The sequence below is a fragment of the Accipiter gentilis genome, chromosome 5 (genome assembly GCF_929443795.1).
Source record: "Accipiter gentilis chromosome 5, bAccGen1.1, whole genome shotgun sequence".
Classification (NCBI taxonomy): Eukaryota; Metazoa; Chordata; class Aves; order Accipitriformes; family Accipitridae; genus Astur; species Astur gentilis.
In genome coordinates, this window is record NC_064884.1 from 13,100,245 (window position 1) to 13,385,055 (window position 284,811).

At 37.4% G+C, this 284,811-nt stretch overlaps 4 protein-coding genes and 1 long non-coding RNA gene across 25 annotated transcripts; 3 read left to right on the forward strand and 2 right to left on the reverse strand.

The window, feature by feature from the left end:
* Positions 1-10,236: 10,236 nt before the first annotated feature.
* LOC126038799 (protocadherin Fat 4-like) lies at positions 10,237-26,520 on the forward strand. The gene is made up of 16 exons (XM_049801061.1): positions 10,237-10,246; positions 10,996-11,204; positions 12,631-12,810; positions 13,419-13,638; positions 15,179-15,315; positions 16,001-16,144; positions 17,974-18,218; positions 18,697-18,806; positions 19,528-19,662; positions 20,185-20,321; positions 20,964-21,161; positions 21,508-21,602; positions 22,976-23,131; positions 23,962-24,159; positions 25,340-25,535; positions 25,937-26,520. Exons 3-16 carry the CDS (start codon positions 12,739-12,741, stop codon positions 26,111-26,113), a joined length of 2,220 nt encoding a protein of 739 aa, XP_049657018.1. The 5' UTR covers positions 10,237-10,246; positions 10,996-11,204; positions 12,631-12,738; the 3' UTR covers positions 26,114-26,520.
* Positions 26,521-26,892: 372 nt separating this feature from the next.
* On the forward strand, positions 26,893-37,913 carry LOC126038808 (activator of 90 kDa heat shock protein ATPase homolog 2-like). The gene is made up of 9 exons (XM_049801096.1): positions 26,893-27,020; positions 27,198-27,388; positions 32,024-32,109; positions 32,763-32,877; positions 33,419-33,507; positions 34,061-34,183; positions 35,147-35,248; positions 36,489-36,540; positions 36,795-37,913. The coding sequence occupies exons 1-9, from the start codon at positions 26,941-26,943 to the stop codon at positions 36,968-36,970; spliced, it is 1,014 nt and encodes a 337-aa protein (XP_049657053.1). The 5' UTR covers positions 26,893-26,940; the 3' UTR covers positions 36,971-37,913.
* USP34 (ubiquitin specific peptidase 34) lies at positions 35,276-182,585 on the reverse strand. Of its 14 annotated transcripts, XR_007506090.1 has the most exons (85): positions 182,445-182,585; positions 163,022-163,109; positions 159,169-159,589; positions 153,771-153,821; positions 153,449-153,598; positions 148,151-148,218; positions 140,251-140,443; positions 134,831-134,892; positions 125,362-125,443; positions 125,179-125,271; positions 122,796-122,921; positions 122,246-122,375; positions 121,577-121,612; positions 121,043-121,173; positions 119,867-120,480; positions 119,185-119,399; positions 117,323-117,438; positions 117,111-117,238; positions 115,892-115,981; positions 114,954-115,049; positions 113,758-113,840; positions 112,614-112,768; positions 111,611-111,724; positions 110,577-110,676; positions 110,283-110,442; positions 109,719-109,845; positions 109,475-109,622; positions 105,065-105,165; positions 103,354-103,563; positions 102,634-102,759; positions 101,724-101,846; positions 101,522-101,605; positions 101,119-101,205; positions 99,142-99,342; positions 97,766-97,848; positions 96,503-96,543; positions 95,394-95,518; positions 94,161-94,313; positions 92,809-92,913; positions 91,599-91,654; positions 91,378-91,498; positions 87,568-87,751; positions 82,357-82,520; positions 81,240-81,305; positions 78,731-78,877; positions 78,589-78,645; positions 78,412-78,489; positions 77,612-77,706; positions 76,431-76,603; positions 75,667-75,820; positions 74,080-74,158; positions 72,501-72,554; positions 72,310-72,405; positions 70,635-70,699; positions 70,463-70,538; positions 70,314-70,361; positions 69,520-69,585; positions 67,910-67,990; positions 66,637-66,722; positions 65,267-65,435; positions 65,108-65,182; positions 64,387-64,538; positions 63,924-63,972; positions 63,714-63,818; positions 63,546-63,590; positions 62,013-62,117; positions 59,396-59,543; positions 57,747-58,381; positions 56,092-56,249; positions 54,776-54,854; positions 51,249-51,375; positions 50,792-50,899; positions 49,600-49,704; positions 49,350-49,474; positions 48,131-48,283; positions 47,040-47,163; positions 45,295-45,374; positions 44,332-44,472; positions 44,059-44,205; positions 43,256-43,415; positions 42,335-42,977; positions 40,586-40,754; positions 38,969-39,168; positions 38,717-38,833; positions 38,231-38,316 (listed from the first exon to the last, which is right to left on the reverse strand). XR_007506090.1 is itself a non-coding variant. In XM_049801085.1 (81 exons), exons 1-81 carry the CDS (start codon positions 182,485-182,487, stop codon positions 42,367-42,369), a joined length of 10,806 nt encoding a protein of 3,601 aa, XP_049657042.1. In that variant the 5' UTR covers positions 182,488-182,585; the 3' UTR covers positions 41,640-42,366. The 14 variants fall into 14 exon arrangements, 1 of the variants encoding a protein (XP_049657042.1); XR_007506089.1 differs by lacking the exon at positions 38,231-38,316 and adding an exon at positions 35,276-36,682 and having other exon boundaries at positions 38,717-39,168; XR_007506088.1 differs by lacking the exon at positions 38,231-38,316 and adding an exon at positions 38,084-38,132 and having other exon boundaries at positions 38,717-39,168.
* A 3,493-nt stretch (positions 182,586-186,078) lies between these two features.
* LOC126038809 (uncharacterized) lies at positions 186,079-197,032 on the forward strand. The gene is made up of 3 exons (XR_007506099.1): positions 186,079-188,750; positions 189,391-189,444; positions 196,924-197,032. It is a non-coding gene; the product is annotated as an uncharacterized LOC126038809 (long non-coding RNA).
* XPO1 (exportin 1) lies at positions 191,708-232,298 on the reverse strand. 8 transcript variants are annotated; one of them, XM_049801090.1, is made up of 26 exons: positions 232,124-232,298; positions 231,351-231,374; positions 227,313-227,444; positions 223,476-223,577; positions 219,446-219,518; positions 210,963-211,024; positions 210,833-210,877; positions 210,563-210,744; positions 210,023-210,071; positions 209,819-209,938; positions 209,587-209,715; positions 207,886-208,044; positions 204,899-205,096; positions 204,084-204,222; positions 201,958-202,139; positions 200,946-201,102; positions 200,662-200,825; positions 199,714-199,848; positions 198,634-198,817; positions 197,029-197,135; positions 196,428-196,622; positions 195,292-195,460; positions 193,954-194,088; positions 193,675-193,834; positions 193,500-193,596; positions 191,708-192,757 (listed from the first exon to the last, which is right to left on the reverse strand). In XM_049801090.1, exons 3-26 carry the CDS (start codon positions 227,436-227,438, stop codon positions 192,611-192,613), a joined length of 3,216 nt encoding a protein of 1,071 aa, XP_049657047.1. In that variant the 5' UTR covers positions 227,439-227,444; positions 231,351-231,374; positions 232,124-232,298; the 3' UTR covers positions 191,708-192,610. The 8 variants fall into 8 exon arrangements, with proteins under 8 accessions (XP_049657047.1, XP_049657045.1, XP_049657046.1 ...); XM_049801088.1 differs by having other exon boundaries at positions 231,351-231,406; XM_049801089.1 differs by having other exon boundaries at positions 231,869-232,298.
* Positions 232,299-284,811: the final 52,513 nt, after the last annotated feature.

Here is a 284,811-nt window from a genome sequence, read left to right on the forward strand (position 1 = left end):
GGATAATCCATATAGCATCCAACAGGTAAGGGTTTGGATATACTGAAAACAATATTTAGATACTGCTTTTCATGAAGTTACTTGACATAGTGAGATACATCAGGTAAAAAGAATAGGCAGTAACCATTCTAGTACACATCAAAACCAGCACATGCTCTGTAGTTTGGAAATATAAATTGATGTCCAGAAACTAAGACTGGTCAGGTGTTGCTTGGAACCTGAACTGTGTTTGTCCAAAGGAGAAGAGAAGATTTCAATTCCTTGCCTCTTTTGAGAACTCAGTGTACAAGAATTATCACAATGATCCATTGAACTGTATTATCTTCTCTAGGATGGAACAATTTTCGTTAATGGCTATGTAGACCGAGAAACTAAAGAGAGGTATGAGCTGCTGTTGGTGGCATCTGATAACGGAGTACCTCAAAGGCAGGTAATAGAGAGGAACATATTATTCTTTTTTTGCAGCTTCCTTTTATTCATAAATTTAAGTGTCTGTGCATTTTCTGAGTCATGGTTTTCTCCTGTCACATGCCAGAATTTCACATATGTCAGCATTCAAGTATTAGATGTGAATGATAACCCTCCTCAATTTACGAAAGCACAATACTCAGCCAGTGTACGTGTAGCAACAGCAAAAGAAGGTGTGCCTGTACTATCTGTGTCTGCTGCTGACCCTGATGTTGGTAACAATTCTGTTATTTCATACAGGTAAGTTTCTGTGAGGTTAATAAGTATCTTTTATTAAAGAAACAGAAAGGTATTTTTATTTCTCACAAAATATTTTTATTGGTCATAAGAAGATAAGACCTGTTCATAGATATTTTACAAGTGCTATAATCAGCAATGATTTTTAAACTTAGGAAAAGGACAGTCATTACTCTGTGGTTTATAGCTTATCAAATAATGATTATGCCATAGGAAAGAGCATGCAATCAAATTATAAACTTAGCAACAAGAACCAAAAGCCAAGATTTGTTTGGAAATTTTGAATAATATGTTGGAGTTTATGAGTAGGAAGTAAATGAATCTCTGAGAATGACTGTCTTTTCACACATCTTCTGTTTGCTGGGAGGAGGAAATCAAGAAATGCTAACTTTCATAATGCACTATGCATAAAAAAAATAGAGACAGATTTCTGTACAAGCCCTGTATCATGGAAAATACCAGGGTACCTTGACATGAAAAGTATAGATTAAGGGCAGATGAATGGGTCAGTAAACTGTGGGTGTTTACACCTAGTGTCTTGAAAGAGGATACTCTTAACTATGAGATGGCATTCCACATTACTTTTTCTTGTGAGCAGTCCAGTTACCTGTGAGAGTTTGCAGAACACTAGGAATTAGCAGGTCTGCAATCTTCAGATGAATGTCACCTGGATTTTTTATATTGGTGAATATGCAGCTGAGCGTGAATATACCTTCTATTCATGGGGAGATCAAAGGCTTGGGGTATAATGGGAACTGAAGGCATGAATGCCACCTTTTTTCATGATGGAAGACATATTTGGAAATAAAAAAGCCAATATACTTAGGCTAATGACACAGTAATTAAAATCTGTTTCTTAGCCGTTCTTTATAAATAGGCAAATACTCTCTGTTGAGTGCTTGTTACAGAAGTAACAGTAAGTAGATGGTACTTCCAAGGTCATTAATATAAATGCTATACTGATTTCTCTTTAATCAGCCTCATGAACCATTCTGATGATTTCCGTATAAATAACCGCACTGGAGAAATCACCCTCAGCAGTAACTTGGACCATATCACAGCTGACATAGTTGTTACACTGATAGTTATTGCTACTGATCATGGAGTTCCTCAGCTTACATCAAATGGTGAATGATGTCTTTTCAACTCTTTTTTTTTCCCCTTCCTACATAAAAGTAACCTTTGCAAACATTGAAATTTGAAATTAACACCATCACTGTTGAATCAAAGTGAATTAGGGCTAGAATCCATGTCAAATTTCAGAAATGACGAATATATGCTTTTTATCCTTTGATTTCTTCCTAGCTGATCATACTAACAGAAAGCCTGGTTTATTAATCCTGGTTAGAAACACATTTTTTGTATTTCTTGCAGTGGTGCTTATGGTACAAACCCCAGGACTTCATAGTAGCAGCCACTCTAAAAAGGTGCATTAAAATAATATTGATAATGTGTGTTTCTCTTTCAGTTTTCCTTTATTTTCTTAGAATTAGAAACATTTAACAAATTAGAAACTGGCAAATAACCCTCAAGCAAGTTTCTGCTCTCAAAAATATTCAGTCACATGGTATTTTCTATAACTTTGTCATGTATATTTAGGGGCTAGCTTTGATTTATCATGAACAGGAGAAACAACTGATTTTCTTAAAATAGGATGAGTGGCCACAACAGAATTTACACTTATATGATATATCCCTTCTCTTTTGTTACAAAGCAGTTTAGTGTAAGATTTTTAAGGAGTGGGAAACACCTGCGTATCCCATTAACTTCAAATTAGTGATCCTTGCCCTCCTATCTTATTGAAGCTACACTGCTATGATCAGTGAGGTGGGATTATTCTTGAACTTTAGTTAGGTATAAAAAGCATCATGTTTTATATGTTAAATATTAACCCTTTGTCGTGGTTTAACCCCAGCCAGCAGCTAAGCACCACGCAGCTGCTCACTCACTCCCCCCCATCCAGTGGGACGGGGGAGAAAGTCGGGGAAAAAGAAGTAAAACTCGTGGCTTGAGATAAGAACGGTTTAATAGAACAGAAAAGAAGAAACTAATAACGATAATGATAACACTAATAAAATGACAACAGTAGTAATAAAAGGATTGGAATGTATAAATGATGCGTAGGGCAATTGCTCACCACCCACCTACTGACACCCCGCCAGTCCCCGAGCGGCGATTCCCTGCCCCCAGTCCCAGTTCCTATACTAGATGGGATGTCCCATGGTATGGAATACCCCGCTGGCCAGTTTGGGTCAGGTGCCCTGGCTGTGTCCTGTGCCAACTTCTTGTGCCCTGGCTGGGCATGAGAAGCTGAAAAATCCTTGACTTTAGTCGAAACACTACTGAACAACAACTGAAAACGTCAGTGTGTTATCAACATTCTTCGCATACTGAACTCAAAAACACAGCACTGTACCAGCTACTAGGAAGACAGTTATCTCTATCCCAGCTGAAACCAGGACACCCTTCTTACTATTGATTTTATTTTTTTCTTCTTATTCTTCTTTTCTACATGCCAGTTTCTGTCATTTTCTATTAGTTTCTCAAAAATTTAGGGAAATAGAGTGCAGATCATGATGATTTTAGCAGCAACTTCACTATTTTAATTTCTTTTCTCTCATTAGCCTCTGTGACTCTCTACTTGCTGGTAAATGACACTGACTTCGGACTGACTTTTGATAGCTCCAGCTACGAGTTCAGCATTCAAGAACATGAAAAGTCAGGGACTACTGTTGGCTCTGTGAAGGCCCTGACTGGAAGCATAGCTGTACAAGTAGTATACTCTCTGAAATCTCATAGTGACAAGTTCTCTGTTAGTGACCAAGGAGACGTTGTGGCTCTCACCAGGCTAGATCGAGAAGAAGATGACCTATACAGCATCATTGTAGAAGCTGTTGATTCTGTGGTGCCACCCAATACAGCTGTTGCTTTGGTACAGTATACTGCATTTTAAAATATTTTTTGAAAAGGAATATATTTGATATATCTCAACATAAAGATAATATAAATAAAAATATATTAAAAATCAAGCAATATCATAGAATCATTTAGGTTGGAAAAGACCTTTAAGATCATCAAGTCCAACTGTTAACCTAGCACTGCCAGGTCCACCACTAAACCATGTCCCTATATCCAGATAAGTGTCATCTGTTATGTAAGCATGAGGATTTTGAGAGCCTTTTATTTAATTTCCTTTTTTTTTTGCCTGAGGAGATATTACCATCTTGAAATATTGTCAGCTTCACAAATTGCATCACTTTCTAAGAGTTCTTATGTGAACAACCCATAACCAGAGAAACTGATTAATGCTGAAACTGATTCTGTGCATAGTTCTGTCAAATGCATGAATTAGATGAGCCCAAAAGCCCCAGCTTATTAAACCTGCTCATCTCTTCCAGCTTGAGTATATGTTATCTCTCTTGTAGCAGCTAGGAATAAAAAAAAATAAAAATGCTGAGATGCTGAAGTTGTGAAAATGGTCAAATACTGAAAAATGCTGAAGTTCTTATGTATCCCTTTGGTTTGGGGGGGGGGGGGGGGGGGGTTGTTTGGATTTTTTTCTTATAGGCTTCCATAGACTGAACTGAATCAAAATTCTCCTCCTTTGGATATTTTTCTACAGCTCAAATATGTGCCTTTTTCTTTTTTTTTTTCTTTTGCTTCTTATTTTTTTTGTTTTTACATATAGGTAACTGTGAGAGTTAATGACATCAATGACAATCCTCCAGTTTTCTCAACATTGATTCAAACTGAACTATCAGCTCCTGAGAATGCAGATACTCTAGACTTGGGCATATTTTCTGCTACTGATCTAGATACAGGAGTTAATGCACTTATAAGCTATTCTCTGCAAGATGATTTTGCTGGAATGTTCCATATTAACAGTTCTACTGGCAAGCTGATGACAAAAAAACACTTGGACAGAGAGATGATGGACAGTTATGAATTGAAAATAATAGTAAGTTGACAAATTTGATGCAAGTTCACAAAATTCTCAACATAAAGAGAAAATACCAAATCATCACATCTTAGTGAATTCCATTAGAATTCATAAATGAATTTTGACTGTTTGTTATGTTTTGCACCCAGAGCTTTGTTTTCTGCTGTTTTAATTGGTATTAGTGAATAAATGACCCATGAACATCAGAACTTTTTTTTCCTGCTGTTTTAATTGGTATTAGCGAGTAAATGACCCATGAACATCAGATCTTAAAGGTCATAGTCAGTGATAGCTTACTGCAAAATCTGCAAAGCATTCCTGAGTCCATTTTAGACCATGCAGCTGCCATACTGCTGTATTGCTTTTACTGCTTTGCCAATCCTTATTGTTTGTCCCCTTCCCTCATTTTTTCATTTTTCAAAATATGCATACTTAGACCTTCTTAATATAGATTTCCAAGTTAAAAAAAAAGAAAAAAAAGTTAAAGCATGAAGTTTCATCCAACATTCATGTGGGTATCTATTTATTCTAGCTGATTTCATTCATTTTTACTGCTATTGATCAGATAAATTATTGTGCATACAAAGAAGTGTTCCAGCACTGGCCATCATGTACAAATATATTTTAAGGAGATCTTTATTGCTAAAAAATAATTTAACAGGTCAAGGAACTTGTGGAACATATTCAGGACAGCAAGGAAGCATACTAAAAATTGAACAGTGTCTTCTGAAGATGTTAGAATTAATAAAAGTGGACACTTTTAAAGACTAATTGAAAGTTGTGTATATGTACATATAGATTAGAACCTTTCTATGGCAGATGTTCGTGCAATGTAAAACTGACTGTGAATTTGCCACATACTAGCTACTGTTTACGGGTAGCTTTGTAGACACTCCAAACCCTCAAAATGCAAGGGATTTCCTTATTCTTTTAAATGCTACATCACAGATATGCATCTGTATACCATGGTTTTATGTTGATTAGTGCCACATCTCATCACATGACACATTTGACCTGGATCCAGGCTTGAGCTTTTGATTAATTGTTCATGAAATGAGGCAGAGCATGTGAGGATACTAGCTGCAGTAAGACATGCAACACCTAATCAAGTACAGGGCTAAAGCAATGTCATTGGGTGATAACTGGTCCAGCAGAAAGTCCTCTGAGACCAAGTTTCACAATTTTTGGAACAATATTGAACTGGTAAAATAAGTTTGTATCAATGTAGTGCTGCATTTAATGACAAGTTGTTTCTTCAAAGGCCACCGATTCTGGCACACCATCACAATCTGCAAGCTTAGTTCTAAACATCACTGTAGAAGACATGAATGACAACCCACCAGTGTTCCCCCAGATATCATACTCCGTGACCGTAAAAGAGAATGAGCCTCCCCATGTGGTACGTGGCACTAAGAATAAATAGGCTGTTCTGCAGTTGTTTTCTTTATGTAAACTTGGAAGTGGTAGTAATCTATGATAGCTGTGCATTGGTAAACAGGTTTTTTTACTTGGTGGAGCCTATAAAATCACACAGCATGTTTGTTTTATACGACAGTGGAGTACTTATCCTGCTGACTCTTCCTAAAGCTCTCTTTGTGCTGCTCCCCCTTTCCCTCCTGTCACCAGCAGTGATGCCACACTGCATGGATCTAGTTTTCAGGGGACCTATGGGCAACAGATTTTAAAGATGCTGTAGGTGTTGTGCATACATCCAGCATCCCCCTGTTCTCAAGGTTTTCTGTCTTCTCCCAGCATATCCATTTCTGGCTCCATATCTGCCTTGCAGATGTGAACTAATGGTTTAGAGGAATCAAGGGAAGGCTGTTACCAGCCCTGCTATATGGCTATGTCAGTATTCTAGCAATGCCATTAATGACCATATGAGTAACTCAGTAAACACTATATAGTTAAAAACCAGTTTTGTGTGTATGTTCTGCCACTCTCTTCATTCTGCTCTAAGCCTGGCAGATTTTGGTTTTGATTTTGGTTTTTTTTTCTCATTTAGATTTTGAGTGCTGCAGCCACAGATGAAGACATAGGGTACAATGCCATTATTCATTACACCATAATTGGAGAGACTTCTTCATTTCATGTTGGAGAACTTTCTGGAAATATTACAGCTCTTCAACCTCTGGACTATGAAAGTCGTTCTCAGTATACGTTTATTCTGAAAGCTTTCAATCCTGGACAGCCAGATCTCCAGAACACAGCAAACATTACAGGTAACTCTAGTTTACCACAGAAAATTTACTTTTGTTTCCCTTAGGGAATATTTCAGCATGTGTAATTATGAAGCATAAAGATAGCTTTCAGTAGTAATACAGTCTGCTAAAGTAAATGATCAGAAATGATGATGTGACCTTTTCATATAGCCAGATGAAATTTTTCTCAAAAAATATTTGGCTTGTCAAAAATTAAGATTTTTCATGCAAACTGACATTTACTTATTTCAATGTTTTCACAAATTTTTCAATGGCATTTTCTGAGTACCTGTTGATGTTTTGATTGAAAAGGTTTCCAAAACCATAATTCAGTTCTTTTTCTCCTTGTTTACAGAAAGCCTGCTTCTAGTGTGGCAAAAAAAAAAAAAAAAAAAAAAAAAAAAAAAAAAGTTTGACAATGATTTTTAGTGTTGTTAAAATTACAGTAGTTGATTGCTGTTGTTTTTTTCCTTAAAAAAACAAACAACAAAACAAACAAAAACCACTTTTTCCCCAATACAACATAAAAGATTTCTGTGAAACTAGTATCCTAGTTTTTGGTCAGCCCTACTTTTGATCCGTATGACTGAAAGTATTGGTTTATTTATTACTTCTTGTTCTGTGTTATTTATGTTGCTGTACAGCCAGCTTCACTAATTGTGGACCACAACCCTATTGTGCCAGGTCATGTACAAATATAAAACTAAGCAATCCTGTCTCACAATGCTTGCAATTTAAGCCAAAGACTAGAGATACTAGATGAACATGGACACAGAAGGGAGCCCACCGAAACAGTAAGATGACATTATTCATGACACCTAGTAGCAACAGCATGCTAGCCGAAAGTGCAGCCATTGTGGGAAACCATTGCTTGAGCAGTAAATAATTTAATCCACAAAGGCAAGCATTTTGAAGTACAGAAAAAAAGGTTGCCATCTGGTTTGAATTGAAAGGGCTCCAACTCCATTCAGAGGAACTGTGCTGGTTTATCTTAGCTGAAGAAATAGCTTGTAACAGTTTAGGTGAAACATGTTTACACTCAGACCTTCTTTTCTTAGTTACCGTGGAAGATGTTAATGAAGAAGGACCCATATTTGACAAACCCTCATATTACCAGATCCTTCTAGACAATTCTACAGCTGGCACACTGGTAGTAGATATCAATGCGAGAGATGAAAGCAAAGGTTACGATGAAGGTATTTTCTACAATATTTCAGGTATGTTAGAAAAAAATCTTATGGGTGTTTATTACTGGGGTACTTGCATACTGCTAAACTAAGCTGCATGACACAAGAATGAGAGATAATGGTCATAAATTGAAATGGCATGGTCTGACTGGATATAAGGGGGGGGGGGAAATTCCTCTGCGAGGATAACCGAGTACTGGGACGGGTTGCCCAGAGAGCCTGTCCTTGGAGGTTTTCAGCACTTGACGGATGAAAGCCTTGAGCAACCTGCTCTGAATTCATTTGTGACCCTGCTTTGAGCCAAGAGGTTGGACTAGAGGCCTCAGAAGGGCCCTTTCAGCACAAACAATTGCATGATGCAGACACAGAATCGAGAGAGGCCAGGTGTCTTGCTCCAAATCACATATACAGATTAGGTTTTCAACCCACGCGTCTTAAATCCTGGGCATATAATTCAGTTGCTTGTCTCTGCTGCCTCCATTGAACATCTCCAACACTTCTTTTTCTGTCTTCAGGTGGAAACTCAGAAGGCCTCTTTGGTCTTTCCAGCACCACAGGAGTACTTATGTTAACAAGAGACTTATCCAAACAGACTGTTCCCCTGTATTACTCCTTGATGGTCACTGCTACAGATTCGGGTCTGCCCCCTCTTTCAACTTCTGTAAAGGTACTAGAATTTTTACCTTAGTGTCTACTTGTGCATTTTATTCCCCAGATTGTTTTATTCTAAACTGAGTGTAACTACACCAGGAAATGGGTATCAGTGAGGCAAAACTATGCAAAACAGGAATCACAATGCCAGAGTCCCACTTCTGTTTCAGGAACAAGATATAAGATGGTAACAGTTACAAAGTTATGCCGCTATAGCAATTGCTGGCACACCACCTGTCATTGTTTTGATCATTCCATTTCAGAAAAGAAAGACAGAAGCTCTAGACTGTGAGGGAGGAAGATTAGAGGAGTGGAGGCTTCTGTGCAAGGTCAAAGAGTGACACAATTGGAGGGGATGTAATGGAAGTATGTGATAGAATAAACAGGAGACAGCAAATAAGGTGTTCCTGTTTATTTTCCTATCATATAAGAAAAAAATTCTAAATTGAAGACTGAGAAATGTAAATATGATAAAAGAAATATTTTTTTTACACAGTGCTTATTACTGGCTGGTAATCTTCTGCCACTAAATATCACAGCTTAGCAGAATTTTAAAAAAAAGTCTAGAAATGTATGTGGATAAAGACATGTAGAAAATTATATTCAACAGAACCTTAAAATCTAGACGTATGAGCCATCGTTCTTCAGAGCATTGGACAGCACCTGTCTGGCATCATTTAGAAATGAATTATCTTTATTTTTGTGAAACAGTAGGCATTATTTATTTACTGCTTGTCACCTTTTTTCATACATAAAGTCAGTTATAATATTTTTAAAATACTGTACTTAAAAGCTGCTGCTCTGGTCAGACATTCTGCAGTGGAAGAATTTGTTGCAAATACAGATCAGTACCTCTCTCTCGTTCTCAGAGCTGTTTAGCTAGACAAGTAATTTGAAATGTGCTGTATGCAATGAACTGGAATCCCTCTTTATATTTAGGAAAGCATACAGGTCAACATAAACTGATGAGGTTGCTTGCATTTTTCACTAACCTTCGCTGCCTTCTAGGCACTAATCTGTCAAACCCAGCATGCAGGAGTCATAGGCTTTTCCTTACTGACAAAGTTCTGGACTTCTGCTGTTGCATACCTCAATAGAGAAGTCTGCTAAACCTGAAAATTAACCCCTGTGGTCATGTCCTTTTCTCTGCAGGTGTCAGTAACAATAGCTCCCATCAACATTTCATTCCCGGTGTTCTCTGAAGCAGTCTATCAGCCTGCCCCTCTGAGCGAGAAGACGCTGCCAGATACATTTGTTGTACAGATCAGTGTGTTGTACAAGCTCCCTGTGATATACAGTATTGTATCTGGAGATGGAAAGGGTAAGCTCTTTATGTGAAATAACAAGGAAGTGGGTGTGTTAAACAACTAGTGCTGCAGAGCACTTAGCTTTTAGATTGTTTCTTCTCTCTGTCCTTTTGCTCTTATCTCAGTTCTACAGCCATTAATACTGGATGTGTATTAACCAGATGTACAAATTTGATATGGATCAGGCGTGGGCACATGGTTGAATTTCTGTCAGATTAGCTAGAGCCACATGATACAGAGCTGACTGCACCAGCTGTAAGCTTTTTTATGTCTGCTGCAAGAAGATCAGGTGATACCTAGTCAGGCATAAAGTTACAGTGACTAGAGAAATAATACATAATGCAGCATAAAGACTGCTGGTAGAAAAGCTAACTCAGCATCATTTTCTTAACAAATGTGAATGCGTAGAGTAAGTTTACATGGGATCAAGTGGATCGGTGCTTTGTCACATGTCTTTTTTTACTAAACATAGAGCTGATTTTATTGAATAATCAAACATAGCCATTTTGTATTTCTTTTTTTGTGAAGTGTTTTGTATGAAGTTGTGGTCACCTTGATGTGATTTGCAGAATTCCTCATCTTCAGTAAGAACAAAACTTAAAATAAAATAATTTCTGATTAAAATGGGGACAAATAATCTCTGACAGTTTCAGAGGAAGGTGAAGACCTTCTGACTGAAGAGTGGTGGAGGGAACTTCTCCCCTTTGGTTCCTATCTGACCTTCTGAATTATTTGGTTTTGTTAATTACAGCCTTGGATTTGTCTGACATTCTTGTAAATCCATGCTGAATTTTATTTTGTTCTTTGAAGAACACTGTAACAAATGATATTCACATACATATGTATAGTTTGCATTGAAGGGTTTATATCTTCAGTTTTAACTAAAAATGATAAACAGAATAATTTCTGTTTTGTTTTGTTTTGTTGGGTTTTTTTTGTTGTTTTTTTTTTTTGTTTGTTTGGTTTGTTTGGGTTTTTTTTTGGTTTTTTTGTTTTTTTTACAGGGTATTTCATTATCAATTCATTCACTGGTATCGTAAGAACAAGGAAGAATTTGGAATGGGAAGATTTTCCAATCATTTTCAATGTGCGAGCAACAGATTCATCTAATGCTAGCATATTTAATGAAGTTTCTGTGATTGTGGAAGTTACTGATGAAAATGATTTCCCTCCGGTTTTCCCATCCTCTCTACTGGAAGAAAGATTGGAAGAGGTAAGAAAATGTCATCCAAACCGAATGAAAAAAATAAATCCTCAAAATAATAATAATAATAATAATGATAATAAAACCCTTTTGGGGGGTAACGAGTAAAGAAGTAAATGTTCTGGAACTGGACAGGCTTGCCATTCTGCTCTGCCATATGATGTTTTAAGGTTTATTTTAAGCTGAAAATTCCAATACACAAAGAGAATGGTCCAGAAGTGTGGACATATTGAAGGACAAGTGAATCTTCTGCTAATATGGGGCTCCATGAAGGAAAAACAGCCACTCAATTTTGCATATTTGTACACAGAGAATATTTGTGTGCATTCAAAATCTAGTGGATATGCTGGACACCTCACAGACTCTTAACTCAGCCTTTTGTAATGGAGCTTCACAGGGAAAAGTAGCAGGCAAAAGTCTCTACTTTAGCAACATTTCTCCTCTTGCTCAGGTACAATCTGTTGTGATTCTTCCTGACACAAAGTAATCAGTGGCAGAAAGCAAGCCAGATTTCAGTCTGTGGCTGTTACATTGTGATAGCCTACAAAAAAAAAAAAGCCACAGCATTTAATTATGCAAAAGCATCTAGCTCAACGTTTCACTCTTTAATTTTCAAACAACACTTTTCACACTTTAATCTGCAAGCTACTCTTTAAAAAAGCAACACAGTAACCATGTTTATATTTTATATAGTGCATACCTTGCCTTTGAGATTCCCAGCTGATTCACACACATTCTCTTTTAACAGCCACAACTGATTTAAAATCTAGTCCATTTCTAACACTGAGCTAAATATAGTTTGAATTATTACACCTATTTTTAATGTTCCCAGTTAGTTTAATGGAGAAGAGTTAGAATCACATTTCCCAACCTTAAAAATAGATTTTGATGTGAAATATTTACACAGTAGGAATTGCTGGATGCCCTGTTGGATCAAATAACTTCAGATCAGGTCTCAAATGGCCATCAAGTGAAATGCTGATATTTACTGTCAATCTTGATGCAAATAACATTCTTAAAAAGGAAGAAACATATTATTTATTTTGAAAAGAGTAATTACTAGCCAAATAGTGTTCAGAAAGAAACATGATTTTGAAGTTGAGAACATCCATTGAGCTCCATAGGAGTAGAGGCTGTTAAACATGAATAATTCCTCAACAGCAAGTCAGATGCTGTTTGAACAGTATTCGGCCTGTTTGAAATCATGGTGATTTTTCTTCCTGAAGCTTGCTGCTGGGGGGGTGGGGAATAGTTCTTTTCTGTAAATTGGAGAAAACGAGAGATTTTCTTACTGTGCTGAGTTGTATAATTTTGATTTTAAAATGCCTATACTATTGTAAGTGTATGCAGTATCTGTTACTTCCCCTCTTTCACATAATTCAAGAAATTGCAGCTAACCAGTCTCTGACAGCCTAAATCTGTTCTTCATCCACAGAATTTACCCTCTACTCAGATTGTCCAGCTGAAAGCTCAGGATAGTGATACAGGTAGTAATGGTCTCCTAACATATGGCATTCTTAGTGGAGACAGACTAAAATTCAGGATGGATGAAGCAACTGGAATTCTTTATTCCACTACCTCCTTTGATTATGAAGAGGAACCTAGGGAGTATCAGGTTTGCTTCAGATTTCTTAAGTCTTCATTATTCAGAACTCTATCTTTCCCTTGGATAACAGGTGACACTTTTGCTTTTGCTTAGCTTGATATTGCTTGAACATTTTATGCATTGTTTTCGAATGTGAGCATCTCAAGATGTGATGCATTATTAAAGCAAGATACTGCCTCTAGACTATAATGAAATTCAGGCAAGGCTCATTGTTCACTTGTCCTACAAACTCTCAAACTCTTCAGCACATGAATAACTAACTTCACAATGACAGCTCATGTATTCAATGCTGTCTGTTTGCTTGAATCGGTACTGGACTGAGATCCTGCAGATGCGATTCTTGGTTAATCTTTATTATTGCTGCCACTGCTGGATATTTTTTATGACCTTATTTTGCCTCAAGCAAAAATATTGGTGAATTTTTTGGTTCTATATAGACTTTTTTTTATTGACCAAATAGTCCTTAAGTTTTCAATAATCATTTTGAGGTGAATTCAGGATTTGACTTTACATTTCTAAGAATACTCCAAAGTTTAAAATTCACCAAGATTTTTTTAGTCCTTCTGCAAGTACCTTTTTGTATGATTTCTCATTACCAATAATTGTGTAACTTACAGGTTGTGATATATGCTGAAGATGGTGGAATCCCTGAGAAGAAAAGAGGTTACTGCACAGTTGTCATAAAGATCATTGATGTTAATGACTGGCCACCTGTCTTTGACCCAGTGACTGAATTCAGTGTAAATGAAAATGCGCCCGTGGGATTCACAGTTGGAAAAATCACAGCAACGGACAGAGACACAGGAGATAATGCCTTTGTTCTATATAGCCTTACAGGTAACAAAGAATTCTCTCACTGCACTGGAACAAGCATCACTTTGTTGTATATACTGTTATGAGCATAAATAGCATTATGTGCATTATCTCCTAACCCCTTTCCACTTAAGCCAAGAAGGTTCACTTTCACCTGGTTTGGTATTTTACTAATTTATGCTTATACAGCTTTCAAACCAATTGAGTTGGAACTTCTTTTGCAGAAACTACAAATTGTTGTGCTTTTAATTGTACTCTTAATTCTGTTAAAAATGAGCTTTTTAAAAAAATCTTTAGCTACTTGAGTACTGTAGCTGCATTCAGCAGGAGGAATTTTAATGAAAACAATGCCCACAGGTTTTCTGAATGAGGAATAAAGGTCTAGGGCCTAATTCATCCCTGCCTTGTAGAACCCATTGTGCCTGCACCAGGTATTAAATGCTGTGAAATTAAGCCTCTCAGCCTGTGGACTGTAAGCATTTCACAGCTACTAGGAGCAGATATAAATGGTTATCACAAGTGTGTCAGGGACCCAATTCACTATTGAGGGCTGCCTGGAGAGCTGTCTTCTTCACCCTTGTGCTGGACACCTTTACCTCTGCAGCAGAAGTGCCACAACAGACAGCAGGTCACCTACTCTGCTACCTCAGATCTCTGCCCAGGCTATTCATATAAAGTGCCTTCAATTTCATTTTAGCTTAGTGTGCCAGCTTGTGAACAGCAGTGATCGAGAGCTCTGATTCATGCTTCCTGTCACATTTAACTGTGGTAGCTGATGGTGTTACAGTTGAGAAGAGTGTCCCTTTTGCCACTGCCCTAAATCTGACAGAGATGGAGATTAGACCCCTCTGGACTAAAGCCTGCAAGAGTTGAAGTAGTTGTTTTTGTTGTATGGACCATCAAGAGTGATGTGTATACACTTTATATGTTTACAGAATCTTTTATTTCCAACATACATACAGGTGTTGAGGTGGCTTTGGACAAGGGTGGCCAAACCCAGTAAAAGTCACTGCGAGGTCTTTTGGCACTCAAACTGATTTCTCTTTAGATCTGTGTGCCACGCAGTCCACCTTCATTAGAGACAGAATAAATTCAGTGCCATCTCCTCTTAGATATTGTGGCAGAAGCACTGCCTTGTTAGAGTGCTTCGCAACTGTTGCAACCAGCAAACATGAGGCTGAACATACAGAAGGTCAGAGGACTGTAAAAGTGCCTGGGGATGCCTCTAGTCTGTAAGAGTTGCACAGGCTTGGAGGAACTTGCTTCCAGAGATCCACCCCAGAACTCCAATGTGCTGTCCATCATCATCTGTGTGCCCCAAGCGCTATTACTTTTTGAGTGTGACAGACGTATCTGCAAAACTTGTTAACCCATTCTGTTGGCTCACATTTCAAATGCTCATCCACTCAAAATATTTTCTGTTTTTCTTCTACGTTATCTATATGATATTTAAAAAATTCTTTTAATGAGCTCAAGACACAAGTAAACATATAATTTAAGAGTGTAGTTAATTATGTGCTTCTAAGATGTATTAATTGATAATGCATCTTTAAATGTACCTCAGGTGGTGGAGGGAATATATTTGAAATTGATGAAATACATGGCAACATTAAGATAAAGAACTCTCCAGACTATGAAACCGTGAATAAATACAACCTTACAGTGAATGCAATCAACGATAAATCTGCCCCCTTCCATCAGGTAAAAGACCATTATTGTAATGAACAGTGACTCTTCTATTCAGAGTTGATTTTGAACTAGTGGGAGGGAGATCTATCAAAGACATTTATTGTGCTGAATAAGGTAGTCACCTAATCTTGTTTAGGGTCAGACTTTTGCGACCTTTGTCCCTCTTGAGTTGTATTTATACTCCATAACTAGTTGAAATACTTCAAAATCATGCAACCCTGAATCATTTGCAGACTAACCTGTGCTGGGGAACTGGAATTCTTGCCTGCTGCTGTTAGTACTGTAAGTGCCATGATAATTTTTCATGAGAGAAAAAGTAATTTTCAGCAACTTGTTCTAGTTCTTCTGTATTTCTTTTATTTGAAAACATTACACGCTTATTTAACAGAACTAGAACACCTGTGGTTCCCTTAACTGCATCTAGCAGCAGCAGTTGTACGTGTTGGCCTCCTGAACACATCCTTCAGACACCTTTCAAGAAGTAGAATCCTACTGCAACATTGAATTTCTGCCTCTCATATTCAAATTCTGTAGTGATCTCTGTTGATTTCACAAAATTAAACCTAACACAATGTTTTACTACAGCATTTCAAAGTCTAATTTATACTTTTTGTTGCATATGCAAATAACAAAAAAAAAATCACTGAATAAGACATTCTAAATATTCTAAAATGTATTAAACCATTTTATTTTCTAGGCAACTACTCATGTCACTGTTCTAGTGATTGATGTGAACGATAATGCTCCAGTATTTGCTCAGGATTCCTATTCCGCTTCTATAAACATGATTAATCCTGTAGGGGCTCATGTCATAACTGTGAGCGCTACTGACAAAGATCAGGTAACTACTCCTGTTTTATTTTGACACTGCTTTAAGCTGCAGCCCAAATATTTTTTTTTTTTTTTCTCCATTCTCTAGGCATGAAATACCAAATATAGCAGAAAGTGAATTATGATTGACTAACAGCGCTGGGAATTGGAAATTAGGACTTTTGATGTTTCTGCCTTGACACTAATGTACTCCCTGTCTTTGGGCATGTTTCTTCAGCTATATTTGCCTTAATTTTCCCCCTTATTATATGGACTCATACCAGTCTTTCAGAAGGATACAAGGACTGAACCAATTTAGTGTCTGAATTTATCTGAACTTCTGAAGTAGAAGAATCTGTAAAAGCTAATCATCATATAGCTGGCTTGAACACAGACATGTCTGCTTACCAAATGCCTCTGAAGCATGGTACCCCAGCTAATTCTCTCTGTCCCCATTTTTTAAAGTGATTTTGTTTGACGTATCTGTACTGCACCCATCAAGTAGTATCCAGGCACGGGCAGAGATATCCAGTAGTCAACCAGATCACCATGACAACATCACTACTAATTATATAATTTAAAAGATGAAACATCTAGAAGTGACAATGAAATAGGTGTAGCAGGTGCTTTCCTATTTCTTCACACATAATTTTTGTTAAAATAGCTGCAGCTGTGGTATATTGCCGCAAATAATCTAATAGCCCCTTTTTTAAATCATCCTTCTCAATGATTTTACATAAAAAGTGAAATTGCTTGTGAAAATTGCTGGACTCTGCGAGATCTGCATTAAGACCCTAATGAAACTCATCCTTCAGATAAAATGTCTGGTCCTGTGCTGTGCAGAGCGGTGCTCATCCTCCCTGTGACACCCTTTCAGGATTCTGGAGCAGAGTCCAGCACTGAAATTACTAGATTTTGTCTCTATTCCTCCCTGTTCCTGTAATAATTATAAATCCACAGATTACTTGGTGACAACAGATGTTCATAGTAGGGTTTGATCCTGCTGCTGCAGACCCATGGAAGAACAGAATACATTGCTTTTCAGAAATACAGAGCAAAGTGCAAAAGAGCAAACCCTAAGGGTTTGTCAAAATGACTTCTCTCAGGGAAGTGAAATGATGTGCATAGAGTAAAATGTGTCCAACTCTCCTGTGGCAGGCAGGAATAGGTCTTACCCTCATAGCACTGGGGAGGCTGTGCTTCTCCTCAAGGTGTGAAAAGGATCCAAGGGATTTTGTCTTATTGTCATTGACATCACACCTTTAGATGACTTCTTCACTACTCTGACTGTCCCTCTTTACAGGTGTTCTTAACTTATTTTCATTAGCGATCTTTTTTCTCACATTTTTACTGTGTAACTGGCCAACTGCTTGTGAATTTTTTTCTGTTTTGTGTTTTTATGGGTGCCCATCTTACCATAGCTAACCCCAAGTTTTCATTCTCAAAAGAAATTCACTATTCTCAAGAAAAATTTACCAGAGACATTTAGACGTTGTCAAATCTCGTTTTCAGTGTTTATCCTACCCCTCAAAACATACTCCCAGTGCATGTAGTTTTCTTTAGCATTGCTATGGGATTTTTTTTTTTTTTTTATCTTGGAACATCAAAATTAATTTGGAGGGGAGTGGGGCGCTCTGCCCATTGGCTCTTCCCCCTGCTGCTGCTCTTGTGTTACAGCTTAAGCACAAAGTAGCTCTGAGCCTACCTCTCTCTAGTTATTTAAAATGCCTCTGGCATTCTGTCCATTTAAGCATGGAAATACTGAGATGCCAGTGAGTCTGTACTATGGGACTTGGAGCACTGAAATAATATGGTGCTGCAAGCAATAGTCTACATGAAGTTGTGTTCCTTTCATGGCAGGGGCAAAATGGCCTTATTGAGTACTACATCCTCCCTGATCAAAACTTCAGCCCGTTCTTCCTGATAGAAGATACGAGTGAGGGGAAGATAATTACAACTGGAAACCTGTCTAGATCTGGAGAGATCCATTTAACAGTGATGGCTAAGGACAAAGGTTCTCCATCTTTAAATGACACTGCTATGATTACTCTTAATGTGTTTGATAACCGTCCATTCGTTCCTCGGTTTAATGAGACCGAAATCAGGTGAGGCTTTCATATTAAGTTACATAGCTGGTACATACCCTCCAGGTAGTGGAAAACACAGTGAAAGGTGAAGCTAATTTTCATATTCTTCTATGGAGAAGAAAGGACATCTGTTTTTTATAAACAAAATGTCCAAGAAAGTCTGCTATGCCAGTGGTTCTGTGAATGTGATGTGAGGCATTGCCTTTTATTTCTTTATCACGCACTTGTATAAGCCAGACTCTTTGTCCCTTTCCTCTTGCGTACTAATAAAACATTCTTCCCTAGCCTTTACTCAAGGATAAACAAATGTCTGGCTAGAAAAGTGGGCCTTGCACTGCGCTTTTGAAAATTAGTGAGCTCTAGCAAACAACTAGAGTGGAGGGGGCAGAATTTTCCATAGAGAACTCGCTCTTAAAGAGCTAAATTTCAAAGCTTGCCAGTGCAACAACTGCTGGGAAATTTAACATTACGATTTACCATTTATTTTTTATATTAGCATTTCCGTTTTGGAAAACACAGGAGTGGATTATTTCATTTACGCTTTTACTGTGGTTGAAACTTTAGGAAAACCGATTGATTATACAGTTGTATCTGGCAATGAAAAAGGTGAGTACTATTTCCCTTGTGAGTTAAAATAGCTAAGATAACAGAATAACCTGTCTTTTGTGGGGCAGGTGTTGCTGTACGTAAATGAGGAGGTAGAGAGCAAGGATAAAAATTTGTGTCATTTTTTTAAAAAAAAGAAGGTACACAAAGAATTTCTTTCAGAGCTCTTCACCATGGACTTTGTTAATCTTCTTTGTCTAAAGAGGGGGGTGATAACTTGCTAGAAAACCGGTTCCTGTAGTCTTACATTAGGATAATTTGCAGGCTGAGGGAGGCAAAATAGAATTTGTTGTTAGCAAGCAGCTTCCTCCCTGCCGATCACTTTTAGTCTGTCATTTCCTTACACTTGCACCTATGTTAGGGCATCTGCTCTCCTTCAGCTTTTGCAGCTCTACTGTGACTCCATTTGGTGCACAAGAAAGGAAATAATTAGAAACTGAGAGGAAAACTTGGAAATGGGTGAAAAAGGAGATGTGGAACAAGAAGCTGCAATTCTGTTTTCCAAGTAGTTTGCTTCTTTACATGTTTAAGGCCTGTTTGGTCTGGGATAGGACCCCAGCTGTGATGCCTTTGCTGCTCAGCCAGTGGAAGTGTTGCATTTCGCGTTCTTAAGAGCAGAGGCCCCATGGAAGCATCCTAAGAGCAACTAAGACACAAGAGGTAGGAGGAATACAAGTGAAGTGGTAGCTATAACGACGAAGGCGCATGTTTTCCCTTTCAGGTCATTTTAGACTGGATCCAAAAAGTGGTCAGCTGAGAACAGCAATTAATTTGAACTATGAGGAAGTTTCTCAGTATGTGATTTTAATTGAAGCAAATGAAAATCTCTCACCTGCTGCAGAAGTCCAGCATTCAGGTAACTTTTTGCTTTGAAGGATATTCCAACTTAAATCAGGGCAATGAACACATCTTCTGTATTTGCAACCCAATATAGGGGTGATGTAGATTGAAAAGTCTGATGTGAAAGTTGAAAAGCTGAAGGTCAAAGTTGTGCAGAGAAAAGCCAGCAGCCTTCCTCCAAGGGTGCAAACACTTGCAGGGCCCTACTGTGGCCTCAGAAAAGAATATAATAGCTGGGCATTGGACTCCTCAGCAGGACCTGGAGGAACCTGCCTATCCCTTGCCTGGTACAGCACAGCCAGCTGGAGAGGGCTGACAGAAGAGCAGTGCTTTTTGCCTTGAACTGCCTGCTCTTGCTGAAGCCCCAGGGAGGAGTGAGATAGAACTCCTCTGGGCACATCCCTGCTGCATTCCCTTTCCTCTCCCTCTTCCTCACACGCAGCAGAGATACTGCTGCAAAGCCACAGTGTGACCCAGCCTTTGAAAGTTGTGCTTTGCTGGCGTTCGTTGTTGAAGTTAACTTGTGTTTGTTTAATAGGCCTCTTTGCTCAAAATGTGGCAATGCTGATGATCTCAGTGCAGGATGTAAATGAAGAGCCAGCATTTTTGAATAATGCCTACTCTGCTCGGATACCGAACTCTGTGCCATACAAGTACCCGGTTATTACAGTTCAGGTAGAGTATCTTCCAGTGGTCTTCATGAGGACAGAAATCTTTTGAAAGATTTGGATTTCTTCCACAGTTAAACTGGGTTAAAGATGCTGTTAAATCTTCTCGTGAAAGCTTGAAACAGATGCTGCCCATCATCCAGGTTTAACATAATGGTGGTGAAGGATGGGATGTTTAGGGAACTGGTCCACACCTGTCCTACCAGTGGGTCTGTCAGAAGAGCTATACAGCCTGTTCTGGCTCATGCTGTTGTTATGGATTACATACTGCACAGACTACCGTTCTCCCTTTGGCACCGTTAACAGCTTTGTTATCTATCAGACCCCAAAGGGAAATGAATTACAAAATGGAGCAGTTCTCATCTTTTTTTAAGTCTGGTGTTATCCCTCAGTTCTAGCTTGCTCTTTTTACGCTTGCAGCTGTAGAATCCTGCAGGCGTTATGGTAAATGTATTTCCCCTTTTATACCCTTGGTCTGATTCTGATAGTTTGTGCCCCACTTTGTTTAGCACAAAGAGAAAAATGTGACAGCACTATCCTAGAATACTTGTGTCTTAGAAATAGAAACTGCAGAGTGTTGTGACTGAAGAGTAATGTGCAGCCCAAAAGCCACAAGCCGAGTTTCACAAATCACTTTTTTTAAACCCAGGCCACAGATCCAGATTCAGGAGACAATGGACTTCTGCTGTACAGCTTAGTGAATAATCAAATGAATGAATTTGACATCAATGAAAATACAGGGCAGATTTTTACCGTTTCTGTAGCAGGAAAGGCTGGAACATTTTATCTGGAAGTCCAAGCTGCAGACCAAGGCACAAGAAGATGCACAGCCCGGACAACAGTCAATGTAAGGACGATTGCTATTTATAGTCCCGATTGGCTTCCATGTCAAAACTCTGTATACAAGAAGGACTAGGTTTGGTAATGACAAAAAAATTACTTAACACCATGCAGTGAAACTGTCCAATACACCAGTATTTACTAAATACTTTCAGGTCAGAATTATGAGGTTGCCATTTCCATTGACATATAAAAACATATTGGCATGAAGACTGACTTTTAGAGGACAATTACTTTATATCAGAGGTTTGGGGGGGGGGGGGGGCTTGGTTTGTTTTGGCTTTTTTGAAAGTCAATCTACAAGAGGTACAAATGCTTTGTAAAACCTTATATGTGATTTCCTTCTTTATTAGGTAACCATTGATTCCAGTTCCACTAACAACATTGTGGTAGTGGTACTTAATCAGAAGATCAATGTTGTTGAAAGAAACATTGCTGAAGTAAAAAGGTATTTTTGAAACTATGAAGCTTATTCTGATATAATACCTAATGACAAATGTAGAGTCCCTTTGAGACAGGGGTCTGACAGCCTACAGGGGAGGTAATACAGCCGGTGCCCATGAAAAGCTAGGCCTTCAACATGATGTACTTCAGAATAATTTGAGGAATTCACAGGAATTCACCAGTTTTTACCTGGTAAGGCTTTGGCCTGAGCTGACGAATGTCAAAGAGGTCATTGGACTAGACAATTTTGAGAGGTCTCTTCCCACCTCAATGTTTCTGTGATTTTTAACAGCCTAGGACAAAGTTTTTCACGGATAGTAGGCCCAAGATACAAACACAGAGACAGACAGGATAGAAGCCACAAACCAAACCCACCTTTGCTCCAGCTGAAAAATGCCCCTTGTGGCACAGCAGCAGAGCTTCTCAAGGAGGTCTCCGCCCTACGGTGCTAGGGGATTAGCTAGTGATATGTGGATGACCACACTACAGTTAAAAACATATTTTGGCCTTTTTGGCATGTTAATGAAGACACAAGATCTTCTGTCTGATCATACATAAACACGTATTTACTTTGGAAATATTGAGTCATGTGCTTTTGAGGGGAAATCACTTTGAAGGCTGGAAAAATGATTTTGTGATGTTGACACTACTATGGCACCAGTTTCTTGTTCATAAAAATTAAATGGAAACCCTAGAGCTGCTCTCTTGCTTTCTTTGAAGCAACTGGTACTGACAGCTATCAGAATGATGGATTAACTGGGCCAATGGTCTGCTCCAGTGTGAAAATCTCTCTGTGAAAAAGGAGGACAAAATAATGAGGATTATGAGACTGAATTTCCCTCCTCCTCACCTTTACTATTTATAATACTCTAGAGATATCACTGCCTGTATTTATAAAAAATAATGTCAAGTGTGAAATGAGCCATATGTCGCTTTGAAAAACATGACTAAATATATGATACTCTGTGCAATATTGGTTATGAAATCAAAGTTATAAGCGTTTGTTAACCCTTCCTTTTTCTAATTAGTTGTTCAGTTATGCTAATGGCACCTATCTTCTAAGAATTTTCAGGCTATGTACAAAGTTATATAGCATTTGCTAATGAAAAGTATCTTTACTTACCAGTCAGAGACAAGGACTGGATCGATTATTATTTTTTTTTTTCCCCCCCTCTGCTACTCAGTCACGCAAAGACATTGGGCAAATAGCTTAATTCCTTTCCTGATGATAATCCTGCATTTTTACATGCTTAGATTGAAATACTAAATACCTGCAAAGTGTTGTATTAAATATTACTTTTCTATCTTTTAATTTCCAGAGTAAAAGAATTTGTCATTATTCAGTTAGTTTAACATGTTTTCTTAATATGATGGCAGGGTCCTGGAAGATAAACTTGCATGGAACATATACATCATTAATATTTATTCCAATGAGTTTGAAAGAAAAGCAAGAAGCAGCACTGATGTAACCTATGTAAAAATGACTGCTTTTGATGAGGCAAACCAGGAAATATCTGCAGAAGATGTAAAAAGGTCTGTATGGCGCAGTCTGTCTTCTGGGTGTCAGAGCTATGCAGCTAGGTTTTCTCTCCCTTAAAATTATTTATGTCTTGGACTGGATAGGTTTAGATCAAATAACAGTTTATGTGAGACTTATCTCAAGGCTTAAATGGAATTTTTAGAATTCAGAAAGTTTTCATTATTTATTGACAGGTAATTTTCAGAGTTTGTCACAAACATGAATAAGGCTGTTTAATTGTGCAAAATATATTTAAAAGTCAGTTTTATAGAAAACTGAAGTAGAAAGAGTATAATTAAAATAGATATTGACTTCACTTCAGAATTGCAGAACGGTGATTAAAAACGTATATTTTAGGTGTATTTTACATTTGTTTAATAACGTGACAGGGGTACGAATGCATATTCTTATAAACATTCTATGAAGGGCAGCTGCTATTTAAACACGTGATTTCTAGGCTCAACACCTCTCATAAGCTAGTAGTTGTTTGTGGCTGATACTACTAATGGAGTCTGTAGTCACAGGAAGCAGTCTGCATGGATGAATCTATTTCTCTGAGGAAAGCACTATTGGTATCTGTAGGACTATATGCGGCTGCCTTGATGTGGATTTAGAGGATACTGACCTCTCAAGCTCAAGTTTCTGAACTTTGCAGCATTTTAATTCGTAAGCACCAGGGCTGGTTACTAGAAAACAGAGTTTTTCCCGAATGAAAGGCATGACAAGTCTGAATCTTCAGAAAAGGTCTTGGTGGATGAGGGAGTGGTATTCTGTTTTCTTCACCACTCTTCAAGCGAAAGTGAAGGTCTGATAAATCATCAGCATTTTACTCTTCCATCTTCAGAAAACTTAGGGAGCAGAAGAGTAACATTGAGATAGAACTGGAGAAAATATTTTCAACGGCTGTTACTGCTGCCATAGAAGAGGCTCCGGCTAACTCAGCAACTCCTGAACTCATCACAACGATCGTCCTCAGTGTTCTGCTAGCCTGCACCCTCACAGCCTTCCTGGTATACGTACTTCTTACTATAAAAAGAAAAAGGTACAAATAGTTTTACTTTAACAATGTAATTTTGACTTACAACTAATAAGTTTACTTTAAATGTCAACTTGAAAAATACTTATCTGATAAATTACTGATGTTTGCATGGAGTACTGCCTAAGATTTGCTATAAATCAAAGTGCCTGGCATTGTACTGTAGATATTAGACACACTACATGTAACCGACAGTTGGTTTCTTCTTATGTTTGTCACACAGCAACAGGAGAAACAAATACTTCTAAAAGCAGAGGGAAATGTGGATAGCAGAAATTTTAAGTGTGAAGAGGGGCTCAAGTAGCTGTAATATACCCAAAGAAGTCTTCTCTAACCCCAGGAATGCTGAAATCCCCAATGAATGCTGAAATCAAGGGAGGTTTTGCTGCTAACTTCAGTGGCAGCAGGACCACAGAGTAGGGGAAACCAAATATATTTCCAAGAGGGCAGCAGGCATTGACCCTGTTACCATTACATAAAAATAGGAAATACTCCAAACTAATCCCCAGAATAATACTGAAAATAAATGTTGTGGATTAAACTTCCGACACAAATACTTCATGTTCTGTTTTTAAAGCAACTGTAAAGCCAATCTTCAAAAAGAATTAACAATTTCATTTTAATGTATTTATCATTTTCAGAAAGTATGAGCAATGGTATTTGGTTAAGAAGCGAGCTGAAATTATGGAGGGTATTGATAACCCTGTGTGCAACTGCCAAAAATGGAAGTCTGAAAAGCTTAGAGAAACTAAAGCACATGAATAATCTGGAAGTAGAATGCTGATACCACAAATTTATAAAAAATAGCATATCAAAAGAGGTGGTCCTAGTTTATTCTGGTAACATAGGATTTTCCATGTATCTTTTCACTGGTGTATAGGTTGATTTTTAAGAACCCTTACAACTGTAAGTTAAAAAGTCTATACTTGAAGGAAGCTGATACCTTTTAATCTTGTATCGAAAATTTTACAAGGGCAAATTCCTACTTAATCTTTAGCAAATTGTTAAGCCTTATGGAGAAAAACCCCTTCAGGATACAAGAAGCTACTTAACATTCCCCTGGGTAAAATCCCAGTAATTTTGAGATCAGGGTACATGCCGCTCTCAGTTTTAGAGAGGCTAAGATTTTTGTCACGTAACTATTTGCAAGCTCAAGGTGTTACGAATTCTCTGAACTCACTTTCAGGAAAACTGGAATAATGGCGTTTAGCAAAATGGAAGACACCAAAGCAGGTGCTGCTGACAAAGATGAATTTCAGGATGATGAAAGGCCTGAGACACTAGATTGCAACAGTGAACATGAAGAAAGTGTAGCATCTGAAGAAGCCGATGAACCTAGAAATGGAGATGCCCAACCCACTGTAGAATTCACAACAAAACAGGTAATTAGCTTTTCAATTGCAAAGAATGGCATGAAGGATATTTTATCATTATTCATCAAGTAACTGGAAGAATTATCAAAAAAAGTAAACTTGTGATGGAACTAGGAAGAAACCCAAATCTTATATGAAGTAGTGAAAACCCCTGAGGAGAAGCTGTGTTTGTCCCTGCTTAAAAGAAGGAGAACTTTGTGATCCAGCGAAGAATGGTGACTGTCTTTTACAGAATGTGTACAGGAAAGGGTTCTCTCATGCGTTGCTGCTAAATCTTGCAACCTTGAAAGCGACGCTTTCTCTGTAAGCTTCAAGTTACAAAAGTTATACAACTTCTGCTGCTTGGAATTTGTCCACAATCCAGCATTTGTAGTTTTCTGTCTCCTCATCTGTGTTACGTTTTCTTGCAGGATTGCTTTCTGACAGATACAAAGCATGAGTTGGCTCTTTCCTCAAAACCCGATCCCACAACGCACAGCCCTGAAAAAGAACTGAAAGGAGTAACATTTTCAGAAGTGGCGATTATTTTGGATGCAGAGTGTGAAGGTGATGAGCCTGATGATAACTACGTATTTTTTCATCAGTAAGAATGCTTGACGAAGAAGACTTTTAGGAAAACCACATTGACACTTACTGGAACACTACAGAATTAAGTGAGCAATAAGAATATGGGAATGCTATCCCGATTTTAATTCCTGCTACTCCTGTTGTTTGTGCTGTAAGAGGTGGACAGGGAAGGAAATCAGCAGTAGGCTGGCAGGGCAAGGTTACTTCCCCAGAAGCGCCGTTATCTTACGATATGGTGTGTTCAACTCCCTATGGCACGCGTACACGGGCAAGACAATAAAACCGATTCCAACTGTGACGCCTTGTCATTATTTTAGACGAAGCACTTCTCGGACATCGACCCTCTCCTCTTTTGCACAGAACCCAGCGCCGGGGCTATTTTTTTGAAAACGAGTGACTAGCTCTTTCCTACTTACACGCTGCCTTTCCTCCCCGCCGAGAGGCTCCCCCGCCCCGGGCGCTGCAGCCACCCACCCACCCACCCGCAGCAGGGACCCGCCGCCGCCGGCGGAGGAGGAGGAGGAGGAGGAGCTGGCGACCGGCCCGCAACAAGTGAGAGGGGGCTCCCAGCAGGAGGGCTGCCGCCTCCAGGGGCGCAGCCGGCGGCTCCCTCCTTCCTTCCCGGCGGGGGGTGTGGGAGGAAGGGCGGCGCGGCCTCGCCTTCCTCCTCCTCCTCCTCCTCCTCCTCCGGCGGGGAGCGAGGAACGGGGGAGGGGAAGTTTCTGGCACCTTCTGGCTGGGTCGCCGGCGGGCGGAAGCGGTTGGGCCGCCGGCGGAGGCGGGCGCTGCGGCGGCCCTGGGTGGCAGCGGCGGCGGCCGGGCCGGGCCGGGCCGGGGGGGCAGCGCCATGGCCAAGTGGGGGCAGGGGGACCCGCGCTGGATCGTGGAGGAGCGCGCGGACGCCACCAACGTCAACAACTGGCACTGGTGAGGGGCGGCGCGCGGCGCGGCCGTTGGCGCGGCGCGCGCGGGGGCTCCCTGAGGCGGCGGCGGCGGCGGGAGGAGGAGGAGGAGAAAAGAGGGTGCCTGAGGGTGAGGGGAGGCGGGGGGGGGGGGGGGCGGGGCGGGACGGCCGGAGCTTAACGGCCCCGGTTGCCGGCCCAGGACGGAGCGGGACGCGACCAGCTGGTCGAAGGACAAGCTGAAGGAGGTGCTGGTGGGGCTGGTGGTGGAGGGCGAGGCCGGGCGCTGCGAGATCAGCGACCTGAAGCACGTGGAAGGCGAAGCGTCCTGCAACAGCCGCAAAGGGAAGCTCATCTTCTTCTACGAGTGGAACCTGCGCCTCGGCTGGAGAGGTACGGGGGAGGAAGGGGAGGGGGGGAGGGGACCGGCTCGGCGGGGTCGCCTGCCTGCGGGGGGCGGTCGGTGAGGTGGTGCCTTGCCCGTGCTCCGCGGAGGCGGTGGTCGGGGGCTAGCGGCGCTTCCTCAGCTTCAGGCCGCCGCTGGCCGTGAGGAGCCACCCAGCCTGCGGGGGGCGAGATTCACCACCACCACCACCACCCCCCCCCCAGCTTGCTGAGTCTTTCCCGGGCCGAAGGAGCGCGGTGGTTGGGGGCCTAGCACGTTTCCTCCCGTGGCCCCAGCTTTCGTGGGAAGGTGTGGATTGATGGGGGTTGCCTTCGAGCTCATCGTGGTCCTTGCAAAGCTGGCTCCGACGATGTGCTCTGCGGGATCAGGAGGGATCGCTTTGGAAAGTAAACTCTCTGCTTTGGGTTGGAAAATCAGGACTATTTTAGTGAACTGCAGTGAGTCAAAATCGTAGGGAGATTGCAGGAGACACTTGGGCCTGAACTTAAATAAATGCTTATCTTCAAATAATCTTGAAACCCTAGCTGGTCTTTTTTCCCCCCTTCACCCATTTTTTTTCTTTTTTTTTTTTGTACAACACGTGTTTCTTAGCCTTGTTTTAACAACATATCGGCACAGTTGTTACTCATCTCGCTTTGCAAAAAGTAACTACGTCTCGTGTGGTGGGATATGTATTGCTTACAGCAGCGTGCTTGAATTGTTTGGGTTTTCCGGTGTGCCGCAAATTACAGCTGCTTAAAGCACGTTGATAGCAGGAAACAGGAGAACCTAAAAAGTGTAAAAGGGCAGATGTTTCCAAAAATTTAGCATAGTTTACATTAGGGATAATGAATTACATGAGGAAGAAACTGTGTAGTGGGAATAAGGAGACTAGAAATAATTCTTGATTATTGGGGATAACAGGGGCTGTGCGCATGCAGTTTTGTTGTGCTGCATCCACTTGCAGCCCCAACTTTTGGAGGTTCAACCTCCGCTGTGCTTGTCCCATGGCAAGCTCTTTATTCGTAGACTGACCCAATAACGTATCTTTTGGTAATATCAAGGAATTCTTTCCATTTATTAGATGCCTATAACTTTATGGAAAATTGTGGACCATCCCTTGCATTAGAGTAAGAATCAGGAAGAGAAAAAAGCACCTGCACGGAAAATTTTATCTGGATATTGTAATGCCAAATTACAGGCTTTTCCTCCCCAAAATACTGTACTTCTCAGGTCTCAGTTGTTACTGTAGGAGGTGGGAATACCAAAGGCCATACTTAATTTTTCCCTCTTAATTCCTGTGCTCCAAACAGGACTGTAGTCTCTGGATCAGTGTTTCAGGTAGTGCTGTTGGCTGCTCCAGCGGGCTGTCTGCGTTTTGCACTTCTTTTCATGGTGCCCTTTCCAAAGCAGTTCTTGAAACTGTGTTTTTCCTGGTTTGGCTGACTGGAACTTTGTTTCAATGCTGAGACCAGTGCTTCTCTTGGAAGGGATCTGGAATTGATGTCTGCTCCCACAGTAATAGGGGACTTAAAGAAATACTGTTTCTTATTTATTTTTGTTCGCGTTGTTAAATAAGTTTCAAATGTTACAAGTGTGTTATAAACTAAGAACATACATACTTACAGTTGTGATCTAAATGTTAACAGAGAGGAAGGCAAACATGCTCTGTGATACAGTGTATATCAGTGCAGTTTAAATAATTCTAATCAGCTTTTTGATGTTTTGGGTGGTTTTTATTTAAGATAAGCTAAAATAATCTTAAGTTTTTTAAACACTGGCTAGTTTGTTTTTGTTGGGGGTTTTTTTTGTTTGTTTTTGTTTTATTTCAGTGTGTAAAACTTAGAAGTAGGCAGATGCAGTATTTTGTTTGTATTTTTTATATGAATCCTTTCTAAATTTTGTTTCCTCTGCTAGGTCTTTATGCTCTTTAGTGTTTATAGACAACTCTAATGTTGCATTAGGTAAGTTGCTCAGTTCAGTGTTGCACTGAGTGGATCATGTCTTTCAGAGCTTAGTTCTGAAGGAGTTTGCTACTACACAGTGAAATTCTAAAAGAGCTGGGGCTGATTATTTTTTTTTTCATGATTTGATAGCCATTGTGTTGTGTGTTTTCTGAGAGCTCTGAATTAGAAATGAGAGTTCAAACTTAACAGCTAAAAACACTAATTGCTGTAATTAGTTCCTTCTACAAGTCGTCTAGAAAAACTAGGAGTTCATGATTAAAATGTGGATATATAAGGACAAGATGATATAAATCCTGAAATCTGCAGGTGGTTTGGAAAGTCCAGTGTTGGAAAAACCTTGCCCTTCGCAATTTAGATTACAGAGCAACAAGGAAGTGAGGAACTAAGGGTACTTAATGCCACTAAAATTGAGCAAAATTTCTGTTCTATCATTTGTTTGAAGATGTAATGGGGATTGTAATGGATTATTCTACGTTGTGATGGAAGCTTGATGAAAATGTGTATGTCCTTTTAAAACTTAGGTATTTCAACAGTGGGTTTACAGGTAGGTCTTTCTGAGACATGAGCTTTCACTATTAATTTTCTAAAATATTGGATTGGCAGGAAACAAAAAAATAGCTTCTTCTTAGGTCTGTTATTGGAGTCCCATGGGATTCAAACAAATAATTTGATTGTTTGTCTGATAAAAAGGTAACAGCTTTGCTTACATTACAGCAATAGTAAAAATGCAAAGCTGTACCGATGTTTTGCCTGTGTAGTGTTGAACACCCAGCTCTGTTTGTTAACTGATGAGACTGTGCTGTCCAGCACAGATAGCATCTGCATTAATCCCTTGGACAAGCCATTTTTTTCTTTGTATGAATTTAAATTTGTTGTCTGGCCTGTGTTATTTGGTAATCTTTATTTTAAGAGTTGTGAAAATTGGTAATAAAATTAGCTGAATGGATATAAGTCAGGCTTGTGTTCTGCTCCTAAAAATGTCTGCCTGCATGCTAGAACTTCCTTTTTTGGGGAGAGTGGCTGAAAATAAGATTTGCTTTATTGTCTGCAAAGACAATGTTGTGTGGTTTTGCCTGTACTAATCCTGGAGCTAGAAGAAAGCAGTAGAGAGCAAATTGACATGGCTGCTTGTGATTTGTGTTGGGCCCGGAAGTGTTTTAAAGTTATAATTAACTAGTTCATATGGCTTTGTACTTGAGCAAACAGGTTCTCCTGGGAGACTTTGAGAAGCCCAAGAGAGGTCTTCTAGTTTAGCCTTTCCCTGCATGGATGCAGTTGTCTACTTCTGGATTAACAGTCTTTGTGTATTGTGCTGTGCTTGACTCAGGTGCTGACTAGGAAGGGATCTTTGCACCGTACTCCCCTTTGTGTTACTAATCGTCATTCACTCTTCTTGCTAAGAAATGCCTGAGCATTTGTTTACTTTACTGTGATCTTGACCGGTAGCACGTTAGGCTATATCTGTGCATAATGCCCTGCTATAGCATGGTGGTTGTTTCAGGGTAGTAATTAAAAATAATGAAAGGAGAGTGGTGTTAAGTAGTGGCTGGATCTAGCTAGCTCCTTTGAAACGGAGAGAATCCAAATATATTACATCTACCTTCATGAAAATTCCCCTTTTGCAGTCATGCTTAACTCTGGGTTGTTTGTATTTTACAGTTTTGCCGATAGACTGATAAAGCCTGTTGTGTTTTGTATGTTTTGACAAGTAAGCCGATAAAACAGTATGAGGATAACTGGATTTGGGGTACAATGGCATGTGTCTGCTATTGCTTTCTAAAAAGATTTTAACATGATCTAAATAGTGAATTAATTTAAATAACTAAATGTTTTTGCAAGGCTGGGGGAAGAGTCTTCAGTGTAATGGCAAAAAAAAAGGATCAGACCTTAAATTCAATCTTTTCACTGTAAGGTCTGAGGCAAAGAATTACAGTACAGGGTTCATATCCCAGAATATGTTTATAGAGCTGTGTAGGTAAGTGATGGTGGGCCTTTGCCCAGAAGGATGCAGAAGCAGAGCAATTTCTGTTCTTGCAAAGGCTTTCTGATGTGTGCAGTGATTACTGCCAGTTAGCAGTAAAGCTGTTAAGAACGAGTGTTCTAAAAAATCTGCATGTGAAGTTTCCTGTTTATAAAAAAATTCAGTTGTATATCTGTCCATTATACATGCATATGTTTTACAGTAACATGCCTGTATGTTGGGAGCTTTTCAGATATTCAAGACAGAATAGTTAGCATTCTAGGGAGCTTCTAAATAACAGGCAGACAATTTTAGGGGAAGAGGTTGTTTTTCCCCTACCCGTTTTGATTCACATTCTGTATTGGCAGACGCAAGCTGTTGTAAGTAAGTAGTGAGTATTAGAACAGCTGAGAATTGAAGGTGAGAGCAGTGGCAGAATGGTAGCGCACAATGATGTGCTGAGTGAGAAGATGTACCTGTGTGTGTGTACATATCTTAATGCATCTGTACAGGAAAACACAGTTCTGAGAACAGTTTACTATGAAAGTACTGTGACACATGTGAGACTTTTGGTTGCTATTTAGTTCCTTTAAATTAGATTCTAGGCAACTTGCTTCAAGTAACACTTTTGTACAACTAATTTCCAAGCATAAAACTGTTGCTATGGGGGAAATAGTTTTTAATAATGCATTTAAGAATTCGTTATGTTAATACAGGTACAGTGAAAGAGTCTGGTGAGAAACATAAGGGATCTGTTGAAATTCCTAACCTGTCAGAAGAAAATGAGGTAGATGATACAGAGGTAGGTGTGAAATACTGATATGGCTATATAGGTTCAGAATTCTTAAATAAAGTATTAATCAACATATAGGCATCATGTTTTGATTGATCCTGTGATTGTGGGATAATTACACTTGGATAGTTTATTTCATGTTTTTTTTTTATACTTGGAATAATGACTTATCTCTGTTCTCAAATTTACCTACTAGGAATGTGCAGTTTTCTTTTTTAATTATTGTTTCCGATGATACATTAACTACAAAATTGAGAACTCTGCTGCTTGTAGTCTTAAAAAAACAAAAAACCAAACAAAACCAACTAACAAATCACCCTCCCCCCAAGACCTAAGAACTTAAGGAATCTTCTTGTTGGTTGTATAGCATTTGATGCTGTGGCTTCCACAGATTCCTCAGCCTCTGCTGCGTAGTAGGCAACTGTTTATACTTGATGAACTTGACTGTGCTACTCTGGAGATGAGATACTACATTTATTTAAGTCAAAACCCAAGAGGACTTATTTTTAGCAAAGGTAGGATAAACTGAGAAGATAATGAACTTGAAATTGCAGCAGTCCTCTGAAGGTAGTAAACAAAGCCAGAATACTTTCCTTTGTTGTCAGAAACCAAAAGGCTCACATTTAGATGCCTCTAAGATCTTCTAATTTTTCTGTTTCTAGATCAATGTTAGCAAAAAGAAAGGGGAAGGTGATGTTCTGAAGGACCTTATGAGAACTGAAGGAACAACAAAAGTCAGAGAGGCCCTGAAAGATTACCTGAAAGCACTTAAAACAGGTAAATGAAACCAGTGCGTTGGGTATGTTTTTATGCAGTCTTCTTTCTTGAATAGATTGGTAATATATTGACAAGTCCTTGGGTTTGTATTGTTTTTATTTTTAACTGTCACCAGGTGAGATGAAGTAAGTTAGTCCTAGCAGTCAAAAATCTTTATTGCTATCAATCAAACATGGCACTGTCCAGGAGTTTCTGTAGCGACCTAGGCTGTATTGCGTTACACATACTGACTGCAGAGATCACTATACGACCAGCAGGCGTCTCTGCTGTACACCTCAGAAATTTGTGGAGATGCTGCATTCCTTCATGAGCAGATGTTAGTAATTTTGGGTCAGGTAGCTTTGAAAAGCCTGTGTTTTTAAGGGAAATTGCTGTTAGGCTCTGTTGCCAATACAAACATTTAGGTAAGGTGGGGAAACTGGATTGGAGTTGTACGCCCCATTCTCCATGGTTTTGGCCAGCAATCTTGATTACGTATCTCGATGTCAGAGTGGTTGTACAGCTCAATTTCATAACTGAAGAGTGCTTTCCTTTATTACAGAGTTTACCTTGGGAATGATTCTGCCAACAAAAGCTACTGTTGGTCAGGAGCTGGCCACTGAACGAAAACTAAGTGGGAACACCATGCAAGTATGTTGACTTTAAGTGTTGTACGAGTTTAATTTTACCATAACTGTAGTCCCTACAGATTTTGCTATGCTAACAATTGCATATTCCTCTGGTTACCTGCAAAAGTAATTACCTGCCTTTGGGGTGGAACTGCCTCCTCACTGCTGTGATCAGGGCCTGTAATACAGAAACGACCCATTGCAGATCCTGGGTACGGGTCTGCTGGGCGCGGAAGGAGGACAGCAGCATTTATGTACCCCTTTATGCTTTGTTCTGTAACAGCTGCAGCTTCAGCAAAGTGAAGCTGGAATTCACCTGCATGCATCACTTCCCCCAGTCTAAAGTTAGCCTCAGGTATCTTTGGGGCGAATCACACACTCACGGTTTTTCCACTTGTGTTAGTGAATCCTTATTTAATAATACTGTTAACTATACAACCTACTTCCATATTTATATAACATATATTCACAACACAGTATGTTTAAGAATGCACAGGTAACAACAATCCTGCCATTCCAGAACTTTTACGTGTTTGATCTTGCACTCATTGACCTGAGTATTTTTTGTTTTGCAGGATTCTGTTTCACCACAGTCTTTGGATATAGTTGGTGTAAAAATTCCAACAGTGAAGATAGTGATGAGAGAAATCTTCAACTCTCCAGCAGCTGAACTTTACAGCATCTTCACAACTAAGGAAGTAAGTGATACTTTCAGTAGGCAATATAACTTAATGTGGATGCTGCTGTAGCTGAATAGCTGTGCAAGTAGGTAATAAACGTCTCATAGTGTTAAGTACAGATAACTCCTCAAGTACATTTAAATGGAGAGATGTGATCATCCAGAAACTGAAGGCTTTGTGAGTGATCCTTTTCTTTTAACTTCACTAAGTATTTGTAATTCTGATTGTCATCATTTGCTCTTCCAAGTTTTGCTGAATAGCTTCGCCTTTTAAGCCACTGAGAAATTTCTGTGGTGAAAATGCAAAAGGAGTTGACAGTTCCTCCTGCACTCTCCTTTTCTAGTGAGAAAAAGCTTGGACTTTTTATGTAGGTACTCGTCATTCAGGAGCCTGAAGAGCTTATTAATGGCACTGTTGTTGTCCACAGCTTAATTAGATTAACTATTGGATGCAATGATACTGTTGCTTATAGGGTATGGCATATAAAATCACTAACTTGGGGTTTGTTTCCTTCAAAAGAGCCTGGGCTGGTATCAGAGAACTTTAAATTAAAATCTCAACACTACCCCTGAGAAACAATAATGGATCTCAGCAGCTCTTCTGCACCTTCCTAGAGCTGCTGTTCTGTCTCCCTCATTTCCAAATCCAGCAACAGCCGGTTGTGTCTATGCAGATGTACATATGTGATTTGTCCATGCCCCTTGCAGGTGGCTCGGGTCTTTTCTGGTCTTTACCACTCCAGCTTTCTCTGCATTTACAGTCTCATTCTGTCACCTCATTGGCCCCTGCTACTACCACAGATCTCAGTGGAGTGCTGCAGTATAAAATGACAAACCTGAGTAGTGCTTACAGCCTCTTATGTGTATTACAGTTGAGTTAGTTAATTTCTTCAGCAAACCTCACTTGTGTCATAAAATGGTGCATTATGTATCAGTATAGATTTGTAGTTAACTGACTTCTGCTGTATTCTTCTTTTGCTAGTTGGTACAGAAGTTTTCTAAATGTTCTGCTGTGATTGAAGCGGAGAAAGGAGGCAAACTTCAGATGTTCGATGGCTGTGTCAGCGGTGAATACACAGAATTGGTAAAAAGCTCCTACTTTGCACTTTAAAAAGGGAGGGGGTGGGGCACTGGCTGCTTCTCTGAGCTAAAAAGTAGTGTAAGTTTCTGACATTTCAGCTTCTCTAATGCATATTCAGTTCCTCTATAATTTCAAAGCCCCAAACCTGCTATTATGTATACTTCCCCATCAAAGGAGCAGGCACTAACTACACCTAATGACCTGCACTGGGGGAGAAAACTCCTCTTAGCACCATCCTTTTTTACTAGGAGGAAGGAGTGGGAAAGCAGGTTTAAGGCTTATCTCCCAAATCCACATCAATTCTTCTTGTCACTGCATAAATGATCTCTGTTCTATTCAGGGCAAATATTATGCTTTCCCGCACTGAATGCTTTTGCAAATAGAAGGGAAAAACTGATAATTGAAGCTCAGCTCTGTTTTTGAAACCTCTGAAAAAACATTTTCACAGTTGCTGAGCTTAGACTTGGTATCTGACTTCCATCCAGATGACAGGCAGTAAGTACCACTGACAATTGGACAATTTTTTAAAAAGCAAAAAATCTTGGAAAATTGGATTCTCAGTTCAACCTAATGAAATTTGTTGTTGACTCCAGAAAGGGCTCAGTCTGGAAATATACTTGCTGTAGAACTGTTACACCTGGGATTGGCTTCAGTGGAAGCCAGTTAATCAACCTTTGCAAATAGATAAGGAACAATTTAGATGAAACAGTCAAAATATAAACTTAACAGCTTAGTGAAAACAATGAGCCTGACTTAGACCAAACTTCAGCTGACCTAAGGTTTATGCAGTAGCTCCCCTTCTTGTGTGAGGTGGGGGCAGGCTGTAAATCATTTTTATGCAGTCCTGCATAAACTTGTACATTGAACCAGGCTGGACTGATTAACAGAAAACCATGGACATACTCCGCCATGCTTACAGATTTCAGAAATGAAAACATGACTGACTGGTGCCCATTTCAAGGTCTGCAAGCAAACCAGTGTTTTATGTTTAGTAACTGCTCAGCCTGACCTTTTCCCATAGAGAAAACAAAACAGTGGAAAGTAGCAAGCTGAGCTTTTGATGAAAACAGTTTATTTGAGAAAACCCAAACCCCAATCTCCGTATTGTTTACATGTGTGTGTCTACTATTGCAAAAGACAATGCTCCCTTCCTTATTTTTCATCAGGGGAGAATTAGCACTGAGTAGTCATAATGTGAATGATCTCAAGTGCTAATGGGGAGAACCTTCTTATCTTCTTACAGGTCCCAAGCCAAAGAATTGTCCTGAAGTGGAGGTGTCAAAGCTGGCCTGATGGTGAGTCATTTGAGAAGCTCTAATAGAGGCTGCACTTTGCAGGGAGAAGGAACAAACATGACAGCTGACAGCCTTGCTAACTGGAGGCTCGCTTAGTCTTGTGTTCTTTGGAGAACAGCCTGATGGCCATAGCAGTTGTCATCTGTGAAAAGAGGCTTCGTTTAGACACAAGCAAAAGCAGATATGAAATTAGCAACAACAACTGCAATCCTTAAAAAAACACTTTGCTGAAATGTTGTATTTTCTTCCTTCAGAACATTATGCAACAGTTGCCTTGAATTTCAAGGATATGGCTGCTCAAACAGAACTGCAGTTAGAGTGCAAAGGCGTTCCTGTCTCTAATGAAGATGGTACAAGACAATGTTGGAAGAAGCAGTATTTTGAAGAAATACGTATTTTACTGCAGCAATCCAAAGACACCATGGAATGATAACAGCACTGTAGTTTTGTTAGGGCATTACTTTTTATACATTGTTAACATTTGGTTTTTTAAAAAAAGTAATTTATTTGGGGGAAGAATAAAGACCCACTTCTATGATACTGTATATAATTTAAGCATTATTTATGGAATTCTAGTGAATGAGGTGGTGAATGTCAGACTATGTATATAAACAGCTTTACTTGGGGAAACTGATCTCTGTTCTGCTTGCCTGCAACTTCAGAGAGTAATAATGTTTCAGCTGCAGTCAAGTACTACCATCATAGGTAGGCAAGCTACATCAATCAATAGGAAGCATGTGCAGTTTTTTTAATATTCAGTGTATTGAGTGGCAAAATGAACTCCCTCTAGGAGGTGGGCTTCCCATCAGAGGTGAACTGACGGGGATTACAAAGCTGCTGATACATCAGATCTTTCAAGAAATGTAGGGGGTATAGTTCACAGCCTCTTCAAATCCTTCATAAGAGTGCTTTAACTGCAGACTGAATTTGTTTCTGTCAACAGTTTTAAGGAAAGATAATTAACAATGTTATGACATTCTGGTTGGAATGCACTGTTAAGTCTGCATGCACTGTACTCCCTTACTTGACCTCAGTGTGAAATTTATTTTGGAAGAAACAAACAGTAATAATGCTTTCCTTCTGCAACTGTGTAAACCTTCCACTTAAATTATTTATGGCCCTCTGCAATTCCGTAGCTCAAACTACAGCGAGCAACTTGTTGTTAGAGAAATTTGACAGGAGCATAGTTGGGATACTGAAAGTAAAGAATTGCTACTCTTAATTAAACCACATTGAGGTTAGCAGGGATAACTTAATTCGCAAATGCTTTATAAAAAGTGTATGAATTAAGTATGCAATTAGAAACAAACCGACCAAAAAAAGGCAAGCTGCCTTTGGAAAACATGGTTGGCTCAATAAAATACATGATTTTACATGTAGTTTATTTTCTCCATTAACCAGTACTGCTAAACTAAATGAGTCTGTATAGAAGCTAAGTCCTATTATTTTATTTTTACAGGATACCAACATATGGCAACCTTACCACACACAACTTGCATCAGGCAGAAGATAAAGGTGTGCTGCTCTTTTCTACAGGCGAGGTTTTCCCTGGGAGGTTTGCAGTCAGTTATCCCCTTTGAACTTCGGTGAGACTTCTTGTAGTAACAAGAACAAACGCCTCAGTGACAGGACAGGCGTGCAGACTGGTTACCAACTGCTGCATTGTCTGCATTTTAGGTGTCCAGATAAGGAGAGCAGCCCCTTGAGAAGTGTCATGATTTTCTGAGTGCTCAAAATCTAGTTACCTTCTTTGATAAATATTCAAGGACAAAGAGCCTAACATTTTGAATACACAAATGATTTAGAGTATTGGTTGTTGAAGGGGCAACCTTTAAATAAAAATAGGAAATCTAGGTTTAAGACAGAGATCAGGCTAAGCAGTTTTATGGGTAGATGATCTAAGAGATTTTGTGACAATTTAGTATCTGAGAGTAGGCCGTTACATCTAATTACGAGTTTCTTCAAACAGTGTATCCTACAGCCCTAGTACTTCTCTGGGAAGCCTGCCTCACCAGTTTTGCCTCCCAAATGAAAAACCCCTTCCATCTGAGCGTCACAAGTGCCCACTACTATTAGGTTTTGCTAGTCTGAATTCTCTTGTCTCCCTCCACTAGCAGGAGTATTCAATTCAACTGGACACGCTGCCAATCATCAGTGTTAAAAAAAAGTGACTTACTTGCTTTTCCAGTGTTGCAGCACTGACTTCCAGCTGTGGGACTGCCCAAACTGTGCAGCTGCTGCTGGGAGGTCCAAGACTGCGTAAGGAGGAACAGCCCCAGCCCCTCCATGTTTCCTCTTTAAGAAAAGGGTAGCGAACTGAAGATGACTTGTCGTCTTTAGTGTTCTTCTTGTTCGCTTGTGCCTGCACAGCTGTAAGTCTGATAACATGCACAGGCTTTCTTAAGTTAAAGACGTGAAGTATACCTACCTTTTCATCCTGCTTGTAGGCCAGCCTAGCGTAAGAAACGGACAGGCAGCTTTCACACCCACTAACAGCCCCTGACTGACTGTCCTTACAGTCAAAACCAGGACATTTCTTCTTGCTTCACCAGCATTCCTGCATTCTTCCCATCTTCACCGGCACTTAGCTGACATAAGTATTGTATTGCTGACCTGAAAGTTCAATTTCTGCACACAGTTATTTTGAAATTGGGAAAATTCAAAAAGGAATTTCATTTTACTTGCACTGTCAGCCAGCCATAGCATGAAGGGGGTGATCATCCTCTTGGAGAGGCAAAACACTTTATCCTTGAGGACTAAAATTTCTCATAGACTCTCCCAAGAGTTTAATAAAACCAAAGAATGTTAAAACTATTTGTTATCCTCAGCCCTTCAGCTGGATGGAGCAGAGTTAGGAATTACATATCATTTAATAACAGTATGATGATAATGATACGTTCATATCATACCTAATGAAATTATAGTATTGTAAATATAGTTTGTTTTCTAATTAACTCCCTGTGAAGAGTTCCCTAGCCTAAGATTTTTCCCAAAAGAGTAAACAGCAGGAGTGGAGACAGATGTAGAGATCGTGTAAGAAATATGCTCAAACTTACTGGCATTCACATGTTTTAAGGAGACTGATGAGCATAGAAGACATTCCAGAGAGTGAGCCGTATGAAAGAAGCAACAAAGCAGAAATGGGAAAAGACAGTTTTGCTTGTGATGTAGTGCTTTTGTAGCATGGTAAGATTCCAGACAACATCCTGGTCTCCGAGAAAGCCAAAAGGGAAAATAATTAAATGTGAAAGACAAGATTTGTGAGACTATAGCCAAAAACCAATACAGAGGAGGGTCTTAACAGTTTGGGTCCAGGAGGTGGAGACTGGCTGTTGGGCATGTGCACAGCAAGGCCAGCGGAAGGCGAAAGTAATTTAAAAGCTTAATTTTGAAGGTGTTAAATGGGAGGTGGGACTTCCGGGAAGAAATATGTAACAATTAAACAAGAGGTGGGGTGAGCCCTGGAAGAGAATAAAAGTTGTAAGAGACTGAGGAAGCCAGTTAAAGGTGGGATTTTCAAAGACGAGGATGAAAAAGCATTCTTGAAAGCAAAGAAATACAAACCAGAAAACTGACTTGAAGTAAAAGAAGGGGAATAGAATGCTATGGAAGAAACTGTAATTGACAATAAAATAGAAAATTACCACTAATATATCATTTGCAAATCACCTATACAGGTCTGCAGGGGAAAACATCCTAAAAATAACTTACAGGGACTAGTCAATGGTCAGTGACCAGCTGAACACAGACAGGCTAACATTCACCTGGGAACACAGAAGGGTGCATTACTTACTTGTCTGTCATTCATGAAAAAGTTATTAAATACTGTTTATACTTGGTATCCTTCAAAAAGGGGGGGTCGAAATAATGAGGGAAAAACATCAGAAAAGCCACACTTTAGTACCAGAATTATGGTGTGCTCTCAGCCTGCATGAGAAGCTAAAGCCAACAAAGTGTGGTAGCTGAAAGCTGAAGTCAGACAACATAGCAAAACCTAGAGACACACATTTTTAATAAGAGTAATTAATTAACTGAGACTACTCACCAAAGGGTTATAATGGCTGCTTCATCTCTTGAAGATTTTCAGGCGGATAGGGGAGCATCTTCCGAAAGACATCTTAACCCAACCACAGATCAGTAGGCTTGGTAGAAGACTTGAGAGATGAATTCTGATACGCATTACATAGAAGTTCTGACTTCTCTGAAGTTACAATCTATGGGGAAGTTGATCAGAAAGGGTAATAGAATTATTTCTAAAGAGAGTGAAAACATCATTAATTCATGTCTGAATAATGAGACCAACTGAAACACTCACCAGAATTAATATAGTGTTTGTAAAGGCAGGAATAAAAGTGCTAATAAAGGGGAAATATAAAGCGTAAACTTTAAAGACAGAAATTATTCATTACAGAAGGTTAAAAACCCAGTAGGTTCAAAGAGAGTAAGAGGCGTCACAAAAGCATCACATAATAGAATCGTGAAGAAAATGATGCTAAGCTACATTAAATGGTAGACAGAATGAAGGAATTTGGAAGAAAAAAGGCCAAGATAGACATGTTAGAAAGACAATAGAAAAATGAGTTAAGCAACTGGAAAATGAAGCTGAAAATGGAGTTTAATCAGATATTAAAAGCAGTATCATTGACAGTCCGAAAGATCACATAGGAAATGGATATTGCCCAGAAATAGCAGGAGGAAAGGTGATAAAGTCATTTCGGGGGGGGTGTGCAGAAGCTGTGAAGAAAGCGAGGGAGCACGGCCAGAGGGAGTAGGTCCCAGGGGCAGCACAGGGAAAAAAAAAGGAAGCCAGTGTGCAAATGGTGCAGGAGAAAAACGTGACCAAGACAGGTTAAAATCAGGAAATGAAAAGTTCCACTGGCTTCTGACACCACTTCACATTCTAATATGGGGGAGGAGAGTAAACAACCACCAGTCCCTCTCAACTGTGTGACCGAACATTCATGCAAAGTCAAACAGAAAAGGACCAAGATTTACATCACTTATATACAGTTGATAATCATTTCTCTCTGCATCTGTTTCATTTTTGAAGTTGCCTTTGATGAGAAATCCAAAGACTGAAGCAACATATTATAAACAAATGAAAAGTCATCACAATCAGTTTAATGAAGTGCACAGAATAGCAATTGATCATGTCAATAAAAATAAAACAATTAATTTTACATCAAGTGTGCTTTATTTCCTCCACAGGTATTCTGTTAAATAAAGCACCATATATATACTGCCAGGCCACAGCTAAAGAGGATTCTTTACAGAATCAAATTTCTTGTGGTTGTTTAGTATACAAGTAAACTTAATTTTGATAATAAGAACCACAGCGATCTGAGGCGATCTGCCTCTATTATAAGGTACAAAACTGGCACAGAGGACACCATATTATACACAGTAAAAATGCCATAAGTTTAAATTACATCAGACAGGGCAAGGAGGCCCTGTTCTCCCAGACAGCCATATTAAATGAAAGCCACTACAGTGAACTCTTAATTACGTAAAACATATCCATTATCTGATTGCCCTTTAAGAAAGTGTACGGTAGATGCAAAAAAAAAAAAAAAAAAAAAAAAAAAAAAAAAAAAAAAAAAAAGAAAAAAAACGGGGGGGGGAGAGAGAAAAAAAAAAAAGGAAAAAAAAAATCTGGAGTTCTGCCTGACTTAAGAATTAAGCATATAAATCTATCTTGCCATTCAAGCAGAGAGCACTGGACAAACTGAAGCACAAAACAGAAATAAGCAAAACTTATACAAACAGCATTTTTGGGGGAAGAAAAAAAAACAACCCGACTTAAAAGCAGACATGCTCCATCTAATGTCAAGAAGCAGCTTGGTTTCCTTTTCCAGATATCCTTGTGACCACATGAATCGTAGACTCAATGGTCCTACACAGGATGTCTAAAATGTCATGCTGCTGCATATGACTAAAAAGTCCTCTGGAATGGCCACAACTGATAGATAAACTAGTTTCAGGGTCCTGGGATGGTAAGGCTTGACCATCACAGCTTCTCAAATCTGCGAGGTCAGATAAAACTGCTGAAATCGATGTGGAAGGAAACTCCGAGTCCTCCTCGGCTCCAATGGAATCCTTGGAAGTCTGCAGGTCTTTAAATTCTTTGCATTCTTCAAATTTACCATTTCCTGCCTGCTCTTCCGTGTGCTGTGACCGCGTCGCTAACATTATGTCTTCTGAAAACGAAGATGGAACTTCCATTCTGTACTCTTTGACAGAACTGTTCTCGGGGGAAGGAGGATCTTGCTCAGTGCCTGGATCAATGATTGAAGAGTCCCGTGTCTCGTTATCTGAAGTGCTTGTTGGGGTCAATGCCTCCCGGGGTTCAGTTTTTATATCACTGATACAGCTATCTACAGTGTGCTCCTCATCACTGCTGACCCGTCTTCTCTTTACAGGAGTAGCTCCTTCATCGTCTGCAAGAAAAAGGAAAACTCGCTTAGGGAACACATGCTATGTTACATCCAAGAAATAGGCCTTTCACATTTTTATCCTTTTCCATATCAAACACAATGCTTATTTCCTTACAGAAAATTCATGCAATTCCCTAGAATTTTAGCTCCATAATAAAATAATATTTCCTGTGTAGGGCTGGGGATTGGAGTCAAGAAGCAGCCCAGCCTGCAGCAGTAAGAAAACGTTACGTTAATTTTGTAAAACCTTAGTTAGAATGATACCATTATAGAAGGCAAACCTTTAGTTTTTCTTTCTTTGGCTTCTTGCTCTTGTAATGAGTTCCTCTGTTGTTGACAAGCTCTACATTTGTTTAAAAGCTCTTGTAAAGTTGGAATCAGGGCTGAATTGAGCTGTTTGGGAGTATGCACTGAAAGCAGCAAGGCAAGTGCTCGGAGGTCCTAAAAATACAGAAGTAAACAAACTTAACTAGCCTTATGTCAAACTCCTATTTGATTAATCCTGCACACAGGGAGATCTCTGCAATATGCAGGGGCTTCAACATGTTCTGAACATCCAAAAGATCAAATGCTAAATATACTTACACTACTGAAATTTCCCACTCACTACTAATGTGCTGACCTTAATGCAGATCTGTCCTAAGCAGATGGCAGTACTGCGGTGCTCACTGTAGGATGAAATCTTTTGCTGGGTTAGAACGTTTCTACGATTAACTGTACTGCACTTTGTGTTACTTGTTTTCCACAATAAGCTGCCCTCCTCCCACCCCTATGGTCCCCGCCATCAGCTTGTGTGACCCAGGTATGTATGCTGTGCACACCGAGAAGGGACAGAGAATTCTGGAGAGCTCAGGTTGCCGCTCTGTAAATTTACGACTGTCTTGTTGGTAGGGGTTAGCATTTCCAGCCCCACAGTTAAGGCAGCCTCCCACACTCTCACCAGGAGTCCAGCTTAGGCACGCAGGAGAGCTAACAATGCCCGCCTCTTTAATTAGAACCCGGCACAGGGTACGGAAGAGTTTCCATAGGAAATAAGCTTCCTCCTAAATGATGCTGATGCTTGAACGGCTTAGAAAAGACTCACCCCGTTTAAAGTAGAGCTTGCTTTGGAAATTTCAACTCTCTGGTTGCTGAAGTCGGATTCTAGGCTTTGATATTGATTTATTAGATTTGTGATTAGAGTATTGATTAAGTTGGCACAGTTTGCTTCAGAAAACACCTGCCCTTGGACCTGTGAAAAGAACGTATTTTTTTTTTAAACCACAAAAACTGGAACTGTGAAAACAGTATCCCAAACTGACATAGCATGTATGACTGCATTTCTTGAAATAGAAATTATCGCTACAAGACCACGTACCTTTAGAAGAAAATGGGTCAGAAAGGTGTATACAATGTTGTTGTTAAGAAAGGTCCTTTCATCCATCAGAATACATTTTATATATTCTGCAAAAACTGGATCTTCGCAGAGGAGCTTTACACAGTTCTTTGACATCGCGGACTGGTGAAGAGAGAGAGAAGACTGCAAAGTCACTGCGGGAAGTACGGCACTGCGGTAGCGCTGTCTGCAACAGTTGCCTCAGCTGGAGACATCTAACCAGGCCCAGTAATGTTCTTAATTCATACTGGACCATTCTTACCGATAAAATCTTTTCAGGTCTGTCAGGTATCACTAAATTGTACGAATGAATTATTGTCAACTATTATTTCACATTTTCCATTTGTGAAGTTTATCCCAGAGGAATGCCCGTTTATCCCAATCGGTATGTATGTGAAGGGCCGGTGTCTCCTAATCTGTGAGCCAAATACAGGGGCCTCTTGCAGAGGTGCGAAGGTCCCTCCTTGCAGTGGACACATGACATCCAGACTTAAGTATCTCCCAACTTTTACTTCATCATACCAGCAGTTATGCTACATAAAAAGCTGGAAATTCACAGAGGCAGGATGAAGTAGTTTTGTACACTGCCCCAACTACCATCCTGCCAGTATTGCGTACTGTGTGAGGTTGCTGCTTAAGTTTTTGCAGGACCTATGGTGTACTGGGAGCAAATACAATTTGCCAGATTTTTATACTTGATCTATCAGGTTTTATCAGATGACAGGCAACATAAGCAGAGGTATTTTCTATACAAAATACTAGTATATAATACTAGTGAGTGAGCGGCTGCGTGGTGCTTAGTTGCTGGCTGGGGTTAAACCACGACAATTTTGAATGATGAAACAACACCCACAAGTTACAATTTATGAGTTAATCTCTGTTTCACGTTCATTGTGTTTTGCCTGTATTTCCATTCCGTTAGTTCTCAAATTCACTGACTCTTACCTGAGTCTGACAAAGCTCAGTCCAAAGTTTGGGGAATAGCGCAAGATGAAGTGGCAAACCTTCATATGCAACTAGGACACCTGAAATTTTGTGAGAAAGTAAGTTACTGTGTGAGAATTTTGTTGGAGATACTCACTTCCTGATAAAATTAGTATCAAGGTACCATATCATTGTACAAGACTACATTCTAAGAGTTTTTTATAATCAGACCTATCATCTGTGAATTTTTTACAGTACATTTAATGAATACACATATCCCTTCAGTATTTCTGTGAAAAGTAAAAAACCTAAAGAGCTAGCTTTAGTTCTGGGCTTGTAATCAGGTTATTTTATTACTGTCTTATATTTTCAACTGGTCAGCTACAGCACTTAAAGCTTTTAAATACCTTTTTTAAAAAACAGCATATAATTTTTAAAGGGTAATCATTATTAACCCAAGCACCATGTTACCTAGACCAAGAAAGAGGGAAGGGATACACTGAACAATACCAAACAATACACATTCCCAGTACGTTTTACAGCTAACACAACCTATAGGAAGTAGTAATAATGCTAGAGTTACAATCAGGAGAGTGTGACAAACAGTGAGCCAATGGGTGATTCAGGGGATCAAAAGAACATTCTACTATCATCGCTCTTTGGACAAGATTAATTTTTATTTTTATTTGTCTAGAAGTGGTATTTAATCATAGCTGGCTAGCCAGCTTCTGTGGGCAAAGAAAACAAGTGGTTATTTTCAGAAGGTGGCTCATTCTGCTTAAGATATTTAAGAATGGGAAGATAAATTTCTCTTGGAAGGAATCTACATCTCTCCACTGACTACAGAAGAAAATCTGACTATACGTCCAAGTTTTAGACAACTGAAGCAAGACGGCTCCCAGTCTTTGTGTCCATGGAGTAACTGTGTGACAGTGAGGTTGGTGCATCTGCACCTACCACATTGAGTAACTCAGCTTACCCTAGGGTCCGTGGTGGTGGAAAACAAAATTTAACACCCCCCACAAGTGCCTTTGGAGTAGCACCTGGACTTAATGGGGCAATTCAAGGCAGGATGGTCTCCTGCAGAGAACCAGCTGAATGGCTGGAGTAGGCAGGCAGATAAAGCCATGAATGCCTTGTTCACACACCCAAAAAATAGGTTTACATTGTGAACAGGAAGAAACCCAAATACTGGTGCTATCTACTGGCAGAGCTGAAACAAGTGTTGGGTACAAACTACAGGACTGAATGGTTATAACCTTAATTAAATGTTGTGATGGCTCCCAAAACTATGGAGTAAAATAAACCCAGGCTGGGAACAACAGAACCAGTGCCATCTGTGGCTGTCTAGATGGTCATGTACGCTTCTGGGCAGATTGCCAGTTACTGCCATTAGCAGAAATGCTGAGGATTCAGGATCTGATCCAAAGCCATTTATAAATCGCCAACCAAAAAAACCAACCAAACAAAAAGCTTCCCCGAGTCCTGTATTAAACTCTAAATGTGCAAGGAGACTGAATTCTCACTGGTTGCCTCAGCTCCTTTCCGGACAGGCCTGAAACGTGACAGTCACGAAGGTGAGATCACACTACATTATATGCGTCATACGGTTTTGTGAAAAATAACAGCATCCAGACCAATTAATGCAGCAAGTTTCACAAGCTCTGTTTTTTCTTAAACATTTGAATATAAAACTTAGTGGAGAAGCACTCACAGTTATCACAGAAAAAAAAATAATCCTTGGGCTGTTTAACCTTCATACTTACTCATTTTAACTAAAGTTTCAGTAAACTTTTCACAGTTGATTGCAACTCGACATAGCAGATGGATGAACTGATGATAAGAAAAGAAGTAGTCTAGCAGCATACGATCGTAAACATCATCTTTGCCCTGAAGATTTAAGAGAGCTTCATTTAAACTACATAAGCAACTGGACAGCAACCAGATTTCCTAAGCATCTAGCTTAATGTTACCGTACTTCTTGCCCTAAAATGTTTAATCAAATACTACAGGAAAACATGATGGGAATTTCCAGGCTTAACCCAGGCCAGCTGTGTCCCCTCACCGAGCCCTTGGCAGGCACAATGGCAAGATCGGAAGAAGGATGGCAAATGCAATTCGCCCACCAGTAAAACTTGTATCATAGGATTCTGAATCAACAGACTGAGAAGATGCAAAGCTGTGCGAATACCACATCTTGAAGATGACAAGAAAAGAAAGCAGTAATTTTAAATCGTATACAAATACCTAAAATATATATATATACACTAATGCTTTTTAAATCATAATTTGTCAGTTACGATCTGTAGAAGTCAGAATTTTCTCAAGACCGAGCTTCACAACCTTTCAAAGCAGTATTTTCAGGAATGTCTCAAACCAAATAATGACTATATGCCAAGGGGTTTGTCTGCCAGTATTTTAATATATTTTGGATGTATACACTTCAAATGGCATCAGCTTCTGTAGACCAGATAACCAAAATGAAATCTCAAAAACTCAGGCAAACAAATGCAGTCGTATACAAAACAAATGAATGAAAAATAAGCATGCAAAACCACAGGGAAACGCAACTGTAGATGTAGTTTTAGAGGCTTAAAAATCATCTGTTTCCTAATGTATAGGAATTCATTGTAAAGCGTAAAATACCATGTCATATAATATGACGACTTTTGAAGTTCAAATATTTACATTATTTAGTGTCACGTCCATTACCTCTGGATACATGGTGGAAAAAACCACTACAGATCATTTCTGGCTCTATACATTTTTAAAAAAAATTTGGTTATACAGGAAATTTGATGGTGCACAAGTATACACAGCATCATTTTGAAAGCTTTAAAAAAGAAGGGTTACTTACCCTACAGTAACCGTGCTTCTTCGAAATGTGTTGCCCACACAGATTCCCATCTACGTGCACATAGGCCCCATGTGCAGGAGATTGGATTCTTTCTGAATAGCAGTGTCCACTGGGGCTGTGCCTGCACCCAGTGTGTCCTTGCGACCACTGTACCTGAGGGCATAAGGGGTATGGCGGCTTCAACCACCACTCAATTCCTTCACCGATAAGAATCCCCTATGACAGGACTCGGAGTTAGCACAGGAGGAGGACCACAGAATCTGTGTGGACAAAGCATCTTGAAGAACCACAGTTACTGTACAGCAAGTAACCAGTTTTCCTTCTTCAAATGATTGTCCATACATATTCCTTTTAGGGTGGGATTCACCTTACCTGACTTTAGCTATCTAAAATCTAGTCATTTCAGTATTCCCTGCAGTCAGTAGAGAGAGAGAGAGGCAGACAGAGAGAGAGAGACTCCTCCAGAGGAAGAGTCACCTCATCTGGACTCGGGTGTCTAGGACAGGAAGGAGGGTAACTGTTTGTCTCCTTCTGAGGGTAACTATTTATCGCCGTGAACCGTAGAAAGAGCTGGACACTGACTGACCTTTTAGATAGGCAAAGTTACGTGAGCTGAATCCCACCGTTGCTGCAACTGTAATAATGGGACGTGGCAAGTGACTACGAAGTAGCCCCAACGAAGCTGGCATCCCATCAGGAAGCCCACAGAAGGGAAAATGGAAAGTAAAAGACTTAAAGCCTTATACGGTATTTCAGGTACTGGTATTTTACCCCAAATGATTAGTAGATTATGCCTCAGTCCCGGTGGAAAGGACTCCACTGAAACCTGGAGGATCTATTTAGCTGTCTGGTAACAAATCTTAACATACTTAAGATACTGGACAATCCCTGGGCGGTTCCTGAATTTTCTTTATAAATGCCACAAGCAGATTGGACAATTATCAAAATGTGTGCTATGGGTGGTTTTTTTCTGAATACAAGGTTCAAACTCGTATCAAGTCTGGAATACGAAACTGCCTATCACCAAGGGCAGGGAAATGGTGCTTCTGGAGTGCACATCTAGAATGGAGTATATGAGGACAACACATCTTGAAGAAGAATTATGCTTTGTTTACAGATAAAACATAAATGCATTACGCTACTGGATTCTTATAATACTTTTATAAAAACGGGAAAACAATAGAGAAATAACTATTTATAAGACCATATGTTCACATACCTTGCTGGCTTCCACCATTGTAGGCAAGAGGCACATATTAAGTTCAGGACGTGGAGGACGAATATTGCTTTTTCCCCCTATTAATTTCAAATTTTCACGACATGGAAAATAAGGTCCAAGAGACACTGTAGTATAAGTTAGGATAAAATAGGGATATATTAAAAAGGTCAATATTTGACATCAGCAAGGAACACCATAAGAGTAATAATAGCGTAAGAGAACTTCAAAATACAATCACTGAAATACCTACTTGGGATATTACTGTGGTGGTATGTACAATGATTGTGCTGTAGAAATGGAACCAGAGTATGTAGGAAATCATGAGGACTTAAAAGTACAAGCTCCTTGAGGACATCTACAAACAAAAAGTTGTTTTTGCTATTACATATTGTTATTTCTTAACAGCAAACAGTTTAACTTAAGGCTCATGCATTGGCAAACTCTCTTTCGTATCGCTTTTGCTGCACTTAGTGTGCACCATGGAGGCAGGCTCTACTGTGAATAGCATGTAAAGTGAACACCCCTGAGTCAGTCAAGATTCCCTTCACCTCTGCCACTGGGAGAAAACCTGCTCAGTGGTAGATCAACCACCAGTGAGAGGGGTGCCAGCTTGTAGAAAGTAGAAGCTCAGTAAAGTTACCCTCTTTCCTTCTTCTTAAACATATGAGGTTTGATGCCTGGAAAACGTCAACCAGCAGCAGTCAGGAGGACAATGAGAAAGGCACTCAAAATAAGGGGAAAATGCATACAAATCACACAAAAAAAGGTCATTTGGACACAGTTTTAGGCCTTCATCAGCATGCATAAAAATGCAGATTATATCCATAAAACAGTAATAAAAAAGCCTAAACTAGAAAAAACCTAGACCTTTTTGAAATGGGTCTTCTAATGCAAAAGAGACACTTACATACAATGTGTACATCTACAATTTGAAAAAGAAATTCATTTCATTCTACAAGCTATTTAAGCTTTACTTTTAATATTAAAGCTTCTGGAAATGGATCAGAAAAACGAACACTAAAAGCTGTTATTCAGACTAACTTGGTCACCATGCACCCTTCTGTGTGGAGCACTACTTAATATTTGAATCTTAATGTAAGATTTGGGATTTGATTCTAAACTCGCTGACACCTGAATTCAGGAGTTATTCCTTAATCCTGCCCCTTATCAGGTAGCAAACTGGTCTCTCGAAACGAAGGCTGACTTTTTGCGCACACAGTCTGCATGCCTAGGAAAGTAGGAATATTAATTTTAACCTCACAAACCCAGAATTATTTAGAATAGGAACAATGGCAATATTGATGTATTGACAATATTAACATTTCCTATCTACAGAGTTATCTAGTAAGCATTTGCACTTGCAAAAATGGAATTTAAATTTCAAAGCAGGTAACTGCAAAGAACAGGTCCTTCCTGACTGCAGTTACACTATTATGACTTACCAATACAAGCGTTTCTAAGTTCTGGAGGACTATAGGAATTTAGCAGAGTTAAGAGCTTATGGGCAAATTCAATTCGCTCCTGCCACTGAATGAGAGCTTGCTTCACATCTGCAAATGCAAAAACCATAGAAATCTGTTTAGTTGATTTCTCAAAAGCTCATTAAATCATAGAATTTTACTGCTAAGAATCTCTTCTTCCTCTAGCATGATTTTAATCAATCTAGAAATCTGTTAAGTCTCACTGGTCTTACTGCTATTAAATTTACTTAATCTAGTTTCACATTATGTCAATAAGTAATTTAATAAATTACAATTTAGTAACTGTTAATAATCATATCTCCTACTGTATGGGAAGTTTTTAAACACAGATAATAAGCAAGATAAAATACTAGGTTTTGGGTCATGAAAATTAATTAACAGACAACAGGCATAATCCTTTGAAGAGTTACAATCAAACCTTTTCTTTGGAGATATGGACGTGTTGACTTAAGAACCGAAAGGAAAATAGACAGAAGTTCTACCAGGTCTCCAGTCACATGGCAAGCTGTGGCCTCATGGTACATCATGTGCAATGTGTTAAAGGACTAAAAAAAAATATGCCAAATTAACATACTTATTGTCATTTCTATCTCTAACCTACATGTACCACTTTTATTTTATGCTCAAACAAGATGTATCAAAATCTACGGTGCTAGATGCAATCATAAAATTACTCACAGATAACAACATTTAAAAAGAATAAATCTGTATATAAAATTCGTATATTTACTAAAAGATTCTAAAAGAAAAAAAAAAGAAGAAAATTAAGAGTGGAGCAGGGAGGAAGGGACAGAAAGAGAGAAGGAAAGAGAGAGAACAAATGAACAACCAGGTATCTTCTGTAACAACCAAATGGAATTGTTGACCTGGACACCTAGTTCTGATAACAATGAACAACAGGTAGTTTCGGCTGGGGGCCTAAACTGAAACTTGCCTTTGGCCAAAAGGCTGATTTTCACTTTTCTTGCCTAATCCAAAAACTAGAGTATTAAATTTTTATCATGTGCATGCCGGAAGAAAACTGAATTTGTAATATTTATTATAACATTAACCCCTCTACAAGTAGCTACCACCCATCTCAACTCAAGAAATGAGCATTTTTGTGAGCACATACAATACAGCTTATAGAGACAAACATTTAAAAGCAGCCTTGATTTGTTTTCAAGGTAAAAGCTTTGTATTAGTGGCTCAAAAGTAATTACAAAGTTTTCACACATCTATCTAAAACCCAATAAGCAAAGCATAATTTGAGACACGGTATTTTTGTATACCTGTAATCCCAATCTTTCTGTGCCAATATACAAAGGGGCATTAGGGATGCATAAGGACAGACATGGATATGTGAATTTGGAGAAAAAACATAAGATTAATACAGATGCTAGTCATTTTTCAAAATGCTGCTTAAGGACATATGCTATATGATTGTACATCAGATGAATTACTTCTCCTTTTATAACTAAAATACCTTCTGGGCATCCATGATTTATAGAAATATGGGAAGGAACAGCAACTCATTTCCAAACTGCAAAAATTCTAGCACAAGATGTAAGGAAAGATATTTAATTTGCTGGGATATTTTAAAGATAAAGAAACAGTAATCTCACTCCCTATAAAGCATTATATTATATTGAAGACAGAAGATATGTGGCCAACCCAGCTAAGTGGAAAACTTTTCTGGATATGACAACTCCTTGATGCGCTATTTTTCACCACGCAAAACACTTCCAGTGACCAAGTGAAGACACAAGGCCTGGTAATTTCAAGTTGTAAAGCAACATTAGTTTGATCTCTTTTCTAGCAGTGTTTTACATAGGATAAACTGCATCTTGTATTACACATTCTTTATAAACTTAATTATCTATTGTTAGTATGGATCAGGGTTAACTAAGGTGTTAAACAAGTTCTTTTTATACATATATATGTATGTGTGTATCCTAGTCTACTTATGAGTCTCACATATGAATAAAGTTATGGCTCAGCTCCTACATTTTAGCCCAAGTTTACTGAATGTAAGCATTTTCAAGACAAAGAGGAACAGGTATTTTGGAGTTATTAACTACAGTCAATAGGCTTAACAGTTATAACAAACTCCTGAAAAATCTATTTTCAAACAGCACTGCAGTGTCTTAATTTTAGTTTTTCTAACTGATTTTGTAATTTCAGCTTTTTCTATCATGCTTTTCCCCAGAAAATGTAAACTAGTGACATAAAAAAAGAGAATTTTTTTATATAAACCATATAAAAATGGGAATGGAATCAACCTCAAAGCATCATCTAGTCCATCCACATGCCTTAAGGCAGACTAAATATCTTTATATCCTCGACAGATGTTTGCTCAAAGTTCTCCTGATGACTTCCAGTTGTACTGGCTGACACCTTCTGAAACAACCTCTTCCAATATCCCATTTACTGTACAGCTACAACTACCTCCCCTGTCCACTTGTCTTGCACCATGGATTTTTACCAGTTTATTATCTCCCCCTGAATGCACCCTTCTACATATGCCAAGAATGACTTGCATCTTATTTCTACACTTTCTCCAACACATCCAGACAATCTTGATTTTTATTCTTGTTCTCAAAAGAATCTAGGGTCCTTCCCCATTTTGCACTGCCAATATATTTAATAAACACACGTTCTCGTCCATCAGCTTGATAATGGCTGTGTTGAATAGAATGCAAGATCTTACACCCATCTTAAGAAGGCCAAAAGGAAAAAAAACCCCATAAAACAAACAAAAAACCCCAATACCCCCCCCCCCCCTCAAATAAACACTGTATGTGCTCTTTTTCAGTCTTCTGTTATCTCACTCATCTTAAAAAGGTAGCCACTAACAGTTCAGAGCTTTTTCAGCAATGTCTTTTAGGCTTTTCCTACATTACTGTGGGACGGACAGTATGAGTGATCTGCAGAGTGAAACCGTTGGTGGGCAGGGGCTTGACATAAAAACTGCACCTATTTCAGGGTGCGTTATTTATTCTTCTTTTTTTTCTCTCTATTTTGAATTAACTCTGGTCTGGTCTCATGGACCAAATATCCATTTACAACTGGAATATACTATATGAGCTCCAGAAATGCGTTTTAGGTTTACTTTCATTGAAAAGCAATTTAATTTGTGTGTTCTTAGACCACTCCTTGCAAACAAAAGCAAAATAGGTAGGAAAGAAAGGGAGAATTGCCTCAAAAGTGCCTCAGAGAAGTGTTCAGAAATATTAATCACAACTGCATCTGAGTATCCTTTATTTCTGTATTTTAACCTGTTGCCTTCTTAACTAGTAAAACTGCGTGACTGTGCTCAGCCATTCACTCCCAGCTGATCTGTAATGAAGAGAATAACACCAAAAAAAGCATAAACTGACTCCTCTCTCTTGAGAAGCTGGCAAACATTTTCCTGATCTTCTTTTTACTACTAAAGAAATCTTATTAAAGATGACAGGGGAAGTACCTATGTGAAGAAAACCAAGACTGATTCCTTACTACTCATGACATCTCTTAGTAGTTGCAACTTCTTCAGCAGATCTACTTTACTATTATGAATCTCAGAGCCATTGTATCTACCCTTGATATACGAGATGACACAACACCTTTTTATTTCTTGCTCATCTTTCCTATTTAAGCTACATCCTTTTATTAGCTATCCTACCAAATCACTGGTATCAACTAACATGTTATCTTCATGCTGTATTAAGATTTGTATTGCCTCAAATTTACTCACTAAACCTCCTACATTAGTGTTCAGACATACAAAAAAAGTCTGGTAAATTTTTTTTTCCCTTCTTATGACCCTTAAGATTTTCAGGTTTTAACATGTATGCCAGTACTTAACCAATATATTTCATATGATACCATACTAAAACAATTTAAAGCAAACACATCGTCAGGAAGGAAGGGATGACTTGATGAGAAAGCGAGATGTTTATTTTAATTAAATAACAAAGTATTTACCTCAGTCATCAGAATCAATCCTCTATTAAACACAACAAGAAGTCTGTCTTCATCAGATTCTAATAATATTCTGAAGGCACTAGGAAAAAATCCAAACATTGAGAACACTGAAAATTACATACCATCTTTTCATAATTCATACAAATGCTTAAAATTATTATGCTCATGCTGTATTTTCAAAAATAATCACAGAACAAAGAAACCCCAAAAGAACATAGTTCTTCATTTCCTCCCCCACTTTTTCATTAAAAAAAAGCCTCTGATGTCAACTGTCTTTATGTCAACTTCATGTTATCAAAAGTAATTTATGAACAGCCCTTACAGAATTATTTCCCAAATACTGTCTCCAAAAATGCCAAAAACTGAGGAAAATAATGTACTTCAAAAGACAGAAGTTTATGCCTGTGAAATGATACATTTAGATAGGTTCAGTTAAGCATACGTTGGGACTTTTAAACGTATAAAAACATTTCTGTCAGAGTATTTTATGCTTACAGCAGAACAGAAAATAAAGGATTATGCTAATGAATGGATCGTCTTAACATAACAACTCTTCCAGAGCATTTGGGAAAATCTGATTGCACTCTGTGACAGATGACTGTACATAATCCCTTCAAGGTAACACAGCCCATTTTTCCTTTTCACAGGAGTGTTTCAATGCATCAACAGTTGCATTTAAAACCCCAACACCTGACCTACATACACAGGCAATTTATAGTTGTACTGAAAATACCCAAGCGACAGTTTCAGATGTACTACTAAGACTAGAAATGAAAAACTACTTGAAGATACAATAAAGCTCTGTCCCCCAGGCACAATTTCTAAAAAAAAACTATTTCTGCCCCAAAATAACAAATGTCAACAACAGCAGCTGAAATTACTGCTTTGCCCATCTGGACTAATCATGGTAGGCTGAGAATGGAATTTCAGCTTAAATGCTGAATTAGAACATTGATTGACTTGGCTTTAGCTTTTTTCCAAGGGCTCTACTGATGCAATTTTGTCACAGTGTTTCTTTTTGAACCTTAACATCTTGGTTTACACCTGTTTATTGTAAAATATTTGCTTAGCTTCTGAATTTCCAGCTGAGGAAACATTCTAAAATAAATTATATTCACAAAGAATGGATTTTGGAAAAAAAAAAAGTTATAACTAACTTTCTGTTTCTTACTTTTGAATAAAAGTAGCCCCAAAACTTTTTCAAAAAGAATATAAGAATAATAACACTAACTTTTATTGTACTTCACATTTGGTAAAATATAGTTCTTATTCAAATAGGATTAGATTATTACACTACAACTTCACTACTAACGTACCTTATTAAAGTAGTCCAACAAGACCGTCCGTCCAAGCAGCGCAGGTAACAGCTTATGGTTGTTTTCTTAAATTGCTTTATGTCTTCTATCTCCTCCTCTCTCATGTCTGGTCTCTGAGCTACAAACAGTTGCATGAGATTAAACAGCTCTTCTACTGCCTAAAACACACAAAAACATTAGGTTAGAGTAATATCTCTCAGTATGTTATGCTTTATATCTTATTGTGCATTACTTATTGTGTATTACTTCTAGTAAGTAACACATAGAACAAACATACGTAAGCAAACTTAGATGGGAATACATTTTTAAGCATTAAAACAAAATTATAAAATCAGCAGACAACATTTTAACCTTAATAATTAAAACTAAACCGTTCTTAAAAACTAAACTTCTGACATAGAAATTGTGGATATTTCTTATCTATCTTGAATGTAGTTTGCTTTCAGCCTTTGCTATTTACTGTGTGGATTAGGACACAGATATTTGAGATAACCTTTCTGAACCTTAAATGGATATTTTGATGCTTCCTAACAGCACAGCTCATTGTCACATACACACACAGACATATATATGTATGAAAGAATCTGAAATCCTGATCCATGTGACCAAACTCCAAACTTCCTGGCTTTCCTTAAGGAATGTAGGGAGTCATCTACATGCTGCACGGGTGTGTGCATTCTCTGATGATAATACTATATTCCAAGTAACAGAATTCAGAAAGCTGCTTATGCTAAAACTTGCTGAAGTCCCACATGCAGGGGAAACACTAAACCTGGTGGAGTAACTAAAAGTCCCTTGCAAGACAAACTGAGACTTCCGAGGGGAGATGCAAACAATGAAAGCAGCAGGAATACTCCTCCCAGGACTGTCAGACTATAAATTTACTCTGAGAGCTGAACTAGAACAGCAGTTCAACATAGAAGATTGCATGCATCCTCCTCCTCTACATAGTGAAGAAAAATCTTTGTATTCTTTCTGTCCTCTTACACCTATGAAGGACCTCAAAGCAACATTCATGGAGTAATCATGCAAAAATGCATACTTTGCCTCTTAAAAACTTTGTAAGCCTGTTTTTTCACTCTTACACATGGACTATTTTAACTAGTATCCACTCTCTACTGCAGGAGTCATAATGTTGTAGACAATGCAGCTCCCAGCGTACCAGTGTTTTGCAAAAGGTACACAAGTGTTCCCAAGGCAAACATGAGGCCATCCTCCATTTGAATGCAGCAGGCTAAATCTTGGCCCTATTCCAGAAACTGAAAGCAAAGAAACTCACTGGGAATTCCTCCAACTTGGTGTGTTAGAATGCAACACACTTTCTTGAGACCACCATTAAAGGCTATTCCTTGTTTCTTACCACTAGACTGGCATACAGAATATTGAAGAACAGTGGGAACACCAGTGTCTGCTTCCAGAAAAAAACATCTCTGCAACTGCTACTCAGCAAAGAAGAAAATCCAAAACAATCACCCCACAAAGTACAGTAATCAGATCTAAATAAATTATTAATTACTTATACCAGGAAATCAAAATATAATGCTTTCACCAGTGGATACATTGTCAGTCTTTTCATCTTTTTCATTAAAAGAGACATTCAGGAAGAGAGAAAATACTAACAATGAAACAGTATTCTTTGGTATCCATCTACTTACTCCTGGGTACTGACTGGCATGTGGCGTGAGATTCTTAAAGGCCCACTGGATATTCTGGTGAGAAGCCAACTGCCTCGTGAACGCAGGGGACTGCTCACAGCAGAGGCGTAGGATGCCATAGTAGGCAGGCAGCATCCCACGGTTAAAGAGCACCACATCCTGATCGTCATGGTCTGCGAGGATGTAATTGAAGGCAATGTTCTTCGTCACCACGGGATTCTGTACAATAAGGCGTACGTTCTCTGGACAGTCAACACATACATTATACCAAAAAGACAGCAAAGCCTGTTTGTTGTGGTTGGTGGCTATAGCCGGCTCAGAAAGTTTAGGCTGGAAAAGGTTCCATAAGTCCATGAAGTAAGTAGAAAACATGAGTTTCTCAGTTTTTGAGATCAAACAGTATGTCATGAAACTGAAGTAGGGCACAAGTTTTGTAGTGCCATGAACAGCAGCATCAACATATAGCTTAGCTCTTGAAAGAAGGCCAAGAAGCACATTGTAGACTTGATGAAGAACTACTGTAGTATCTGGACTGAGAGGCAGATCGCGTGTAGGGATGTGCAAAGAGCGGGTTGATCGGAACATCTGACGGAAGGAATTGCTCGGAATAAGCGACACCAAGAGATAGGCTGCAGCTTCAAATAAAAACAAATTTGTTACACCTTTGAAAATGACATACATGCGTAACAGCCATTTAAACAGAAGTTAAATTACAGTGTATGTTCCATTTACAGATTTCAAAGCATTTTACAGAATCTGGTATTACTATATTCACACTAGAGATGGAAAAAAATAATCAGAGTGGTAAGTCTAGCACAAAGCATGTTAAAAGTGGTGTTGAGATTTACTTTCAGGCCTCTTTACATTATATTCCTGCCTGCTGCTTGGTTCTAACTCTTCTAAAACAATGCATCCCATCACAGAAATACAAACCCAGACGTTTTCTGTGACTAAACTGTCCACTGCTTGATCAACAACAAGTCATTACCTCTTCAGAGATGTTTACAACTGGAGTCTGTTGCAAAGCTGTACTGCCAGTTTCCACATCTCCCTCAACCACAGAAAACGTATTAAAGTTCAGTGTGGCCTGTTACTGTGGAATCTCCTTTATAAAAAACTTTAGACACAGGAAAGGCTGAAAACGTGATCTGGCAATCTGACAGTGTGATTCCTGGTAGAAAAAAACAGAGCGCCAGGACACCCTAGAGATGGGGAGATACACAGGCTGCTTCTCCTTGATCCACAAGTTCAAAGGACTCAACTGAAGATTACTCTGTGAGGGGTGAAAGAAGAACATGGTCTACTCCTACCTACAGTACAACTGTGTGATGGACACTATGGAGAACCTCTTGGATTAGCTCTTTTTCTTCTTTGGGTTTTCCTGAATCTAGTAGATTAACCACATAAGATGAAGAACCTACTAATGTATCATTCGAGTTATGAAATCAAAACAGTTTTCATCAAAACCAGTAGCATGTCTTCATGAGGCACCACAGCTGTACTAATATCTGAAAATACAGCAATTCTAAAACAATTGGAAAAGGAAAAGGCAAGCACAAGAGCATGTATTTCACTTGTGACAGAAATACCCCATACATAGTAACTTGCTACAACAGAAGAATAATTCTCTTCAATTTAAATTAACTTACAAGTTCTCACTCTAGGATAGTTGTGTGCCAGAAGAAAACGTTCAACCCAGTTTTCCATATTTTGCAGCACCCAGCTGTGAGCTAGTTTATTTCGAGGTGTTTGCACAGCCAGCCAATCCAGGCACTGAGATGGGTTGTATTCAATGACCTGAAAGAAAAGGGGAAAAATAAAAAAGAATACATTCACCTTGGCAATATGTACTGATGGTATTAAAAAACCCTAAAAATAACTACTAAGACTTTAAAAATATTTTTTCAAAATCACTTCGAACTATCAAAACAGCTACAAGACTGAGACGCTCTGGCTGACAAAGAAAACCCTTATTAAGTTTCACTGGTTTGTGCTTCTGAATCTCATGCAGAGCTTCTGAAAGTTCAATCTATGTCCAGGAAGTTACTCTACATACCCTTTCTGCATATTTTGAGATATTTAATGATTGAAATGTTAAGCACTTAGGAAACTGAACAATCTGGTCTTTATAAACAAATACATCTTTTCTTTTTAAATAGCTAACAAAACCTTAACGCTGAATCAGTATTTTTAGCCAAGTTACATCAGAAGAACATAAATGGCATGCAAGTATGTTCATATAGCTTCATGCTGAGGGTAACTATTATGGTTTTTATGTATATGCAATTTCAAGGAAGAAATTAATCTAGTGCTTTTCAAAGGTAATGAAAAGCCTGTGGAGTGCTCTTGTACAGTTATCAAAGCCTTGCAGATAATAAGGAGAAAACATAGCTTCTTCCTGTGCCTTTCTGGTTCTGTGTGGTTGAAAATTTGTTGACATTAGGCCAATAAAAGTAGTTTGTTCATTTGCTAGTTTTTAAAAACTGTTTTCTTTTTACCTTGAGGCCCAGATGCACAAACAAGGAAAAAGGAACTCTAACATATCTAAGAAACCATTTGCTGGATTGCTGAAGCTGTTCCCAACTACTCTAATACACCTGAAGACTATAAGCAGCTGACGACCAAAACTCTGCTTATAAAATTTTAATCTCAATTTAAAAATAAACATATTAAGAACAATCTCCTCCCTTTTTTTAGAAATGACAAATCGATCTGTCAAATTTCCTCTGTAATAGCTGGAGGGTATCTCCAAGAAAAAGACTGTAATTTTTCACTGTCTTCATAGCTCAATCACTTTTTAATGACTTGTAGAAACTGGAGTGGCTGCAAAAGTAGGTTCTACACCCTAAATCTGTCTGTCTGTGCATTAACTACTGGGCCTTTCATCCCTGCCTACACAATTTATATCTCTAGGGCTGTGTCAACAAGGTAAGGATAATGATGCTGGCAACACCAGAGACTGAACCCGATGTCTTCGAATGCTAAAAGCTTGACTTTCCAACAGAAACCTGTCACCAGCTTGCTTCCCCTGTCGGTTCAGTTTGTGTAGTAAGAATAAGGAGGGAAATAAAAAACAGGATTGCTTAACAAGTTACATACCTAAACTTTGTGGCTGTCTGAAGCACGAAGCACAGGTACTTACTTCATGCCACAACTTGCATATTGTCGTATGAAGTTTAATTACAAAAATTCTCTTGGAAAGGTTTCCTTATTGCTGAGAGAAGTTCGTAACCTACAACCTCCCCGTATACAGAAAGCAGCTAGATGTGATTTTTGACCTTGAGATCCACTGTTTGAACTCTCTTTACCAGAGGTACAGCAGTTACAGCTAATTCATATTCAGATCAGACTTGGTATACGCTTTCCCAGATTACCTAGCGGTTCCTATCCGATAACTGCTCCCAACCAGGAGTAAAATACTTTTGAACAGCAATCCATATTCTATCCCACAGTGCTTCAGTGGGTAAGACAGGTTTGTGTTTTACCATGTCACAATTCTGCACAGTAATAATCTTCTACAAACCCCAGCCCCGCTTTTTAAAAAGTATTAAAGGGAACAAACGTTCAACAGCTTGTCCTCAGCAGTCTTCAGGCTGTACACACCATTCTTAGGCAGTAATAAAGACAGTAAATCACACTAGGAACTCAAAGAGCAGTTATAGTGAAAGTTTTAATTCCTAATCTATTGCTCAGGTAAAGGAATTTATCCCTGTGCCAACTTGGTTAAAAAGTCTCTTTCTTGCTTTAGAAATGCAAGCAAGAATGGTCCTGCACCACAGCAATTATCCACTAGATTGAATTTAGCACTATATTATGGGTTAAAAATGTTAATGAGTATTTTACAGAGAACAAAAAACATCAAACAAATATTCAAAGAACCAGTACATAGTGGACAAAAAAACCCTAACGAATGATGGGTCTTGAAACGTTTTAGTCCTTACAAAAGGCTAACTGAGAAAAATAAGTGGAATTTGCCTAGAAGAAGCATTCTAGACCTTTATTATGGATCAAGTAATTTCTCATTAAACTAAAATTTAAACTGAAATACCAGTTAACCAGAATGCTGTTCAAATAACATTAAAAGTTTGAGCACAACTTTTAAATGTCTATTAGCTGTTGCTGTTTATTCGGAAAAGAAATGGTCATTAAAAAAAATCATGAAATGATGCAGCAAGGATGAGAATTACATGTAAATTCCTTTCATAGACATAAAAGAATGAACAAGAGAAAGACAATTTAGCTTCCGTTTTCTTTTACATGTTGTACCTCCCATATCCTCTGCAGAATGTAAGAAGCAAAGGGTGGCATTCCTGGAGGTCCACCAGCAAATTCCATCAGCATGGTCAGCAATTTGAAAAAAGGATTGGCTGCCTGTAATGCATAAAAATAAAAATATCCATTTTGATCCATTTAATTTCATCCACTAATTTTTTTAGAGACTTTAAAAAAAACCCCAAACATTTGCATAAAAATATATTTCTATGAACTTTTGACATGAAAATTTATATTACTTTTAAACCCGTATTATTATATCTGTAAATAATCCACACATATACATATATATCTCAATACTCCTGTATCCACATGTGGATACAGTAGAAGTAAGCCACTTCTTATATAGCTAGTGCAAGGCAACATGATCATTCTACGCAAGGTCAGTCTACTAGAAATCTGAAGCTACAAGGAAATAACAGTACATATTCTCTGACACAGACATTATTCTGAACAAAAAGTTGGGGAATCAAGCTGTACAGTCTTGAAGAATTCACCAATTTATGCTGTTTTACATAGACAGAAGATTTCACTATCTCAGAGAAGCTATTATTTTTATATATTTGCATAACACGTAACATGGATCGTGAAAAGTTCATCCAAAAGAATCACATTTTGAGGGTTTACACTCATCATTATTATTTTCATACCATCTTCCTCTGAAACGAACCACCACTTCTATTCTAACATGTTGGATCTAATATGAATTTTTTTTTTTAAAGTTTTTTAAGAGCCACCCAGCTTTTAACAACACTTCAATAAAGTGGTTACTACTATTAATATATATTTTGCACCTCACCAAAAATGTCTCTGGTGCCTGTGTGTATGTGCAAAGCAAAAAAAGCATAAAAATGTAGCAAATGTTAGCGTGGCAGGAGGGAAGTAGACTGTCATCTGATAGTGCCCATTCTATCACACAAAGCAAAGCTGTCATGAGAATGATTTAGTATGCGTTTCTTTTCCAACCATGATCATGCCTCCTCTGCTAGACATGCCCTCAATTTTTCCTGATTATTTTTTCTTTTCTGACAGCAGTATACAAGAATGTCCTTGTGTGAGCATACACTTTTGCACTCTGTATATATTTTTCATGTGGAATCCATTTGGAACTCTCAGTATTTTTGTTATTACCAGGGCAGGAATTTATTCTGACTGAGAAATGTGTTTGCATGCACAGAACTGCAAAATAGTGCCCCAAAACTTGAACCACCAGACGATAATTACGTATCTCCACTTATTCTAGCACACATGTTTTATTGTTACCAATTATTTTTTATTATTCATATAGGTGGAGAATCTAGAAATATGTTATTTGGCTTTGAATAAACTTTCATCTTAAACTGCATACCAGATTTCTGCTTTAGAAAACTTAATATACAGTGCAGTTAGACTTCACTGAATGTCACAAAAACTTCCATGGATCATCTTCCATGCAAGATTTTTGATTAGCAAAGGATTATTTAAGTAATTTAAAACAGAAAAATATTAATACAAATTATTTAATATACAGGTAGTATGTTTACATACCTCAGGAGTCAACTTTGCTATAGATGTGAAAAGCATGGACACAATCTTAAAAACAAAACAAACAAAACTCACTTAGACTTGTGCTTATTCAGTTAAAATAATAAAAATCACCCCATTACACTTATTAGATAAGATTTTCAACAAATAGCTGTAGTTTCTGATACTTACATGTTCTGCAAGTCGATTATTGTACCGACACAAACTGAAAATGAGATTGCAAGTTTGCCTGATGTTGATACCATCACGGATATGTTGAAACAAAAAAGGAAAACCCTGAAAGAAATAATAAGATACTAGTACATTGTCTACAATTACATATGTACACATACATATGTGCATTTTTTTTGAGGCTCATACAGTCATATTTAAATTAATTACCTTTCCTCCTGTTAATGCTGCCATGTCATTTTGTGACAAAGTCAAATGCCTAAAATACAAAAAACCCTTTATCATTTTACTTCAGAGATTATTAAGTAAGGTTAAGCAGAAATACAGGATGTAGTGTTAGTTTATATTCTTCTGTATCACAATAGACAGAAAAAAATAAAAGTATTGACATAAAATTTAACAAAAATAGTAAATATTTTCTACTCAGACCAAATAAAAAAAGAATTCCAAATGTGGGCAACTGAATGTGTTTAAGGATTTAGCCCGAGTCTTTTGTTTGGTCAACAATGACGAAACATTTCTCTCTTCAATGGTTAAAAATAGAATGGGCCCATATACAAGCTTGTTTATGCTGTTGAAAAAGCCCACCCACCCCCCGCATCCCATAAAATGACTAATTCCTTTCTGAACAAGCTTAGATTAGAATTTACTTTGGTTTTTCAAAAGCTCTTGCCTTTCTGAGCGAGACTGTTCAACTAGAAGAGCAATCAGAGCAATCATCTTTTCAAGTGCAGCAGGCCTGTATTTTTCTTCTGCTAAAGAAAGTATATCTTCCTCTTCCTCCTCCTCCTCCCCTTCTTCCTCAGAAAGTACTTCAACCTGCGGCTGAAAGAAAAAAAGGTGACTTCAATGCGGACATTTTAAGCCTTAATTTCAAAGAGCCTTTACATGGTTTTGCACATATTCTGTCCTCTCTTTTATTCAAAACAACTCAATAAACTTGCATGAATCAAAACAGGTAAATACCTAATCGCTTGATTTTTCATGCTGAAGCATTCATTTTGCATAAGCTAAATTGTATTTACAAATGCAAAAGTTGGTTGAAGTCACTATATAGCCTGATATGGTGGTCTATTTCATAAAAAAACCTAGGTACATTTAAAAGCTTAAGTTGTACAATAGAAGTAAGCAATCGTTAACATTAATAGCATGATGAGGGCAACATAACTGCTCACTTAAAAGCTACTTCTATACTAAACAGAAAACACTAGTTTATAGCATAGCCAATTCCGCATCTTTTAAAATTATTATATTCACTTAAACATTGAAAAAAAATTGTATGAGTGAAAATTTTAATTTAACAGCTGAAAGATGGTTCAAGAGACACAGTGCTAATGATCACATATGTAAAATATGAAAAACGAGTTCTTGTTATACAAGACATTCAAACTTACATTTTCAGGTCCTTTAGTTCCCATGTAGAAATGGACCATTGTAGATATGGCTTGCAGTGAAAGCAAGAACTGGCTCTGAAATACGTAGATATTGAATTATTTGAAAATACATACATGCATATGCATACCTAATTCCCAAAACTACAAGGCTATACTTACTTCCTCTTCTCCCATTTTGGCAAATTCATAAAGAAAGGCAAAGTACTCTGTGAGATGTTTACTGTGAGGCTTAACACCATGCTCCATAATTGACAAGAGTGTCTTCACAAAGCGTGTCACACAAGAGCGGCTGCCAATATCTTCCACAGGACCATCTATGTCATCCGAACTGAAAGCAAAATCCAATTTAGATACTTCAACACAATACATGGAGCATAAAATCATCTTGAAACAGTAAAAAAAAAAAATTCTGAAAAAATTCCAGTTTTCTACTCTGTCCTACTATCATACTCCGATCGCTAACACTTTCTCTTATGCCAAGTATAGCCTAGATGACAAGATGGCTTAATGTAAGGTAGCATCTATCACTCAAAATGTTGAAAGGTTAATAAAACTAGTATTTTGAATCAATGATTCTAGTCAGGAAAAGTATTCTTAGAAAAACAGTATTAGGGGATCTGCTACCTAAAATCATCTTCTCGATTTGCAAGTCACATTTCTTGAGTTTCAAGAAAGAATGCTGTTGTAGCTAATTATACTGTGGAACTAAGGCAAAGCAGTCTGCTAAACACATATACAACATGCTGACAGGGCAGAAAACATGCACTTTCAACCTTATTCATCTACTGAAAGTTGGATCTTATCACTGAACAAAATAAGTGACAGAGTCTTTTAAAGTAAGGCTTCCAGAGAAAACTAAATTCTATTTTTTGCCATGAAAACTGTATCTTCACATCCTGAATTGTGTTATAGCAGTATACTTATTACAAGCTCTGCCATTTTTGGTCTGGAAAAAAGTTATTATCAGGATCACAAACTTAACCCAAGAGATAAAAGAAAAAACACTTTCTTCTTTTTCTCATTATCTATCAAAAAGAAGAAATATTTCATAATTGGAGACAAAGTGACAGTTTTCTTGAGAATTAGCAGTACAAAATAGAATCCAATAGGTTTTTTCCTATTTTTTGACAAAAACTGCGATTTAGCTATATGACACAGAACAAGACTCTCATCTCCAGCCTCTTTCATCGGAGGCACAAATCAAAATTTGCACCTATATGCCTCTGAATTTGCAATTGGATTCTCATAAGTAGTGAGATTTACACTTGCAGTGTATTACTGGCAGTGAAAAGAAAGACTGCTGAATATCTAGTCTAAGGAAACAAATGTTTCAAACAATGTCTCTTTAGACACTGGCTTTTCCAACCACAATAATATTTTTAAATAAATCAGAACATTTTGGGTAGAATACTAAACAATTAAAACAGTACTATTTTAGGTTTATAAGACCATTTTGAATAGTTCATTAAACAAAAGCAATTGCTGTAGCACATGTAATAAATAGAAGTTTTCAGGTGTTATTATTTTACCAGTCTTCCATTCCTGGCTGGAGATAAAGATGTGCATGCACTGGCCTCAGCCTCTGTATCACATGAATACACAAACGCTGGAACATCTGCAAATGCATAAGTAAATGAACTCCACATGTTCATTCTTTTACATATATGTCAATACATATTTTCTAAGCCAAGAATATTCTGTCTCCTATGCGATTCAAAGTTAAAGCTGAGATTGAGATGCCCACATTCCATTTCTAAGTGTATTTTAACAGCATAGTCAAACCTAGTTTTATAAACAAATCTGATGGAGGAACCCTAAAAAGTTTTTAATATTGGTGTGGACTGTATACTACTGAAACATGACTTAAGACTGCTGTTCATAAATGTTATTTTTTCTTCAATCTCTGTCTTCTGAAATGTTTAGATATATTTGGCAAGGTTTTTTTATTTTACCTCTGGCTGTAAGAAAATTTTAAGGAAACTCCTTCCAGTAATTTTTAATTTATGAAACATTCATCAATGATTAGAGCTTTGCCTAACATCTTGCATAGAGTTCTCCCATGAAATATATTCAATAATGGGTTGCATACAGAAACTATGTATGGTTCTATATGGAAATATTACTTTAATAATCAGAAAAGTTAAACCAATTGAAAGGTTCAGGTGAGATAAAGTAATTGCTAAAGTTTTACCTAAAGAACTTGCAATAGAAATATACTTTTAAGTGAAACTATTAATAGTATTTGTATCTGTGACTATCCAAATGCTACTAATGTAGGGTTTATTCAATTTTAAACATTTCCAGAAAAGGGCATTAACAAAACTTTGTGGCATAAGGTTATAAAATTAAATCTATCTACAAAACCCAAAGGCAGAAGTTCAGAAGTGAAGCTTCCATTAGGACTACTGAATGTACATAATTTGTTATTTTTTATTTTCTGAATGTGTGTCTTGACACATTATTGTTGAACCAATTCAGAAGAAAAACATTTTTAATGTAAAGTGTTCAAATTTGTAGAGATCATGTGGGAGTTGTAAAAAACTTAATTTGTATCTATTGTGACATTTTGTGATCCTAACTGTACAACTACAGCACTACAGCAATATTGATTTTGTTTCAAACAACAATAACGCTCCCATGGTCAAATATTTTCTCTAAAGCTTACGCAAGAATAGAAAAAGACTAAGATAATTACAGGTATTAATAAAAACTTGCAGAATCTTTGTATGTGTCATAATAATCGGCCATTTCTGTTCAAAGGTCAAGTACTCACTTGACTTAAAAAGGAACATTTTTTCTTACCTGTCTCACAATCTGATTGGGACACTTTATTAGAATCTGCATTGGCCACCAATCATCATCAGCCATACGATCCAAAAACCACTGCAGAAGATACATACTTTGTTAGTTTTGTTCCAAACTTGTTCTAGTCCAATCTTCTTTTTGCATGATATTAAAGTCTGAAGAGAAATTGATGTTACTATTATTAAGGAATAAGCAAGTATTAAACCAAGGGAAATCTAAATGTCTTCTGTGCATGACAAGAAAGGAATAAAGATCAGTAGCAGTAAACATCAATGTAAGTTTATATCCAGTATCTTCTTATCCCTGGGTTCTGCATGCCATTATTCAATTCTCTGGAAGGACACGCTTATCCTGAAAAGTGATGTCAACAGAATAAAAAATGATGCTTACAATGAAGCATAAGCTGAAGAATCTTCTAGAATAGGGATAGGCTTAAACAAGAATGTAGTTACTGAATTAGATACCTTTTGCATTTTAAAACGTGGAAAAGCCTTACCACCTCCAGAGACAGAAAATGTATAAAAATACCAGAGAATGATTCATTCAAAGTTAGACTCAGCAAATAATACAACTGAGTATTCTGGCTCCACAGATTTTGTTTTATTCAGAAGGCAAAGCAGTTTAAATTAAAGAATCCAAGTTGTTGTTCTTAATTGTACCTGAGTATTTTTTACTACATTAAATGTCTTCACTCATTTTAAGCATCTTAGGACTATACCATACTAACAAAACCATATCACCCAAATACTCAGTATTATATAACAATTTAACAAACTAGAATCAATCTATAAAAGAACAATGAATTTAATTAATTTGTACTGAACAAGGTCTAATGCAGGATACAGTATGTATCAGGGTCCTTGTACATTCAAATTATCATAGAATGTCTATCACAAACTTTCCTTCAGTATCTCAAAATTTTTTGAGATGGGGTTTTTGCAACACCACAGTGACTTTTTGTCTATAGTTTCTCAATCCCTCTCCCACTTTGTCACAGACTCCCTTCAAGCAGCATCCTGAAAAAATTTATAGAAAAAAACATTCTGCCATTTTCTTCTCCTTTTTCCAAGAATTTTAAGTCTTTCTCCACTTTGGTACAAGATCCTCAGCTTCACAAGCAAGGCACTATATGAATTTGTTTTCAGCTAATTCTAACATTAGCTGTTCTTACCCTCCTTCTAAGATTCTTCATTGCACTGCTGCCTTTTATCTCACTGCCCTCTTCTGCTGGATTCAACTCCAGTTCCTGCCATTCTAGTCCTTTAAACACTAGTCTCTTTCCATTTCTCTTGTGTGATTTCATTTAAACACCTCTTAATTACACAAATCCGTATGTAATAAAATAAAGAGGTTGAGACACTGTGTGTTCTAGTGCAGTGACAAAGTGATTTTGACCTGTGGTCTTGCCATAGGCTTCTGAAAATAAAAGTCAAGTCATTCCCCAGAATCTGCAGTATTCAGAGAGGATGAATTTAATCTCATAGTGCACAAATATGCCAAATACAGTAGTTCATAGTCCAAAATATTCCAGGGATACGAACCTCCAGGAAAGTTAAACAATATATAGAAAGTTGGTTTGTACTTTGCTGAGTTCCTAAGTCACTTACTTCACAAGCAGCCTGACTGTTATTAAACTGTTTTGTTAACAGTTCAATCCACTGAAGCATTGTAGGCTGTAAAAAGAAATACAGAAAAAACCTGTAACTTAAAATAATAAATTGCAACTTAATCTTTAAACATTTCTAAATGGTCAGTTAGAACACTGAATCCTAAGAACATAGCTACAAACACTAAATGCTTTACAAACTGGTAATATGTTGCACCTATACAAAAGTAACAGTTCATACGTTGAAACTAATGCAACTAGTACCTACATATTTGGACTAATTGTCCAATTACACATTCTTACATATTCTTACTAATCCCAGAAAAGCTAGAATTAGTAGCATTATGCCAACATAGATGAGAAAGAAGTAAAATCTGACTGAGAAAAAGATGTTTCAGATAGAATGGAACTTTCTTGTTGTTCATGCTAGTATTTATTCTTTAAAATTAATGAGCATAACTGTTGCTTAGTGGTAAACGCTCCCCTCTGCAAAAGACTAACAAGTGCTTGTTAAGATCTGAATCATCCAGGAATTTTCAAATTAAAAGAAGACAAAAATCTGTTGTTCCTGATGCACTGCTGAGGCAGAGAAGGCTAAAACCAGAACTCGCATTTTTTTGCATTGCGCAGTGTTTACTATAAATGTGTTAAATGACACTCTTTAATCATTAACTTGGTATCATCTGTGGTACTTAATACGTCTCTAAATCACACTTTTAAAATGAAAAAGTACAGATATACTTTTCACTATAGTCATGCAGTTAATTAATGAGAATTCACAAGTAAATAGAATACCTTTTCCTTTGAATGAATAAATGTCTCTAGAACAAAGGAAGTGCTTAACTGGAAAAAAAAATATTGCACCATTAATTATGGAGTGCCTGAATTAAAACGTGAACAAGGTAAAATTTAAAATAAGCATGATATACTTTTAAAGTATATACCTTTGCAGTCATCAGGGAAACCGCTTTTGGATCTGGTAGTGTGCTTGGGATGCTACTACACAACTGCCACATAAACCTAGAGTCAGTAATTTTATTTGTTAATTAAAATAAATAATGAAAATCTGCAAGAAGAAAAGAAGCATTAATATTACATTTTTTAAGAAAAACTTACCCAAAATATGTATGTTCAAAAATGTTCTTGTCTTGAAGAAACTGCATGTTATCATGCCATATCCACTGAAGAAAAAATGCTAACATCAGATACAAGAAAGCAATTTATTTCACTACATAAGCATGATTTTAGGAATATTTAAACTCTTGCCATGGCTAAGAAAGAAATTTTTCTGACAAAAAATTATTTCTGAAAGCGTTTTCTTCATTTTAAAGGATTGGCTCAAAGTTGTTTTATTCATACTATAGCAAGTATTAGTTTTGCTTGCCATATAACTGTAAAACAGAGCTCAGAACCTTCTCCTCTTTCTGTGATCTCATTTTTACAACTTACATTTTTAGGCTGAAATTTTGAGAACCAGTCCAACATATTAAAAAAAGAGCCACAGTTTAAGACCATATTTTCATGTCTGCAATAGCGTAATGACTTAAAAAACGCCCCAAAACTCTCTAAAGACATAGTTTCACTAACTGAGATCAGTTAGACTTTCCAGCAGCCTAGCTAGGTATGTCTAAAGGTTGAAGTTCTGACCCAAAGCCTGATGAGCCCTGTGAACTATTGATAAATCCTTAAAGAGTAACACTTGAGATTCCATCATTAACCAGAAAATGATTTCATGCCAGACCCCCCCTGTTCCTCTCTCCAAAATGATGTTTTTGACCAAATCTGTTTGTAGCATTTTTCATATAAAAACAGTTTAAAAGTTTAACTCTGATAAATCTACTATTATTTTTAAGACTGAGAAGGATAAAAAGCACCATTTGATTTGCTGACGGGGGATGACGAGTCTTTTTAAGCTAAGAACCTAACATGTGACAGACGATAAAGCAATACTTCTGGCCAGAGGGAGCAGGGAAACTGGCTTTTCATGTGATTAAAAAGGGAGAAGAATGTCTTACAAATCCCACATTGGGGATATATCTAGCACAGCGAGATCCCTAGTTAAATACTCTGCTCCTGTGTGCTGCCTTTTTCAGTTCCTCAAGCCATACATGGCTTAAATAGTATCTTTACATAAATAGCCAGGTATCCTAAGAGCAGCCCTCATCACTGAGGAGAACAGGGAGCTGTAGCTGTTACTGGGTTTTGTTTCCCCTACCCCTTTTACTAACACCTGGGCTACACTATGACTATGGGGAGGAAGAGATCCTTTTCTGACTTATGCTCCCCATCACAAGCACAAGCAGTCACAATCTTACATTGCTTTCACATAGAATTTCACAACCACTAGCAAAAGTGCAAACAGCTAGAGCTATTCTCTTATTCTGTCCCACCTCAAAGCAGTAAGTTGCTGAGGAATTGAAAAATGAAAAGGACAGTGGTTAATGAGAATACTTCCTGTAATATTGCAACTATTCAGAAAATCTTGATAAGCTCTCACAAATACTGAAAAACAGTGCTCTACCATTTTTTACCAATAAGATGCAGAACAATTCAGATATCTAAATTAGAAAATACAGGACAGAATGAGAAAACGTCTAAAATTTACATACAGTGGAAATCTTAATTTACTTCCTAGTCAAATGACATTCTTCTAAGGAAGACAGCCAAATGAAAGGCCTGTCATCTTACTGATTTAAATTATATTCACTTTCCTGTGTTTATTCAGATTCCTAATTTGTTTAGGATTTCCTACAGTATTTTAAAATTGGTGTTAAAACAAATCAACTTGTACCTCCAACAATTCTGACGAAACATCAAATTTGTAGTCTTTGCCATTTTCTTCCTCTGGTTCCATCCGTTTATAAAACAGCATGTAAGCACTGTGTGTCTTTAAGAGAAAAACATCTGTATAATTTTTGCTTTCAGAGATAAATCATGAAAGTAGAAGTATAATCATATAACAAGTGTTTAGAAGAGAAATACCTTTTCAAATGAGAAGTCCATAAATTTATCAGTAACAGAATCATAAGTTTTTGTCTGTCAAGAAAAAAAATAAAACCATTAATTACAAGGGTTTTTTTATAATGGTCTGCTTATTGGCAGTTTGAGATAAATATGCAAGTGAACTATTTCATGACATTTGCAGGGAGGCTGCTGACAATTTATTCTTTCCTCAAAGTAGTCTTCCTTCTTTTTTTTTCTTCTACAGTGGCCTATTCTGATTTTTCAAAGTCGCTGTATAATATTGTGACCTACATCTCCCGCTATTTCCTGTCTCATCCATCTCATTTACACTTCTTTTTAGACACCTAAAGGTATTTTATCCATTTGCCAAACAAAATATTTTGTTTTATTTCTGCATATTGTCTTTATCAGACAAGAAGAGTTTTCTTATGCACAGGACTGTTTTAGTAAGATACTGCATTATTCATAATTTGTTTTATATAATTTTATATATTTATATAAAATCATATACAAAAATTATCAATTCAAGCATAACCTGAAAACCTTTGAGTGTCGTTCAACAGTTATTCGTATTAATACAGTGTAAAAATATCCAGACTGATGTCACAGGGCAGTGGGCTGACCCAAAAGACAAAGCTGATACTATATTAAAAAACCTTGTACTACTGAAAGCAAGCAAACATCAACTTAAGAAATTTTATCTTCTTACAATAAAAGGAACAAGCAAAACTACTTAAGCCTGTAGATCTACTAGCTTGAAAATCACTTACTAATATCAGAGCTCAAACCTTCCTGCTGAACAGCAGCATAAGCTGTACACAGATCTGACAGGTTTTTAGTTCAGTTCTGTCACCAGTGAAAAAGGATCTGACTGTAAGAGGTTCACAGACCAGAATCTGGAAGTTCCTAACACAAGACAGACAAAGATCAAAAAGCCCTGTTTCTCCACAATAGGCATAAGCTTGAAGTAATTATTCCTTCAGTCAAGCCTGAGCAAAGCAACCATCCAAGCAAAGGATTACTAAATTAGTTGCATACTCACTTTTTAGTAAGTAAATAAATAATATGATGAAAAAAACAGATATAGTGAAGAAATACCTCTTCTTTGGAGAGAGACTTCACTAACTCATTTTGATTCATTAGTAATACCTATGCTATACTTCTGACACCTGTCTTTTAAAAGCCACATAAAAACACGTGGATTCATATTCACAAATCAAATATCATAGTTGGTACAGGAGGAATTAAGACCCTTCTCCTTCGTCATCTTAACTTCTGTTCTACAGAAAGTGTAGAAAAACTAGAAAGCTTGCACCACCAGCTTACTTTGCCAAGTCTGTCATCCCCCAAAGGAGGAGGAGACCGTTTGAAGAGATTGATGGTGGAAGAACAGCTAACTAGATGAACATAAGGTAAAGTATCACCTGCACAACAAACTTGTCAAAGGTTTAATAAAACACAGCTAACACTTCTAACTGTTTCATATACATTCACAACAGGTGGCAGACCAAAGGTGAACACCATGGACTCTTCATGGAAGTCTTCAGAACAGATATTGTAATGGTTGAATGTGACAAAAATAGAAGTCGTAACTTACAGTCATTTCTCCACCAAAACATTCTGAAGCAAGCTGGGCAGAATCAAATGGTTTTACTTCAGCATCATTGAAAAGGTACCTGTAAAACAGTAAGATTTTAAAAAACTGTTGTTTGTCTCTAAGGGTAAACAAAGCATAACAAGCACTTCAAATGATTCTTCAGATTTAAGTATTCCTATTAATTTCTAATGTCTTGTTTGAATCACAGCAAACTAAAAACTGATCCCAAAAGTGACTTCCTTTCACTAAGATCAGGAAGTCAGCATTTTAACAGTTCTTGGTTTTTCTTTTTATCAAGAGACACATTATTTTCCTCATTTTTCCAGCCTGACTCTGGTACAGATAGGGTTTTAATGCAGTCAAGATCTGCCTTGTCAATCCGAGTGAAATGGAAATAAAAATTAAAAAGAGGAGAATCATTCCTTGGAACAACAGAACTCAAACTGGAAGGAAACAGAACATGGTACACTGTTACAATTCCCTCTGGAGCAGGGATTGGGTCACAAGTTTCAAAAATGCTCCAGCTAATTATTCTAGAGACAGGAATAGAGGAAATCTTGTCTCCTGTTCCAGGGCCTCAGCTGAGAATCTGAGATACGACATCCAGAAATGAAAGGCAGACAGTGTTCCCTGCTGTCTTATGTCACCTAGCAAGACCCTCCTCCTTTCCATGCCAATGTCTCATCCCTTTCCCAGGCTACTTCTTCCAACTTTTTCTTCCTCTTCACAACCATGATATGCCCAATGTATGCAAAAGTTTCCAAAGTAGAAGTGGGATGTCATAGTTTAAAAAAAAAAAAAAAATTTAAAATTATTATTTAAAAAGAAAATAGTGCATAGCATTTATTCATCACACTTATGTATAAGAAGGTCCTGTCTCTTTTTTTAATCTTTGAAAAAAAGGGACAGAAAAATAAATGCTGTCAAATATTCCAGTATGTCACTGTAAATCGCATCTAGGAGGAGGTGGCCAATAGGAAAAGATCACCAGCTAGATAAACTTAAAAATCAAATGTGAAAACAATTCCACATATAAAAAGTACATTAAGAACATATTTAGATAAACTAAGTATTGTAACATCATTTCTGCCACACAGGATGTAAAGAGTTTAAAGTGAATAAATATTCAAATTGTCATTTCACTAAAAATGGACAAAGTGAAAAGGACTGAATTCCACAATCATAAATGTAGTTGTATGCTTGCCAAAGGTAACAACTTGATTTTATGGATAACAAACTATTAAATCTTGCTTAATTTGTAGTGAAATAGATTAAAATATAGTCTTTGATAGTCCTGTCAAGAAACAAGCACTGGCTGTAATGTGAGGCTAGCAAGGCATTCTCCTGCTACACCTGTGTCCAAGGCACTCCACAAATATTGCAGCTACAGCACACAGATTTGTATGCTAATAAATTAATATACTTACACCTATCAAATTCCAACATCTTGTGCTTTTGAGAGTAACCCACATCATGTTATCTCCTATACATATATCTCCTATATCTCCTATACTGCGTCTGACCCAGTCAACAAGTTTTAGTTATTTTAAAATAAGAAATTACAAAATGTTGTTTTGCATAACTCACCATTTGTTGTTTTTGTAAGCATGGGGATTGACTATATCTCTGATAAAACTGTAGTAATGTCCACCATCTGCTGTTCCTGTATGAACCGTTACACCTATCAGATCATATTCGTAACTTTCAGTTTCTTTCAAATATTCACTATCTTCCTTAAAACCTGTAATAATTTAATACAGTATGTCATCAGTTATTTCCTAAACACCTGAACTTCAACATTTATGCCTTACACACACACACATTTCCTGTAGTTGCACTTAATTATTTTTCTTTTCAGCACTGCACAACAATCACAGTCAGAAACTCCATACCCAGAACAAGCAACACAGATGCCAACTCTTGTGAAACAGTTATTGCTTTTTTTTGCAAAACATCACTACTAAAGAGATCAAGACTAATAACTAAGTTATTCCAAGTTAGCACATCTTATTTATGATGGCAGCTAGCCAGCCATTTGCTGAAGTTCAAGTATTACCCTGCAAAATCAAAATAGGCCAGCAACAAGCCATATGTAACTATTTGTAATTTCTCTCAAACTTTAAAAACAAATTTAAGAATAATTCAAATTGAACATTATATGAAAACAAAAATAATTGGCTGTTTTTCTCATTAAAAAGAATGTATGACTTTGGGAATATAGGTTGATTGAAACTCTTTAAGCAAACAAAATCAAGCATAAAATCACTAATTGTTTGCTTATGGTATATATACAGAAAGTGGTAAACAGATGAAAGAGACAAAGCTTGCTAAATTCATTTTATGAGGCATACCTTCTTTTCTGTCATTTTTTCCCATGAGGAAATCTTCAGTGTAAGGTGTCATATCCAAACGTAAAGGGAATGAAAAATGCGTATTGACTTTCTCCTTCATCATGGTTACCATATTAAATGTATATCTCATTGTATTGAAGCTTAAGATACGAGGTAGTTTCTTAAAACATGCCCTTAAGGGTTAGAAATAATCATGATTTACAAAAGTTTAGTAGGTTGAATTGTATTTTCACAAAGATTTTAAACACATTTATTTCAAACATAAAATTGGAAATCTGTTGCTAAGTCACATAAATATAAAATTCACCTATCATAATGTGCTAGAGCAGGGCAGTCTAACTGGCAGCAGAAAGGTCACATTTAGCCTATTGAACAATTCTACTTAGCCCATCATTGTGCCTTGGAAGTAACAACAAATTTATTCATATGGCACAAATGACAGTTTTCTAAAATTATATTGTAAAATGAGTCATGAATGAATTTAACAATGCAAATCCCCTCATTAGACAGAGTTACTATCTTGTAACTGACAAATTTCAGTGCAGAACGTATCTTATATTAAATCTCATGAACTTCACAATAATGATTTTAAAGTAAGTTACTCTTTCACACACGTCCTTTTAACAGCTAGAAAAACAACTATGAGGTTTTTCATCCCTAAAAAAGAAATTTGTTAGTTGCAATACGAAAACAATATAAAATTTTTATTTAGCTTTCTCTTTATTAGCAGACATTTTAAAATAAGGAAACATTTTGAAAACTACCAATTTTAATTAAGAAATTTGGAGTTATGTAGGAAACCTAAGCAATTATCCTGCATAATAACATAAGTACTGAACAACGTCTGAAATAATCTGACATTTTAAAACTGGGAGAAGCTACAGATTTCAAAAGGTACCAATTTCTACACATTTCTTTTTATTTACATTAAAAAAAGGTCACAAACATTTTACTGTCTAGGTCATCTTTTGCTAAGATACCTTGTATTCTTTGTTTTGGAAATTTGATTTCTTAGTTACATGCTCATTTGCACAGGGACCACATCCTCATAGGCATACACAGTAGCAAACTGAATGAAACCACAGTCCTGTCTCATCTAAAGGATTAGTCTTATTCCAATAGCAATTTCAGTAATTTACTAAAAAGAAACATTAGGAATGTTTATTTCTTCTTAATCATACCTTTTTTCAGCCCGCACTTTCTTCCCACAATGAGAACATGTATACATGTTGTCACCTTCCAAGGTGTCTTTAATAGTTACTTCATCAAGAGATTCCTACATATAATAAACAAAAACAACAAAAAACCCCCTTACATTTATCTTATCTTGTGCTTGCATGGCCTGTTTTACAAACCCCTCTATTTGTTTAATTAACATTTCCATAAGTTATGAAAGTAAAGGTGGTCAAAGGCACCAGAAAGTTTGCAAGAAGAACATGCACCTGAACTAAGAGAGGAGTTTGACAGGAAAACCAGTTCCTTATCCAAACACAAAATTTAGGAACCAATTCAGAAAAAATGGTTCCAAGCTGTCCCAAAGAATTCAAGTACTTGAAATTCACATTCTAATCTGGGGATTAATAGTTGTTTAAAAAACTTGAAAACCTAAACCTATGCCAGTGTGAGTTTTAAATTAACTTCATAAGCAATAGTACATGCTTATGTAAAATCTTTTGACATCTACAAAGGAAAAAATGTCCTCTCATAAAAAATAGCCATAGCATTTTTAAAACACAGAAGTAGTGATTACTGAGTGTAACACAATCTTCAGTTAATTCCAAATAGCACCAGCTTATAGCATGCTGCATTGAAAAGGTGAAACAATTCACTCAAATTACCTAGTAATATCAACCCAGAAATACACCAAACCTAGAGTACAGGTAAAGGAAACAACAGCAGCGTATGGTACAGTCTTTTATACTTGACTGCACCCATTTATAATTGTGATCTATGCTACACATCTCAGCTTGGCATTACTTACATAAATATTCTTCATATCTGCCACCTGGCATCTTACTGTATAGAACTCTTCAGCAGTCTGACTTACATGCTCACAGTCCTAAATCACAGCAACCAACGAGAAAAGCAATGAAATAACGCTTGAGAAGTTAAAAAAAAAAAAGTCTTTAAAAGATAAGGATAGGGAAAGAATACTTACCAAAGAAACAACATTGTTTGTGATAACACCTCCAAACAAGCTTTTCACTGTATTTTTCTGTGAATGAATTAATAAATTCTGTCAAGGAGATTTGAGCAAATCCATAAGTTTTCAAGTTCCCTTTTGCTCCCTCTTAACTCACCAGTTCTGGAGACATTTCTTCTATTTTTGTTATTAGGTCAGTGAAGAATTCAGTCATATCTTTCTGCTCTCCAGTGTTCAGTGGCTGCTTATCCATGGTATAGGTTTTACAGAAAGGCCTTGGGTTGTATGCCTTACATTCACTTTCCTTTAGGTAAAAAATATCAAGCAAACCAAATCAACATAAATCCTTATATTTTGAAGTTACACAGATATACTGAATATACATATACGAATGTCTATTTAAAAAAGGACATACTTTAACATACAGTATCTCCATATGCCTTTTAGGCAACAAAGTGTTTAAGTGCTTAAATGCTTCTGATGAAATGTAAAGCGGTTTTTAACTAAATTATTATCATTATTGTAATATTATTAAAACATAGTTTGTACAATATTAATAAATAATATTTAATAAATGCTTAATAAAATGAGTCATTAGAATAAAAGAACTTGGCTGAAGATGTGACACATCTGTTCAGATACAAAATATAGTATGAGGAATATCAGCCTGTATTTACGTATTTCTGGACACTACTGACTCAAACCTTGACAAGTGCTTAATTTCCATTCGTACTTCTCTATGCTATAAAATTCCATCATCTAGTTCTCAACTGTGTGTGTTCAGAGAAAAGAATTTGCAGTATAAAGCAATTCTTTAGAATACATCCCCCATTCCGCTGCCTTGCACGCTGGGAATGCAGAACTTATTTACAGCAGAAGGAACTTTGTTCTTGTAAACAATGATATACATACTGTTTTCTTTTAAGGATGTGTGGCAAGACAGTGCTTCCTGTAAATATTACCTTTTTTTGGAATAAAGTCAGTCTTCAAGGTTTTAATAATGGTAAATCTTCATATGATTTTATGTTCCTATATTATTTTATGCTTATGTAAATACCTAGATTTATTTTTTCTACAACTCATGGCAGGGACTACAAGCCTAAATTTCTTTCCTCTATTTGTCTTCAAAGTGGTTATGAGTTTCTTTCACAAAAGCCAGTGCCAAGAACAAAAACACTCAGCTCTCCTCAGTTTTCTTTTTTCATTATTTCACTATTTCAGAAATGCTTCACTATTTTAACAACAGTGAACACCTAGCAACTGCTTCAATTTTGTTACTCAGGCTCTGGAATTTCAAAATTTTTAGTTGCTTTTTAATGCTTTATTTCAACAGATTAACCCTTGAAACACTGGAGCAAGGAAAATGCAATGAACAAAAATGATATATTATATTTTATCACCAGGGAAACTGGGGCAAACAAGTTGTTCCATGATTAAATGAAGAACCAAGCTCAGAACCCTTTACCTCAATGACCATGTGAAAAACACAATGAATAACTGGTGTTGGAGAGACACTCATGGCAGTGTTTGTAAAAAAGAAAAAAATAATTTATTGGGATCTTGGCATGGTGCTCACATACGGAATCAAAACATCCTAGCAGGACAGTCAGTGTCTGGTAGTGATGGGGGTCTGTTGCTAGGGTCCTTGCAGTGGTTATCTTCAGTTAGACCTGGAAAAACTCCTCAAATCACCGTTTTGCTAAATTCTTATAATCCAGCTGGTAAGAGTCCTACATGACCTTCCCAGCATCTGTGTAATTAATTTCTATTGATTCACCTTCACTACATACAAAGCATCTCTTAAATATCTTAAATCCATACAAAGGACTGTCCTATGCAGTCATTTCTGCAGAAACAGTCTTCACTAATCATTTACAAAAGTCATTTGGAAACTGGACTAGACACAGCAGAGGCAGTAGTAGCATTGTCCCAGATCGCTACTTGGAGGGCTCCTGTAACGATCAGTAAAATAATTAATTGGGAAAATACAGTCAATTACCCAGTTTCAAATTGGTCCATTATTGCATCCAAGGAGATGCTTGGCCAGGGAGCTCCTGGACCACTCAGAGATTTAGCAATGTAAGTGCACAGGGTGTCCATACAGGGCACAACCCTGATACCCAGCCACACCACGACTAACTAAAAAGCAGACTTCATTTTCATACTTGTTAACTCACTCGTAACTGAAGTCCCATAGCTATAGAAAACACCCTGTGTTTACCTGAGCGTTCATGTGCTGGGGGTAAAAGGTTTAAATAAATGAAGGATGCCCAAACTGTGGCACCCGAGCCTGATATTCCCATATATTCACTTCACAAACTTTTTTTTAAGAACACAGTAGACAATCACTAACATTTGAGAGCTGGTGCTTGCTCATTAGAGTTGGTGCCCAATATTAAACACTATCTTAGATTAGGATTTATATTGCCTCTTCATGAAAAGTATTACACCAATGTTTGCTTAACTGATTGGCTGAATAGCAGTTTTAAAGTGGGTAAAAACTATTTCAGTTAAGACACTCATTTACAAAACTTAGGCACAATGGACTTAAGCTGACAAGAATTTACATATAGAATGGTAACTGCATTTTTCTTGCCCCCCCCCCCCCCCTCTTTTTTTCCCCCTGAAAATAGGATACTTTATAAAATCTTCTCTTTCGTACCTACCATTAAGTATGTAAACATTTTCTGGAGTTCTAGTAGAGTGGTCTTGTGTTTCATATCTTCTGAATACTAAAAGAAATTCATAAAAGAAGACTTTATCTTTTTGTTTATAACGTTCCAAAAACAGCCCTTAAAAAGATGAAACAATCATCTTTTTAAACAAAAAACACAATCACTTTATTATGGACAATTAAGAAAAATTACTGTGTACAAGAACACACAGTACACTATTTTACACTTATACATAAAGTACTACCTACTCATTTTTTGGCATGTCAACAGTAAACCTAAGTAAAAGAATAACTTTGTTTTCTAAAAATTTACTGCAGCTAGGAGCTTTTGGGAAGGTATTACAAAAGCCCATATTAATTTTGGAATGATTTTTTTCAGTTCATAGACGTTGTGAGAGTTCTGGTCAACCCTCTATATAATGCATTTCATATGCAGACCAGGAGCTTCCCTCTTGTATTTTATTTTTTGTTTTTATTTATAAATGTCTAATTCTAGATGAAGTTACGTGACATCTACCAATAACTTAACGATAACAAAAAATGATGAGGTCACTGCCAGTTAGGGTGTTTCACACATTATATATGCTCTGTTGATGTCAGGGATCAAAATAAAGCTTTCTCTATTACAATAAATAGCTATAAGTAGTAATATTCTATTTCTGGAAGTTAACCAATGTAATTTATAGGACTTGCTGTACTTTTGGTAGCATGAGATACATGCTCTGGGACTTTATAAACATTCAAGAAGAATGACTTTTATTCTAAGAAAATGACAAATTAAGAGTTAAGAAACAACAGACAAGTCACATAAAACCAAACTTGAATAACTCTAGTGATAGCAACAGAAACATGAGTTTGAGAACATGTTTTATTACAATGCCACCTTAAGAACCTACTGTATTACAAATACATTTAAGAAAAATTATAAATCTCTTACCTTTAGACATCAGCAAAAGAATCCAACTGAACAAAAAGCAAACTAAGTCCTGAAGAAATATTCTTTATCAAGAAATAAGTCTTAAAGGTAAGTCTATATCAGCATTTGCACTGATTCTAAATTTAAACTTCTATGAAAATCCACACAAGGAACATAAGACCCCAAAGCATACCTTTGCAGTAAAGATTGCTTGTCTGGCCTCTGGTATCATGTACAGTTGCTGAATAGTGGATGCCAAGTAACACGTTGCTCCAAGATTAGTTAGACCCACAAATCTACATTCAGCACGAACATCATCATGTGGCCAATAATCCCACTTGTAAGGTGCATGGGAAGCTGTAAAAAATATGAATCACACGCAGAAAAAAACAAATTTAAAGGACAATTTACAAAAACATAAATACAATTAAAGGCTTTATGCTTACATTAATAAAATGCATCCTGTTTATGCATTCTACATTTACAGACATGAGCCAGACCATACCTCCTCTTTAAGAAAATGCACTATAGGTACCTCAGGAAAATCACTTGATACAGCAGCAAGCCCTTCTAGATGCCACACTGCTCTGGGCTGCAACTGATTTGCTGTGCTCTCCAAAGCACTACTCATGGCAAGTATCATCTCTTACACTTGTTCTAGTGGTAGTATTAGATATAGTAATGGTCTTCCAGCCTCTACCTTTAATTTAAAGTTTGGTAAAACCACATCATGTTTTCATCAAGTGCATCCATAAATTCTAAGCATTGGCTGCTATGCATTTTTCCTACATAAGAAATGTGGGGTTTTTTTATAATACAAGCCAACCATAGCTCTCTCAACACTCCACTGCCTAAACCACTGAGAACATACTTTTAACTGATAACATACAACCTTTACAAGCTCCCAAACGTACACCAGTCATTCCCCCAATACAAAAATTACTCATAATTTCTACTACCCATTCTCATGCACCCCTATGTCACATCGTAAGTAAGCAAAGCAGAGTCTCGGCACCCAGAGACTCAAGTTAGGGAGCCTTTCTTTCACATAACAAAACACAGATTTGGCATCTGGGTAACCACACATGAAGCAAGACCTTTCTTTTCAGAAGAGAAGCTGGTTTCAGAATGACATCTACTACAAACAATGCCAGGCTAGCAAAAGATCTTTTTGACCAGTACAGAAGATGGATAAATGCTTATCAGAGATAAGACACAAAAGTGCAGTGAAATGAAGTGGTTGACTATACACAAGCTTGAATAAACTTGGGAACAGTTTTTATAGGAAGAGAAGGAATGTTTTTTTTCTGCACTTCAAAGCCATATATACCAAAGAAATCTGCTATGTACAAGAAAAATAGGGGTAAGCAAGAAGTGAATTGCCTAGAGAATCAGACTGAAGAGACATTCTCTTTTCCTGTAAGTTTTCTATTCCTCTATATTTCATACCAGATGTAGCAATCTATTTCTTACACAGCATGGCACTAGACAAGTTAGGCAAGCCTGACAGACTCTTCTTAATAAGCCTCGTTCTGATATGGCTGCCAAGAAATCAGAAGAATGGGAAAGTTCTCCTCATCTGCCAATCAAGAAGATGGTAACTAGACTAGACAAACCATTTGTAAGGGATTAGTACTGCTTCTAGACACTGACAGGCTTCTCTTTCTAGCATCCCACACAGGAGAATGGAATGGGGAATTAATCTTTGAGCTGCAGAGGCAACTAGATGACACAAGCACTAAATTACAGAGGAATTAATCCAGTGTCCAAGAAAATTCACTGCAGCCTATCTTCCTTGGTATACAAGAAGTTTGACACAAAAAGTTGCAATGCATCTACCTTTGCCAGTCATCCCCAAGGATATCATTCTCCAAAAAGGTAGTGTCCTGCAAATAATTCAGCACCTCTACTGAAGTATATGTTCAAATATAAAGAAAAAAAGCAAAAAAGTAATCTGGATTTATTTTACAATCCGCAAAATTTATGTGGGCTCAAGATTTAAATTTTAAATCCTTAATTATTTTGCCAAAGATTAAAAGCTCATTAAGGATTCTTCTCAATTCATACTACCAGATATAAATTCAGGAAACTATTTGGCATCCTCTGAACATCCTCACATCTTCAGAGAGCAGACCAACAAGACGTTCTGTTGCACAACAAATAATTGTAATAATCTTCACTTTGGCACTGGCATCAAAACAAATTTTAGCTCTGCAGCTTCAAGTAGGGAAGGAAAGAGTTTTAATTCTCCTGTTTCAACAAATCTCAGTAGTGTGACCTCATGTTACCTGGTTACACTGGGCTGACTGGCCAGTTGAAACAAAGCTCTCCTCCATGTTTAACCTCCTAAAGAAAGTACTTAGCATGGCAGAAGAACACAAAACTCCCTCCCTTAACTGAAATCCTTAAATTGCAACATCTTAGTTCACCCTTTTTGATGTAAGTACTCAGCATCTAGCACTGCTTATAGCTCATCAAGTTGTAATTACAAAGAAATCAGGCAACTTCTGTATACTTCAAGAGAATAGTTGGGAGTATCTTCCTCCTACTTCAATCTGACAATGGGCTTTCAGAAATTTGACAAAGAATTTCTTGGGAAGATCCTGTTTCCTCCACCCTGGGATTTTTAAGCAACTGTCTTCATTTTCATAATAAAAGCTTTCCTTTTGCATGTGGATCTTAACTAGAAAGGTAAATTTAAGCCTTATTTATGTCTATCTTCTTTATTCCTCACTGTCATTATAGAAATCAGCCTTTTCTCAGGAAGAGAGAGGGAAACTTGTAACCAAACTTGCAATACTCATATTCTACTTTAAGCAAAATAAAACTGAACTTCTTCCTCTTCAAATGACTCTGCATTTCTCTGTATTTCACCTTCTGATCATGCTTCTGCTCCAAACATAACATCAGACACTATCTTAAACATTATCTTAAACCGCTGGTCTTGTTTCCCTCCTTTGAACTGAATGTTTTTGTTAGTCTTGGTCTTTAAAGAAAGCAAAACTCCAAAACACTGCAAGAAATTTTATGAACACAGAGGGAATCTAAATCAATCCCCTCTTCAGTAGGATCAGACTCTGCATTAATTGTTAGCCCTCACTCTTAATAAAAAGGAGGAGAAAAGTCAGCTGACATCAGCTACTTAGGAGTTCACTTCCTACGGTATCACTTGCTGAAAAAGCATGAAGGGACCCCTATGTCTTCAGCTAAAACCACTGTAACAGTGAAATAGAAAAAAGCATGCAAGTCATTCTCTTCTTCTATCCATCTATGAAGGGAGCAAAATTAGTGGAAGCTTTAAAGAAAAATGCTGCTGCAGTTAAAACTTCACTACAACTACTTCACATTATTCATAGTAGTCTAAGTTTGAAGAACAGTATACAGTTGTGCATTTTAATATGACTACCAAAATAGAGTCTTAGTAACATAATTTTTAATTAGAACCCTACTGTGGGTTTTTTTTGGTCTCAAGGAAAATATGCTAGATATCCTTTAACAAGATGTTTTCTTTTTAAAAATTTTACTTTATTTTGCTGCATTAAAGCCATATCTTAAGAACATCCTGGCTTCAATCAGTTAGGAGTGTGAGGAAAAAATGGTAGAATAGCAGAGACAGCAATCAGTGAGACTAGAGGACAACTGTACGAGTAGCAGGATTGAAGATTTCTGCAGTGAACCACAAAACTGAAATGTTAAAACCAAAGACCGGATGGAAATTTATAATATTTTCCTTAATGCTTCCCCTAAGAAGAACAGGGAGACAGGCCTAAGACTAAGATTTTGAAAGACTAATAAGATTACAGAGAGAAGCAAAGTGGAAAAAAACATTTTAAGAATCTTTGGATCACATCAATGGAATAACAAGACTTTAAAAAAATGAGGTATCAGAAGTCCTGTGTCAGTTGCACATCAGAAAGAGACAACGGCATTCTGCCAGTTGTAAAGAAATTAACATTTGTGAAACTGAGATATCCCGAATATGGAGCAGGAGCACAGACCAGATGGCTCTGGAGAACTCAGGAAGGAACAAACAATCTAGAGAAGAGTATTTGGAAGAAAGCAACAACTGTGGTAAATGTTATGGAAAACTTCAGCACCTAGGAATCACTGGGATTTAGAGCGAGAAAGATACTAACTGTAAAACCGAATGATTGCACCTGGAGAGACACAGACAACCTCAGCAGCAGAAGATGCACTCACAGAAAACAGAAATATCTGATATTTTCAAAAAAATATTCTTCATAATATTTTCCCTGAACATAGGAGACTTTGGAGGCTTTTTAGAAGGCCCCAGGCATATGACTGCAGAACACAAAACATTATTACAATCAGATTTCTCTTTTGCTTCCTGAATTGTAAGGCACTAAATCAATTCCACAGATTATAATGAATTACAGGTCCTCAGGTTACAGGACTTAAAACTGGGCATCAAGCTAAAAATGCATAACGAGAATTTGCAAATCAAAGATAAATATTAAATAACTTGAAATTTTGGTAATTTACATATTATACATTGGAATTATGTTTCCAAAACACAGGAAGCATGAAAGCCAAGAACCATAACAAAATTGTATTAGCACTGTAAGCAGACATCTGGGTATAGACTGAAGTAAACTACAAAGATATGAGAGACTTTAAAAACATGACAGTGCTTTAATACCCACTATATCTACAGTACCTCAGTGTGGTTTATATACTTTGGTTTACATATAAACATACCATGTTTCTTAATGTTAGAAAGGGAAAAACAGAAATTAAAATCCAGCACAAGCCAACGAAACATGTAAAATCCACTCTAACAATGTTATCTATGTGTCCGTGTCATTTAACAGGACCACATACTTTAAATAACCCATATTTAAGAACAGATGATCTGAAAATTATACATGGGATTAAAACCACTCATTTGCTAGGTGAGCAAAAGATGGCTACATCTTCTCTGTGACAGTACCGTAAGGGATGGTGGATAAGTAGTAGAGCTACAAAGTGGAATTTTAAAAGTAGTGTTAGTGGCAACGTCTTCCTTCATCACTACTTTTGGAAAGTGGGACTATTCAGTTAAAATCTAAAAACATTCTGTGTCACCTTTGCATTTCCCCATTTCTACCTATGCATTCTTAACAGATCATTATTTTTAGAAAGTCATTAAATGCAGATGCTTCTGATGTATTTCAGGAGGAAATGGAAACTCCATGATTGCAGTACTGCTCACAATGTGGCTAGCCATCCCCATCATAAACACAGAATCTTCAGAACGAGAGTCCATATTACAAATACACTCTTGTTTTCTCTACTGAACTTTATAAATCCGAAAATTCAAAACAAAACCAAAATGAACAGAAAATGCAAATGGACTAGTTTTCCACAAAATACTCAAAAGTTATGTATGAATAAAGGTCCTTACACTGCATATGTTGTGCCATAACCCAGTTGTGGAGCAGCCTGTAGTTTTCCACTGACCCCTTTACCATTTCTACCAACAAGTCATAAGCAGCAGCCCTTGAAGAATGTGACTTGCATTTTGGCTGTTGTCTGTCTTTCAAACTTGGCAGCAAGAACAGAAGATTGAAGATGTCTCTCAGAAACTCCTAAAACAGTTCAATCAGCACATTTAGCAGTTTGAACACATTCTTAAAAGACAACAGACATGTACTAACAATCTTCTAGAAACTCCTATAGACTTTCTAAACCACTATCATTTACAGAACTTTCTGACTTGTATACAAGTTCTGAATTACGAGTTTCAACAACTTACTTTATACCACATAAAGTGCACTGCAACCATATTATAGCCTAAAGAGAAACATGTTCAGTGAAAAAGAATGACAAATTATGCTTGATTCATGATTGATAATATAATTTAACAAACCACACACATGTATTTTTAGTAACTTTAAGACTAGTTTCTCCTAGTGAAAAAGGCAGCACATAACCTTAATCTCTCTACTTGTTTGAATTTTATGAATCACTAATTTATCTTAAAACACACACTAAATTATGTACCATGTGTACCGCAAGTGTATTTTTGTACTGTTTCATCTTTGGAATATTAACAGAACTATAGAAGGCACAGGCATAGCTGCCAAGTCAGGTTGCCTTTGGATGATAAATATATTACACACTCTTAGTTATCTTTTCTGTCCATAGACTCAAAAAATGAGATGGATCTGTCTAAACTTCAGTACCTTCTTTCTATGTAGCCAATTTAATTCAATAAAATTAAACCAAAAGTAAAATATGAAAAGGATAATGAAAAAAAAAAATAATCTGTATAAGTCTCTAAGAACAAGCGGTCATACTCTTCCACAACTACAGCACCTTCAAAGAATCGCAGAATGGTGAAAAGGAAAAGGCTTTCCCCCACCTTTCAGCTATGAAGTAAACATTACTAATTAGTCATTTAAGTGGTGTAATGAAAGACCATGAAAGAAAAATTTGAACAGATTTTATAAAGCAATACTTCAACAAATTTCCTTAAACAACCAGCAATTCACGTGCATACTTCGTGTCTAGGGCTGATGACATGATCCATAGCCTGCACTTCATGACTTCTGTAAAATGTCTACAATCTCAACAAACTGTATTTAATCATTAAATCATATCAGTAGTGTAGCATTTCGGTTGTCTACATAATCAGACAATAAATTCTCTACCTCTGCAGAACTTTGATTGCTTTTTTCGCCCGAAGATATCTTCTTCAGTTTTTTTAGGGACAGAATTCTTCCCCATATGTACAGCACAGGCTACCAATCCAGCTATTATACGTCACTCTACAATTACTACAGTGTAATTAAAAAGAAAATAAAAATGTTCTTCCTGAATTTCCCCATTCAGGTATATTCAGTTAAGAAGCCTTTTAACATTAAAAGGCAGGCTCTGCTGTAAAATCTAAGTAAGTCCTAAATATTTCAAAAAATGGCCTTCTGCAGAGTACACAGCAACATCACCAAAACAAGCCTTGTTCCAGCATGCAGGGAAATTCCTATAGTGTTAATATAAAATCTTATAATCAGGGTCTTATGTTTAGAGCTGAATAATATGGAAAGGTCTTCTCCTGGCCAATATAGTTAAACGAAGTTCTTCCAGATTTCTCCACACTTGGAGAAAGAAAATGCATAACATTAAAAATAAATAGATACCTGGTTTCTTAGTCTGTAGCAGAGTGCTTGTAGGGCAAAAGTCTGATTTGTTTTCATTCCTAACCATACCTGTCAGGTGTAGATGATTACAGCTCACCAAGAGACCAGCTGCATGGACTAAGTGGAGTTTCAGACTGCTTTCAGCTGCAGCCTAGTGCTGTGCTGCAGCCTTTTTCAAAGAGGTGTTTTAACACACCCACTACCTTAAGGTGTCCCAGACTAGAAAAGCAGTAACTTCAGAGATCTGGATCTATCTTTTTCTGATTAACATCCTTAATCTTGTATTTATGCTGACTGAATTCTGACATGTTGGAGCAGGGAAGACAAAAAATGCTATAGATGATTTTGCTCAGAGGCTAAATGCAAAAGCCCAATCTTGTTAAAAGTATTTTTCTTTACCATTGAAGTGCCCTTAAGATACACCTTTCTAGTGAAGATGTATTAGCCAGTATATGTTGAAAATGTATTTTTGTCCACTTAGTGTAGAATAAGGTAGGTAGTGATTATCTATAAAAGGCATCAAAGAAGGTAGCTGAAGTATCCATTGTTGTAACAAAATGTGACCTTTAAAGTTTGACAATATTTGCCAAACAATAATTTTATTTACTTAGATAAGGGAAGGAATCTGTAGGGAAGAAAAGGCACAGCAGAGCACCAGAATCTTCTGGGCAGGTCTAAACTATCTTCAGTATTTGCCAGTGTATTTTTCTGGAATGTTTTTCACCAGCCTTTGCTCAGAGAAAAGCATGTGTTTTCACAATCCTGTTCCATTACATTGAACACAATGCAAAACTCTTCACTAATGCACTTTATAATGCGCAGTAAGTTGAATATTGAACACAAAATTTAAGAAATTAATACTAGATCATGACTGTCTTAGAAAATGTACTAAGTCCCTGTCTCTCAGCAAAGCCAAATTCTTTTTGAGAAGTTTCCTGTGGATACTGCTCTGTTCACATTCACCCATTTTTTCAAATCAAATTTCTGGCCTCCCTGTGAGATACTAAATACATCCAATGTACTTTAGGATTCTGTATAGTGTCATTCCCCTTTACTTAAGCTTCCCTTTTGTTTTCTTCTTATATTTTTCATATATCCAAGCTACTTAAATCTGATCTTTGCATACCTCTTCTATTTTCATTTCTACATCATCCTCCATACTGCACTCTGTGAATCAAATTCTTGCTCTAATTTAATCTGCAAGCTCTCCATACTTAAAATACACTTATTCCAGGAGAATTACAGAGTAGTAGTCTTTTAAAATGCTGTCAGCAATGTAACTTTATGTTAGGTAGTGTACAATGTGGACACTATTAAAACTTTTGGATAGTAAAATTACCTTCAGGGCCATTTTATGATAACAGAGTAAACAGACAGGATATATACAACATAACTGGATACAGGGGACTACTTCCCTGGTGAAACCTCACTAAGGTCTAATCGTAAGTTCAGTACAGCCTATAGAAAAAAAACCCATAGGTTTAAATCAGCTTTTACAGAGGGCAAAAACATCAGTTTAAGTCAGCTTTTACACCACAGATTATTTTCTTTTTTCAGACAATGTGGCCCCAAAACACAAAGTAGAAATTTTTTAGCATCTTCCCCTGCCTAGCCACTCTTCCATCTTACAAGCACAGGTGGAATGTAACATTCTTCTAACAGGTGTCTGCCACTGTGTAGATGTAGAGCTTAAAAGCTACTTTTAGATCACAACTGTCTCAGGACATGGTCAAAAAGCAGCTGTTGTTAATGACTTAAACCAGTTAATGCTGATCAATACTAATAACATTTAAAGATAATAAATGAAAATAAATAACATTTCTAAGATGTAAGAACTCCATCCTGAAATGAAATACAGTTAGGAAGGGAAGGGATGGGACTGAATGTGCTACTTCTTAAATAAAGGAACAATATGTGTGTTTTTATCCATCATCCTAAAGCTAAAAATATGATATACCCTCATATATTGAGTCCTGCAATCAAAATGGTGGAAAAAAGGTGAAATGAAAAAAGTATAGTAACAAAAGATGACACTATTTTGATCTCTTTGCGGTCTTTCAGTGACCTTTTCTTACCTGGCCTTCACGAGAAAATTTAAATGGTGGTTTGTGCTTAATAACACTTGTTGCAAGACGAAGTAGTCCCGTAAGTCCATCATCTTCTATATTACCATCTTGATGGTCAAGAATTTCTCTGCTATATACGCAAATATATACAAAGGAAGTGTTAAAACTCTGTCCCACTAACAATAAATATAATGCAACTTACAAGTGAAATTACTGTTAGCAAACCTTACCTCCGAATGCAGTCAGCAAGATGTCTTGCTAGTGCATCTAAATCAAGCAGTGTCGTCTGATTAAAAATAAAGAAAATGGAATATAAATGGAAAACAATTACATACTTCATGAATTACAATTTATAAGCCTAGTCTGAAATGATGGTTATACTTTTGGATGAAATTTTGTTATTGCACACAGAAAACCAGGGACAATTAAAACTCATCTTTCAAACATGCTTGCAACAGTATTTTAATACTTTTTTATAAATGTCATGGAACTGTTTTTTAAAATCTATGTGGTACAGTTCAAATGAAGTAACATTTATTCTTTCAAGTCCAGACCCCACGAAGATACTACCTCTATCATACCGAAAAAAATGGAAAAGTAGTGTTTTAAAGGGAAGTGTTTAACTGTTATTTCTCACACGAATACACAGTTTGTCATCAGAAGGTTGGAAAGTCCCATTAGCATTTCTCGCTTGAGCAACATGCAGCAGAAGTAGGCAGAACTGTAGCCTAGCTAAGAGATTCAATCAATAAAACAGAAATGGAAGGAAACTGAGCAGAGGATTGGGGAGGGCGGGGAAGGGAGCAAAATTTTTGCCTCTACTGAGACCTTCCAGAGTCAGGAGAGGACAAGACTTTCCCATTCTGGAGAAACCAGGGTTAAGGCTTTACCTTCCTTCCCTTCCCACACTCCTGACACAACACTGAGAATGAACTAGAGAGATTTATGTAGGGCCACCAGCCAGCACAAGCATTTGCAGAGTTTGCCCAAAAGGTAACTTTAGCCCTGTAAAGATGTTTCAAAAGTTGTAAGTTTTCTAAACTGTGCTAAGTGGCTGTTAACTGAAATGTTTTCCTCTTTCAGCTTTAGTCAAACACTTGATTATCTCCTCCGTAGGCCGCACTGAAATTATCTGAGTGAATCTGACAGTTAATTACAGTATTCCCAATGTCTATTACCTTCACCTAACTTCACCCTCTGTGTATTAAACCCATTTTTCCTTCTTGACTCTACAGGTTCAGTATCTGAAGCTTCCTTTGGCCAAAAGCTACTAAATACACATCAGAGAGTAGGGAAAGCTGGGAGATTGGAAAGATCCAAGAGCTGTTCACAGTAGTTCACGGTATCTTAAATAAAAACATCTCATATTGAAGTAAAAGTGGTCTGAATACCCAAATTTAAAAAAAGCAGAGAGTCATATGAATGCAAAACAAAACCTACCTGACTTGCATCTTTGACATGTATGTTATCAATCAGTTTGCACAGCAGCCAAAAATATTCCTTACAGCCTGGTCGCAGTACTGTTTCTTCTTCATAATCCTCTATCTGTGAAAAGAAACTGCTTTTGTTCTGAAGTACATCAGACAAAAAAAACACAGTACACACAGTAACTGTTACAAGAATATTACTTTCTTCAAGCCCCTATTTAAGATAAGCCACGTACAAGAACAATGTATTTTACAATGGTAACAGTGTGTGTTCTATTTTTTTTCTGCAATATTTATTGATTTTCTTGAAAGATTATCAGGACAATCTGCCAGACCCCTAAAAAAATTGAGAACAGTATTGACTCCATCCTACCCACTGCAAATTGCAAAAATGTTCAGCATTAGACTAGACAAAACATGAGAAACTTTGGCTGAATTCAACATTAGTTTGTACAACTCTGATTTTAAACTCTTCTGAAAATGAGTCAAGGCAAAATGTTCTGTAGATTGTTTTAATTGACCCTTTTTAAAAAAAAAAATAAAAAAAAAAATCAACAGAGTTTAAAATGAAAGCAGACTTAAACTGAATGAACCACTCTCACCCAAAATCAAATGCAAGGCAGGCTCACAAGACTAACTACCTGACAGAACCAAAATACAGGTTCACACTTGACAACCATACAAGTCCATACAAGTGCTCTCCTTCAGATCTGGCTACAGCAGCTGAAGTCAGCACAGCCTCCCCTGATATGCATTGCTAGGTCTACAATCCCTAATTGACTTTAGACAAAATCATCCAGGTTAGTTCAAACCGTCTCTATTAACCTCCATACATTAAAAGTGAGAACTCCTCCTGAAGTAGCTTTGACAGCATCCACAGAATCTCTTCTATTTACTAGAGCTGTGAGGACAATACTCCAACAGAAAAACAGCAGCAATTGACTGGGGAACAATAACATTCAGCCACAATAACAGAGGGTATCTATGTACACATAAAACAATGCACTGATTTATTTATTGGCTTACCTACGTTTAAAAGGGAAATTGAGGAATATATTGAAAACACAACTGTTGTTCCCTAACAGTGTGTTGTGTGGACATTACAATTCCAGAACAAGAGTACTTCCTAAATGCTATTCTGCATTTCTCCCAGCACAGGCAAGCTCTAAATTACTCTAGTGTTACAGCTTTAACTACTTTCGTGAAGTTTCTGGAAGCATCTAAACCAAAAATCTTAATATCTCAGTGTATCAGAAACAGTATGTCAGACATAATGATAACGTGCTGGTTTTTTTAATTATTATTACGTTAAGAGTAAGTTTAAATAGATCTTTGATACAGTCTTGTAATTTCTTAAGTTCTTACCCGGATTGGTTTCAGAGCTTGAGCGTCAGGGAGGAATTTTAATAACGTTGACGCAGCCAGCAGCAGAAAGGATCGATTAATTGAGTCTCCCCCATCCAGACCAGAGAGAGATAACTTGTATAAACCATTGCAAGACTCATGGCGAACAGCAGTCTTGATGAAAAATAAAAGAATTAAATGATTACACGCTTTATTTAGAAGATTTTTTTTTTTTGGTTGACTTTTCTTTCATATGTACGTAATAAGTTCCTCTCATAATATCAGGTTATCAAGGTACAATATGTCTTTCTAAAAACACATTACAAATAAAGTACATTTAAGTTACTTACAGAAAAAGGCAAAAGATACCATTCTAACAAAAAACCTCATTTGTCTGTGCCCCCTTGTCTTTTGAGTTACGTATTTTCTACAGTAAAGATTACAGCCAGTAAAATAGAAAATATCGCATCTGGGCAAATTAGGGAAATGTATGTGCTGCTGGAACTTACACTTACTCATTCCTAACTATAGGGTTAATTTGTTTAATTTCACTAGAATTATTATTTTCTTCTTTGTTTTATTCTTTTCTTAAGAAAAATATCCACAGACTATCTCTAATCCAGTTTTGGAAGTTTGCACTCTCTTTTCCAGGGTTTTTAAATAGAGTCAGCATGTAAGCTCTTTCTGTGCTTGAGTAATAAAGCAACAGATAACAATTATCATATCATGTCCATATTGCACCTTTAAGCAATCACAAGTAAACATAAGTTTTCTACTATGCATATCTTTATGCAATTTTCAAGTTTTTCTTAGTTCAGAAAAAATTACTTAAAAGGTAGGCAAAGATTTGGTAATGACACAGATTTTCACATGAACTGTCATCCACCTCATTTTGTGATAAAAATATAGCTGAAAAAAATATAATAGGGGGAGTATATTTAGACTAATCCATGTTAGATGGCATCACCCAGCTATTTCAACAAATTACAATGAAAAAATTACCTTCAAACAGAAGCCAAGAACAAAGATGAGAGTTTATAAACTGGTTTGCAATCAACCACAAATGTGCCACCTTACATGGTATTTTAACTACAACTGATTACTTCCTAAACAGGACTGCAAGTAACGAAGTCAGATCCTGTCTACCTTTAGCATGAAACAATGTTTTGAATTTAATGGTAGCTTGAAACCAAAGTTAATCTTGTTCCATATTATGCACTAATTAGTAATGCAATAACCTTTCCTTTAACATACCTCTGGAATAAGAAGGGTAAGTTTCTTTAGCCAGTCTTGCAAATGATCACTGTCTGCCAGACTGGATTTCACCAAGGAACAGCAGTGAGCCCAGCTCACCAAGAGCCACATTGAATAATGAGTGACTGAAAGAAAATCATATAAGAGTAAATCATGCTGTAACTAGCACAACAAGCTTTTTAGGTTGAAGAGTTGCATAGTTCTAGCACATATAACATTATTTTCAGTCACACTAACATACAAGGCTAAATCCTTACTGGCACATAAGATACGACCTAAACTCAAAATTTCAACTTACTAAATACTGACCATTGCACTACTGATGAAAATTAGATTACTCTAAGTATTACCAATCTGGGGCACAATCCTTTCCAGCATCTCTACTTAAGCAGTGAGCTGATACTTTGCTAATGGGCAGCATCATGTCTTAACATAAACATTTCCCCTGAGTAACTAGTATATCTGTTCCTTTCTTCTTAACAGCTAAAAGTAAGACTTCAGTAGGTATTACGTAGCATTTACTGAGAATTCAAGTGCATAGACATGAACATCTGCAGGGCAGAACAAAGGGGAAAAACTGAAGATGACCTATAAGCCTAGGAGGACATACCTTTACTTGTGCACGTCTATGCTGTACTTTTGACAATTACTTTGATACAGACATAAATTGACACAGGTCATTTAGACCTTTTGTAAGAAAACTCCACAAGATGGATAGATGGGGGAGCAACAAGGAATTCTGGGCCCAGAATGATTTCTGTAAACCAGAATAAAGGTGACTATTGGTGACTCCTGTGGTGTTATACATGCTGCTCTTTAGAAGATAAGAATACAGCTCGTTTTCCTGCCAAAACCAGCTCTTCTGGAGATGAAGGCTGCTACAGTACAAAATTTCAATTCATATAAAACAATTTTCAGAGAAGGAAAGCCAGGCAAATCTTCTGGCACCTCTCTGTGTATTCCCACCTAGATTATAACAGCCCTCACACTACCAAGGAACACAATTTTATAGCATTCTAGTGGTGGAATAATCAAACATGTAACTTGTTATCTTCAATATGTTTTCACTACTATCAGTTCATAACATATAGCTATATTGCAGCACTAACCTTCATGTCTTGATCTGTGATCAGACTGAGCTTTCAATACCCTGAACGGGAAGAAGATAAAGCCGTTTGAACTTTATCATGGAACATAACAGATTACCACTTAGAAATACAAGAACACACAAGTAACAACACAGTTACTCTTAACTACCTATTAAGAAAACTAAAATTTTGATCTTAAAAGGATTCATTTCTTGCAGTATTCAAAATTAGCAACAATAATATAACTATGAAAATCTTCAAGTCACCCCCTTAAAGCTTTACTGACTACAAGATTAAGTCAAGAAAAAATACCCACAACCCCTTTATTTTATCCAAAAAAAGAGAAGATGATGTAAATGGAACTAAGAACTGACCCATACAGAAGAAAGCTAGTATTCTTCATAAAGAACCACACTTTGAACAAACATTTGCAAGCTTTAGACAAATTTTAAATGTTTGTATTTACTTACATTTTTATAAATTGCAATAAAAGGTTATGAAACCAAAATCATACTATATATATATTTTAAATTATTCCTTCAACTAGAGGTTAAAGTTAGGCACACTTGCAGACTTGACTGGAAATGCTCTGAATGTCTTTAACCATCTTTTTAAAATATGGTAAAACACACTATCCATTACTCAGAATCAAGTAATTCTACAACAGCAAATGTAGCAAAAAACCTGACCTCCCCACCATCAGTCCAACTGTCATGATGCAGTCTTACACAGAATTGCTTTTCTCAGGACAAAATGCAAAAAGTACAAAAATCTCTAATAGCCCGTTTCTGAAGGTAAAATTTTGCCTTCAGTACATGCACACTCACTAAAACAATACGGGTAATTTCAGCAGTAATAAGCTAATGTTATTAGGATGGGAAAAATAAGTCAAAACCAGCAGACAACTAAAAACCTACAAGTGAATTTATTTTAATTTCTCCTTTACATTGGCTTGAAATTGAGAACGTTAACTGCTACAGAGAGAACAAATAGTTTTGGCATGAGAATTTACGAGAGCATGCCATATATAGTTCGTTGCCCTGTGTCTTATACCCTTACCATTGAGAGTTCTTGACACTCTCCTCTCTCTCACTCCTCCTATAAGGGCAGAATAACTACCAGAAGAAGTGACTAAGAAAAGCAAGTCTAATGCCTATAGACTTAAATTTCTGATATGGGTGTTAATGGGGACTACAACTGAAAGAGCTATTTACTTTATTTAAAGCAGCGATGAAAATGTGCACACTTGATTAGCTTTATTACAAAAATAAAAAGATGTTGTACCTAGGTGCCAAGTTGTCATATGTATAAGCAACTGACATAAGTCGCTGAATCAAACTGGTTCCCTGGACAAGTACAAGAAACACCTTTAAAAATTGAAGTCAAAAGAAAAAAAAAAAAAACCAGTTAATATAACAACAAGCTTTTTGATCTGTTTTTACATTATATACACTGTGTGAATCTAAAACAAACCCACCTATGTAGAGGGAGGAAGAGCAGAAGACAAATCATAGCATCTCCATAGTTAAAACTTATATTGTTTTTTATTAAAGCAGATCTAAAATCCTGTGTTTTATTGACGAAGTCTAGATGCTAAAATGTCATTCTATTTCTCTGAGAAAGAAAATTTAACTGAATAGAAAAATCAACCATTTACTCAAACCTTTTATTAAAAACACAGTATTTTTTTTAAAAGCATAGACTACTCATTTCCTTTTAAAAAACCTTAGGCTTGAGGAGACAGGGTTGAGGGTGAGGTTTGATATGTATGTAAATTTCACTTATCTCCGTGATCAACACGTTTTATTGACTATATATTCACTTAAATTATTCATCTTTAGAGAACCTGACAGGCTACACAGAATTTTCAAATCAAAGTCTGAAGAAAGTCTTTTAAAATATTTAGGTAGCAAATCCACTGCAATAAAAAATATTCAGCAATTGACAATTAAAAATTTAAAACCAGTTACAGAAACTGGTAGCAGCATTTACACACAGCCAATGTTAAAAAATCCAATACATTTGATAATTTCCCTGTACCATAGTAGCTTTGGCAATTTAGGGATCTGTTTTGTCAAAAATACCTAATACTTAAGGTCTTTCCATGTATGACTATAACAAATAGGAAGTCGGGCTCCAGCTCGCAGTTCAAATACACACTTTCTGGCAATCATCTCTGATGCCAAAATACTACATTTGCTTGGTCTACATTAGGAAATGTAGAAATCCAGGAATCTGGTAGGAAGGTTTACAGGTTTAGTTAAGTTTACCATACACTCACTAAGGAGGAGAAGGAATTTCAAATGGATTAGTGAGGATAGGGACAGCCCACATAACAGGTTACCATAACAAAAGAACAGAAAAAAAAAAAGGACTAATTAATTTGGAAAACAAAATCTAAGAAATCTGGATAAAGCGCTGGAATTCTGAATTCCCAATTCATGTGCTCACCAATCACCAAAAACCCTTCTGGTTCCAGCTTTTAAAGCTTCCAGGTTTAAAGTAATTAAAATACTTTTTAGAGAAGAACATCATGTAGGATATGGATTAATATTAGCAACTTTTCTGCTACATTATTTCATTACGATAACAAAGGCCTCGCACAACAAAGGAGTCATTTTTCTAAAGTTCACAAAATGGGCACACTGTTTATGTCTCACCTCTGTTAAACGAGGTATATGAAGGCCCTTCGCATGGTCACTTGCAGTCTTCCTTGATTTGCCTGGCCATGTTCTTTTTCTGTGACTCTCCGCTACACCAGACCAGGCAAAGACATCATGGTAAGCTAAATCCAGATCTGAAGGATCAACTGCAAACTGGCATATTAGCTTCAGCAAACAAGCAAGACAGTCTAGCTGCCACTGTGAGTAAGAAGAAAATGAAATTTTATTTTTTCAGGGATTTATTTTACAAATAATTCTATGCTTAATGCAAAATTTGAAATTAAAAGCTTAAGTAAGGTATAAAGGATGAACAGCTAGAACTAACTAGCAAAACCTCACCAGTTTAGACACTAAAGAGGAAGGTTATTAAAAAAATCTTACTTCTTATAATGAAAACATTTTCACAATCTAGTCCTATTAACAGGCGCATTCAAGATTATTATTGAGTGCATGAAATAACACAGAGTAAATAGTACAGGAGTTAAGCACAACAGTTAAGAGCCCTTTCTGCATTGTATTCAATTATAACGCAAGGTATAAAGTATGGTATACAGAAATGCTTTCGAGTTGAATATATTTAACCATGCAGAAATGATACATACCAGCTTAAAAATACCATTTTGTATTGTAACATCTCCAGTTGGATGAAAACTGACAATTCATTTCATAACTTTTGAGATAATTTTCATGGCTCTTAACTATGTGGCTATGACCAAACATAGCACCTGCTCAGCTCCGTCAGGAGAAGGTGCATTATGAGAGTAAAATTAACAAAAATAGAGCACCATGTCACAGCAACACATGAAGTAGGTCAGCTATCTAGCACCTATACATGCATAAGTCAGGACTCTGTACTAAGGCACTTAGTTGCAGAATCTGTTACTATTTTCAGAATGTTGTGCATACTTTCTGGGCAGACCAATGAAAACAATCATACAAACTTTTGTTTATATACTGAACAGAGAGAATGACAATTTGTTTCTAATACTGAAATAATTTTAGAACAAATACATCAAAATCAGTTAAAAACTATCAAATTTTTAATAAGAGGTATACCTGCCTTCTTTTCAGCATTTCAGTAACTGTCATCAGCTTTGTACATACACGTGTATGCTTGTTCATCTACATCTTTTTATGTACATATGACTCAGAGCTTGAGATATTTCAAATTTTTTTAAAATCAAATGCAATAAAATCAAAAATAAAAGAAAAAAATTAACTCTAATGAAAAAAGTTTTCCTTACGATATGAATTTAGCTCAGATTAGTAACAGAATAATGATGAAAAAGACATTCCGTAAGAACAACTACTAATAATGTTCATTAGTTAACAAGAGTGTCTTTGTTAACACCATAGCCACAATGCTACCACTTGTGTCTCAATGCCAACAAGGGGAAATGGTATTTCTTGGCCTCTTCAGAGGAAAAGATAATTAACAGATTACTGCTTTTATAACAGACTATAATAAAAGTTTCCAAATAACAAGCTTCCCTAAAATAAGCAGAAAAAAGGCAAAAATAAAGTACCCCCTTCTTGTTTAGCAGAGTTTGACTTATTTAAAGAAGTGTGATAAGCAATAGTATTATCAATGCAGTTGCAATCATTGCTGAAGATGGAACCCAGTTTTTTCCTCTAAGATGTTCCCATGATCTACAGTTTTATGTTCTACAAACTAGGTTTTTTTAAGACTGGACAAAAAAATTAAACTAAAAATACATAGAAAAATGCAAAGGGTGGTTTTAAAATACAAAAAAGCAGAAGTATGAAGACTTTTATAAAGACAATAAATCCTTCTAGGAATATAAAATATTCAAGAAAAAAGATGCTATTGCATAGACTCTGGTGGTTTCAATTATAGAATTCATTTATTCCACTTACAACAGAAAAGCAGTTATAACGAAGGCTGAAAGTAATTAATGTCTTTACAAATGACAGCTATGTTATTCCAGAGGAAAAGGGTGAATGAACACCTACCACAGTCCATGATTCCTGTTCTTTAGGCTCTAAGATTCCAGAATTGAAAATTTCTAGTAACTGTTGGAGCCCTCCAGCAGCAACAAACTGTAAGTATATTATAGAACCAATGTGAGAAAAGCAAATACAGAAATATCACTAAGTTCAGTTAGATACCAATCTAATCCTTATAAATAAATAAATGATAAACTTTTCAGTTGGATATTTTACAAAAAACCCAAATAAATAGTTGTACACAACTGTGACAAATTTACAGGCACGATAACACAGAAAACGTTAAAATGTCACACCTAAATTTGAGATCAAAAACTCTAAGGTAGATAATGTTTTAAATGGGTTTTCATTTCTTATCTTTCTTGAAAAACTACACTGGATATCACAGAATACTGTAGGAAAATCAAACCTTGCAGCTCCATGTGTTTTTACTATTTTCTATTTGATCTTCACTCGAATCATCCGAGTCTGGGTAAAGATCGCTATAACTTCCCTAAAGAAAAACAAGAACAGTTCATTGTAAAAACAGTTAAAATACTGCAAGTAACTCATCAATATATACTTTGGTTTCAGAGAGGAAAACATATAGTCTGTGCAAGAAACTCTATTACCGTAGATTCACGTCTTATTCTCCTGTTGGGCTTTCCCAAAGCTTCAATAATTTCCAGGGCGTACAAAAGTTTATGGGCACTTTTTATTCGCAGAAGATCCTTCCAGCTAAAGCCATCATTACCCTTAAAAGATAAAAAAAGTCAGAAAACAACTAACACAATTATATGTAATGCTGATCTATCTAAAAAATGCACGGAGAGGATTTTTAGTGACATTGACAAATTATTTTGGTTTTAATTTCATCTATTATTTGAAATTAGACAATTACAACCATATTTCTATACATGACTAACAATTTGAATAATGTGCATTCAGCAATGAGATTTGAGTAAACCTCCAACAAGCTAAGGTACACACAATTTTCAGGTAGAGGAAGCCAAATGTTATATTCTAAATTGTAACTTCCACCAAAATTTTGATGCACGTGACCATAAAGAACTGTAATATCTAAAAACTGTTAACATGCAATTTCAATGACTTTAAAAGAGGCAAAATTTTCATCTATAGAGCAAGAAAACAACTAGGTAAGTACCCATGTTTTGATAGTATAGAAGAGAATACAGTACAAAAGGATCGCTATCACAACAGTCATAATGTTAAAGCAAGGCTGCAGATGAAGAAAATGCTGTTTCAATTAAAGCGAAAAGACTGTGACAATTAGTACTGACTATTCATTTATTAAATCATTTTTTAAAAGAAGTCTTAAAAACAAACTTTGGGAACTAAGCTGACATGGCCTGTTTAATTTAATAAGAATTATTAGGTTTGTTTATTAGGTTTACTTGTGTCTCAGCACACTTAACTTACTATTTAACCTTCCTATTTGGGGAAAATTCAACTAAAACACTAGACAATAAAACATCCATGTGTAATAAAGATAAACATGTAAAACAAGCATTCTTTGTTCACCTGTTCATCTGAAATGTTCTGGAAGGCCTGCAACATATTAGGACATGTTGGCAGAAGCATTAACAGTTCCCAGACACGTCTGGATAAGTTTTCTGCATGGAGATGGAGTTCTTCGCACCTTGCGCTCTGACAAACCATAGAACAACCACTCTTATTGTGAACTTCATTGTACAAATAAGATTTCAAAGTCCAAAAATGTATTTATTCTTAATTAAGAAGCTCTTTCCTATCTAATGTAAATCCATAAATAGAACACGATAGTTGAAGTCTCACTGAACCTGCAAGAAACTAAGTTCCATTATCTTTACAGCGTATCATGTATTTTGAAATATTTGAGTATAAACAAAACTTAAAAACATACTGCTTTGAATATACTAGTGGTTATTTAGTTTCCCACAAGCTAATGATGGCATATAAGACATAAAGCTTGAGTTTTTGCAATTAAACCTTTCGAAACCTTTCTTCAAGCCAAGTCCCATTATTAGTTACCACATCTATTTAAATAATCAATGTTATTTCTTAGGAATTACTTTTTTTATAGCTTCTACAGTATTTAGAGCATTTAAAAAATAATGATAACGTACGTGAAATGTGAATATACAGACAATAAACGTATCTAGTAATTGGAGAGAGTACACAAGAAGTAGGCTAGATAGGAAAAATAGATCCAATTAAACAAAACTTAAATGTAATTATTCTAATAAAATTACTCTAAATTACCTCACTATCTTCTATAACCACTTCTCCAGAAGGAGGCTTAAAAGAGGCAAGCATCTCTAACAGATCAAAAAGGGTGGTAAGATGAGGTTCTTGCAGGAGTAAAAGCATTGGAATGTTGTCCTTCTGAGGAGGAGGGAGGCAGGATGCTGGAAGCTGAACACCTTCACCTTTACGTTCTCTCCTTGGTGCGCCCAGGGATACAAACACCATCTAGAAACAGAGAGAAACAACAAGGAGGAGAGACACAATTTTAAAAATTCATATGATAAACCATGGAATGTTTTCAACAGGATCATAATTAAGAACTTAAAGATACATTGATATCTTTGTTGTCATATCTTTAATGACCAGCATTTTGAGCAACTGCCATAATTAAAGCTTGGTTTTGCTTTCATTTAAGGCATTCATAGTATAGTTGTATACACTTTACTGTTGTTACAGTAGATGGTCCTGTTTCCTTGTCCCTCATCCCTTATTTTGCCATTCAGGCTGGGGAGACTCTAATACTGGTCTGACTTCTCAGTACATTAATGAAATGGCACAAAAACTAATACAGAGGAAAAATTATATAAATTGGCTCAAAGGATCAGAAGAATGCTAGTGAGGGTGCAGCAACACAACTATAAATGTGGCTGGAAAAGCAGACATTTGTTATACTGGCGTAACCACGTTGTGTAAAGCCATTCTCAGATGAACTGTTCCTGCTGACTAGTTATCGCCTCCATATATTGATCACACCCAACCATTCAAACTGAATGCTACTGCTCCTCCAACTTCTACAAACTTAAGAATTCATCTGATTGCACCATAGTTCAATTCCGTGCAATGATCTATGTTAATAAAAAAAAATATATATTAAAAACTGGTTTTGCTTTTGGATTAACCCAATTCATTTAGCAAAATGAACTAACAAACAAAGATGTAGTTCAATAGATCACCTGATTTGGAACCACAAGAGTCAAGATACACTATGTGCTACAATTGCTAACAGCCAGCAACAGCACATGTAAGCATATCAGCCAGTAATAATCTTTCTAAAAGGATGTCAGCAGATCCCTGAAGGTGTACAGTGTGAGTTTAGTTTTCCTTTAGATAGAAAGAACATACGTGATGATCTGCTGGTACGTGTTTCTACAGTCCCACCTCCCCAAAACAGTTATGGTGTCATTCACAATTAGACAAATCAAATCAGGCTTTGCCATACTGTTGACTACAGCAAACTTACGAGTAGACCACTAACAGGAACTCTGAATTGAGATTAAACATTACAGATGAGCATTAAAAAATGCTTCAGAATTAACCTGTGAAAGTAGACAGCTAGTCACTGCAACTACAGAATTAGTATGTGTTCAACAATGCAGACAAAAAGTGGGTATTTGCTTCTGTTTTCACTGGCCCCTTGTTTTCCTTGATGAATAAAAAAAACTGAAATTTTTCTTTTATTCCTTGAGTTTTCACATCTACTAGCATAACTAGAATTTTAAAATTCTTAATAATTTTAAAGATTGACAACAGCACAGACTGACAGCATTAGTTTGAACTTACAGGAGGCACGTATTGGATAGCATGAAACAACTAGTTTCAGAAAACTGTAGGATGCTCCCAAAGAAAAGTATACCTTCCACCAACACTACATGTATCAGCTACACAAAACAAAGGCAGCGTATCAACCAATCTTTTTCAGTGACTGCTATCTATATGCTGGTAATACCTGCATATCCTTAAAACCCAATTCATGAAGTGTTTTTTCATCATAATCAGTTGTCAGTTCATGCCCAGAAGAAATCATTCTCACAGGTCCCATGAGGCCACCTAGGATAAAAAAAATACTTCAGTAAATTTCTGGAATCATGGTTTTATTTTCTAATGAAAGTGCTAAGACTTGTTTTTACTAGCACACCCTTCAGCAGCAATTAAAATGAGGCAAAAACCTCATGCATTTCCTTACAAAAACAGGTTATTACGTTAAACTAAATTTACTTGTGTGTATTCAGAAATAACCTTTTCAGTAACAGTTTGCCCAATCTTGTAGTGAAAAGTGTTCACAATGTAGATTAAAACAAGCCTTCCATATTTTGTAGTAAATTATGCGATGCCAGGGAAGATAATGGAAAAAGATTGTGATCAGCAACAAAACCCCTTTTTATCACACACCTGTGATAAAGTCAGCAAAGGCAAAGCAGCAATGATTAATCTTATTTAAATATAAGTTGGAACTGAAGAAGTCATATACTTCAGAAAGGAAAAACTGAGAACACCCTTCAAAGAATTCTCAACAACATTGAACAAGAAATCTGAACAATTAAAAGATTAAGAATTTAATTTCATTTGTCACAGCCAATCAAGCAGTAACCAAGAATTACAATGCACAATAACTTTATATCTCAGAGTACTTGTATAGTTCTAACCACCAATTCTGGTGCATAAAGATATTTGTCATGGATTGAAATTTGCTATGCATTTCAGCCACTATTCTTACAAGTACACTTTTCCCAACATTAGGCCCTGATCCTCCACACAAGTGAAGAGCAGCTTTACACTGCCGCTATACTTCAACATTGGGATTTCAATGAGGTTTCTTCAGAAAAGCCTGGTTTTTTTAACCTCCTGCAGAAATCTTGGGAAGTACTCAGAGTTTTGTAACTTGAAACTGCTTCAAAACAGTATACTACCTGGCTATAGGAACACAGTATTGAAAGACATGGGTTAAAACAAACAAAAAAAAGCCTATGTATATATGCAGCGAACTTAAATTTCATTCTTTCACTGTCATAAATTACATGCACAGTGTAGCGCATGCACAGTTAGCCTGCTACTTCTGGTAATTACTGAAAGCCCGTCATCTGCAGTCCACAGCCGCACAGTCTCTGCTGATGTACGCACACAATAAATCCAGGTGATGCTTCCCAAAACCAGCTGAGATACACACACAAGTGCTGACATTTCCAAACTAGAGCAGTACAGCGAGATGTACACACAGTAGCTTTGATGGGACTGCCAGATAAATGGAGGTACTGGGCAAATACATATGGTCCTCAAATCCTACCCAAACAACATTTCTGGGATGTTCTTGGAAAAACTGGATAGACAGCAGCTCTACAAAGACATCCGTCAGTTAACAATAAAACCATGAATGTTTTTTATGGAGTTGGGAATAATCTCACATATCTGTCACTGTTCCCATCCTCCCCAGCGGGCTGCTTTGAAACTTACCAATGCAGTCAGACAAAATAATTTCAAAAAGAGTAAAGGCAGGCAAACACATCATCCACAAAAATAATATAGAAATCTAACATCCTCTGCACTTCAGCAAACTAGTAACGGAGTTCAGAAGAAAGAATACAATGAACAACCTGAATGAGATACAAATGCAATCTCACATCTCCCTGAGCAATGTAGATTTCAAATCAGCAAGAGATGTTACAGAACATATTGGGGTCTCAAAACAATTATGTGATAAATGTCTGGTAAGCGGGCAAAAAAGATTATTGTAGTGAGAGAATTAAAAGGAAGATTCAATAAATGTGAATGCATCTACCTCTTACAGATACGTTCCCAAAGTTTTGGCTAGTGGACATTCTTAGATATTCCCTTGACAGAAGCATGATGGTAAAAACATCAGACATGTATCTGTAACTAATAAATTCTTTAAGGTTCTTTTAGCCTGTCTCAGAACCTGCAGCTTCATTTTCCAAAATGATAGTTACCTCAGTTCTGTAACAATTTGTTTAACATTAATTTGCACTGTCTTCATCTTCTCAAACTAAATTTCCTTTTAAGACAACAGGTGTTAGATGTGACTGGTAGCACTTCAGACGTACCATTTGTTCATGAATCCCAAGAGCAGAAAAATGAAAATAACAATTTGTGCAAAGATGCTGGAAATGAAATGGCCATCTACACAGTGGTGAAAAGGCAGGCTCACAGGAGCACTAAAGAAGGCCAACAGCATAAGAAAGTGCCAGTCACAGTTAAGAACAGATGAAACAAAAGGCAGTAAAAAAAAAAAAAAGTGCAAGACTAGAATTCCAAGAACCAAAAGTTGATGCAAAAATTCTGTTATCTCTATTTCGTGAAATTGAAAGCCGACCTGAGAAAACAACTAAAACCCAGTTAAAGACAATGAGATTCAGCTCTATAAGGACAAGACAAGGGAAAAAATTGTATTCTGGCATCACAAGCCTTTAACTTTTACTGGAATTTGATAAACTCTGCTCAGATTTCTACCTAAGCTGATGAAATAATCACCATTTCAGGCTCCTCACCAGGAATTGTTTTTTGTTGTAGATTAACTAATACAGGTATATTAAAATGGACATAGTAAAGGTCACCGAGATAGAAGTGCACACTATGTACCTGTGATGCAAAATGACCCAAGTTTTTAAGTGTAAACAGTCAATACACTGAACCATAATTCACAGAGATCTTTGTGACCAACAAAATGTTATGAGAAAGTCCTTTCTTTTTTTTAATCTATATAAAACAGTCCCCAAAATAGGGTACAGATGCGTAAAACTGAAGGTTTTAACCACAAGTCTCAGTTTCCGTCCTGTCTTCTCAAAATTACCAGTTGAAAAGTAAAAATCATGTGACTAGATTATTCCAAACACACAGTGGCATGAAGAGAACATTGCAGAGACACTTCTTCAGGAGTTTGGTTAATAAGAGGTTGAGCCTCTTGCAGGATTTTATGCATCTATCAGACAACAGAGATATCAATTACAAGACAAAGCACTTAGCATCATTCATACAGGTTTTAAACCTAGCAAAGGACAGTGGGTTTATGAATTGACAGATACAAATTCCATGGTTCTCCATGTTATGGTATGTTAATAATTAGCATGATAAAGACAGAATCCCTCCCCCAACATCCACAAAGTGTACAAAATTACGGATATCAGAACAGACACAAAAGACATTGTACATATGTAACATGACTGAACTGCAGCTGCCATAGGATTGCAATTCTGAATTTTCTGAATCATGTTTCCAAAATCCCAGCTAAAACAAAAATAAAAATTTCTGCTATGTGGCTATACTTGGTGGAAAATAAGATTGTTTCTTCCCTAAAACAGCTTCTGACGAGTAGCTGGAAAAGGATTTCACAAAGGTGGTAATTAATATGTCTAAAATTCAGTCTGGTTTACTGACAGTGTGTCTCATTATAACATTTTTTTTAAAAGTTGTTAAACTATGAAAAGAAAGCCAGATTCATGTTTACACATATCCTAATGGTCAGCAGTGTTGGAAAAAGACGTTCATGGACAGAATTTGTTCAGATAATATGCATTACACACTAACTCTTGCTCATAATAAAAAAAGAAAGAAAACAAGAAACCATTGAGAAGATAATTCAAGAAACAGTAACATTTTGAACAGCACTAACTGGTAAGAATGCTATAATGTATACCATCAGTAGGATTTAGAAAATGTCCTCCTCCTAAAGGTTAAAGCAGAAATTTTCATTCACTCAAAAACACATAAAGAAAGGGAACAACAGGATGCATATTCATCACACTGTAAGGAAGCAATGTCCATCTCAGGAGCAAGGACATTCCAAATTAAGAGCATCAAAAGAGGATGAATGATCATTTTTGCTACAGGATGTTCATAAATAAAAAGCAGTTGCAGGAGTAAGGAAAATCTTATACCTGACTGGAATATATATATATGTAGGGTATAAATTATGAATTGGAATTATGACTTCAAATTCTGAATCAATGGCAGAGCCAGAAATGTATACATTTCACAAAACATAGAATAAAGTTCTATGTAACAGAATCTCCAAATTACAGAAAGCAATGTAATTAATTAAAACAACAATGAGAAGAAAAATAATATGGGGGAAAGTCTATTGGGACTTGGAGCTTGGCTAGATCTAAGGCCTTTTGGCAGATCTACATTTTCTTTGCCATTTCAAATAAATGGTAGTGCTTAAGAAACAATGCTATTAATTAAATGAGAGGGTGATGCTTACTACAACTACAGCTAGAAGAAAATAGAGCGTAATGCTTGCTTATTCAGGATATCTGGGGAAGAAAAAAGACCATAATCTTCTAAGCTGTAAATGGATGAACCCTTGTAAAGGCAAAAAAGCACGAGTACAAGTCCTATAGCTTACCAGGGAAATCCCCTTTGCGGCTGCTTTGGCCAAACTCCTGAAGCTGTGCTTGTTGATTTATCTGCTCCTTCTGCAAATTTTCGTACCAATGGGTGACTTCTGCCCGTAGATCAGCTACCTGATCACTAGGATACATTTCTATAGTCATCTGAAATAAAACATGTATTTTATTTTTCAAAGCGCACAATGGACTTACTGAAATTTAACAATGTAAGATGTACTTGTAAAAAGGCTTTTAACTTACCTTGTCAGGAAGTCCAGCTGGTTGACATACAATTCTTAGTGGTAGTGACTGTTTGTCACTCAGGGCTTTCAAGTGACTGCTGATACCAGTGCCTTCAATTTGCCACTGTCTCAGATGATACGCAAACCTTAGGAAGTAGGTAAAAACATGGAAAAAGTATTTTTGTCAAAACCTATTTAAAACAAATGTTTGATAAACAATGAGAGGAAAGACAAAGCTTGCACCTTTATTCACTGGTTCTGTTTGTTGGCTTGTTTTTTTCAAAATAAGAGGAAGTTACTGATATTCTCACTATTTATCAAATAAAACTAAAATAAGTTTCTTTGGTCACGGATGGGGAAAACATGAACCACATCCATACATATTTATACAAGGACAAGGGCCAACTCTGGTAACTGTTTAAACTCATATATTACCTTTCACAATTATGCGTTACTGTCTTTACACAAAGAAAAACAAAAGAAACTATTACTTAAATTAGTAACAACTCACAACTCATTCATCATTACAATAACAGGACTAGAAATAAGTTCTGCATCCAAATATCTCAATAGAGCCATTTACCTTCTCCTAAAAGCCTCCAAGTGTGTCTTCAGCATTAAGAGTCCTCTTTCAATAATAGTCAGACTTGAATGAGAGTCTTGCTCAAGGTTACTAGAAGCTATCATCAGACTCTCCATACACTTGCTAATAAATTCCTGTTCTTTTTCCAGACCAGTTTTACCTGTAATACCAGTTAAAGTAAATTACAGATGCACAACTTTGGGACTACGCATTTTAATACTAAAAATAAAAAGAGGATAACGCTAGATATTCTTTAAAACATTTTAAATAGAAAACAAAAATAAAAATTCATACCATTGATATAATAAGAGTTGATATACTGGATAGCCGCTCGACTGACATCACCAGACTGTGCTCTTAAAGCAATACCCCAGAACTGGTCCATGCCACACAACTGTTTTGATAAAAGCAAAACAAACATGGAAACAAAACATTGCCTCATTATTTTACTGGGAGTGATGGTTTTCCAACCCAAGACAATTTATTTGCCTCTTGATGCAATTACTGAAATATTCAGTTTTTCCCTCTGCTTGGGCTCTCACCACTACACACATCAATTACTATAAAATTGTAACTTTTACAGAAATATTTTCATTCTTTGAAGCATGAGAACTGGTTAAAAATCAAACGCCTGAATTTTCATTTTTGACATGCAGGAATGCTTTTAAATGAAGCCTTAAAACCACAACTATTATTGGTATTCATTGCAAGAACAGAAATTTTAATAAAAAATTCTGTCAAATCAATTCACAGAAAAATATCCTATATATTTTATTTCAAAGACAGTTTCTCTGTATGAAAAACTACAGAAGAAAAACTTCTAACATAAACTGAGATACATTTTACACCATTCTAGTCAGAATTAAGTATGTCCAACAATGTCATCTGAATCTTATTTATAGAAGTAAATGTTACAAACCCATTCTTTAAACACAACAGTGAATACAGTTCAGTTATGCTAAGAATGTGATAAACTGCACAAACATATGCAGGCAACAGGTATCACTTTCTTTGTGGTTTCCTATCTCTGCCTCTAGACACAAAAGCCACACATACTCAAAGTCATGAGGAAAGGTCAGTATCATTGGCCTCTTATTTCCATTTCACTGTCCCACACTTGGAACTTCTGAGTCCTGAGCTCCCAGGGCTCTCCTCAAGACAGAAATCTGTACAGACCCCACCACTACAGGCTGTGACATTACTATCTCAAACCAGTAAACAATATTCAAGTCAGTAAGTTCTCAAGAGATATGTAATTGCAAATAATCAATTTAATTCTCCCCTTCCCTCAGAAAGAAGAATAAGATTAGCGCATAATCTAGGCTTACCTCTGAGTTTGAGCCACCATCATATGCACTAGTAGCCAATCGAGCCAAATTACACAAATGCTGGAAGAGGTTTAGGCCAGTCATACTAATAGTTTCAGGTTTTAGTTGTGGCATCTAAATAAAATGAATGCACTTTAGTATGGAAAAAAAAATTCATTGATGGAATGGATAGCAATTACAGGATATTTATTTCATTAGCATAGAAAAATGTCGTTGTTACTACCATTCGTATTTGAATGTAGTAGATCAATTAGAATTTATTCTTGCAAAAGATCACACTCTCTGAATTTTATATATGATATAAAAAATAAACTATAATTGGCTTAAAAAAAACATCTTTTATCTACCACTGTTTTGGACTGTAACAGTGCAGAGGGAACAAAAATTATTATTGTAACATTAGCTACTTATCAACAGCAGGACAATTTGTTAGCATACTTGACGTGTCCGTTCAAAAAAATTCATACACTTACAAAACTAGACAAAAAACTGTGTAACCTTGAAAAAGAACTAGACTACATTAATTATTGTGCAATCTATCCATTTTGTAATGTCATCTGTTGAAATAGATGGGACCCCTTGCAAAAAGCTCTACTGCTGCATGTTCATATTTTCAGTGGACATATTGATGAGATTTATATGCCCCTCCCAAAAAAAGGAACAAGTAATTTTTTCAGTCAGGTAAGCTATATATCATGAAGGAAAGTATAGTTTCGGGTGGCCTTTTTTTTTCAAATTGAAATGAAGTGCTACCTAGCTTCAGATACAACACATAGGCTATCTGCAAAGAAACACCCAAGTAAATACTAATGTGAAAAGAATTCATGCCAATCCATTTCCCTCTTCCCTCCAAGCAAAGAAAAACCACTGCATGACAAGTGAGGCCCTCCCAGACTACTGAAGACATATTTTTCATAGAAACAGTTTTAAATACATTAAATAGTGGTGTTATGGAAAGAAACACTTTTACTAGAGTTATAAGGTTGCAATTAACTCTACATACCTTTTCCAAAAAAAGATGCTTATAAGTCTCCATACCCATAGCGTGCTGATCTTTACTTCGTACTTGATTTAAGAACCAGTGTAGTGCATCATCGTAACATTCAGAATCTTCTACTAAGCAGTGCCACAGTATGTCCACTTGTTCTAAACTCAACCCTAAAATTAGGGAAATATTTTTAACTACTCCTTTATAACATCAATATATAGCAAAATTCTACAAAACCCAAGAATACATACAGAAAAATCAGAACAGTTTTTGTCAGAACAAGAAGTTTTTGCAAACAACAAAAGAAAAACACACCACCTACCAACTGTGGCTGAAAAGAGTATCTCTGTAACTGTTTCACTGCTTCTCCTTTCAAGAGAACAGTAGGTTTATTTTCTTAGCTGACACATAAACATTTGTGATCTCAACAAATTTCTTTAAGAAGAATTGTGGCTATCCTATCAGCAATAGCAAATATGGTGTTACAAGTTTTTTTCTTCTCTTGGCTACAGATATTCTCATTCCTTCCTGTACTCTAATGACCAGAGGGACAAGCCATGCATTGTATGCCAACTTTTACTACTTATAATGAGAATACCCAAATGACTCCTCCCTTCAATCATTTATTAAAATGACCTCAATATACAATCAACTGAAAGTCTGTACAGAGCTGATGCTGAAACAACACTGAAGGCTATTAGTTTACAAGGGCTTAAGAAGAGAGCGGCCAAAAGAATTTTTGGAAGGGAAAGCCACCAAGGGTCACTAAAAACACAGAAAACTATGTTCGACTTTGAATTCCATCGGCCACATCAAAAGTGGAAAGTAAAAATTTAAGAATGAAAAGATTTGAGCATCTGTATAGATCAACTATCATATAGAATGCTACTTTCACAAAAGTGTAAACCAATTTCTGAAAGTATTAAAATATAAATAATTGTTCCTTTTTGGTATCACAACTTACAGCGCACTCCAGTAAAAGATCTCTGGGAACATTATGGACGTGAACCAAAATCTTCCTTCTTTTGAAACAGTATCAGAGATTATTTAAAATTGTATGTTTAAAATATCATATTTATTTGAGCTAACATTGATTGTTAAGAACTATGTGAGCCTTACTATAAGGTGCTTCTCTGATAAGGTAATCTCAAATACTTACTGAAATGATCTGGTGATCCTAGAGTTGAAAACACACATGTCAGGAATTGAAGACGAACCTGAACTTCTGCACTGTGGCTGTATCTAAAATTTAAATTTGTATAAAAATGGAAGCTTATTTGTTTATTGTCGTAACTTTTTTCCTACTCATACACATGCCTCTTAAAAGCTTAAATAATTTTTTCTTATAAGTTTCCTTCTGAGCTTCTAGTTCAGTATATAGTCTAGGCTCCAGTTGTACACATTACAGAACCACACCAAAAAAGTGGAATGACACACTAGTCATTACTAGATATGGTACTACTGTTGTTGTTTTTGGGGGGGGTCGGAGTGGGGTTTTTTTGGTATACAGTCCAATTCAAGTGCATCATTTTGTCATTAGCACCTTGCAGGATCCTACCTTAATTTTTTCCCTAACTTGTAAAATGCTGGTATTTCTACTCTGAATTTCCAATCCCAGCTGATATATATTCTCTACAAAAATATTTTCAAAACATATTAACTTTATTTCTATTTATAAGGTAGAAGCTTAATGGTCATAGGAGAAGAACAATGTATCATTTTTCCTGAATTTAAAGCAATTCAAACAGCTTTTGAAGTAATTCCTCACTAAAGCAATGTCCAATATAAAGCAGTATAATGAAGTAAATATTTGACCCATAAATAGCAACATTTTTCAGTTGTGGATGCCCATATTTACATATTGACTTTGACATCTATCAAAATGTGAACAGTTTATTCCTTTGGGATTGGGAAGCTAGAAATTGTATCACTTGTATATATACACCTAATTTTAATCATACAGATTGGAAACTGCGGATGCAAGTGTTAAATAGAAAAAAAACTACTGCAAAGGTTAATGATAAGTGATTGTAAAACTAAAACATTTAAATCGTTTGATGATACAAAATCACTTTAAATTGATTTAAATATATAAAATCTGTGTGTTTTATTTTTTAACAAATACACAACAATGTTCAACAAAAATTACATGAGAGTTGTTATGTGTTTTTTTTAAGGAAAAGGAAGCTATTTAAAATGTTATTGTTTTTACAGACCTTTGTCTCCCTAAGCATCTTAATGTCCCTACAGAAACTATTTACTTATATGAACACATCAGAAGCACTGGAAAAAAAGCAGAAAAGAAACATCTAAAACCATAAAATATCAAACACTCAAAGCCAGTTGTGTACTTACAATGCATGTTTATGTCGTCCTTCCCTGACTGCCTGAATGTAGTGTACCAAATTATCAAAGAAAAGTTTCATCATATTAAGTTCCTTTTCTGCCCACCTGTGTCAATTTAAAGGGCAGAAAATATTATGGTTTGCTTAAAAAGATCAGAAAAGCTACAGAAGTGAGACAGCTATTATAGGAAACTTGCATATACATAAAACCAAAGTAAACATTCAATTTTCCATCTACCATGAATTCAGGATTATTTTCCAGTACAGTACTCTCTTCTTCCTTGTCATCCATAAGGCTCCACAATGTTGTTATTTTCAGGCATAGGACTAACAGAACACTCCCATTTGAGACCATGAAAACCGTTCCTAAAGCCCTAATTCAGAAAAAGTCTAAGCCAAAAGTCAGAACTGGGCATATACTTAAATGCCATGTCAAAAATGCCATGAAAAATTGCTGATAATCACTGTAATCTTTCCCAGAAGTTCCAGTAGTCCATTCTCTATAGTTAGACCAGCTAGTTATATAGTTTATTCAAGTAAGGAATGCTATATGATGTATCTTCACATTTCAAAGGTTTTCTTATAAACTAGATTTTTTTATTACTGAGAAGCATTTGATACACTATCAGAACACAATGACATAACATCAAATTATTACAACCTTTTACAATATACTATTACTTGTCTAGTACTGTCTGCAAGCCCTTTGAGATGGGGGGGAGGAATAAAAAAAAATACAAATTAGTCTTCACCTCAGTTATGACACTAGTGCGTATTATGAAGAAATCTAGGCCTGAGTGATTAGACAAGCTCAGGCCAGATAGCAGACAGATGATAACCTTAGGTCATTATTAATTTGGATCACACTAAAGGAGCAAGCCTTGCAGCAGTTCTGTAAATGTCATCACCTCTGTTGGTCTAGTCTGTTGGGGACAGGGGGCTACTTACATTGTTATCCAATGTGTATCGTAACTGCTCCCAAATTGTTGAAATGTACCAAACAGCTTTGGAAGAAGACGAAGTGAAACTACTACTGATCTAAAGGAGAAAGAGAGAAATGACAACAATATATGATTGCTACAAAATTAAAATAGTCCATTTTAAAAATACTTTGAGAAGCTCAAGTTCAATGAGCAAACAGGCTAACTGAAAGCATTGGAGTTATCTGTGCGAAGTTCACCACATCATGTCAACCAATTAGTTTTCTGAATCTTAACTATACATACTTCAAATTCTTAACATGTAATACCTTAAACACACAACTCTTGGACAGGTATAAAAATAAAACAGTATATATTTTACTTATTCAAAATTAAATTTCAAAAGGTAAATTCTTATTTTTCAGTTTCATAATATATATCTTTTGAAATTTCAGCAAAATGAGATTTTTTTTTTCTACAAACAGATGACATAGCAGAAATAAATCTGCCACAAAGTAATTATAGACACAAGTAGATGTGTATTATAAAACAACTGTCTAGGAAAACTCAAGTGCATAAACTGCATGTAACAGAACTTTCATATCAGTAATAAGTATCTTCACACTTCTTTTATTAATTAATATCTCAGAGTACTTGTAACATCCCACAGATACAGTTCTTAGCAAAAAGGTAACAACGTAACACTGCAGGTGATGCCCAGCAGTTGTATCAACAAAATAAATTCCACTTTTGCCAGTCTTCAAACTGTACAATCTCACAGCTTTGGCTGGTATTAAGTTATCTGAGGTCAAGGTATTACTTCTACCTCCATCTGCTTCTTCACAGAAGTTAGACCCTACAACAGACTTGGTGGAAAAGAATTTGCCTGTTCTTCAGCCACTTGCATGTAAGATCTAAATATTCATTTCAAAATGCTTATGCTAGGGCACCTGACCTTGCACTCAACTGGCTAAGAAGTGGACCCAACTTTACCAAATGGTAGGAAGGCAGTAACCTCTGGCAGGAGGGAGAACAGACAAATGCAACAATATGAGAAATTCAGCACACTGATAGAATAGAAAAATGGAACATTAGATATATCCATAACACCTTGAAAACTATTTTATACTTTTTCTTTTGTCTGGTTTAACTTGTCTTCCTGTAAAATTAAATAACTGTTATAGTCAACTTGGATTTCCTATATGTTACAAAAATAGAAAAATGTAAAAACAGATAATTTAAGTTACCTGTTGTTTGCTAAATTTTCTAAGCAGCCTTCAATAAATCTCATTCGAATCTGTCTGTCAGTGAACCAGCATACTAAAGAACAGAGCAGCTTCTCTGCTTCATTTATTAACCCTTCAGAGAGATGAATCTACAGCAAGTAGAAAGAAAGGTCACTGAATAGTATATTTTTTTTTTTCTTTAAAAAAATATTATTTTCTGGTATTCAACTTACTGCATCTTCATCCTGGACAAGATCCCACAAAAGGGTATTTCCTTTCTTACAAACATTATCCAAATTAATGTCCGTCACCGCATTGCTATTATATTGATGTTTATGAACTGCTGGTCCTGAACAAAATATAAAGATCATTATGAATAAAGAGAAGGAACTATCTAACCTGAACATTATTCCCTAAGTGCATGAACAACAACATGCTTTATTTGTAAACTTGGCTATTTTAAAGTGCATACAACAATATTGTAACTGCAGCCTTTTTCCACATATGGGTTCTTAAAAGATGACAAAACGTTACAACCATACAAGAAATCAACGGGACAGTTATGCCAACATTTATGCTGGTTTTGGCTAATGGCAAGGTGCAATAAAAACAGTACTGAAGAACTGCAGATGCAATTGCCTTTTAATTTAATTAGCTTTAATTTGTAGTGTAATTAAAATATTTCTTAAGTCTTTCTGTAGTGCTGTGGTCCAAAGGCAAGTATCTTTATAACTACCATGGTTGGAAAGCAAGAAAGAAGCACATTCCAATAAATTCCCCTTGTACTGCATGATGTCCTACATCTAACTACAAAACAGGAAAAACAAACACCATTTTTTATACACAATAGAGTATCAAAGCGCATGATTTTAGAAACTCATCATATTTTCATAAACACTGATAGACATTTTCTTTCTTCTATGTGGCCACAGCTGGCACCATTCATTTATCTACTATTTGACACTATCTTCATGTAACAGCAAAGTCAAGTAGAAAATTTAGATTACATGCAGAACACTGTAATTATTTGCACGTGCAAAACTAGGGGTGTCAAAAATAATCTGAACTGCAGGCCTCAGGCTCAAACAATAATTTGGATCTTCAGTAACGTGTAAAATCTATGGAAAACACTGAAAAAATATGCTGATTTACAGCATGTTTTAACTACAAAGTTTTAGTAGTTTATTCAACTCTGTAGCATAGAAAAAAAAAATCCTTCCCAATTTTCAATGTCAGGCTGAAATTATAGTTCAGTTCCACATAACAAGAAATGTTAAGCCTAAAGAAAAGGGAGACTTCTTATTCAACTGTGTTTCAGGAAAAGATATAAATAGTATTGGTTTTACTGTCTGCTGGAAGATAGCAAACTTGGTTCTCCCTGATCAGTGAAGAAAAATGTCAAACCCTCCCTAACCATACCCTCCATTATATTTAAAAGGGGGATAAAACAGAAAATAAAGCTGCCACAATATCATATGGAAAGTTGATATAATTCTTGAGAAGTGTTTTAGTAGCATCTTAAATGGCACTCTGAAGTAAACTAGAAGATTTGGCAGTGTAAGATGAAATAGCATAAAAAGCCCTTTAAGGCAAGCTCCCCAAGATAGCAAGTTAAATTTTAACTCATTTTTCCAAAATTATCTTCTGTACAGCCCATTATGCTTAATTCATTTAAGATGACAAATGTACAGAATCACACTAAGATCCACCCACCAGAAGAAAAATCACATAAGGTTTCAAAGAGGAGGAGGAAAAAAAAAAAAAAAAGAAAAAAGCCAACCAAACCCTCATATTTCAGTACCACCTTTCTTTTTACTGTAATAACTCTTTAGTGCCTTTGTTTTAACTTGCATTAAAAGCTCCAGTAGAAATGGGGGAAAAAAATAAAAAAAGGCAAACACAGCTACATCTAGTGTAATACAAAAGCGCATCCCTTGGAGAAACAGCAAAATCTCAGTAGTCACTGTGGTTTCTTTGAGCAAATACACATGTGGTTAAAATAATTTTATTATTTTAACTATTGGAGACTAATTAAAAATTATATAAAACCAAGTTAAGGTATAGTGTTTTTCTGTTTTCTTTTTATCACTCTTACCTTGACTAAGATGTTCGTGATAGATAGAGGCAAGGTTAGGAAGGTGCTGCTGAAGGTGAGATGTTAGCTCAGCATGTGAATTAATCTGTACAAGCTCTTCTTCACAGCCAGATTCTTCCCCATCAAAATCAGCCATATTTTTCTCTGATTTTGCACTGACTTGGGAACTACTGCAACTGACATCATCTGCACTTAGCATATCATCAACCATATGCCTGTAAAAGAAGAATATTAGAATGGACAGTATCAAAGAGAAAGTTGTTTATAGCAGACTACAAGTAAGTAGACATCTCCCTAAAGCTAAAGTCAGGATGAATCATCTGTCTGAACAGCAGACCTTCATATGAATTTGAAAAACAATTACAGATAAATTGAAGGGCTCACTATCATGACGATTGTATTGACTTCTTTAATGTTAACTAAATACAGCATTTTCCAAAACAATTTTAACATTTTGTTAAACATTGTCTTATTTATTCAATACAAAATCTTGACAAAAATCTTTAATCAGATGCTAACAAAACAGATTACTGTGTAACTATCTGCAATAACTATCACCTCGATTAGACAAAATTATCGTAACTATAGCAAAACATCCATATACATTTCTGCCCAAACTGAGTGTTTTGCTACCACTTATTTCCGTTATAGAAGGAATCAGAAGAAATGTCAAGCTACCTACCCATCATGGTGGTGGTGGTGGTGGTGGTGGTGGTGGTGCTGTGGCCCAATGAACTGTCGACAGTTAAATAATTCATTTCCAATAGTTTCCCCAAGGAAGTCCCCTGTGTGAGTTATACAAGAATCTTGAGACCCTTGTGAAATGTGAGCAGTGCTCATTTCACCTGTCATATCATGTTCTGCATCCTCAGCATGAGAACAAGCATCTAGCATTCTAATTCGATTATCCACCGGTGTCACAGAGTCAGAGTTAAAAACATGGTCCTTTCCTGCCCCGTTATTTGCACCACTCCTCTCTGATGCCCCTTGTGAATCTCCCAGACAAATGCCTGTTTGTGATTCCAGTTTCCTGCTTCGTAGATCTGTGCTCCTACTGCTTTTCTGGGGATTATGACTCCTATCTTCTTCCTCTTCGTCGTCCTCCTCTTTGAGAGCTTCAATATCTGCAATGTCTTCAGACTGCACCTCGCTGCCAGGGCTTCCAGCAGACTGGCTTGCATGACTGGAGTTTGCCTCATTACTGGATCCATCACTGTGGCCACTGCTACTACCAGGACCACTACTGCCATCCTCACCACTGTTGGCTGTCTCATCAGAGCTTCCTTGCATGGATTCCTGAAATTGTATTTTTTTTTTTAAGATTGATGGAAAAATAAAACACCACTGAAAAGACATTATCAACATCATCATCCAAACACCATTCTTCATTTATGAGTAAGTGTGTCAAATCTACATGTCTTCATTCGTTCTTTCTCAATTTGGTTGCCAATGACAAAATGCTCTGAGCAAGATTCACATTTAATAATTTAATTTTTGCATTACCTTACTTGTAACAGGCTATATATGCAGGCTTTGCACATACACAGAGTGACACACAAACAATACGTCATGCAATCCCTTACCAGAAGATTGATCTTACTGAAATACAATTTAAATGCAGGAATCTGTTTGTCTGAGGTGTTTTTTTGTAGCATCCTTGCTCATGGGCAAGGCACAATATATTCTACGTAAACTGCACAGAACATAAGATTCTAGCTATCCACTATCCTGCTGCAGGTAAGCATACATGTTATGTACCTGTTCAGGTTTTGAAGTGATTACGGAAAAAATATTATTTCCATAGCTAATAATAGGCAACTCAGTAACAAAATTCACAGACTAAGATTTACATTCCTACCTCTGTATCTGAAAGTCGCTGCTGTACATGTTTTGTTCTGTTAATAAGCTGTTCCTCCATTTCAATATCACTGCCTCCACTCTGATGGGTGTCACTGTTGTCACTACTCTGAGGGCTTGCTGCTGGTGACCCTAGTTCAAAACCACATTTCCCAGTTACTTTGTGATGTATTTTAATTGGAATCTAACAGCATTACATAAAACTGGCCCAAATGTTGAACTCAACAGCATTCTTCCTGCAAACAGTTGAGAGACATAACTCAAACAAAACATGTACCTAAACACTAAAATTTCTTTTTAGAACACTGAGCATTTTACTACAAAATGTGTATTCTGATGTCTCTTCTTGCCAGTGTATAGCAGAGCTATACGAGTTTCACAGATTCTACATGAAATATAATTTTCATCTCACTTCTCATAAAAACATAATTTCAAAATTTTACTGGTTCTTCTTCCATTCAAATTCGATAGCTGTAGAAAAACACTGTAGTATCAAATGTATCAGATTGTGGTGTACTTCTAAAACTATACTTACAAGGTGAAGGGGCTGCTCTTCTGAGCTCCTCTTCTTCTGAAGGAAAAAAGCAGGATGGAAAAATAAGTGACTAAAAATCTTTTTGTCAGCATATAGTTGTCCATGATTCATAAAAATCAGCAGTAGGAAAAGAAAGGGAAACTACAGTAAAATGGCTTGGCAGCACCTTTACTAATGACTGTGGGGAAATACACAGTCAAGTAAAAAAAAAAAAAAAAAAAAAAACAACAAAAAAAACACCAAAAAAACAAAAGCAGAAATAGTACATAATATCAAAAGCTAGGTAAAAATTAGATAAGCTTTTGTAAGATTTTATGTAGCTATGTAAGTTACAGATGTTCAGCAGAACAAGAATAGTTAACTGATGAGTTATGGACCATCCTCTGAATTTTAAAAAAAAAAAAAAAAGAAAGGAAAAAAAAAGAAAAATACATACTACTTTAGATATACAAACAGAATTGATTGGAAATAGAAAGCTTTCCAAATGTGCTCACAAAGTTTTAATGCTTTCATCTTTATCCTCAACTTCTGCTTGAAAAATATGCCAGTAAGACACTTTTTAAAAATACTTCCAAGTAAAAAGTTCTATACATCCTTTTTGTCCAAAGTCAACAAGGAGACTATGAAAATTAAAAATTTAACTACCAGATCTATTGGAAAACCACATACCTTTTTTGTTTCCCATGGGTAGATTGGTACTCAGTAAAGATGCAAAAGAGCTTTGTTTTGACAGCTGAGCCTTAGCTGCTAGTGCATTATTCCACAGTGCTTTTATAAGCATTGATGCCAAATACAAGGTCTATAAACAAAACCAAGTAACAGTGCCATTAAGAACCAGTAGGTTTTGTATGCAAAGATCCACTGTTAATCTTTCTATATGCCAATACTACAGTTTACCAAAATAAACTCATCAAAATAAACGAATGCACAAAATAATGTTGTGTGAAACACTTTTCAACTTCAGACATGATGTTACAATCTTCTCAGTGGTTATCCAGTCTTCAAAAATCTCTGAAAAATATTATAATTCAAAAGCCAGAAAAGGCCTACTTGAAGAAACAGGACAACTTTACTTACATAGTTTCCTCTCTTATGCATTAGTGAATATTACTTTTACATGCATTCCTTTAGAAAGACAAAGACAAATCCGTAACACTTGTTTAATATGCTAACATAATTTCTTTTCTGGTTACAGTGCTTTTGTTTGCCTTGTCTTTACCTGTTCAGTGTGAGCACTTGGATGAAGAGTTGAGACTAGGTTAAGAAGATGTCTAAGTGGCACAGGGTCCAAGTTTTTGATCAAAGAAGGAAACAAGTCATGTATGTAACGACTGCAGTGCTTTAGCTACAAAGGACAAACAAACAGAAAAGATAACAAGAACAGCAAAATAAAACTCTAAAAAAAAATTCAAAGTGATAAAATTGCAGCAATTAAAGAACATCTTTGCAGAAATTTTCAGGAAGCACTTGTCCAATAACTCCAAACTACACCAGACTTGCAATTTTGACTAAATTTCATTTTTATATTGCAAAGCACATAAGGTTTAGTGAAATCAAATATAACAATATCTTCCTTAGTTCCAGTTCTAAGAGATTTGGTGAAAAGAAGAACTGGAATTTTATTTTGTATTTTAACTTAAATATACTTCTAAAATATTAGTGTATATGCCAAATCCTGAGGGAAATAATATTTGCAATGATTACCTTACTAACAGTGGTAAATACAAATAAAGACATTACAGGCTAACATGAGACTGAGAGAACAGACAGTTCAGTGTGGAGATTATTTATAATTCTTTTGTCTTTCCAGTAATGGATGTCAAAAAATATGACAATGTGTTTAGCTAACTACTCTATTTACACACTGAAGTGACAGTGCTCCTAGATACTTCCTCTTAGGTTACATGCTGCTTTTTGTAGTCACTCAAAGGGTTTCATGATGTTTGTAAGGAAGCTGATAGTAAAAAAATAAAATACTGGTTACAGGAAGCTTCTAGAAAAAACATTCTTAATGTTGGTTACGATATATGCACCTTAAAAGGGGTTTTTTCAGTCTTTATTTATTTTATTTTCCCTTCCTAGCATAAAAAAATATATGTGACAGCAGTTTATGGGGTACAGGCCATCTTTCACAGGATTCAAACTGAATGAAATTATGTGGGTTTGATACAAGGATGCATTTAAACTTCTTGAGATACCTGCTTCAACTCAGAGAAGATAAATTTTTGTCAAAAAGTTAGTTTAAAAAGTGGAAAATACATTCTTTAAGGCCTTCTATTTTTTTGTGTGTCTAATGGTGTCAGCCTTTTAAATAACATTAGAAGTTTAAACCTTTTATAGGAAGTAATCAGGACATAATTCTGATATCAAACATATTTTGAAAATATCAGTATGTCAAAATTAACATGTGAACTGTAAAAGAACTATTGCATTTGGGTAGTTACATGAAGTTCTTAAAATAGTATAAAAGATAAAATCTAACACTCGTGTGAGTTACTGTATATGTGAAAACATCAAGGAAAGTAAAATATTGCTTTAAAAATGTAAATGAAATAAGTAATTAATTGCTCTGATACAGAAAATTGTTGGAGCCTATTAGAGTGAGTGCTGTGCTGTTATAACAAGCATTTATTAACATACCAGCTGCATGTTATAATGACAGTGGACTACAGAGATTTCAGAATTGAGTATACAGTAGTATTTGATTGAAACAAATTACACACTAATACTGATCACATTAAAAAGAAACCTTCAAATTCTAACTTGTATAAAAGTATGCTCCCTATACCTGTTCAAAAAGATCAATTTTATTTCTCTGACCTTCATTTTGAGTGTATTTTTCAGAAAAATTGACAGTGAAACCCTGAGGGTTTTTCCTGAGTTTTTTTTGTTGTTGTTTGTTTGTTTGGGGTTTTTCTGGTTTTGCTTTTTTGGGGGGGGGGTTTTGGTTGTGGTTTTGGGGTTTTTTTATAATAATAAAGGCAGAATGAAACCATGGAAAAACAGTTTCCACAATAGGAAGTCAAAATGTCTACTGTATTCAAATCCCCTAAATAAAAAATTTCACAACCTAAAATAAAAAGCATAGTAATCCATTAAAGTAGCAAACACATATCCTTCTGAAGTAAAAAAGCCTATCAGAGTTTCCATGTTTACCAAGCAAAAAAATAAAATCTCAGTGCCTTCTATAGATTTTAACCTCAGCACTGTAGTACAGCTAAACTTCACTGCCACAATTTTCACCTGATTGTTCCCACCAGGAGTAACAAAAATGGAAGCTACAAAACATGGCAGCAAGGCAATTTAGCACAACAGTAAAAATATTACATCTACCCTACAATCTTCATACCCGTTCTTAGTGAAAACACTATGTCTTTGCTATACAACTTCAGTTTTTTCTTGTATAAAAGTAGCCCAGGTGAATTCTTGCATCTAACAGTAATTGTGGCAGTTACTTAACTTAAAACTTTAGTCGGCAAAACACTCAGAGAGACAAGAAAAAGTAATAAACTCAGCTTTACGAACATAAAACAAAAGCAACTTGCCATTTTCTGTTTGTTTTTTTTTTATCACTCCTGCAATTATAAAAATTTTATGTATACCTGTGCTGCAGCCCAAATACAGTCTATGTGTTGAGTACTAAGTCTCCCTTCAGCTGCAAGAAAATTCAGAATCACTTGGCACTGTTTGATGATCTGCAAAGTGAGAACATATTGAGGAAAGATTTACTAGAACAAGAAGTTACTCCTCCATGTTTATACTAAAAATAATGATTTTATACAAACCTCAATATGTAAATTTGGTCCAAAAATGTGCTCAACTACATTGTTGCTGATAAGCCAGTCTGCAAGCTCTTTTGCAATTGACCTAGAGATGAAAGAAGAGTGGAAACATATGTAAAATTAAACTGCCTACAATAAATACACTGTGCTCTTCTGTAGTACAGCATGTCTTTCAAATTAACATCTGTAATTGTAGTAAGCACATGAAAACTTTTTTAAACACAAAGCATACTCAACATTCATTCATTCATTCAGGTAGGAAGCAAACAATTTCTGTATTTTTTTCTTTAGCTGGAAGACTAATGCAAAATATCAACATTTCCCACTCACCCCTCCGGATCATTAGCAAACACATAACCAACAACACCAACATTTTATTAGTTAATAGAGCTCCACAGACCACCTGCAGACCACTTTCAAAGACCTCACAGGTAAGATTTTGATAAACACTGCTATTTAACCCAAGTTTATAATGAAATTCCAGAACTACTGAGTTCACAAATGCAGCTAAAGGTGGGAGTGACAGAAATTTTTTTTTAATGAAAACCACTTAAACTTTTTTAGATTCTCTTGCATAAAATAGCAAGACATATAGCTTTAAAAAGCTATGTTTTCCATAGTCATACTTACACGTAGCATACAGGTACTTCAAAATTCTCATTTTGTTTCATCCATAACAATAGGGAGTTTTACCCACTGCCAATCCATAAGCAAACATTTGAACAGAACAGGACAAGGAAACTGAATTTTGCAAAACAAAAGTTGAACTTCCAGAAAGGACTGCTCTGTCTGGAAACTAGTGCCTAAGCTCCTTTCTATTTCTTTTCAAGCAAACATTTGTTTACCCAGATTTTGGCACCAGAAGCAATTAGAGGACATCACAGTATTTAAAGCACAGCCTGTAGTTTAAATGGCCCTGGAATAAAAGCGCTCTGTTTCATGAGGAAAAGAGGATGGGAGGGAGGGAGTGTCTTAAAGAACTACATGAAGAATTATTTTTACCACTGCTATCTTGTGTCACATTTACGGTCACTATTAAAATTCCAGGATTGCCAATCTATATCATCCGCACTAAGAAAACAAGATTCTTTAGGTAGAAAGAGATTGCCTTTGCAGGTTTTCCAAACAGGATTCACTTTCCCGGGGCATATTGCCAGTTCTTCAATTGTCTTGAATTGCCTGATCCCTATGGATGAACTCAGCATAGTTCCTATTACTCAACACACACCATTCCTACACTGTCCTCTTCTGTTCTAATTCCAGAACATGGGGAATCTAATACATTGTTTAAAAAAAGATACTGACCCCTAACATCTAAGTAATAACTGGTTTGCAAGGTACAACAGTTTACCAACAGTATCACTTAGAGCTTATTAATAAATTAGTTCTCATACTATAAAGTCAGCTTGACAGGGTATCTGCTCAAAGAGGGATGAAAAAGATAAACCAGACCTATTCCATGAAATCAAGATCTACTTAACTTCCTACAGCCTCATTTCAAAACAAAACCAAAACCCAAGCACAACCCACAACACCCAAAGATGCCTACCCCAAACCAAATATTGAAGCATCCACATTACAGACTCATTCAGGGCTTGGATTTCTGCCTAACAAAATCTGAAGTAGGACCTTTTCACTGCAAGCTTGATTTTGCAGAATTTACAGCTAAAGGAACTTATTATTCATTTGAATATGTGCTAACAGTCTCCTTTAGCAACAAACACAGCTCTAAAAAATGCTCTTATCCACCTGCCTCCATGCTGACAAGCAAAAGTGGCCACAGTGGCATTGCCCATATAGCTCAAGAAACTATAGCTCTGTTACTTTTTGTCAGACAGCGGGTAGACTCACTATTACAGATTCATCTTTAATCACAGATACCCAACCCACACTCTGAAAACTGAATGCAGCCTGCAAAAAAGTTCCTTGAACTTACGGCCTATTAACCCGTAGTAGCTCCTTATGGCTTTACACATTGCTTCCCCTTGCTGTGGGGCAGAAGTCCTGCTATATGACCAAAACATAAGCAGAAAGCCTCTCAATTTGCATTTTGCACATATAAAAGGTAGACAGATCTGGTCACATGAGTGCACATACATCCACTAGATGCAGAAGACCTGAATGGATGCACTTCTGGTTATGAAATGTGAAAAAAATCATTGCATATGGTCCTCCATAAGAGGCAAAAGTCTTAACACCTGAGTCATAAGTCAATGAAAGTAATTTTGTTCCAGGACCACTTAATTTCTCCTTGGATCTGAATTTTTAAACCCTGCAGCTTTCAGAATGAATCCCAGATAAATACTGCTAGATTCATAGGCATTGTTAATATGAAAGGACATACCGCTGAGTGTGTCGGTTCAAACCAAATACTTCTGCTAGTGGCACAATGTCCATTGGACATTGTATCCAGAGTCATATTTTGCATTTTAGCTACTCCAAAGGAAAGAACAAAAACTCTCTTATAGACTGAGTTCCTTTACATTTTATCAAATTAGTATGGCAGTTTTCCATTGCTTATCTGCAACATTTTTCTTCTTAGAAATAATGGATTATTCTTTTGAATGAATGCCTTTTTTTTAATAGGTGTATTCTCAGCAGTAAAAAACTCTTTATCCTACTGGTGAACCCAACTGTGATAAAATGACATCTCAGATTTCTGAAGGTAAACATTCATTTGATACAGATTTCTGAGGATGACCAAAAACAAGAGGATCCTTGTGAAAGGCAGAATGCAGTCTTTGTGTTTCCCAGAGAGAATTGTTCCTCCCAGAAAGTTTTGCTGAGGGCACACCAATCACTAAATATACTGCATTTCAAAATGACGAAGTTATTACCAGCACTAAGTATTTTGTTCTCTGATATACTAAGAAATATATTTATGATAGCAGATTCAAGAATTCAATAAAGAAAGCTAATTTCAGTGTGAATGAAGGATGTCTGACTTATTTCCTGAACACTTCCATTTCAGGAAAGGGTTTTTTTCCATCTAGTGGTTTTCCAGCTCCTTGATAAGTTTCCTCACTTTCAAAAAGAGTGAACCTTAACTCAGAAGCTATTCCAGAACTTCATATAAATAAAAATAAACTCCCAGCCTATGAATAAATTAACCTATGATTGAAGTTTGTATATTGTCACTTATCGCATTTTTACTTTAATAATTATCAAAAGCCCTATAGCCTTGAAAATTTCAGATACACTCAAGTTCATAAAAATTCACCAAGTTCTGAGTTGCCCCAATAAGCAGGGCAATCTAGGATAACTTTTTATTAGAAGATTTAAAGTATAATTTTCATATTTATTCAATGTGGTTTAATTTAGATTTCTAGCTATGTTTAAATTTCTTTCATATAGTCTGTATTTTTTGCAATGTAAAAGTATTTTTTCATAGAGCAATTCGCAAATTATTACGACTATTACTATACAATACCACAACAATGTAGGCAACTTAGCAAGAACCCAATTTTCTGTAAAAAAATATGCTCAACTTTTCTTTTAAAAAAGGTTCTTCCAAAGGTTATAGAAAAATTTTCCTCTTTCATACTGAAAGAAACAGTGAGAGTTAAAAACATGCATTATGATCAAAGTACAGATATGCTTTTTCCTCTAACACAAAAGTAGCAGTACAAAGGACTGTTTTACAAATTGGATATCTAAGTCAGACAGACCTTCATAGTAAGAACATACACCTTGGTAGTAACATGTATTAGCTATTTTTCATGGATTTAGTAATTGGGATAGCAAGAGGAAAAGTCATTTAAAGAACATGATACTCTCTATGAGGGTGTGCTGTGGGTGAGGGAGGAGGAGGGGAAGAGAATGAAAAAGTAAAGGTAGCAGCTACTCTAGTTTAATTGTCTCTAAATCTTTCTCACGCTGGAAATCTACACAGCGTGTTGGGCTATGTGATCTCTAGACTCAATCTTTTTCCTCCTAGACTTTTAATTTAAATCTAGTGACCATTCATGTCTGTCAAAAGTAACTGTTTTACTTCCAAGAAATGAAATTCAAGCACTTTTGACATCAGTTTCCTCAGGCATTCCATGAGACTGCAGGGAAGAGTGGAAGCTATGCAGTTTCTGACATAACCTGATGTTTGTGAACTGTACTTAAAAACAGGCGAGTATTAGAGCTTGAATTTTGTTCATTATTGTAAAGAAAACTATCCAAAAGGAAACTACAGTTTACGCATTTTCCTGGTAGGTCAAAGAATGCCTCTCTATAAGAGGACTGGGTTAAAGTCCTAAAAACATTTTAATCTAAGGCTGTGGTGCAATACTTGGTAGCCGCATGATGACCCAGATCCAGTAACAAATCCCATGGCAAAATACCGCCCCCCCCGAAAACCTTATTTATCCAACCAGTCAATTCCCAAGACAATTCACCATGGAGCTACAAAAACAGACCAGCTCAGTACTGGATGAAATACAACAGCATGTCAGCAACATCACTGAAAAATATAAGGTAAAACCTTAAAAGAAAAAATGTAGAAATATAACAAGCAGCTTGCAAAGAATGAAGAATAACATTTCTTAACAAAATCACTGAAATAGCATCTACAACATAACAATGGATGGGAAACACTGATCTCAACTGTTTAGGATTGGAAATGCAAAGCGGATATAGCAGGCACCTTCCCAACACACACTCAATAACATGTTTTTGTTTATGAGCACACAATTCCTTATTTGATGCTCCAAAAGCACCACTCTGACATTATCTTGAATATTTATTAAACTACCACATGTGCCACTAGAAACATTAGTGAGCTGAATGAAAAACTTTACTACTATTTTTTTCACAGAAAATCTGAAAAGAACCCTGTAATGTGAAAAAGAGAGAGGGGGAGAGGCGTTTAAATGATGCTGCCATACATTCAGTTGGTGAGCTTAGACAAAAATTGAGAAAGCAAGAGTTAACATGAGCTAAGAGACCAGCGGTGAACAGAAAAAGCAATACAAAACTCACAGTTCAGTATCTCAATAAATAAGGCAAGAGAGCAAAAAGAAAGGAGAAGAAATAGTCCAGATCTTTCTCTTCAGGGGTGAAAAGAATTTTGGACACCTGAAATGACTCTGTAGGAAGCTTTTTAAGTGAGTGTCATGGGTTGACCCTGGCCAGGTGCTCACCAAAGCTGTTCTATCACTCCCACTCCTCAGCTGGACAGGGGAGAGAAAATATAACAAAGAGCTTGTGGGTCAAGATAAGGACAGGAAAGATCACTCACCAATTACCATCACGGGCAAAACAGATTCAGCTTGAGGAAAATTAACTCAATTTATTACAAATCAACCAGAGTAAGGTAATGAGAAATAAAACCAAATCTCAGAACACCTTCCCTCCACCCCTCCCTTCTTCCTGGGCACAACTTCACTCCCAGATTCTCTAACCCCTCCCCCCCCACCCCCCCCCCACCCCAGTGGCACAGGGGGACAGGGAATGGGGTTTACGGTCAGTTCATCATGCATTATTTTCTGCCACTTCATCCTCCTCAGGGGGAGGGCTCATCACACTCTTCCCCTGCTCCAGCGTGGGGTCCCACCCATGGGAGACAGTCCTCCATGAACTTCTCCAATGTGGGTCCTTCCCACGGGCTGCAGTTCTTCAAGAACTGCTCCAGCATGGGTCCTTTCCACGGTGTGCAGTCCTTCGGGAGCACGCTGCTCCAGCGTGGGTCCCCCACGGGGTCACAAGTCCTGCCAGAAAACCTGCTCCATGGGCTCCTCTCTCCACAGATCCGCAGGTCCTGCCAGGATCCTGCTCCAGTGTGGGGTTCCCATGGGGTCACAGCCTCCTTTGGGAACCCACCTGCTCTGGCGTGGGGTCCTCCACGGGCTGCAGGTGGAGATCTGCTCCACTGTGGACCTCCATGGACTGCAGGGGGACAGCCTGCCTCACCAGGGTCTTCACCATGGGCTGCAGGGGAATCACTGCTCCAGCGCCTGGAGCATCTCCTCCCCCTCCTTCTTCACTGACCTTGGTGTCTGCAGGGTTGTTTCTCTTACATGTTCTCACTCTTCTCTCCAGCTGCCATTTTCCATCTGTCCCAACTTTTTTCCCTTCTTAAAAACGTTATCACAGAGGCATTACCACTATCGCTGATGGGCTCGGCCTTGGCCAGCGGCAGGTCTGTCTTATTGCTGGCTGGTATGGGCTCTCTCAAACTCAGGGGAAGCTTCCAGCAGCTTCTTACAGAAGCCACCCCTGTAACCCCACCCCTTCCCCCCCCCCCCCCCCCCCGCAAAACCCTTGCCACACAATGCCAATACAGTGAGGGTAATCAAGTTTTAAAATGAGGCAGAAGTCACCTCAGCATCAACCTGAATCCTGAAACTGAAATTCTTGGCTGCCTGCCAAGTGAAGAGCAAAACAAAATACCTCTTTACACATGTTATTTCCATAAGCTAACAGTGTCCTCATTCAGGAAAACACACCACTTTTTCCTCTTGTGGTCCAAATAGCACAAAAAAACTTTTCCCTCCCTGAAAGACATGATCATTTTTCACCAAGCAACATCAGCAAAATAGTTTTAGGAATCACTGTTCAAAGACTTGAAGATTCTTCTGTTCAGTCTTGTTATTTTTAGCTTCAATAGATTTCATACTCTTCTGTACCTTAGATTGCAAAGAATTTGATTCTACCTTAAGAGCCGGGAATAGCTAAATTAAAAATACATCTCTGAGGGATATTATGAAGTTGAGTCACTGAGACATTGCACATATCTGGACAATACGCATACTCAGTCACTGCAAAACCTCGACCCTAGAGAAGACAGTCACGTAACCAAATCTAAAAAGACATGCAGATACCTACAGCTAGAAAACAGATTTCTCTGTCTTAGCTTTCTGCTGCTTTCAAGTGCAAATTGTGCAATCCAGTGTTTTCCTAGACAGAAGATGCTTTAGCTTGTCCTACCATGGAAAAATTTGCAACCATGCAGATAAAAGTGGGAAGCTACTGTTGCAAAATATTTGCTAAAAAATCCCAATGATAATTCCAAACAAAAGGGACAAGCTAAGACTAACTGACAGCTCTTTTTAAAAAAGAAAAAAAAAAAAAAAAAAAAAAAAAAAAAAGATACCTCCCGCAAACCCACCTTATCAAGATACAGAAGGAGAAATCCCAAAGGTTGACAGTTCCAAACGCATCTGGAAAAGTCAAAACACATAATGGGGATGACCAGACATAATGTAAAACATCTTCCTTTGATAAATCTGCAGAGGCTACAGAGGTACAAAATAAATCTTAGACTTCCTTTCTCCACTAAGGAAAGAAAATAGGAATGAAAAGATTTCCTTTTGCTGCTCATTCAATCACTGCCAACTCCGTAAGTGCCTTCTTATCCAAAAATTTCTCAGGAACAGAGTCTCTAATGAGAGGGAAGCTTTGTACTGAACAAACTGTGGAAGTCAGGCATTTTCCCCATCCTTCTGCACCAGCCTTTTGTGACTATTTGGCTGGAAGAAATCAGTTATTTCAAAAGATATCTGAAGATGAGCAGCAATACTTGACACTGATTTGTACCAAACTTTTCAGGTAAAACACCAGAATGACTGGAATTCAGATTTTTAAAAAATCACACACTACAAAAGTGGAAAAGATGGTCTTCTGTTCATGCTGCATTCCTTTCAAATGACAGGCTGTTTACAGATGCCCTTGCCAAGAAAGTAATATCCCAAATGAGAATTTGACAATTTCCTTCAGCTTTAAAATAACTCTGATGTTCCTGCACAGTACATCTGCTCTTCTGCAGGCAAATTTGAGCACCCTTCTCTTTCTCCCTTGTCGGTAACTTTCCTTTTTTACATTTGACACAGAAAATCAAACAGCTTTTTATTAGGTTTTACTGGCAGAATAACTTTTTTTTAATGTTCCTTAATTAGTTAAAAACTATTCATCCACAATATGTTTCAGAAGGTAAACCAACCAAGAAACACCTCAGTTTCAGACTTTCAACATGAAGGAAGGAGGAGAAGAAATAGATAAAACCAAGGTTTGGCAGTCCAAGTGTAACAATACACCCTAAACTGGCAGTACAAAATTGAAAATACCCCAGCCAACCAAGCCACCTCACATACTCAACATGTTATGCTCCTGTAGTATTTACTTCTACTGCTACAGAACTAGAGGCTTTGGAAAAAACCCAACACGTCTCCCAAGGCAAAAAAAAGTAAAAATAATAATTAAATCTATGTTATATTAATATTAAAGTAATAAATGTACGATTACTTTTATTACAATAATGCAAGCACATGAGCTTAATGACAGTACATTCAGGTTTCATCAGATCATACTAAGATATTTGTGTCATACTTGAAGAGGATTCTTTCATTTTTTTCCTCACACTATGTATCAAAATTTACTTTGAAATAAATGGATAGCATGGATTCATGTTCATGTATTGATTTAGTGACAAAGGACAAGAAAAAGTTGATCACAAGAGGTTATTTGTTTTGTATTCTCAAGGTATTTTCACATCTTTATGGAAGCAAAACTGCCCTAGATTCTGATTCTTTATTTTTCAAGTATCAACCTATTACCATAAAATTCACTTCAAATATTCAAGTTATTTACATGAAATCTACAGTATTGTGGCCTTTACTGCTGCCAGATTTCAATAAGCAGGTGTTAATATAAAACCATCTATAATAAAACTACCCAGACAAAATAGTAAGCCAACTGCTGCTGTAACAGACTATTCATTAATGAGCAAAAGATAGTGGAGAGTGTGTGTCTGTAGTGAGACAGATATATGTACATGGATACAACCCCCAAGATAAACGTGAAGAGCATATCACAAGTAAAATCCTAGATTTTATATACTTTGCCTATTATTTCAAAACAACAGTTATTTCAACTACCTAAAGACACACTTTTGTCTAAATTCTAGATAGTTCTAACATTAAGTTTAGAGTTACTACAAAAATCAATACACTTCCTCACTGGAATATAATCCCGCACATGAATCTTCTTGAAGATGTATGGGACTCCCCTTTAGAATTGTTAAACACACCTGAATTATAAAAATACGGACTTTAAAGAAAAACAATAAATAGCATAGCCTCTCAGACTCAGTGGAAAACTAATAACAAGGCTGGAACCAGTGATGGCAAGACAAGTCATGATTTAGGGTTAACTAAATCATCAGGAGAAATGAGAGGATGGCAAAAATACTACTTGGGTATGAATTAGCTGGTTCTTATTTATACATCATAATAGAGATAATGGTCCATTATACAGGTATTTATTATTTCAGTATCTACAATTTTCTAAATGTTACCTTGACTCTAAACATTTAGAAATATTTTTAAAGTTACCATTTTAAACCATTTATTAAACCCCTGATTAGAATATTTCTAATAAATGCCTCGGATTATCACTACTCCCCACTGTGTATAATCCATAACAACAATACAGAAGAACTACAATCATATAGCACACTTTAAGTATTCATAATAATGTTCCTACTTACGTTTCTGTGTCTGAAACTAATGACTCATTATTACACACATCATTGAAGGTATGAAGTTGGTTCTACAGTTAGAAAAAGGAAGAAAAATAATTAAAATTTTATCTAATAATTTTGTGAGTTACTTATACTTAAAAATAGTATTAGTGACAGTAAACACATTTTTCTAGTACTTTCAATGTTTTTAAATAAATAGCTTTGACAAAAATTTGAACATGCATTCTAGTACACAAGAGGGATCAATTTAAAAAATAATCAACCTTTCTTTCACTAAAGGAATTAAATAATGTTACAAAACTCCACCCACTCCAGAAATCAAAATATGGTGTGTAGCAGTCACTTTGCACATAGGTTTTCATGAGAAATGAAACACATACTCTGGAAACTGATGTTTTAGGATGAGATTCCCCATTATTGTAATGCTTACTACAACAGCAAAGATTTCTTTTGTCACATTATCAGTGTTGGAAGTCTACAAAATCGGAGAGCGAAAATTACATATTTTTATACGAAATGAAGCTTTCAAAGGTATCTGAACTGATAAATTCAAGACATCCCAGAGAAAAACAAAAGCCTGTTAAAGGTTTACATCTCTTTGCCACCCTTTTCCCCAGCATCGACTTTCCAGATAGAGAGATGGCTCTGTATCCAATTCTTTACATACAGATTATGTTTTTTATATATTTAAAATGATGTAATAAAACTTGTCATCTTGCTTTCAAAAAAAAGTAAAGACAGTAACATGAATTTTTAGAATTCAAATTAAACTTGCTGCATAACTTTGTCAAAATATTTACTCTTTTCTGTCTTGAAACAAGTCTGGTACATGCACTCTATAATTTGGGTGACAGATAATCTCCTGCACTCTTTACACAGAGATTTATTCATGTCTAATCTCAACAATTTTCATGGGAAAAAATGTTTTTGAAGAAATGAAATTGAAAATATGCATTAAAATTAGTGAGACAGGAGAGTCTGATTACACAATTATTAATAGGTAAGTTATTAATAGGTAGTTTCAAATGAAACATATTTAGGCATAGAAAAACACATGAACAGAACTTCATGAAGAAACTGTTATGACCAGTTAGAATTGGGTCAAAAAAAGAAGTGAAAGTTCACTGACTTTTCTGAAGACTTATGCCCCAACCCAAAATGTTTTGAAAGGATCAAAGACAAAGAGTACTGCACTGTGACTGTCATCATTTTTAAATCTATGGTCACATGTTGATCTAAATTTCCTATACAAAATTCTTATCCAGAGGAATTTTGATGAAAGGTGTTCTTTTTCATATTGGAATTTTCAAACAATTTTTACAATAACTTCAACTAAAGTCTTAGAATTCTGACACAACAGCACAATACAAAGTACACATGGGATAGTGTTGCACTACCTTATTCTCACTCACCTCCTACTGGTTTTTTACACTTCATGTTTTGTTACCACGAAATGCCAAAGGGAATAAAACAGTTTCAAGATTTTTTACCAGGTATGAAACCTTGTAAGAAGCTAAAGAGGCGTGTGCCCAGACACTCAATTCGCATAACACAAACATGTTAGTTACGAAGTACAACAGAGGTATGAAGTCTTCAGCAAAGCAAGCTGAGAACAAAAAGGCATCTCACTAGCTAGTTTTGTCTCAAGACCCAGGCATCAAAGGTAATAAAACTTTCTACATAGGAAACCAATGCAAGAAGAATAAATATGCACTGTTCAAGTTTTGGACTGAATATGTTCAGAAAAAAACTAAAAATGTTGCATTTGCATTTTCACTAATGCAAAGAACCAAATAAAATAGGTTGAAGAACTGGAAAAGAAGAAAATAGGTTGAAGAACTGGATTCATAACTGATCTGGCCATCCTTCATGAACATTCGTTTTCACAAAATTAAGTTCAACTGTAACTGGAAGGACAGGAAAATAGAGTCCTGTTTGTGAGGGAATAGTTGAGAGAGAAGTGGGTATTTTGGAGCTGAACCATCTGGACAGGTGACTGAGAGATGAAATCGAAGAGAAACAAGGTAACCAAAAATAAAGCTTCAGGTGTATCTTGGTTTACATTTTGCTGTTCTTTTCTGTTGCTATTTCCAACTTCACATTCAACCACTCAAGCTTCCACTTTGCTAAAATTAACTTACATGTGTCTGTCTTCAACCTTGTTTTGTAAATAAGAACTTTAGTCAGATGATATGACACATTATGTATACGCTACTCTTCAAGGGAGGCAAGTCTATATTTGGTGGCAAGCAAATATAATCCCTGTAAACCATACAGTATGTATTCTGCGAGTCTCAAGAGTTTCCATGAAACTGAAAGGTTTAATTTTAGGACTGGTCATGTTAACTGTCAGCCAGAAAAAAAAAAAGAAAAAAAGAAAAAAGCTCTTGGCAGACACAAATCAAAAGCTCCATGTTAGAAGACATTCTTCTGTTTAGATTCGCTGGTATTTTTGGTCAAAGATTTCTGTCTTCATGATAAGAGCAAAAGTACATTTATCTTGCAAAAGGAACAATCAGGCACGCCATTGAAATTATTTGACCAAATCTATTTTATAGTCTTGATCTTTTGAATTGAAATTAGAATCTGCATCTGAGTCAACCTTCCATATGAATTTCAGAAGAAACTTTGCTTTGAGATACAGTATATACTGAAAAGTTCACACTTTAAAATATTTTGCACATAATTTTTCTAAAAGTTTCCTTTGAATCTTCACATCTAATTTTCAAAATGAAACGAAGAATTGCTTCAAGGCTAAACGCTCAGCTTTTGGCAAGTGAAAGTCCTGGAAAGAAAACAATTTTGCAGTTGCAGGTATCGTAGTTCTAAAGTCTTGAATGCAAAACAGGAAGCTGAAATTGTGTTGGTTGGGAAGAACATTTCAGTGAAATTGCTTTGACAAATTCTAGCCATCAAAGACATGAATAGAAAAAAGAAACTTCAAAAAAGTAGCCATGAAAGTACATCTGTAACAGAGAAGGTTGCATGAAAATACAAACTTAACGAAGCTGAACTGCATTACATCTTTGTAAACATATCTTTGTTTGCAAAGAGAACAGAAAACTTCAGTAAAGAGGCACTCAAAATTTCTGTAAATTTTGGTTCAGATTTCACACTCAAAGTTGCACAGACCTGGCAATAAACGTTGTTCCAGGCAAGGCATACAAAACTAAACGAAACAAAATGCTTGGCAAACTCAAAAGTCAAACAAGAAAAAATCAAAATATGCTTCTTCCAAAGATACCTTCATGAGATCTTTAAAAAGAGAACCAAAGAAGAGAAAATTTACTATCATTTGAATGAGAAAGAAGAATAAATTGTCTCAGTGTTCTAGAGCAGTTTCAGAGATGGTTCATATAAAAAAAGACTCAATAACTTATTAACAAACCATATTCCATTATTTTACAAGCTGAAACTGACTTGCTTTAGTCTAAAAATACTGTAAAATTTTGCTTCTGGTAATACATGTCCGTTATAAAAAAAAAATCTCAATTTTACAGTCATATTTATCAATCATAACAGATCAAAACATGTAACTACTTAAAATTACACAATTTCACATTCCCTTCAATGAACTACATGCCTGAAAAAATAAACTGATGCATTCTTATTTTCAGACTTTCTTTTTGGTAAGGATACACAAAAACCCATACATTAGTAGCTGAACAAAGTCAATTGTACAAAAGCAAAGGAAAGTACTTACGGGAATAAAAATCTAATGTAACTGAAACTATGCAAACATTGGAAATATACTTTAAAATCAAGTATACTGAAAATGACATTTTCCAAAACTATGCAGAATAAAAAAAAGGAAGTTACTTTTATGCCCAACCAGTTAATGGCCATATTTTGAAATGTGTCTGGCAGATATTATGAGATATCTGTAACTGTATAAACAATAAAGAACATGGCAATGGAAAATCAAAACAAAAATATGTTACATTTTCACCTAAGACTTCATCAACTCTCTGAAATTTTCTTATTGCACAAAAAGAACCCTGAACATTCACTTTACACTAATTAATTAAGAGAGAAGATTAGAATTCAGGCACTGAGTATATTATATGTAGCATTCCTATAAAGTCATATAAAATAATTATGTATATAAATTATATTTACTGTAATATCACTATTTCTTCCAAAAGTTAACTTTCTCTGTATCTTGCTTAAGCACCTCTACTGGATGAACTGCATTATGTTTTCATTCTTATAAATGCAAAACTGAATGGACAATGCATTAAAGTCCAATAAATGCAGTTACCCTTAAAATAACATTTGGTTAATACTGAGTGGATGTAGTTCACATATATTTTATTTTATTTTATTTTTTGAACTTAGTTGGTCACATACCTATGTAAATTAAAATGCTTATTTGATAAACACCAATAATCTGACTGGAAATACTTACAGGTTACTTTAAATTGCTGTTTACTAAAACAATTGTAAGTACTTTTATATGTAAATGTAGTGAGAAGCAAAATAAAATTTAAGTAAAATTGTATTTACTGACAGTCAGTGCTGAAGAGAGTCACTGAGTGATACTATATAATCAGAACAGAGAAGGCCAAATGTGTTCAGAAAATACTACAAAACTTTAGAACATGTTTGTTCATTCTAGTATAGTTTGTTCCTAGTTATCATTTTGTGCATTAAGGCAAATATGACAATATGAGCTATAAATCCTAAATACAGGAGTGTCAGAAAAAACCCACAAAATTCAAAAGGCTCAGATGAATAAAAAAGTTCACTTTTGACCTTCTGTACAATTGTCTCCCTATGGCTATAATACACATGTAGGAAGCAATGACAGACAAAGGTGGCATAACGTGTCTTGACTGGTGCAATGTGGAGCATTTCCATGGGAAAGAGAAGGGTAGGGGGGTTTTGTTTTAATCTATTTCTATTTGATGCTATATATGTGCACCTCTTCAATTCAGTCTTCTGCTAATTAATGCAGAAATACTCTCTCTTGAGAAACAGACTATAGTAAACAAACAGGAAAAAGAGGTATGTACAATACAAAGAAACAGCTAATTACAGTAGAGTCAAGACATTGTGAAGGTAAAAATGAAAACAGATTGAAGGACTTTGTAAACAACAAATACAACCATGTCAAGGGACTTCATTTCAACACAGGTGTCACAAAATATGGTTATAAGAGTTTTGTTTAGCATGATAATTTGTTCACGAAACGTGTTACAGTTCCATATGCTGCAGAACATAGCCATCACTTGGACTTATCTCTCAGTGAACCCTATATTGACAATCATGACTATAATTTCCTAAGACTATAATTTCCTAAGAATAAAAGAGGATTCTGCTGTTTTCACACATTAAGAAGCCCCCCAAACAAGTCCATAACTCATGAAAACCACAAAAAGAAACTTTTTTTCTAAGTATTATTCATATTTTTAAAAAGTTCTTACTGTTATTTGACTCAGCCCAGCCAATCTCATTGTTAGAGTTGGAGACATAAAGTATTTAAACGCAAGATCAAGACTTTCTTTATCAAAACACAAGGCTGTATCCAATGGTTCTTTAACTGTGCTCCACATTAAATCTGCCATGTTCCGGGCTGCACTCTGTCGCAACTCCTGGTCTGACAGTTTACATAAATACCTGGAATAAATTACAAACGGAAGAAAAAAAAAACAAAGGGGGTATGATTCAAACTTGAACATTCCTGGAACACCATCTTGATTATAGCAAATACATATTTCCAATAGCTGTAAGAGTACTAAGCCTTAAAATACCACTATCAAAAGTTGGCAACAATAAAAAAACACTGAGAAAAAACAGAACTATGCATAATATTTTTAAAAGTAAATAAATTTCTTATTTTAAACCTCTTCAGATGTCTTTCATTCCACAAAATGACAGGAAATGCATGGAGTTCTTTGGAAATGTAGGTTGGAAGCCTTAAACATCATATCTGTTTCATGGAAAGGTACCCTCTCCAGAAAGCCACATCATGTTTATTTACTATATTTAAAACTGAAGTCTCACAATCCACTTAACATATTAATATACTTTAAAACTAAATTTCTGGAAACAGTGTCAGTGGACCACAAACAGCATGCTCTGACAGCAAGAATATTCTTAAGATTAATATATCCATGTTTGTGGGCTCAGTCACAGAGCACAAAAAACCCTGTAATTGTGCAATCACATTCTGATACAGTTAAGAGTAAGTGTGGTACATGCACATTTTTTCTGCATAACCATATGCCATCTGTGCTTGTATATCAGTACTCCCTGTGCCACAGTACCGTTTTTGCAACAGGTTAGTATAGGAACACACATCCAAGTTGTTTCTTCTATTGACAGTAATTATGATCTTTACGGATGCATGAGAAGCATCACCAAGGATCCTAGCAATCTTCCACAGAAACCAAAAATGCTTAAGAATTTTAAACAGCTAAGTTTTTCCTACTGCAGACATCTTCGATAAGGGGTCATCTAATCATGCACAGAGTTGCAACACAGATATTCTCTGCAAATGGGAGGCTGAAAAAATAATCATTTATAAAAGATAATAGCTTATAAAAGAAGCTAGTGCAACCTTAGTCTTACCTAAGCAACTACAAGATCAAGACACACCAAGAAAATCTATTTCAAAATGCCTGTACAGTTCACATATAAAAAAAACACTGACACAGTTGAGAATTTCTTCTAAACAGAATGCATAAGAGAAAAATGTTTAGAAACAAGCTTTCCTGAGCTTATTTTGAAGCAATCAAGGATTGCAAAGTGAAAGGTACGCACATACGAGGTTAGCATAATTAACTTTTTTTTCTGCTGTACTTCAGCATTTTGAAGTCTCAGCTGCATCCCAACTAGATTAAACTACGCAAAAATGCGTTAAAAATCCATTTGTTGGACAACCTAAGCCTGGATCTATCTTTGGAGATTGACCAAATAGATAAATGAATCTTTTAAAAACCACATGAGATATTAAACTATACTTAACTAGATTTATTCACCATTCCTTTGCATTTACATCATATAAACACCAGTACATTTTTAAAAAAGCAAAAAATATAGGCCCTGATTCTTATTTAGACTGAGGCCTTTTTCACAGTTCTCATATAGAGGCCTTAAAATAAACACACTTGAATGATACTTAACATTGTCAAACATATAAAAGAGTCTTCAGTGCAAATAATCATAGAGACCACAGATCTGTGATAGAATGGTATGACAAAAGGAGGACGATTCAGGGCCAAGGCAATCAGATCCTTCACTGTTATTAATTGTGAAATTTGTCTTCTCATGTGGAACACCAGAAATCAGATCACGGCAAGAAAGTAATGCTTCCGTGCTACCATTTCTAAACAAAAGAAAAGTAGCAACAAGAAGGGAATACTCATTTGAAAAAGTTCAAACAGCAGACCCAGTGACCTATCTTTAACCTACAGACAGGTGAGAGGAGTTACACTGATGAAAAATGCCTTGATCCATGTTACAAAACATAATAATCTCAATAAGACCCTCAGCAACCTCAGACCAATTTTTATCTCCCCACTTTTACATGCAAACTATAATCAGCCCTGGTTCCCAAAGCTTTTCAGCGTTCATAATGCACATCAAGTCATATTTGATTCTTTTGTGAAAGATTTCTAAAGACCTCAAAGATGCTAAAATAAATTATATGAATCTTCTCATTGTATATAGGACAGATAAGGAGTGCTTGTATGCAGCAGACAGGTGGGAATGGACACATCTACATATACAGAAACAATGGTGCTTTTGTGGCTTCACTAGATTTCCGTAACAGGACTTTCACCTGAAATCTTCCTCACACTAGAAAGTTTGGTGAAACAACTATATTAATCTAGTTTATACAACAAAATGTTTTTTATTTTAATGCCACAGTATCACTATAAACCTACTTTCCTTCATAAAATTAATGCTACAACATTTTTAAGGTTCTTTCAGTGTGATTACTTTATTTACTCCAAGCCTGAATCAGACTTGTGTTATGTTTTCTGTATTATAATATCATTAAAAGATAGTCTTTTTAAAAAAATCCCACTTCATAATACCTGAAACTACCATGTAGGTACGTTTTCACAGCTTCAGAAATACCTCAACAGTATTATCTGTTTTGCCAAGGCCCAAAAGACCACTACAGAGAAAAGAGCACTTTTTACTTGTTAACCTGCATCCTAGTTTTTTTTAATGCAACTGCATTATTCTAACCAGGCACAGTATAAATGTAGAAGATAGCATACTTGACTTTACAAGTATAACTGCATCTACACCAGAAAATTTATTGGCACTACTACACTGGTCATAAATCAAATATGATCTTGTCTTTACTACCAGGATTAAAACTGTAAAAACTTGCAGAGTAGGCCAAGCCTCATTTTTATTGTGGAAACATACAGTGGCCTAAGCCCATCTGTATCAGTAAACTGGGTCCAGTTTATGCTTTTACCAGTAGAACGTTATTAGTAACGAAAAAGGAATCTTTAGCTAGCTCTGGCAATTAACACACATCTTTCCTTACACTGACTACCCGTACATTTGCTGTGTTGCCTTACATAAGAACAGTGATACCGGAACAAGGCAAAAGGACTATTTAGCCCAAAATAGCCACTCTAAAAGCAGGTAAAAGATTTATCCCATAGATTAAAAAAATATGGATGAACCTATCCACTACTGTGAATTCATTTATCTCTTTCTATTTATATTTTTGGCTTTCTCATTAACCTATGCCAGTTAGTTTCACAATTACGTCTGCATGAAAAACAATCTCCTTTCATTTCTCCTTAGTCTGCAAACTGACAATTGTATTGCATGTTCTCCATTTCTTGTTTTTGAAAAACTGTGAATTATCATTCTCTATTTATTGTCTTCATATGACTCATAACAACCATCTCCCTGTCAAAGAAAAGTCTTAGACTATGTCTCTCCTCCTATCAACCTAATTTTTTATCTCCTACCTTCTTCATCACCCTTCCTATCACATATGTAGTTCTGTTGTTATCTCTGTGAGATGGAACAATCAGAACTGTACATAGAATATAAATGTGAATACGTGACCGATTCATATAACGGCTTAATAATAGCTTCCATTCTGCCCTTTGTTATTTTCTTTAATTTCTAAATTTTTATCTTTTTGATTCTGATAAGCATTAAGTCTTAAAGGAATATATGAACAATACTTCAAGATCTGTGTAATCTAGTAAATCCAACATTTTTGCCTAAGTAAGACTTTTGGAAAGAAACATACCTCCTCTTCTACATATACATAAAGGATAGCCTATATATGCATAGGATATGTCCTGCCAGCCTAGCATACTTTAAATTATCAGTGAATATGTATTATCTACATTTAAGCAACAGATAGACATTAATTATTTAAAAAAAAAATCAGTTTTAGTCTACTGAAACTATTTAAATTTTCTGCATTTGGGGATAGAGAGAGTTCAGTTTTAAACGTGCAGTTCCATGTTAGTGTAATGCTTACAATCACATCTTATGCTTCGGGACTCCAGCTACTCAGCTGTGAAATAATCTTTTTTCCCTTAATATGACTCCTCTGGATGACAGCTGCAAAAGGGATATCTAGCAGAATGAGTCAGCGCTCCTCAGTGATATGAAGAATTCACATAAGTGCCTGGCTATTGTCTCCTGACTTGTCTGTTCTTTGTACCTACAGCATAAATATTCAGATTTTTGGAGGAGTTAAGTATTTTTTTCAAGTGAAAACTTCAAGGATTATTACAAGATTTTTTCATAACGTTTAGTAGCAAGCTGTGGTCTTGGGCACTCCCATAGAACACAAATTCTTAAGAAAAATATTTTTAAGCAGAAAAGTAACTTGCATTCTTTCCGCTGCATTCTTTCTCACTGTATGACACAGGAAGCATTGTGGATCAATTCTGTTCGGAGCTTCCACTTCCTCTGCATATACCAGTGCTATGCTTGAGCCCTATGTCGAGACTACACAGCTAACACAGAAGCAACTGTCACTTGCTATTTCCTCTTAATGTGCTTGAGCACAGAATGTTCTGTTTCTCCCTAACCGGGACAGAGGCATGAATCCTTCGTAAAAAATCTCTCAAGATCTGTCTTGAAGCAGGAGAGAGGAAAAAGGGCATAAGGAGAAAGGGTTAGAACCAAATATGATAATGGTCAGTGCTAATGCTACACTTAGCTCTCAGATTTTACCAAAGGAACGTTAAGTAGGTTATACCAACTGTGATGTCAAAGAAAGAAGAATTTTAGGTCTTTCCTTCATGCTATCAAGCACTTTTTGGTGCTTTATAAAGGCACGTATGTATCAGACATACAACTCGATCTCTTATTTCTCATAAAACAGGACTTCATTGCTAGTCTTCCTTCTAAAGGACAGAACTATCCATGACAATTTCAATCAACAATCTTGCCAGTGAAAAAACACTGTCCTCAAAACACAGGAGGACAGTGTTTATAGCTACTGCTCTCGAGGCATTCAATATCTGGAACCACATAGTGCATCTCTCATCTCTGATCTTGAGGTAGAAGTCAGATTGAACCAATGTCTTTTATAACCAGACATCATCAACAACTTGCACTCATTTATAATTGCAGTAAGTTATGACTAATTTTCTTGAGTCACTTTGTCAATAAGTCTCTTCTTTTTTTCATGAGAATGCTGCAATTTGAAATGCAGAATTCTAAGGTATTAGGAATAATAAAAGCTTCCTTCTGAGGAGGTTAAAACCACTTTGCTTCCTTATTGAAAGGTGTAATTTTTAATTCATGTCCTTCATTTCCTTCCCAAACTGCTTATAAACATAGGCCTTTCAGAGGCAAGATATGAATGCTGGTGCTCCACTCCCCAGGCAGAAAATAACATTTATTAGTCTTTTATTAGTAGCAGCAATAATGACAGGATTGTGTCTATGTTCTTTGCAAATTCCAGCAGTGGTCTCCTCTACACAAATACACACTTGGCTGTTCATTTCATCCACTCCTAGTAGAAATAACCACAGAACAGCAACATAAAGGTTAGCTCGTCTGATAAAAGATGCTGCTAAGATGCCAGTCAGGTGATCTCTCTTTCTGCTTATGCTGCTCAGCATTCCAAAACTCAGTTCTTGCAAGGAATCCACATTAGCAGCAATTTGGACTAACAGTCAATTAGAACCCCAAGTGCTCATTCCAGACTAAACCCCTCTCCAAACCCTCTTTCTTAGTTTGCAGAGCAGCAGAAGCTATTGCAGGTTTTGTTTCAAAGATGCTGTGCTGCTATGCCCAGGACTATATTTGCCTTTTTTTTTTTTTCCCCCCAAAGTAAAAAACAGATGGAGACCTAGAGACCCAAGCTGCTAAGACAAGATCTGTAAGCTTGACAACCACATGGGGTAAGTTCCATACATCAAGAAAGTAATCTTTTACCAAAGGAATCTGTGTTAACTTCTGTCCCATATAAAGGTAAAACACTAGAGATTTTTTTATTTTTTTTTTGTTATATAGCCTCCAAACTTCATGTCCTGCTCCGTAAGTGCATCTTCACAAAAAAAGCTTTGGATTTCATAACGTTGAGAAATCCCAGATCTCCCATCAGGATGCAGTTGTGAAAAATGGAAACTGGGGGAACATCCCCTTCCTCCTCTAAACTGTTAGTGTTTTCCACAAATGTATCCTGTATCAATATTACCATTCTGATTGACAAGAACGTATTGTAAATGCTAAGAACAGACATCAAGGGCATTATTTATGGCAAGAAGCTGCTGACAAATCACATCTTATATCAGATGCAAATATTCTGTGGGTAAAGTAAAGAGGAAGAGATGAGGATAACACAGGAAAAAATCTTTTATTCATTCCAGTGACCCTAATTACACCTACAGTTATAAAATAGAAAATGTGTTAAGAATTATAGGATGACAAGCAAGTCAGGATTAACAGCAAAGACTTCAGGCCATGTTACTCTGTCTCACTCAAGTTCCTTCTTATCAGCCTATCTCTAACTGTTGAGCCTTCAATGCTTTTTTTTAATTTCCATACATTGCAAGAAGATGGGTAAGGCTCATGAACCAAATTCCCACGAACAACCATTAATGGAATATGTACAGAGACAAGAACTTGAAGATCCTCCGCCTGTCCTTCCTAGACTACTTCATGATTAATAATTACCTTTATAAGAAATTACCTTTGTAAGATTTCAAAGATAACACATCAGCATTAAAGGAGTGCACACAGCTGGACTGTAACTCAAGAGTGGTATGTGTTAATAGAAGATCAGAATACTCTTCTCTCTGGTGCTATCGTTTTGGTAGAGACCATGTTATTAGCAGGATAGATCGATAGCCAAGCCAGTACTTACAGCCAAAACTCTTTACAATTAAAACCAGAACATTTTTAAATATGGAACACAGTTCTGAGCCTCACTGTTCTGTGCACTTTTTTGTTGCTAGTGTAATTATTTTTGTTAAGAGCATGATTTTATACTGCTATAGTTAAGACAATATAATCTGTAAAGGCACATTTATTGCTATCAGGGAAGTAAGCCATGACCAGTATAAGCACATTTCTAACATTACAGTTATAGGAAATCCAGAGCATTGGAGGAGCTTTGGGCCCATGCAAGAGCAGTGGCCTTTTAGGTTGCCTGCACCAGAAAAGTTTAATGTTGGGCCACTGGAAGGAGAATTAGCTGTGACCACACCCCTCCACCTCCAGACAGATACACATACACAAGGTATTATCATCAACAGCTCACAGGATTTTTTTCTGTTGTCCTGAGAAATCCAATAAAAATAAATTCCTTGTACAATTAAATATTTTTGTAAGTACTTTATTTTTAAAGTGCTTTTCACGATAGGCAACTTGATATAAAGAAAATCTTTGGGACTGGATATATTTAGATACATAAAAGTGCGAGTAGACTTTTGATCACACTTCAGTTCCTGCCAGCTGGAAATACAGAACATCAAAATGTGAAGCAGTGTTAAAACTCAGTGAAACTCAGTACATGAAATCTCAATGACTACATATTGCTACTTACATCATCTCATTGCAAATTTTATGTAAAGTTTTATGAAGATACGGCAGTAAGTGAAACTGTATTACAGTTGTACCTGACACGACATGTTAGAATGGGGCTGGATGTCACACTAAAAATGCTATTAACAAGATTGATCTGATTGATCCCAAAATCAGATAGATGTAAGGAACTGCCCAAACTAACTCTAAACATTACCTTCACTCTCCTTGTTGAAATTATACAGTCAGAGGAACAACTTGAACAATTAAAAGTGTATCAGCTGAAATTATAAATAGGTGCTGTCAAAAAGTCCCACAAGAAAAATTCTTAAATTAAAAATTTACCTGATAACATAAGTCCTAAAGGGTATAATGTGCTGCATGACAGCAGGGATGTGTAGCCATATTCTGATCTATAATGCAAAAACATAAATAGATAAAAATTTCATTAATGACATTTAATGAGAATGGTAAAAAATGAAATATTGCTGGTACATTTGCACATGCAACCCCACTTTAAAAAAAAAAGGCTTTGCTGTTTTTCATTCGACTTCAGTTCTTTCAACTTCTTAATTTTCTAATTTTCAAAAATGTTATCTAAGGAATGCTTCTGTGACTTATACACAGGAGTTGCATCTTTTCTTCTAGTCAATTGGAAAATATAAACTTTGTATAAATAGTATCATACTGCCCAGATGTCTCATTTTTGTATTTTCTGTAGTTTCTTCAGTAGGAAAAACTGCTACTCAGCCTTGTGGGGTTTCTTTTTCCTTTTTCTTTTAAGGTCTACAAGAAAATTATTCCATTCTTTCTGTTCCTTGCAAATTTCTCCTGAATCAAGTAAAATTATTTTACTTGTGTGGATGTTTTGCTTCTTAGGGCTTATATATCCTATAAAATAAAATTACGATAACCAGTGATTAAGCACAGTTTTTCTACTACCATATTTGCATTCCCATATTTACCATTCTGCCTTTACCACCTTTGCAAAGCTGTATGCAGGAAGAAAACGTATACAGAGAAAAAAACCCTGAAACGGCTATTTAGCACCGCTGTGAGGAAAAGAGGACCAACCAAACTACTTACACAGGCAAAGTTAGAAGTTCCATCTGCATTTCAAAAAGGAATGCTGAGCCTGTTAAACCTGTTACAGAAAGACAACTACCTGCCAGGTAAGGGATCTAGCACAGATGAAACATCAGCAGCTGTTACTACCACCCACATAATTTTAATCATGTGTGCACACAGATCTTGTGAATAGCTAACACCACCAGTCACTCAAAGCTGTCATGTCAATTTACATCTCCATGTTTATTCTTAAAAGAATGTTTAATCTTTGCAACTGATGAAATAAATTCTGGTTAAGGACTAAATCCTCACCAGGATTTTGGAAAATTCTGCATGCAGAAAATCTAAATTCTCCTTGCCAGGAGAGAAAAATATTAGGCTGTAGGAAAACTGTATCACCAGCATTTATTTTAAACATTTCCAGAATCAGCCAACTAACTTTTTGAGTCAGTTATGAAAAAAATATTTTCAGACTTACTTTTTACAATGCAACTAACACTACACAGCAACAATACTAACCTACTTTGCAAGACAAACCAGCCAAATCTTCACATTGCAAATAAGACCACATTTGGAATAAGCTTCTGATTCAATTGGCAGTCTCAAGAAGATAAAAATGCTAACATCCCAAAGATAGAAAGTGTAACTAGAAGATGCTTGTTCTAGAAACAGGAATTAAATAACATTTTGACAAGGAATTGCAAGGATGACAAAGATACTATTGTATTACACAATTTGATTTTTAACACCATGTGCTCTTTTTCATATGCAGTATGAAACACAAAAGAAAATATATTTCTTTGTGAAATAAAAGTAGGAAACATTTTTATAATTTTGTTTTTATAGCTTTCATTGTTTATAGTAATTTTCAGTCTGTATTAATTCAAATTTCTAAAGCCATTTCATTCATCTGTATACTTGCATTACATACAACCTTCATCTTCAGAATTGAATTAATGGATGATTTCACATGTTATAAATGAAAATGTAATTTTCATCATGAACTCAAGTATAAATATACTAAATTATTTAAATGACAAACTAACATATGTAAAATGACATAAAAATAACATATATAAAATTACATTAAAAATCCGCAACTTTCATCATACTTTTTTTTACCTCCACTGGCTTTTAAGACAAAGTATTTACTGCATCTGCTCTGTTCTCAAGCTTCAGAGGTTTTTGGTCTTTTTACTATTTGCTCTTTACCATAGGTAATTCAATTCTAAAAGGCAGTGCATCTCTCAATAGTTTTTACTTCTGACTTAAGTTTTGAAGTTTTATACAGTATAATTAAACCAACATTTTGGAAACAATCAGCATTATTTCCATTAATTCATCTCCACTGAGAGGGCAGTCATTCCTCCACAACATCCACAAAACTGAAATGGTACAGAATGAAGTAGTGACAGGCTTTTTCAGTGAGATTTAAACCCTCCACAGAACAAGCAGAAGGTCATTGATTTCTCTGTGTCTGCTAGCTTTTTTAAGGAGACCAACACCACATCAGGTAGTTAGACTGAGCAAATACCACAGAATATGAAACGTGGGAAGAAAGGAGGATCCAAATATCTAACTAAAAAAGACAGCAAAGAAATATCCTAAGAAGGAAAAGTCTCTCTACCACAATACAGGTTGCTAAGAAAGCATCTTGCAGAGCCATAAGCTGGAGAAAAAACAAGAGTGCCAACTAGTCAACTCCCTGTGTGAAGTAAATTACATTATATTACATTTGGCTTTACTATTACACACATAAGCTTGGCTGACAAAGACATTTACTCAAACGAGATTTTCTGGATTAAAAAAAATTCAAGGAAACATCTTTTCAATAATTTTAACGTCCTCTATACAAAGGGGACACCAGTAATCACAAAGAAGTAGCTCAGTTCCCCACAGGCTTTACTAATTTGTGGCAATGGTCTTCTCTTACATGCACCTGTAGAGTGCCCTTAATGAAATACTCACTCTCCCTTATGGAAGAAACAAAGCAAATGCTTTCCACACCACTTTTTTTGTCTGCTAAAAGCTGAATGTCTGGTTGTTAGCAAATGATTTCTTTGACTTCAGTTTACTATTTCCAGCTTTACCTATTCTACTTCCTGGAGCTTACTACTAAGCCTAACTTTTTAATGAGAAATTGAGTGGTTCACCCACTCTACAATCTTTCTGAAAATATTTTTGAAATGTTTACGGTAGTAGCTAAACAACTCACAGACTTTAAAATAAATTCCAGCATGGATATTTCTAGGCGTCTTTACAATAATGGCTACTTAACTGCGATTCTCAAGAATTAGTACGATTGTGAAAATGTATTTAAGAGTTACTATACACAATGGTTCCAGCTTTACACATTGTGAACCAGTTAACAGTTGACATTGCAGAGCTGTTCACTGAGCTATTATCGACAGGGTCATACATAAATCTCACACTATCTATAAATCCCATAAACTCAAATGCATTAGGATAAAACCAAGCCAGATTAGCAGAGTTCTTACTGAGATCACCAAGATTTTGTTCACAAAAAATACAGTTTTGTGAATGCTTCTTTTTGTTTTATTGCATTTTGGTGTATCATTTTAAACCATTTACATTTACCTAAATTATATGAATTATATAGTGAGACGATATAAAAAGAAATGGGGAAAGAGAAACATTACATCAAAATTAGAAGCTTATGCACCATTATAGAGGTAAAGAAAAATTTTATTTTTTTTTTGGTAAAATGTATTTTGTCAAAAAAATTACCTGCCTCATTTGGAACTAATAAACATATGGCATTCGAAAGTCAGAAGCACTGCTGACAAGTACACTGAGTGACACCAAAATGTGGGAAGTGGATGAATAAAGCACATTACCCATACAACATCTTATACTTTCTGTAGTGAACTGACAGATAAAATCTAAAGAAAAAAAAATTGTTTAAAACAGTTTTCCTCTAACTCACACAGATTTGCCAGCAAAGCCAGACAGAGTTCAAAAGAAATATTCTAGTTGAATGGCAAAAGATACAATGCTGGAAGAGGTTGAAGAAACAATGCTTCTACTGGTTATGGTTTGGGTTGAATTTCATTTTATCTGGCAGGTTTAACCATAGCATTCATCTAAAACAGCTGCAAGAGACAGCTACATGTATTATCTACTAGAACAAAAGATATATGCAAAGTTGCTAAGTATTTTGGGTTAGGGCACACCATAAAGAATAAAGAAAATAAACAATTTATGTGGAGAAAGATAAAGACTTCGAAAAAGGACAAAGAAGAAAGGCAGATGCAGTTTATAAACATGCACTGGTATGGGATATCTAGGAAATGCGATCTGCAGTCAGAATGCTTGCTGAAAAAAAAATGCTGGTGTGATAGGGAGCTGCCACTCGTTGTTCAGAATAGTTGTGCCCATTCTCACAAAAAATAAAACAAAAATCAGACATGCAAAAATGTTTGGTTCCACGACCAAAATTTACTTGTAAACCAGACCATACATTTTCTGCAGATGGTTTCAATGAAGACTGCAGGCTGCACTGACAACAGCTAGAGATGAAGAACTTATCAAGATTATCACCTGAAAGCTCATCAGATCATACAGAAAGGGCCAGAGGGTAACACATCTCCACAATTTAACATACAGAGGTCCTGCAACAGTCCTTCTGTGCAAGCTTACAAGAATGGAGCTTATCATGGCCTTACTCATTTATTCTCTGACCTGCAAGTTAAGAACTATTACACTAAAAGGATCAGGAGCGAGTGATACAGATCACCAACATTGGCTTTATTTCAGTTACTGGTTCCTTTGATGCAAACATATTCCAAGAACATCATCCTGGCTGATCAATAACACCAACATGGAAAGAGGGAAGATGTGTGGAAAGAAGGATCTGATTTTAAGTTTTAAAAATTGCAATCAATGTCAAAATTATGTTAAACTCACTTCATACAAGGCATAACAAACAATTGTTCTCCTTTTTGTCCATATGTAACATCCACAAGACAGGTCACAACTTCACATTCTCACATTACACTAGGACTTCAGATGTCCTTCTTTAGAGACTGGTTTTTATTTCTATTACCAATCTCCTTGGCATCTCCACTGAAATAAATTTAAAATTCTGCTAGTCAAAATGCACTAGTATTTCGAAATGGAGAAATGATTAAGGATATGTATTCTGAAACTAAGTGAAAATAAAAGATAGTTACCTCTATGCTGCAAATGTGTATAATGATACAGAATCACAGGAAATTGAGAAGAAAAATCCATAGGCTTTTCCTTTGTGCCTCACAGGAAATAGATAAAAAGTTAATATAGCCCGAAGAAGTGACTTCTGACAACATTCTTATAAGTATCTTCTGGGGCTGTTACAATTTTCATATCTAGGTGCAAACTTGCAAAACGACTTGTGTGCTTACAGGTGATGTATAGGGTTTGGATGATGAAATGCTCAGTGGACTAGCAAACCTCACATTAATAACAAGGAAAATCTTAGTGTTTCTCTTCTTCCCTGGTCCTACAGAATTCTTCCAGACTCCAGTTCTTTTACTTTTTGTGTTTAACGTGAAACAATTTAAAGACAATACTTACATTAGATACCACTGTGATAAATGCATGTGCTATAAGAAATGGCAGTGTCTCAGGGGTTCCATATTCAAAACAATCCTTCATGAGGGAAAGGCCATTTTTTCCACAAAACAGACAAACATAACGAAGCAAGTGCAATGGTACTTCTACATCCTAGAAATATTAAAAAAAAAAAATAAGAACTTGAACAATCAAAACCAGATCCATTCAGACATACAAGAAATTCAAAAGCTACATCAGGATAACACAAATCTATACAGAGGAGCAAACATGGCTATTTTAAGTATCTAGGAAATGTGAACCTATTTAAAAATTGACAACTTACATTCATATCACAGAACGCCCCTAATATATTGCTTTCTTGAGCAGAAATATCCTGTTTAAAGGAGAAAAAAAAAATTAACTGAAGCAATAAAAACACATTTATAGGAACAAAAAAAACATTGACCATTAACAGATACTATAGTCAACTAACAAAAAACAAAACCCTGACTTAGAAGAAGACAGAAGCTCAAGCTTTGCTCCACTTTCACGCTGCAAAACATACTTTTCTAGTTCACCATTTTACCTTTGTTAAGATGTGTTTATAAGTACACAAATATACACTTAGGATAACATCTCAGCAGTGGCTCTCAATGGCTGGATTTGACAGATCATTCTTCAATCCCACCCCCATTCAGATCACCAATTTTTTCAACAGGAATACTTCAAAGGCGATAGTCCAGCACACTGGCTGCATACCAGCCTGAGAATTACAGAACAGAACTAATGTAGGTACTTTTGAACGCAATTTTGGCATAAATATGAGACATATATCCAAACATCTGAATTTAGATGAAATGTAGGATGTTCTACTATCCTATATTTAATGACTTAAGAGGCTAAACTGTCAAATTATTCATTTCCATCAGAATATTAAAATTCCGTTGCTTCAACTACTGGGTTTTTTTATATACAACAAAACCCATCATATAAAATAAGTGGCTAATACTCTTTACAGGATTAAGCTAACTAAAGAGAGGTAAGGAATTGTATCACCCTATCAATCTGTTAGCTATTTGCTGCAACAAGATATCTATTTTCTAGAAGTACTAAACTAAAAAGCATTTGGAAAAATAGCTTTTCTTTTTAACGTTCACAACATCCACTTGTTGGGCAGTATAAAGCAGGAATTTTCTTTATTAGGGTTGTAACACATATTGTGTGTATCTTGCATATGGCTGGGGGCAAAAGGGCGCTGAAGATACCATAAAATGTGACTGTAAAACCACAACATTGCCATGGATACTTGCAGGTAGTTACAGCACAAATTCTTTTCCTTCCCATCCCTTTATGCCAAACACCCAGTTCTCATATTCACAAATCAAATGTAAGTTTAACTTAAAGTTAAGTTCTTTAAATGAAGTTTCCCCGAGTATATTTAAATAGCTGTGTAGGAGTAAGCTTCTTAAAACTGTACCAGAGAATACTGGAGGCAAGCAATTTTGGATGGATTATGTGTGATACAAACATTTTGAATTATTCAATATGCTCATATTATAGCTAAGCATTTATTTTCTTTTTTCTTCTGCTGAACTCTAACTCATGCCTGAACTCGTGATACTCTTAAGATATTTTTAAAATAGCTTTGAATCCAGTGGGTGGTATGTTTTCAAGTAGCAAGAAAAGGTGTTCAGCGCTCTGTGCATGAAAACTGTAGAAAAATTGTGAGAAATTTCATTAGTTTTCTTGAATAAAAGAGACTTGTTGTCAAGTGAACTACAGTTCTCAGAATCCAGAAATCAAAAATGCATGGAGGTCTGTTGCACAAGTCCTGCAAAGCTTAATAAAAATGTTGCAGTTGAGAGACCAAGCCTGGAAGCATGACTTCTGTTCTTACAGATGTGAAACAGAACAGAGACTGAGAATTCCTTAAGATCAAGTTTATAAGGAAGTTAGAATATTCTTCATGGCAATCTAACATGGCATTAAAAACCACCATCACTTCAGATAAAATGTACTAGCTAAGGTCTGACATGGACACAATCTTGGTGGCAGGCACTTAATTAGGGATATCTTCCAAGAAAATATTTACTTGAAAAAGAAAAGCAGAGATAGCAAGATTCCAAAGAATCAGCAACTACAGCTACAGACACCTACCTAAACAACTGATTATTTTTTCCCCCCCTCTTTCATTTCATCCTCTGTCAAGAACTGCTAAATGGTTGGATAACTCCCTTCAGATTCATTGTTCATTCTGAGACCGGGCAAAGTTCAGGACTGCACTTTACATTGTTGCTTCTTTCTCTACAGGATTTTAAGAGCCTCCATTTTCCAATTTTTTATTTCTCCTCTGAAGTATCCATTCTAGGTATCACACTTGCTGCATAGAGCAAGTATAAAAAGAAGAATAGGGCATACACTCTTAAACTACCCTGTATGCAAGATCTCTTAAAAGATATCCCATAAATTAAAAAAATAAAAAAAACTAATTCCAAAGTATGAACATTTTCCCCCAAAACAACCAACCATATTTATAAAAATATTTTGAGTTTAGGCTGAAAAAATAGACACAAAGGCCTCTATCTGGGCACTAAATATATTGGTAGATCTCAACAGAAGAAAACGGTGTGTTTCCAGACATTATCTTCACAGTGTTTTTTCAATATTTATGAAGTGGGTTGACCTCTAACTAACTGCAACTAATTGCACTGTTTTAGAAATCCAAAATTAGTAGAAAGACATTTTTCATTAGGCTTCTCAGCAGCTTAAGAAAAGTTGAGACAAACATTCTGTCTATACAGACTCATATTCATTCTGCACAGGTCAAGACTATATACTTGTCAATACGCTTGATTTACTTCCACATGATGTAGTTTCACCATCCTCGTATACAGCATATTTCTGTGACATTTTTGCCCTCTGCAAGGCCACCTGTTCAAGGTAGCTTCTGCTGTCAAGAGTACACAGCCCTTCTGGCTACAGATCAGGCTTCCATGGTCTTCACTCCCTCACTTGAGAAATGTTTTAAGGGACAAAATTAATTCTTAGCCCACATAATTTAAGGAGAGAATCTATAGGATCATATACAGGCAAACACCCTCTTGACTACCAATAACTCTTGCTTTGTTGTTCATTTTCATCCAACTTCATGAACTCCTAAGCTAAGGAAAACATCCTACTTTCACATGAATGTTTTTCTTCCATACTAGATGGTCAAGTGTAAAATGGCTTTGGCAAGCACCCGAAAAGAGAATTAGACTTCAAGACTTGTCTGCTGTCAATAAGAACAAAGATCTTGGAGGTGTATACAGACCAAAGGCTAACAGTAATATTGACTGCTAATCATTACCAGATGGAAACAATACCATGTGTGAAAGCCTTAAATTGGAAATTTTTAAGTGACAGCCTAATTGGTAATTTCTAGGCAAAGTGAAACCTTACTGGACATGATGACTCAATGAAATTGCATAAATTCATCTCAAGAATCTGGAACAAGGAATTTCTGAAGTCAGTGAGAGTGGAGATTGGAGTCTGGTTTGCATCAGAAAACTTCCCTTTTTACAGGGCAAAATAAATGCTTACAGGGGGAAGGAGAGCTACACCAGCTTCTCCCAACAAATTCTTGGCAGATTTGGTCTGTTCAGGTATCTGTTTAGCTTACTAGTATAGATGATACACTTGAAACAGGGATTTTTATTTTATGATCCCTTGAGGACTGAGTCCAAGCCTGATTTAAAACAAAAAGTGCTCCTATTACTGGGACTAATAACTTGCCTCAATTCAACTAAGGTGTGCTCTAGACTAAAATCCAAAACTAAATTCTAAGCCTCAGTAAATGAGTTACTCATGGTACTAGGAAGTTTTGACATTAAAATAGCTAACATTACTACTTTAGAGTAACAGACCCCTAGTACTTCCTAATTATAGAAAACCTCAGTTTGTAAGAAAAATGATTGGTGCTTGGACCTTTTAAATGCAAACAAAAAAATCTCACCCCAAAAATGGAAAAAGGTACACAACAAATATGGCAGGCTAGCATATTCCATACCTGGAAACACAAAAAAGTCTAGCAAAAAAGTAAAAAACTTTTCCCCTCACTTGTCTGTACCTCAGGAAAGTGTTTTTCATTCTCAGTTTCACTTGAAGTTATGTTTTTAGGATAGCTAACAAATGTATTCAATAATTCAAATTATATATACTAGTATGTCTATAGTGACAGCCAGTCACAGTACAACAATCTACAGCATATCTGTGCCCAAATCACTTTATGGCTGCACATCAAGTGATAAAGAAATCCCACCAGGCACTTTGAGATTTTCTTTTTATCAGCTGGAATTGAAATTGAAAGAGAAGAAAAAAATACCTGAAATTATCATTTAAAAGAAGCAAGCATGCTTACACATAGAAAAGCTGTTGCAGAATTGTTCATTCTGTATTCCTATGAAGCTAGTTTCAGTAGGCATCCCAGGAGTACAAAAGATAAATCACTTAAGTAGCCATTGATTTATTTTTTAACTGACAAGATAGATCTACCCTCTACAGTTCCTGCTTGCAGAGGCTGAACTACAGCTTTATTTATGTATGGTGAAAGTTTAACAGGCAGGCCAAAATGAATGATGGGAAACCTGAAATCCACAAATCCTAACTTTGCCTCATTTTTCTACACACATGTATTTGTGAAACAACCTCTGTTAACTTAGGCCCATATGTTTTGGAATAAGACAAGAAACCAAAATCCAGCCCACCCAAAACACCTGCTATGTTACAGGTTTTAACTAGATTTATTGTCAGATATGGCAGGACTCACTCAACAAAAATTGATTATATCTTATGATCACCCTAGCATACATCACTAAAAATTATATACAACTTGGTATCTTCTCACTATGGACTTAAGTTTAAAAAGTAAACTTAACCACTCAGAGCTCCAACAGAAGTCCCCAAACTCTCCAAATAAATAAATAAAGGGTTAACTGTAGTCTAATTTGCCGTTTTGACTTTCTCAAAATTTTGTTGGATAGAAGCTTTTTTATATAGCTAAATATATATCTTTGCACACAAATATTGTAAAAAACATGTTTATTTGTTATTAGACTACCGCAAGTTGGACCAAAATCCAACCTTGCCAAGAACTATATTGTTTCAACTAGGAAATGCTAACAACATCATTTTTATTTCAGAAACTGTGAATTAAACATTGCAGGATTTTTTAAGATTTTTTTTTGTTTGGTGGTTTTTTCGGACGAAAATATGGAAAATCAGCACCGTAGAACAAAGCTACTTGTGCAGAGCTCAGTTACTCTAGTCAATTAAACAGCCATTCTAACAAGTAAGTTTGGTCTTGCACAAAGTTTAGTTTATGAAGCTTTTGCTTCTAGAACCATAGATTGTAATGAAAAGAAATTAGTAAACTATTAATGGGTTACCTTCTGGAAGAAAGGCTTCGCTATAGTCCCCTTTTTGCCTTCCTGTTATTTAAACAGTACAATAATTAAGTGTACAGTTCCATCCAACACTTATCAATATATTACCTATAACAATTAAGCATATTTTAAAGAAAGTGTAAGAGTATGTGTCATTTTAAAAGCTTCTCTGAAAACTTCTACTGAAGTCAACAGGAGAGCTGAATTTGCCCATCCTGTGTGAAAGCAACTGTCACCAAACACGCACAGTCTACTCATTAATCAGAACAAATAACCTTTTACAAAATAATTAAATATACACATAAAGATAAGATATACCTCTATTGTGGGATGAGTATTATGCTTATAAGCAGTGTACAGAGGAAACTGAATCTGAAAGATTTTTGCCACACACAGCAACAACTTTTCCTTCTCATCAGTGCTCCATAAGCTAAAAGCATCAGTGTTCTTTGCAGACTCCTCCTCTGTCAGGATACAAGTTCTTGCAGAATCTAATTTTTTCTCTATAGATTTTTGCCGTTCTCCACTTTCTTCTTCATGAGACTCTCTTTCTACATTCAGGGGTTCATCAGCATGATTACTCTGATCTTGCCATGTTGAATCTATATTAATAGTGCAATGTTTACAGAGCTGGTCCCGCAGAGCTTGAACTTGGGCAATCACTAAGTTAATAAGCGCACATACTACTTGGTTAAAGATCTCCAAATGTTTATACTCCTTGAAACAGCACAGACATTGTCTGTAAGAAAACAGAAAAAAAATAAAAATAAAAATTCCTGAAGTAGCTACAATCAGAACAGGTAACTGACCAAAAGAACTCTTAACTTTAAAATATTTTAAACAAAAAAATATTTGACAGACCTGTAAAAGTAAGGAAATCCAAATGAAACAGACTCTACCCAGCAGCAAGAGGGAGTCACAAAGCCTTCCTTAAACCCTGTGAACATCCCATTACTTCCAAATGCTTACCAAAACTATGAAGTCCCTGTTATCATTTAGCAGCTGCCACTGTGACTAAAATATACAAAAGAAATCTTAGAGGCAAGGTCACCATACTACTACAGAAGCAATGTTCTTCAGTATGTTCCTGAATCCATTTCCTCATTTGGTTTTCTTTATTGATATTTACTGCAATAAACCACCTGACATGCTTGTCAACTGTGTAAGAACTAATTATTGTTATTTTTAAATCAACAGGGCTGCAAAATAATTTTATTTTTAATTGACTATGTAAGCTTGTTTGCTTTATCTGTATTTGGATAGAAACCCCATGCACATTAGTACCCTTCACCCATATGGGAAAAAGCAGTATCAAGTATCTTCATTGCTTTATTCACTTTGTAGGCTGAGATTATTCCTCTGAGTATCTACTGACAGACTGTAAACTGAAAAGAACAAGGGGAAAAACTATACACCATCCCTTTATCCACATAATAAGAAAAATCAATCAGATCATCAAGTTAGAAAACTCTGTAATATAGCTCTAGTTGTGGGCAAGGACAACTATATATGTCAAAGAGATTCTGGGTGCATAAACTCCCCCCAAGATCGATACCCTAGAATCTATTGTCTGGGAACATTTGCTTCTTCCATACAAACAAGCAACATCCTCATTCTGAACAAAAGGTGGAGGATATCCCCCTAAAAGGATCTAAATCGTGGAGACCGTAGAGAACAAAGCAAGCAGTAAGCAAGGGGACTTCAATGAAGACTAAAATTAAAGGCTACATGCTTGTATCAGAATCTTTGAGATGAGCTCAACTCTTTCTCACTCAGAACTCTACTAAACAATATAACTGCTGTATAAACTGGTAACTGTGCTCAGTAGAGACCTTTCTCGTGTTACACAGAGAACAATGGACTCCCATCCATGACTAGAGTTCTCAGATACTAAAATAATATAAAAATTACACATACCATTTCTGAGAGAATTAGCAGGCAAAAGATAGGGCAAGAAGTCATCAATGAGAAGTGGTTAAAAATTATTTGCCAAAGCATAGCATTTAATTTAGAAACTGGGCTTAATAATTATAATTTGTAAGAAAAAAAGACAGAGAACTCAGAACTATGACAGGTAGAGGGTGCTGCCTCTCTTGATGGAATACAAATACGCCCTTAAGCTACAGCTCTTAAGGCACAGACATTCTGAACACAGATCTCTTTTTTTTTTTAGTGGGTTAGACAGAAAGATAACATTCAGTATTCCCTAATTCCAGCACAGGTAGTGATGGAAGCATCTAAAACCTTTTTTTCCATCTGAGCAGGAAGAAAAATCCTTTTAATATTGTGTAAGTGGAGTGTGCCTTTGCCTATTTGAAAAATAGATTCCCATGATTTAATTGTAAATGTATTTTCATATTAACAAATGACAACAATGAATTACAGGCAAAACCAAGCATATCCTCAAGCATTTATCCTTGGGGAAGACTATGTACAATAGGTCCACCACTTATGCCTACAAATTACTACCCCACTTGGCTGTAACAAATTATTCTCAATGACAACAAAAACAAAGTCTGGTGAATACTTCTCACACAGCTGTATTTGAATGCCAACCAATATTGGAGAATTCTCTATTGGGCGAAGGCACATTTTATTTTCAAGACAGAGGTATGTGCAAAACCTCTAAGTCTTCATATATGTGAATGTGTTCACAGGAAGAAGAGCTCCACCAAAAATTAAATATCTGGGAAAAAATGAGTATGCTACGACTTCTTTGAACATTAACACTTTCAAGAAGAAAACCAAAATGGAAACACTAAATGCAGATGGAATAAAAAGGTATTCTTCAGGCTGAGTTGCCAGCTGATCTTCTGAAGGAAAGCAGAGATTTAAACTATAGGTAACAAAATAAAAAGTAGTTCTTAAGGAAGGCCTCAAGCACAAAACAACAAGCACAACTCTCAAAAGCCCATTTGGCAGAGTAGAAACAGGACATGAAATTAAAATGCAAAGTAAAATTCCTTCCTGTGTCCTCTTTGCTAGACTCTGCTTTGAATAGGTTAAGGACTGTTTTCCATACTCTTTTATAGTGTGAAACCATGCATACAGAAGGTAAAAAGAAACCAGAAGAAAATAAAGAGTTAAATGTTATCCAGTCTTTATTTTTTCTTCAGGTTGGATTTGTGATGCTACAGCTGTTGAACAGAACAAAATTCTGAACAGATGATGACCTGGAAAATGACTAGGCTGCAATTGTCCTCAGACAAACTTGGGATCTAGGACCTGTCAAGAAATGACAGGATTCTGGTTTCTGTTGCTGCTATTTATTTTGATTTAAAATTCCCTCTCTGTGTCTAATAGCATATTGCAGGACATAATGAATTTGCTTTGAGTGCCTTCCTTGGGCAGAATGAGGAAGGAGAGGATTCCGCCTTCACAGGTATTCAAAATGTGACATTCCTTTTTTTTTCTTTTGGAGTCTTCTAAATGCCAGAATAATGTTTTCCAATTTATTCTCTATGCTTTTCCCAATATTTCTTACAATTCAGTTTGGTCTTGTGACCACTGCTGAACACTGAATTCCAAAACATCCTTACTGTAGATTCTTTCTAAAAACTAATATCCATAGAATTCCTTGTGCTGGAAAAAAGTAAGTAGCTGTGAGGTAAGCAGAATAGCTGATATAAGTACCTTAAAAAAAAACCCCAACAACAACAGTAATCTAAATAATAGATTAAAAGTAATAATGTAGTTGATTTAAGACAACCATGCGCAAAGGATTTTCTTTATCAGTTTAGTAGCTATGGGCTGCAATCATTTGTCATCTTGACTCAGAGTATTGGGACATTGAGAAAAATTAAACATGATGGCCCCAGAGTGATCTTTTCTTAAATCCTTCTTACCCTACCCTGCCTCCACAGAATAAGGTCAGAAAATTTCATGTTAAAGGAGCAACACACATTATTTGTAATTGAAATATAGATATTTATTGCTACACAATTATTACAGCATCCAGAATGCCAATCAGATTCAAAATATGCTTTGCCCAAAATGGGTAATACATTTATTTTTATTTTCTAAGTAATAAAATGTCCTTTACTGTCCAAGTATCACTTAGCTACACATTAATAGCTTGCCCATTCTAATTCACTCTACTGTATTTTTTAAGAAGGGAAACCTACTCCAGATGATCCAGTAACATCAACACTCAAACTCAATCCAAAATTACCTTTGTGTCCAGGAATTGATGTAAGCAAATATCTTGAGGGCATGTTCCTTTCTGAGCTGCAACCCATCAGCACCTTCAATGTCCGATACTAAAGAAAACAAACCCAAACATATTAGTAGCAAAAATATCCCTGCGCAATTGCTCTATTTTTATTAGAAATTATCTTTGATAGCATAAAAAACAAAAAAATATATTTTGTAAATGTATTTTCATACTGGAAACTGAAGTCCTCAACCAAATCTACATATTTTTTTCTTCAGTAAGCACAGGTAAGGTTTAGATGCAACTAACTTGAAAACAGAAACTGCACAGTATTCTTGAATACTGTGAAATTGTGATTGTTGTGAAAATTAGTGATTGAGAACAGCCCCTTCTTCTAATCCTCTCCTTATGAAATATTCTTCACAGGCTTCACTGAGAACTACTGATTGACGTGCACTTTCAAATATGAACCTTCCTCAACAATCTTACTCATTAACCAGGCGCACTCCACCCCCAATTTTACAAGGCTGCATTTTGAGATGACCATGAGACCTTAACTTCCTTTTCCTGATCAGCTAAAGATAGGGGGGAAAAAAACCAAAACAAAAAACCCCCAACACAACAAAACTAGCAAGATAAGAACAACGTGTAGTGTATGTATAAAGTTATTTCAGACTAGCTAAATTGATGATTATTACTTTCATATATAGACATGTCTATAATGACATTTAACCATTATGAATCACTAATTTGCAAAATGATAAACGCTTACCACATTTATTACAGCCAGAAACCAGAACAGTTATGTATCAAATTCAAACCCCAAATATTTCAATGAGGTATTATCAAATGTCCCACTTCCATCTAAAAAATGTTTATACGCTGTAATAAACCAAACATCAGTAGTAGTCCACATCTTTACTTACTTACGCATCAACCGATTATATATTGGAGCACTGCAATTCTGTCTACCAGCCAGATACCTTTCCCCAACTATCAAAGCACAATTCTCATTTCCTCCGTGTCCTAAATTTCTATACACTTCTGTAACTATCTAATTGCTACACAAACTGAGAATGTCAGCATTCCTTTTAAGTTGACCATTTCATTTATAACAAAAACAAGTATTCATTTCACATAAAATTTCGAGTATTACATGCTCACAAATCTACTTCACAAGCAAGCTTTGTGGGAAAGGTTCTCTAACTGAGGCAAGCTCTTCCAGATCCCTACCTCAAGCTCTTTTCCAGCCTCAGCCTTGCAAGGTCCTATGAATACAGGTTTCCAAAAACTAAAGCTAATTAAAGTCTGCTGGCACCGATCAGAAAGTACAGTTCAGAAGAATACCACTTCAGAGAACAATCACACAAAACAAATACTTATGACTTCTTTGAAATAAGGACATTACATATGCACATACATACATATTTTCATATATATGTACACACACAAATATAAAAATACACAAAAAGCAGCCTCTCAGTAGGATACTGTTAAACTTTAAAAATCACTTTTCTGTCTCACTCCTAGAAGGCTTTAAAGATTCCTACATAACACTGGACAAAGTACAAAATTGACAAACAGACTAAAAGACGGATATTACTTGATACTACTTTTTATTTTAAACACTGCAAATTACCATGACACTTGACTCTCTTCAGGCCAAAGCACAGCACTGAAGAAACCAAGAACTCTGTCCAACAATTTAGGTCAAGCTTACTGCAAAAGACACATCCTTAACTACAGATAGTATCTTAAAAAAGACTTGCCCAGCATAAAACGTTCATAAAACCTTCATTTTCCGAATTTTGTAAGCATTTTTTTCTTTTTCATTAAGATGAATTGCTTCAAACTTGACACAAAAACTGCTGACAACAATTTAGTAGCAACAAACTTAATTCTAATTTGTAGGATCTTACACATAGATTTATAAAACTTCCTTCGTCCCCACATTAGCCTACTTAAAAACCACATGCTCTAACAAGTAGGACAGTAACTCCTAACTTCCAGAGCAGCCTTTTCACCGCGATAGTTTGAAATGGTCCCAAATTTCCCTCTACATGGTTAAGAAAAACTTAAGAACTGAAAGTTAAGAAAACTGGTCCCTTAAAAGCTACAATTGCCATGTAAAGCATACAGAATGTAAAAGTTATGGAAATACCGAAGCTTATGCCCCAGGTCAAAAAAATAGGGAGGTATATGCACTAGTCGGAGAAACCTATTACTTTCCTGTTTATGCATTCTACATCTCACATGTAGACCAACTTTAACTGGTCTTATTTACTAATCATTGCTAATTAATACAGTGGCTACATACATGATTTCCCTTTTGTTTTCTGTACCTAGAAATAATGTTCTTGTTCCTGAAAATACTCAGGAAGCTCAAAACAGGAGCAACCACACTGAGGCTGCAGTTTTCCAACTGAGCTGATCTAAAGCCTGTGCCACTACCAAAAGGGCAGTCACACATCTGGCAGGGCTTCTCCTACTGGACCTTAGTTGAAGCTCTCTTTTGCTCCTTATCAGAAACGATATTTTTCAGCTCAACTAATTTACGTCCTCACAAGCAAAATTTAAATCTTAGGCTTTCAAGTCCCTGATTCTGAGTATCAACTTTGTAGATACTCTTGATTTACAGTACCTCTCCTTAGGGACTCATGCAGCTTTAAGTATTGCAACAATTGGTTATGAAGCCTTTCTAGTATTTTTTTTAATTGAAAAAAGTACAAACAGAAAAGCAATAGGAACAACCACACTCATCATCATTCCTGCACATTTGTTGATTTCAGTCGGTTCTGTAAGGACTCCCTTGCTGCATATGATTTCACTTCCAATTGATGTCTCTCCCTTCAAACTAGTTTTCTTCTACCTTAAACAGATCAGTAGTTAAAACAGGCTCGTTCACTTGTAAATAAAGTACATCCTTTTATTCTCTCCCATATTCAAGCATACTGCATGCCTTAGATCCTCCTTAATCTACTGTCTCCCCAGTCTCTCACACTTCCAGTGTTTCAAACCCAACAGTAACAATTAAATCAAACTTTTTCAAAAACTTTTACTGTGACAAGCCTCCTTCTTGCAAATTGATTTGGAGGATAAGACTTTCCCCTAGTTTCATACCTAAGACAGTGATTCCCACAAGATGCACTAAGGCATACCTGTGTGCTCTGAGAGCATCTGAAGCAGACTGAAGTGGCAGCTTGTGTGCTCTCATCAATAAGAATTGATAATATGTGCTCCAGAGCTTTACAGCCAGTCATTCCATGATCTATTAGTATCTCTCTCAGCAGTGGCAGTCCAATCCTAGGCTCAGCTCGTCCACCCCTATCTCCAGTGGCTGCTTCTTTCTCCAGGCACTCACAAGCTAGCAATGTTAGAGATGCCTTCCTAATTTACTCCTGAGCTCTAGACTCAACTTTCTCCTCCTTCCTTAAAACTGCTCTAGCAAAATTTTCTTCTCAGTTAAAGCCTTAGACCTTCCCACCCTCCAGTCCTTCCTTTTTTCCTCTTACTTTCCACGCACACAAACACCTTCGTCCTGCGCTAGATCCAATTTCAAAATCAACATAACTCAGTAAGTCCACACTACTAACAGCATCCATAGCCATACATTTCAACAACCATTAGTGCTCCTACAGGAGCCCAGAGAGCTAGACTGGGAACTGAGCAAATCCAACTTACCAATCTAACTGAAAACTATCCACATTTTTGTTGGCTTTGCAAGCCACTGAATACTCAGAGTGGCAGCTATGTAAGCAGGGGGAGCTGGGAAGGAAAGCGTAAGGAGTGTAAGGCTGAGAGAAGTAAACACCTCTGTCATGACTGCAGATGTAAAATTGTCCCACCCCATCTGGAGTAACTTCACCCTAATACTGCTCATCTATAGGCAAAGAAACTGAAGAGATGGTTACTATTAGAGTATGGAAAAAACAAAATGGTGAAGGCCTCAAATAGATCCATCCAAGACAGAACAAACCAGCAGAAAGAAGACAGACTAGCATGTAGGTAAATTCAGCTAAATATATTCTACAAATATAATGTAGGAAATGGGGTCTTTCTGCATACTTGCAATGCCTTATTTCGCCAAATCTTTACAAGATGGTTTAGAGATGTTTTGTCACAGTAACACCATACAAGAAAGAGCTGAGCTGCTTAACTAATCCAAAGTAGTAATTATTATTTGATTTTTTTTAACATCTTCTACTGTATAAGTTATCAGATGTTCTTAAAAAAAAAAAATCAGACATACTTAAAATGTAATTGTTTATTCACATAGCTGACAAGAAGCCAAAACAAATGATGGTCAAAGTAAAAATTTAAAACATTTCAGAAAAAAAGAGTATTTCCTTGCTGTTTCCCCAGTCTCCCATTTTACTTGGCTAGCTTTAAATGAAAACTTGGGTAATTTACCTAATCTTCCACAAAAGGGCGATTTGTCAAAAGTGTATTATAGTACTAGAAACAACATGATCTCCCAAGCTAAGAAAAAAAAACTATTAATAAAGCTACTAAACCAAGAAAATTACAGAAGATGAGAAAAATATAAATGAACTGCAAAGAAGGGGGCAATATAACTTCAAATGTGAACAAACGAAGCTCAGATCATAAGTGCATTTTTAGTAAGAACTTCAGAGCTAGAGGAACAGACTGTAATTAGACCTCAAGGACAACTATCATGCTAGACTTGTGAGGAATATCTTGTATCCAAAGGTCACTTATCACACTAAGTACAAAATCAAATGGCAAGTAAAACCAATCAATTTTTAAAGTATACTTTCTCTACTTCCAGAAACATAATATAGTAAGCAGTAAACAATAGAAAACTCCTTAATATATATAACTGTAATTTCTACATATTCAAAACTGTAATGAGGTACAGTTGCATACAGATTCTCCTCCCTCCCCCTCCTCCCCCAAGCCTCATCTGATACCAGCTTCTCATAGGAAAGACTAGATCACTTTCAAAATGGACATTATTCTCAGAAATTGTTCCCTGAAACAGAATAAAAGAAACAAGAGCCACACACTAAAGTAAATAGTATTGGGGACATTCATACTAATCTTGAAAGGAATATATACATAATCTTCTGTATAAGTACCTTTGTTCACACAGAGAAACAGCACATTTTTTTTTTATGCATTGAGATGTTTTCTGTTATTTGTAGGAGGGTTCTTTCTTTTTATGATCAAAAGGAAGTAAGATCGTAGCCACAGAGTTTAGTGTCTCCCATTCCCTTTCTACTTTTATCTGTTAGAATTACTCCTTTTTTGTTATTAAGAATTCATGATTGCCTTAGCTTGATTCACCAGACTTCCAGACGTTTACAAAGCCATCTTTGACAAGTATCTAAAAGGACAGTGTCAACTTGAAGTTCAATGGCAATAGTTTAACTGTCCAAGCTTCCCTACAACTTTTCAGTGAGGAAAATAAGTCTTTTTCTTTCCACTCCTCAGTCTCCACAAAACAAAAGCGCCTCAGAATACTGACTAGATACACATACCCAAAGAGTGCTGAAACACTGTTGCAGTATGTACTATCAAATAAAAAAAGCAAGTTAATTCTTCAGTATTAGAAACATTGCTCAAATGCCGGGTTAACATAGGAAAAATCAGATCTGTAACCCAAAATACTGCAGTAATAAAATTCCATAATCATATGGTTAAGGTGCTTCGGAGTGCCTTTATGCTATCTTTATGACACTGACTTGTCAATGCCCACCCTTATCGTATCACTACAGCACAGCATTATGGATAACTACACCCCCCTTCATTCCCACAACACACCTGAATTCATTTTAAGTCTAAATCTAACCCTACATTTCTTATATTTATAAATATTCCAACCTGATAAATCTATTGCTTTCCTACAGGCTTTTGATTACAAAATATACAGAGATTACAAAGCAAATGTTACAAGAGACAACATAATAGCTTAAAGACAGGAATTAGCAACCCTTTTAAAGTCTTATTTCCTTAGAAAAACAAACTGTGATCATGTTACTGGCCTCTGTCAGACACTTAAACTTTTGAACATAAAAGCAATTTCAACAAATCTGACAAAGGTTTGCAAGTCTCAACAATACTGTGTTCTTATGAACGGAAATACAGAAACTACTCAAAAGAGTAAGGAAAAAGCAGTTACACCAGGTGCCCCAAGTATCCCCCAAATCAGTCATCTGCTGGTTATTCAGCACCTGCATAATTCCTCATAGCTACCATGAGATCAGAAGGGCTTGAAGAGTTTTAATTCAGTATTCCAATGCATAGCATAGTTACACAACCAGGAGTAGCACAGGCATTGGTACGTTCATCAGCTAGACAGCACTTCTAAGATACAACTTCACCAAAACACGGCAAATCAGCTGACCTTAGGTAATTGCTACCTTTATATATCTCCCTGTTTCCCTGCAAACACCCCAAGTTCTCTCTGAGTCTCTACATGTCCCTCTCCATCCTATCTCCCTCATCTTCTCCAGCAAACACCTATTTTCCTTTTACTATAATACGCTAATGCAGTCTAGAGCAAAACAGAAGAAGCTGACTCCAAAAAGCTGTGTGAAATTTAAGAATTGTCATCTTTCAAAAGTGACGCCATCCTAAAGTTTTCAGCATGCTAGGTCACGATTGCTTTGGGTTAAAATGCCCCCTGTAGAATGGCCATAGACATCTGCCTAAGTCAACAATTGTCCTTATTAAGAGCATCTTATGACTTTCACCTTCCCAAAGAGAACATGCCACAGCAACTGCTTCCAAGGAGAACAGTTCTACACGAAATTATTTTGAATGGGGTCAAATCTCAATTATCAGGTGATAATTTACCCAGAACACTGGAGTTTATTCTACCCAGAACTACCTGGATTAATTATAATCTGAATAAACTCTTAGATATACCATCTCAAACACAAAATACAATTGTGCTGCTTCATTAACAAGTTCAGGTCCAGAAGTAGCATTGCAACTTTCAGACAAAGCAAAGCCTAAGTTACTATGCTGTATAAACTCACACTGTTCCCACACAGTTAACCACAGTACAAAGTTCACAAATACTCAATCCATGCAGTACTATCTAGCAGTAGAAATTTGATCTGGACTAGATGGGAACGTGAAATACACAATTCAGTTTGGGTCATGCCAATGGTGGGAGAACAAGCAGCATCACATCCAGCACAGAGTGGCAAAGATACAGAGAAGTATAAGACTACTAAGCAAACAGAGCAGAATGAGCTTGCCTCAGTTAAATACTGTGTAATGTAGATATGGCTTTTTTGATCAAACACTAGTAGGAAGCAGTATAAGATCAGCTTATGGATTATCTGGCTGTGAATGGAATAAAATAGGACAAACTGCATATCGCTCTGGCTTTGCTAGCTCAAGAAGACCCACCAGGAGTCTCAGCATTGTCCTTTTCAACCCCTCAGCTTCTGAAAGGTCTCACTGACCCCAACACTACATAGCAGGAGCGCACAAAGCCTGCTCAAGACCGGTGTGATGTCCAAGCTGTTGCATTTCCATGGAAGCCTGAGTGAGAGGAGCAACAGCCTGGCAGTACAGCATGGGTGAGCCTGGGTCCAGAAGGGTTTATCAGCTCTGGTTCAATGTTAGTCATGTCAGATGGAAGGCATCTATGAAAAGATCTATAGTATCTTTGCACTGTACCTCCTAATGCTTCTGTTATCTTGGGATTTTCAGCAGCAAAGATATTGCAGCCCTCCCTCTCCAGGGAAAGGGAAATTACATATACTAGGGAAAAAAAACTATAAAGTAATTTCGAAGCATGTGCGCCACTCGCTGGTGTTTAAAAAAAAAAAAAGGTCTTGCAGAGTCCTGTTTTAAGTCAGTATTGTAAGTTGTCTTTGACTCCAAGATAAAAAACATTACAATTCTGGGAAGTCTGCGTTTTCATGTTTAATATGAAGTTGCTACAGTTCCTCTTTTAATAAAAAAAAAAAATCAGCTCAATTTAAGTAGTATTTCCATACAATCAAGTCTGCTTGACATCACCAAGATGCATACTAGATGCGGAGACTCAGGCTGACCATCATAATATTATGACAATGGCCAATAAAAGTTTCTTAAGGAATCAATTCAGGATTGGACAAGCACTGCATAAAACCAGAATATCCTAGCATATCACTAATTACCGCAGGTAAATTTCCAAAGCTAGGGTTGACATTGCCAATGCTGAAACTACCGCTTTGATAAAGGATTGCTTATCTTCAGTTTAAAACAGAGTACTTGCATTATTTCCTTTTAACATATTAACTTCAAAAACAATGTATCACTACTTGAATGTCTCTGCGTTTGAATTATTTTTCTTTAAATACTCCAGCTCTGAACTTTTAAAAAATACTACTTAAAGTTGAAAACATACAACTCAAAGTTTATCAAACTATTTTGTAAGTAGAACAAAGATTTCATTGCATGAACAAGATTTCAAAAGCTAAAGAGGTTTTCTATTAGTCTTAATTAAAAGTAGCAAGGAATGCAAAAATTAAAATACATACTCCAGGAAGCATTCTATTTTCAAGAGAGAACCTTGCAAATTAGTTCAGCTGTACTACTTGGCACACTATGAATCAGTTACAGAAAACAACAACAGCTTTTCTCCTACAAACAGAAAGAAAAGGCCCATGACTGAGCCACCACAGACAGTAAGAAGCAACATATTACCAGTAGATTTTTAACAAAAGCACCTAATGACTGTGCTCCAGGTTTTAGGGACAAAATTTATGACATGCAAATATGATTAATTTATTTCTTACAAAGTATATTTGAGCCTGCTTAAACAAGGAGGTAATGTAGATAAATGAGCAATGGGTCATTATACTAAATGGAGCTTTAAGCAGTGCGTTGAAAGCCCAAGAAGAGCTTGCCGAGCATTTGAACTCCAAGACATTATTTGTTTTCATCAACACAGACACAAGCAACACTCGCTCAAAAGAGAGTAAAATATTGAGAATGCTGAGAAAGGATAGGCAAGCAGCGAAGTTGCATTCTCTCTCGACTTTCAAACATATGCTCAAATTTTGCACTCACTTTTGCTAGATAATCTGTATTTAATAATTCACTGAAAGACATGGTGTATTATAATACATACATTATTATAATACAATAGCATAATTATATAATATTTTTTTCTGAAAGCTAGCAGACTGAAAGAAGTAAGAGATGGCTAAAGGCAATGTCTATGGCCTATAAAAATATCTCCAAGACTGCAGTTAAGTTCCATTACAGGCATCCCCCCTAATCAGAAGACGTATTTACAGATGTCATTTTGATATAAACAAATATTTTGCAAGTCACATTATCAGCAAGCGCACATGGGTCAGTATCTGTAACTATGGCTAAACACAAAGTACAAAGCCAACTCATTTTGGAAAGAATCAAACTGGCACTGTTGTTAAGACTTAATGAGTTTCCAAGACAGTGATGAAAATTGATCTCAAATCTGATCAACTTGATCAGACTGCATCTACTCTAAATATTACATCAGCAGATCAAGCATCAAGACTTATGACGTAAAATACTTTGTGGTAAAAGTTTAATTTCAAAGATTAAGAAAAAAAGTAGCTCAGAGAAAAAAACCCAAACAAACTAGTTCAACTGTAAGTAAACTAGCCATAGTGTATTCCTAACTGTGAAAGAACTCAGACTGGCCAATGCAGCTAAGAATTTACTGCATTGAACATCCTTAAACCAAGCAAAATAACTTACTTCAATCAAGCTTTCGAGCTCACACTCCCCAGTGCTATCCTATACTAGTTCCAAGAAGGAGAAACTAAAGTCGTTCAGACTCTTGTGTCAACTGATGACTGCTAGCCTAGAATGTAATTCCACCATACGCCTCCTGTCCGAAACACCAGGTGACTGAAGAGAGTGGCGTAAACTGTACTATGTAAGCCTTTCACAGACAGACCATTTCCCAAATTACCCAGTACATTTTGATATTCCAGCCCTTCTACAGCTTTTCTGGAATTATCCTCCCTTGCAAACATGCCATTGTCCACTCCCAGCACTATTCATAGCTTCTCCAATCAGAAAGAGTACAGAAGTGAAAGCACTGTCAGTTTTGTTGATGCCCAAGGAGTTTAGAATGAAAACTGATCGTAAGACTTGCAAAAAACAGAGACTGTTGGCAGAGGACAACTCTGAAAAATACTAGTTTTTCAGTTCACACACCTTTAAAAAAAATAATTTCACTAGTGGTGAAAACAAAGGGGGTTGTATTGTAACTTAAGTTAGGAAGAATTTTATAGTTACATGTCACAGATTACGAAACAGGTAACTGACCGTTTCCTGAAAATGAAATTAAGCTCTCATTAAAATTATCAATTCCCCCCCAAAATGAGCGAGAAACACAACAGAGAGATGAAGACAATGAGTGTTGCACAACACAGCATGAAGCACACACACTAATACCATGCAATTTGTACACTTCTTGTGCCCATGATTTGTTATGGAGCAACACGTAAAAGGCAACAGACTACCTTCTCAAGAAAAATCCACTTGCAGCTTAAAAAGCAGGACTTCTAATCTTGTAAGTATAGAGAAATACTTCATGTTTTGAGGGCACTAGTTTTACACAAAGTAAGAAATTAAAAGTGATGTACTTCTATAGCTGGAAGAAGGAAAAGAAAAAAAAAACCCACCCAATTTTTTCAAGGCTTGCAAAATGCTCCAGGGCTTTAGTTATTCTTCATGAATCTGCCAAAAAGCAACTACAAAAACATCAGCCTTGCCTGCACATCAGCACAGCAGGTATGGAAGTTGCACAATCTCAGCTGTTAAGGAATCTATACAGTAGCTAAAAGCAGTGTATATAGTAAGCCTTTTGGCTAACATATTTAAGGCCACAGTGCCCTGCTTTGCTTTAGTTTTCATCCTAAACTTTTCCCTGTTTCTGTATACAATTACATAAATTAAAAAGTCTCAAGTGGAAGTCAACTAATAAAATGGTGCAATGAATTGGAGGCTTCTTCAGTCTGGTGTGAAAAGAGGCAAAAAAGCTTTGCCACTCGCTTCCTAGATGGGAACTGATGATGTGCATGGAGGCTGATCTAGAAATTGTGCCCCAATTGTCCCATGTTTTGAAGTCGTATTTACAGACCTTCTACAAATTAGCTAAATAAAGGTCAACACTCAAAGGTGCTTTTTCTACAAGGACTTTTTCTGACAAGTTTCAACTTCTTCAACCAGTTGTTCCAGCACTAAATCTCCCAGAGAAGTTCTATACATATGCATATAGCTGTAATGCATTTGCACCAGATTTCCTCAAGAAGTTCACCTTTCACCATACATGCCACTTCTGGAAAATTCCACAAGTAAAACTTCTTAAAACTACAAGTAAGTTGGGTATTTTTACCAGATGGTAAGAAAACCACAAAGATCCTCACAGTTGCATGTCCACGTTTAGCATTCAGACAATGAAAGGAAGAAAGTGAAAAGAATGGCTTCTCACCTCTTGATTAGATCCTAGAAACTGCCAATTTGCTACACAAAATGAAAAAAAGAAATTACCCCAACATATGCTTAAACAACAGAAATTAAATGGCCATAACTATATTTAATTGCAGCATGCTATTAGTACAAGCAGCACTGAGTAATCACCACAACCGCTTGCTCCTGAAGATGCTAAGATTATTTTTCACATTGTCCCAGCATCCTGACAACTATAACTGCGTAGCTTAGCCTGGAAAAAGCCTTACTTATCAGCTACCTGAGCTGGTAAAACTAACAGATGAGCTACATTAAGAAAAGGAATAAAAAAAATTTTTTTAAAAGTACATCATAAAAGCTATTCTATACAGAGAACTTTTCTCTCCCTTACTAAGAAACTCTGTTCTGTACAGTGGGAGACTAAACATAACTTGTTAGAAGCACCAAGACACCAATGTAGCACTGTTATCATCCACAGGCAATTTCTGACTGTGATATTTCTCATCTTTTCTGAATCAGACCTGAACAGTCATTAAGAGAATACTGGGGCCAGGGCGGGGGGAATCTATTACTGTTTCCTTTAACAGGCTTCCATATGAAGACACAGAACTATACATACAGCCACACTGCAGAATTAAGCAGGGTGGAGGATAGAGGGAAGAGCAGAAAGAGCATATGGGTAAGCAGAACGGAAACTGAGAAATGGAAAAAATCATGAGCACAGAAAAATAACAACTTTGAAAGCTAGCAGAAGAGTTGCAAGAAAGACAAGGTACAGGAGTATTTAGATGAAACTAAATACTCAAAGAAGAAAATACAAGAAGTAAAAGGAACTAAGTAGTAAACACTGCTTTTCCCTTTCCAATCTCCAAAATGCCAAATTGCAGACTGCTCAACACTTGTCCACAGAACATGATTCTAGGAAGCAAGATCTGCTTTTCTGATTCAATGTTACTTGAACACAGGAAGACAGAAGCAAACTGCAGTGACACGGAAAAAGCAAAGTAGCAAGGAATTAAAAGCCACAAAGTGGAAAGTCAGTATTAACAATGAAGAAATATATTTTACTTTTTAACAAGGAAGAAAAAGAAAGGAATTCTACAAATTAAAAGAAAGGGCAAGTCTCATAATCCCCTGAAGCCATGCAAATACCTCCATGGAAGACAAAACCTTTGGTCCTCCAAAAGCCAGGGCATCACCTCCAAGGCAGGCAGAGGGAAACAGGGCCAGCGTCTGCTCTCCAAGGTACTGCCCCTTCAACCACAGCTCGAAATTTCTAGCCCTAGCACTCTCTTACTGACAATGCCCCGTGACGCTCCACATTACCTGAGCATCTAAGGACAGTTACAACAGCTAGTCTCTCTAAGGAACTGACACTGATGACATCCAGGATAGCCTAAAACACCTTGGACATGTCTCAGAAATTGCTTGGGACTTCCATAACTTGGAAACTACCCTTACAGAGGAAAAGCAATACAGCACCAAAAGGTATGGGGGGGGGGGGTGTGGGGGGGTGTGTGGGGGTGTGTGTGTGTGAATCTAATGCGAAGTTTTCCTACACAGGAAACAAGATGACTTCAAGTTCTACACTAGTCAAATATCTTTTTTAAGAAACAAATCAAATAAAGCAAGGGATCTTTTTCTTTCTTTCTTGATTTTCCTTAAAAGTTATTCACATAAATAAGCAGGAATATAACTGTAGAGTCTGCGCAGGCCCCTTACTAGGAAGGCTGAGAGCATCTGCAGCATAAAGTTTTAGAATCTCTACTACAATTAAAGGAATGAATTTCCTTAATATTACATGTGGTAAGAAGTATAAGGATGTTCGCTTCCATGGCTCACTTAAGCTTTAAGGATATTGTAAGTATGTACTTATCCTACATAAGATTTCCCTGTACACAAAGAGAAAGATCAGTAAATACATGTCAACAGTACATAACTCGCAACAAAACTCAGCAGAATGGGATTTACGTAAACTAATCTTCAGCATCAGTGATCAAGCGGCTTGAGCAATGAGAAAGAACCAGTCTTCAGCAGCCTGAACGGGAAAAGTTACAGGACCAAATCGTTTCTGATCACATCAAATAACCAAAACCATTGTACAGAACAAAAGCCGAAATATGTTTCTAAAAATAGAAGCCTTTTAGCTATTAAAGTCACAGAGTTTTTCCTTCAACTGCTTTACAGTTACAAACAAGTTAAAACAATTTTATCTTAGTGTCACCTTCCCTTTTACTTCAGAAAGCTCACAGTTAGACAGGATACAAGTTCGTCCAATTTTTTTTTTTCCCCTCTGGTTACTCTGATGCATTTGGAGTAGCACTTCACCACAGTCCCTGATAACTGCAATTTGGCAATACTGCTATAAATGAAAAGTTATTTTCATTTTCCTTTAAGTCTGGCTGCTCATCCCCTTAAAAAGGATCAAAGACAGAAATAAACATGAAACACTTACTAAATTTAAGTTTTATAAACAATTGAGCTTTGTTTCTTCAACAGGAGACAGTAAAGATTTAGATTAGGGTCATAAAGTTGGGCAGTTACCCCAATAACTCCTCCATAGAGTCTCTGCAGAGGTTCTCAACATGGAAGTATCATGTAAGTGGAAAAAAACCATGAATCTTTAATAAAAGCCCCCCCCCCAAAAAAAAGCGCCATGCAACAGAGGCAACTGTTTTACAGTTTTGCACAAGAGGAATCATCAAACAGACAAATGAAACACTGGATCTGCACAAAACACTAGAACACTAGTAGTTGTCAAATAATCAACACTGAAGCTTAGAGGCAATGACTGAACAAGTCACAGCAGCTCTTGTAGACCAAGTGATGTTAATTATGCAATATTTGTAATAATCTTACTATAACATATACTCTATATCTAAAATAACACACGAATATTCACAGCATAAAATCCTCTCCAGATCCCAAAGAACAAACTGAATGCTGCAATGTTTTGGAATACTCCAATTTCTTACCTACCTCAAGGTAAACACAGCCTCACTCACAACCTCTAAGTCTACCCTTTGTACTTCCTAAATGCCAGAATTATGCGACAAGAAGTCAGGTTAAGCATCTTCAGCATCCAAATTCAGGGCTATCCTGAAGCTAAAGAAACAGTAAAACACTCCAGTATCTCAAGTTTTTTATGGACCTGATCATATTGGGAGCAGTTCTGCAGGCCAACTGACAATGATAACAGGACAGAAAACTACAATATTAGTCTACATCCATCTCCTGTGCTTGAGTAAACTGTATGGACCCTGTTTTGATTTGTGTTTTTTTATATATTTTCAAGAGAAAACACAACGAGAAAAATGGCCTGCAAGCTTGCGTAATAGAATAATACCTAGAAGCCTCTATTCATCAATGTGAACTGATTTTATAAGGTTTCAGAGCTGCTAGAAAAAAACAAAATTGTACTAAACAGGCAATCACTGAAGAAAGTGAAGCAGAATGCTGGGAGGAAAACAAACTTAGTTCCCAGAAACCAAGAACTGGGAATAACCTAGCCCTACCAAAGTTAGCTAAAACCACAACTGCCGCTGTATAATAAAACCTATTTTTTCATGTTGTAATTTTTTTCCTTACTTTTATAAACACCAAACCAAACAACAAGAACAAAACAAACCTACACCAAAATCATCTACAGAGTTTTAAGTCAACATACATCAACACCAGTTGCAGTCCCAAAGGGAAGCCTCTTAGGCAACCAAGCCCAGTCAGGCTCTCTGGGACATACCACAGCCAGGACTACAAGCACAGCTGACTCCAGACCAGTCTGAGAAGTAGCTCAGAACCACTTTAAGCTAAGAACAGGCACTCCCAGGCACACAACGACAATCTTGCACTCAACAAACACTTATCACGGAGGATCACATACTCTATACTGTCAAGTAAAGCCTATGCAAGTGTCCAGTGATAGCATGGTTCTATAGGTAGCTCAAACTATTATCATGGCTTCAGGTGTGACAGTGACCCGCAAAACTGTGATGTAAAGGACTTGAGACAGAAAAATCCATGTTTAGTGTTACATTTCTGTATTTTCTAGCTTATTTTAGGGTTAAGACTATCTGGATATCTGCGCAGTGCCTAGCAAAACAGAACTATCCTGATCAGGGCCTCTGGACAGCACAGTAATGTAAATATTACTAAAGAACAAATGAAACTCAATATAATCCCTCCTAGACTAACAAGAACTGGCATCCAAAGAAACCAAGGAATGTACAGTGTGTTGATACCAGGGTTCATTTTGGGATACAGAATGCTGTAAATTAACATAAAAGCATATAATGTCCTCCACATATTTTTCCTGTAAAAAAATGTGTACATTTAAGTGAGCCCCTGTAATGAATGCCATGAGAATCTGTTCTTAAGTCTCTTGTAAATAAGTGCCCTTAGCTTGAAAAGTAAACAATTGTGTCTTTCCCCCCCCCCTTCCATTTAAGGCTACTAAAAACATTTATGTTGTGGAAGATTAATTCAGAAATCAGACCAGACTTTTTATAGACTTTATTCCTATTAAACCCCTGCCTGGGAAAACATAAGTGATGATAACATACCTAGAGAACTCAATGAGAAATTACACTGTTTACTCTGAGTGAACAACAGATTGTCTTGCAATGCAAAAACTGCTTTAAAGCCTGGCCATTTCATAGAGGAATCTCTGCTTTACTGAGTTCTTGGAACAAATCATAACTTGAAACTACCACTACTTCTCAGGAAATAACTTCAAGATCAGGGAACTTACTGGGCTTCATACTTAGATCAAATGCTGAAAATAAAGATGCTGCAAGATGGAAAAAAAGAAAAAAAAACAACACTGCTGCTTCTATCTATAAACCATTGCCTGTTTCTCATGCTTAAGCATAGCAATGAAGTTTTCTGTTAAATATATATATGCATATATACAGACCTTTAATCAAAAAATAAGTTTTTCAAACAACAGGTTTCCAGTTCAACAAGATCTCAGACAGCCCTTAAGAGTATCACACCAGCAGGCCCATTGACTACCTGTTAGAAAATCAGGCCAAAGGACCTGGAGTCTTGTAAAGAGCTCTAGCAAGACATAACGCTGGGCCTACACAAAGGTCACTGCTAGACAAAAGCTGCAGCACCACACATGGTTATGGGGTGTGGAGTAATATTGTAGCAGTTTACAGTGGGAATAATATGCTTATAATAAAAATATGCCTGGTTGTTTGCAGAATTGTTAAACTCCATCCTTCTGTCATCCATAAATTGGTAACCTCTAAAGAAAACCGGAGCTTCCCACATGTTCTTTTCAAAACAATACATTGAGTTGTTAGTCAGTTCACTTTCTAAGTGACCAGTCATACAATTGATACCAAATAATTATTTGTAAACATTAGGGTAAATGAAGACAAAGGGCAGTATGTGTTCCATGTAAAAATGTTTAGTTTAGCAAGAAATTTCTAAAACAAACTAGATTATGTTTCCTGGACCTCTTTCAAAACACTGTTCAGTAGTTTCAGTGAAGAGGCGATCCCAAATGCTCAGCGGGCAGAAAAGGAAACTGCTGGCAGTCTCTGGCTCACACATTTTGGGCATGACCTCATTCTTTACTACCACTTTTCATTTTTGCTGCAGTGCTTTAAAAACCAAGGCTTGACGTTATTTTTGTACATTACCTTTAATTATTACTTAAGAAATGCAAAGAACGCAACTTGAAGTTGTAAAAGAAAGTATACCTCCCTTACAACTCATTCTCATACAGTGAGAAGGTAGGTGGCACACACAATGCACCATCATATATGCCTTTGTATCCAAACACAAAACAGTTATGTTTTTTTAAAGTGTGCTCGCCTCTCTGAATGGAAGGCCAAACCTAAGGCTATCTGACCAGCATTCTTGAAAGTTAACTATATAGCAATAGTAGTACATAATTTCCCTAGTAAATTTGACTTAAAAAGCCAAATTTCCTTTTCATAAGTAGCAGGTTCATATCTTAAATTATACAGACCTATTAAGGTACCCATACCCTAGTTATATATGCAAGAAAAAAATTTTAAAGCAATTTAAGATATAGCTTTATCTATAGGGAAATATCTAGCTGCCTAAACCCCAATTACCTTAAAATGCTTCTAAAAATAAATTCATACTGAAATTTCAGAGATTTCTTGCAATATCAAATTTAATATTACAACTTTTATCTCTTTGATCATACCAACATTGATCAAGTTTAAACAATTATTATTTATCAATCCATCAAAACCAAGCAAAGTTATCTCTCCCAACAAACAGCTGTCATGAGTCTACCACTGATAGTTTAGTCTTATTTTGAACCTACTGTTTAAATAAGCATTCTAGTCTATACTACCAACATATTCCCCCATCTCTCCAGTTGAGAAAGATAAGATATGCATGCTAAATTAAGTAAACATCACAATGATTGTTCAAAACAAGATATCAGAAATACAAGCTTAGTCAAACTTGGCAAACAACTTCAACAACCCAACAGTTCTCTGATGTTAACCTTTTAATCTGATTTATTCTAGTGTCTGGACTCTCTTGAAAGTTAGTTTTACACATACATTTTTACTTTTCAAATAAAATGCTGGCCATCACTGAGTATCATATTTCCCCGACAAGAAAGAGACCAACATTCAATTACCATAGTATCCACTCATATATCTTAGGAAAAAAACAAACACCACATGCAATTGGGCCTCACATGAGTTAAGAAAAAGAAAACTCTACCCAAATCCTGTTCTAGGCAGCATTCTGTGCTTCACTGTACTGGAACACGATTTGCCTCTAAGCAGACCGCAGTGTGCAACCAGAAAAAACATTTAAGATTTGAGATAGCTAAACTTCCCGCTAATCACAAACTTCAACTGATAAGTTTGTTAAATTCCTCAGCATCTCTACAAATCATGTCTTTTTAGTCTTTGTTCATGAAGCAGTGCAGAGAGACAAGCCTCTGAGAAGCTGGGAAGGTACCTTGCCTGCCACGGAGAACTGAGAGCAGGTTCCAAGGGATATGCAAGGCCTACTGCATAGGGGCAAAAGGGATTTCGTGTCCAAAATGAAGACCGGTTTCAGCGGCACCGGGGGGAATACCTGTTGTATTAACCCTCCGACCCTCCCGGCTGTTTAGGTAACACCTGTAAAGAGGAAACTTCGGAAGGAAGCAAGAGACCACCCCCGAAGCGAAACACCCGGGAGCTCCTTCCCCCCGCACCCGCCCCCCCCCCCCCCCCCGCACCCGCCAGCCCGGCCCTCGCAAAGCCAAGCCAGGTTTCCTCACAGCCTTTAGGCGCCGGTTCCCTCACAGCCAAGCAGTCACCTCGGAAAAATAGGTACCCCGACAACCACCCCCACCACGTCCCTTCCCCCCCCACCTCCACACCACACCGCGGACAGGCGAGGGGGAGGGGGGAGGCCGGATCACTCAGAGCCGCCTTGTCTGCTGCTTAAAAGGAACCCAGCCCAGGCCCGGCCTCCAGCTGCTCAGCAGCCACCGGAGCAGCTCCCAGGCACCTCCTCAGCCGAGCCAGGAGCCAGCTAGGCCCCGCTGCGGCTTCCCGGGGATGCAGAGCGAGGAGCGGGCTCCTCACGCCAACGGCAGGGTCACGTCCCCGCCCGGCCCCACACGCAGACACCCGGGGGGCAGGCGGGAAAGGGGGGAGGGGGGGGGGGGGGGCCCTCTGCGAAAGGCCCGGCGGGGACAGCCCCTCGGCCCACCCTCCCCAGGCCGCAAGTCGCCCAGCCGCGGTACGGAGAGGAGGGAAGGGGAAGGAAGCTGCAAAGCAGGGCAGGCTCTCCCTCTACAGCCACCCCGCAGAGAGAGAGGTAACCCCGCGCCCAGGAGGCCCGAGCCAGGCGGCGAGCAGGGAAAGGCAAGGGGTGGTGGGGGGGGGGGGGGGGTAAGGAAGGAGATGAAGCGGGGTTATAACCCAGCCCGTGTAGAGGAGGGTACGTGGGGTCCCGGCCCGGGGCGAGGAGTGTTGGGGGGAGGGTAGCGGGGGAGGGCGGCCGCACTTACTCTCATTTAACACCTCCAGCAGCTCGGCGCAGCTCTCACACATTGTTCATTAACAGCAGCAGCCGCCGCCGCCGCCTCCTCCCGACCATTGATTGATCCACTCGGTGCTGCTGATTGATGATTGATGGGGGCCGGGGCGGGGGTCAGTCGGGGGGGAGGGGAAGGAGGGGGCGGGAAGGAATGGGAAGAGAAGGGGAGGGGGAGAGGCAGGGGCCGGTCTGGGATCCGGGGGAGGGGGGGGATGGGGCGGCTGATCAATGCAAATGAGGCTGTGGCAGCGGCGGTAGCGGCGGCGGCGGGGAGGAGAAGCCGAGTCACTCACTGGCTCCCAGTGACTCCACGCGCCGCCATTTTGCTGAGGGGGAAGGAGGAGGAGGGGACGGGAGCGAGGGGGGACAGGGCGCTCGGGCTCAGCTCGGCAGTTTCCGACCAGGCAGGAGGCGAAGGTGGCCGAGTCCCTCCTCCCTTTCCTTTCGCCCCGCCTTCCCACCCCGGGCCGAGCGGCGGGCTGGCGAGCGGGGAGGAGGAGGAAGGGGGCGGGCCGGCAGTCGGGGCCGGGAGGGTAAAATGGCGGCGGCGGCGGTTGCAGCTCCGCGCGCGCCCGGGGTAGGGCGGGAAGCGCGTTTCCCTGCCCTCTTCCCGCCTCCCGCGAGGGGGGAATCTCCTCCAATAACGCGCACACGCTGCTGTGACAGCGACAGAGGAGCGGCCTCTCCTGCTTAAAGCGAGCGGCCGCCTCCGGAGGACTGCCCCCGCCCGCCTCCTCGGGCGCCCTGGAGCCGAGCTGCCGCCGCGCCTCGCTTTCCCGCCGCTCTCGCCTCTTCCTGGGCTGCAGGAGGATGGCTCCCGCGGCAGACTCGGCCGGCTCTCCGCTGAGCGGGCCGCGGGTCGTGAGCGCTGCCCGGCTACTCCCTCCTCTTGGTTTTTCTAGACGTTGGCCGAGCTGGAGACGTCTTCCTGGGGCACGGCGGGCTGGCGCGGAGGCCCTTTGGGACCTCCGGCCTGAAGGGAGCGCCTAGCGCGCGGCGCCGAGCTCCAGCGGGCGCCTTAGGGGCTCGCCGCGTAAGCAAGGACGCTTCCTCGTTCTCGGCGGGTTTTCAGGTCTTTCGGTAGTTGCTGGCGTTTTCCGCTGGCGGGGCGCGGGACGGAAGAGTCGTCGGCCATCTCCTTCCCGCCCAGCCCCGGCCGAGGAGAGCGGGAGCTGACTCAAGGGTGGACTTGAGTCTCCCGAAAATTAGGTGTTTAAAATACTACGGTGGCGTTTAACGCAAATAAGTAGATGGTTTTTACTTATATAGTTTTCGACCCTTATTTATTTTTTTTCCCCTTGGCCAGTAATTTATGCTGCATCGTAAACGTCTAATGGCAAGTACAGCCTCTGTGAGTAGCTGGAAGTACCGCATTTTCATGGAAGGACAGTCTGTCTCTTAAAAAATAAAAGTTACATAAGTTATGCTGATTACAGTTACCACTTAAGTTAACTCGGGTCTTGAGCACATTTCGAACAAAGTCTCAGACCCGTGGAAGACAACTTTTTAGCCAGTTTTCCATATGAGAAAAACCCTGTTCGGCTCTCTGTTAATCTTGCACACTCACATGCTCCCGAACCCAGGTAAATGTAATTGGAAGATGGATCACATGGTAGGGCTTGGCTCCCCAAAGTAGGCACTGCTCTAGTACTGGGGGTTTTTATTTCTGTAGTACCACCCAGTGGTGAGTTAGTGTATTATTCCGAATACTTCTAGTTTGCTGCCTTGTACATAGGATTAAAGAAACAAATCTATTAATAGCCGCAATGCAGATGGAATATAGCTTAGTAGAAAATGAAATAAATCAAACCTGCCAAATTAGGAAAAAAATGGAGCTGTTTTGACTTCCTCAGTGGCTGACTTAAATGGAAGAAATATACAAGTCCAATGGCATTGTGGAAATGGAGGTCTGTTTTTTTAATTCCATGTGCATATTTATACAGGCTGATAACACCACTAGTGGTTGTATATGTAACCTCCCACTGAAGTGCACAGAATGCTGTCTTCATAACAAACCTCAAAGCATCAGGTTGTCAAGCTAAGACAAAGAACTCCACTGCTGTTGAAAAGTTAAGACACAAGCTACTTAGAACAAAAGACTTATCTCAACTACAACTACTGTGGAAGTCAGGAAAATACTAGAATGATCTTTCACCCAGGTCACTACTTGTTGTTAAATACTTTCCAAGTTAGGGTTATCAACAAGAATAGCTATTCTTAAATATTCCCTACTGAAATTTCCATTTACTAAATTAAACCAATACAGAAAATCAACAACTTGAAGAGTCTCCATGAGACAGATTCCTTGTTGTCTGTCACTTGGATTAACATATAATGTGAATTAAAGTATCTTTCAAACAGGAGTCCTGAGAATAACCAGTACAAGAGACAGGAAGACTGCAAGTAAATAAACCGAGAACTTCCCTAAAACTTTTTAATCTTTCTTGTGATACCTAACTTGAAGATGTTTTAACTCCTGACATAATCTTTTCTAAACAGTGTGTTTTCTACTGATAGACAGAAATCTAACCACCACTAACTAGTTATTAAACTAGTTTAATAACTAAACCTCCACACTGGTATGGTGGTTTAGTTATTAAAATGACACAGATGTGCTAGACCCTGTAAAGCCTTTTTTGGTTGCGTGATCTCTTCCAGATGGCCTGAAAACTTGTATAATGGAAGAATAACAGCAGTCCAGAATATTACTGTTACCGCATTCTGCTTATGCCTGAATTAAGGTACCAACCACCTTTCTTTTCTACAGCACTGCTTTCAAAGCTTGCGATATGTCAAAGGTGGACCAGAGGCTTTTATGTTGTGTATATACACAATGTTATGTTTCACTTGATGTTGTGCTGTCTTAACTGATATCAGTTATCTTTCTTTTGTATGTCATTTTCACAGCTTTCTTGAGTTGTCTTTGCAATATGCCATATGCCATTTTCTGAATTGTATCAGTCTTCATTTGCTGGCATACACTTTACATCTTACCATTATCAAAACTGAAGTTTGTGAAGTTGGAAGCCAGAGTTGTACAAAGAGACACTTAGAAAGCATCTTAATTTTGTTGTACCAAAAGAATATAAACCCTGTACCTCCAAGAAGTTATACTTATTCACTTCCTTAACTAGCATCATATTGCACAGGTATTCCCACTAGCATGGAAATCGATCAGTGGCTATATGATACAAGTGAGTTATCCACATCTAGAAAAAGACCAGATTTTTTGATGGAAAGCGTAGTTCTATGATGTGCACAATCTGATTTGAATTTGCACTTTTCTTTCTCCTCTTCCTTCCTTATACAGACCTTGGACTAAATTTTACAACAGAACCAAAATTAACTGCCAAAACATCTTGGAAGATTGTTTTTCTGACAAATCAGCTCTTTGATCTGATTGCAGCACCACATAAACACCAGAGTCAGCACAAGGAAGGGGCCTTTTGAAGCATGGTGTCACATGCCAAGTTCAATGAATACAACAGAAGAGTATGGGTGACCTCGAGTCACTCCTACTTTTGTGCAGACTGGAATACTGCCAACCAAATTCTTTTTATTGCACACAAGAATCTTACTTTTTTTTTTTTTAATAGAGATGAAATTGACTTTTTTTAAATTAAATGTTAGCTTCCAAGCAGAAGACGACAAAAACTATAACTGGCCTGGTTACAGTGATCATCAGCCTCCTGCTCTTCTATGCAGTTTTTTTTCCTTTTGACCTTTATTCTTCTCTTCTCACATGCCATCCTTGCAAGGTTGTTTGATCCCCAGGAGGCCCACTTTCCTTCCCTTGACTGTGATTCTTCTAACCTGGAAATATTTGCTCTGGTAAACTGCCAGAACAGTTCTTCTGGAGAAATAACTTAGATAAATGCAAGACCTGAGCAAAACTAAAATTCTAAATCCAAACTTAGGACTGGATTAAGAGTTTGAGAACATACATACTTTCCAAAGTTAATGTCCCACTGTGTCCCAACACTGCACTAATACTGTAGTCCTGTTTTACTTTAAGGTATAGATGGAGTTAACCATTCACCAAAAGAAAAAACAAAACAAAACCAAAACAAAGAAAAAAACCACCAAAACAACCACCCTGAAGTAGATTAGGGGTTGAGGTAGTAAGACTGGTCATTGCCCCAATTCCTTCTTTGGGACACTTCAGCCTCTCCTAGCCTGCCTCATACTTTGTATTTTTAAGCCTTCATTTTTCTATATGAACTTACATAGTTGGTGACTTGACTTCAGAATAGTAATTGCGTAATGTGAAAGACTTCACTGAATTTTTTTTTTTTTTTTTTTTTTTTTTTTTTTTTTTTTAAACACTAGTCATGTTGACTACTTTAACCAGAGCTTTGTCTGATGTGGTATGACTGAATTATCTTCTGTTTGATCTTTCTACTACTTTGCTGTAGGTTCACATTCCTATAGCAACAATAGCTGAATGGATTGTACATTTACTCCTCTGCCACCACGATTTACAATGAAAGGTAAACTACCAGTGATTTCAGCAGATGCTAAGAGGAGATGGGAGCTGTGGCAGCTGGAAAACAAGTAAATAATTTCTGCTCTACAGAGGATAGTGTCAAAAAGGTGAATTCCAGCCAGTCCAGTTATATCTGTGACCTCTAGTCTGGAATGATGCTGGAAACGGCTGGAATCCATTGCCTAGGAAATCCTTAATTTCACTAAAGGAAGTAAGTCTCTACCTGTAAACTGTAAAGTTACCTATGAAACTTGGCTGAAGTGCAACTGTAAATCAGTTTAAATTTACACACTTATGTTTCAGCACTTGACTTTCATTGCTATATTAGCATTTCACATGTTTTAACTAGGTTCATGTCTAACTAGACTTTGATATCACAGCACCCTGTGAAGACAAATTCAGTTAAACTTACCCCAAATGTTAGAGAACACACTCAAAACAATTCATAGCCCTGTCTATTAGGCCAAAAACAAGTCATGTAAGAATAGATAATGCTCACTACACCACCAAGCTATGTTAAAACAGTTTGCTTCCAAAATCAGCTGCGTAACTGGCTGTTCAGCATTTTAGTAGGAAAATAGTCTGCATTCTAATAAACGTTATTATCAGCTATTAGGTGTGGTAAGAATCACACTGTACAGCCAGGTAAATGGGGCAAGCTCCACTTTAGAGTGGTTTCAGACTTTATCTTAGAGCCTGTTTCTCAAGTTGTAATCTTGGTTAGTAATTCAGTTGAAGTTTTTTGTTTGTGTACTTCTGTACCCATAAAGGTCTGGTGGAGACTGGACTGTACTAACTTGAGATTCAGTGCTACTAGTCTAACCGCTCCTTTCTCCAGATGAGATAGCCTGAGGATTATACCTCCAATCTCAACCTCATTTTGGGATAATATCCCTCACAGTGTGATTCAATCTTCATTTTGGTTGTTTCAGTCTACAAAGTATTGTCAGATGACTGGTCATCTCATGCCTTTGATTGGAAAGCAAGGCAACAGCTACATTTCTGAGCATCAGCAACAGTGCCATCAGCAACTGAACCATCTCGCCAAAAAGAGAGAGCACAGACGGCTGGCTTTTTTTTTAAAAAAAAAAACATTTGGACCTCTTTTGGACTTTTTACTGGTAAAGCATGTGTTTACAATGTTCCTTTAGAGAGCTCTTATGACTGCAATCTAACACTAAAGAGATACCACAAGAGAATTCTGGTCATTACTGCCTGGTTATCAATATACATGTTGAAATAACTAGCAGTGGTAACGAGTGGGCTGCTGTCAGTTCTTTGCAGCACACATACACACTTAACCTTGTTATGTAGTCACATGAGATAAAACAATTTTAACTCCTCCCCCCATCCTCCAATCTAAACTGGCCAATTCTTCCTGATAGTCTTTGCTGAAATTACAGAATCCATGAAAGACTATGGACTTTTCAACACTCAGAAAAAACTGGCAGTAAGCACTTTAAAAAGAGTTAAAGGTGTTCACAATAAAAAAAAAAATAACAGGCCCCTTGACATGTTTTTATGGAGAACTTGGAAGAGACCACCCAATGTATTGCCTAGGAAAAAGTGCTGTTTCACTTCTAATTTACAAGAGGTAAATACAAGTTAAAATGTCTCGTTTTCATCTTTGACTTATGTCATTCTCATCCATACTCTTAACTTCCAAAACAGTCCTCCTCAACCCCATCTTTTCTTAGCACTCTATTTTCTTGTACCCACTTACAGCATAAACGTGCAGTCACAGGTAGTGAGAAACACACGTACAAAGACCAACAGCAGCACACACGGCAGGTATGTATGTACAAATAGGTGATTTCATGTGCTTTAAGTAATTAAGGTGCATTGTATGTTAAGTCTTACCTGAAAAATGAATCCCTCAACTGGAATGGCTAAGCCTTTTCCCAAGGTAACACTGCTGGCCATAATCAGCATTGGACAATGAAGCAATGATCTCCTAAATTTGAAAGTCTAAAAATAAATTCAGTCTCAAGACATCAAGTGCAGATGTGCATTCATGAAGGGCAGATGAAGGGAGAGGTATGTTCTTTTACTCTTTTTTTTTTTTTGGCACCAAAGTGGTTTAAAAAAAAAAAAAAGAAAACAAACAAAAAAACCCCAAAACAAACCCCCCACCAACAAAAAAAACCAACCCCAAACTATCTCTAACATTTCAATTTTGCTCCGTAACATCTGGAGACAAACCTAGTAAGCAGGTAACAAGTCTAAACATATCTTCCAGCAAATACAAACAGTACTCCAGAAGTCCTGGATCAGTAATCATCATTTATACAACAATAAATGGGCTATGGGACAGACTGTCCCTGGTCACAATACAGCACTAATGCAAGTTCCTCACTTCAGTCAGCCTTTGTACAGTTTAATGCATTATTTTCAGCATCTTTTCCTAATCTTTTTTTCTTTTTCCATTGAGAAACCCACAGCTGAGGTCTTCTGAGGCCTTACTACCTTTCCAGTGCTAAAAACTGTAAGTAACTCTTAAAACTTCCTTGAGAGATGAGCATTTCTAAAGCTTTTTTGCATAAATATTAGCTTTATTGGAAAATAGTTTACTTAACCAATCAGATTAACACACACCAAATTATTCTAGTTAAAAAGAACCAAACAAAAGAAACAAACTAACCTAAAATGCTTTGGAAAATAATCTGCTTCAGTTACAGTAGCAAACATGTCATGGTAGCCTGAAACAAGTACTTGGGGGTGTCTTCATCAGCTAACAGGCAATCAGTTCACGTAAACACAGAAAACACCCTGTAATATTTCTATTTATGAATGTACTTGGAGTACACAGAATTGGGTTTTTTTGAAATACTTGTATAGAAATATGCACAAAACATTGGTTTACATATAATTACAAGTTATGTAGATGTTTATATGATGGTTCATGCTTTTTATCCATGTATTTTAATTTACAGAGTGTGCATTAGAACCAGAACTTTCTTAGATGTAACATTGTAATTATTTTTTCCACACTCAGGATAACTACACTAGAAATATGCACACACACAAGTCAAATCTTTAATGGTAACCAGAACTCTGCATAAGCTGCATTTTTATAGCATCTGCAGAGATCAGTGAAAGGCACCGATTCTTAAGATAACAAGTCAAAATCACAGTTAAGTTTTTAGATCTAAAAGGGAAGCAAAGACTAAGATTAAATTTTTTTTACTAGATAATCCAAAAGGTATCAACGTAACGAAACAACTCTTTTCTGAATCAGCTTTAGAAATACATTTCAGATTTATTTGAAAGTTTAGGTCAGATTTGATTCTTCAGTAAACAACCAGACCACGAGCCTCAGACTAACATGAATCTTAAATATGGAAAGAAGTAACATGCATAAAAGCATATATGCATTTTTTGTTCAAAACTAGTTTCAATACATTGTTAATGGCACTGCATGTCAGAACCAATTCAGTATTTAGTTCTGTGACTCATGGGATATGATCACTCTGACATCATGCTATCAGTGGTATTTTTTTCCATTTTAATAAGATTTTCTTACTTCTCTGCACAGATTTTGATAATCTGTAGCTCTATAACACTACAAGACTCAGCCTGGTCATTAGCCATTTAATGTCCATTCCAGCTATGGCCTTCAACAGTACTTTGAATATTTTACTTTAAACTGCCTATTAAAGATGATACTGCCTTCACAGAGCAGAACAGAGCGCTATAGAAGAACAGGACAGGAAGACAGGAAAAAGCTTAAATCATGAGCTTTAAGGAGAAAAAGAAATAAGGTTCTGTAACTATCAAAATAATGAGCAATTTTGGTAGGCTGTATTCTAAGTCCTAGCCATAAAGGGTTTGAGGAACCTTCTCTCTGAAGACGAGCAACTGCCAGATCACAGCAACATTTATTATCGCCAAATGATCCTCACACAGGAGCAGCTGTGCTTTTTTAGGGCCAGCTAAGTAAAACAAATGGAGAGATGTTCACAAACAGAAAGGGGCCAATAGTGAAGACTGGAAACATTCTGGTCACAGCTAAATTCTACATGAACACTGCTAACTCATGCACTTCTACTTCAAAAGGAATATACAGCACAAAGTTAACTACAGTATCCAAACTTACATAACACACCTCCACAACTGCCTAACCTTGTTTTACAGCTCTGCATGAATGGCTATACTTTTTGTCATAGTAACAATCTTAAGATTAGAGACCAAATAAAGGGAAAAACTTTGGGAGAGCTTAACATCAACTGTTAGAAAACAGAGACAAGACATTACAAAAATGGGGGAGCCAAGACTGTACACAATCTTAGTGTTCATACTGCTTTTCGTAGCCATACTTCATAAATCTGTGAAAATCATTTAACTACAAAACTTTAGGTAGAAAAATAACTAGATCTTGTCTACATGTGTTATTAACATGTACTAGTATCAATCGTTTAGTCAAGATACAGTGCAATACCTCTTCGAAATAAACTGCAAAAAGTCCATATAGAGAGAGAGCGCAAGAGTACCTCACTCCTGGCATTTTATAGTAACCTAGTATGGAGTATTTATTCACAGAGGTAAGTCAGAACAGCTACTGTACTTCCAAATGGAACCCAACTTAGTTCACGTTAACTTCAAGCACAGCCAAAGTCCTTGAGATGAGGCAAGCCAGAAGCAACAGTTATCTAGACCTCAAGGAACTTCTCCTACGCCTTCAGGATACAAATCTTAAATACGATCACAGCATTTTCATCCAATAAAAGAATAAGCCAAAGAAAGAAAAATAAATGTAAACCAAGTTTATTTTGCTTTAAGTAGTGTTCTTTAAGCACTACAGCATGGTAAACAATGTAAATTAGTATAAGTCATCTCAAAAGCCAGAGTTTTTTTTTTTTATTTTATGAGTTGTTAAAAAGATGCAGCCTATTCTAACAGGATAAATATTTTAACCATTTCACTTCGAGTTAATGAAGGCTCACAAATGAGCAACACTCCTCATTGAGGAAAACAAAAAGCTGTTGTCGACAAAGCGACAGCACACACACAAAAACAAAAGAACTGTGTAAAAATAACTAACTGTACTGTGTTCCCATACTCTTTAGAAGTTGCTTTACAATGGGATGATATGCACATGATCTTGCTGCAAACTTGCCATACAACTTGCAAATACATGTAGCCTAGCCTTACCACTCAGTCCAAAAAGCTGCTAACTGATCAAAACAAATGCAGCACTATAATCCTCTGCTTAACAATTAATTCAGTCTGTTTTACTCATTACCTTTTCTCCTAGACTGCAGGACAGACTAGAAAGAAAATGATCCCGAATTAAAAATCGATACTCTTACAGGAAATTGTATTATTTTGCAATATACTCTTTTACAAGTTATGTTTTGCCTATTTTCCCCTTAGCCACAAAATGGGCATGAAGTAATTAATTTGAAAATGCCTTAATTTTCAACTTCATGCAAATCTAAATAAAGATGACCAAACAAAAGCTTAAACAATGGAAGGATATTTCACAGAAAATTTCTTATACAAAAAACACATAAGAAAAAGGGCCACTAGGTGACTTTTAATTTACAAATTGGCATCATTTTGGTCAACAAATATCCAAGCGCTGTTTTCTTCTATCACAACAAAGTAGCTGTACAGAAAGAAAACTGCAAAACTTGTTTTATTATTTTTTTTTAATCGCACATCTCCTCAGGAATTTCATGTGGATTAAGGATGCCAGGTACAGACATCTGAAGTTTATGCTTCTCCTCTTGAGCCTGCCGAAGGGCTGTTTCTCTTTCCTCCAAGAATAAGTCTGATGTGTCTTCACCTGCAAATTCCTGTATAATTCACATAAAATCATTAGTTCATTGTCAAATGCTTTAGGCAGAGTAATAAGCTCCCAAAATCCAGAATAATAGAGAAAACATCCTCCCTTCACATTCACTGCCAGACTATTTGCTTATTTTGCCTTCTCCTCCTAAGGTCAGAATTAATATAAAGGAATGCAAAATATTTTAACATTTTCACTATGTGTAATAGAACAGGATGCTATAGTAACCCAGCATTTGGAGTGTATCATCATTAAAGCAGTAGCATTACAATTTTGAAGTACCTGACAACTGCAGTCTCAAAACAAATTAGCAAACACTTTCCTACAATCTTCCTGAATTCTAGCATCTTTAGAAAAATAAAAGCATAGCATTACTCTAGCAAGTTTCAAAACATGTCCCAATCCCAAGCAAAATAGAAACAAAATCTGATTAAAAGTCAACATGCTTTATTTCCCATTAGGCTAAGTTTCACAGCCATCTTAGACATATGAATTGTATGCACAGCGTAAAGTACAAGTGATGACATTTAAGCCCAATTTATAAAATTAAAATCACACTGAAATAGATTATATGATACACCATTCAGAGTCATGCAAGCTATTTGGCAGAGTTCTCACTACATTTGAAACAGCTGCAAAATAACTTTTATCTCCTAAACAAACACTGAACACTGTGCAAGTACTTTCCAACAATATCATCCTGCTGAATAATCATTTTTCCTTTCTTGAAAAAAGCACACCAAACATACCTTGATTTGGACCAGGAAATCCCTTAGGTGTTCCTTGAAGGCAGGAATATCCTGGTTTAAACTGAAGAGTCCTGTTACAAACAGCTTAACCTGGGCACTAGCAGTAAACACATCAGTTAGTATTTCAAGAAATAACAACCCAGTTAAAAGTTTTAAAGAATCACAGCACACTTACTCTTGCAGGTGAGGAAACGCAGATTTGAGAAGATTAGCAACATACTCCTGAATAAACATTTGGTTGTTCACTGGATTTCCAGGGTTTAATGGAGTACTTATTTTTCCCTCTTCTACTAAGTTGAACATGTATGCAAGGATTGACGCATGCATTGTCAAACCTGAACAGATCAAAGTTATACATATCCAGTTATTATTCAGAACAGGATGCATAAAAGTATGTATTTTGATGTTCAAATAGATTGTTTTCATCAGCCAGCTCACACATATGCATTCTTACCAGCAGTGTGAGAGGTGTCTGTTACCACTGAGAAAATGTGCTGAAGGATATCACAGAAATATGTCTGATAAAAACTCTGGGCAGCAGTCTCTTCTTGTGCAACATTCTGTAGTAGAGTATAAAGTATCTGAAGTCCTAGAAAATATGCATTAAAAAACTAAGTTACCAACCGAACAGTATTAAAACCTCTGTGCGTATTTTTGCCTTTTCCAAAACGATACAAATATCCTTAGGAATTCTGATAGGCACCAAAAAGTAGCATTACCTGCGCAATCATTTTCTCAGGCATTTCCTCAAGCAGCCACTAGAGGGCTATAGCCACATTTACATGGCATGCCGGTTTTATTTGGTTCTTTATGCTTCTGTCATCTAATAATGCAATCGCATCATTTTATTGGTACTAGCAAAAGTGACAGAAGCCCTCTACCAAAATAAGTATTTGCTAATTTAAGAGAAGAAAATGTTTTCATTTTTAGAATTACATGAAAACATAGTTACCTTACTAGGTGAAATGCAACTAAGAGTTATCTTTTATCCCCATCCCTCCCAAACACTGATACAAGACAACTGGCTAAAAACTAAGTGGCTTCACAACAATCTCTTTATCCAGTAGCTGGGACAGTGCACTAAGCCCAACATATTAAAAAAAAACCCCGTTTTTGGAATTGATGACTTTTACATAGCCCCTCCTTGTGTCCTTGATAACCCTCATTCTGGAGAACTTTTTAATTACTCAGGTTCGTTAAATGGGGTGATACACTGAGCTGCTCAATGAAATTTCATCCTAAGTTTGAACAGCTGGCTGTTGTCCAAAGGAAGCATGGTCTGCCTTCCTAACAATCTAAAGTGATTTCCTCTCCTGATGTCATGGGCTGAACTCCCAGACTGTGAGGAGTTCGGCCCCAGATCATACACTTTTCTGCTGAACTTTTTAGGAGTTACTCAGCAACTGTCTCACTGAGGTACCAAGACAAATGCTGCAGACAGCACAACAAAAGGAGACCTGTAACACCAGTTTTAGCAGCAGTGAGATGTTACATCAGTTCAGCCATTTCAGAAAAGCATTAACACTCACATGGAAACAAGCAAGCAGAAACTGTAGCAGTGCCATCTAACAGCTGTGGGAATAAAAGAGCATCCAAGTGTTTCAACCCATTAATATATACCTGGCTGACAACTTGAAGCTGACAGAGAAGATTATTCTTGTGCAAATGCAGTACAGAATTGTGTTACTGGAATGTTAAGTTTGACTAAAGAACAAGATGCAAGAAAACAACAAACTACTAAAAAATATCTGATACTGCAAACTAAGTCTGCATATTAAACACTTCCATTTACCTGTATCTGCAACATTTCTCATTGTATGTTTGAAAGCCCAAATAATAGAATCCAGAACAAGTTTGAACTGTGCAGGTGGAATGGCCAGGAATGCTGGGAAGCAATGAGAATTTACAGCCTGGAGTAGCAAGAAGAAGTTTGTTCTATGTTCAGGATATTCTTCAAAGTCCTAGAAGCAGAGGAGGAGAAAAAGTTAAGTTTCCTAAAGGTCCATCCTAAGATCTTCTGTTAAGAAGAGTGAGTCAATAGCTGACATGGATCAGCATTTAGACCTCAGGTTTAAAATAACGTTAAATGTAAAGCAAAGGTTATGTTTCTTGGTGAACTTTCCCCCCAATTTTCCCCACCAAAGCTTGATAAGACCATCTTCTAGAGTTACACAACACTGACAGGCTGAGCCACATTTTGTCAGTACACAACCTTAATCACTGCTCAGTCCACAGATAAACAGACATAGTCTGAACACTGGTTAAGCACCTATGTTGCTGCAAGGCTACAATTTCTGGTTACACCCTACTGCAAAGTAGTACTAATTCAGCTGGTAGTGCTCAAGTATTATACAAATACATACTGCACACTATAGCATAAGAATTGCATTAATGAAGAAATATTCAAAATGACTGATCAGTACTTAGTCATACATTTTAAATATTTAAGAATTTTAGCAGTTAGTCCTACACTGACATTTGACTGAAGTACACTGCTGCTTCCAGCAGTATGACATTCCAAGTCCCTAGAACAGAAAAATTACTAAAGACTTAAATCAAGAGCTAAACAGAAATTTAAGGCAATGAGATTAAGACAGCCAACTAAACAGCCAGACTTCAACAAGTATGTTTGAGCAGAAATTTCTTCAAGTGCCACAAATGTACTTTGTGACTACAAAAAAACAGGGAGATGATCCACAAAACACCACATATGGAAATGATATTCATAGAAAGAAGGCATGAACCCCCACTTAACATCCATTAGATGAAAGCTGTATAATAACTCTACATTCACTACATATTGCCTTCCTTCATTGCAAGAAAAGGTTCTTTCGCTTAGAGATGTACCAACAGCCAAGACTAGTAGTCTTATAAAACCTCTTTTTTTTTCTTTTTTCTTCAGTCACTAGGGAGATTAGATATAAATACCTTGTTGATCATATTTAATGTGCACTCAAAAACAGCATCAAATATCTGAGGTATTTCAGCAGTAATGTGTCCACCCAGCTTGTTTACAATGATAGCCATAGTACTAAGTACTTCAGGTTCTCTAGCAGCTGGAACATTTCTCTGGTAGTCAATGAGAACTGCATCCAACAAGGGAGGAACGAAGTTTTCAGCTACCTAATTGAAAGAGTAAGCCACGGTTATAACAATGCAGTTATTGAACAAAGTCTCTAGCATACAGTTTATAGCAAAGTTGGTTGTTTAGTTACAGGCGATACTTTTCCCCCCAAGGAAGGTGAAATATATTACACTTCCACAGACTCCCCACCCTCTGGACCATCCAGCAGGGCTTCCAATAGGGTTCTCTTAAACCTCCTTGATTCCCTTTAAGACTACTGTCAGCTAAAATTACCTGAAGTATTTCAAATATAGCTCAGGCTTATCTCTATGATCGTACTTTCTCCTTTATATTTTACAGACCTCCTGAAGCAAATTCCTGTGACCAACTGGTTCAGTCAACAACAGAACAAAGTTCTTCCTAATTCTGTCTTATGAGTTATTTGTATAAAATGAATCTACTTACCATCTGAGGATCATTGGACCTGCTCACCCAGCCAGAAATTAGTTTTAAAGTTTCCCTTTTTACAGTCCTCATACTTCTAATCAAGGGCTGCTTTGTTACCATTTCACCTGAAAAGTTTTCAAGCTTCAGTTAATCGGGTAAGGTGTAACAAAAAGATTAACTTAAACTGATATTACAAAACAGAGAATGCTTGATTTTTATATCCAAACTACAAAGACTTCTTATGCGTATTGTGCAAATTAAAAAAAAACCTGCCTCCTCATTCTAGCTCCATAGGTCCAAGTTGCCATGTAGCGTTACTGAACTACTACTGACAGCACCCTACTTAGAGTTCAAAAACAAAGCCGCAACTTACTTTTCAAGTAAGGGAAATCACACATACCCACTTAACTACATGGACTGAGATTACATCTGGTTCTCATTAAGTGACAGAGAGGAGAACAAGTTAGTTCCCAATTTCATCCAAGAGAAATATCCTTCACTTGTCTTTGTGTGTAAAATCCACCCTTCTCCTTAAGAAGCCTTATCTTTAGTTCAGTTTCTTACCCCCAAATCAATGTAGACTCATCAGCAAAACCTGATCTCATTAACTACATAGTTATACAAACATTACAGCACATGCACAGGAAAATCTGAAGAGTGTAGCCAGGAAAAGAAAGGTAAGATCACTCGTGCTGGCATCAGAACCATCTCTGGCAAGATAGAGCCAGTTGTAAAAACAAACTCTGAGGTGACTGCAACCACAGTAGTTGCAGATTAAGTAGCACACCAGGACTATAGTCCTAGCAACTGCTTCTTAAACTTCACTGTTTCTGACAAAGACAAATTCTGGCCATTAGAGGTGCAGAATCAAAAGCTATTGATTTCCTCAGGCAGTTTTATTCTGAATTCTGAGAAGCTACTTCAAGGTAAACCAGCTGCTCAGTTACCAAGTTTTATTTAACACTCCCATTTCCAAGTATTATTGTCTGCACCGGCAAGAAAACCGGTCAGAACAGAGTCTCATTTAATCTTGCAGTAAACTACTACAGAAGCACATTCTACTGAGATACCGTAGGCCCTAATTTATGTAGTAAAAATAGGTTAGGTAATTGGTAATTCCTTCTCAATGATTGCAAGCGTGGTTCATCATGACTTTCAGGCATCTTCACTACAGTTACATTACCGTAATAAAGATACTTAGCAGCACAGTATCATACCAAAACCCTGCCAACATCTTTTGAAAAAAAGAGTAAGACTCTATTTAAAGATAGTCTTTTAATACTCAAAATTAGAGTAAGCTAAAAGAACACATGCTACAACTTTGTCTCACCAAGATGCCTGTTAATTCTAACTAAGCATCTACGGTGTTCTGCATCTTTTCTAAACTTTCTCATTTATAGGTGTTTTTTCCTCCCTCTAAAATCCAGAGTTCTTCATTTGAATTTTGAGTAAAACATCTTGTTAACAACAACAAAAAAAATCTAAGCAAGCACTTTCAATCATTCTCCACTTTCCCAAACAAGAAAACAAACAGACTAAAATTAACTTAATTGGAACATACTCTGAAACCTGATGACAGACACTGCTAACCCCCATTTTCAGGAAGAACATGGAATTTCTTACCATTAGCCTGAATAGCTGCAGAAATATTTTCACTTAGGCACTTGTACACATTCAGCATATCTAAATAAATTCTTCCAAGCTGAATCACAAAAGGGTGGCCAACTGCTTTACACGCTCTTACATTGGTTTTGAGAATGCTACCAAGCTGCTTAACTGTTTCAGGATCCTTTAGAATATCAACATTCTGTTAAAAAAGTAAGAGTCCATTTTGTTTAGTGAATAAAACTTCCCTTTAGCTTTCAATGTAAAAGTGTAAGTTTAAATAATTTATCTGCATTAAAGAACATATCACTGAAATTTACAGACTTTATATATACTGCTGTTTACTTCATGGCACTTGCCACTACCTCAGAAAGTCAGGATAAAACTTCAATTCATTTAATTGTGCTCTTCTGCAGAAGTATTTCTGCTGTAGTGGTACAAGCATTACTCTAGTTGAAGAAAGAAAAAACTAAGGAGGAGAGATTAAAGTGAAAACAGACAGAAGTTGTCCAAAGAAAAGGCAGTATGTTCTTGTTTTAAGAGGGAGGCCAGAGTAAGAAACGTAACTGAAGCCTAAGTTTCAGGATCTTTATTAGATTAACTCCAAATGGATTGATCTCTTGTGCAGTGCAAGACTGTTGTTCTTTAATGAGTGAAGATAAAATTATTTTGAAGAGACTGAAAGAAATGGAAGATTAAAGAAATAAAGATGTATTTAAGAGAATGATGGAAAAGACAGGAGGAACAGTGAACAGTATTTTCAGCATTTTAACTTTGTTGTTCAGAAAGAAAATCCACTACTAAGCCAGGTGAAAGGGAGCCTTGGGAAAAAACCATTGAAACATATTCTGTACAGTAACAAAATTGTCTTTTAAAATCAGAATAAAACCAGTATTTATTTTGTCATTTAAGTTTCCTCTCTCAAAACAACACTTGTACCGTCATATCAATCACTGCTTCAGCCATCATTTAATAAACTCCACCACAGCTACGTACACTTAATGTCATGGCATGTGAAAAATAAACCCAGGGCAAGAGAAACATTTAGCAGGTTTTCTTTACCTAAACACACGATACACTTAAAACTTATGAGCTTACTTTTGTTGCCTGTTGAATTATGCTGTCCCATACTTGATTAGGTAGCAGCATATATTTTTCTATCAGATGCTCCTGCACAGTTTGGTCCGTCTGTGCCCCAATCATGTATCCTACTGCTTCATAAAACGTATGCACCTGATGGGAATCAAATCAAACAGGAAGGTTAAAAAGGAGTAAGGAAAATGTTACGCTGTTCTGAACTAACATACAGTGAACGCTGAAGATTATTTCACTGTGTAAGCCCCTCTTGACTTGACAAGACCCATCTCCATTCTTTCCTTCCTTCATCACATGTAAAACAAACCTCCATCCCCTTCCCTTCAAATGCCACTATATACATCCCAGAGCCTTTCTTCATTTTGCCATCATATCCTGAAGCGAGGAAGCTCAGACATATGCTATTTAACTCTTAACTAAATCTTACCAGACACGTTTAAACTGTGGACTGAATTACATCACTGCCTTCAGTACCTTCTTCCAGATGCCAGATCCACTCTGTCCAGAGTTTCAGTACCCTATTGCAACATCTCAGTGTGTCGCATGTGTGCACTACTCTCACTTCATGAGCTGATACCTTCCCAGACAAAGGTGCTTTTGGATTGTTCCCTACCGCCCCCCCTCCCCCTTCACAAATACAAGAGCTATAGGTATACTATTATAGTAGAGTATTACTCTTTCCTGAAGCAGAACCACAAAATGTAGATTCAGTGTCTTATTTCTTTGTTAAAGCATTCCAGAAATCAAAATTCCAACTAAATGCACTTAAATTCTTCCAAGCATTCTGAGATCTCAGTAACACAACCCAATCACACTATTGATACTATAACACTGTCACTAACAAAAAACTAAGAAATATAATTCAAGCCTTGAAAACCACTACTACATTTCAGTATGAAGTAACTTTTGATTACTCTTTAAGAATTATCGACAACGCTGAATTAAACATACCTGTTGTGGCTGAAGGTCACAGATGATCGTATTAATGTTGTTCAAGATTTCGTCAATAAATGGCATGACTTCTCCCACTTGAACCTGCACAAAATGTCGGCGGCATTTTTGTGCTATTTTTATGAAGGTATCACAAGCCATGTCCTGGACACCATCATGGGTTTCTAAATTAAATGAAGTCAGTTACAGCTTTATATTTTTCCCCCATACATGTGCATGTATGGGTATCAATTTTATTTCTTTATTTTTAATTAAAACAGCTACTAAAAAACCCAGATAATTACCATGCATAAATTCAAACAGCTTGTTGACTACTGTCTTCAAAAATTTCCAGTGAGCTCTCAAAAACCGTGGGTATTGTCCTACTATATACATTATATTTGATGCAATAATGGCTTTATTGTCTTTTCCTCGTTTTTGTTCACAGAGTCCCAGGAGATCCTACAACATAACATATTTTTAGTTTCCTCTAGTTTGTCCAGTTCAATTAAAAACACTACGAGACAAAGTATAAAATCCTACAAGGAGCTGTATCAAATATAAAGGAAAGTGGTTGCCATAATCAAGTTCGAAGTCCAAAGGAAAAAAAAAAGCAAACAAAACCCCTAAATTGATCAAGACCAGGGTGATGTAATTATTTAAGTTTCAACCCAACCAGGAACACTGCATTTTCAACTATGGAATCTCCATTTTAAATTTATCTACAGATTTCTGCAGGGGGGACTTCAACAAGCCTTGCAGCATTTAATACTGACCAAGCAGTTGATATCAATATAGGTTCCACATCAAACAAAAGAAATTAAACTAAATCTTCTGTACGATTTTATACGACTTGTTAAAGTAAGGGCCATTACTCTTATAAAGAAATGTTCTGTTCCTGCACTCTTTCTATGCACATATTTACCAAAAAAATCACTTTGATCAATGAGTATTTGGAAAATGGCAAAATAGCAGGGTGCCAGCTAGTTAAAAATGTGGGTTATTTGGCCACTCTATTTCATTAGGAATCCCCTTCCATCTCTTCTGCATCCCAAAAGATAAACACTTCATCATAAATTAAATTTTATCCCTGAAATCTCCACCACAAAAATGCTATTTGGATTAATGCATTGTTCATGGCTAAAGAACTTATCAGCCTTAAATTCAGGATATAAGATTTCCCATTGATTTATTCTTATCAACCTGCTTGCCATTACGAGGTCACTCACTAAGAACATACAGCAGTATTTTGTAAACTTAGTTTCTTGAGCATAAACTATGAAGCACAACAGAGCTAATAGTTTTGCACAACGATACCTTAATTACTGTAACAAGGAATCTTTTTTCATCTTCTTCATGCATTGCGCCACTGATTGAGCCTATAGCCCAACACAGGGTATTCAAATTTTTCCATGACCATTCTGTTCCATTCACTTGATTGTGAAGTTTTTCAGTCATAATTCGTTCCGTGTCTGCATAATCCAGATGCGTAAGATAAACTGAAAGACATCAACATTGAACAGGCACATTTTAAAGCAATTGCCTGTATCACAACTTCATAGGCAAAGTTAAATTTGTTTTAAGATAACCAAGCTGTTAGGTTAGTCCAATGCTTCTTTCCTGAACTCACAACAGAATGAACTAAAAATTTAAATGCAAATTTGTTAAAACTGTGTTTTAAAAAGGAATAAAAAATTTTACTGAGAATCTCTTTGTTCTCAAAGGGATGTCAGCAAAACCACACATGAGTGATGTGAAAAGTCTGGATCAATGAATGTCTCACATAGCAACTTTACTGATTTGACTGATAAGTTAAACTATTAACAAAAGGCATATATATTCATGGGATATAGGGAATATGGGATTGGCTACTTATGGGGGACATTATACAGTGTGTAAGAAGCAAATCAATTTTCTTCTGCTCTTTATTTTGGTGTCATTAAGTGTGCTGGTTGCAATAACCTACCATTAAAGTGGAGATGGTACTCTTAAACAAGTGTAGGTGGCAAGATTCAAGTATCACAAATTGGACACTTGCATCAGCCCCTAATAGGATTAGTGTCTCTAATATAAAATTCTAAATCCCAGCAAGTCAAAAGCAATTTAAGGCTAGATTCAGAAATAGATTTTTTTACTGTGCCACAGAATAGAGCTTCCACCACATTCTCCCACCCCCTTGATTTTTTAAAGTGGATCTTAAAGATAACACCCTATAAGCAATAGTTAACACCAGAAATTGAACACTAACTACATCTGCATTTCCATGTAAATAATTCTGTATCTAGAAATACAACTAAGGCTTGGGACATACAGTAGTAATTTTAATACAATAAATTAAACATTTAATACAATAAATCAAAAATTTTTTTCATGTTCCATATGAAAAGATATTAGAACAACTAATCTAACACTGGCTGCACCTACATCAGAAATACAAATGTGAGAATAAAATATCCACAAACACTTTGCATCACACAGCTTTCCCCTCTACCACCTAGTTCATAAACCTGTTATGAAATACTGTGTTCCCTTAAAGCATTTACATTTGATAGAAAAATATTTAGTATTGAAGGGTTTATGTCCCAAGTATGTGACAATTCTAATCTTCCCTGCTCCTTCAAGTTGCAGTTAGGACTCTGAAAATTTTTTCTTACCTCTAAAGACCCTAAGTAATCACTACAATACATAGGGACTATCAATTCTCTGATAAAACAGCCACAGTTAACATGAGACTTCTAAAGATAATAGCATACTAGTATACACACACTAAAAATAAACCATACTTGCTACATTAAATGCTATAGAAATACTGATTCTGGTGTTCTTCAGTGCACTCACAGGTTTCAATTTTTTCTACATAATATGTAATTAATTGCAGCTTTTGTACTTTCAAGCAAGGTCATTACAAGACATCAGCACTAACTCTGGAAAAGATTTTTGAAGCTTAAGTTCAGGCTGGAATTGTGTGTTTTGTTTAAGAATACTATAAAAAATTTTAGAAGTATTCAGAAGACCTATTGAAGGAAGAAATCCTTTTTGCTGTGGAGTGCTTGGTCTACACAAACTACAACTACTATTGAATAACCAACAAGTCCACTTCAGAAAAATCCTTCCAATTTAATAGCTTTCTGAAAAAACTAAGGTTTCACTGATCTGAAACATTTTGGTAAAGGAATATCAAAAGGTGTTGTTCAATGGGAAAAGGCAAGAGACAAAAATTAAGTAGGGTATTACTATTTAATGAAGTTATACAGCATTACGTGCTTAAAACACAAAACTTTATACCAGCACTGCCTCCTCCCTTTCAAGTCTGTGTCCTACTCCTCACTGATGTTCATTTTACCCACACATAATTGAGATCATAAGTTAGCATTCTATAACATACATGCTACTGATGCAGCTGCACAGACCCACAGCACAAAAATGCCAGCTAGTACACTTACCCAATGTTTCTCTCATATTTTTATACAAGTTTATGGAATCTGTGTCCTTCATGAATTCTCGTACTACCTCCCCTTGATCATTTTCCACAACTAGGACTTCTTCAGGTTTAGCCATACGGCTAACCATTAGCAATCGAACCTGTATGTTGCAAAGAAAAGTTAAAATTGAATCAAACTGTAACATGAAGATAGACACATAGCTCCACAGATGTTTCCAGAGCACTCTGGTCAGGTAGTCTGACGCATATAAAGGGTATACATCCAGCACTTCATGAGATTAGCTCACATTAAGATTCTACAGAGACATGTTAAAAAGCCTTTAAGAATAGAGCCTGCTGATTCTCCCTCTCCATGAACAAACTGAATAGTTAAAAAAACCAACCAAACAAAAAAAACCCAACCTGTGAAGTATACTTTCTAGAGCTTCAAAACGCATATGTAATATTAGGGGTCTTTTAAAGACCACTTTTTCCATACACACAGTTTTTTTTCTTCCAACTCTAACACTCCAGCCTTTATCCCTTTAAAGAAACAGTTTAATACAGATTTGTTGTTTGGTGTTTTTTTTAAATTAGTCTTACATTTGTAATAAGTATCTTAAAAAAAATCTCAAACGCTGCATTAATACTGCTGTCATCTCCTGGTGTCATCTTAAAGTATTTTTGCAATTGCAGCATACTAAATAGAGTTGAATCAATTACCAACTACTCAAAGCAAGAAAAGTTTTCTTATGTCACCCCCTACATGTAGCAGTATCTCTAAATTCAGGAATGGTATCTGAATCTTTACGGTACCTTTACTTAAACATGGATTACCTTGGACAATACTGGCAAATAAAGCTGTCTCCTTGGAGGAACATCAAAGTGTTGACTTCCCGAAAGCAACGGAGAAGCAGATGTTGAAAACGGACTTTCCCTGTAGAGCTCAGCAGCTAAATGATTCCAATATTCAAGACAAATCTTGAAAATTTCAGTTTCTTCAACTTCTGATACCAGTAACATATAATGAAGAGCCTGGAAAAGTGTGGTATAACCATCTGATTACTAATGATTTCTGCAGATAAAATGACACTGCTTTAAGTCCAGTTATCCAAATACTGATAAAATGCCGAATTAACATAGTAAGTTTGGAACAAGAGGCAATAACATTGCAGTGACATCACAAGTCAGACTTTCCACCATCAGAGCAACTCAAAAACAAAGCACCCTGTCAATTACTGCTATTTTCAAAGTGTGTATCAATTCTTAAATCTAGAAGTAGCCTAAAGACATCTTAAAAATTACCATAGCCAAATCAGCCTATTTGTAAATTATCAAACTCACAGCCTCTAGAGCATCTGCAAGTCATTTTGTTTTAAAGCCTCGAAAACCCTCAACAGCTAGTTTCAATGACTGCTGTTCTCAAGACTATTACTGCTACTTTGTCCTGGATCTTTATACCCTGAAGAACTGAAGGCAACCATCAAAGCCATACTCCTCACTTGCTTTCCACAGAAGCCATCTACCAAGAACATTTTCCATTTTTTTGCTGACAGAACAGCCACAGCAGACTGAGAAGGGAAGGCCACTGATGCAATTCTGACAGACTGAGATACCAACCATAAAAATTAGAACTACATACCCAAACATTTTTTGCCTAGCTTATGTTTTCAGTCCTCTGGTGAAAGATATCAAAGCAATAGCCCTCCAGTGAACAGAATGAAACAATAAAATCTGAAGACATTTTCATAGCTTAGGTAGTATTCACAGCATTTTAGATAGTAAAGACCTGATTCAGCATCTGTATGTACATCAAAAGAGGGATTCAAAACACATCATTCTATCTACATTTCTATCAAGTGTAAATGCTTTAAGGGAACACAGATCATTTTTTCTTGGTAATTTCACTTGGAGTAATTTCTGTAGCTTCTTTCACTAGTCTACACTGCTCCAACAAATCTGTGCAACCATTTCAGAAGATCTGATACATCCAAAATGCAGGAATAAACAGGTTAGAATGACATAGAACTTTTTAAATTAACCATGTAACAACATTCCATTACACTGCAACTTACAAAAGTGAAATTTGCAAGCATTTGAGGCCAGCCTAAGAACTTTGTGAAACATTTCAACATAGTATACAACAAAGTCATTCAGAATTGAGTTGTAGATGTCAGTTTTAAAGAATTTAACATAGTTATTCACACCGGACAAGAGAGGAGGCCAATACCTAAAAACTGCACTTCAACTTACACACAATTGCACAGGACATGCAACAGCTTCAGCCTTTTACACAGCTCTCCGTAATAAAGCCTCAACATAGGCTTGAGCTGTGCTCCCCTGATTCATGGTTATTTTGAAAGCTTACAACTTGCAAGTTCAGGAATTATTTGGGCACTGTTGACAGTTGTTTTTTTAAAATAAAGAAGTGATACTCCTCTTAGTCCATCTTCTAAATGAGCTACAATTTGGTACTTGCAACCAACTTATTAATATAATTTTTTGTAGAAGGCTATCTCCAGAAGAAATGTGTTGAGAATACTAGCTGGAAAAAGGTCTAGAATTCAGATGGACACATTAGATTACAGCTAATCCACCTGCAAGATGTACTTCACCCTCCCAATGGAACCTGGTCTCCAGGTTTAAACTGTGGTACTGATTTTCTACCTCTGTCTCAGGGCAGTTCCTCACCCTATCACCTCCATACCTGCACAGGGCTTGATTCTGGGCACAGGAAGTGGTGCTTCAAGGGGCTATGGAGCCAGTTTCATCCCCTTGGAGCTCAGCAGTGAGAGGGAGCTAGCAAAAAAGTCACCACAGAACAGCTCACCCTCAGCAAAATTTTTATTCAAATGAAAAAACACAACTGAAAACCCCCAATTTTGTGATCTGGCCCCACTACAGTATGAGATAGTACCTTGCGTGTTCAGTAGTCATCTAGAATTTAAGCTTTTCCAACCCTTCATTCTTAGCTGAATTTCAAATAATTTCCACAGATCCCAGTGGTTTTGACAGTGAAGTTACACCTCACTGTCAAAATCAAGAAGAATGCAGCAGTCTCCAAGAAATGAAGGGAACAAGCAGAGGGGAAGGACAACTGTAAATCTTTTTCTCAGCAATGGCTGTAAGGTAGCTGATAATTGAGGCCTGTAGGTCCTCCTCCAAGACCAGTAAAACTACAGTAAAGCAGGCATAATCATTTGGTAGAGCTCTGCCATTAAGCATTACTGGCATACATGGGCTTTATTACACAGAAACAGAGTATCATCCTTGAGGATTCTATTTAAAGCCTTCCAGTTAAACTTTGGAAAATGGCAAATTAGGCAAGAAGCTACACCAGGATGGAAGTGCTGAACTACAACACGCGCTGTACCCTGGAAACCAGCTTTGGATGCTGAATAAAAATATAACTGAGCTGCTTCACACAGACTGATCAAAGTCATAGCAACACCTTCTCTATGAGTGCTAAACAGAAAATACAGTATGTAAAGACCCATGAAAAAAGAATATATTAATTTATTTTAAAGCAGTATTTAACGCTTTCAACGACGAATGAGGAAGAAGAGGGAGACAGAGACTTATGTCTTCAGACACTGTATTAGTATAGGATCACTGAAAATACAATGCCATTGAAGCATACTAGAAAACAAAAATTTTGAAATGTTTTTTGTATTCATGTGATTATTAATTATGTGAAGGAAATAGGATTTATTTTTTCTTTTACCCACTTTAAGTACAATGATCTAAGGATTGTATTAATATCACACTCTGAGTATGAGAATACACTTGCCACATTTTTAAACTGGATAAACTGAGCAACTTACCTCCATTAATGTTTCCCTCAGATTTAATCTTTTTTCTATAAGTTGGCCATGTTCCTTAAGGAACGTGCAGAGAAACAAACTGAGATTCTGAATGAAGTTCTGTTCATCATCTTTTCCATTTGAGTACGCAAGTCGGATATTGGTATTTAAAGGAAGCATCTAATAAATAGAACACAGACACAATAAAGAATTTCTCTTTTTATAGAGAAGTACAACTACTGTATATTAACAAATATTTTGCTCTTCTGGCAAGAAAAGCCCTTCTGCTTTTCATGGCATGCCATCTTTACAGAGCTTTCTTACAAAAAAGTCTTAACAGCTCCTTTATTTCTTGCTTCATCCCAACATGGACAGTAAGGTGAAAATGCAAACAGACACAGAAGTTCTGATGAACTAAACCTTTTTCCACCCCTTGTAACAGCAGCTGTAAGCAAACCACAGACATTTCCAATTGGCATCCGGCAAAGATGTTCCAAAAATGTGTTTGTTACCCTGACCCTAGTAACATTAAGTTTCAAAACGTTACATCATCATAATGTTAAAATAACATGAAAGACCTCCTCCATAATATTTAGAAATTAGCAAGGAAGACTCTGAAGGATAGTGGAACATGTTTTTCAGTAATATTGTAGAGATCTCTGGCACCTCTTAAGAGATGCACTGGCTTTTAAATTCTATCGTTATACACATAAAACCTTTTCAACATTGTCATCAAGTAGTGAACTACATTCTTTAATGTCAACACTATTAAGCTATAGAACAGAGAGAATAAAGTTTTAACACTTTTGCTGCTGCTAGCTTTTGCGTGGTTTTTATTGTTCTCCAACTTCATTTTACAAAGTTAAGAGTGTCAAATATTTGCAATACATGCAACATTTTGCATCAAATTCATATGCACCAGTCACGCTAAAAACCTGCAGGTTACAAAGCATGCCAAATACCCAACCTGGCATTCAACTGATGTTTTGAGGGAAAACTTAGGCCAGATGTATTGGCAGTTAGAATCAAGAGCATCATCTGTAAAAACTAAGTAACATTCAGCTACACAAAATAACTTTGGTGTGTGCAAAAATCTGCCTTTAACTATAACTAAATAAAAATCCTATAGCTCCAATGAAGCTGAGGGGATAAGAGGGCGTTAGAAGAAGCATGCCTGTTCTAAAGAACCTCCAAGATGGACCAACATTGCAAACAGAGGAAAAAAACTGTCAAAAAACCTTCAACTGTCCACTTAAGATGCAATACAATGAGGAAAGCTGCAAACTCATGTATCTGAACCTGAACTGTTCAGAGGGGAATCAAAGCACATAAATTAAAAGCAGGGCTTTATGAGACAAACCTTTCTGTCAGTTTCAAAAATTAAATACCAACTTGCAGAAGTTAGGTTGGCTTAGGTCTTACGAGTCATGCAGTACATATTTTGTTGCATCTCTCTCAACTTTCTGCATCAGACAACCCAAGTGCTCAAAACACCTCTCAAATTAATCAAAACAAATCAATGCAACAGAAAAACAGCTGTCATCTAGAGTCAGAAAAATACATTTAGCATCTTCTCATAAAGCCATAAATACCACTGAAGAACAGTATTTGTCCTATCAAGAGCTCTATAATGAAAATAAATTTGTAAACTGAACTAGGTTCTACAGAAACTGATTCTGCAAAATGAAACTGTCAGAAGAGACAGATTATAAAAAACATTACCTGTTTTAACTGCATCATGGTCAGTGTAAAAAGTGTTACAAACTGTTCTTCATACTGGCTTACACTGACACCTGCAATCTCTGTGAGGCACTTCAAAGAGACATTTCGAAACATGGGAACATTTAAGAACTATTGAGAAGAAAAAAAAAAAGAGTATTACAAGAGCGTTGCACACTAAGCTTTTTTGCAACTTATGTTTAAATTTAAGAGCTGTCAATTTTTGCATGAGTACCTTGTATATTAGTGTGCTGATTAACTTGGTCTCAAATATGTATCCCAGGGGAATCCAGTTCAGAAATCGTAGCAAAGTTTCCAAAGTTGCATGAACTAAGGGAGCATTTTGGGAATTTTCCTGTAAAGGACCATTAGTGTTTATGACATTGTTAGACACACTGGGGAGAATTTTTAAAAACATGATTAAAGAAATAAAACTTACCATCACAAACTGACACAGTTGAAATATCTGAGAGAATTCATTGCACATGCTAAAAAAAACCAAACAAACAAATAAAAAATTAAGCATTTCCACATTCCATATACAATCCTATCTACTTTAATCAAAACATCTATGCCTATAGAACATGTCCTGAAGACCTATGTCCATGGGGGCATTCACAAGCCACCTGGCTTTTACCCATTTTCATGGTAGCAATGCGTATTTTGAAGTACCTTGAAGCCTGTGCCTGCAAATTCTAGCTTAGAAATACAAGCAATCCTGAATGCTCTGTTAAAAGTGTAGGAACCATCAGTCAGCAGATGCTACTTGCAATAAGGTAGAAATATCTGTATGTACAAAGCAAGTTTGTTATCACCTAACAGTACTGCTTTAAAGAAAAATCAGTAACCCACTCAGTCTCAGAAATCAAATCAGACAGCTGTAGGCGTTCACTCAAAAGCTCAAAGTGAGAGCAACCATTTAGCAGCAAGCACAAAGTCTACCCTATTTATAAAGATTTAAATATATATATATACTTGCCTGTCTTTCAAATGCTTAGCTTTCACTTGAGTAATCTGGCCACTGGAAAAATCAAACACTTCTTCACTCAGTAGTTTAAGGATCACCATATTGTTCTGACAGAGGCTTTCACTAGTCCTGCTTGCGCCCACAATATCACTTATAAAAGTTGGCCAGTGCTTTGGCCATTCCTGTTTCAGTATCTGAAAAGTGAAGCATCCATATGTTAGATACATATGCAAACCCAAAGACATTATAATAAGATTTAAAACTTTATGAACTTTAGCTTACCTGAACAAGAATCATATTCAGTTTCCCAATATACACTTTCTCTTTCTGGAGAAGAGGGGAAAAAAAGAGAAGAGTCAGGTTATGCATAATATTCCCCTCCCTCTTCCTCCCCTCAAAAGAATTCACTTACTTCTACACATGTTGGATCAGATGAGGTCTTGATAATTAGGCCGACAACATATTTTTTAATACCTGCAGAAGAGTCAGGAATTTATTTTCAACTATGCCAGATACCACAAATGTAGCAATAAATACTTTTGAGTTCAAATTCTTCATGTTTTTAAAAAGAAACACCTCTAAGGAACATGCGCACATGTGTCAGTGAGCTTCCCTCTTGACTTGTGTGCTATACGGAAAAAAATCCACCTTTGTATCAATTCTGCAAGAGGGTATTTCACATATACAAAATGGCTTTACGCTTAAGCTATTTCAATAAAACAAACAGACTAAGGATTAGAGTGTACTTGTAGTAATTTGCACCAGCTCAATCTATCAGCTTACTGAAGGCTGCAAGAAATTTTGAGAAACATTGCATTGGTAGCACTGCACAACACTATTAGGCTAAAGATGGAAAGACAACATCCAGCACTGTCCAGACCCTGACATATATTGCAATAGGTACTTAGAAATGCTGCTGTAGAGCTCCCTCAGTGAAATTTATTTCTTCCCTTTATGCATTTTCAGATCATACCTAACAACTCCAAAGTTGGCAGGTATATTCTTACTGCCTCAACTGAATATTTACAATGGCAAGACAAAATACGAGAGTCCTCCATCTTCTTTGACTAATGTTTTATTAAGAAAAAGTGAACTCCAAGAATAAATAGAGCTTTCTACGCATGACTTCAGTTTTAATGCCAAGTCAGCTAGAATTGCATGGAAAACTTTGTTACATCACCTTCACTGTACGTAAAAGTTCAGAGATGCTCCAGTTTACTCAGGTGATCCATTTTAAACTCAGGAATTCCTATGCACAGCATTTGAAAGTGAAACACCATGCCAGAGCTTAGCAAAGTTTTTCCTGCACAATCTTACAAGACCGAAACTTAAAACTTCATTCACCAATATAGTACGATGCACTTAGATTTGGACCGCTGTGCTTTTTATAGCACACATGGATGCTATGGATTACAAAACTTTTAATAAATTCTAGTTTATTACTTTTGCGCCTTTTTTTTTTTTGCTTAAATTAACAATTTGTCAACCAGGGGCACAGACTGTATTTAATTCACTTGTTTTGTTTTGCTGCTTCTACAAATGTTTTTAAACTACTTTACAGTTTTCAGCTTCACCACAAAAAAAAGCCATAACACTACAGCAAGCCATACTGCCTAAAGTTTCCTTTTCCTACCTAATCCTCAGCTCCCTCCTCACCGTTAACCTATCAATTATTGAAGACATGGAGACAATGGCTTTCCAAGTGACTTTTCATCACAATATACATATCTAAAACCATTCTGTACAAAAACATCTGACTCCCAAGAAAAGGCATGCACAGAGGATCTGGAGTCACAAACTAGATGAACATTTAGTAATAGTTCTACTTCAACATAGCTTTGACATAATGATCAATCTGAGCACATCATTAAACACTTCACACTGGGCAAGTGTCTTCTTGTCATAGGGAAGTTTTAGAATAGGTGTATGTTTTGCTATTCAACTTCATTAACCCAAAATCTGGTTTCAATCATTTCTCCAGCAAGAAGTCAACTGACTCATGCAGACAAAACACGTTGAAGATTTTAGAAAAAGCTGTCACTTCACCGATAAGAATGCCTTATGTTGAAGATAGTTCATTTACCCCAGCCACTATTCTAAATTTTAAAACGTTTCTAAGACTTTACCAGAATTAGTAAATTTTTTGCATTTCAGGCCTGAGCAACAGGATTAAAAGAAACAGTTTGGTAATTGCATTCTCATGAAATCTGGAAAAACTAGGTCTAGACTTTGAGCCATTAGATACATACTAGACAGGAGCTGTCCTACAGGTAGTTCCAATTACAAATGAAACTATTCATTATCAACTGGGATCAATCCACACTACTCCAGAAGAATGTTCATTAACAAAATAAATATCACTGTCAGTCACTGGGTAAGAGTTATCAGCAAGCACTAGCATTAGTCTGGCATCATAGGCCTGTCCTAGGATTTTAAAGCTAAAAAACACACACTTTGCTGAAGCATTACAGTAATTCACAAATGAGATATGAAAACACCAAAAATAGTATAGAAATAGGTTTGCAGTGCCAGAAACTAAACTATTATAACTGTCTGCCAAACCACTAAGGGAAGCTTGCTGTTGCAACTCTTTGCATTTCAAAAAAGGAATTAGAAAGTGAGTATTGTTCTTAGACTTCCAACTCCAAAGCTATGTATTTTCCATCTTGCTGCATCAATAGTATTATGCTATTTAGTTACAACTTGAATGCTATGCTACCATTGATCTGGCCTCAAGATCAGCAGATGAAAACAGCTGCTCTGCTCCAAAGCTTCTCCATTGAAGAAGAAGAAAAAAATAAAAAAAGATTAAAAAACACCATGACCACAGCTCAAAAGACAACCTAAAAAGTTTGCTAGTTTTCACATGTCATGCTGCAGGCTTCTGAAGTCTTCTATCCAGTGAACAAAGTCATATTCTTAATCCCTTAAAAGCAGCAGCTATCCAATTCTCTAATGCTTTTTGTGGCTTAAATGACATTTTTCTACACTTTTTTAACTGAAGTACTGTGGTTTCTGCTCCATACTTAATAAGTCATTCCATAGGAAAGATAATTCTCAGTGGAACAAAAATATTTCAACTTTATACTCTGACAAAAATCAACATATAGGCTAATTACCATTTTTCAGAACACATTCAAGAAAGTGTTCCAAGGGTAGTAGTCCACTGGGTTTGCTAAAATCAGCATGTTTTAAGAACTTCAATGGAAGTGTTAATTTAAGGAGGCACACACAGGACACACACACCACACAACCATTGCCTAGAAGGTCTCCTTCAATCACAGAAGCAGCTGAACAAGTCTTGAAGATGGCAACAACACACCTGTGAAGTTCAGAACCTTCACTGAGCCAAACAGGAAGGGACAGACATTCCTAGAAAACAGGCCTTCAACAAAACAAACAAACAAAAAAACAACCACAATACTCAGGACACAGGTAACATTCTTCAAGGACCATCTGACATGACAACTACACTGATCTCATGACAAACTGCGACCAAGGGGAGCCGATCCTGTTTTTCATTCCAAAGCTTTCATTGAGACAGCACTGGCAGTCCTAGCACCTGCTCAAGAACTTGTTCAGAGGCTGAACTAACTAGTAGAAAAATAGTTACCAAAAAAGTTCAGTAGTTTTAAAACTGTTTTGAAACTATCTTCTGCCAGCTTAGCTCCCTGAACCAGTTCACTAAATGGCCAGAGAAGCACCAGTCCTGGCTCAAAGACATCAAAAACTGCACAGGTGAGGAACACCTTTATCCACAGCAGTTCAGTAGTAGATCAACCTAGCTGCAACATCAAAACGTTCCAATTATCAGAAAGGCTACACATCATCACTGTCAGAAAGCCTGGACTAGTGCCACTGTTAGCACTTTCTGGTAAGCAATGTACAAGAAGTACTTTTGTACAAAGTACAAAAAAAAAAGGATGATAGAGCAAGGACATTAATTCAAGGCCTTTTAGAAAGTTTCTGGATGAACAATAGATATTGTAGTCCTTATGTGAAAGTTGCTCCTCTGAAGGCAAACATACAATAAAATTAAAACTCTCTGGAGGAAAAGTATTTTCACAGGTGACCCAAGCTATGAAATGGTTAGAGCTGAATTGGGACAGTGAGGAACATCATATCATCCAACTTTAGTAAATTCTGCAGTCTAAACTGGAGAAGTGTGAAATATCCTACAGTTTAATCTTTGGATGTGCTTTTAGAAGCAGTTACATCTCTGTGTAACCTGAGCTCAGAAGAGTTCCTTTCCTGACCAAATACAGCATGTTACCATTAACACATAGTCAGCAAGGGCATACCTGTAGACAAAACCACTTCTTGTACTTAAGACATACCAGCACATCTTTTTATGCAGTTCCAGACCACAAACATTTAACAAGTGTTGAGAATTATTCTAGCTGGTGCTGCAGATGTGAGTTTGCACTAGTTTACTAAAATTAACAAATTCTACGCTATTATTAAAGAGTAAGAGGCATAAATGCAGCAGGTCGACAATGTAACTCAGCAAATTAACATCACTTTGCAACCAAAAGTAAAAATTCAAATCCTAAAGCTGACTTGTCCCCTCTAGGCATGTTTGTATGCATACACACTTACATTAAACTGTTTTAGTCCCAAAATGTGGTCAAAATACAATCTTATTTTTAGCCTCACAAAACAATTCTTTCCAGTATTGCCCCACAAATCACCTTTCCCCATTAGTGGTGAACCCAATCAATCAAATATCTATTTACTTTTCAACAGGGGGGGGGGGGGGGGGGGGGGGGGGGAATCATGGAAATTCTTAAAAAGGGCATAGAGCTTGTCTCTCCCCCCCACCCCAAAGTGCCATGTAGCTCATTGCCCCTTCATTACAGAGAATCAAAAACATCTCTTCATGAAGCAGGCCAGAAATTTGCATTAAAATATCTGATCACCCCACAGAAAAATCTCTTCTACAGGAGCTTCCACTACATCAGAAGTTTTATACTTAACTCCAGGACCTTCCTGTGAGCCACTAAACTACATCTGTCTCTGAACACTTTTTTCATCAATGTCAAAATGAGAAAAGTTGTACAAGCAATTCAGGTTTCATAATGAAGAAGCACTTATCCATTCCAACTCAGACAAGCTCGCTCCGTTCACAGGAACAGAATTTCATTTCATATTGCAGAATTAATGAAACGTATCACTGAATTGGAAGACCAAGAAGCCTTTATTTCTAGGCAGGTTTTCACACTGTAAGAGAAAATCCTATTGAGACCATAGCACTTTAATCAAATTACATCCTTTATAAGTATTATTAAATAATCAACTCTACAGATTATCAGAGTTTAAAGCAATTTAGTATCACCTCAATAAACTGAGAACTTTTACTTGAGAATGATAGTGCAATACTCTGGAAATAAGCCAAGTTCAACACTGTATGGGGTGTTATGGAACATGCCATCCACCTTTCACTAAAGCAGTCTCAGCAAGGTCTGAATGAAAACCATATTACATCATTTGTATACATGTAAGAGCAATCCAAAGCATTCTCTTAAGGACTAAACACACTATAAAGAGCAAGTTTAACCCATTGCTATGCTCTATGACTAAACATGTGTCAAGGCTGAACATGCAAGCCAGGAATCTGATTTAACTGAATTTTACCAGTTCTGTGCTCCATAAATTCCACTTTTGTCTAAATAATCAATTGGTTCAAACTACTAACTCCAAAAGCAAACAACCAAAAAAATCAAGAACAAGAAAAAGCAGGGTAATCACATCGGTATTTTAGAAATGTAAATTGATTGCTTTTCCCAATTCCTGTTTTAGCATTATGGGAAGATACAGATGAACCCTCCAAAAGTGCTTACAATCCTCAACTTTCAAAATCAATGACACCCAAGGAAGCAAAAAACTTTTTGCAAGTTAAAAGGTACCAGGGCCAGAAGAGCTCAAGACTAAAAGCTATTTTAAAATAAAAGCAAACTTAAGAATACATGAGTTTGAAGTCTAAAGAACACATCTGAAGAAAACATTTTCCTACTTGCATTTGCACTTCCAGGCTGGAAGTTAAAACCTCCCAGCATTCAGATAGAAGTAATAATAAAACCCTGGCTAAACTCAAGGACCAACAAGTCATTCTGATGTACAACTTGACATACAGCTGGGGGCGAGGGGGGAGGGCATGGAACACTCAAAAAAAGGTTACAGTTCAGGCTATGTAATTACTGACATCTTATTTCTGCAAGAATATTCAGGGAGGTTGTTTCAAAAACTTTTTCATTCACCAACAGCTCAATGCAGGTCTTAAGCACTGCTATTGTATTTACTACACAAATCAAAATAGACACATTAAGTTTTATAAAGTAAGACTTACGGTAAAATTAACTGATTTATAACGTGCATGAATTGCTTTGTCACTAAGCATTACTTTGTTACATTGAGTTTCAGTTTGCTGCACCCGTATTTTACTAGTTACGCTTCAAACAGAAAAATCCTGTCAATTAAAGGAATGACCAGAGTCAGAATCAAGGAAAACTCAGTTTAACCAGTCTTATTATCTCCCAGGTAATCAAACCATCTGAGCGAGCTCTGGAGCACTTCTTTTGTTCCAGCCAGTATCATCAGCCAAAAAAATAAAAAACCAACCACCACCACAGACCAGGTGAAACTGGTCTCAAGATGAAATACTGATTCTCCCTCCTACACCATTGAGACCAAGATGGATCAAATGCAACAGCACACTAAATATATTTGGTTCCTCTTCTATTGATGTACATCAGAAACCAGACAAGTAAAAGCCAACTCAATTCCCCCAAAATGTGAGGATAAAAATCAATTTCACAATTTTAGTTTGGCTCTGTGAAAGGGAAAATATTTTAGAAGGTTGAACTGAAGATACACATTTGTTCGGATGAAGGATTATTTTTTTTTTCCTGTGGAGTCTTCAGAAGTACGAAAGTCAGGAAAAATAAGAACAGAATACTTAAAGCTGATTGCACAACTACAGACAGTAACTTTATTTTGCATTGTAATGCATCGAGCTATAGTCATTGGATCTTCTCTGGCGACAGGAACCAGTCAAACTGTACTACCATGCCTGCAAACAGTGAAGTAACAAAAATCTAAAACACCAACTCAAATATATCAGATCCACAATTCATTTAAGCCATGTATCCAGTGTTATCTTGGCACCTCAAGAACAGATGAGATAACATGACCCAAAGCACAGCCAGCCACCTCATCCTACCACCACTATTTCTCATCTTTTCTATGCATTAAGAGAGTGTCTTTTTAGGACTTACAATTACTGAATTATAATCCATATTTGGGACCTGTCCAGTTCCAAACTATCAAGTCTACCTCTGTGGCATTTCATGTTCTACTACACCTCCCTTCACCAGTGGGCAGCAGTAAGCTGAGTAACTGCTTCAAATTACTGACTCCTTACTTTCTTCCTGCTCTGCTCCCACAGCCAAAAAGACTTTAGAACAACTTCCAAATGCTGAAACTAAGTGCTTATAGTCAGGAATGTAAAAATATGTAAGCTGATATACTCTAATTATTAGGAGCACACAGAAGACTTAACTTCAGGGTGCTCCCTTAGTTTCTCAAAAGCACATAGTTGTGTCCGAGCCTTAGTTGAAGCTGTTCCATAGATACCTGCAAGTCTGTTTCCAACAGCAGAATGAATGTGAAACCTTACTCGTGTTTTCAAGAAGAGCTACACTTTATCTGTCAACCCATAGTTGGAAGGGATGGGAGGAAAGGTGAGAAGAATAATCATCAGAAAAATGTGGAAGTGTCACACTATATATTTGTTTTCATCAACATTTACAATTATATTTTAATCAATATAGTTTCAGAACCTAAAGCATTGGCAGTAAAAATTTAAAGCACATCTTAACATTAACAAAAGCTCGTAGAAGAACACAGAAATTTGGAATAACTTTAATGAGTTCCAGAACCAGCTTTTAGTAAAAAGCCAAGTCTAAAATGGTGACAACATTCAATGTCAAGAATTTAAAGTAGTTGTACTTAATGTTTTGAAGTCCAAGTTATCATGACTTGACAGAAAGCTACATGAACAAGCCCTAATCCTGTACCACAGAAGCACCTCCATTTACTGCAGCTAATGTCTAAAATTCAACACACATTGCAATCTATAAGGGAAGGACAGGGAAAAAAATAAAAACAAACCACAGCATTTATTTTAAGACTTCCAGATTCCTTGCAATGACAGAAGACTGGGGTTTGCCCTACACTGCACTTCCAATTACACCCATAAGGCTGCATATACGCTTATACAAACTACAGCAGACTTTATAGTATCTCACTGCCTAAATGAACGAATGACCATTAATAGGTAAAACTATGCATTTGCTTAGTGTTTCTATTTTAAAATAATCATGACTGCTTACAATTTCCAAAAAGTTACATAAATCTACACATGCTACCAGATGGACCACATTGTCCACCAGAAAAATGACCATGTACTGATGGGGCTACATACACAGCCCAGATAGGCTGAAGAGAGTCTCCTGTGCCAAGTAGAAAGAATCAAAACCTCTACATCAAAGACAGGAGCTAACCTCAGAAGCTGCCTAGGGTTAGACTTCTTCAGGTAAGTTTGGCCTGTAAGTCAGTATAATACTTAAGTGATGATGTTTCAAAACTATCAGTCACACCTTTTACCTTCCCATGACATTTACAGAATTTCAGGTGATCACCTCCCCACTGAGACCATTACCACGAAAGAGAAAGACATGGTTTCATCATCCAGAAAAGCACAAATGGTCTTACTACACGACAAAAAGTTACTAGCATAATTGTATTTGAAGGTGAAAATTACTTACATGGGGGCTGACAGTCTAAATATCACTTAATACATAAAGGTAAGAGGAAAACAGAAAAATCCCTCCCTACCTTCACACTGGTTCCTTGGAAGGATCTTCCATCTTGTTTTTATCACGTTTTCCAAGATTTGCAGTCCATAATACTGAAATTGGAGAAGAACAAAATGTAAGTACATTACTGTAGGACTAACTAACTTTCAGGACTCTCATTCAATCAGACATTCACACTTAACATCTAAGACTTCAAGATTATTAAACTAACAATTTTATTAAATATATGTCTATTCACCCATTTACTGAGGTTTCATGCATTTTTTTTTCTTGTTTTATTCTTTGCTATACTAAGTCCTGCTGTTTGATCATGCTCACACCAGGAGGGGGGGGGAGGGGGGGGGGGGGGAGAAAAAGAAAAGAAAAAAAAGAAAAGCCCTCTGGCAGACAATTTTTGGCTATCTGGAGAAGAGAAAGTAGCAGCCAGATATGAATTTGCGTCATAAATGACTGCTCATACGTTCAAGTATTAACACAACCAGGCTCCTAAAATATTTAGCAGCTTGGATGGTCTCAAGCTTCCTATTGTTCCTCTAAGAGCTGAAAAAAAAATATCTTGTCTTAGCATCACATGTCCTGACACTTGCACTTTCTCAAGAAAGTTATTTCCCAAACTTCACTGGTGTGTTACTTTAGGAACAGCAAGACAACCCACAGGTTTATTTACTTTCAATACCCACCCCAATATGGCAGCTATTTCTACTATTTAAAGATGAACTTTTGTGCTCAGTCAAAGAATAATAAAAACGTGAATAAGCTCTTGGAAATCCTTTTACCTTTCAGGAATTCCTTCCTATGTTCTTACCCAAAACCGTTACTTTTGCCAAGTAATTGGTAAGGCCAGTCCCTCTGCCCATTTGTCCCTACTGCCAACTCACAGTAACAGGGAAAGAAGTTTGTGATGATACGATCGAAGAACTTTATGTAAAACCCCATTAGCATGAATAGACAGGAGAGAAAAGGGGACAAGGAGTTTTGCATTTACTTTATCTGCAGTGGATTAGGAAGAAGGAAAAAAACCAACAAACAAACCAAAAAACAACACACATCAATGCCTGAAAGGTAAACTCAAGTTTTCACAATTAAAAGTTTGGCTGAGAATAAGAGTTCCTCTTTAAAATGGTTAGTTGTTATACAAAGTAGGATCATTAGCATTTCAACCAAAGGGATCATATAAACTTCAGTTTAATTAAAAACCACAATGTAGACTGTCCCAAACTACATTGTATTAAAATACCATTTTTGCTGTTCTCATCTTAACATAACGTACAACCCTTTGCTTCTTTATCTGACCCAAGTTCCCACAAGCTTCACATGTATATCCTGCATTTACAAAATATTCTGTCACCTTCCAAAATCTTGGGTACCAAGAAAAATTATGCATTAACAGAAAGTTGGCTGGGTATTTTCTTCTTCATTATCAGCAGCAAAAATTTATCAACTAGATATTTATTTGTAAATTTACTTAATTACTTAACATAAAAGCTAAATGAAATCAAGGGAATGCTCATATAGGAAAAGGTATGAAAATATTCTTAAGCAAAATGTTTCACTTCACAGGAAGTGATTTCAGCCACTGCTGTAGATTTATAGACATCATCTGCAACTGATCCATGCTCAAAATACAAAACATACTTACAAAAGCTTCTAAGAATGTTGAAAGCATGAACATTGATATCAGACAGTGCTACCTTTCCTGAAGCATATTGAAACTCTAGTTAAATTTCTAAATTCTACAGGCACACATAATAGCCCTTTCAGGTAACAGCTAACCAAAACCATTAGTTTTGCTACCAAACTTTTCTCCACAAGTCAACTTATTTAGCTAAGACCAGAAGGGCAAAAGTCTAGTTTCATTTTACAAAGGCACTAGATGACCAAACCAAACTGAAAATCCTGACATAAGCTAAGGACAAACCTCATCTTTATGGTCTTTTTTTCCACCACTTAGGATTTTCTCCAAGTCAAAGAAAGGACCAACACAGCTAGCAATCTGCCACACCTATCCCCTCCTTATCTGCTCAAATATCTAATCCAGATTCATCTACCTTGAACTGTGAAGCAGTTCATGCTGTCTAGGTTTCTACTTATTCCTTTGTACATATGTGACTAATTCTGCCCTCTGCTAGTGTCTTGTTTATCTCTTCCTCAGTATTAGCAATATTCATTTATCCTAATACTCACACATGAAACAAAATGGCAGCAGTAATAAAATCACTGTATACAAACTTCACCTACACATGCTTCTTGCCATACCAGGTTTGAAGGCTTCATCAGCCTGCCTGAAGACTCTGCAACGGGCTTTCAGGGGCTTTTATTTTGTTTTTAAGCTTCATTTGATTTGACAGTTCTAATTTTTGGTATTTCCCTGATAACGTGATACACCAAGCCCCCCTCAAAAGTCACTGACACCAATTACAAGTTTTGCCATTTGAACTATCAGAAGCGTATTTTTTTAATCAACTATTGCAACAGTACATGCAAACACATTTAAACTGCGCCTAAAATAGAAGTCTTTCAAAATTCATTTGCTCTTGGTTTGCTTATTTCTAATTGTCTAATAGCGATTCACAGCCCAGTTATGAAGATGGGGGACAGGTAACAGCAAAGACTGAAAAGAAGTATGAAATGATCCCTATGGTAGAAATTTCTATGGTACCCTTATTATTGCTTATTCTATGCACCGAATCCCTTTCCCTCCCACCTCCCAAGAAACAAAAACAATTGATGAACAGAATTCAGTTAAAGGGAATCAAAAGGGTAGACCTTGTGGAGGCCTGCCGTCAAAGCCTAGCTGTGTCAGTTGCACAGGAAGACACCCCTTTTCTTCCTATTACAAGCAATCAACATAATGGAACATTATGATTAATATCAGGTAGTGTTAACAGCTTTAATTAAAGAAAAAATATGATTGCATAAAAGCCAAATGTCATAGTGCATAAATTTAGCACCAAATAATTTGCAATTTATGTAAATTGAAGAATTCTTTACCTGTTGCTTTCTTTCTGTTCCTCTAATCATCTCATTTTTCACAAGACAAATTTGAGTTTTTAAAAATACTGTTGATAAATCAACTTAAACATTAGTAATGTCTGTCAGTATAAAAAGCAAAGTTTACCAGGCAAGCAAACAGGCAAACACTGTTACTTAAAGGTTAGCACTTTGAGGAAGTTCTTTAAACTGTTTTCCCCTAAACTTCAGAAAGCAATGAAAAAAATGGAACTGTTTCATGAATACCGCCTGATTTCAGAAACCATCCAAACACGATTATTTTCTGTTCGAACACAGTGTGTATCAAGCAGAAAAACATGCATGTCAGTTATTTGAGATAATAATCATCAAACTTAAGACAGTGAAAACACATTTCGATCAACTTTTCAGTTCAAACTTCAGAAGTCTTAGGTAAAGCATTTAAAATTGTAGAAAAAACTGAATGCTGCCCCTTTTAGTCTCTACCATGATGGATGGATTTAAAACAGCAGTACAAAGCAAATGTGTTCTGCATATTAGTAAAGACTAATCTCATACTACGAAGAGTTTGGGGTGCTTAACTTTCATTGATTGCTCAAAATCTTGGCCTAATAACGTTTCTATTTTGTCTTTAAAACACTTAGGGACAAATTCTCTCCTCAGTTACGTGCACATGGCTCTCATGATCAAAAACAGCCAAGCACTTACCCAAGGACAAAATGTGGCTCTACGAGACCTTTCATTACTCAGATGTATACAGACACACACCAATCTTTGGAATTGGCGTTATGCTTGTATGTGCCTTGAAAAAAAAAAACCCCGTGTTTCCAATTTAGTTCTTCCTTGTAAAATAAAAAAAAAAAAGGGGGGAGGGGGGAGAAAGAAACTCTTGTCAATGTAAAAGGAGGTTTAAATATTTTGTCCATTTACAGTTCTTGTTTAAAGCCAACTTTGGGAACAAGACAATAAAAAAAGTGATTTGAATCAATAAAGTCTATGGCTAAAAATGAGATACCTTCCTCAAAGTTTATGAATGGAAGAAAGAGGAAAACCAAATAAATAAAAGTTAATTTGCTTACTTTGGTATTCATGTTCTGAGAGAACTCCAGAATAGTATCAACTCTTGTCCACGCATCAGGGTGTTCTTTTAAGTGAGTCAAGACTTCCTGTGCCATTCTTTGCTAAAAGCAAGTTTGATAAAAAAAGTATTAGATTATTTAAGAAATTATATACTGTCAGTGAAGACATTAATATACAACACATCTTTAAATCACTTATCCAAGATTTAGGCAGAACTCAATCAAGAGCAACAAGACCTTTAAGCCTCCTTCTGTGTGACTATTAAAGTTTAGTAACAACCAAACCCCAACAATGCATTGATGCAAGACAGTCATTTACCTACTTCCACTCTTCCATACTGAATGATTCATCTAGACCAGCAGTGAACACATGAGAACAGGACACATTATAGGGAAAACATACTAGGGAATGAAGTTTTCTCCCTTTCAAGAAAGTAATCTAGGTAAAATTTTACTCAAAGGCACCCCAAAATTTCTAGCTCTACTGGAAGCGTTCATATAAAATGCCAGCTTTAAGTACTGTATCATGCTGCCAAGTTGTTAATGTAGGAACCACTAATTTTATTTTGAAGAACCACAGAGCAGAGTATTAGAGGTCTCCAGTCCCTACTTCTGAGGAATCCCTTCATGTATCTAACAGCTTACAGAACAATAATAAAACTGATGGGGGGCAGGGGTAGTTGGTCATGCTAAAGGTTTGTTCTTCCTTGGAACTAACACTACCAATTATTGTACTTAGATACTATCGTTTCAGTAATTTGCAAAACCCCATCTGAAGTAATTACACACTGAAATAACTGAATTCATTTTAGCTATCCTTTTCAAAAGCCTGGATGTCCATAAGCTTTTTTTTTTTAGGGAGCCTAATGATGTTAACCGTTTCCAAAAATGCAGCGTACTGACAAATCTTGCTGGAAATTATATCACCTACAAGCTTCAGCCACTGTCTTACCAACAAGACGAACATATTACATCACAATTAACAGAACTTAGTTCATTCCTTCACTGCACCATAGAACCAATTCAATGGAATTACAAAGCAATTAAAGCTTTACTTTAGGATTAACTTCAGCAGTTAGCACTTACTACACCTATGCAGATTTCTAGTTTGCTACAAGAACACACTTAAGCTAGTGATCAACTGGTATAAGAAAACATGTATTCTCAGTAAGACAGAAACCCCATCAAGACCCAAAATCTATATACATATAATGTGAGAAACAGACAAAGTGGGCATGGGATTTACCAAATTAAAATTGAAAGCTAGAACACTAAAAAGCAAGGATATCTAAAGTATCTGTACAATACCCGCATCCCTACTTAATGTAATTGAGCACAGTGGAGCAATTCCCAGTCTGATGCCGACTTTGACTAGCAAGTCCCTGTAGATTTGATATAGAGAAGTACCACACAAATACTCCTTTTAAGTCCAAAAGGAGTACAACCATATTCTCACAGTATGACATCAGAGCTTAAAAAAAAAAAAAAAAAATCAACAGTTTTGATGCAGTTTAGTCTAAGAGGGAAAGAATAGCTGTATTACTTCCAGGTTCAACCTGGGTGTGTTTTTATACTGGCCTCCTTAGTGCTTCTAATACTGGTGACATATCACAGGATCAAATTTCAACACCAACAAAATACAGATGCTCAATATCCTTCTCCCAAGCACTGGAAACTTTGCTCTCATACCCGCTAACCCCTTTTCTGGACATCAATTCCTGTAGTTTCATAAAAACAGTATAAATTTAACAGTAATGCTTAATCAAGATCAAAGCCTCACTGTGTTGTTGCTACCAAAAATAAAATCAGTTAGCAAATAATCCTTCTGGACATGTGAAGCTCTAACAGACCAAAGGAATTAAGAGTCTGGGATGAGTCCAGGTAAACGCCTATGAGTTGTCTGTCTATTGAGTTGTCTGAAGTCTCCTTAGTCATGTGTTGCACTGGGGTGGGGTTGGGGACATTCTTTTCAAAGAAGTATACCCCCAAAAAAGTTAAGAACAGAAAAAAACGCAAAAGTCTAGGACAGAAAAGAGCTTCTTTCTTGCCTAATACAGATTAGCAGGTAAGAGTTTTGCAAGCAGAGGTAAGAATTAAGCAGGAGGAGGAGACAGGTGAATCTGAAAGCAAGTTCAGCATGGGCCATCCAGGCTGCATTCTAAACCTTTTCTACCCTAACATTACCCTAACCCTATTCTAGTCAAACCATTGTTAATCTCCCAATTTTAATATTTACTTTCCTCCACTTCTATTATTCCTGTCACCCTTTAAGTCATGATTTGAGCTCTCAGGCTCCACAGAGAAGCATTTTTTCCCCACAGGAACTTTTGAACTCCTTGGAAGAGGTAAGAGCTCACAGACTCACTGAAATACATTTCCACCTTTGGAAACTTACTGAACTAGCAAACCAGATTTTCATTGAAGTGACATATATTAGTACATGTATTTAAAATAAGTTTATATCATAATTCACTTTTGCCAGTTAAGTGCCACCTCTTGAATTTTGCTTATTGCATTAATTTTCTAAATATCAGAGACTATACCCAGCTGTTTTAAGTGAAGCAACTTCTCATGATACCAGAACAATGGCAATTTGATCACTGTATTTAGTGTTAATCCTATTCTCCTTATAAACCTTCCCAACTTTCTAAACTCTGTTCAAACCAACTATAAGCACCACCTATTTTGCAAGTCAATACAGTAAACAAGCATATGGCTTACAAAACAAGCAGTCAGAAGTCCATACTTCTAAGGCAAAAACTACAAGCAGTTTTCTGCATGACCATTTAAAAAAACTACAGCTAGTAACTATTTGACTTCAGGAAACTCAAAATGCAAGTATTTAAAAAAACAGCAAGGTATTTCAGAACCTGTAGGAATTCACATTAGTAAGCCTTACAAAAGCTTTTTTTAAAAAAAAAAAGATACACAAAACCAAGTATAAGCAAGTATATTATTGTCTATTGTAACAGCTGGAAGGAATAGAGAAGCATGAGCTACTTTGTCTCATGTTAATTCACTTCTTATTGTTGTGCAAGAATATCTTAATAAGAGATGCCCAGCATTGAAACTCCCAATTTGTTAGGCATGAACAATTAAAATTTGCCCAAACTATGCCAACACCCTCATAGCAATACTTGCTTTCAACATTTAAGTCTTATTTCCAAAGTAGTTCAAGAAACAGATAAAAGCAATACAAGATTCACTTAAGACAATAAATGCAAACACACAAGTGCACACATTCCCCCAGTTTAAACTCAGACTTCACAATCCGCACTAAGTCCAAAGAGAAGAGTGCAAGAGGAACCCATGCAGACAAACAGTAATGGGGGAAAAAAACCTAGACAGAAGAAAGGGCAAACTCTTGTCTTAAATGTGACACGCTTGTTTATAAGTACAAATATAGTAATAACATAATTAAGATTTTTCTTTTAAATACGATCCTTCAGTGAAGCCAACACCAAATTTATGGCTTGACAACCCTGTCCACAATAATAACAGGTAGCTCAGACCTTCCTGAAGAACTAAGTCAGAGAAAGCGAGCTGCAAGCAAAGTGCCCTTACCAAGTTGCACTTGCTAATAACACCTTTCAACAGCAGAAGGCATGCTAGAAATGAACACACACTAAACTAACATTTTTCAAAGTATCATTTCAATGTTCATTACATGAGGCCTGCCTTTAAGCCAGGGCACATCAATTATTAGTGATATTCCAATCACTGGCAGAGTAAATTCACTAACATTACTGATTTTTATTGAAGTGAATTAATTTTGCTCAACTGATTTGTTATAAGGTTAAACATGATCAATAAACATAAGTTCTAAGTCCACACTACCTGAGCGCCTTCTCCATGGTACAAGCAGTTCACGACATTGTCCAAGAGATTGATATCCAGTTTCTGGTTAAAATCCAGCAGCTGACGAGCTGCATGGTCTGCTAACATTGTCATAATTGCTGGCATAGATTACTGCAAAATAAATAAATAAATGGTCAATTAATTATATATTATTAGGTGTAGTTGTAAAGCAAGTGCTTCAACTTAAGCATCTCATTTGAATTAGATGAGCTATGTTAGCAGTACTAGATAGCACTGAATACAACACTCCTTCAATTGTTCAGCAAGTAGCAGGACAAACTTTCTCTGAAAAATTCACACATCACTACCCCAACTAAATTCTCAGTGTCTTCAGCAGGTGTAACACATAATAACAGTTTGACGAGTCAATGGGCTGTATTACCAGCAAGCTAAAACTTATTTCAAAGTGGATGTCAACCCCTACCAGTCCCTAAACATGTGTAAACCAGTAAGTTTGCTGGTAGAAATACCCAGCATCATTACAACCAAAACCCATACTAGCAATCTCAGATGAATTTTGAGTTGCCACGGCCAACATGATCAGTTCTAAAACCTTTTAAACAGTTGGTTATGAAAGTGAAATGTGATCTACATACACAGTAAGAAATTAACCAGAGGACATTTTTCAAATTCTTGGAGAAAAAAAACCTTACAGGTTAACTACATGCAAGTAAAAAAATATCATTGAAACCAAGAAAGTTGACTGTTTGAAGGCACTTTGAAAGGATGAAGTAAGGGGAGGGTTAAGTCAGCAGGTTACTCCATACACCACGCATTAGATAACTTGAAACTGAAATGGAATTCTACTGGAGGTTTCAGGTCCCACAAAACCAGCAACACATGCATTAACTCTTTGTCCTAGATATATCAGCCTCAGTATTATGCAAAGGAAGTCAGGTGGGTTCTGTGTGATTGTGGGTGTGCATGTAAAATGCTTACCAGCCCGAGACTGGTACAAGATAAAGGCAATTGCAAAAAGCAAGAAAACAAGCCAGGAACCACAGAATTTTGGATGGTAAATTATACTCTAACCCTTTCACACCACCACCCCCCCATGTTGGAAGCACCTGATCAAGTTTATTGCCCTCTTCTTACAGCCACTGGTAACTGTAACACATATTCCTTCCCTGTCCTCTACAGCAGCTCTCCTGCCATTCACCCTGCTTTTCAGATCTTCCGTAAAGCTACAAATTTCATGTGAAACTACTCACTTGAGAAAGAGTCAGAAGTCTGGACAACTACAAGACCACTCAAAAAGTTACACTAGAGCTATCTGCATACTCAGAAAGATACAATCTGAAACTCTTCCAGAAACGCCCCCCATATGCCCAGCCAACCCATTCTTTCGAGTAAGCTAGAAGTCAGAGCTACTCTAAGTAACTTCATGTGTAAGAATTTGTTTTATGCCTCACCCATTTAAGTCATGCTCAAAAGTAAAGAGCAAGACAAACCTGTGACTCAACCTAAGTAATTACTAATTAAGTGAAAGTCCTACACAGTAGCACACAGACAAGGAAAATCTGTTGTTTAGAAATGCGTATTTGCAAGTACTGTCGAGCAATTTCGTTTACTGCTATACAGAAAGATATTAACTTCAAAACCTTAACATTTTAATTGTATTTTGAAGTAAAAAAAATTATTTATTTAGTATTACTACACTAATGTAATCATTTTGAAGGCTCCATCTCAAAATCCAATCAGTCTTTTTACAACATCTACCTGGAAAAAAAGAAGGAAAAAAACCACCAAGTAGAAACCAAAATAAATTAAATCTAACACTCCACATTTGCCCTCGCCCTCTCCCCCTCCCCGCCTCCAACTCCTAAAGGTTTCAAAATTGCAATGTGAAGTATGGAAGCAAGAAACAAAACAGCAGGGAAGGCTGATTTCATTCTTTTAACTCAGAAGGACATTTGAAAGTTTCACCTCGCAGAGGGGCAGTAAGCAGCACTATTAGAAGGAAATTGCACCAGTTAATACGTTCTTCAGCTTAGAGCTGTTAATACTCCCACCAAACACGCGTGCTTTCAGGCACGCCCCTTTTTGTTCACATCTGGCCTCCATGGCTGAAGCGTGAGCCGGAAAGCAGTTTTCAAACTACAATAAACGTCGTAAATCAGTTGTTCCTCAGGTGGGGCCATTCATTTCAGATTTAAGCCTCTTTCAGTGGTTTTTACACAGCCCTAAGAGCACAAATGAGGAGCCACGTGACCAAGAGAAGTTATTAACCACATGGAAGAGAAAGGAAATGTTTTGAATAGGGCCTTTTGCCACTCCCAGCATTATCTTCAAAATGACCTACCTACTCGCAAACTGAAATACAGAAATGGCGGCTTTGTGGTCAATGCCAACTGCAATCAACTTGATTTCCTACTCCTAACAGCGTACCCACATGAAGCTTCTAATCTTTGATTGACTATACACCTATACTTCCCCCCACCCCCCCCCATCGTGCCTGAACTCTGGAACAGGTTTAAACCTCAGCTCTAAGAACCACCACTAATCAATTCTTCAACACTACCAATAAACAGTGAAACAGAAACAAAAGAAGAGAAAAAGTTAAAAAAAAAAATCTGAACTACAACATAGGAAGAATCTGACATCTACCGAAGGTCAAAAGAACTGCATTTACAGCACTGTTTACATAGTTATCCCAACTCTCGATGACCCTGGACCTTTAAGTGTAACACAACAGTTAGATTATTATGATATACCTGATTCATTTAAGCATAGGAATAACAGCACCCATTTTAATACTAAGAAATGTTCAGTATTCACAATGAACTCTAAACCACCTTCAACGCAGCTACTTCAAGCTCATTGGGGGCAGCGATTAAAAAACAAAAAAGAAAAAACAGCCCACCCCGAGAGAGTCACTCTGCCCCATTCCTAAGCATGCAATTCCGCTCCTGAACGCAAGTGAATTACCGCCCCGCTACCCTCTTCCAACGACTTAGTTGCATCACTTGTAAATTCCTCCAGCTGCACGATATGAAACGGAGCACATCGCAAACGCATTCGCACTACCCTTCACACACCAGCAATCGCAACGAAACGACTCCTCCTTCCCTCACTACTTTACACACACGCGTGCCCGCGTAGGAGATCAAGTAACACGGCTCCGCCGATATCTGCCCGACCCCTCGGCGCGTTCCCTTTCGCCACGGCCGCGCCCGACACGGAGCGCCCCCGAAAGAACTCACACCCACCCAGCGCGGAGGCCTTCCCCGGCTCCCGCCGCAGAGCCGCGGCCGCGCCGCTCCCGAGGGGCAGCGCCCCGGCTCCCGGAGGTTGGGGGTGGGGGGCGAGCAGAGCTGTGGCGGAGGAAGGAGCGGCGGCGCCCCGGGCGGGCGGCGGGCGGGCGGCGGGCGGGCGGGCCGGGGCCCTGCGGAGCGCGGCGGGCCCGCGGCGGCGCAGCCCCTCCCTCCGCTCCCTCCCTCGGCTCCAGCCCTGCGCTCTATACAGGGCCCCCACGTGATGCAGGCGGACGTTTCAATACTGCTGCACAGACACACAAAAATATTTCTGGAAACTTCCACTCCTAATAATTTACAGATTATGTCCCTAGTTTTGCCCGTACCCGATCCCACCCCCCCCCCCGCCCGCTCGGACCCTTCCTAACGAGGGGCAGGCCCCCGCCGTGCGCCCCAGCAGCGGCTCCCCGGCCCCCCTGCCGCCTTCCCCGCAGCCCCAGCATCCGCGGCAGGCTCCGCGCTCCCTTCAGCCGCTCGGCCGGGCCTAGGATGCTCCTGCCCCAGACCCGGTTTCAAACGCACCCCCGCCCCTCAGGGCTTCTCCTCGGAGCCCGCGACGCCCCTCCTTCCGCGGCCAAGACTTCGCGCCCCCCAGCACAAGCACACGCGCGGCCGTACCCCCCTCCTCCCCCGCCTCCGAGGCCCCCGCACCTTCTCCCGAGCGCTCCCCCCTTGCTCCCCCCCCCTCCCCCGCGTTACTCATCGCAACAACCACCACCCCCCCACACACACACTCCTCCCCGCAGCCTGAGCACTCACTTACCTAGGTGTTTCTTACAGCCTCTTCCTTCAAAAAGTAGGGGTGGGTGAGCCAAGTTTCTAACCACACGCCAAAAAAAATGAAAATAAACACCACCAAAAATAACGCTCCCCCCCACCCCCCCCCCCCAAAAAAAAAAAAAAAAAAAAAAAAGAAAACAAAAAACCCAAACCCGAAGCGGGGGAAGGCCGAGCGCACCCCCCTCCCTGTCGGGTATGTATTACCAGCGCCACTCCTCTCCCCCCCGCACTACCCCCTATCAAGCGTGCCCCGGCCTGACTGCACTAGGCGCCCAGCAGCAGCCTGCGGCCCCCGGGCGGGCGCTCCCCTCGGCGGACGGCTCCGCGCCTTCCCCTCGGCCCAGGAGCAAGACCGCCCGCCCGCCCGCCGCCGGGCGCGCAGCGGACGGGGCGCGCTTCCCTCCTCCCGCTGAGGGGGATGGGGGGGAAGGGGGTCGGCGCGGGGCTCCGGCCTCCCAAGGCCCCTGGTAGGGGAGGAGGAAGGGGGGGGGAAACTTCTACCTTCCTCGTGGCCCTGGCTGCCCCAGCTCCGGCTCGGCGGGGCCCTGGCTCGCTCTCCCGCGTCGCTGGTTGCCCAGGCCCGGGCCCGTGGGGCTGGGTCTCTGGCTACTCCTGTTGCTGCCGCCCTCCCCTAGGCCTGGCCGGCGCTCAGATCTCCCCCATTCCCACCCCCCCCCGGGCTCGCACTAAACTTTGCCCCCTCAGTCGCGCCGGCCGTTCCCCCTGCGGGCTCCCCTACGAGCAGGTCACACGCACGGCGGCGGAGGCAGCGGTGGTAGCAGGGACTGAGCGCGGCGCGTCTCCCCCTCCTAATGCCACAGACTCGGAACCGGCTCAAACCGGTTCAGACTGGGAGATTCCATCTCGGTTTAGTTTTCAGCCCATGGCGCCGCGGAGCGTTTGGAAACCTCGGGCCTCCGCCCAGCCGCCGCTCCCATTGGTCCCGAGCCATGCTGCCGCGCAAGCGGCCTCCGCGCTTATTGGGCGGAGGGCTTGTCGATCCGCTGCGCGCCTCGGAGGGGCGGAGGGAGCGAGCGGCCGCGGGGGGGGGGGTGCGGGGGGGAATAAGATAGAGGGGATCCGCCCCCTCTCCAACAGCATTTTGCGTGCAGAGGGGGGGCGGGCCGCTGCCGGCTGACAGGCCGAGACCAGCTGTCACTCAAAGACGAACCCGCCTTTAGTTCGCAAACCGCGGGTGTAGGTGCTGCTGCGCTCTGGTTGGCCGGCGGATCGGCGTAACGCGCGTGTCTGAGTGCGGCTTTTAGGGCTGCTGAGGGAGAGAAAGAGCGCGCGCGGCGGCGGTGGGGGGAGGCGCGCGGCGGGGCAGTGGCAGCTCGCGGGCAGGCGGCGGCCGTTGAGAGTCGTGGGCTCCTGCCTGAGGGGGAATGGGAGGGGGCGGGGGGAGGCTGGAGCTTGAGGAGAAGGGACTTTCGCCCTATTCGGGAGGGCTGGAGGTGCCCTTCAGGCGGTGTCCCGTTACCGCTGAGGCGCTCTTTCCATGAGAGTGCAGTGAGGAGACGGGGGGTGGGGGAGTCGCCTGGCGGGGCCCTGTTTGAGGGGGCGGCGTGGGGCTGCATGGCAATGGCGGGCCTTACCTCACAGGTGTCCTCTGGAGCGGGGGCGGTTAGCAAGGTGGATGGTGGGACCACGGCTGGGGCGCTGCTTTGGTGTCCCGAGGCCGGCAGGTGTTTAAATGTTCAGCTGTGAAGCGTGGGCTGTATGGGTAGGACGGGTAATGGTGAGGGGTGGGCACTGGCTTACCTCTTACCCAGGCAGTTCTCTTCCCTCCACCAAGGCCTGTGCAGGTTGGGAAGGTGGTGTGTGTCCCCTCCTCTACGGTGCCTGTATTCATGGGGTATCCAGCTTGCTGCAGCAACTGTGTTCCTCAGTCTCTCACAGCTGCCTTCAAAGGTGTGGTTTAGGCAAGCTTGGTTTGCCCACAGATAAGAGAAATCTTGAACTGTGTGAGGAATGCTCGTCTACTAGATGTGAACAGGGGTGATCTCAGGGCAGAGACTGGCTTTTCAGCAGAGGCGCAACAGGCTATGGTTGTGTGTCTCATTGCTACCTGAAGGAGCAGAAGAATGTGCTTACCAGCTTTCATATGGAAAAAAAAACTCTTATGCAGTGAAGGTACCCAGTACCCGTGTATGCGTTTCTTCAAAACCATATCTCCTTATTTGAAAAAATTAATAGCTACAGAAAGCTTAGAAAAATGATTAATTTCTATGAGGAGGATAATAGTATGAAGTATTTAAATGTCCTTCTAGGAATAAGCTTTGCAGTTTTCATCACCTAGTCTGAAGCAAAACTTTCCCTTTGCTTATGATTTTGGGACGGCAGTACACTGTCAGTGAAACTTGTTGTAGAAGTGATACTTTTGATTTGTAGAATGGCATGTCCTTTTGGACACAGTATCCAAAGGAAACTTGTTCCATAGGACTGTGAGGTGGGGTTCACCTGTGCTATGGCCTGGTGTATGGGAGGGAAGCTTATGCTTAAGCCCTTTTGCGCAGTTTGAAAGAAAAAAAAATAGTGCTTTCTTGTGTGTGTTCAGCTTGAAATTTAACAAAGAAATCTACTCTTTCAGAAATGCTGACTTTTGCTCACAAAGCTAAAGTCTTTTTACATTGTCTTAATCTCTTTTCTGAACTGAAAAAATTAGGCATGCAGTTATCTTTGAGAAACTGGGCAAAACTTTTGGTTATTTGGGTTTTTGTTTTTTTGTTGTTTGTTTTTTTTTCAAAACGGAAGTGCAACAAAGATCTGGAAGTACTAGTACTGGTCTTTTGGAAAGGTTTAAATTGTCCATAGTAGTCCTGTAGACTACTCCAGAGTATTCAGTGGGATATATATAGGTTAATTTCTGATATTGCTATTGTTTGCCAAATGACTTTCTTATTTTACAGGTTGCTATAGTTTACAGTATAAAATGGCACTTGTAGAAGATAATAGACTAACTTAACAAGAACAATCCCTTTGATTCCTGATTCTTGAGTTATTTAATATAGGAGTTACAAAAATATTGGAAAATGGAGAGAGAAAGTAAGAACTGTGCTCCTATATCAACATGTATAATTTCTTTATCAGTTATGGTTTTAAGTGGTCTACCCTCGTAGTGGTCAGAGCTCCTGGCATGTGAAATATAAGCTTCTCAATTACTGTTTGTTCTTCATCTAGAGGCTCTAAGAAGCTTTTGATTGAACCTGCTAGGATAAATTCTCCATGGCTTTGTTAAAAATCTGTAGCAGAACTGAATGGAGTGAGTATAGAAAGAAATACTCTGCCATAGCATGCTTGGGATAATAATGGACAGGGTGAGACACCATTTGGGAGGGAGGAAAAAAAATAATCTGGAAAAGGGCTTTGGGATCATTCTGTAAGCTATGAATGTCAACATAAAGTGTTCAATAACATAAGAATGATTAGTTGTTCAAGCTGCCGAGATCTTCCTTAATTTTTTTTCTACTTATTATCCTATAAAGTGGGGGTTTTGTTGGCAAAAATATTTCAGTATTTGTTTTCTTAAGTTGAGGGATAATTACAGCACCAGCTTAATAAAGCTTTTCTTGAGTTTTTCTACATGAATGTTGAAGCTTTATCGGAAAACATTGGTAACCTTACCAGAACAATTTATTCTCTACAACTTAAGTAATTTTCATTGCATTATAGATGATAGCTATGTATATAATGTTTTGAGTACTAGCTGGCAGTATATTAAAGCTTACCTTTAAATAAAGCTTCATGCTTCTTTAAAAACCAATTAGCTTCTACAAAAGAGTTTAAGGCCTTGGTAGGTTTAAGTGGGAGCTAACACATTCAACCAAGACTCCATCAACAGGTTTATATATATATTCATGCTGAGAGCTTACTCCATTACGTTAAATGAGCTAACCTACTATCTCTACAATACTATGTGAAATTATGAAATTGCAGAGTATATGCACTAGTTCAGAACTGGACTGAGGAATGATACCTTCTCCGGAGGTTATTTGTTCCTCAGTGCCTTTGTTTCTTTAGCTGAGGCTGCTTTTGAGATCGCAGTCCAGAAGAAGGGGGACATTTTACATAATACTAGATATTGAGCAATGATGTGATGTGTTTCCTGTTTGAACAGGTACTTCCTCACTGGTGGAGAATCACCAACGACAAAGTCTGTCAAAACTAAATCAATAAATGAACGTTTAGCCTAGAAACACCAGGTTCCTTTTATATGGGAAAATTAGCTTCAGTATAGTTGCCTTCCCCAATACTGTAGGGCATGGAGCATGAACATGCAGAAAATCTCAATTGATATAGATTAAGATCACTGCTAAATTACTGTTGGTGTGAAGTTTTTATCCCAGCAGAAAGGAACTCGGACAGTCCAAGACCCTGCTGTTGCTACTAAGTCAGAAAAAGGAAACTTGGTTGTGTATTTTTGAAGTCTTTCTGTTAGCTTTCTACCTTTACAGGTAGTGTGTGTTCGGCCATGAAGCTACTGGATTGTGCTCAAAACCTGTAATTTTTCCCTATGGTTTTTTTTTTAACCCATTCCTTCTGTGAAATGTAACATTTTAAGGTTAAGCTTTTGTACTAATCACTGAAAGATTTCTAGTAGTATGCAAATCACAATGTACTTCGATAGATAAACTGTAATTACATCACTTACACTGTTCTTATAACTATGGTTCTCGACTGCCTTACAACTTCGAAAAGTGCTGTGGGGATTCCAGTTTCTCAATCTTCACTTTGTGGGTTTGTTATGTGGTTTCTTTCCATATAATTCTAGGATGGCTAGGGGAATAATGCTCATATCCAAATACACATTTATGTTTCAGGCAGGAGCTGAAGAGGTGCAAGATGTGATACCAAATTAGGTCCTGTGCGATGTATTACTGGAGAAATAGCCATGCCACTGGGTTAAGTCACAGGCCAGCTGGAGAGGTGAGGGGCAGGAGGAGGTGTGATTGAAAGTTGTACATCATCTGAGCTTGCCTTAGTTCAAGAAGGTGTTTGTAGAAGCTTTGTGACCCATGTTTATATGTCTCTGTAGTTAGTAAGTTCACAAATTGTGAATTGCTCTGCTCTTTATAAATGGAAACTGTAATTTTGAGACTTTTTTTTTTTTACAAGCAACAGTTGTCTTAAAGCAGTCACAGCAGAGGGCTGCTTGCTTGGGGTTTTTTTCTGTATTTAATTTATAAGTCAAATCTTTTGGGAATTTTTTTGCAGCATTTAAGGATTTGAAGAGCTGGAATGTGAACACTCATTTTTTCTATCATGCATAAAGTAACTGCATCCTGTAACATCTCTGTCATGATGGTAACAAAGTGCTTTGTTTAGCTTACCTTGTTTATCTTGCTCTGGTGGGTTGGCTTGTGTAATAATTAACAGATCTATAGTTTTTGCAGTGTGACATAATTGAAGATAGAATTGTAGTTGACGGGATTGAAAGTGATTCAAATAGAATGGATAGACATAGCAAGCTGTTGATGGGTTAAAAACAGGGCTGTAACTCTAGCACTTAGAATAAACAGTGTCTCTATGTGTGTGTTGATGTTCTAGCTAGCCCTGGTGTTCAAAACAAACTGATGTAAGAGACCAAAAAGATTCTTTTTAACTCCTTTGGCTTGTGCTGAAGGTTTATGTCCGTTTATTTTCTTCTTTTGGTTTTTTTTGTTTGGGTTTTTTTTTGTGCAGGAGAAGAGTTTAAATTCTTGAAATTGGTTTGTTAAACTGAATGTTAACTATTTCTGCTTAAGACAGAAGAGTAGATGCAGCTTTTCACATTTTCATCAGGTGTTGGTAATGACCCAGAATGAAATGTATTTTTAATAAATTGCAATAGTAACAAACACAACAGAGCTTAGTTCTGCAAGTTTGTTAGCTAAATCCTATGCTTGAGTAGGGGGATAGTTCCTACCTCTTCTGTAGTAGGAAACAGTTATCACTGGCTCTGCTTATCTCAAATAACATGTTTTAGTCTTTTTTAGAAATGGCCCTCCTATCTTTATGCAAGCCGTGGCTGAACATGCTGTAGTGTGAGAGAATACAATACTTCTTGCTTCTCTTCCATAAGGAGCTAGGTAAAGGCTGCTTCAGAAACTGAGGGCAGTCATGTAAAAAAGCAGCTGTTTTAACAGGATGAATATATCCAGATCTCAACTCTTCTGACACACATACTATCTATCAGTAGTTGTTGTAAGCTTATGCTTGCTGTTTTGTTTCCACTGTTCCCTGTCTGTTGGTTCCTTTATTAGATGTTCAGTCTGGTATTTAGGCCTTGCTGCAATCAATAGGAAAATTTGCTTGGGTTTCAGGTCAGCAGTGTGCCCTGGTAGTGATAAAAGCTAATTGCATACTAGGCTGTATCAACAGGAGCATAACCAGTAGATCAAGTGAAGTGATTATTCCTCTCTACTTGGCACTCATTAGCTGCATCTGGACCGCTATGCCTGGTTTTTGGTCCATCAGTACAAGAAAGATATTGAAAACTCTGTGTGAGTCCAGCAGAGGTCAGTTACCAAGATGGAGGAGAGACTGAGGGAGCTGGGCTTCTTCAGCCTGGAAAAGAGATGGGTGAGGGGAGACCTACTAGCAGCCCCCGGTGCATAAGTTGAGCTTACAAGAAAGAGTGAGCATTATTGAGATCATGGTAGAACAACAAGAGACAATAGGCATGAACTGAAGTACTCTCTTCTGCTGAAGATGGGGAGGCTGTTTTTCACTGTGAAGATAATTAAGCACAACAAAGCCCAAGCAACTTGGTCTGAATTCAGTGTTGGTCCTACCTTGAGTAGGAGCTTGGACAAGAGATGTCCTAAGGCCTCTTCCAACCTGAGTGGTTTGGAAAAATCTTGGAAGTTATGTATTAGTGTGCATAATTCTTCACTAATACTTTTTTTATATGAGAATTTTGCTTATGATCTCTTTGAACACAGTTTAACTCCTGATGCGATCAGATTATTTTCTTCATTTGACATACATCACTCTTAATAAATACTGTCAGGAATGTTTTGTGGTCTATGAAATACATGCTGAAATGATTAGCTGTTTTGTACCCTACTACTACTACATATTATATCATGGAGCCGTATTGGAGAAGTGTTTACAGATCTAATATACTGATCTTTCATGCCAATTCAAACCTTTGTTACTTTACTGTCTCTGAAATTTGGGTGCCCTGAGCTGACTTTTTTTTTTCAAGTGTATATGAATGTATGACAGTATCACTGATGCTACTGCCTATAGAGGAGGAGGAAGAAGAAATATGTAACATAGCATGAAGTTGGAAATTAATAAGAATATTTAGCTTTAGTTTTCCTTTGCAAAAGGAAAACTGAACTGTGTGGAAATAATCTCATGTAATATCACACAACCACCTCTTTAGAGACTTCAAGGAGCTATTTTCTACCTTTTCTGAGGAAATCTTAGCTTTCCATGAAACCTGTGAACCCAAGGGGAAGGTATATGGGCAGAATTAAGTAAATAAGCTTTTGTAGTCTGTTATTCACAAGGGCCCTATAATTTGTGGTAGTTAATATATTTTGAATGCTTGTCTAGTCCCTGCACATACTGCTCATGGGTGACGGGATGGACCACTGTAGTCTGAGATTATCACAATATAAAGATTATGTGGATGGGCGAGTAGTGCTTACTAGCTTTCACCCTGAAGTTAGAGAGCTATGCAGTGCTCTTTCTTCCTTTTACCTTTTATGCAAATAAATTTTTACCATTGAAAGCTTTTTGGGTTTTTGAACAACCTTCCTGTAAATTTTATTTAGCAGTTTAGCAGAAGATCTTCTTTAGCTATGGTTAATTTGGTCTCCTGAGGCTTTTCAGAAGCAGGACTATTTTCTTGGGTGGTGTACTAGCACTAGGTGGTATGCAGTGCAGCTAGGAAAGCTGATGTTCTGAAAGCAGGAGGAGTCATACAAATAAGAAAAACATCAAGTTAGTGCCATAATTTCTTTACTGGTTGAAGTAGGATTAGTAAACAGAAAGACCAGGGAAGGGAGAAAAATACAGCTAAGGGAAATAAGGCAAAGGAAAAGAGATGGTAGATCTTGAGTGAGGCTGAAGCGAAAGGAATGAGGCATTCAGAGGAAATTGCCAGTTGTAAATTTCCAAGGATGTCTGGGCAACACACAACTAAAACAATCTGTTAATGTCATGAGTGTCATTGTAAAGGGCTTCAGCCTCTACCTCATTCTTCAGTAAAGGTGCTTTCCCCAAACCATTCATTTTTGTGGGGTGTGTAATGACTGCAGAGTTTTTACTTTACCACACAGTGTCCATTGCAAAAGCTTTCTCCTGAAAGCAGGGAAAGATGCCTTGTAGTTCCCACTTTCTCATGTGGCTGTCCAACTTAGTTCTAGGATTATTGATGTGATAGGACCAGGAAATATGTTTGGCTAATGAAAGGAATGTAGAGAACTTATTCTGTCGTTATACTCTTACTTCATGTCATTGTAGAAACAGCGGAAGTAATCCTGCCTAAGTGTCCCTTTTCTCATTGAGCATCTGCTGCTGTTCTTAATTGGTTTATGTTTCTTCTTTTGGGAGAGCTTCTAACGTACACATTCTTCAATGACTTTTGTTTGATTCTACCTTTACTGTCTAAGGCCAAACTAATTTTACATTTAGCTTAATTTATTCTTGTATGGAAGAAAGCAAGTCATCTGTTTTGATGAATGTTCAAGATCAATGATTTCAGAGAGGCTGTAATAAGAATATTAATGGCATTTGCAAATGATTTTAGGTGTTACAAACACTGGGTAAGAAGAAACAATACAACATAATCTAAAAATCTTGGAAACAAGAAACTGAATGTAACTGAGTAGAGAGGAAAAATATAAACTGACGTGTCCTTAGAAAAAATGAGAAGTTCAGTATAAGGGAAAACTTGGAAAACAGTAATAGCTGAGGAAGAAAGTAGAGAGCAAATTAGATATGCCTTTGCTCAGTGACAGGGCAAAGGAAAGGACAATGGAATTAGGGAGTATCTGTGAGCATCGCTTTGAACAGCAGCAGGATAGTGGCCACCTTGAAGTAATTTTGAGACCACTCATAGAATGTTGTACCTAAGCGTGGGTATATCATTATTAGTATGTTGTAAACAGATGGGCACAATTTTGTAGATGATCAGTAATTAACACTTAGGAAGAGAGAGTAAAGGTTAGAAATATGTAAAACATGGCTGAGGAAAAAAACAGGTGGGGACATATTAATCAACTAACTTCCTAAAGTTATGAACTGTAAATGCTATTGATAAAGATTTTAAGATAATTAAAATAACTGCAAATAAGAATTAGTCATTAAACTTAAAACTGTAAAATAACTTTTCACAGTATGTACAAATCCATGAAAAGTAGAGTCTAAGAAGGAACCAAACAGAACACTGGGAAAAACCACCGTATATTACAGGGGAGAAATTCTCCATCTGCAGTCTTTTTAAGACGTAATCTTTGTAGTGTTTTACTGATAATGGAATTCTTTTGCTAGCTGTATCTTGCTTGCCATATTCATGTGAATAGTACTGATGCCCAAATGTGGTCAGAAGGCAAAGGGAAAGATAAGAAACTTTCCCCCTTCTCCCAGTCAAGTCCTTCAAATAAGTGAGTTTACAAAATTTTTACTGAAAACCTTTAAAATGGAGCTCATAATGTAAATACATAAGTGAACACAGAGATAAATAGATATATATAATGCAAAAGGAACATTTATATATAGTAATAGTAACTTAAGAGAAAGAAATATTTATCTAAATTGTCTAAGTTCTTCAAGAACTACTAAACTGTAATAAAACTTAGATTTTGACAGGTTGAGCTCTATGAATAATTCTAGTATTTGCAGCTGTTAACCATGTTAGAAAACTGGTGTTAAGTCTGAGGTGTATGTCCCAGGACAGGGCTGTTCTGCTAACACAGTGACTAATATAAAGTCATGTTAAAAAAAAAAAGTCTTGCAAGGGAGTGAACCCAAAGTTGTCACCCTTCTATTAAACCAGATCTAGGAAGCTTTGGAACATTCACTAGTTCTAAAATGTGGGGTTTTTTGGCTGGTCTGCTTTTGATACCATTCCTTAGCCTTGTTGTTTGGTCTAACGTATTGCAAATTTTAAAGCACCTTAGGGATTACAAAAAGGTAGGTTGTAGGGTTTGTGTTCTAAAATAAGAATCAAACTGTAAAGGTGTTTTGGGAATCTGAGACAAAATGGTCCATAGTGTTCAGTGCTGTAAATGTCATTGGCATAGCCTATTAATTCTACCCAATAAACTTTTCACTATATTAAATCTAACAATTGCTTCTGGGCAATTGTCTGTTACTTAAGTCCACTTTATATTTAAAATGGAACTGCTAATACTTAATTGTGATAATGTATTAATTTGGGGTATTACCTGCTCTTGCATAGTATTTTTAACTTTTGAGACAATAATCTTTTCTCTCTAACAAGTTTATTTTTTGAATAGATATACCAAAGATGATTGTTGTGTCTTCAGTAAATTCTTGTTATTTATGAAATTGGTAAAGCCTTATGTCCTCTCTATCATTTCAGTGGGTGTTTAACAACTCTGCCGAACTTTGCTTGGAAACTTTACAGTGCTTTACACTATTTTTTCAATGCTTAATGGCTGCATAATACTGATTTTCATCTATGTAGGCTAATCTTTTTAGCAGTTATCTCTGCTGCTTCAGTTTCACCATACGTGTCTTTCAGTCACTAATCTGATTTGAACTGCCCACAGAGAGGAAGGGATATCTGAAAGAACACTTTATATCCACAGATAACACTAACGCCCCTTCTGGAACAACAGTCAGTCTCTTGCATCCTTCTGTAACTGGGATTGTGGATCACAGAATATGAATGCAAGGATATTAACGTGACTGTGGTAGATGTCACTTTCATGATAATCTATAGATTTTGTGGCTGTCAAATTCATAAACATAGCAGGATAAAATACAGGTTATACCTCCAAGAGAGACTGCTATATAACTTTGATTTATCTCAGTCCAGTCATAGGATTATAACTGAGCCTAAATTCTAAATTAGGCAGTTCCACATGTTTTTAATGCATTGTCTTTACCTTCCATACTGTCATACATACAACTTGGCTATCCTTATGTTAGGGCACTTTCCCAGTTCTATGTTGAATAGCCTGTGAAATTAATGTGTATTCCCCAAGTGATGAACACAGGACTATAATTCCAAAACAAGTTTCTTTAGCTTGGTTCATTTTGGAAATCAATAAACTGATTTTTTTTTTTTTTTATGTTGGAAAAAGAAAGGTGTAGAAAGAGGAAAGGAGTAGAAACCAAATCCCTCTTTAGGGTTTTCTTGGAGAGGTGATATTAAGAAACAATTTTTAGGAAACTGCAGCTCTCAGTTTTAGGCAAATAACACTCTGTGCTGAAGTAACAGCTCTAACATCCTTGCCAAGTTTTTTGAAGATGAGCTTGTAGCTTCCTGAGTATATCTGCTGTGAATGACTAATATGTAAGCAATCTTGATCCAAATCATTAAGGGTCTTGATTGTTTGGGGTTTTTTTGAGGTTTTCACAGTGAACTTCTTGATTTAGAGATGTTTTTTTCTGTTGTAAGCTTTACTGTCTTTTCACTCATCTCTTTCAGCCCACCATAAATTAATGCTCAGCCTTTGGCAAGCTATATTTTTAAAATGCTGCTCTTTTTTCTGTCATACCTGTGACTAAACTTGGTCTTTGATCATGCTCCTTTGTGGCTGGCCTTTTCCACTGTGAAGGGGAAATTAGGACTTAAAAAAAAAAAAAAGAGTATTTCTATCCTTAGAATCCTTTTTCCCTTGAAAGAATCCTCTGGACAGCTTTAGTTTAAGGGAGCATCTGTGCAAGCTCTGTTTCTATGTGTCCAAGTACCAATAAGCAATTTATTTTCTAGGCAGGATAGAATGAGAAACTTGTCATCCCAGACTAAAAAGGACACAGAGCAAAATCATCCTACCCCAAAGCAAATGGAAGTATTGTGGGTCTGAAACTGTTGGAAATTTCCTGCTCTAAATGAACAGTAGGTTGGAGGGTGTCAGTGCTCCAGTCGGTGCACAATTATATGGTAGACTAGTCTCCTCCATTTTCTGTGGTGATACCTAGCAACTAGGTACATCTCTATGAGAAGGAAAAGATACAAACTTGCAGAAACTTTGGAAAGCAAAAGCTTGTCATTGGTTTAGGGTGGTCTGTGGGTAAGGAGAGTTCAAGTCCTTCAAAGAATGAATTAAAGAGAAGGAGACACTGTGTGAACCTTGTGCTGTGTGTGGTTAACAGTACTGTAACAGAAGCTGCCACACATTCCTTTTGTGACAGAGGTCACCACACTTCCAAGGGAGATGTCAGTGACACCTTCAATGTCAAAAGTTAACTTCTCTTCTCCCTGTAAGAAAGCATTGTGTCAAAATAACTACAGTTACTTCCCGAAATGTGAACCATGCAAAGGTGCTAGCAAGTACAGATGGCCAACTTGTACGTGTTGATGGACTGGCCTTCTATAATTTCATCTTTCCTTATGGGACTGCAGGAAAGATGGCTGGATATGTTTTCTTACAGGGGAATTAGATTTCAATAATTTGGGAAATGCAGGTCTTCAGAGCTGCCTGCACACAGAAAATTGGTAATTAGAAGCATGTGTTCTCCTGTAAGTGTTCCAGTGAACTGTCTGGGTCAGAATGAAAGCCTAGATTAACACAGTGTGACAGTGTTGTACAGATGCAAACGTGGTGTGCCTTTAACCATTTTAACCTCATTACAAACTTAGTTGAAAAATGTGTGTATTCATAGGGTTTCTAGTTTGATTCTTTTTTCCCCTACCAGGATTTTATATGAAGATTACTTTTTGTGACCAACCTGTTTCACAAGTTATTTCTGAGAAGTGACATTTTATAAAGTAAAACTAACATACTGGTATTTATGACTCCAGCTATAGGAAAGAAATATGGTATAATTTAGCCAAGTGTCACCTAACAGCAACTAGCCTTAAACCCAAATCTGTCTAATATGTCCCAGATTGTAGATGGAAAAGGACTTTGGGTTCTGAATCTTAGTTTTAAGTCGCATGCCACTGTACAACCTACAAAACTGAAAAAAGATTTCTAGGACAATGTACATGAAATAAATTTACACTTTTCATCTGCTAAGTCTTTCACTCTTGCTTTGTTTAAAATTGCTAGCTTTAAGGTTGCAGGGAAGTAGAAAATTTTGTGAAGTGTTTCAGCTGAACAAGCTTGTGGTTATGGCAAAATAACGAAGAAGTCTTATACAGATTTTTTTGGTAAAGGGGTTCTATGAGTTTGATAAAATACCCCATAAAATCTGTGGTTAAAAAATAGAGATGCCACCTCCTCTTACAGCAGAGATGTACATCCCAGCTTACTTTCCTCCTGGAAACATACTTTCCCTCCTGAAAATAATTAGGAAGTAATGCTAATATTTTTAATATATTAGATTCTTAAACCTAAAGAGAAGAGCATTCTGCATGTGATACTCAATAGATCGCCCAAGTATGATCAATAACCCATTAGCAGGAATCTCTGTTCCATTTAACACTTAACCACTAACAAGTGGGTTTTTTATCCTTTCCAACTGCTAAACAGTGTAGAGAAGTAGTCCAGAAGGTTGAATTGTGGAGGAGGTCAAAATGGCACCAAAAATAGTTTAATATAAAGGTACTTAGCAGAAACCACATCTACAGCAACCTTATTTTTAATACAAAAATATAGTATCATGTAAGCCTGCCTGTCTCTCCTGTCTAGTTGAGAGGCACACTGAGGAACTCTTCTTCAGTAAATAGTGTAGTATCATGGCCGTGGATACAACAAAATTTCTTTACAAATGTTTATTACACCTAATTCCTCAGAGCAATATGAAATGTATCCTGCCTGTAGGAGTAAATAATGAGAAAGAATGAAAAAAGTACTTCAGAATTTTCAACTGAGTGACTAGTAGAACGTACAGCTTTGGTGTGGCTCTTTTTAATCAGATAGCTTGGTGAATTCATGACTACAAAGTTTATTTAGTGTTGGTTTGAGATGATCACTTTACTATCATTTGAAATAATAATTTAAGGCCAAATTCTTTTTTTACCTGCATGAGGAGTTCCACTACTTCTTTATGCACAGGAGGAAGCATAGGAAAAGGAAATCTTATAGATATTGCTGTGCTTGGCACAATCTAAAATATATTTAATGGCTTCAGTTTCTCTAGACTGAAAAATCAACTTTGAAAGCAAACCAACAATAGAGGAATTCATGATTTATTTTTTTCTAAAACCACACATTGTCTTATCTTATTCAGAGCAGATTTTTTTAACAACCAAATTCTATGAGAGTCTGTTTTTCAAAGTTATGTAATAAAAATAATTGTCAAATCTATGATGATAGTCTAGACTACACACAAAAGGGGAACTCAAGGGAAATCATGGAGATTTTCTCATGGAAATAGATAATGGGAAGACTAAAATATTTCCTCTATTTTAAATAAGTATTATGATCTAAACCTTTCAGAATAGTTTAGTTGCTTTCTTGGAAAAAAAAGTAGATACAGTAAATTGTTTGAGAAGAAAATGTGCTATTGTTAGCCCCCACTCTGCTGGTTAGTGATAAGAGTTTGTAAAAGTCCTATGTTACTTTATAAGTAGTGTTTCATAAGAAGCAAAGCTTTTCTTCTCTCCAATATGTATGCTTGTCATATGTAAGATAGATTAATAGTTTGTCAGAGAAACACAAACCAAGCTATCTAGTTTAGCTGGAATAAAATGATTCTATTTTCTGAAATCCTGAATGGAACAGATTTTCAAAGTGGGAGACAAAGACATTTTCTAGGCTGACGCTGTATGCCCTGTAGTGGGTATCAGGGCACACAGCTTTACAAGAGGGGCCTGGAGGAAGGATTTGTTTGAATCTTCCCAGCCTGATGCTACATCTTACTCTACCTCCTGATACCAGGTGGAATAAAGTGCATGTAAGGCAAAGTCTGCAGATTCAGGTGAGAAATTTCTATTAAGAACTCTTTGCTATGCTGTACAGCAGTAATTTATGAGTCAGGGACCACTGCAGATACAAACTGGGTCTCAAGGGTGCTAGGAATTTGTTCATATATGCTGGTATTTGGGTCACAAGCTTGATGAAAGAGGAGAACACAACCCATAAAGTGTGGGATTGGAAGCTGTGAAATGTTACAGTAGCAGGGTCATCCCTTGTGACTTCTGGTAATTAGATAAAATTTGCTGATTAATGAGGCCATAGTTTCACATATGCTTTAAGCCAGCACTGAAATCTAACATGACAAAAGTGATTAGTTTTAACCTGGATATGGATCACTGTGGCTGTAGAAAACAATTTTTTCCAGTAGGCATGGGTATGTAGCTAGGATTAAGTGGGAAGGGGGGGGGGGGTGGTGGTGACAGTACTCTGTCTTTCAGCAGCAGTACAGGTTTATAATAACTTAAACTGTGTACAAAACCATAACTTGGGAATACAAAAAATTAAGGGGGAAATAACGAAATACATCTTCTTGGTTCTGAAGCTTTTTATCTTATTCAAATTCTTTACCCAGACTCTTATTCAGATCTTCTGCTGTACCTGCCTGTTCAGGTTAGATGGGGACATTCACAGGTCAACAGCCATCTGATCAGGTAGTGATGTTTGCCCTCCCTCCTTCATACTGAGCTATTTGTATGTCTGAGATATAATGCAACAGAACTCCCCTCAAAAGTATACAACTAAAAAGCCAAGTTACATACAAATAAATTAATTTCAGATGCATAGGGAAGTTTTCAATTTAAAAAAACCCTTAAAATTCAGAAGTGAAAATTAAAATCCTTTGACTTCAAGGGAAGTAATTTTTTTCTGCAACTCATTGTCTGGTATATTCTACTTTGGGCAACGCTATTTAAAAATCATTGGTGAATGAAAATGATTTGCAGCCTGGACTGCATAAAGGTTAAACTGTATAGGTAAATATTGTTGGTCTATGTGATAGTTATATAATTGATAAAAATAGCATGTGTGGAGTTGGTTTTTTTTTTGCATAGATCACAAGAGGTTACTAGAACTTGAGATATCACTGAGAAAGCCAATAGGAAATAGTTCTTGTGTATGGAATATAAAATGTATCTCAAGGGATGCGAGGGAAACTTCATCACTTGAAAATGTGAATCTTAATACAGTAGAAACTATAAAGGGGACAGTTCTGTACAGGATTTAGTCATTTTCCCCTATTTTTATCTTGAGTGAAATTGATCTTTTTTTTGTCAGTTCCACCAATCCTCTAGGTAGAGTGTAAGTTGGCACTTCAAATATTTCTTATTTTAATAGGAGGAAGGAACAGCGAGAGCAATGGAAAAGATCTTAATTGTTACACTACTCCCAAAGGTAAGATTTGCAGAAAATTAGTTTTCCAGTAGCTGGACAAGGTTGGTGACGCTAACAGATTCTGGGTGCAGCCCAGTGATCATCAGAAATGTGATGACTGTGTCAGAACTGACACAAATGTGTGGTGTAAGGCAAGCTGGAGGTCAGGAATCCAGGAAGTCCACTCAAGTCAGACACAGTAAGGGACAGGACTGAGCACAGACCTACCTACACAGCTCAGAAAAGGGCTAGGGGCTTCAGCCTGAGCTTAAATGGGCCAGTGGATGGGGTGTGTGGATGGGGGTCTCAGATCAGACTGTGTAGGACAATTAAGGCCTATTAATGCACTCAGGGTCCAAATAGACTCTTAATTTTTCTAGGTAGCTTTTATTAGAAGAATTGGTTTTTTGCATAGGGGGAAAAAACCCCTACTTTCCTCTTGGATGAAGTTTCAGCCACTTTAATTTTCACCTCAGCAGAGCTCCCTGTTACAGACAGATTAAACAGTGCCAAGTGCTGCTCTCATTAAGAACACCTGAACAGCATATTCTTTGTATAAAGTTTACCCTTCCTGTTAATTGAGGTTAATTGTAGCTTTGCAATAACTACCCACAAGAGGGGTGCGGGAAAAAAAAGTGTGTTTCTACCTCTGAGCCATAATTTGTATTTATAATTTTTTACTATGATGGAAGGTACCACCAGTTTTGGGACCCAGTAGTTCAAGGCACAGTGCACCCACACACAGCCAGAGACAGATGCTATCCCCCAAAAAATTTACCAAGTCAGAAAATAATGTAGGAAAGAAGCCTCACAACATTCACACAAAGTGAGAGTTGAGAAATTTTTAGACTTTGACTTGCCCATGTTTGCAGAGGAAATATTTTTGACCTGAAACTGTGAAGCCAAACATGTTAGCTAGAAGACCACTGTCACAACAGGTGAGATGGTAGCCTTGGAAGGCATTCAAAATCAGCATATTTCAGAGAGAAGCTGACAAGGCTCCAAAGGAGCATGTTTTATTCTGGTTTTTGGTGGGGGTTTTTCCCCCCTCTGGAGATTGTAGCCAGCACTTATCAATTGAGTTATTTCATTTTGTATTTATATTCATTGTTCTGAGATAATAAATTGTCTCTGTGGCAAGAGTTGCTAAAATACTTAAGTATGGCATTTGTTTCCCTTCCTTGACTAGAGAAAAAACCCTCTAGTTTGTAATCACTCTTTGAATAGTAGTCCCTGACCCAGGGAAGCTAATTTCAGCAGCAATAAATGCTGCATCTTTTGTCCCTTCAGAAAATAAAATTGAGGACCTTGGAAAGTTCATAGAACTTGCTGCTGACCAATCTGCAAACTCAATATGCTTCTTATTTCTGTTACAGTGTTGGGAGAAGCAACCTCTAAAGTCTTCTCAGAGACCCATATATATGTAGTCACCTAGAACAGCTTTTTTTTTTTTACTAACTTATCTTTGTAATGCAGTTCATATTTCCTTTGTAATATTATAGTGATTTTTACTAAAGTTTGGAGAGGATAGTAGTTATATTACTTGTACTGGAAGAAAACTTTCCACCAAATATTAATGTATAGCATTTCTGTAGCCTGGAGTGGGCTGTTCAGCCAGGTTTATAAGGAAATAGCCAATAACAAGGGTATTTTACTGTTCAGCTGGGATAAATCAGTCTGCTCCATCATCTTGTATCTAAAACACATGTGACTCTAATCATCATTATTCTTTTTGTCAGCCAGTACTTTGTGCTTCCCATCTCAGCAATACTCATTGTCAAAGAGCAATTTCACTTGTTGATCCTCCTCCTATCTCCTGCTGAGGTAGTCTTTTTGGCCTGTTTCTGATCCAGCACTTTCCTCCTCCTTTAGAGACCATGGGATTTGAACTTTGAACAAATCTTTTCCCATTTGCCTCCTTGTGTGGTTAAAACAAACAAAAATTTTTGGCTTATGGAGATTCACCTACTGCAAATTTACCCTTAGATTACTACTGATGCAAAATTGCAAATTGCTTTTTGAAATGAAAGTTCAGTGTTTGTACACTAATAATAAGTATGTTGGTGTTTTACAGTTCAGTACTCTGTCAATGGTGTTAGAGCCCTGTCCCATGAAATTCCAAGCCTGTCCTGTAAATTTGGGCTTATAGTCACAGTGTAGGCTTAGCAAAGGCATTACTATATCCTAAGTGGTTAACTTAAGGAGAAATCCACTGAATCTTCTTGTCCCAGAAGCTGGAGCAAGATTGGATTAGCTGAGAAGTAATCTGGTCCTAATAGAATGAAATCTACTGTCACACCTGAACTGACATTGATACTATAAGAGCTGAAAGACAGTTTTCCACCAGCTGCTTTTGGGGCAGGATTTCTGTTGGTAGCTTTGACAAGGTGTTATCCATGCTTCGATCCATTTCTGTGTTTATGTGGGCATCCTTCCTGAGATACAAAGATACTCTATTGGTGCAGTCATCAGACAAATGTCCAGTGCTACCACTTTTCTTTTACTTGACTGCTAAAGATACCTAGTTTGTCTTTTTTTGTGTGTGTGTGCTCTGCTTTCTGTCAACATCAGGAAATCACCACTGACAAGATGTCTTGTTAGAAGCAAAACCTCAATGCTAGCTAACTATTCTGCTGCTTTAGAGTGGAACACTGACAATTTACTCAGTCTGGAAACAAATTTTTCTTATCTTGAGGGCAAGTACAGTGACTGTTTTCTGTTTCCAACATAAAGGACTATGAGTACTGTTACTTATCAGTTAAAGACATTACTAATCCCTGTTACTACTTTTTTCAGAACTGCCAACTAAGCTTTTTCTATGATCATGCTCTAATCATTTAAGTCAAAATTATGTGGGTTACCATAAGCAACTCCAGTAGCAGGTATACACCAGTGCAGCTCATTTTAGCAAAAATGTGTTATAGGGAAATTGTGTGAATTAGGTGGAGAGACAGCATAGCCTCTTCAGCTGGAACAGCTGCAGTCTGGAGTGAATTCACATATCCTGGAGACGGACAGATGTTTGCCTCAACTTCCTGTTAACTTTCTGGTATATCTGATTCCCTCCTCAGCCCTTTGGGGGATGACCAAAATTGCGAAGGCTGCCTTCATTGCTTTCCTCAGCAAACCAGTGCTTCAGAGGAGGAGCAGTTACATTTCAGTGAGTCTGTGCCTCCTCCAGTTTGAGTTTTAAGATGACATGCAGCGAGAAGGTGACAAGGAGGTAAAAAGCTTTGTATACGAAGGATATATCTGTGGTATTTGCCACCACCACAGATTCTCTAGGCTTTGACAGCAGCAAAGCATCAAGCTCTACTTCCAGAGGGATACAGCAGAAAAAGGGAGGACATAGTGTATTTTCAGAAATCAGCTGAGCAAGAGCAAGGGTAGCAGGCTCTCAAAAGCTATGCCAATAGGTAAACCAAATCCTCGGAAATATCTTCACTGGGGACCATTACCTGACATTAGATATTATGGTCAGCCAGTTTGAAGGTGTATGACTTTCAAAAGGCACTGTCAAGCAACATGTGCTTGCCTGCAGCCTGCTTTGAGAGGGGGATTTGAATGAACCATGGCTTCACAGGACAATAAATCTGTTTTTAGTGCACCTAGGACTGAGTCAAAACAGAGCAGTCTCATGATGCTAAGCAGTGCTTTATTCAAGTTCACTCTGCCAGATCAAATGTATTAAAATTTTGCTATGCTGAACCAGGCATAGCATGTCTTCCTGCAGTAGGCATAAACACCACATCACATGTTCAGGCTAATGCAACAGAAGTAGTCGAGCTCATGAGGGTCAAATTCATACTGCCAGGTAAGCTGAGATCAGTGAATTTAGAACCTTGGCCTGACTGTCAGGAGTGACAAGTGGGAAAATTTCTGTTGGGACTGTTGACCAGGTTACTGCTCACTACTTCAACCTGGAAATGCTTTGTGGATGTCTGAGCTGTTCAGGAATTAGGGCAAACAGCCTAGCTGTCCATAGCTGCAATAAAACTAGGGTATTTACCCTGCAAAATGGTGTTGTCATAATATTGCTTTGGAAACATGGCACTAAATTTCGTTGGGTCATTTAGTTATGCTAATATGGTTTCTTTGCAGCAGTAAGCAAATGTATTATTTCTGGTTTTATCTGTAAAATTGCAAATGTTTCCATCAAAATATTTTCTTGTCAGATGTTCCAGACTAAATTGTCCCACCTTTTAATCAGAATTATTAGTTGGACTTTACACCTAATCTGGTATAACTAAGGTTTGGTGTGGAAAAGTATTTCTTCCACTGCTGGCTGCATATAGCTTCTTTCTCCCCTTGCATTGGATCCAGAAAGCATGTGGCACAAAGTGGGCTGGTTCAGCAGAAAACAAATCTGTCAAAAACCAAAGTTTTCCTTTTGGATCAACCTGTTGAACTGATCTGCATGATCACTAGATCTAATGAGAGGTGGGAGGGACAAGCACTACCTGGGGCTTTGTCTCCCTGCAGTTGTACGGGATTAGAGGAAAAATCAAGATGCTCTTAACATTTTAGTTCAGGAGTTCTTGGCTCAGTACAGAAAAACATTCTTGCTTGTCTATTCCAGCCCATTAGACCCGGCTGCTTCTTTCTTTTTCATAATTATTTGATAAATTACTTGCTATTAAAATAATTAAACCATGACTCTTCATGTTATTTACAATTTTTCTCATGTTATTAATCTGTAATTTGACCAACAGATATGAGCATAATTTACCCCGTGATTGCATAGCTTTTAATATGTCCTTCTGCAGTGAATAACAGCTATAAAGCTAAGTGGTTTGCCCTGTAAAGTGTCATGATGTCATAATATTTCTTTGAAAATATAAAATTAAGTATCATTAAATCCTATAATTATGTAGCTATAGGTTATCTTTGCAGCTTAGAAAATGGAGTCAGGTAGCCTGATTCTACTTTCTGTAGTATTCCAAGAATTCTGTGAAAATTGTACAAGAGCAAGCATCATGCTTTACAGAACATGAGAGAGACTTCCCCAGCCCTGTATTTCAGTGTAATTCACTTTCTTTGTTCTCTTTTCTTTCCACGAACTAAGGTTTTCCAACGTGTTTGTAGCAGCAAAGCAAACAACTGGCATGTTTCAGGAGTGTGTATTCTTTTTGAAATAATAAAAACTATCTACCTATTTTCTAGTGTCTGTTTTTCTTGTTTAGAAAGATCCTCTGTAGAACCTGATAACCCATGACTGTCTGTCATGAATGATTTATACAGAAGTATGCTTGGAAGTATGCCTGTAGATGAACTGATTTGGCTGCAAATATTTAGGCATTTTGGGCATTTAAAACCTACTGATTCTCTTGTATGCTGGATAATAAGACTGTTTGCCTTGGCCCTGAAATGATGTGGATTTCATAGATGCTATTGTATTATTGGTTATAAGCTGTTAGATTTTTTTTTTTGCTTTAGGCAAATATTTAGAGCTGTTGTTTTTTCTTTGACAAATTTTCATAGGGTTTTTTTAAAGTTTTGATTATTTGCTGTTTCTTTCAAATCTTTACCTGGTTCTAAAATAAATGGTTACCTTTTCCCTTGTTGTGAAATTAACCTAATCTGTATTACTTCTACCCTGCTAAAGTTGTTGGGTTTTTTTCCTAAAGCACAAGATACTTTAGCAACTGCCGTAATTGTTTCCTGGTATTTGTCATTGTCATCTATAGTAACTTTTTCATTATAGGTGAAGTTAAAAGTTTCACCAGCCTATTTTTCTCTTGAACACCTATCACTGTAGGGTCTTTTTGTTAGATTAATTTTTGCACTGTTAAACAAGTTCTTACTTAGTATTTGAGATCATTACCAATTGTTACAAATATGCAACAAGCTTAAAACATAGAATGTATTTGCTCACTAATTTTATTGCAGGATTATTTGCTCTTGACATGTATATAATAGAATTTTTGTTCAGTGCTATATTTATTATTTTAAGTGTTTTTAGAACTAGCTATTCATTTAAAGATTATAATGTCTTAGGATTGACTGCTCTTAGGTTAGAGGGATGTATAATACGCTATTTTGAAGATAATGGGTGATTCTCTGATATGTGACATTACAATAAATACTGTGGTGAATATAGTGAAATAAATGCTTTGTGCCATCTGCTGGTCTGGATAGGATCTGCATCTCAGTTCAGAGGCTGAATTGTAACTTTAACTGAAGTGTACAGTGTGGAAAAAGAAGGAAACTCACCATGACTAACTAGCACATTTTTTATTATTATGTCTTCTCTGTATTAAGTGCTAACTAATATTAAACATGTGCTAATTCAAAGTGCAAGGTAGTACATTAACCCTTTTCCCACCCATGCCTTCCCAACCATGCCCTACAACTTCTTTATCCTAATTTTGATAGAGCCTGGAAACATTTCTTACAGGTAGGTCAGTCATGTTTTAACAGAACTTAACAGTCAAAGTTGATGCTGTAGACTGTGCTGTGAATGTGAGCATGGTTTGTCTAGACATGTAAGAGTCATACTTTCGTATAATAATTCATAATTACAGTATATTCCATTATCACTTATAATATAGTATAAAATGCCCCCTACATTCTTCCGTATGGATTTTCCCTGATGTTTATTTCAGTGTTAAGCCTGGAGTAATAAAGCTGCTAGTATGGGGGGAACTTCAGTATAGCACAGTGCAGTGTTACATAAGGCCTTTTAGCTGAAAAGTCTTTGTATCCTACAGCCTAATAATAGGCTATTGTATTTTCTGTGATTTTTATAAAGCTCAGTTTTCACATTCAATTCTTGGTTGTTTCAGTATCATCAGTGTTATCACTTGTGTATTTAATACATTTTGTGTACATTCTGATTATAAATAGTATTCTGTAATGAGCTTTGTTTCTCTCATTTTTTACTAATTTATCTCTCAAGGGCATAAACAGTGGATCCACAAATGCTACAACATCCCTCTAGTTATAGTTGTTCTATACAAAGGGAATAAATCCAAGAAAGTATTAGTGAAAAAAAATTTACACATTAGAAGATTGTATGCTTCAGTATCATGTTCAGAGGTCTAGATACTTCACTCACTCACATAATCAAGGACTCCTTTTCAGATGCAGTGTAGCCTACGGGACAGACAACTGGCATGGAAATGTGGAGGCTCTGGGTCTGCTTCTAGTAAAACACTTCACTTTGTGTTGCTTCAGTTTACCCTGTCCATGAGATGGGTATTTACCTCATTTGCAAAGGGCTTTTAGATTTGTTGGTTAAAAATACTGTATAAACAACTAATAATATATTTTTGAGCTGGTTTTGATACATACTGTAGTTGGTGATCTGATTATACATAAGTTGAAAATTTGGAGGGGCAGAATATTCAAATTATTTAAGTTCTAGTTAATTTGGAATTATCTTAAATGCATATGGATGTGTTAATGTATGTACATGTTACCTGCTACAAACACGTACAAAAATCAATACAGTAAATTAGTTGATGTTAGATTGCACTTTAAAGCATCAATACCAATTTAAGCAAAAATAGTATTGATTTCAGAAGGGCAGGATTTCAGCAAAGTATGAAAAGGTAGATTAAATGCAGTGATACAGAAAGCTATTAAAATATGCAGCTTTTCAAATTTTTTCTTTTTACAGGTAGATGCCCAAAACAGTCATCTTTACATCTTTGTGACCCATTCTTATGCCTGGGAAAATGAACTGCAGCAAGTGCACAGTTAACATGAATTTGGAATTTGGGGGGTGGGGAATAGTTAATTATTGTGACATTATAGCTGCTATGATCAGAGCAATGACTCATACAAGTGAAGTATATAATTGTCCGTGTAACTTGTTTGAAGTCAGTTGGGTTCCAACATTATTGTTCCTGTGTATACCTCTTCTTAATTTTTCTTTATATTTTTTTCCTTTCAAAGGCTGCTGGAATTTGCTAGGAGGTTTTTTTATATTACTGTTAGAGGAAAAGATACCAAGTTGTATCTGACAGCCTGAGAGATGCAAGACTGCTGCAGCTCCATGTCCCCAGCTCCAACCAGTAGCAAGGCTGAAAATGTATTTCCAGTAGGACTCTGGCAAATCTCACTTTTTCATTGTCTAAACCAGAAGAAGCTCCTAACTCTACCTTCCTTCTTATCCCCTCTTTAAAGACTTTTCTTAATATTCTTATGCTTTTATTTAATATGTTAAAAGGCTATGAATTTGGGTTGTATTCACTACAGTGGGGAATATTAGACAGCTGTTTTGGGCAGGAATCTAAATCTAACATACTTTGTATTGCTGGAAGAAAAAACCACTCCTTTACTCTTGGCAAGCTGGAAACAGCTTCTTAGTTTTGAAGCTAACTTTTACCTTCTTTAATATACTAAACATGCTTTGTCTGCAGCCTCCTGAAAATTGGGAGAAAACAGCTATGGATGATCCAAAATTTGCAGGTCTATACCAACATTTTCTTGTAGATATTACTGTATTACAATTATTGAAAAGTAGTGGTTTTAAACAAATTTATACAAGAGTCTTGCTGGCTTAAGTTCCAAAGGGTTTGCAGTTCAATCTAATTCTGTGGATTTACAAATACCTACGCAGTACACTTGCACCTATTCATTACAAGAAAAAGCTCTTAATTTAATAGGAACCATTATTTACCTAGTTTCCAGTGAATTCATTTCAGATGAGGAGTGCTTTTTCACTAATAATTTTGTTTCTTCTTCCTAAATTACAAATATATTTTCTGTGCCTCTGCTTTTCAGTCCTGCTGTCATGGATATAATTGGCAAAACTCCCATACAGCTTACACGTGCTATGTGTACATATATTTGTAAGGTTTTTTAATACAACATGGACTGAGTTTCCTTTCAAGTGAAATGCCTTAGCCCCTTGCTTTATAGACTGTGTCCGTCCAAAGCACAGTCATCTCGCGTGTGCCCCAGCATAGGTGGATTGATGGTGGTTTCTGTAGTATTAGAGAAGCCAGGAATTGAAGCAGAATATATACTTAGACCATCCTTTAGGAATTCCAGGAATGAAGAGAGATTATCTTCTGCTAGGTATCCTCCTCTGATCCATTCTTCTGGGTGGGCATATCTTTGAAGCTTTGCTGACTAATTTTTACTTTGAGTTCTGCAATCCCCCTGCCACCTGCCCCCCCCCCCCCCATGTACCCCTCCAAAAAAACCCAAACCCAAAAAAAAAACCCAAAACCAAACACAACCCCACCAAGTATAATTTGAGAGGTACAAAGTGGCTCACAAAGAATGAAATAAAGCCACAATGTAGCCTGCTGACAGTGCCAGCTGCTAACATCTTTGTAGTCCTTCCAGTCCAGGGGCACTACTGAGTTGCACTGTCTGAGCACTAAATAACTACATAGGTAGGATATTTCTAGCAAGTCCATCTATTTCAAGACAATGTGGTAGTAAATGTATTTCTTTTGTATTGTTTTTATGTTCACATTTAACCCTATCCTTAAGTCCTTGTTTTCTGATGGCATCTTTTATTTTGTTTCAATGACAGGTCTTCCTTTTTTAGCAAAGGGATATAAAAGCAGTACCTGTCTCTACACAGGCTGCCTTTGTGACAGGAACTGGCAGGTTCTCATTAATTCCAACAGCAGGATCCCAAGGTCCACTATTGCCATAAAAACATCTGCAGAAGGATTCATGGCACATAGCAGGCTTTCTTCTTGCTGAGACAAGAAAAGAAGCAACAGCAACCACTTCCTGACCTAGATTAGTCAGTATGCAGTTTATTTTGTATTGGGGGGACATCATGGAGGAGACTAGCATGATGAAGACCAGCTAAGATACTGCAGAAGGCTATGAAGAGCCAATTGCAATGAATCTTAATACCTTCTATCATTTAGTCATGAGGTTAAAAGACAAGTTAAATGCCCTTTGGGAGGAGAGATGATGGGATAGTACTGGTGTAAGGATTTATTGTAGAATGTAAGAATTCATCTAAGAATTAATCATAGAAATTACTGTCAGAGGAGAAAATAATGCCCTTGGAACAGAATCAACTGTGAGTGCTAGACCTCCTGAGACTATACAGCCTCAGAGGATCAGTAAATAGAGAAAAAGGAGCCATGACCTACTCTCCAAATTCACCTGGTGATGCAGTGTAGTGCTCAACTATCAAGCACTGGACCCATTTTCAGAAAGGGGATCAAACAGATGTAGATGCTCATGTTTTGCACTGGTGAGAGCAATCAAAGGCAGAGAGTAGTTCCAGGCTTTATGGGAATAATTTATTTTTTGGGAAAAGAGTCTATTAATCATTGTGGATCACTGATAACTAGGAAAGTTGTTCTGGCTACAATGGTTCCACCACAGATATAATTCTGGGCTTTGGCTGGTGTTTTCATCCTAAGGGAACTCTGTTGACCAGAGAAAGGATGGAGAGCCTTGGATTGCGGGAAGTTTCATGCTGTTCCCCATGAGTAAAATATTGACTGCTGTAACTAAAATAAATTTGAATTAATCTCTGGGATTATGTTTTGTATCTGAAAACACAGTGGAGGCGTAACAGTGGACATGGTAAGGCAATGAAGTATAATGTTTTATATTTCTATTGTCATTAAAGCTAAGCTTTGCAAAGGCTGAGTCTCTAGGGCCTAACAAGCCTAGGGACAGCCTCCACAAATCTTGCATCAAACCCTCATCTCTGTCTTGATGTCTTCCCTGATATTGTGCTCATTAGGAGGCAAACTTCCCCATCCCACCGAAGTGAAACTTCCATTTTGTATTTTTTGCCTTGTTCTGTACTGACTGTACAGCCCTGCATCAGGCAAAAAAAGTGATCCCAAGCTCCTCCTTTGACCTCACATGGCTTCTGTTACTGCTTATACAGCCAGGTCTTTCACAGGTGGTATGGCACCACCACTGCTTTCTATGTTGCAGGGAGCAGACAGCTAGCTTTTAAAGCCCACCAAACTAAGTCAGGCTTCTCTCTGCTTCTACAATTTACAACCTTAATCCAGGAGCTAAAAGGAGCCCTTTGAGGAAAGCTTGTTTTGTTAGAAGGTAAGAGAAGGAAAGGTAAAGCGTGACAAAGGACTGAGCATTTGTACAAAGATGACATCTGATTCTCTTGATCTGGACTTGAGAGCAAAGCCCTGTGCATGGTATGAACAGTGTGTGCAGCCCTGTTATTCCCATGGCTCAGCACCTCTTCTGGCTCCCTCGCTGTTTATGGTGAGGTTAATAGCACAGCTGGGCATGGTGCTGGCTGCTGTCCCTGGGTGTCTGACAGGATAGGGAGTAGGAGCTGGATTTTTCACATATCAAAAGGGAAAGTTTGTTGGTAGGATGGACAGGAGAGGGAGAAGTATGTGTATCCTTCCTTCTAAAGTTGTCTTTGAAAAACAGTGCATGGGGAGTTATTTAAAAAAAAAAAATAAAGCAAGCTGTGTGGATTTAAGACATTTCTACTCCCCTCAGTAGAGGGCTCTATTTAGAGCCCTAATTTGCAAAAATCAATTACAGGTCCACATGTGCCAATTCGGTAAGAGATTTGACTGAAAAGATGCATGTTCTCAGTGTGCTCTGTGGTCATGACAAAGTAACTGGCTAAGAGCCTGATTCTCCCTGCTTTATAGTAACTGCAACACAAACTTCACTGGCTCAGCTGCTCATTTATTTGCAGCAGGAACCATACAGCAGATTGCCTTGCTTCCAGATTTAATCTCCTGTTTAAATTCTTTTACTTGCTTTTTGTCTGTCAACTTTCTTCCTCCTTGCCCCCATGGCTTTAACCTTGTGCAGGGAGTGTGGAAGGCTGCTGGAATGCACATAAACACGGCAAAAAGACAGGGGCTGCGCTGCTGAAAGGTCAGGCCAGCCTGGCGGCACACAATAAGGAGCAGGCTGGGCAGTGGAAATTTACAACCCTTAGCTGGGCTGCAGATCGCTTCACTTGCAAGAACTACCCCACTCCTTGGGAAATGTGATACCTGCTGAAGAGATTCAGCGTAGAAAAGACTGAGCACTCTTGAAAGTTTTGTTGCAAAGGACTGTTTTCATTTGAGGAGAGAAGGAGAGTTTTGGGTTATCTATCACATACTTCTAATGAGGAATTTTGCTTTAAACACCCTCATCTAAATCTGCTGTTTATAGTGTCAGAATCTGCAAACATTTGTGTCTTACCTGTATTTCTTCACTGAAAACTGTCATCATCTTAAGCATGATAATTTTGCAGAAAAATGATAGCAAGCATGACTCAACATGAGAAAAGTGATCTACAGAAATAGGAATGGGCTTTGGTAAGAACTGACTTCAGTCTTTAGTCCTTTATTGTGTATTGTCTCGGAGCATACATACACAGTTATGCAATAATACTTGCTTGTAGCTATTTGCGTTTCATAGGAGTATGGAGTGGTAATCAGTGGTAAATGCTAGTGTAAAACTGTCATTCATCCACAAGAAAGAGCTGTTTGTCAAAGAACTTCATTTGCTAGACACGATACGGAATTTATCTTTCTACTTACACTAACTGCTTTTAGTAGGAACTCATTCAATGCTGTTTAATTTATTTTTACATGACATTCTAGTAACCACTCTCAAAAGATCTGGGTGAAGGGTCATGACAACAGTCCAGCTATTTAGCACAGTTTTTCTGTAAACAAATCAGTGAATTGTTTGACTAACATGAAGTAATAATTCCACAATGCATTCTGAACGAATGTGCTACAGATATAAAGAAGTTTCATTAACTAGTGTGAACCTCCAAAATGAAAAGGAAGTATAGGAAAAAAACCCTTGTGAAATGCATGTTACAATTGTAGCTGGAGGTGTGGGTCATGCAGCATGTTTTGGGTCTGGCTATTTGGAAAGTATGGGTTTCTCCTTACAGTAAACTGACTGGTTTAGCTTATATTTCAGTAGTGCCTTAAGTCTGAACTCTCATTCTAACAGGTGTTGCCCTGTGACAGGCATACTATGCCATTATTTTTCTTGCCACAAAAAGTATGTAGTTTAATGAAGTACAGCATCCTTATTCCCATTTTGAGCTGATGAGGAGCTAAGGGTCAGACATATCAAGTGACTTTTAATCAGCATCATGAAGGAGTCTGTAGAAGCAAGCTCTGGGCTTTGTTCTGGTTCCTCAGCTGCAAGACCTTCTGCTTCCTTGCCCGTCTTAATTTAGTTGAAAATAGTTATCCACAGCCACGTCACATGGCTTAGAGGCGTAACTGCTGTGTGGGGTGCACAGAACCCAGACATCTCCCACTATAACTCACCTTCAGCTGAAGTCCTGCAGAAAATTAACCTGGAAGAGAATTTCCATTGGAGAAAGACCTGATAGCATAGGCTGAGGATTGGCTTTTTATTTAGATGGCTTGGTAGTAAAGAAGGGCTACTTTTATCTATCCTTTTTCTTATTCTATCATTTGGCTTCTTCAGAAACACTTTCAAAGTGTTCATGAAATGTGGCCTTTACCACAGTCAATACCAAAGACCTTCTTGCAAAGTATGTTAAATTAATTCCTGATGAATATGGCTTTTCCTCTTTGCATACTTTGTAATGATCCATACAGTTCTTTAGGAAATATACAAGCTTAACCTGCCTTCCCGCCCACCCCCCAGCCCCAATCTGTTCTCCCAGCCATGAATCTCTGACAATTCACAAAGGCAATGATAAGACAGGAAAGTGGTCAGGAACTTACTGATCTTGGGAACCCTGTAAGGCCTAAACTGGCAGTAATCTATCATGAAGCTGAAAGTGGTTTGGCTGTTCTGCTTAGATGCGCCCAATCATATAGACATATTTTATGGTGGTTTTGAATACCTGCATCTTTGTAGAAACTTTCTTATCAGAAAAGATAAGAATTGGAGCAATTCACAGTTTCAGTCAGACAGGGCATGTTGTCAGTTCAGGGTGATTTTAAAATACAGGGCAACCAGCTTGGTTATAAGTATGTGGGAAGTACATCACTAACTGATGACTAAATTCTGATGCAGCAGAAACAATTCAAAATACCAGCAGTCTAGATTATCACCATAGATGTGATTTACAATACTGGTCAGAACCAGCTGATAGCAGATGTTAAAATTAAACCCTATAGACAAGCTTTGGGAATACACTCCACAAATGTCTTGCAAACTACTGAAAAGTAGGCTTTATCACTTGTTTGCTACTATTTTGCATACCACTGCTTTGTGAGAGGCAGTGTGTTAACACTGAGTCTAGGAAAAAATTACTTGACTCGCTAATGACAACCTTATGCAATAACTGCAGCATTTAAAACATTATTTCAATGCTTTTATACAATGCTTCTAATCTGCTGTTTACACAGAAAGACAGCTTTAGGCATGCTAATTTAGGCTAATTTAAATGGCTACCCAGCTTTGTGGTAAAGGGAGCAAGAGAAATTCTAGACATCAATCCAGCTCCAAACCTCTATGCTATTCACGATCTGCACTACCCATGAGATTCTTAGCCTTCGGCCTTCTTCGTGAACTGTTCCATAAACTATCATAGTGGTAAGGTCCATGGGTGACCGCCAGGCGACCAAATGGAAAAAGGGCTGAGACCTACTTCCTAGTCTTGTTTCTGACCATTTGAATAGACGCCAAATGCCTTTCATAAGCTCTATTCCCGTATCCGTGGAATGGATAAAAATAATGTTTTTGAACTGAATCTCTGTCCCCATTTACTTAAGTAAATATCTAATCATACTCTTTCCCATGAAGACTGAAGTAAAGACAATGTTTGCCACTTCATTGTGAAGCCTCAGTACATGCAGGGAAGTGTGCTTTCTGAGAAGCCCACAGGGCAAAAAAATTCCAGGCACAAATGATGCCATTTAACACCTCAAGCAGCTTCCTTGCTGTGTGGGGAATCCCATTCTCTAACAGACTAGCCAGTTACATCGTGTGGAAAGATAACTTTTGTCCAGCAACCAGATGGCTAAAATACAAAGAGAAGAATCTCCTTCCTCTCTATCCTTCTCTTTTGTGAGGCCTAGATACAAATTATTGCTCAATTTGAAAACCTAGTTCTCGGTTCTGGCTGCCCTTGGTAGCAGCAAATTTACTGTAGTATCAATTGACTACAGAAAGATATGTCAGAGTTGCAGCACAGAACACTTTGATGTGATATTGAAACATGCCAAGTAGCTGAATATGTAGCTCCATTAAAAAAGGTAAGCAGGGGGGTGATCTTTTGTTGTTTAGAATATACTGAGCAAGCTCTGAGAATGTTTGAAGGCAAAGTCTGTTTCCTTTTCTTAAAGCTTAAACAGTGCTAGATAGCTTCAAGATAAAGCAAGAAATAAGCAGCGTGCAAATGAGCATTACTTTTCCAGTTCTGAACAGACTCTCTGCATGCTGCTAGAGATGATTTGTGACCTCTGTCATGACTGTTTCAATGGAGCTTCAGTTGCCAATATTAGCACAGGCTGCTGTCAGAGTAACTTGGATGCTATCTGTGTACATGAGGTTGTTTAATGTGAGTCTGGCAGAGTGGTAACCACTTGCAGGGGTTTGTTTAGCTTTCCTCGAGATTGTAGAAGGTCATCTTTAGCAGTAACGTCGTTTATTGCAGTTCACATCACAACACTATGTTTTGGCTGTGGGTTTTACTTTAAATCCATTCTTGGCCAATAAGTGGCCGCAGATGAAAAGAATAACACACTGGTACTGATTAGGAGTGCTCTATGACCTACTTGGGAGAGGTAGAAGGGATCTACCATGAGTCTTAGCTGGAGACTGTAAAAAATTAATTTGAATTTATCTCTATAGTCAGCCAGTGGTCTGGGAAGAAATCTTGTTTAGGGTAACAGATTGTCTCAAAGTAAAAAAACTACATGCATTTGGATGGAAGACTTCCAGTCTTTTAAACTGCACCACCACCCCAAGAAAACCCAAACTTTTCTATTTTCTTACCTTTTACTGTATCAGGAGCTGGTAACTTTGTGATTTCAAGTCCAAAATGAACAACTTAACTCCAGTTGTTTTTCAACAAACAAACAGTACGTGCATACTTGGAGCCAGGAATCTTGTAGACCAATGCAGATTTCTTCTCGTCTGTTCACATTACAGGTTTTTCTTCTTCCCTACCTATACCTCCTTAGTTCTTTAGGGATTTCATCACAGTGATGTGAAAGACCCTGAAACTCGGAATTCATTCATAATGTTTGTGCTTCCTTTGTAGAAATACAAAATATTAGTACACTATACTGCTAGCATACTAGTGTATTATTATATTGCAGTCTGATATACTGTCCCCTGGGCCTATTGTGTCACAGTGTCTCCCATGATGTTCTAAATGGCCTCAAACCTAGCACTGCGGTGACTGCAGGGCAATGAAAGAAAAAGTGCAAGATCAGACAGGTTCTGCGTTGATAAACCCAACATGAAGCCTATATGGAAAAAATAGTATCTAAAGTAGCTTGGTTAACTCTGCATGGCACTATGATGCGTCTGTGAAGTAACAAACTCTGGATTTCCTTTAGGTTTCTGTCTCCTTTTTAACTGTCAGTGCTAGATGAAACTTTTCTGTTAACTGCAGTATTTGATACCCACACATCTATGGAGTTTGATGTTTAACTGTATTGTATGCTACCTTTTAGCAAACTCTAAAATGGCTGAATCAAAATACAATCATGGGACTAATGTGAATTTTTGTATTTCTTTTGTTGAAGAACACCATAAAATGTTGTTTTTCAAGTTCTGAAGAAATCTAAACAGCTACCTGTGGGGCTTCACTGCCCCTCTCTTTTCAATGCAGGGCTGGTGTTCTGCAGCTCTCAAGCATTTTTAGGCATGTGACATCCCTTGAGAAAATGGCTTAATAGTCAGGGGGCCTGGTACCTGCATTTTAAGAGAGCTGCCTGACCCACCCACATAATTTTCTTTGAGATTACTCATGCTTCTGGCAGAGCTAGCCTGCCTTTCTCTTGAGCTGGCCATAATGCAGTTGCAAATTAACACTGTAAAGTATTAACTTCAGCTCATTTTGTGGGTGAAAAGCTAAAGAAATCTGTAATCTGAGTTCATGTCTGGGTCCTTGCCTGAAATGTTTTTTGAGCCTGAGACTAGTGATGTGTGCATTTTGAAGGCAGTGGATTAAAGGTACCAGTTATGAATTACAGCATTTTTATGCCCTTGTTGAAAATGTATCCCATCAATTCCAAGAGAAAACAGCTCTCACACCAAGGAATACAACTGTAGAAGATGCATTCATGCGTAGTCAGATCCAAGTAAAATTAAATCCAAAGTGGCAATAGCCCAGGATGAAACTTGATGCTAATTGTACATAAATAGCAGAGGAACTGTCATATGACAGGCTATGATCAATAAAACATGCCTGTTGTGACAAATCTGCATGTCAGGTGTCCTTACTGTGATACAGTGTTGCTGCTGTTGTATACCTTGCTGTCTCCTGGCTCTGCTGGCGATTTAAGTGTTGTTACGGGTTTATTACTCACATAGAATTAATTTATAGTTCTTTCCACCAAAACGAAGAACTGGACTGAGCAAATGAATGAAACGCTCTATTATGCAGATGCTGCATGCTGTATCTATAGCTTTGCTAAAATAATTTATGTGCAGAAATGCACTCTTTGAACAAAATTTATTTTTTCCCCGAATAAGAAATTTAGGATCTCTTGTTTTGCTCAATTGGTAGTCATTAGAACACTTTGAAAGACTGAGGTCAGCTTTGGTAGATACTATTCATGCTTTTTTCTTTGCACAATGTTACATGTCTGGAATTGTTCCAGGGACAAATGTGTTTAGCAGATAAGTTGGGGTTTTTTCCCCAATGGTTTGATGCTTTTTGTGATCACATCACAATACTACTGTAAAAATTTGCTCATTTTTTATATCCTGATTTCTAATTGTTTGTAGCTACAATTGCTTGTAGCTCTAATACTGTAATTGCTTCTGCAACTTTAACATGTAGAGATTTTTTTCTATTAAAAATATGTAAAGCTTTATTACGATTGGGGGGGGGGGGGGAAGGGGAAGTTTGTTGTGGCTCCAAAGAAAGCAGTAGAACAAGGGTTAAAAGGAAAGGTATGTTGTTAATGAGCATAGAATGCCAGGTGTGTGATTTCATTCAAATGAAGAAGAGGAACTAACTGAAGATAAGGTGCCAAGAAGATGGGGAACTGAACTTGAGCCATAAAATATTCTGATGAAGAAAACTTGGTGCTTGTGGGTATATGAGTGTGAGAGTATGAGTGAGTAAAGTCAGTGCAGCCAGAGATTTTTTTTTTAAGTAAATGCCATATTCCCTTTCATAACATCTCATACAGAATTTTATTACTCAGGTTTCCTACAACCATGTTAAAATACTAATGTACAAATGCTTGGAAAGCCACAAAATTGACTGAAATTTGGTACATTATGGAAAGGGATGCAAGAATTTTCATCCAGTTTGATAATTCCTATGGCAATTTTAAAACTCAGTTTTAGTTCACTACAACTTTTGCTGACAAATTCCAACCACAGAGGAGGTCTTTTATCACCACATAATGTGTTTTTGTGGCTCACAGGTAGTCAGAGAAGCACACGCTAGCAGTCTGTACCAAATCAGCCAGTCACCTTGCTTTGGCTTCCTCTAGCATGTTACATGAAGGTGCCTGACTACCTCACATCACTTTTCCACTGGAGGAACCAGAGATGTTGGCCCAGGAGTACTGAAGAATCACAAATGCCTACACACAGGTTTAGAAGTGGCTCATGAGAAGTTCTACTAAGAGGTGCCCCTCCATATGACAATTCTTGATAATGCTGTTCTACCTTGACTTTGGAGGATGTTTTTTGCATACTGTAGTTTTGTGGATTGCTGTACGCATCCAGTCCTCGGCTGACATCTGGGTTTGCATCCACTTCTGGAAGTAGGCAAAAGCCTTCAGTAATTAGGACAGGGCAAGTCTTGAGGTAGTGTAGGAGCTAATGCAGTGTGTTCTCAGAATATCCTGTATTTCTCTCCTTTTCCCTGTTCTTGTGTTCCCCTATTTCATGAGTGCCAGCTGTGGCTCATTTGGAACAGAGCACCAATGAAGGTCCCTGAAACCTCTAGCAGCAGCAGTGGCCCTTTAGCACTTCTTGGAGGGGTACAAATAAGGCTTGAAGTGTATTCGGATTTGGGCCAGGCAGGAATTTATCTGGGATTTGAGGAGTCCTCAGGGATTATTCAGCTAAATGTCTAGTTATTGAAGTTCTTATTTATACCACCATTTATCATCTTCCCTGCTGAGTCCCATTTTTAAGATTATATTTACTATACCTTCTATTAGATGCAGCTTCCATCTGAAATCATAAAGAGCCAAAAGCGAGAAAATCTCTTTTTGGTTTTGGGCAATGCTGCAGTCTCTTCCTGGCCCTCGGAGGAACATCCCAAAATACAGTGCCCCCCCATCAGGCTTCATTCATGACTTCTTTTTCTTCTAACCAAAGAATCCCTGAGCTGTATTTCCTCATTTCCCTTTTCTTAATAGTCCATTTTCCTTTCTCACCTTCTCATGTTACTGTCCTGGCATTCTCCTGCATGTGATATTTATATAGTTCTTAGCTGTAAATGGATTTCTTCTGGACCTTGAATGGTCTGGGAATTGCATTACACTTCAAGGTGACTTTCCCTTTAGTTACAGCTGTGATCTATCTTCTAGCAGGCTGCAAAGTCCTAGCTTGACCCTGCTATTGTCATTTGATGCATTTTTCCTCTTAAATAAGGAAAATAATTTCCTTGAAACAAATTGTTATTCGTGGCCTAAAATCGCATGACAGTTTCTGATGAAGTCACATTGTGATCCACCTCTTTCATTCAAATGGATGAAGAAGCCATCAGCATTTTACTATGAAACTGTTGATGCTCAGCTTTTAGAAAATTTGAGCTTCTGGGATTGTCGTGGGTCTTACCTTCACTCCTGGAATCCAAGTATAATTCTGAAAGGGGAATACAGATTAAATTAAACTGTGTGAAATTAAAAATTTTCCCTTTTCATATGACAATCTGATTAGAACTGAGGCATTGTTTTATATTTTATTACCTTCATAGGAGACATTTGTGACAGGTTCTTTCCTCATGGTGTTTTGATTCAGGATTTTGTGCAGTAAGTAAATGTGAATGCATCTTGATATAGTTATTTGGACAGCTATTTGATTCTCTATTTCAGCATTATTAATACTTCACTAGCAAGAAAGCTCTTTCTAAAGGCTCAGAGGTTCTATTTCATTTGGATAAACATACAACATTTCACATCATCTCCACAGTGCAGTAAGAATGTTGTTCTTGGGAAATTTCTCATCCTCTTTCTTTACAAACTGTCATGAATGATGAAGGAATTATGACAAGACTCTGCAGATCATTCTCAATTCACTGTATAAACTTACCTGTGCTATTGGAGAGAAAGGGTTGGTGTCTGAATTAAGACATTTATTTTTTTCTAGGAAAGATTGGTTTACTTTACAAATTTTAAGTAATATATTTAAGCTGGTTTAAAGAAAAGATTTGGTTTTGTACCTTAGATAAGTGACAGTCATTTTAATTTAGGTCCCTCTGCAACACAGACATAAATAATATTTGGAGTAGGGAAGGGATCAAAACTACATTAACTTCATCTTGAAAAGATGAAGTGGAGGATAGCACGATTTCTAATGATGACTTGTGTGAGTACTTCTGCATGTTATGTCATGTTGTTTGATTAACCTATTTTGTCTCTCAATTTTTTTGCCTGGATGATAGACCACAATGAAGAATATTTTAGTGGAGTTATTGAAGGTGAGTGACCTGACTCATGATGACTGAAACTTGTGAATAATTATAATCTTTGTGAAAGTTAATCACAACAGAATTGTCCCATCTTACTTTGGCATCTACGAGAGATGAGAATCCCTCTGCTCAGGGGAGTGTGATATGACAGTGGTACCATTCCATGCAGTAGAAAAGAATTCCACAAGATCCAGACAAGCTTATTCTCTGTGTGTTTATTGTCTAGGCCAGTGGTATGGGTGTGCCTATCCCATGTCCTTTTATTGCACGCATTGTGAACTTTTCAAGGCAAGAACAGGGTGTTCGGAAACTGCCTGGCATGTTGTGGATATTACTGGAAAGAAGAGGGGGAAAAAAAGGATTTCTCGGTTTTTAGCATGAGGCAAACTTCTATCAAATTTGCTGTGGAAAGTGCTGACCAACCTGAAATATGCTTACATCTGACCTAGGATCTGAGAGCCATCATTGGCATTAAACCTTAAAAAATGATTACATGATGTTAAATTCACCCTTCAGGGAAAATGACTGGGAGGTTGGGGCCCGTTGTTTAATGCAGAAAGAAGCAGAGCACAATAAAATTTTCAACATCTTCCCCTTAGGCCTCAGGGCTCCAAATCCTGTGAGAAGGTTTGTTTTTGCTGAGTGATGAGTTTGATGATGTTGCAGTCACTGCTCAGAGAGGAGCTGTTAGTCCTAGCACTGGGATAGGACTGGGAAGTGGAGGGGAATCCAGAGTCCTAAGGATCTCCTGACTCTTCCCCTGGGTTCAAAAAATATTCGAGAAACACCTTTTCTGCAGCAGTAAGGAAGGTGAGTAGCATCACGCTGCTTGCTATGAGCTGCAGATGTACACAAGGCTGGGGCTATGGTTACATGGACGCTCTTGGAGCGTGCAAGATGTGTGGCCTTATTTTTATTTCTTGCTGCATGCCACCTTTGATGACATCCATTTTTGGGGGTAAAGCAGACCTTTGATTTCCTTTCTTTTTTACTCCCTGTAGAACTGGAGCACATGCTCCACTAGCTACTTTCAAAGTAGGTTAGGGGGTTGTCTGATACATAAACATCAAAGTAATGTTGTGACCTAGTAGGGTAAAGAAGTGGGTTTTGAGGCAATTGTGTGATTCCATGTATTTCTTGTGGAATGGATGTACTTAATATGATCAGCTGCTTGGATCTTCCTGCTTTGGCAAATTATCTGTTATAAGGTTGGGGCCTTGCAGAGCGTCGAGAATACAGATGAGTAATAACTATTGTGATCTGTGGTAGTGCTACAGTGCTTATGCTACCCAGCTTTAAATGTTGCTGCTTGTTCATATTATCCTGCAATTCATTTATTTTTCTCTTTTGCTTGACTCAGACTGCAGCATAGCTCTGACATAATTGGTTGCATCTCAGCCAGGATAAGAAAAAAGTATTTTCAGATGTCACCAACTAGCTCATTAGTTCATACAAATCTTAACTCAGTCCCTTTACAAATCTCTCTGCTGGTGATAAGGGCAATTCTGATAGCTGTTACACTGTTATGTTTTGCATGCTGTGAGGGGAACAAGTGTAGACTTTTTTGGACTTGAAAATGGGGTGCTGTAATGAAGATTACTGATACCCACAGGAGTGGTGATGGCACAAGGGAAGTAGTGCACTCATGGCAAGGACATAACTGCAGAAATTCCACTTACATTAGAGGACACGTTGAAAATGTCTGCTTTTTGTAGGTTTGTGGGGGTTTTTTGAGCCTTCTCTTGAATTAGATTATTATAAACATAGGAAATATGCCATTATTTTTGTCAAAATAGATGTTGTCTGTTGCTAGCTCTTCATTTATACACAAGTCTATGGTGAAAGAACAAATGATTTTGTGTGCACGTCAATTCTAAATCCTATTTTAGTTCTTTTCATACAGCAGGCAAAAGGATACAAGATAATAAAGTTCAATGGAGGGAAAAAAATACTGATGGCATGACGTGTCCATTATACCTATGTATGACTGTATTAACTGCTTACTGGTTTACATTTTCTGTGATTTTGAAAGTTGGCCTGCAAACCTAATGAGAAATTTACTTTCACATTGAGAACTGGAGCGTATGTAATTTGTAAACATATTTCATAACATGAACTGTAGGTTCACTTCAGGTCTTTTTACTCATAGTAGGTTTTGCATGGCTTGTGTTTTCTTGTGGTAACAGATATGTCACTTCTGAGATGACTAACAACATAGAATACTAGAGTGTTTCTTCCCAGACAACCAAAGACAAATCAAAACAAAAGAAGTATGAGCAGTCATACCCAGTGTTGCATGTTTGAGATCATTATATACAGGGCATTGCTCTTCAGAATATACTTGGAGACAGGGTATTGTTTCCAACACTTTTCATAGAATCATAGAATTATTTAGGTTGGAAAAGACCTTCAGGATCATCGAGTCCAACCATCATTCATGCCCACTAAACCATGGCCTGAAGTGCCTTGTCTATGCACTTTTTGAATACCTCCAGGGATGGTGACTCAACCACTTCCCTGGGCAGCCTGTTCCAATGTCTGACAACCCTCTCAGTAAAGAAATTTTTCCTAATATCCAACCTAAACCTCCCTTGCTGCAACTTGAGGCCATTTCCTCTTGTCCTATCTCCAGCCACCTGACAGAAGAGACCAGCACCCACCTCGCTACAACCCCCTTTTAGGAAGTTGTAGAGAGCGATAAGGTCTCCCCTCGGCCTCCTCTTCTTTTCTAGACTAAACAGCCCCAGCTCCCTCAGCCGCTCCTCATGACACTTGTGGTCCAGGCCCCTCACCAACTTGGTTGCCCTTCTTTTTACTGTGACCAGAACTGGATTTAATTTTTTTAATACTTCCCATTCCTAATATCTTTTAGTTAAACACCAGTTAAAGGAACATATTCACACAAGAAGTTCCACTGTTGTTGCAGAGACCGCGCATGTAAGCAAGGATATTTGTTTGAATAATCACTTGGAGGTTGAGGCCTTACGTTATAAGGTATCAAGTGCCTCACTCAGGTGCTGAGCATCCGTGTTTCTCCGTGAAGCCAGGGGCCTTGCAGGACTGGAGGCTGGATGAGCACTGCTCTAATTCATGGAGAAGCACTGGTTGCCTTGCCTGGGTCCCAGTTCAGACTCCCATGCGGGTGCCCTGGCACCTAAGAAGCCTGCAGAGCAGTTTACAGGGCTGCCATGGTCTCTGTCCAAGGCCAGGTCTCCCAGGTGGCCAGGCTGACCCCCGTGTGAGCCACCCATCAGTGTGCCTGCCCCAGAGGGGAGATGAGGCACAGCTCTGGACTGCAGCCTGTCTGCATGTTGCATGGCAAGGCCCTGCTCCCCAGAGACATGCTCACCTGAGCCAGCCCTGCAAGGAGGCTCCTTCACTTGCCCTTCTTTCTGACTGACAGATTTTTGCAGAAAAACTGGTTCCCCCCCCCCCCCCCCCCCCCCCCAAAAAAAATACTAACCAGAGATTTTATGTAATACCTTTGCAAAGAAGTATATTACTTAATATATAACAAAGTGTATTAAAATATAATGCTGTAATTTAGAGCTGGGGGACTATTTTAAAGTTGTATGTGGTCAGTATGAGACCTTACAATGGCTCCTGCTGGGCAAAGAGCATTGCAGGACACGCCTGTGGTCTTTTTCTGTGCCTAACCCTTTAAACACCTATTGTGTGTAACTGTAGATTCCATATCACTTTTTTAAAAAGAATCTTTATTTCTTCTGGTTTATTTTGTCAAAGGCCCAATTAAAAGCGGCATTCAGTGGTCACATTTTGAGATGTATTTAGGCACAGAAAGACACCTCAGTTTTCAGAAGCACTTAATATTTAGAATATGATGTTTTCCCACATCCAAGTCTCCTCTCTGCCACATAAAACGATCCCTGCTGAGAGAAGAGAGCAGATGGATTCAAGTGCTTTATACCAGTGACACTCTCGCTCTTTAGCAGATGTTTAGCTGAAGTATGTGAGGCTGTTAAAACTTGTTCTCAATTTCAGCTCTAATTCATTGTTTTCTTCCCCGGGTCTCTAGGATCATGAGGAGTACATACATATGTTTGTAAATTGAGTACCACTCTTAAGTCCTACTCTTTATAGCCAGATTGACAAGAAAACTGCTATTTAGATCATGGAGGAGCTCTCAAATTCATTTAAGCTGCCATGCAGGGATACTCCCTGCATCTATTTAGTAGTACTTTGAGTTTCTGAGCATCAGAATAAATTGTTTGCAGAAAAAATGAAATTTGTCTGTGATAAATGCGAACCTGAGGTCTCCCACTGTGTTATGTTTAGAATTGAGAGGTAACATTATTTACTGTACAGATCACCTTTAGTTAATTTAAATATTTGACAGATCTTTTAGGCTGTGACATTTTAGGTTTCTGAGTACATAAGCCATATAGCTTATTGATGAGAAAAAACGAAGGCTCTGATTTACACTGTAAATTTGCTTGCTGCTACGTTACTACAGTATCGTACATTTACAAGCCAAAGCAGTTAAACACTTGAAGTGAAAGATTGCTTATAGAAGTAAAGGAAATCCTGGCAGAAGTTTCCTTTCACTGTGTACGTGGGTGTGTCTGACAGTATGCACATTTGCCATAATCATACCCATCGAGATGATTAATTACAGAGTTTTGACAAATTCTAGTGTGACCAGAGACAGTAAGTCTTGGTAAATATTACCAAGTTTTGTGAGGGTTTTTATTATTATTAGGCTAACAATATTAAGAGTTCATATTAAAGCTGCAGTTCCTGAAATTTGGTGATTTTTTTTTTTTTTTTCCCCCAAACCGTGTATCTGGCATTTGTCATTGAGAAAACTGTAGAAGTGGGAGTGAGAAGGATGGGGGATATCTGAGAATGGGACAGTAACATGAATGTGAGCTTTTATGAAGGAAATCACATAATGTGGGGGGACATTAGAGGAATGATTGAAAATGGATGAATTGGACAGAACTGGTAGATTTGTTGAATTTTGGAGGGAGCTAGAGGAAAGCTGAATTGACATATTCAAGGTATCAGACCAAATAATTAAATATTAGTCTGCTATCATAAAATTTTCAGTTTTCTAGGCGCGTAACTATAATAACACAAACAAAAAATACATGTAAGTATGTTCAAATTTTTTAAAATTATTTCTGCTTCTAAAAACACAGTAGGTTAAATGAGTTCTTCCATAAGTGTTCTGTTTTATAAAACATTCTGAGTTATGCTTTAATTGAATCTATCTTGCTCTTTTCATGTGGCTTGTTGACTGACTAGGAGCTAGGAGCTGGTGCATTAAGAAATACATCTTGTCCTTTTATATTGACAATATTTGTAAACAATAATGCATCTGTACAAAAATGTGCACTATCAATAATTCATGGAGCATTTTCAGCCTTCCAACTCTTTTCTAAGTCAATACTAGAATAAATTTGGCAGTAGATCACAGAATCTCCTTGGAAGATGAGGCCTTACATGGGCTGAGAACTACCTACAAAATGGCCCATTTAGCATCATCATTAACTTGAGAGTGTGATTTTTATGGTCAACAGACACTGATCTCAGACTGATTCTTCTCTGGTTATGTGTTCTCATTCCTTCACTTCTAGGGATACTGATTCATGTGCAGCTGTGCAGTAATTTGGACCACCCCTTGGACTGAGTCCCCTGGAAAGTACTTTTCTTAAGGAGGGCTTATTTTTCAGCTGAATTAATAGGCCAGTCTGTCTAATAGGCACACGACTGCAGAAGTCAGCAGAAAGGTGCGGGCAAGAATGGTTGATTAAATGTAACGAAGACTTCATGGTATTTTGTTGAGGGAGGGCTTTTATTGAGGATAGTTGCTCTGCTTCTCCCATAGTAACAACAGAAAAACATCAGAAGACAGGAATTTTAAGAAATTCCAAGATTCAGGTTTGAATAAATAATTGCTCAGCAATTAGCCCACTAATGTTTTGTTACATGTAAAACATCCTAAGTACCTATTTGTTAGAATACAAAGGTAGGCTCCGGTCCTGTAAGCTGTTTCTTGTCAATAAGACCTTGCAGCATTGGAGGCCCCTTGTGACAGATGTTCGTACAGACTGACAGCCTGTCCATCTGAAATAATTTAAAGGATCTGGGCTTTAAGGCTTAATTGTATTAGTATGGTATAGTAAAGTCTTTGTGCAAAGCTGTCACCTTCAGTGTACTGTAGGAGTTCAAATAGATTTGAATGACTACAAAGGTTTAAGGTTGTAACAGCTGCTGTAAAGTTGGGTGATGTCACACTGAGTAGTGTTTTGAATCTGTAAACCTGATTTATAATTAGAACAGTTTTCTTATTAAAAATCACGCTGAGCCAGTAAGATAGCAAAAAATTCCTCTCTAGTTCCCGAGGAAGTTTCTTAAGATCCCTTGGTGATTCAGAAGTACGGATTCCCCGGAAAGCCACCGCTGAGCTTTCAGAAATCTTCTTTTAAATGTTTGTACTATTTAAGCTTTTCAAAAAAGCTACAAAAGCCTCACTAAAGAACTGCTAGTCTCTATTACAGAGAAGGTATTTCGCCAAGCGGTCAAGACTGGGACAAACAAGCAGCAGATCTGAGGTAGCTGTGAACAGTCCTTTTTCACCTCATTGAAGTGTAGCTTACTATTTTGACATTAACAAAGTTAAACTTTGACAATTATTCTGCTGATGACTGTTTCAGCTGAAACACCAGTTGTTTCTAAAACTGAAGAACTAAATAATCTTATCCTAATCTGATCCTGCTGGCTTTTTTATAACACACTAACCTGTGGTCATTGCTGGGGAATAGTTCTTCTAGTAGAGATAGGCATCTATTTAAGTTATAGTACTTTTATATAGGATGAAAATACCTAAGATAGTCTGCCTTATATTTTAATCTTTTAAAAAAAAAGTAATTCTACCTAGTTGTTGTAACTTTAGTTGGTCAGCAAAACTTAAACAACCTATCTTGCTGTTGACTGAAGATCTGTGCCTTTGCAAAAAGGCAGTGGTGTTAATGGCTTAGCACATCTTACAAACTAACACTTTCACCTTCTTTGCTTGCAGCAGCAATGTCAGTAATTGCAGTCTATTAAAACTGCATGGAAAACTACATTCAGTGCAGCCATTTGGAAAAGATCCGTTTCCCCTGCAAAACAGAACAGGTCATGTAGCTGTATGTCTCCTGGAAGAAAGTACTGCTCTAGAACCATCTGTCTCAGCTCCAGGGAAAGGTTTTGGTTCAGTCGTAGATATGTGTAGATTAAATTCTTTTCTAACATTTAGTTTACACAGGTTTTCTTCCCCAATGGCCATTTTCATTGATAGCACTGGTTGGTTATTTGGGGTTTTTTTTTGGAGTTCTTTAGGGAGTAAGGTACAAACCCATCAATTTCAGTTTTGCTGTGACATTGCTTACATCTACAACTATGTGGAATTTGTGTTTGCAGGAATTGGTCTAAACTACTGATATATGAAATTGTGGGGTTGGATCTAAGAACATTGTTTTCAGTCTTGGATTTGAAAGAATCATTGCCATCTTCAAAATAATTCTGTGGTTTCCAGCTTCCTTAGAAGCCAAGGATATATCTAGGATCATTTGGATAAGAGGTATAAAAATCACAAATCAGTCATAAACTGAAAATGGCACCCAGCAGTCATTTAAAAGTGATTCTTAAATATTTACTTTGGTTTAGTGGGCTCTGAATTGTCTCAGTAAAATATTTTTCCTATTATGCTAATTTATTTATGCAATTTTAAAAAGCAAGAATCTAAAACACTGAGAAGTTACTAACACCACAATAAATACAATGACACCTTGCTAAAATAATAATTTTAGCAGCAAGTCCAGTGGTGGACACATATAGGGACTTCTTATTCTATAGGAAGAGTATTTTTGAAAAGAATCCTGCGTTATCAGGAGCATGTTAAATCTGTTCCAGATGTTACATTTACCTGATGTTCATAGGTTGTGAAGTGAAAGAAATCTACAGACAAAAAGTGTAACTCTCACTAATTTTTGTTGATCTCATGAATGTGTGTGCTCGAGTCAACTACAGATGTGTAGTTGACTCGATATGTGTCTAGGAAATCAGGGGAGCAGAAATAAATGGGTCAATTAATCCACTGTAGAAAAAAATCCCAGACCTGTAAGCATTCTGTCCAAGTGAGGAACTGAGGATTTTAATCCTCAGGAGTGGTCAGTGCTTTAAATAGTTAATGTGAAAAGGTCATATCAAAGTGGCTTGTAGCCAATATCAGTTATCATGGTTTTTACATTCACTGTCAGTCACAAAGAGGGAACACACACATGCTGGAAGAAGGTAATTGTTGCAGATTAAAGCCCCCTGTGAAATGAAAGAGCCATCAAAATTCTTTATAGTTGCTTGGCATGAGTTCTGATAATACAGAGTTCTCTTTTATTATTATTTTAAAATGCAGCCATCTACCACAGACCAAACAAAAATCCCACAAGACAATAGCACCAGCCTGTGAGTATAGTATGTTTAATTGCTGTGCACAGCTGGAGCTGGCAGGTGAAAAGTAGAGACATGATTGCTTGTTCAAATAGGAAGATTTAGATTTCTTCTGCTTTTTTTCCTGTTTAACTTCATCTCATAATTTAGCTGCAGTTAGGATTTTGTTGTTTTGCCATATTTTAGATCTATCTACCTGCTCTTATGTATTTTACATACAGAGAAATATTTTTGTTTTCTCTTGCATATCTCATTGGTGAGAATAAAAAAGGCACAATTCCCTAGTGTTGGGGTCACAGTATGCAAGACTGGTCGCCATGCAAGCTTAAAAAATAATACTGGTGAAACATATCTCTTGTGAAACTCACATGTAACAACATTTTTTGACTTATTGTATGTAAAGCCAAGCCTATGATGACAGTGTTAAGACAGATGTATGCACTTGAGCAGAGAACCATGGTTCATAATTTTCTTCAGGGCTGTGGTTAAAGTACTGAAGAGTTTACACACCAAGGAGGAATACAGGACACTTTCTTACAGTCATATTTTCTCTACTGCTGGTTGTTTAACCCCAGCTGGCAACTAAGCACCACACAGCTGCTCACTCACTCCCCCTGGTTGGAATCGGCGGAGAGAATCAGAAGGGTAAGAGTGAGAAAACTCATGGGTTGAGATAAAGACAGTTTAATAGGGAAAGCAAAAGCTGTGCATGCAAGCGAAGCAAAACGTTGAATTAATTCACCACTTCCCATCAGCAGGCAGGTGTTCAGCCATCTCCAGGACAGCAGGGCTCCGTCATGTATAACGGTGACTTGGGAAGACAAACACCATCACTCCGAACCTCCCCCCTTTCCTTCTTCTTCCCCCAGCTTTATATGCTGAGCACGACGTCATATGGTCTGGAACACCCCTTTGGTCAGTTGGGGTCAGCTGTCCTGGCTCTGTCCCCTCCCAACTTCTTGTGCCCCCCCCCCCAGCCTCCTCGCTGGTGGGGTGGGGTGAGAAGCAGAAGAGGCCTTGACTCTGTGTAAGCACTGCTCAGCAATAACAAAAACATCTTGGCGTTATTAACACTGTTTCCAGCACAAATCCAAAACAGAGTCCCATACCAGCTACTATGAAGAAAATTAACTCTACCGCAGCCAAAACCAGCACATCAGTCATCAAGTATTATCCAGCAACATTGCTTCTTACATTTAAATCGACCAATGCTGTTTTGCACAGGTATTGATTCTTCTGTGTTCTCCATGTCTTATGTGCTGTCTTAGGTCCAGTTGTTCCTGTTTGAAGTCAATAGGTGCTCTTACTGCACAAAAAGTCCAGTCTTGAATGTTATGCAACCAAATTAGGCTTCTACCTGCCCAGTCCTCAAGAAAACCTGAACAGTTGGTGATGGGAAGAGGCCTTGTTATTAAGAGGTAATTACTTTTGCTTTGGTGCGTTTCAGTGCATTTGCTAGCATATTACGGTCAGCGTGATCACACAATTAAATTGCTACAATAGTTGCATATATAAAAACCAATGTGAGAGATAACATTGTAGTTGAGATTTTATGAAACAGTAAAAGAAATGTTTGTTATTTGTAAAGGTGCTGTTGCCTTCTTTGAATAGCTTAGGACTAGGTATTATATGTATAGTCAATGTATACATACGTGCATAGATACACACGTATAAAATGTTGTTTTCTGTATCTGTGCATTAAAGACAAATTATGATTGTTGATGTTGGGAAACTCAGAACATTTAGTTTCTTGGGTTTTGTGTTTGCAAAACCACAGACGCAATATTGTTGACTTTTGTCTTTGATTCAGATTAAGGGGAAAAAGAAATTTGTAATGTTATTGGTGGTTTATGTGCTTTTACAGTCAAATATATTTGAAAGCATGCTCTATGCTTTTTGCCTGAGCGTGTACCATGCCCTGCGTGTAAACTTTTTTAAGTCGGCGTTGCCTGGTTCTAAATTACTTCAGGTTGACAGATGCTGTCATGCATTCAGTGTGGATGGAGTTCACTGAGATTTTCAAGTTTCAAGTTACCAAATACTGAAACACAACTACTATTACAGTATTAACAGCTGTTTTAAGTGATAAAAAGCCCCAGAGTTATGATCAAGTATGTAAATGCAAGATGTTCTCCCAACAAACAATTGAATAAGAAAAATCTCTCAAATTTTAAAAGAAAATCATTGTTCCTAAAAATGAAAACGTCAACTGGACTCAATTTTTCCACTTGAATTTCTGCCAAAATCATTCAAAATTTTTGTCATTTCCCTTCTGTGTATTTTTTGGTTCACACAACTGTGGAATTTCCTGTTTTGTTTTTTGTTTTGCTAGCGCAAAACCAACTAACAGTCAAGGTCATTCTAGAAAACCAAACTTTCAGTAAAATTTGAGCAAAAAGTTGACCTCCTCCTGTTTGCTCTTTCTCTGTTCTCTGACCTACTATTTTGGTTTGTGGTGCTCTAGTCTTTCCCAGAGTGTGCTTTTTCACTCATCCTCATGTTTCTTCCCCTCTCCCTTCAGTTCCGTGTTTGCTTTATAGTAAGCGCTCTCTTGATTTTGCTCTTTCACCCATTTTTGTCTTCAAAGTGTTCGGGTTTCCTCCTTTTCTTTTTTTGGTCAATCTTTCCTAGTTCTGTCTCATTCCATCTCTATGCCCTTTTGCCTCCTCTGTCCCCACAGCCCCCTTGGCCGCAGCCATAAACACGAGGTGGTCTGGCTCCCAAGTGCCAGCAGCTGGGCATGCCTGGGGAGGGCTTTGTCAAAGGGTCTGACGCTGCCCCTGCGCTTTTCCCTGTCACCGCATATGGTGGGTACAAGAGGAAGTTATCCCACTTTCCTGGGGATATCCCTGGCCAGGTGAGGCAGGGGACCACCCGTGGGGAATGAGGGGGTGATAACTGGAGAGGGAGGCTGGTGTTTTGCTGAGTGAATTCCCTCTCATCTCCGTACAAGGCCAGAAGCCCCAGGTCTTTGCTTTTTCTTGGGGGCTGCAGAGTGTCCCAGCCTTATTTCTTGCCTGCAAGGGAGCCATCCTTGCCCTGCTAGTAGCTGCAAACGCCGGCAGCTGGCAGCAATTGGGTCTTATTGTCCACCGTGAGCCCTGTTTCTGTTTGCAGGGAGCAATGCCTATTCCAGCAAGGGATGTATATTTTTTAATTAACTGCTGTCCTTATTTGAAGAGATCAGTCAAAGACAGACCCTGTACTTTCAACATGCTTCTGATTGTTCCTTGGTGAGTACCCCTGCATAGAAATCCTACTGAAGTTGTGTGATTTTCATTCTCCAAATATTCGCAGCTCTCATTGATGCAACTGTACCAAACTGCTGGGTGAGAAAACTTGAAATTAGTTCAGATTTACTTTAATTTTTGAATTGTGCATGTTCACAGGTCAATTTCAGATTTAAAAAAAAAAACCACCAAACTTTTCCTTTAGCTATTGAGATTGATTTTTCCTGGCATTTTTCCGTACGTATTACCTTTGTTGCCATCTCTACCATTCCACCAATCTATAATTTCGCAAGCCTGTAATGAGACAGTTGTGTTTATTGTAGGAGTTTACACAGATCTTTGCTACCTTCAGACTGCTCGGGAGGAGAGACAGGACAATCAGCCTGTCGCATAGTTCAGCGGTAAGCATGGAGACCCCTGGATGTGGGGATGCTGTGAGTTCAGCATCCTAGCTCTGCTGCACAATTAATCTTTGTGAAGGTAAAAGACTGGTGATTGTGTTTGGTAGGAAAAGCTGCAGTGGGGGTGAGGTATGTTTTTTAGGTATGTTGTGTGGTAGAATGGTTGGAAAGTAAGAACACGTCTATATGTCTTTATTTTCTTGGCATCTGTTTTTCTCTGCTGTTTTCTTCCTCATTCCACAGGACCTTCCATGAAAGGTACAATCGTGGGAGGAATTGGTGGGTTAGAACTAGTTTTAGTTGCACTTGACCTCCAGCTCTTCCTGCAGATACACTACTCCGTGTGAACCTAGGACAGGTAAGACAAATGCCTTTCACTTGCAACTCTACACACAGTAGAAAGGTTACTGGCCTTTGATGAGCAAGTATGCAAAAGTACAGGGAAGGTGAGCTAGGGAAGTGGGATCTGCTTTTTTGAGTGGAATGTCTCAGTGCTAGTGTGGCAGGGCTTGCAAATACAAATGTCTGTGTACATCACCCCTTTTTAAAAGATTTTAAAATTGTCTTCCGTTACGTACTCTGAAATCTGCTGCTTTTCTCCATCATTACAATTAAAATTACGTTTATGGTAAGTGCTGGAAAGTGTATTATTAGTTCTCTTCCGCCTCCATGGAAATATTTTGACTTTTAACCTCGCCAGTGGGATATAAGACCACTGTATGATAATAATAATAATGGCTTATTTAATCATCCTTAAAATGTAGTCCCTTCTGTTTGTTTTTAAGAGGTTATTCAGCAAATAAGCAGAGCATCTGGAGAAAATATATTTGCTAGCAATATAGCTTAAGTGGATGTTTGTCTACCACTGTTAAAGCAACACTTGGAAGGAGGAAACCTTGAAATACTTTTGGTTCATTACTAACTGTTAGGCAGGCTTTACTACTGTATAGAAAGATCTGAATTTGGAGATTTACAGCGATGGTAGAGTGTCCATGTTTTCATGTAATTGCAGTAATTCTGTATCATCTGGTTTAGTTGTTCATAACATTCTCAAGTCTTTTTGCATTAAAACTGCTGACAAGCATATATATTTGTTGCTTGCTTTGTTGCACTGTCTTCTGTTTGCTATACCTCCCCTTTCTCCGAGTCCATGGTTCACATACTAGACATCCAGGTGTCTGCTGGTACAATGTCTCAAGGAAATGCTTTTTCGATACACCATGACATTTATTCCAGAAACCTGGGTGGTGATGTGAGAATGCAGGCCTTTAAAGGTCCGTCTTTGAGAGATTTATTTTTCTCATCAGGGGCAACTTGCCTTGCTCTCTGTCTCGTTTGTTGGGTTTTTTTTCTTTTAATTTGGCAAGCATAGTGCGAACATTGCTCGTCATAGCTTGCAATGCATATCTTCTCGTCACGTGCAGACGTTGTGGCAGAATAGGGTAATGGGTATGATGTTGGTCTAGCTGTTCTACTGAGTTGTCAAGTCACAAACAAGCTACTTAATCTCTCTGCTTTTGAGTTACCCCATAATTCCCCTGGACCGCCCTAGAAAGGAAAATTCCCCCCTCTCCCTCCCACCCTCAGCAGCTCTGGCACAGAGCAATGGGCTGTCCTGCACAGATTTCCTCCCCGCCATGGTGCTGCACTCTGGAGTGACAAGGATGCTTGGCTCCTGCTCCCTGCCACATAGCTCAGTGCCTTTGAATCTGGCAGCAAGTCCGTTGTATTGAAATGCCACAAATTACAGATGTCGCTCTAGTTTAGGCTGCAGGAATGTTGTAATTTTGTTTCTAAATAGCATAATATGTAAGGTGTGTTTGCTGTTTAACTGAGCGCTGGGATAGGCTATGGGGATATCTATGCAGGCACAGGGAGTCCCCCCCTAACATCACGTGGCTGTGGAAGAATATCAGTCCTCTCTCTACGGTCTCTGGCAGAGCTTGCTGCAGGTGCAGAGTCACCATGCAGCCTGAGACCTGGGAGCATTTACCTGGCACTGGTGTAAAACCGAAGCCGTGGTCCAACAGCTCCTCCGTAATTCAGAGTCTCACAGAGTTAATCGAAAGCCCCCGAAGCCTCAAGATCCTTTCCTGGGGCCTCACTGTGTTTTGTACCAGGCCTCTGCTTAGAGTGAGTCTGGGGAAACTGCCGTCCCCACTGCTCTCCCTTCCTGAGCAAGGGCAGCAATTTGACAGCACACCCTTTTGGTTTTGTTTGGTGATACCCATTGCGCAAACTTCCTTTGTCCGTGGCTGCTTGGCAGGCAATATAATTTATCCTAGTTTAATGTGAGGTATTAAGCCTTTTGTGCAAATCTGACTGTTCCCTTTTAGATAGGACCAATGTTTTGTAAGAAGAAAGGCAACAAAGTAAAGATCATTACATATGTTGTCCTTCCTGCTGTGTTTTAACTAAACACCATCTGCTGAAAGGCCGAATCCCCTTTGGAGGGACATCATTCTCCTATTGTCAACTGAAGCACTTCTGAAAAACGTTTTTTTGTTTTAAAGCAGAGAGTTGCACTTGGATAGTCTTTAAAGGAATTTTGAATAGTTGAAATAACACTTGTTTTGGGAAATACTTTATACTGTCAGTTGTTATTTTGAGTGGTATGGGGTAGTAGGCACTACAGAATAGAGGAGCAGAATAATGGTGTTTTGAAAATCCAACAGTAAGGATACTAAATAGCTCTGTGAGCATGTGCTCGTCCTTTACATCCAAAATTTTAGAGGGATCCCCTCACTCTGAACACCTAAATTTACATGGCTCATCTTTTTTGCATACATGTCACTTCTGTTTTAAGTATCTAGGATGAGTAACAACAATGGATTGTAAAAGCTGGATGAAAAAAAATGCACGAAAAAAAAGCTGCTTCTGAAAGTGTTGGCATTAACTGCTTGGAAATCATAGAAAGATATTGTGCTGGGTTGTTAGGCTTTGTCAATTATCTGTAAACAGTCTTAAGCACTTGGTGCTGAGGAATCAAAGTATTTTACTGCTATTTTTCAACACGAAAGAGGCCTCTTGGTCTAGCTAGCAAAATAATTTCAAGCTTCCACTAGAGGTGTTAGAAGGAGAAAATATCACTTAAGCTACTGATTACTGCCTGTATACTAAAGCTTAACAGCTTATTTCAATAACATGCACGTTAAATTCATAGTTTGTATTTGTTGTTGATGGACTAGCAGTAACAATTTTGAGTTCTCTTGAAACTGAACTCTAATATGTTCTTGGGGTCAATCCTCTCCATTGGCTGTCTTATTAGCAGTTCTACTCAGCTATTTATACAAACTTTTCAGGTTGCCAACAAAACGATCCATCAAGTTCACAGCACCAGTAGTCTGCGAAGCAGGCTAGGAACTTTAGGAGAATTGTCTTGCTGATCAGAGATTACCTGCAGGTTACAGTGAATCACTTTTCATTAGAAAGGTGCAAAACCTCTTTGGCCTCTTGTGCCTCTAAATCCCCCAGCCTCGGTGGGGATGTCTGTGAGAGTAAGGACTGGGCAGAACTGGAGCGCCTGGGGACAAGATGTGATTCACCATATCACAATTGGGGTCAGCAAAGTCAAATAAGGAAATGAGAGAGAGTGAGAAATGCCTGATACTCCAGGCATGCTGGCTGCCAACATTAAGCAGAGCAGTCCTGCAAAAGTATTTAGTAATTTGCTTTGCTGGATTTGAGATCCAGTGTTTCGCAGCACTAGAAATTTGAGTTTTTAGTGCCTGAAGCAGGATGTTTTTGGAGGAAAGATGACCCCCCCTGAACCCACTGAAGACATTTGATGGGAGTTTTGTTATAATGACTATAATGAGACTAAGATGTGATTGCATATGTTCTAGTTCCAAATTTCCGGGCTAATTCTTGGCTGCATTTATTCTCGTTTGACCTTCTGAAGTCTAGAGAAGGCAGCTTTGGCTTTTTGCCTTTGTGTCAGCATTAGCAGATATGGCATGTCTAAAACTTCTTGAATTCCGGGTATTTCAACAGAATATTTTAAGCACAAGGAAATAGAAAATCACTGATGCACCTAAATCATTTTGTTATTAAAAAAATAATAATCTGTAGTTTGAGACCATTTTGGTGCATTTTGTTTAGCTTGAAAGATGACACTAAGAACTTCCTAGCACTTGATACACTTTGGGGGGGGGGGGGGGGGGGGGAAGTCTGGGAAGACAGAATGCATTCCAGAAAACTGTGGAAACAATTACATAATTAGCTTGTATTTAATAATTGTTTACAAATAGGCATTGTCTTAGTTCCAAAACTTGCTTCTGAATTGTTAGCTTGCAGC

Coding starts and splice junctions, on each gene's coding strand:
- LOC126038808 (XM_049801096.1), top strand. CDS start 26,941: ATGGCCAAGTGGGGGCAGGGGGACCCGCGCTGGATCGTGGAGGAGCGC. Junction 27,021..27,197: donor AACGTCAACAACTGGCACTG/GTGAGGGGCGGC, acceptor TTGCCGGCCCAG/GACGGAGCGGGACGCGACCA. Junction 32,110..32,762: donor ATGAGGTAGATGATACAGAG/GTAGGTGTGAAA, acceptor TTCTGTTTCTAG/ATCAATGTTAGCAAAAAGAA.
- USP34 (XM_049801085.1), bottom strand. CDS start 182,487: ATGTGTGAGAGCTGCGCCGAGCTGCTGGAGGTGTTAAATGAGA. Junction 115,050..115,891: donor GATACACATTGGATAACAAT/GTAAGTAGCCCC, acceptor AAATTGACACAG/GTGGGCAGAAAAGGAACTTA. Junction 70,700..72,309: donor TTTCGTCAGAATTGTTGGAG/GTACAAGTTGAT, acceptor TTTTTTCTTCAG/TGGATATGGCATGATAACAT.
- XPO1 (XM_049801090.1), bottom strand. CDS start 227,438: ATGCCAGCAATTATGACAATGTTAGCAGACCATGCAGCTCGTCAGCTG. Junction 197,136..198,633: donor TGCAGCTATTCAGGCTAATG/GTAAGAAATTCC, acceptor AAAACTTTTCAG/GTGAAATGGTAACAAAGCAG. Junction 194,089..195,291: donor GAGAAATGTTGCAGATACAG/GTAAATGGAAGT, acceptor CATATTTTCTAG/GACTTCAGATACTTTATACT.
- LOC126038799 (XM_049801061.1), top strand. CDS start 12,739: ATGGATGAAGCAACTGGAATTCTTTATTCCACTACCTCCTTTGATTAT. Junction 18,219..18,696: donor TTTAATGAGACCGAAATCAG/GTGAGGCTTTCA, acceptor TTTTTATATTAG/CATTTCCGTTTTGGAAAACA. Junction 19,663..20,184: donor TGCAGAAGTCCAGCATTCAG/GTAACTTTTTGC, acceptor TTTGTTTAATAG/GCCTCTTTGCTCAAAATGTG.